This window comes from Ptychodera flava, chromosome 1 (assembly GCF_041260155.1).
Source record: "Ptychodera flava strain L36383 chromosome 1, AS_Pfla_20210202, whole genome shotgun sequence".
NCBI classification, from domain to species: domain Eukaryota; kingdom Metazoa; phylum Hemichordata; class Enteropneusta; family Ptychoderidae; genus Ptychodera; species Ptychodera flava.
The window spans coordinates 12088855-12340920 of record NC_091928.1 but is presented as its reverse complement, the minus strand read 5'-3'; the positions used below and the strand labels follow the sequence as shown (position 1 = coordinate 12340920).

At 37.5% G+C, this 252066-nt stretch overlaps 6 protein-coding genes across 15 annotated transcripts in view; 4 read left to right on the top strand and 2 right to left on the bottom strand.

Moving 5' to 3' along the window:
• Positions 1–62023: 62023 nt before the first annotated feature.
• Positions 62024–76164, bottom strand: LOC139130302 (RING finger protein 141-like). 2 transcript variants are annotated; one of them, XM_070696061.1, is made up of 8 exons: positions 76047–76164; positions 71049–71182; positions 69999–70107; positions 68479–68651; positions 67659–67769; positions 64663–65807; positions 63356–64022; positions 62024–63265 (listed from the first exon to the last, which is right to left on the bottom strand). In XM_070696061.1, the coding sequence occupies exons 1-6, from the start codon at positions 76065–76067 to the stop codon at positions 65645–65647; spliced, it is 711 nt and encodes a 236-aa protein (XP_070552162.1). In that variant the 5' UTR covers positions 76068–76164; the 3' UTR covers positions 62024–63265; positions 63356–64022; positions 64663–65644. The 2 variants fall into 2 exon arrangements, with proteins under 2 accessions (XP_070552162.1, XP_070552159.1); XM_070696058.1 differs by having other exon boundaries at positions 62024–64022.
• Positions 76165–76328: 164 nt separating this feature from the next.
• Positions 76329–103301, top strand: LOC139130287 (uncharacterized). 2 transcript variants are annotated; one of them, XM_070696043.1, is made up of 8 exons: positions 76329–76464; positions 78150–78558; positions 82750–84538; positions 91654–91977; positions 95157–95294; positions 97945–98016; positions 100012–100230; positions 101044–103301. In XM_070696043.1, exons 2-8 carry the CDS (start codon positions 78185–78187, stop codon positions 101086–101088), a joined length of 2961 nt encoding a protein of 986 aa, XP_070552144.1. In that variant the 5' UTR covers positions 76329–76464; positions 78150–78184; the 3' UTR covers positions 101089–103301. The 2 variants fall into 2 exon arrangements, with proteins under 2 accessions (XP_070552144.1, XP_070552151.1); XM_070696050.1 differs by having other exon boundaries at positions 76356–76464; positions 78183–78558.
• Positions 103302–104249: 948 nt separating this feature from the next.
• Positions 104250–123858, top strand: LOC139130277 (leucine-rich repeat-containing protein 56-like). Its single transcript, XM_070696032.1, has 14 exons — positions 104250–104624; positions 107092–107201; positions 108350–108500; positions 109346–109433; positions 109791–109948; positions 110692–110774; positions 111595–111712; positions 112701–112887; positions 116472–116633; positions 117385–117500; positions 118051–118193; positions 118878–119122; positions 119495–119768; positions 120189–123858. Exons 2-14 carry the CDS (start codon positions 107182–107184, stop codon positions 120364–120366), a joined length of 1923 nt encoding a protein of 640 aa, XP_070552133.1. The 5' UTR covers positions 104250–104624; positions 107092–107181; the 3' UTR covers positions 120367–123858.
• Positions 123859–125680: 1822 nt separating this feature from the next.
• Positions 125681–167223, bottom strand: LOC139130235 (ras association domain-containing protein 8-like). 6 transcript variants are annotated; one of them, XM_070695994.1, is made up of 5 exons: positions 166663–167223; positions 155353–155455; positions 147778–147825; positions 129215–130970; positions 125681–128041 (listed from the first exon to the last, which is right to left on the bottom strand). In XM_070695994.1, the coding sequence occupies exons 4-5, from the start codon at positions 130320–130322 to the stop codon at positions 127920–127922; spliced, it is 1230 nt and encodes a 409-aa protein (XP_070552095.1). In that variant the 5' UTR covers positions 130323–130970; positions 147778–147825; positions 155353–155455; positions 166663–167223; the 3' UTR covers positions 125681–127919. The 6 variants fall into 6 exon arrangements, with proteins under 6 accessions (XP_070552095.1, XP_070552089.1, XP_070552103.1 ...); XM_070695988.1 differs by lacking the exon at positions 155353–155455; XM_070696002.1 differs by lacking the exons at positions 155353–155455; positions 166663–167223 and adding an exon at positions 155119–155243.
• Positions 167224–167514: 291 nt separating this feature from the next.
• Positions 167515–208625, top strand: LOC139130218 (lamin-B2-like). 2 transcript variants are annotated; one of them, XM_070695970.1, is made up of 16 exons: positions 167528–167650; positions 167968–168154; positions 185570–185707; positions 185977–186161; positions 186966–187248; positions 187810–187995; positions 188172–188297; positions 188705–188919; positions 190337–190530; positions 191104–191284; positions 198177–198363; positions 198834–198953; positions 199583–199734; positions 203235–203419; positions 204222–204301; positions 207721–208625. In XM_070695970.1, exons 3-16 carry the CDS (start codon positions 185579–185581, stop codon positions 207871–207873), a joined length of 2376 nt encoding a protein of 791 aa, XP_070552071.1. In that variant the 5' UTR covers positions 167528–167650; positions 167968–168154; positions 185570–185578; the 3' UTR covers positions 207874–208625. The 2 variants fall into 2 exon arrangements, with proteins under 2 accessions (XP_070552078.1, XP_070552071.1); XM_070695977.1 differs by lacking the exon at positions 167968–168154 and having other exon boundaries at positions 167515–167650; positions 207721–208032.
• A 14886-nt stretch (positions 208626–223511) lies between these two features.
• LOC139130202 (uncharacterized) overlaps positions 223512–252066 on the top strand; it is a 37084-nt gene continuing 8529 nt past the window's right edge. The window contains exons 1-12 of one of the 2 annotated variants that reach the window (XM_070695952.1): positions 223512–223709; positions 223863–223884; positions 233892–233963; positions 237266–237396; positions 238337–238439; positions 239320–239435; positions 239829–239907; positions 240439–240600; positions 243692–243874; positions 245865–245996; positions 247940–248015; positions 249405–249700. In XM_070695952.1, the coding sequence (XP_070552053.1) occupies positions 223657–223709; positions 223863–223884; positions 233892–233963; positions 237266–237396; positions 238337–238439; positions 239320–239435; positions 239829–239907; positions 240439–240600; positions 243692–243874; positions 245865–245996; positions 247940–248015; positions 249405–249700 (1425 nt within the window). In that variant the 5' untranslated portion in view covers positions 223512–223656. The remainder of the gene's footprint in view (positions 223710–223862; positions 223885–233891; positions 233964–237265; positions 237397–238336; positions 238440–239319; positions 239436–239828; positions 239908–240438; positions 240601–243691; positions 243875–245864; positions 245997–247939; positions 248016–249404; positions 249701–252066) is intronic. The other variant, XM_070695959.1, reaches the window with a different exon arrangement.

The window sequence follows — 252066 nt, the reverse complement described above, 5'->3', positions numbered from 1 at the left end:
ATACCTTTTGAAAGAAACTCTCGTGCATATATGTCGTGAACTGGTCAAAATCTCGTAGTATAACTGTCGCTGTGCTTGATTTATTGCGTAATTGTACGAATATGCCTTATTTGAATCCTAACATCTGATTGGCTAAAACCAGGCTTTATATTCTCAACTGCAAGACCCGGTTCCCTGATGACATTTAACAAACAAAACACGCTTGTGATTGGCCGTTGCATTATGAAATATGACTGCATTGCATTATTGTGTAAACCCTCCTTTGTTTTGACATTTTAAGCGTTGTACACACGCACCTATGATCAATTTTGATAATTTTCTCTGCATGAAAAGCTTGCTGAACCTTGTAATGAAGAGTTCATTCAATCAATGATATGAAAATAGAAATAAATTTCTGGCATCGACTTCTATAAGAGGTAAATGGACATCAAGTACAAACACAACAGATACCGACAAAAACATTTCTGTAGAACACAAATACAAATGTGTACGTCTAAAAAGATTTTAATGAAATTTTCAATGATCTTACTCTTTTTATGAGGTTTAGGGCCTACATAAAATAAATTCTTCTGTTCGTATTCAACATATATTTTTCTCGTTCGAATTCACAATTCGTGCTTTGTAGACAGCAAAAGTTGCTGTCATTATGATTCCTGTAGTTCACTTTGCTCTAATAAATATCCATATATGAGCGTCCAAAGTACTTTTGTATGTACACTCTGTTATGATCACCTCAACTGTTTTCCTTAACGTAGTGCTTACAGTTTTCAACCCAACTACGCATTTGACACAACAAAATAAGTGAAAGCCCCACTAGCTTTATCTTTTGGGATAATGGGATCTTTATATTGTTCAAATTCCTCAAAGATTGTTAGGTGCCCTATAGCTGAATGTTGCAATATTACAAATTACTCATAAAAACAAGTGTGTAACGTAAAAGGAAAAAAAAAGATGAGATTACAGTTGCTGAGTAAACAGACATTACTGCACCATTAAATTATCCCAAATTAGTTCCAATCGTGTTTATCTAGCTAATATAAGTTTGTGAGAATGTTCTACTTTAGATGTACGTATAAACTTATTATTGACTACCGAATGGGACTGTATACAAAATTTTGAACAAGACAAAGATTACACTGAGATTAAATGTTCGTCCAAACATTAAATCGCGGCCCCATGTTGAAAAGCAAAAACCGTGGATATTGTGCAGATAAACGGCACAGAGTAGTCCAATGTAATGCTTAGGGGAGAATGTTTTCAACTGTGACATTGTATGTTCTGTTTCCTTTGTAATATTACCAATGAAAATTGCGGGGAAATCAAAATGTCCATTAAAATTTGAATTTAATCGTCAAATGCTTCACAGAGTAATGGTTTCCTAATGCAGTAAAGAGAAAACCAGGAGAGAATAGGAAGAAATTTTGAGGTCAACAAATTTCAAGAGTTACAGCTAGTTGGGCTTTAAACTCAGTCTGGGAGATTGGTTTTACATCATATATTTTACTTTCACTGTATATATCAATCTCCAATTACCAGCCGTCCCATATCCTCTTTTCCATAATGTTAGACCGTAAGATTTTCCCTTTAACTTATCTACTATGCTCGAATAAATATCTTTACAAGGAAAAATGTAAACATCTGTATATTTACCATGATAATTCTGTTTCTTAACTGGTCTCATATTTCGACTTACATATGCATTTCTCTTGACCAACATCAAACATTTTCCCCGTGAGTACGTTTTTTAATACTTAATACGGTACAATCCATCTGTTATTAAACTGTAGTTTCTCAAATAAATAATTCTGTTGTGTAAACTTCCCATTTTTTGATTAAGTCTGCAAAATATTCGATGCTCGCTCCAACCAATTCTCAAGTTGAAAAAATAGCACTTCATTATTAATTGTTAGATATCAATTTCAACACATGATTGCTCTCCTATCACATTCGGTTTTACTTGGATTTCTCAATTGTAGCAACTCAACTTCTGCTAAAATTTCTGCCATAATAGAAAAAAATTATGCCATGAATAGACAAATTATACCTCAATTGTTAATTATCGCACTGTTACAATTGTAGCAAACACTATATAATGTTTCACCGTGTCAAACGATTTGCAAAGTCCAAAAACAGAATTGCCTCTCCTGTTTTTTTCTTTTGTCTGCGAAATCCTTAACATCTTTAAGCAAATAAACATTTTGTCCACTAAATCAACCTTTTAAGTAGCCTATACGTGGTCTGTATTAATACGTTTTTGCAGGATTGTCTTCAGTCATTTGGCTTACACAAACGATAATTCTATAACCATGATATCGTATTGTTATTGGTCTTCATTTTATTTAAATTTAGTCTCGGTCTTTTCTCGTGAATTAATGTTATTAGCCCGTTACGTTGTTAGTTTGCTAATTTTTCTTTGATCACAATACCCTCGTTAAAAGCGTCAACGACTATATTTTTCATAATGTCCCTAAATGTTCAGTACAATTTAATTGAAGTGCCATCAAATCCTACTGTTTTATTGTTTTTCAGTTTCCATACCGCGTTGGTGCACTCAGCCTCGCTAAGTAGTCCTTCACATCATTAGTTTAAGGTAGAACGCACCTCGGGGACAGACATTCGGACTCTCAAACTTTTACAATTCTCTTCTGATATACCACATGTGGGGGTTCATTTTAAAGCTCTTGGTGAAAGAAAACTTTTCACCGGCTTAGTTTTTCGAAATTCGAAAATTGTTATTTTTCTCCATAGAGCTAACACAGGGATGGCGGCCATTTTGAATTTCTAATATCGGTAAATCTTGGGTAATTTGTTTCTCTAGTACCAAAATTTGCACGGTGGCCCCCTATTTTTATTCTTGATTCGGAAAGAGAATGATTGAAAGATTCCATAAGGAAAGTTAAAGCAAAAGTTTAAGTCTTTCACTTTCGAGGTGCATACTACCTTAAGGTAGAACGCGACTCGGGGACAGCTATTCGAACTTTCAAACTTTTACAATTCTTTTATGATATGCCACTTGTTGGGGTTCATTTTCAAGCTCTTGGTGTATGAAAACTTTTCATCGGCTTAGTTTTTCGAAATTCGAAATTTTTGTCGAAATTGGAAAATTTTATTCTTCTCCATTGAGTTAACACACGATGGCGGCCATTTTTAAATTTGGGTTATTTGTTTCTCTAGCACCAAAATTTGCACGGTGACGCCTGACTATTATTCTTGAGTTTGAAAGAGAATGGTTGAAAGATTCTTTAAGGAAATTTTGAGCAAAAGTTTAAGTCTTTCACTTCTGAGGTGCATACTACCTTAAATTTGTATTTGGACGTTATCAAAGCAATTTATTATTCCTTCAATATTAGCTCCATTCGATTGATAAAGATCTCTATAGCAATCAGTCTCTGCATTCAATATTTCCCTAATATTAGAACATTTGGCAGGAATGACCAATGTTTACACCCCGATGTCTACAATCCACTAACAAGTATGCCCTTGATTGCCTCTTAAAACCTTTAAATATATAGTTTGAATTGAATCTCCGTCATCGTCTTAAAGCAATATTTGCCGCTATCAAATAGTTTTAAAGTTTTGCTAAAGCTTCCAATGAGGAATCTTTAAAGCATCCTTTCAAAGAATCTAGAATAAAAATCAGAGATAACCATCATGAATGATCTTGGATTACAGAGAAACATGCCCCGTAAAGTTTAAGGGTATTTGAAACCGAAAATGGCCGATATGACCTCTTTGAATCTGTAGGGAAACATTAAAAATTCAAATTTTACAGAACAAGACTGGAATCCTCTTTTACTCAACGTACTTTAAAGTCAGTTCACAAAGGCGGCGGATCAGAAAAAAATGAAAAACCTTCTTCGTGGCGCAGTATGCCACGCGAAGGTCGTGGGAGCTCATTCCTGATAGGTGATGATAAATCGTGACTAATGGTAATTTACTTCAAAATCCCTGCGACGTTTGACCATCAGCTCTTCGTACTAGTTGTTACGTACTTCCCATACCTGTCTTTGCAAACAACTGATATATTGGCCGAGAAGACCGCTTTTTCACACTGACGTCTTACAATTAACACCTGTTTATTTGTGTTGATGTATAATTTGTAATGTGGAAGTCCATGGGGAATTTCCACCACCAAGGTCTCGGCGTGAATATTGTTATCTATAATGAATACATTTCAATTATAATTATCTGTGTTATTAGACACATGAAAGGATTCAGCCTTTATCGCAAAATGTCTATTTTCCCCTCAAAATGGGAACTGAGGGAGGGGGTAAATTTAATTTGTTGCAATGTTTCCGCTGGAACAATCTGATTCAAATCAGCTGTAGAGATGGCGAAGTGTCCACATTTGCTTGGTCTTGACGTCCTCGTTAGCTGCAAGTCGCTTCACCGACATCTGACCAACTGCCTTAGAAGATCGCCTTCAATGTGAGCTCGCGCAAGGGCCAGGGAGAAGAGTCGACCAATCGGGAAGAGGTTTGCAGCCGCCGCTTCTTATGGATTCAAATATTGAATTTAAAAGACGCGACCTGGTTGGCTCCTGCATGCAAAGCATGTGACTTGAACGCTTTTGCTGTAGAACAAGTAAAGGTTGATTTTAGGCAGACTGCCGCTTCCTCAGCAACTGACAACACCTTGTATACATAATGTGTAAGAACTGAGAATGAACCATAATCTATAAATTTAAAATTGACTTTTTATCACCAATTTATCATCAAAGGTACGTACGAGTACCATAATGATTCTTACTTCAGCAAAATCGTCGAAAATCCAAAACGAGATCCGGAACTTGAGAAATGTAAATCATACATGGTACTGTATTGTGTTTTTTATATCATGTGTGTGGTCTTAGATACTGTAATTCCACGGTGACAATTTGACTTTCGGGGTAGATCTGGTCGCGTTGATGGTAGTGGGCCCCCGGAAATTATCCATACATACCGACATCTCTTCAACCCGCTCAAATATACGTACTTAACAACTCAAAAACACAGCAGAAGTTTATTGACATTCAAGAATATTGCATGGTTCAAATTAAAATTAAATTCTCACATCAACATTTTTATCTGAGTGATTGGCTATTATTTCGTTTGAATTAATAGCGCCGGCGGGACTTTCATGTAGACAGTTATTGAAATATGCCACAATGCCGTTTAATTGCTACCAAACTGTTTAATTTTCCCTCCATATAACATAAAGGTTTGCCGGTAATTGTAATAATAACCCAGCAGCCTTGCACAGTAACATCTTAACGTTTCCGTCGACACTGCCCGATGCATTAAACTACAAAACATTGCGCAACGTTTTGAAGTTGCCCGTACGAAGGGAAATATATAATGAATTGTTCAATATATGTCGGCTTCGAAACCGACGTAGACCCACAGGGGCTAATGAATTGTCAATTAAAAGATAACAAAGAAAACTGCTATTAAACCTAGTTTGGTGTACGATCCTTTTTCCCTTGTTCTCTTCTCTCGCCCTATGATTCCTCGCTCTGTGAGCCATGCCATGACGGTTCAGTGTTGATTATGTATGCTGTATGCAGTGCGCCCTCCCTTGGTGAACGTTTGGCATGCTATGCAAACGCCTTATAAGTTTACTGTGGCAACAGTATTATATGGAGGTCACCACAGAAATGCTATTCCAGAAGTTCACCAAGGGAGGCGCACTGCATACTCCATACAAGGACAGTCATGACTCACAGTGCCAGGAATCATGATATGGCGATAGTCTGGGTGACCCAGACTCTCTGCAGAGAGTCTGAGTCACCGAGAATAATGAGGCGAGAGAAGAGAACAAGGAAAAAAGGGTCGTGCACAAAAGTAAATTAATAGCATTATTCTTCATTATCTTCTAATTGGCCATTCACGGCCCCTGTGAATGACCCTGACATTTGAGCATTGTGAAATGTTGTGGTGAGCAGTGACACGGAGATCTTGTCCTGACTTGTTATCGCTAGACTGTTGGAAGCGTGTGTATATGAATGGGTGGACGGGGGCGTTGTGGGATGGATCGATGGAGGGATGGGTGGAAGTAAATGATTATGAATCCATGCACGCTCGCTTGTTACGGTATCTCTTAAATCATCAGATTTTAGTATTGATGGCTGGCTAGCTGGCTGGCTGAATAGATAGGAAGTGGACGTTCAGCCTTAGATCGACGGTATGAGAAGCAAAAAATTGTCTGTATTATTGTCTGGATAGTGCTACAGTCGAAAAGAACTAAACATCAGACCTCCATTTCATTATATTCACTTTTCTTTGGTCATAGTTCATCTTACCTTTATGGCACCCGTTGACGTCATATATATATATATATATATATATATATATATATATATATATATATATATATATATATATATATATATATATATATATATAATATAACACACACAGACACACAAACACACACACACACAATTCCAACGTAAACGATATCACATGATTGGGGAGGGGAGAGCTGAAGTACATACCGCTGGGTGGGGTATATCGATATGGAGATTTAGTCTTATGGGTCAAACTGACACATTGTAATCAATTTTATGATCTATATCTAGTTGGGAAATCTTATCTAAACTTTTGCAATGATTGATCCACAAAGGTTAGTCCGAAAGAGAGCTCTCAGGGTATGTATTAAATTTAAATTCTTTCGCCATTGACACACACATCATATTGTCACGCGTTACAGGCAGATGACTTTATATAAAGACGAACGAAAATGTGCTGTTCCGATAACCCGGCCTACCCTATTTTTTATCTGCCGACCCTCAGCATTTTAGAGCTAAGTAAACACGAAAGTAAAAAAAGAAAGAAAAAAGCCGTAAAATCACGCGTTCGTTACTTGGCATTTTAGTTTTGCTTGAACGAGGATGTCTTTTATGTTTTTTTTTCCTTTCATATATATGATACATTTTCTGGAAATGTTGTGTCCAGTGTTTGATCACACTGAATCCCTGAAAAAATGCATACTTAAAAATAAAAATATTTGGAAAAATATATTCCTGCCGACTTACCTACCCTATTTTTGAAAACCATGTCATCAGAACACCACAATTTTTTTTTTTTTTTTTTTTTTTGCCTGAGGACGGTTATTCCCTGACATGACCGTCTGAACATATCCCACAACACCAACCTGGGTTATAGGGATAGGGATAAGCAAGACTAAATGTCCGGCTGTAAAATGTGCATCGGGTGCATTGTGCCACCATCCCTCTGTGATTGTGCCGTTTACCTCTTTGCGCAATGTGTGAAACCATCGTATGCTGTCATGTCTCTGATCAGTAAACGATGACGTCATTGCGCGACGTCATATCTTTGAGTGACACCGCGGGAAGTTGGCACTGTCTCGTTTGTTTCGGTTTCGAAGCAGACTGTTTTCGCGGGAAACAATGGTTTTGAGCGGAGACTGTTTCTCCTATCAGGGAAGGAAAAGGAACAGCGCGGCGGGAGAGGGGCTTTTTGTTATAAGCGGCCGGGAAAATTTAATTGAACTCCTGTAACTTAGCAAACCCATGCAGGAAGAGAGGGGCTACATTTAGATTAGTTTGTTTCCCGATTTAAAGGGAAAATATATGGATGAGAGAGGATAACTCCTAGTACATAAAGGCACGGGCAACAGGGAAGTTCCAACTCTCCCGAGGGGTAGAGGTCTTACCGTTACTTTTACGGTAAGTGTCCCTGCAATTGAGCGGGGAGGGGGTAATACTAGTTGGCGGCTGGCAATTTTTTTCAAATTGAAGCGGGGAGGTCGGCCTGTTTCACTTTCACTTTTTCATCTACATTTCGACACTGACTTCTGGGAAAAGTATGTATAACTGGATCGCTCCGGAATAATTAGTTCCAGAGAAATAATTTCCATCTGTGACCAAGCGTCATCGCTCAGACACGTGCATATATTAATTTCGATTTCATAAGCGAAGTCCCAAGGGAAGGTATGGATGTCCGTCTTCTGATCTCTGTTTTTCTCGCTGTCTGTCAGTTTTTCTCGGTGCATGGAGCTTGTAGGGAAGTGGCAAATGTCACCTGTCCCGAGACCTTTTGCTCTTGCAGAGTTTGCCCCAAGCTCGGTTTGTGGGTGACTTGTAGAAGTTACCGCCGCATCCCTCTGGACATACCATCCGAGACAGTGGGCTTGCATCTCGAGTATAACCAGATCTCCAAATCGGAGGGGGCGCTTCTTTCGAGACTGAAGAAATTACGGCTGTTGAATCTGAGCCACAACAAGTTAGACTCGACATGGATGCACGCTCTCGATGGGTTGAGCGTTCTCGAACACCTCTACCTGGACCACAACGAACGCTTCACCAAAATAACATCCGAAATGCTAAGTCCACTGGTAGGACTAACAAGGCTAAGTATCTCTTACAGCAACTTGAGAGAAATTTCAAGGGATGCTTTTCTCCGAAACCGAAATTTAAGGCGCGTGATATTGAAAGACAATTTACTGCAACTCATACCAGAGACGTTGTTTCATGACCTCCCTAACCTTTTCTTCGTGGATGTCAGCCACAATTCACTGGTAACACTACCTTCTGGCATGTTCAATGGTTCTCCTAATGTAAGCATCGTGGATATCGCAAGTAACCAACTGCTGACCATCTCGTCCGATATAGGATTTCAATACCTGCGCCATCTACGGCAGCTGTCTGTGAACGACAACCAATTTAACTGTGGCTGTGATTTGGTTTGGTTTCGAACTTGGGTCGAGTCAACGAGTGTCTTCGTCTTCACAAGAAACCTTACCTGCTCATCTGGGATAGAATTCCTCGATTTCCGACCAGACGACGTGCAATGTGGGTTCCCTGTCGCCCAGACAGTTGCCATATCTGCCGCCTGTTTGACAATTCTCTCGCATGCGCACTGGCTGTGTCTCAACGATGGCGAATAAGGTAATTATAATCATACAATCGTGAATTGCTGGGTTTCTTTTAGGTAACTATGCTATCCGAAGAGAAACCAGGTTGTGCGCTGCCATTTTAAAAGAACTGCATGAAGATCAGACCTATTATTTCAATTGCATGAGCGCTTTCGGTTTTCAATATCAGGTGGAGTTATGTGCTACTTCCGGTCACTTCTCAATGACTACAAATCACGTGTAGGCCTACAAGGAAGTTGTCTAGACAAGTTCCTGTTTATTTTCATTATCGGTTATGTAACATAGGTAAGCTCGGTTGAGGTCAAATTTGAGGTCAAATGGTTTGCGTTCTAACGGGATGTCACCAAGAATCACTGCATCCGACATAAACTTGGAACTGGCAGTGAAATAGAAACATCGATAGCGACACTTTTGTGGAATATAAGGGAGCCGCCATTATTTACGGCCCGGGGGTCAGAGGAATCTAAGGGGGGGGTCACTGAAACAATTGAAAGCTACAAGAGGGTGCTCAAAAATGTGGAGAAAAAGAAGTGGTTACTAAATGTTTGGTGCAAAATAAATTGAAACACCTCTCAGACTGCACCATTGCACACATCAATTTCTCAAAATTTGAGATGCGAAGGGGGAAACCCCCTCTCGTGCTCTCCCCCCCTTTGGTGTTCTAACAGTTTTACTTCTAAAAAAAAATTGGAAACACCTCTCAGATTGCACCAGACTGCACCATTGCTCACATCAATTTCACAAAATTTTAACAGGATCTAGGACTAAACCGAACCGTTGTGAATTCATCCTTTTTAATCAGACTGTAGAGTAACCTCCATAAGTTTCACGCCTAGCAGTATCTTTGCCATGCGGAAACGCTTTTAGCTCACTACATGAGCATTAAGTGCTACGATCCTTTATGAAAATCTGCATTTTAACATTGTTTCAAACAATACCCCAGCCGTGTTTCATTGCAATTGAGGAGAGTATTAATGTTAGATCAACGTATATGTTAAGGTTACTTAGATAACAAAAGAGTTATGAAGTGATCGCTGTCCAATTCCAAAATCGGATTGTTTTCACAATTGCCGGATATGGAAAAAGAAAACGAAAACATAAGGTAATGTGTCACACACTACAAGTAATGCACCGACTACCACGTGGATCAGACAGGGCAAAACATAGACTGGTGGTGCTGACAGTCCCTGTGTGTCTTCGCTGTGCTATGCGCTCGCTCTACATGTTGCGCTTTTGCAAAGCGAAATAAAGGCAAAATCTGCATGCTGATTTGCTGACGATATAGTATAGGTAAAATAGTGCATAACAGGGAACCGCTGGTGTAATAATAAATGTCAAACACATTTTGTGCAGCGAAATGACAAAGACGGTGAAGTGAGTACGGATTTGTGATTGAAAGCAAACGAACGCAATATTGTTAGCGATTTTATCCCGTTCTGAAGGTTAAATTCGAACGTTCCTACATTTGTTACATTAATGACGTAATTTATCTTCATGTAACGACCTTGTCTCGCTTCAGCTCGAAAAGGCGACAGCTCCACCGAAACTCCTTGTTGTAAACATAGCTCGTCGGCCGGGGGGGGGGGGGTCATCGTAATTTTGGAATCCGCGAAGGGGGGGGGGGTCATCGCTTTTTCACTGGTAGGAAAGGGGGGGTCACCACATTTTCAAAAACATAATACCTACAATAAAGTTCACTTTATGCCATGGCCATGATCGACCCTCTTTACCGGCGGGCCGCCTTCGGCGGCCCACTACAATAAATTGACTTTATGTATTACCCATGACCCTCTTAATGGGCAGACGCCTTTGGCGGCCCACTCCAATTAGGTTTACTTCGTGCAACAGCCATGATCGACCCTCTTTACCGGTGGGCCACCTTCGGCGGCCCACTACAATAAATTGACTTTATGTAATAGCCCATGACCATCTTAACGGCCGGACGCCTTCAGCGGCCCTGTCCAGTAAAGTTTACTTTATGCAATGGCCATGATCGACCCTCTTTACCGGCGGGCCACCTTTCGTGGCCCACTAGAATAAAGTTGACTTTACGTAATGGCCCATGAGGCATGACCCTCTTAACCGGAGGGCTGCCTTTGGCGAACCAATCCAATAAAGTTTTCTTTATACAATGTCCATGGACATAAGTTGTCTATGGAAATGAAGTTAAAAATTGCCTTACAGTCGTCCTAATTAACAGACGTTTGCATGGATGTGGCTGAGAAGTTTGTGCACTGGCATCTCTGCTACACGAATAAAGTGCGCCGCGTACCGGAGTTCAAATCCAAACCCTGCGGGTAAATTTGACATTTGGTTATTTTTCAGCAGGGGAGAGGGGTGTCATCACATTTTTTCGTCTGACAAAGAGAGGGTCATTTTTTTTCACGAAAAATGCAGGGAGTCTATATTTTTTGAACACCGGCGACAAGATTTTGCCGCCCCCCCCCCCCCAGGCCGTAAAAACTGAACGGTCCCTTAAGGAGTACAACGCCCTCAATTATCATAACGCCGTTTTATGGTTTTTTCAGATATGCACTGTTCAAGGTCAAAGCAAGAATACGTGGTCACGAAGAAATCCATGGGGATTTCGATTTGCTGTACAAATACGACGTCTTCATATCTCACTCAAGAAAAGACGAAGATTGGGTCAATCACACCTTGAGACGAACTTTGGAAAACCCGCCCTATAATTACCGACTATGCCTTGACTTCCGCGATTTCGCCATCGGCGACACCATAGTCGAAAACATCATCAGGAGCATCGAAAACAGCCACAAGACGTTGTTCGTTTTGAGCAAGGACTTCATCGAGAGCGAGTGGTGCTACTTCGAGCTTGAGATGGTCCGTCAGAAGATGTTCGACCAGCACAGGGATCTCGCCGTCATTCTCCTCAAAGAGAACGTGCCAGCCGACGATATGCCGGGACTCCTGCACTACCTGATGAGACGCGGTGACCATATCGAATGGAGTGACAACGTGCATGCGCAAAAACTACAGTGGGCACGGCTAGACGCCGCTTTAAAGAAGTTAAGAACGAATATGGTATAGTATGTATATATATATATATATATATATATATATATATATATATATATATATATATATATATATATATATATATATATATATATATATATATATATATATATATATATATATATATATATATATATATGTACTCTCTGTGCCCAAGTTCAGAGGTTGCCATAAAGCCATTATGGTGATAACCGGGAGGGCACATTGTATACATTTTATATATATATATATATATATATATATATATATATATATATATATATATAATATATATATATTATATATATATATATATATATATATAAGGCAATGTTTAAACACATGATGTTTCGCTTTTTACGTATCTGCAATGTAATTTCTGCATCATGTGGAAGTACTAATTAGTAACCAATTGTTTAAACTTCCATATAAAGTTCATAATGAACACATAGTTATCTACTGAAGATCTATTCAATGAATGAATGAATGAATGAATGGATGGTTTATTATTAATGGTCTGATTGATTTGATAAACCTTTGATCGTGATTCAGATAAATTGTAAGACTGAAACACAGAAGCTGTTTTAAAACGTACACACACACTCTCTCTCCCTCTCTCATTATAAATACTTGCTACATTTGCGCATGTCTAACGACGTGCGCAAAGGCTGAAAGGTTCGCACAACTCGTCATACCTACTTCTGAGAGACTGTACGAAGGGCCTTGCCGATACAGAGTCAGCATCAAGCATCGCCGACGAAACAGCCAAAAATGAAATTTGCTGTAGCAGTGTTTATTTTGGCAATAACCATCATCGTGCACAACCCAAGCTATGCAGGACCAGTCTATCGTGAGGTTGAAAGACCAAATCTGGACCACCAGAAGACAATGTTAGAGGGCGTCAACAACGAGCATGAGATTGGAAATGTTGTATTTTATTGCCCTCCCTTTTGCTAGGGAGGGTAATCGATCGCCATATGATTGCAGTAACCTGTAGCACTGTCATGTGATGTATTGCTTGGAGTTCTTAACGGCCATCGACACGGCTAGATGTATTCTCAACATATCTAATACTGTTCGGTGATTGAATCACTCCTTTTAAGGATCGGGAGTTGCTGGCCCAGCGGTTTTGACTGTCATGTCTTCGACAGGTGGTTTCGTGCCTTCGGAAATCTCCTGAATTCTCACCTGTTAACAAACGATGACATTGCTGACACTACCGTGTCTGGCTTTCTCGTGGCTAATTTATTCAAACGCTGTTTGAAACGTTTGCAAACGACAATACCACAAACTCTTCTGTGCTGCATCTTTTAGTTTCTGTGCTTTCCGTCACGGTGATCCACTTACAAATCTCTTTAATTTTCAATTATTCTCAGTATGCCATTCTTAGTACCTCGGATATATAATCGTGATAAATATTATTTACTCACTGTACATCGTTAACTTTCAAGTCCAATTTTTAAATTTTGGTGAAAAGTTTTAATTTCTTTCTCTCACAATTATGATTGATAGAGGATTTCGGAGCCAACCCATTAAAGTAGAACGCGCCTCGGGGACAGATATTCGGACTCTCGGATTTCTACAATTATTGTCCGATCTACCACATGTGGGGACTCATTTTAAAGCTCTTCGAGAGAGAAAAACTTTTACTTTCTTTGTTTTTTCGAAAATTCGAAATTTATTTTTCCCCATATAGTTAACACAGTGACGGCGGCCATTTTGAACTTCAAATATCGCAAAATGTCCAATGGTAAATTTGGTTCGCTACTTCCAAACTTTGCACGGTCACCCCCGATTTTCATTTGGTAAGAGAATGGTTGAAAATTCCATTTAGTAAAGTTTGAGCAAAACTTTAAGGCTTTCGCTTTCGAAGCATTTGCTACCTTTTATGTATATTGATGAATTATTGTGCATTTGTATGAAATTTATGATTGCATTCACATTGTTCTTTGTTTTACATTTTCCAATTAACTCTATCTTCGATCTACAATTACATTTGATTAAAACCGCAAGTATTTAAACCACTTGATAATAATTGGAACTTTAATGGTTTAGATAGTTCCCTTTGCCCGTAGACAATAGAAGGGAGAAAACTAACTATTGTTTGCCACATTCGATGCTAATTGTCCCCAGTAATTGATAAGCATGATTTCGGCACAGGGACACGAGAATTGCCAATTGAAATATGAGAAAGAACAAATAATACTGCTATTAAACCTTGTTTTGTGTACGAGCCTTTTAATCCTTGTTCTCTCCTTCTCACCCTATGTTTCCTCGCTTTGTGCATTCAGGAGGCTGACGGTTCTGTGTTAGCATATAACGGTATGCAGTACATAGTGCGCTCTCTCTTGGTGATCTTGTATGGTCACGGATGATACGATATTACAGATCAACACATGCAAAGCATTTCCTTATGAAAAGGCAAAAGGTAACTTTTCATTGAAATATTAAATTCACTCATCTGGCAAAGATAGGGGATTTTGTTTTCACTACCCTTTGAAAAACATTATTTTTGATGACTGATAGATTCTATTGATTGTGGCGTCGTATGTGCGTAACAGAGAAGAGACTGTTGATAACACATTTCGACAGGCACACACGATTTGCTGTACTATCTGTATAAAAGCCAACACTTTTAACACGATGGATAGCACCTTTACAAAGTATCTTTATATACATTTTGTTACGTAGCTGAAACAATATATATAAGCAAATTCCAGAAAAGTTGGACATTTGAGTAAAACACCATATTTGCAACCAAAAGACAGGTAAAAATAAAGTAAGTGGCAAATGCAAATGTAAGTGACCAAGTTGTTGTTGACTGAATTCCTCTGTAACCTGTCAACATATTTCAGATAAATTCCTGTCATGTCCCTGGGCGAAAATCAAAACTCTTTTGTCAAGTGAAGCAGATGTGAATAGTTGATCTACTTTTTCTGTGAACTATTCAATATTGCTGGCTGTACATTCATTGAAAATATTGCAGAATTCCCATCTCTTCTCTCAAGAGAGTACGATTTGAAAAGGAATACAGAATGAGGGAAGTGAGGGGGACCACTCGATTTGAAGGGCTAGTGGTTGTATCTTTTGACGATCTTTCACTATTTAAGTTTTAATGTCAACCCCAGTTCCTTGCCAACTAATTCTGTTGGCGTGTAGACTGCAGTCAGAGAGGTCACTTAATGAGGCTTTGATTTCTCCACACATTGGGGATTTACTGAACTTCATTTTGGAATATCTGATGATTTTGGTACCAATCAGAGTGCATTGTGAGATATCACACATACCGTGTAATGCTGATGAACTATGTCAACGTGCTTTGCAAGTGGGCTCATCACATTTTCAGTGAGCGTCAATGCTGTTCATCAATTATGAAAATCTGCTATTTCCGTCAAGTTAAGGTTGAGACAGGTGAGGGAAGGGCCTTGTCATATTTCTATAATTTTCTCATTTGCTACAATTTTACCTTCTTAAAAATCGCACGGGCGTGAGATTATGCTAGCGTTTTGTATGCAACGATATATTGTTCTGTTTTCGTTTCAATTACGAAGTTTGTCTTTACTTTTCACTGACTATTTTTACGATAGTTAGAAGCTATACCTGCTATTTTTCTTGTGTATTTTGATATTTGCCATATTTCTATAATTTCTCTGTTACCGAAAATTCAATTTCTAGAAAGTCGCTTAAGGAATATTTGAGACACTTTTTAAGGCTTGAGGGCAAACCTTTGTGGAAGAATGAACGATGTCATATTTCTATAATTTTCTCATTTGCTGTAATTTTACCTTCTTAAAAATCGCACGGGCGTGAGATTATGTCCCACATATCTCTCAAAATTGGCGCGAAGATGCATTTTCACAATTCTTTGTTCTAATTAAATGGTGGCGCCATTCAGGAACCCGTATAGTATGAATTCTTATGATTATTCATAGATGCCCTTGTGTACAAAGTTGGACAATAGAAAGACGCTGGTAGGGTGCTTTTCATGCTTTCACGGCTTGGATCTTAAACTATATTGTTATGTGGACAAACTGATAACTTGTACATTGTTTCTTTTCAAAAGTCGGTAGAACTCAAAGTTATATTTATTGTACTTTCTAAGACGATTGAGCCGACAAAGAACTGTAAATGTATAAATTGAGGTTGCTTTCGTGATTAAGGGGTATTCACTGGAGATTCTGTTTTACACATAGCCCCTTCTCTCACGGAGGCCTAGGGTCGGCCGAGATAGGCCGTTCCCGCAGGGCACCACAGTCAATAAACCTGGTCAAGTTCCACACCGTACACCTGTTGTCGCCGTATTACTACGTAGCTGCACCCTTGCCCTTATTTTGATATTATGACAGCCTCATGCAAACCGGGCAGTTACACCAAACTCATTTGATAATTAGAGAGATTAAGAATTATTCACAAAAACTGTAGAATTATAGCACAACTCTTGTTTGTTTCCATGCTAGCAAAGAGGGTTAATTTGACATAGTTTTTGACTACGACATAGATGTAACCATTGCACTGTCCCGTTTTTCGGCCAAATTTTACAAGTGGTGTAGCCAAAATGTGATGATGTCGTTAGGAATTTTGGGCTAGCTTACCACATTTGTCGGCCAATCGCACACAAAAACCAAGCAAAATGAAGACCAACACACATTTAAGATTTAAGATAAGTTAGTTAGTGTCACCTGGCTGACAGTTTATATGTCATATTTGTTGTAATGGATTCATGACCCAAAAGAAATGGCCATATTCACTACTTTTCAATACTGCAGTTGCCGAAGACGACACTCTATATAACATTTACGTACAAGAGGTCAGTGTACATGCAAACAACAATGGGTGAATCGATATGACGGCCGCGTATAAAACTTTGTATGCTTTTGTTTACATCACGCTTTGTACAAACCAAAAATCACACCCGCACTCTTTGTGCAGACACTATAAAAAATCAGCATATCTGTGCTTTCCCTTTCCTACTACTTTTGTCTTGCGGTCATAAGCTTCACTATGAAACGAAAATTATCATCACTGTCGTCATTGTGCCATTTTGTCAACACTTTCAATATGTAAGTTGCACACTTCATACTTAGACTTAACATCAATGCTTAACAATAAACTATCTTCAATAATTGCCTGCAAAGATTCACCATTGGTCTTGTCCGTCAGCTCTTGCTGCGCCAATATTTCAGTCCCGCACCGACAGTTGCTTTCATTTATCTCAATTACCTTTTGTCAGCACATCATTTATTTTGGTTTTTGTTGACCAGCGTGATTCTACCATTCCGATTTACATGTTCAGGTAATTTTGGTGCCGGGTTTTGGTGTCGTACGTTTTCAGTAGTTGACCCCATTTCTTTTCAGTTGTCTATTCAAAATCTGTTGTTGATTGGTTGAATTTTTTCGACAGATTTGTTTCCTCTATCTTTGCGATCATGCTTCCGAACAGATTGGGGGCTTCGGCTGTATTGTGGAAAACGATCCAATTTTTGAAAGTCCACATACATCCGGGGTAGACACCGTAACGGACATCGGTTTTTTGGAGGTACGGACCGCAATTCTTCCATTTGCTTTTTTGATACTGTTAAGCGGCTTGAGGCAAATACTTTAATTTCTTTTAAGTCTGCCCTTGTATTAATATTACTTCTGATGAATGGAGTGTATATTCTACGTTGTGCACGTCTCCTCCGTTCTTTCATTTGACTGTTAATCATTCTCTTCATTTTTGTGCATCCTCAAACCTTCTCCCACACCAACACCGTGGAAGGCATGTGAATGCACGCTAAGCGAAAAATGGGGTCTACATCTGCGTAACTGTGCAAATATAGCAAATAATATGAAAGCATATCAACGCATTCATAAACCTACACACCAAGCACCACGATGAAAAACAATTAAGGAAAATAAAATTGAAAATTAAATGCGAGGCCATAAATTGAAAAAATGCATGAATCAATTTAGGCTTACCCATTACAGGTGAATAGTACACGTATAAACCAATCATTCCCTATGTAGCATTATCATCTTGACCTTCATACGAAACATTGAAACCTGTTCTAGCAACTTTTTCTCGTTGAGTACATTTCATAGGCAGTGCTTCACATGTTAAAAGTACTTGGGTCAAGTCTCAGCAGGGCTAAAAAATAATTCCTCTGATCTCTCCTTGTATTACCAACTCTTCCTTTAACACAGGCATAAGAATGGTAAAGAGGACGTGGATAGAGTCAGGATGAGACAATACGAAGGAATAAGGTAAAAATTGGAACCCATCTTTTCAAGCATTTCCCTCAAGCCCAAATGCCTAATCCATACCCCTAAAATAATTTATCGTACGTTCCAGAACGTAGTAGGCACACACCTTTGACATCATCACTTAGTGGCTATACCAAATGTAAAATTTTACCCGTTTTTCAATATTGAATTCTTTTCCTTTCTCAAATTAAAAAAAGAGTATGGGAAATCCATACATATATATTTCTGATGATTCTGACCTTAAATAATTTCAAAACACTAGTTGCATTTCATACATCTTCTAGCCTTATTAAATTGCGATATGTCGCGAAGTGTGCTTTACTACACATTGTCGTCACTATCTCAGCAAACGCTTTGCCTTAGGTAGATATTGATCTCTCGATCATCAAATTTGTAAACGCAATGCAAATGTTTAATCAGCATACTTCTATACACGGAGAAAATGTCAGGTAGTCAGCCATTATCAACAAATCGGTTATATTCATTACACATAACAAGAAGACTGGCGGTGTGCTTTTCCAAGGTAAGAAGTAAGAAACACATACACGCAAGGTAATGTAATATTCTTACACAGTAACTGACACAAAACACAACTGAAAATAAGTGAGTTATTATTAAAAAGCAAAAAAAAGACAACATATAATAGTTTTTCTCAGATTAGTTTGTAAAACAGCTTGCATAAATAGGTCTTGCTGAATATTTTGGGCAATGGGTCCTTGTCTTTTAAGAAGCGTGCATACGTTTAGCTGACCTATGAGTATGACTGTCAACTGCTGAATCAGTAGCCGCTCGTTGCAACCGAGTATAAGTGATGGTTCAGGCGTAGTCCATAGACTTGGAACAATAAGTGATAATGCTAGCCGGTGCCATGTTGTGCGGATCAGAGTTACAGTCGAAAATACATTTGATTGGTAAGCTCCAAAAATCCTGTATCAATCATAAAGAGAAAGAAAAAGAAAACCTTTTAACTAATACGACTTGAAAGTTAACTATGTACAAAGTGAGTAAATATTTATCACAATTCTATATCCAAGGTGCTAAGAATAACACACTGAGAATAACCGAAAATTCAAAAGATTTGTTAGTGGATCACCGTGTCAGGAAGCACAGAAACTAAAAGATGCAGCACAGAAGAGTTTGTTGTGTTGTCGTTTGCAAACGTTTCAAACAATTCATGGTGGTGTATTTTGATCGAGTTAGCCATTAGAAAGCCAAACATAGTAATGTCATCTATTTTGTAAGCAGGTGAAGTCAATAGATTTTCGATCGGATTCGGACTCACAACGTATGACACCCAATCACCTGACGAAGACATCACAGTCAAACCGGCTCGGCCAAATTACCACCCTTAGAAAAGAATGGTTCAATGACAGAACAGTATTAGATTTGTTGAGAATAGATATATAACCTTGCTGATAACCGTGAAGAACTCCAAGAAAAATACATCGATACAGCACTGCAGGTTATTGCAATCGTATGGCGATCGATTACCCTCCCTAGCAATAAGGAGGGCAAGAAAATACAACATTTCCAATCTCATGCTCGTTTTTGACGCCCTCGAACATCGCCTTCTGGTGGTCCAGATTTGGTCTTTCAACCTCACGATAGACTGGCACTGCATAGCTTGTGTCGTGCACGATGATGGTTATTGCCAAAATAAACACTGCTACAGCGAATTTCATTTTCGGCTGTTTCGCCGGCGATGCTTGATACTGAATCTGTATCGGCAAGACGTTTCCTACAGTCTATCAGGAGTTGGTATGACGAGGATTTGTGCCTGAGTCTGAAATACAACTTCCAACCCTCAGCCTTTGCGCACGTCGTTAGACATGCGCAAATGTAGCAAGTTTTTTTATGAAAGGGGGAGCACATGGATATTTCTATCTCAATTGGCATGCTGGATTACTTTTTGAGTATCGTCCAATGGAGATGACCTGGAATGACACAAAGGCTAGCGATGACACTATGATAGTTCACCGTCCCAGTTCAGACTTCTGGATCTGCCATAGAATGGCTGTAAACGAACTCACAATGTAATGCCAATCCAAACGGCCCAACATTTGTAACAGTTTCAAACACAATTTAAGTACCGAGTGGACGAATGTTGGCCAGACGAATTAAATTTTCAGTTTCACCCGCCACTCAAGCTTTTGAAAAGTTTAAGAGCGTACACAGGTTTGAAAGAAACGGAGCTTGAAAACCATACAGAAATACAGAAAATGTTGTGAAACAAGTATTTCTTGTTTAAAATCAAGTGACTGCCTTTCTTTATAGATAGGCTTCTTCTCCACAACTTCATGTCATAATAATGGCATGGATATTTACAAAGACTTATTGAATAGCACAATGACAAATTTGAAAATGAATATTCTCGATGTCATAATGTATATAAAACACGATGAAAGTGTTCTCATACGAACGAAAGAATATCCCTTTGGTTGAAAGAACAACTAACTCTAGCAATGTTTTAAAAATGTGTGGTTTTTCGTTTAGTGTACATCTTTTATTCTGTAGTTTCACTGAGGCTATACTGGCCTAATGGTGCCTAATGACGCAAATAACGTTACAGCTTTGAGTCACAACAAAATCAGCGAGCTTTGCCATCCGATATACCTGGTTAGCATGCTTCCGGAAAGATCGTTTCGGGTCACCTGATGAGGTGATAACAAACTTAAGACAAATGTGCGTTCCGCCAAATCTGCCCAGACGCTTAACTTTAAAATTACAAGGCAAAATACCATTTTCCTTTCCATTGTGAAATGCCATTCATGTGTTGATGTGAAATATCATAATTCTGTCGGGTGACTTCACAAGAAAGATAGTCGAGACATAAAACACGGTGACTAGGAAAACATGCACTCTTACTGAATCAATGTAACTTTGAAATGGTAGCATGTTAGTACAACCTATATGCAATACGATGCGTTCTACAACGCTCGGCAAGTGCATCGTACTATACACAGTTACAACGCCTGTCTCCTTGGCCATTGAGATGTAGTAATCATAAAAACCTCTTGTCATTAAATAGTAAAGTGTTAGGTTGTTGCCAGTATAAGCCATATGGACATTAACCCCGTCCCCCAATCTAATCAAAGGACATTGTTTAATAACATTGAAGGCAATGCCTAGCTCGACTTTACTTTTCCCTCCCTGTCACTGGCTTCCTTATTCACATTTCTGGTATGACACTTTGCCTACGATTACTCAGTGATTCACTTTCAGCGTCAATTCAACTGATGTCTACTTGAAGGGAGAAAATAGATACCCCTGTGTGTTCTTAAAATCACCGAAAAGGAACAGTTCTGTTTATTGCCACTGTCCATGCAAAAATAGGGCACTGTTTGCGACACCTGGCGTCATCGGATACTCCATTAGTAGATTGTGTCTCCTATATTCAGAGCTGCTTCAAGCCGAGCTTGTTAAATGAAGACCAGTGTTTCATCCTAGGATGTAATCCCTCAAAAGTCTTTAGTACTCGACAAAGCTAAACGTATCAGAAATGACTAATATATAAATGTTCAAATTTAAGACCTCTTTGTGAAATCTATTACATAATATTCCGAAATAAACAGATAATATGTTAATGCTAAATCGAGAAATGAGATTGTCTTAAATTTAAAAGTCATCGTGTACACTTTATTCCAACAAGTTATCGATTTGATTCATACTATTGTGGAGATAAAGCTCGTAAACACGACAAAAACAGACTTCATGAAGTCAATCTCAGTGCACCTTTACAACATAGACATGGCTGTATCTATATTTCATTCTGTCTTCCCCTTTGTTTGACTCGAAAGTGAAAAGGTAGTTTTTGGTCAAGTTTCCTCAAAAAGGTTCTTCTTACATGGCCAATTACGGGGAATCTCAAAACTTGCAGAACGAGCCAGCCATTCTAGAACAGGCAACACCAAGAGTCGACCGCATCTTTCAGACATATTGGTAAGCTGTTAAGAAATGAATGTGAAGCCATATTTGTCTTTTAACTTTAAGGTCGTTCGCGCCTCGAAAATAAAAAAAACGACAACGTTTTGCTCAATCTTTGCTAACAATCTTTCTTTTAAATAACCAATAAAAATCTAGGTTCACCATATAACTGTTGGTACACAAGGAAAAATTACGCAATATTTGCCGATGTTTGAAATTCAAAATTGCGGCCATCCCTGTGTTATTTTCGCGCATCAAAATAATATTCCTATTTTTACAAACTTAATGAATGCATGAGCTTTAGAATAAGCCCCACAGTGGTAGATCAGAAAAGGATGGTAATAGTTTTAGAGTACCAATTTCTGTCCCGAGGCACATTCTACTTAAAGGGACACGTACAAATTCCTTTACTTTTGTTGTACAGGGTCTCTATTGTAGAGATCACATTTTAGAAGATAAAATTATGAGAGGGATCAACTTCTTGCCTTTCATTCGCAGCTTAAATTCCACAACCCACACTAACCCACCTCATCCCTCTCAAAAGAGTCAAGGTTCTTCAAACACAAAAACGTATAAGCGGAAGGTATTGCTAACTTTGGAAAATGCTTTATTAGGATAATGCTGTTTGTTTGAAATATCTACCGGTACACAACTCTCTACGACTCTGGTCGAGATGAGGTCCACCGAAGTCCATTAAGAAAGTGTTTCTAAACAAAGTTTTTGGTGTACTAGGACACCAATACAATGCTCGATACTAGTAGAACTGATTAAATTTTCGTCCATACGATGAGTTACAACTTGGTTAAATGTCCCCACAGCAATTAAGAATGCTGTGTCAGTGCCAATATTTCTAGAGTCGAAAGTGAAAGAGAAAGAACCCCGAAAGTTGACGTCATCATTCTTGAAGAGAATAATAGGTCATTGAAAATATTCTCATAGGTGAGCGATATATCGCTACATCTATAATGTTTGTGATGGATAAGAAAAGGTTCAGTTAAAGCTTGCAAACACTGTTTCTATGTAAGCGGTCAGAAACAGTGACTGTTTTTCACAAATTAGGCATACTGATTACGGTTAAAATGTCACAAAACGTCGACGGTAATCATACGTGTTTGGCAGTAGTCTACAATGTAAGAGAAAATATGACTCCAGCGTGAAGCTACTTCAATAACTATGTGTAGCGAAAAGAAGAGTTCACTTAGGGGTAGTGGTGTCTGAAAAGTTCCCGGGAAGTGTTCATCCTTAGTTATGAGGAACCCCGATCAAACAGTGGAGTAATGTAAGTGCTATCACGCTTTCTTCAATGTTGGCAAGGGAACATTATTAGGCGTCTGTCTCTATTGCGATTGCGATGAACTTCCACGAAGAACTTATCAGCAGTAAATACTTTAGGTCGTTACCAGCCTGAGTCACATGGAGATCGATTGTCTTCTCTAGCAAACGGGAGGACATCTTTTTAACCGATTCCACAAGGCATTTCCAATCTCTGCCTCGTTGTTCGCCCCTTCTATTAGTACTTTCTGGCGTACTTGACGTTGGTCTTCAACTTGCTGAAGGTATTGAGGCCGAGCATTGACAGCGTCTTGCATCACAACTATCAGCACTAAACAGCCCATCAGGATCAACAACTTCATATTTAGCCTTTGTGTCTGCTTCGACGACGCTCCGTACCAAGTGTTGTTCAAGCCACGGTCCGTGTTCAGGCCTTGGTTCTTGTGACCTGTATTCAATAGGTTTGAGACTTTGAGAATTGACAACATATATATGTTCGACCCTGACACAGTTTTTTAGTTTAACTCATTATTATATCGTAATTAGCGCTGACCAACGCATGCGCAAAATTAGGCATATTAAGATGTAAGAGAAAGAGAGACAGAGAAAGAGAGAAACACAGACAGAGACAGAAATATTATCAATTCTTTGAAATTAAATGTGTGGAATACTTTATCTGATCAATATCAACTCTCTTTGCCGTACGTTGGAATGCACAGTTTCTAGTTGCCACTCAGTCCCATTGTAGTGTCAATTTATATGGTCAAAAAAAAATTGTTTCATCGCTCCCCTGTGTCTTAATAATTACTGTGTAGGCAACAACACAATGACCGTTTGCTAATTGGGCCAAACTTATTGAATTCTCCGTTTCGCCGCCACTCAAACTCGAAAAGATTTAAGCGCACAGGTAGTTGAAGATCACATACTGAAATTTTACACACGGACGTTTTAATTTTAACAGACTGTTTCAATGAAGTCTTTGCGCCCATTCAAATATGAATGCAGGAACTTCAGTTTGCGTTTCTTAATACTGCACATTTTTCACCCTGGGGCCATCACTCAATTTGATGACTTCTCTTTTTTCTCCTTTCAAAAAAAAAATTCAGTTCCACAATGGCTGAGTAACATTTTGTGAAATTTTCACATTATTTTCTTGAAATATTGTTTATTCTTATTAGACTGATAGAAGAGATGAGAAGTTTGCAATATTTCCTACTATTGTATAATTAGAAATGAATGATATATCTAGGTCAGCTTGTGATACACTGATAACTTTACCTTGACAAGTGTACAATTTCTAGCACCTTCAAACATCGAATTCTCATTCAATTTGCTCTTGAACTTTGAACGTAATCAATAATTTTGGAGCATATTTTAACCAATAATATTGAAATTAAAGTCTAAACACCTGACATCACTTCTTGGTCTTTTGGCCAGAGGTCCATATATCTTTCTTTCATGAATTTGACTTTGTTTGTACCGTCTATTTACTGTCTGTTCTGTGCTGTTTTGTGTCTATGTTTACAACTATTGTCTTACAAATTTTGACCTAGTGTTATTGGATTATGGATTGGTATGATTGCGATTAATGTCTAAGTTTCATTTTGTTCGGAAATTAAAAAATAAAAAATTGAATAAGCTTTTAGCAAACAATATCGGAGTGCACAAATCAAGGAGAATTGTTGGTAGCCTCACTCACTGTGTGATATGAGGTTCAGTTTACGAAAAAGTATTGATTGTTGCCAACTTACTGAATAGAAATTTACATTTGTCGATGATTCAACTGAGGATGACCACCACAACTTGGCCTCAGACCTGGAGCTGCAATCTTGTTATTGGAATTAGGAAATTTGACTTTTTGAAAAATTCATGTTTTTCAGGAAAGGTAGTATGGGGAAAGTGGGGCAAGTGGGCCGTCGGGGCAAGTGGGCCATTTCTATTTTACGACAAATTGTGGTTAAAAGCGATCTCCCCCTTTACGGCAAGTTTACGTTCCAGTATACCAGACATCAGACGCATCCAGCCGATGGTGGCAACTGTCAGCAGACGCGCCGATTTCAGGTAAAAATACGTATTTTCTTCTTAGGGTTGCGTGTTTTGCTACTGGTCACGTGTCCACTAGTATGTGTAAAAGTGGCGATAACATGGATTTCGACCGTATTGTATTGATATGATTATTTCGATAAAAAATAATAATGTAAACATGACAGAGACGACGGTGCCTTTGTTTATGGCGCCAAATAATCACGATCGATAACAGTTGTTGAATTATTACACGATTTTTGATAGAATTCGTATTTGCTTTTTCCAATATGGCCGCCAAATTCAAATATAACGACATAAAATGAAAACATCTTGTATTTTTCTAAGATTTTAGTATTCACATTTATCATTGTATTTTGCATGTATAAATAACTCCTCCTTGTTAACAGTACAAGTTTTGCTGCATGTTTTACATTGTATGCGATAACAAGAGTCGATTATTTCCTCTCTTGATTTCCTTCGGCGGCCATTTTTAAATACTTCTCGTGGGAAATACTGGTAAAATTTGAAAAGTTTATTTATAAACTGAATATTCTCGATTACAATTTAATTCATCTATCAAAACATATATGTTATTGAATAAATATTCCATGGCAGCCCATTGCATCAGTACTGCAAGTTATATTTTACTAATATGGTGACATGTTTTGTGACTGGCCCACTTACCCCAAGTACTCTGGGCAAGTGGGCCACCACATATAGTGAATTCGAAGCTGTGTACTGCCTGAAAAATTAATGTCTACTAGCGGCCTATAAACACACAGACACATTCACATAGGACATAAATAGATAAATGAAAATTAATTAATAAATAAATGAATAAATGAATTTATAAGTATACAATTATAATATCGTTTATAATAATATAGATAATATATTTATTTGCATAAAAGTAATTGAATAAATTAATTATATATATATATTGATGGATAAATTGATGATGTAATGAATTAATTATTCAATCAATTAAAATTATATATTTATTGATTTATAATCAGTTAATACATAAATTTATTAGCTTATTAATAAATAATATGTAGGTTTTTATTTTTTGTATGCATAGCATATATTTAATATTATGTGTAATATATGTGCGTGCGTATGTGGATAACTAAATATGTCTGACTAAGAATGTGTATTTATATTGTGAGGGTAATACCGTCAATTATATGTTATATAACTATGATTTTTTATATATTTGCTCTACAACAGGACATGGTAAGAAGAAAAGACTTGCCCAAGAAGCAGGGCCTCTGGGCCCTATCTGCCATGCAAAATACAGTCAGAGCAGTTCGCTACGACTGGTGGAAGTAACGAAAATGTACAAAATGACACCATGGATCATGCACTGGTGTATTTGGTTCATCTAAATTGGAACAATTCTGCTGTTAGGACCACAGCAGCGGTGACAATGATTAAAGGGACAAAGTCACTCATTTTGACATTATTCCAGTTATTTAAGTTTCTTGTGAAATATTATTGTCTTGCTCTGCTTTTTGAAATAGGCTTAATTACCCAGTTGTCTCAGCTCAACTCACACCCTGTACATGGACATAAGGCATGATTACTTCCATCGTTTAATTTTTGGTAAGTATCAAAAATTGCTTTGTGGAAGAATTCATGCATTATAACCAGGCATATGGTGGGAGTTGAACTGTAACAACTGATAATTTAGCATATTTCAGGGACCAAAGCAATACACTAATATTTCAAGTGAAACGAAAATACCAGAAATAATGTCAAAATGAGTGACTTTGTCCCTTTAAGGTGGTTGGAAAGGCTATTTTGGACCAAAACTTTATTCAGAGTAAAAGAATCAAAGCAGAAACTTCAGTTAGCGTTGCACATGATACTGCCCTTTCTCTCAAAATCATTGTCACAGAGATTCATTCAATTTTCATTGGTTCGTTAACCAAAGATAAAACCATTGGTCGGGTTCACCTTTCACCATCACAAGCTGTTGTCAGTTGGGTGAGCGAAGTGTAAATGTATTTACATTTATGCAAATCACTCGATTTCCTGACTTCTCTTTTTCTCCTTTCACAAATATTCTACTCCACACTGGTTGATTAACATTTTGGTAAATTTTCACAGTAGTTTTCTTTAAATACTGTATATCTTTACTTGGTTTAGAAAGGATATGACAAGTTTCCAATACTTTCAACTATATAAGTGTATAATCAGCAGTGAAGAATAGTTCAGGGTAAAACTAGGTCAGCTTGTGATATGAGGTTCATTTTACGAACGAGTAATGATTTAGCGATTTTTTTATCTTGTTAGCAGGGTCTTTAAATTACAGTTGCTAATCTCGTGTCGGCATAGATCTTTTTTTTCTATTATCAACGTCACCGAGACAATGGATGTTTTTCTTCTAGCATTCCGTCCTCTGACCCAAAGAGAGACATATATTTACAATCTTAAACTGAGATTACGATGAGATTCGATTATCAGTTATGGCTAGTCGACAGGAAGGTCATCTCGGATCATCTGCTCACGGCAATACTCAAAGGAAAATTTATACTCCGGCTCAACACGACTTGTCGCAAATTCAGACAGAAGTACGGTCAACAGACTGAACTTTTCATTGTATAAACCAGAAAGCTAAAACTTTCTCAGGTCGTCTTCAGTAGAGAGAAAAAAGGGAACAATGGCTGATATGTTTCGCTTATTCGACAAGAACAGCTACGAAATTGAAACAAATGCTTTTTTACTTGAACACAAAGTGTAACATCACCAAGCGTCGGGTACACACAAGCTGTCGGAGTTGTCGGTAATTCCTACCTTTATCTCGAGTATTGAACCAGTCTTTTTGACAGCGAGCATTTGTCCGAGTGGTTCCCTTTGTTGCTTCTCCGCAAGGTGACTTGACACCGTAGGTTGTAAGTTCAAACCCCGTTTGAAAACACCGTATTTACTACAGTTGATTGAATTGTCCCGAGGCTGTCTTTCGCCTAGTTTAAGCGAGGTATATTCATTGCTTCGATAAAGTTTGTCTGCGATGTGTGAGCGTACGAGAGTGAGTGCTTCTGAACTCTTCAACGTGTGGAGGGGTCAGAGCCAGAAAAATGTAACAACTTAACTCGGTTATTGAACCATTCTTTTTGAGAGTGGGGATTTAGCCGAGTGGTTCTGTCTGTTAAGAAACTGCTAAGTGACTAGATATGGTAGATTGCGAGTTCGAACCCGATTAAAACACCGTATTTTTACTAGGTGGCTATAGTGTGGGAACATTCACTTTTGCGGGTAGGGTGAATGAGAGGAAATCGCGAGGTTGACTTTTCAAAAAGGTCGAAAAATCGGTCTTTGAGGGGGTTTTCTTTTAGAACATTCAGTTTGAGGGGAGCCGTATTATATTTTAAGAAAGATTGTGTGGTTCAATGGCAATAACAACAGATTGAACAGAACATGTACAAAATCAGGCAAAATGGGACACTTTTGTGAAACCTGGTCTGTGGCTAAATCAGAATACTTATCGGTTACCCCACAAGTAGGTGATAAATCTCATATTTTCAGAGCTGCTTCAAGCAGAGCATGTAAAGATGAGATCAATATTAATGTCTTTTCTTTGATTTACAGAATCACCATAAACGCCTATAAGTACTCTAAAAACCTAATCGTATCAGAAATAAAAAAATTTACGACTGTTAAAGCATGAACTTTAAAATGACCCCCCATAAGTTGAAATTTAGGGTTCAAATATCTGTCCCCGGGGCGCATTCTACCTAAACAGACACATGAAATTACAAATTCTTTTAAGTTTGTTGTACAATGTCTCTATGTTAGGAGATCACATTTTAATGTTTCAGACGTGATATTTTAGAAATTAAAATTATAAGAGGGATCAAATTTTGCCGTTCAATTGCAGCTTTAATTCCATCACCCGCCCTACTCAACCTCCTTCCGCCGTAAAAGAATTAGGGCTTGTAAACACAAAAGGCGTATAGGTGGATGGTACTGCTATAGTTGAAAATGTTTTATTAGCATACTTCTGCTTGTTTGAAATGTCTAGCGGAACACAGCTCTCTATAACTCTATTCAAGATGAGGTCCACCGAAGTCCATAAGACAGTGTTTCTTACCAAAGTTGGTGGTATACTAGGAAACCAATAGTATGTTCGATACTAGAAGGACTGATTAAATCCTTGTCCTTAAATTAGTTACAACTTGATTAGATTACTCCACCAAAATTAAGATTACAGTAACTGTGTCCCCGGAAATATTTCTAGAGTCGCCGAAAGTGAAAGAGATATCGAATGTTGATGTCACCATTCTTTAAAGATGCCTCGACGATACTCAACACCAATGAGTTGTTCTTCCGATGCCTTGGTTCTGGCGACCTGTCTTCAGTTGGTTTGAGACTTTGTGAATTGACAACATATATATGTTCGACATTTACAGTCTGACTCATTACCCAACCGCATTAAGCGCCCTTTGACGCATGCGTAAAATTAACGATGTTAAGATTTTAAGACGAGACAGACAGACAGTCAAACAGACAGACAAACAGACAGACAGACTATAAACTCTTTAAAATTGAATGTTTGATATAGTTTATCCGATCGCCAATGCCAACCTCTTCTTTATTTTTGAGGCACAATGATTTTAGATGCCAAAATCCATTCCTGTAAACTGACTACCTGACATTGTAATGTCAATCTATAAACAAAATCTCTCCCCTGTATCATTAAGCATCCAAGTATACACCTACACAATGACTGTTTGCCAATAAGGCTAGACTTAATTGAATTGTCTCTGTTGCCTTCTCACAAAGTTTTGAAAGATTTGAGCGGAGATGGCGTTGAAAATCCCGGACATAAATTTTACAAAGGCACTTTTTATATTTATCAGGTTCTTTCCATATTGTGTTAGTCCCTTTTCAAGAATCAAAGCAGAAACGTCAGTTCGAGTCAAACATGATATCATTTTCACACATTTTCATAAAATTTCTATCAATTTGTGAATCCAACATTAAACTATTGATTTGGTTCACCTTTCACCATCATACGCTGTTGTCAGTTGGGCAAGAAAAATATAAAGTTATGCACATTTACCGAAATTACTCGATTTTCTGACTTCGCTTTTTCTCTTTACAAAACAATTCAACTCCACACTGGCTGAGTAACATTTTTTGACATTTTTACATTATTATCTTGAAATACTATATATGTCCTTACTTGATTGAGAGAGGAGATGACAAGATAACAATATTTTCAACTATTGCATTATCAGCAATGAGGAATAGTTCACGAGAAAACTAGATCAGCTTGTGATATGAAGTTCACTTAACAATTGATTTTACGATTGACTTTACAACTATTGATTGTTGTGAAATTATATGACAAGAAAATAACATTTGATGACGATTCAAAAGATTATGACCACCACAACTTGGCGTCAGCCCTGCAGCTGCAATCTTGTTATTGGAATACGGAAATGTGACTTCTTTGAAACATCCAAGTCTTAAAGGAAAGGTAATACTATTTATTTTGAAATGAAGCATGGCCGACCATCTATCATATGAGCCTCACTTAACGAACGACTATTGATTTTGTCAAAGTGCATGACAAGACATTTACATTTCTTGGTTGTTTTACAGAGGTAGACCGCCATATATTGACCTCAGCCCTGTAGCTGCCATTTTGTTATTGGAATTAGGAAATTTCACTTTTGGAAAAATTCCTGTCTTGTAGGAGAGGTAAGGCCATTTATTTTGAAAATGTATCATGTCTGATCTATTTAAAAAATAATTACTGTCGCCCATCTAGCTAATATCTCTTTATACTGTTAGCAGGGTCTATAAATTACAGTTAATCGTCTGGCGTCCGCATTGGTCTTTTTTCTGTTAGCAAGGTCATCGAGATGATGGTGTTTTTCCTTCTGGAACCCCGTGACCTAAAAACTGACAGATCTTTACAGGCATAACAAATTTGATGAGATTAGGTCATCAGCCATGGCTAACGTTCAAAAAGGCCATCTCGGGTCATCTGCTCTAGACAAACTCAAAGGAATAATTTGCCTCCAATTCAACAAATTCAGAAAGCAGTACTGACAACAGGCTGAACTTCTCGTTTTCTTAAACAAAAACCTAAAACTTTCTCCGGTCACCATCCATGTAAAGAGAGGAAACGATTGATTGCTGTATGAGGGGCCCGTTCCCATGTCATTTTGAATAAAGTTTGTCTAGGACATTGGTAATAACAACAAAACTGAACAGCACGTTAACAAAATCATACACCATAACAATACCAACAGGATACCACAAACAACTCCAGAGGCGGCAATGGTAAATACGATAAATTCCAGCTTTTAGCAAAATCGATGGGATAAATATTGGTTAATGATTTCACACTGATGCTTCTGACCTAAATCATGATGAATATGAAAGTATGCACTCTTCTTGGAAAGCATACACTCTTCCTTCTTTTCACATCTGTTTTAAGCGGAACGTCTAAAGTCGAGATAAGTGTGTGACCCTTGGATGTAATCTCCCGGAAAACCTTTGAGTAGTCAACTTATCAAAACGTATCAGAATGAAATAATTTATGACTGTTTCACGAAAGACGTCTTTGTAAAACCTGGTAGAAATTATTCTGAATAATATACAGACATGCGAGTGCTAAATTGGAAAGTGAGAATATTTTCAATTAATGTCATCGTGTACTTTTTATTCCATTTAGTTATCGATTTGATTCAGTATTTGTAATAATTCACCCTATTTGAACCCAAGCAATGAGGAATTTTTCAAAGAAAAAGTAGGTCTGCTTGTGAGGTAAGATACGCATCACAAACAAGTATTGACTTTTGCTCAGGACGGTTCAACAGAGGATGACCATCACAAATTGACCTCAGTCCTTTCAGTGTGGCTATTTAGTTCGAAACGTATTATGGTTGACCTACATTAACCTTTTTTCTATGAGCAAGGTCTCCGAGATAAATGAGGGCGATTTTTCTTCTGGAACTTCGTTACCTAAGGAGTGACAGATCTTTACAGTCTTACACAGAGAGATGGGATAATGCCATCAGCTATAGCTAGTTTACGAAAAGGTCATCTTGAAGTACAGACGACAGACTGGGCTTCTCTTTTCATAAAACAAAAAACTTAAATCTTTCTCCGGTCGCCATCCGTGTACTGAGAACAAATGTTTAAAAAGTTTTAATTTATTATATTGATTTGACAAGAAACACTTAGAAATTAAAACAAACCCTGACCAAGCAGTGTAACATCACTGATGTCAATGTGAGACGAGAAAATTGGTATCCCTACGTGTTCCTCAAACCACCGAAAAGGAACAATTTTGTTTTTTGTCACTGTCCATGCCAAAATAGGGCACTGTATGCAAAACCTGGCATAATAATGAATCCGAATACTCATCGGATACTCCCTTAGTAGATTATTAGTCTCCTCTTTTCAGAGCTGCTTCAAGTCTCTACTTTAAACGTCCCCATTGTACAATTACAGACGTCATATTTTTGAAAATGAAATAATAGGAGGGGTCAATTTTTGCTTTTCATTCGCAGCTTAAATTCCACCACCCCCCATCCCCCCCCCCAGCCCCCCCCCCTCTCATCACCCTAAAGCAATTAAGGCCTGGAAATACAAAAGCGTACAGGCGGAAGGTACTGCTACATGTACCTTTGGAAAATGTTTTAATAGCATATTTCTGGTTGTTTGAAATATCTACCAGTCTCAACCACTCTGTTCGAGATGAGGTCCACAGAAGTCCATTAACATAGTAGTATTTCTCACCAAAGTGTGTGGTATACCAGGACACCAATACAATGCTCGGTACTAGGAACTGGTTAAATCCTTGTCCATGAAATAGGTTACAATTTGGTTAAATATCCCCAAAGCAATTAAGAATACTGAGTCGGCGGTAATATTTCTAGATTCAAAGGTGAAAGAGACAGAACCATCGAATTTTTATGTCATCATTATTAAACAGAATAAGAGGTCGTGGAAAATATTACAATTCGTGAGCAATACATCACTACATCTAATGTCGCCTCACTTTCTTTACGGTTGACAACTTGAGTCAGGGAATTTACTCGAGAAGAGGTAGTAAAAGGATGTTACTATGCAGAGACGTCGTAAGATTGCAGTGGATGAAGTTCATTGATAGGCCGTCAAGTGGGACCAACGAAAAGTCTGCTCTTACACATCAAAACTTCCCATTGAATAGACAAATTTTCATGGCGTACATGAACATCTAAATTACTTAACAGGAAGTTATCGTACATTGGCTAAAAAGTATGAAAATTACTTGATTGGATAAGAAATGAAATTTCAAATACTTGATTTGGAGAAAGTTTAAAGATATTCATAATTATTCTGCTGCCTCGGCACACCAAACGACGCTTTTTAGTGTTTATGATATTCTGGTGATAAAATGCGGACTCCTAAGAATAGTAGTCACTAAAGTTACATGGTCAAGATTTGTGGAGCCAGAATTTGATTCTATAGGTATAAGCTATTGGTTCATCGAGAAGTTAATCATGTGTTGACTAAATCGACGTAGCCATATAGTTGTCACAACTTATCGTTTTAGCTTTCATGTCCATTCGAGTACCGGTATCATGGTCAATGTCAGTAAACATCTTTTGTCCGTACTTAATGAACACTAAAGTTGTTGGTTGTTTTCCAGATTCTTTAAATTGGCCGACCGGTAGTTGCATTGTATGTTAATTAACACATAGGCCATAATACTTTAGTTAATAAAAGAAACACCGGTAATGATACTTGAGTTAATCAAAGAAAGACCCACTACAATTGTTTGTATTCCCACCCATCAAGTAGAATGTTAGTCATGGAATTAACAGAATTATACATATACCGTGTAAGACTTTTTTTGTAAAAGCTTGCAAACACTATTTTGAAGCAATGTCAGAGACAGTAACTATTTTTCACAAATTAGGCATACTGATCAAGGCTATAGTGTCATGAAAATTCGACGCAAATCACAAGCTCATAGCAGTCCTCTGTGAAGTAGACGTAAATGTGACTCCTGCGTAAAGCTACATCAATAACACTGTGTCGTGAAAAGAAGTGTTTTGTTAGCGGTATAGCGGTGTCTGAAAAGTCCAAAAGTGTTCATCCTTCGTACTGAGGAACCCGATCATACAATGGAGTAATGTTAGCGTCATCGTGCTTTCTTCAATGTTGGCAAAGGAGCAGTATTAGATGCCTGTCTCTATTGGGATGGCGATGAACTTCGACGAAAAACTTATCAGCAGTAAGTACTTTGGGTCGTTGCCAGTCCGAGTCTCGTGGCGATCGATTATCTTCCCTAGCAGTCTGGAGGACACAACTTTAACCGATTCAAAAAGGCATTTCCAATCTCTGCCTTCTTGTTTGCTCCTTCTAACAGAGCTTTCTGGCTTTGTTGATGTTGGTCTACAACCTGCTGAAAGTATTGAGGCCGAGCATGGACAGCGTCTTGCAGGACAACAGTCAGCACTAAACAGCACATAAGGATCAACAACTTCATATTTAGCCTTTGTGTCTGCCTCAACGATGGTCGATGCAAGTGTTGTTCTTCCGATGTCTTTGTTCTTGCAACCTGTCTTCAATAGGTTCGAGACTTTGTGAACTATATATGTTCAACCCCGACAGTGTTTGTTCTGAGTTATTACCCAATCGCAGTAAGCCCCGACTAACGCAAGCGCAAATTTGCAACATTAGCCATATTAAGGACGTCAGAGAGAGAGAGAGAGAGAGAGAGAGAGAGAGAGAGAGAGAGCTTATCAATTCTTTAAAATTAAATGAGTGATACACTTTATCTGATTATTAAAATCAACCTTTAAACTTTTCCGTAAGTTGGAAGACGCAATTTTTAGGTGTCAGCTCCATTGCTGTAAACCGACTAACTGACATTGTGAAGTCAATTCGTATGGTCCATTATTTGTTTCAAACACAATCCCCACTTCTGTGTTTAAAAAAATGAGAAGGCAATCACAAAACGACTGTTCACTAATTAGGCCAGACTAATTAAATTCCCTGTTTTGCCTCCACTCAAGGTTTTGTAAGATTTAAGCGCATAATTGCTTGAAAGTCACAAACAGAAGTTTTACACAGTCGCGTTTTATATTCACCAGATTGTTTCCATGTAGTCTTAGTTTCTATCCAAGTATCACAGCAGGAACTCCAGATGGCGTTGCACATAATACTGCGATTTTTCTAAAAATCATTTTCACACATACTCATACAATTTTCATGAATTTGTCAACCCAAGATTAGGTCGGGTTCACCTTTCAGCATCACACGCAGTCGTAACTTGGGTGAGAGAAATGTAAATTTATGCAAATCACTCGATTTCCTGACTTCGCTTATTCTCCTTTCAAAACACATAGCACCACTCTGGATGAGTAAAATTTTGTGAAATTTTCACATTCCGTTCTTCAAATACTACATCACAAAACAATCATTTTCCCAATAAAGTCCTTGTATTTGAGTCGTTTCAATGCTGTTTAGTATGATTTTTATCACTTTTTTAAATGTCAGCCTTTCAACCCCAGCCAATTATGAATGAGAATCGATAATGCGAAACCATTATCCGCTAGATAATAAATTTCATGAAGTAGTGTCAGGTTTGAGACTTATGCTAATTTTTACTATTAATATCAAAATCGAGATTTCCTACCCTAAATATGTACCCCATTCCTCCTTCGAGAAAACAATTGCTAACATTAAAACTTTAGATTCTTTGCTTTTTGAAAATACTTCTCATTGGTCAACTAATCTTTCATTGGATGAATCATAACGTGTAACATTATTTACTACAGCCTGAGGTTCAATTTAAAGACATATTAGCAACACTAAGACGACCTCTGACAGACAACATTATAACGTGTCTTCTAACAAACATACTGGCGACACAGTAAGGATATCTTCTAACAAACATATTGGCGACACATCAAGGATGTCTTCTAACAAACATACTGGCAACACAGCAAGGTGTCTTCTAACAAACATACTGGCGACACAGTAAGGATATCTTCTAACAAACATATTGGCGACACATCAAGGTATCGTCTGTCAGACATACTGCGCGGACAAACAAAGGAAGTAACACAAACGACTTGCTAGGTAAGAGAATAAAAGGAAATGTATAGGACTCATTTGAAGGGCTAGAAACTCTAACTTTTGATAATGTTTCCCACAATTTTTGTTTTAAATGACAACCGTGATTTCTTGTTGTACTAGCCAAATTGTGTTGAGATACACACTAATTGAGCAAACTGGCAAACTCTTTCATTAGATATACAGACAACATTGTCTTTATTAATTGTTAAAGGGTGAATTCCGGTCTTGACTAAAACTCAAATGTAATATTGAGTGCATTTTACACGTGTAGATGCTACGTGTATGTTGACAAGTTAAATGGTGGTTGTTTCAACATGCTTTTGTGAATAGAACAAGAACTAACAATTAACATATAAATAATGATAACGAGAAAATCCTCCACAGTTTGAGTTACTGGCACTTTATAGTTGACTGTAACATTTACACGAGTTTTTTTATCTTTATTGTAGTTTCTGCCTTTCATTGGCAAATTTAGTTCATATGTTGATTTGAAATATGATATATCACAATACTGTCAGGTGACTTCAGAGGAAAAATAGCCAAGAAGTTTAATGTCAGTGAGTTGTGCAACAGTGTAACCTTTGAACCACAATCAAAGGAAAGTGATCCCACATCACTGTCACTCGTACTGTGTTAAATGCATGGAATTAAAGTATCTTTCACATTCATGTGTTAATGTGCTGACATGTGACAAAATCCATTTCAAATTTCCACTGCCCAGAAAACAGAGTTTAATTTTCCATTTTTATAATATCTTCAGTAATAAATTGGTTAAACACATTTATGCATTAATCAGTCTCACATGTATAAAAGAATCGCAAGATTTCAAAGCCGATACAGTGATCGAAATAATCGGTGGCAATGGTGGCATTTGCCACCAAAAACTGTAAATCTGCCACCAAAATTTTTTTTTGGTGGTATTTTTCTGCCACTAAATTTTGGGTCATCATGTCATTGATCCTACGGCTTGAATGAAGGAACACTAGTCTGAAGGAACACGCGTTGTCTGACGGCGGAAAAACTTATTAGCCAAAAAAAACCCCAAACTAATTGCGACATTTTAGCATGAATGAAAACACAGCGTGAATCCAACTTGTGATTGGCGAATCTCCATATCGATGACAGCAGAATTTGTACACTGGACATGTTGTTGCCCTCTGTGATAGCCGCATATCAAAAGCGCATGCAGTCACACGGCACAAGATAAAAGCATGTTGTGACATTTTGAAAACAAAGCCAAACTGCAGCCTGCATGAATTAAATAACAATAAATACTTGCAATTCATTAGCCAGTACAGGGCTCAAAAATTCCTATCGCCCGACGCCCGTGGCAAGTGAATTTTGCGTTCGGGCAAGTAAAATCAATATGCTTCCCGTCCGACGGGCAAGTGCACCAGCGGTTGAATTAACTAAGCTCTGGACAATTCAAGCTTGAAAACGTATTTCATTAGGTCTGTACACGCCTACAATCATTGTAAGTCCTTCAACTCTCAAAAGTTTTTTCTGAAAACCCTTGAAAATCCGCCCAACGTCGCAAAATAATCGTTCTTGCTGTTGTAAAACACAAAAAGTCGTAAAAATAGTTTTGCGACATGTTCTCTCCGACGACACGGAGTGAACTCACTGTTTTGTATGTGTGCCGTAAAGTGGTATGCTCTTGACAGTGGTTGCCATTCTCTTTGTGCAAGTGCAGCATGAGTATGACAGTCGATCGGCTTCACGCGATAGTGTAATTGCACCCTGTGCTTGGTAAATGGATGTAAACTTATTCGAAGCCATGGATCTCGGCAATGCTTACTGTTCAACGTAAATCAACACCCAGATGAAAAAGTACAAGTTTACATCGTAGTCAAAACGGGCTCAGTCGATCAAGGAGGCCACATCGGGGGCCACATATTGCAGCTACGTAGTGCGTGAGATGCAGACAGTTTCAAATTACGTGACCTTGGTTGTATAGGGATCGGCTCTCACTTACAGAAAACAAATCTGCACTGAAGAGTAACGAAAACGAAACTTGAATCTGCTCTCTTGACGAATACATTTATCAAAATAAAACTTTGAAAGACGGCTGTGCTCAGTGAGTAAACATGTAAACAGGTAAAAGGGTTGCAGATGTACATGTGCGTATGCATTGGCAGATAAACACTAGCAGAGCAGTTGTTTGTGATCTCAGCTTGATAATAAAGAGCAGCAGCCAGCTATGCACATTGTAAATCACACAATCTTATTACTCTTATGCAAAGATTTTAATTTGGATTAGGTTGTGGAAAAATTCCAAATTAAAGATGTTTTCTAGATGGCCAAATCTACAGAAAAAAACTAAAGTATTCTCACATTTTTTCTGCGACATTTCAGATTTGGTAATAGTCCTTCATTTTAACAAGAATGTAGTTCATGTTTTAATCTGTTTTTGGCCTCTTTGAATTCATTTCATATGGCCAAACTCTTGCTTTCTGTTACAAATTACTGGTACAGTTATTAGAAATATAGGGCAAGTATTTTTCCTGTCGGGCAAGTAAAAATGAAATTCACGTGTCCCACGGTTGGTGAGCTTGAAAATTTTTTTTCGAGGCCTGCAGTATGGGTTGATTTTTTGTGACGTGTACTCACCATATTTTCAAGAATTTATAAATTAGAGTGAGTATGTGGCAATGACAAAATGTTGTATTATACCGATCACAAACTGCCACCAGATTTTCATACAGTGTAATTGCCACCTGATTTTATATCCGGTGGCAAACTTTTGCCACAAGAAATAAAAAAGTATTTCTATCCCTGCGATGAAAAGCCTTGCCCGAAACACCTCTGAAAGAGTTTTGCTCTGTACAGTAGTAATTATCTCACAAATGAAATGGGACGCGTCTCTCGTGTGTAGAGAAACTACTTGACTCGCTAGATTATTTCCAAGGTGTACTTTCAAGCACGAGTTTCTAACTCTCACGTGTTTAATTCGGATAGTAGATGGCTATTTTACGAAATTTTTAACGATTAAAGAGTTAACGATGCCGAATAGTTGGGGGCAGTAGAATAACTAGTTACATTCAGGTCACTCTACAGAAAGAGTATTGAACTTTGTCAAAGGACATGACGAGTGCTTTACATGGCCATTCCATTGTCGACATTTCAACGCACTTTGACAAATTACAAGGTCACAGCTTTCCTTTCTATAAAGTATGGCATTTGTTTCAGCTACTCTGTTTTGTTTTCTCGTCCACCGTGTGCCAAACGTAACCATCTACTCCTGTATTGTTAAACGTAATTTTATTGGATATTATGAATTATATTATATCATGCTACCATGCGCCATTCTGATTGGACGAGAGCTCATTCCACCGATGCTAAAATACTGTTTTAGCACTGAACCAGCATTTTCGAAAACTGCCCGGTCGGTGCATCTATCCTATCTAAACCATAGACCCTCGAGAAAGACCGAAACAGTCCACTTTGTTTCAAAGGCCGAATACCGAATTTTGATACACAGATAAAGTGTGGGTCTGTAACTCACCTCCTGGTGTAAATAAGTTGGGATCGATGATGAAAGACATCTCTGAAGCAGCACGTTTGGGGTATGATGCACACAAATATTAGGGCGACAGCGCACCGTGCACTTTGCTTGATATTGATGGAGTCGAGACGCGATATATCCCGGTACCGCTCTTTAAAATGAAGATAGTATTGGTTCATACACAAATAAATTGACACTTCCTCACAGTAACGGTACGTCAGATATTATTTACCAAAGTTTGGGCTATATCAGATCGGGATGTCCTAACGATGTAGACCAAGAAGTTCAAAATAACAATGGGATGACTCCTGGCAACTGCGACGATATTTGACATCAAATGCAACGAGCAGCGTCCAGCTCTCCCTGCATCGGGCAACACACTCAGAATCTGCACAACTGTTCATAACAGTTGCAGTCATCGCAAGTCTGGATTAATTTCAAACTGCTTGTTTTCTGGTACAATTAACGTCCAAATTATCCATCAAAAATAGATCCTGTAACTTCACTGTGTCATCACTGAATGTCGCGACGGAATGCGGTACAGAATAAGACAAATCTATTTTTAGTATGCCAAAAAAGCCAGGACTATTGTTCTTATGTAAATTTACGAAAAAAATTGTTACTTTTTTCTTTTGATTTGAAATCTTCAATCATTTTCTGTGTGAGTGCAGCAGGTATTTTGACAAGTACAGTGTTCGTGTTGTATGCGATGTCGATATGGACGTAATGCGTATTTATCGTAGGATACTGTGTGCCTGCATGTAATCCCAACTTATAAAAATGCTCGGTCTCGGGCGCCGAATTTCCGACGTTCGATCTCTCAGACGTCCGTTTTCTGCATTTGGCGCTTAGAGTGATGAAAATACACAAGTAAGGGATGGACCATTAGACCTTGGGAGGGGGGGTGGTCACAATGCCATTGTGAAATTTTTTTTTACTATTGTAAATTTCTGAATTTTTTTTTTCCAATTGAGATTAGCTGTGCAAATTTTTTTTTCAGAGTAAATTTTCAGATTTATAATTTATTTTAATTCGTCGCTGTCTGAAGGTAAAGAGCGCAAAGATGTGGTGCCAAGCACCACAAGCGGCCACGCAAGTGGTCACAGGAGGGGGGGGGAGGTCAGGAGAGGGGTGTCCCCCTGCTGCTGTTGGAGCTTTTGAAAAATAGAGATAAAAATGGTGTTATTTGGTGGCACTTTGGGAGCATTTTTTTCGGATTACACATCTTCCTCTGAAACATGGTCTTCTTGCTCCTCAGTAGCTTCCTATAGTTTTGAAAATTGACTATTTTGGTTTCCTGGCTTCCCTTTCTACTACGTGGTGAAATGCCTACATTCACCCCACCAAACATCATGCATATCTCATGATTTACAATTGATTTTGACAAGCTGAGAAGCTAAAATAAGCTAAATAATATAGTTAAATTTGCATATTTGTGTTTTTAGAGCAATTGTTGCCCTTTTTTGATCAAAACATCTATTTCTCTGTAGCAGCATGTCCAAATTGATTGGATGTGTATAGATGTGTTGAAATTTCAATATTTGTCTTTTTAGGGCAATTTATGTCATTCATGGTCAAAAAATCTGTATTCTCTGAAAGGGCTTGTCCAATTTCTTTGAAATTTGCTACACAAAAACGATTATTCATGCAGATTTATTCAGTATTTGCTATCGAGAAACTTTCAAAGTTCAACCCTTTTGTGTATTTTTGTGTTGGGATTTGTTGGATAGATGGCATTCTACGTAGTGTATTGTTGAATGTTAAAACATGTGTTGCTGTTATTTTTTGAGGCTGTTTTTTGAGAAAAAAGAATCTCAAGTAAGTTAATGCATGGATGTTTGTACCCATCAAGCCCAAAAGCAAGAAAATGGTCAATTATCTTTAAAAACCACCAGATTTGATTGATATTTGGCCTAATTATTGGAATTATTAAATTCTTTAAAAAATGTCTGCCTAAATCTTGACGAGTTGAGTCACGTGACCAAATCTGATATTTTCCCGCCAAATTTACGTCTTTATTAATTTTAATATTCCAACCGTAAACCGTTAAATTTTCTTGATTTTCTTTGCACTTTTGGAAACAAAATCTATCATATTCTTTCAAAAATACATGGCACTCATGAAACTCTATCTATACTTCTTTCTGATATTCAAAGTATTCATGTAAACGTCAAAAATATTGTATTTGTTGTTTTTTGTGAAGAAATAATATTCAAAATTCAATAATTTTGCATCTGCCACTAGTTCTAACACAAGTTCCCATCCCATTTTACATTAATTGGTCATAATATTTTAAATATTTTGATGTTTAGCGGTTGGAATATTCAGTTATTTGCAATATACAATTTTGGCGGGAAAATAACAGATTATGGTCACGTGACCTGACTTAGGTAATATATTATGATAAATTTCAACTTAATCAAATGCGAAACATATTTGTGGCAATTTTCACAATTTTCTGACCAGGGCTGATTAAAAAGTATGTTCAAACTGATTTTACATGTATGTAAGCCTATGCCCATGCATTAACATACCTGAGATTGAAAATGCCTTTTTAAAAGCAAAATAATACATAATGACTTGATATGTTGTTTATCATTATTGACGTGTTTCTACTTGTTCACCCATTCTTGCATTCATCATTGCAATAAAATGCTGTGAAAAAAATGAAACTGATGTGGCCTGCATCTGTTTACCTTGATCTTAAAAGGCAAATACAACTTGCTGTCTGACATCCATACCATACTTTCAATGTTTTACCGAGTGTACCTGCTTGGTTTGTACGCAGGAAACAAGTAGAAAACAGGCTCTATAATTTTATAATTTTCAAGTGATCAGAATATAAAAGTCCTGAAAAGATAAGATAATCACAACTTCCAGTATAAGGGATACAGTCACTCTAAATGTATAAATTAAAATTAAAAATGTGCCTGGAGGATGTACTAAAAAATACAGAAAGTTGCTTTCTGTCGGTAAAATCTAAAATAAAATCAAAATTTTAAAGACTTTTGCAGATTTTTTTACGCCTTTGTCTTCTTATTTATTCATTTTTTTATTTTGCAAATTAGTTTGAAGGTTTTTTTTCCTAACTTTCTGCTCTGAAATTTTTTTTTTTTCTGTTTTTGACCACCCCCTCCCAAGATCTAATGGCCCATGGTCCGTCCCTAAGACAACAAATGCACGCAAGTTGATATAATATAACAACAATAACCCCCTTCGCAGTCGGGTATACACTCGATTTTGGTACAATTCGCTCCGTATAGCACTCGCCTATCGGCTCGTGCTATATGTCGCGCATTGTACCAAAATCTCGTGTATACCCTCCTGCGGCGGGGGTTATTGCTTAAATATACTGTACCAACTACGGCAACTACGGAATAGTTCGACAAGAAGTCGTGAATTGACAAATTTATATGCTTTACATCATTCCTGTTTGTCAATATCAAGTTGCAATTTGCGACAATCAGCGTCTCGGAGACAGGCAGAGAGGACACGGAGAGAAATTTTGGGTTTAACTGCAATGTGTTTTAGTATATCTTATTATCACACTCGGTGTCTGACATAAAGCGTTTGCCATCAGTGACTAGGCATAAACACAGATATGCTCTATTGGTCGGTACTATTGACTTACTTTAGAATTGTCCAACAATTCTTTCTAGGCCTGTTTTTCAAAAAAGCTGGTTAGCGGTTACACAACGACCATATTTTCAGTGTTAGTGGCTGTCTAATTAGTATATGAAAATATTGCCCACATTTAAGATTTTTAAACACGGTTCATGGCATTTCTAAATGAAATGCTCATGTTGATGTAGTTGTTTTTCCCATCCATTCGCTTTATTCTTTTTTCTTCACTTAAAGTTCCATAAGCTGTATCTTCTGGCGATTTTTCCGTTAGTTTTGATTGAAATGATCACTGGCTAATGTTGAATAGCCTGTCAAATAACAGAGAATCGCATATTATTCGGAAACATTACGTGCCCTACAACTAAATAACATGTGATTTTACAACGAAAATTTCAATTTTTGTCCGGACAGAAATACAAACTGTTGACACGCGGATTGCAACGTAGGCATTCTTCTGCACCTGTGCGAGCCATTTACAGCAATTTCAAAATAAATATTCATTACTTATGCCCGGTATTTACGTCGTAGTCCATTGTCCGAGCACGTTGCGTAGCCAGATGTCTGGCAATCAACGACGCAATGTTGTTTTGATCCCGCAAAAAACGTGAACTTGTGCAACGCGTGATCTGCGTTCTCCCCAGCACGCTGAGCATGCCAGACGTCAACAAACGAGCTCGGAAGGGCAACACGTTTGAACAAAAATTAGCAGTTTTATGTGGCTATAACATCGCTAATCATGTTTGATTCTTCGTAAAACAACATTTTGCAACAAATATGAGCCCCAACATGGAATTTTCCGAGGTAAAAAATGGTCAAAAGTTACAAATAATGGCCCTTTAAAGAGGCACTCCCACTTGGTAACATTTTTAAAACACATTTTTTAATGCCAACGGTCGATATTTGACGTGACGACTGCGCGCGGATCACGAGTTATCGATAAAAACATGTCCTCAAAAAAGTAAAAGTTTGAATTCCGGTGGCCCACCTAAATTCAGCTTCCGAACATCGAACGTTCGGCACTGGGGCCATTGTCAACTAAGCTATGGAGTACGAGTCTACGCTTACGCTGCTGTATGCCACAGTACCACTCGCGTCTGTGATCGGTCATGCCCCCTGGGGGAAAGCCTAGTCTTACTGACTCTGAGAAAAAACGGAAAACAAAGTTTGATTCCACCAGAATAGGACTGTTCACAGTTTACGTCACTGTTCTCTCATTAATATGCAAAAATAAATATTTGTCCGCATTTTTAAATTACGCTTTTGAAAATTACGCATACAAGAACGACGAAAATACATCTCAGTGGGCGACTGCTAGTGTAACAATGAATACTAAAAAACATATTCACGACTCAGAGTACAAGCTGCAAAAACAGCCACGCATGCAACATTGATAAAATTTGTCCGCATTTCAAGCTGCGTGTCCGATGTCGCGCGCGTACAGCTATATTTAGTAACAAACCTGTAACCGTGAACAGCGCTATTCGCATAGGTGACTAGCACAGTTACGTGCGGTTGATACATAGCGGCCGCCGAGTGGTATGCATTAGACGCATACCACGCGCGCTGCGTACTGTGTGGCAGACTACAAAATGAAGTCATCGGAGGCGGCTAATATTTGACTCGTAAATGATGTTTATGTGGTATTGGTTAAAAATATTGCAACTGATTTAGAATAATTAAAACGACAAAAACTAAGGAGAAGTTTTACAAAACTTACCTGAGGTAATGGCATAATGCTGTATATAAAGTCTTTGCAGTGGGAAGTAAATTAATTGCGTCGTTCAAACTTATTGTAGACTCCCTACAATATCGTCAATCAGCACAACAACAAACCTTCGGGGATTTCGGGTCAAAATCAGAAACGATCGTAAAACTTCGGGATGTGAAAAATACGCTCGGGAAATGACATGTTTTTATCGATATCTCGCGATCCGCGCGCAGTGCAGTCGCCGCGTCAAATATCGACCGTTGGCATTAATAAAATGTGTTTTAAAAATGTTACCAAGTGGGAGTGCCACTTTAATATGTATTTAAGTAAATACTTTAAAGTGTTTTCATACAAACGAAAGAATTTACCTCTGGCTAAAAAATTAATTAAGCCATGCAATACTTTGAAACTTAGGAACGTGTTCATTCGTCCAGTGTACATCTTTTTTATTCTGTTTTTTTTTCGCTCAGGTCATGCTGACCTTGTACTGACCCTCTAATGGTATGTAGTCATGCAAATAGCGACAGATCCTGGAGTCTCAACAAAAGCAGGGAGTCTTGCTATCCAATAAACTTGGATAGTTTGCTTCGCAAAGATCGTTTCGGGTCAACTGGTAAGTAGAATGACAAAAACGAACTCTGCATCGCTAAATCTACCTTGATCGTTGAACTCCAAATAACAGTGCAAAGCACAATTTGCCTTTTCATTTTGAAGTCCTATTCATATGTTGATTTGAAATATCACATCACTGTCGATGACCTCAAAATAAAGATAGTCGACAAGTTTGAGTCTCAGTAACTCCTTTTACAAGAGTGTAACCTTTGAACCACAAGCAAATGAAAATGGATCCCTGTTTATGAAATTGAACAATCTTTTGATGGTCACCATCAACAGTCACTGCCTTGGAAAGAAAGTTTCCAAATCTGTATGATAAAAACTGTGTTCATATATTGCTTACATTTTGATATTGCTTTACAACATATCGATGGGCGCCTACTGGTCTTACGTTTAGGGGGATTAATATGATTTGACACATGGATTTCACTGATTTAAAAGTCTTGTGTTTCTTTTTCTTTATTTATAGTATTTTTATAGTAGTCTTTGAACGTCAATAGACAAAACGTCATATTTGACTGGCTTTCAATATTTAGACACTGGTGAGTTTAGTACGCCATACATAAGTTTACCTACAATGTCTCAAGGTGAATGCGTCATTGAAATTTGGAATAGTGACTGTGAGTATCGACATAAATTAAGAGAAGGAGCCATTGTTTCTTGCAAACCAACATTCGCTCTGCAAGTATTACATCGTTGAGATAATATGGAATTATTTATGGAAACACGGCTGCAATAAATTCTGGTCGTACCTGTGATTCTCTTCCACAGTGGTCTTCCACAGCTCTGTCATTGTTGATGTATTAAAGCTGTAACTGTTGTCTGTGTTATAGCATCGTCATCAGAGGGCAAAGCTAAAAACTTCGGACTTAGTAGTTTATCTTAACTGCTTTGACTCCGCATTCGGTCTAGTACGGCTAAATTATTACAGTGGCTGCTGCTGGATTCCAACTGTTTCTCAGTCAACAGTCGACAGCAGTTCGTTCGCTTAACGTGTACAGCGAAAAAACTAGGGCACTGTTTGCGATACCTGGTCTGTGAATGAATCAGAATACTCATCCGTTACTCCCTAAATAGATTATAAGTACCCTATTTTCACAGATGCTTCATGTCAAGCGTTTAAAGTGGAGATTAGTGTATCATCCTTGGATGTAATCCCTCAAAAGCCTTTCAGTACTCGACAAATCTAAACGTGTCCGAAATGAATTCAAACACAAGACCTCTATGTAGTTCATAATATTCCAAAATATACAAACATGCTAGTGCTAAATCGGGAAATAAGATTGTCTTTAATTTAAACGTCACCCCGCACATTTTATTCCAACAAGTTATCGACTTGATTCAGATTATAAAGCTCGTAAACACGATAAAAAGCAGACTTCACTCAGATGTTAATATTGAAGTCAATCTCAATGCACTCTTCAGCATTGACATGGCTGTATCTATATTTAATACTATTTTTCCCTCTGATTTGCAAATAAGAAGTTCTTTTGGTCAAGATTCCTCCAAAAGGTGTTCTTTCTAAATGCCGCGATACAGGGTATCTTAAAACTAGGAGAACGAGTCATCCATTCTCGCAACACCCAGAGTCGACTGCATCTTTAAGACATATTGGTAGGCTATTAAGAAATAAATGCGAAGCCACATTGGCCTTTTTCTCTAAGATAAAAAAGACAAAAGTTTACGAAAGCTTTCCGGAAACAAACTTCCTCTTTTAAAATAAATAATGAAAATAAGGGGTAAATCAGAAACAAATTAGCAAATATTTACGATACTTGAAATTCAAAATTGCAGCCATCCCTGTGTTATCTTTACACATCGAAATATTTTCCCAATTTTCACAAACTAGCGCGGCGAAAACCTATTGACTGCATGAGTTTTAGAATGAGCCCCTCATGTGGTAGATCAGAAAAGAATTGTAAAAGTTTGAGAGTCCAAATATATGTCCCGAGGCGCATTCTAACTAAATGGACACAAAAAGTCTTTTAATTTTATTGAGTAGGGTCTGTATGTAAGGAGATCACATTTTACAATTACGGACGTCATATTTTAGAAAATAAAATCATAGGAGGGGTCAATTTAGCTTTTCATTCGCAGCTTAAATTCCACCATCCATCCCAGCCCACCTCATCCCCTAAAAAGAATTAAGGCTATAAAACACAAGGAAGGTTATGCTAAATGTACCTTTGGAAAATGTTTTAACAGCATATTTCTGGTAGAAATATCTACCAGTCTCAACGACTCTGTTCGAGATGAGGTCCACAGAAGTCCATTAACACAGCAGTGTTTCTCACCAAAGTGTGTGGTATAATAGGACACCAATACAATGCTGGATACTAGGAACTGATTAAATCCTTGTCCATACAATGAGTTTCACAATTTGGTTAAATGTCCCCACAACAATTAAGAAAACTGAGTCGGCGGTAGTATTCCTAGAGTAAATGGTGAAAGAGACAGAACCATCGAATGTTGATGTCATCATTATTAAACAGAATAACAGGTCGTGGAAAATATTATAATCGGTGATTAATATATCACTACATATATTGTTGCAAAACTTTCTTTACGATTGGCAACTTGAGTCATGGAATTAGCTCGAGAAGAGGTAATTATAGGATGTTACTACACGGAGACGTCGTAAGGTTGAAGTGGATGAAGTTTATTAATACGCAATCAGATGACAATTACTACATTGGATGAGAAATGAAATTCCAAATACTTGATTGGGAGAAAGTTTAAAGATATACATAATTATTCTGCTCAGTGACTCGGCATACCAACTGACGCTTTAGTATTTATGATATTCTTGTGATAAAATGCCGAGTTCTGAGAATAGTATTAAAAATTACAATCGTAACACTATAATACTTGTGATAGATAAGAAACAGTTCTGTAAAAGCTTGCAAACACTGTTTTGAAGCAATGTCAGAGAGAGTAATCATTTTTGACAAATTAGGCATACTTATTATGTTATATTGTTATATTTATTTATTAAAGTGTCATGTGTGGTCTTAAACAGCTTGGTTGCCACACCCAGCCCCAAGGGCTTACAAGACACTAAAACAGTAAATAAAGTACATAGATATGAATAGCTCGAAATGTAATTTAAGTATAAGAAGCTTCTTGTCTCATTGAAAATGCATGATAGACATAGGATGCCAATTGGGATGGCATGTCGCTCATTAGAAATTTGAGTTTCTGATGTACATCAAATGAATCAAATACAGAGCACAAGTTTCTGGCTTTAGAGAACAATTGTTTCCTAATAACATTGTAAAGTGTGCAATCAAAAATAAAATGGAGCTCATCTTCTACTACATTTGGACAAAAATCACATAGTCTTTCCTCTTTAGGCACATTCGTGTAACGCCCAGTTTCAATTTTCAGAGGTAAGATACCAACTCTCAATTGTGCTAAAAGTGATCTTTTTGATCTAGAAATGGGAAATTGTAAATATTTCTCCATTCCATATTCCGTCTTAAACATCAAATATGTACGCAATTTGGGCTTTTCACTCAGTTGGGATGTCCAGTTACTAATATACAACGTTTTTAATGCATCTTTCATGACAGGAATACTACAAACCTCTAAATTACCAAATTTCTCCTGCAAACCAATTTCTGAAAATAAATCAAACATATCTTTAGCCCAGTTTTTATATTTTAAACTGATATCCCAAGTAAAAACTTGCTTAATCATTCTGTTATTAGGCATAACTACTAATCTATTCCAGAGTCTTACCATGTTCAATTTATTCCTCAATAGACAAGGGTCCCAACCCATATCTCCATTTATACCAAGTATAGGGGCAAATTTGTGGACACCAAGAAAATATCTAATCGCTCTGTTTTGAATTGACTCACATTTTGAAGAGAAACGGTAGCCCCAAATTGCAGAACAGTAGTCTAAAATTGGAGTAATACAAGAATGAAATAGAGTTGTAAAAGTGTTATATCTAAAATCCTTAAACATGTGTATCTTAGAAATAACTGATCCCAAAGCTCTACCTGCAGCACTTGCTAGGGTTTCAGCAGTCACTTCAAAATTTAAGAACTGATCCAAAACTAAACCCAAATATTTATACTGAGAAACTACGTCAAGATTTGTACCACCAAATTGAAAAATAAAGTCTGTTTTCATTTGTCCCATATTTCGAAAATGAACAATTTGTGTTTTGGACTTGTTCATCATCATACGCCACCTTTTGCACCAATCTTGTAGATGGTCAATCATCTTTTGTAAATTTGTCTCATTTTCAGCAAGCAAAACAATATCATCGGCATACAACATAATATAATTAATGAGTTACCAACTGGGATACCTAAAGCTAAATCATTAATCTCAATTGCTAAATCATTGATAAAAATAGAAAAAAGTGTTGGGAAAGTACATCACCTTGTCTGACTCCATAAGTTGTTGCAAACCAAGACGTAAGGTTTCCGTTTACATTAATACATGATAAAGAGTTACAATACATACTTTTAATAGACTCATAGAACCTCCCATTAATATTATTTTGCAACAATTTGTAGAACAGTAAGTCCCTGTCAACCCAATCGAAAGCCTTTTTCATGTCAACAAAAACAGAAAAAGTTGGTAGATTTTGAGCTTTTCTATTTCGTATAATAGATGTAAGTACATAAATATGGTCAAGACAAGTTCTTGTTTTTCTGAAACCATTCTGTTCGTCAACTATTATTTTTTCTAAATCAAGGTATTTCGTTAATCTATTATTTAAAATACCAGAGTAAAGCTTACTAATATTAGACAATAAACTAATCCCCCTGTAATTTAACGGGACACGTGGGTCAGACAGAGATCTTTTTGTGATGGGTTTGATTACTGCCTTTCCCCACTGTGAGGGCACTCTACCAGAAGTAAAACAAAGTTGGAAAAGGTTATGAAGAATCTTAATCGCATGATCATTCTTTAAGATCTCGTATGGGATTTTATCTGGACCAACTGCCTTGTTGCATTTAGAGCGATTAACAACATAGACAACTTCTTGTAAAGAAATATCACTATTCAGATACACATTAAGACTTGCATTATTTGCTAGATACATTTGTTCACACTGAGTTTTAGCACCGATGATTTTTGTATAAAAAGAATCATCGAAAGTCGATTCATTCTCGATATCAGATAAATTATACAATCCCTCAAATCACTTTCCATTTATGTAAAACAAAATTAATATCATTAATTATCATACCATTGTCACCATAAACTTCAGAAGGAATGTCCTTCTTACACCTAGGTCCTAACTTATTAATTTGGTTCCAAAATTCTGTTGGATTTGACGCATTTAAATATTCTATATTAGACATCAACTTACGATGATATTCTCTCTTGGCAGTTCGAAAAGTTTTATCGAACTTTCTTCGTGCTGTCAAAAACTCGTGTTTCAAAACTATACCAACTCTTTTAGAACAATGACTATTCAGAAATTTACGTTCTTTTTCCCTTAAATCTTTCCAAAGACTGGAAAGTTCACTCGACCAGAATGGTTTAGACGTTTTACGTTTTCTAGAACAAGTAGGAAAATCTCGGTAATCAAGTCTCGAGTCCATTTCATGAAAAATACACTGACAGAGAGAATCATACAAATTATCAATGATATATTGATTTTGTTGCCTAGCTTGTATAGTATCTACGATTTGAATTATGGCATGCCTACACATATCAGAATCAAGGAAATTAGGTGGGATACTTGAAATATTGTACTTTCTTTGTGTTGCTTCACTAGTGGAACCAGACATATTTGAAGACGCTTTATACATGCAATCCTCGCATGTTGAAAACACAATAGAAAGAATAGAATGATCTGGAGCAGCACGATCACTTAAAAGTCCATGCAAATTAAAACAATCAATCAACTGAGATACTGGTAACACTTTGAATTCCTTACAATACTCAATATTGTTGTGCGGTAGAATAAAATAGTCAACTACCGCTTTACCTCTATGAGAAATTGAAGTAAAATTATCATTGGCAGGAGTAATCCTACCATTCACAATACACATTTTGATGTCTTTCAAAAACTCAATAAGGCTTTCTCCATGTTTGTTGATAGTATGGTCTATACAATATCTTTCACCTATATTATCAATATCTGGTACATAATCTAGCAATGAACCAACTCTGCCATTTAGATCACCACAAATAATAACATTATCAACATCGGAATTTATATAGAGCTGACAAATTAAATGACTAAAAAAAGAAGTTGAATCTCTACCCCAAGTAGAATTCTCGGGTGACAAATAACAAGTAAACACCAAAAAACTATAATCTGTAAACTTGTTGACAAATTTGAGACCGAGTATACCATCACGACCTTTGTCAATGATGGACACAGAAAATGAATTGAACAACGAGTTCTTTACAAGTACACCGACACCACCAGATGCGCGAATGGCATTCTTATGCACAGCTGGTCTATTGAAACCAAACCAGGTGTGCCCATCAGTCCAACAGTCCAACCGTTAATGTTCCATTGAGAAATTGAAATCAGTGACCCCGGGGGCTGGTTCACTCCTCATCCGTCTTGGTCGCCGTTGGTTTCGCGTTCGCGTCGTTGTTCGGGTTCTTCTTTTTTAAGTAAACGCCCACTGCCGGTAAATCTATACTGATCACCTCCTGGAATATCTTTTAGTATAGCTTTAAAGTTTAACTCGATTAAACGTTCAGCGTGAGATTTCAAAGAGCGAATGTACACTCGAGAGTAAGGACTCTTAGATCTTAAAGCAGTTTTAGCTCGCAATACCTTGACTTTTGAGTCCACGCTATCAAGCTGTACTTTGATAAGACCGGGGCGGTCATCTCGACTCTTCATCCGGCAGGACTTGGTTACCTGAACATCTTGTACCTCTAGACCGCTGCTAATCAGCTCAGACACTTTCACCGATAAAGCATGGTCGTCTGCTGGAAAATTACTGACGATTATAGACCGGTCACAATCAAATACTGACATGTCATCAGAAACACCAGACAGTCGACGTTCCACATGATCAATTCGAGCACGGAGACCGGCAATTTCCAACATTAATTCTTCCCGAATTTCTTTACTGGAGTGTTTTATCTCTGCCAACAATTTTTCTTGGGTACTATCAATGCGGTCAAGCCTGCCATTGAGTCTGACAATGGCAGCCATGATATCAAGGTTGTCGGCCTCGTCAACATTTGGGTTACTCACTGAACCTTTTCCTGACCGAGTTGAGACACCAGCTTCACCAGACTTATTAGATTGGGTTTTACCTCCAGGCATATATCTTCACTGCAAAGATACTCTTCCATATAAACGGAAAATATCAAAAAATCGACTCAGCAGCCCGCAGCACATGCAGACACTTGCTATTCATATGGTAATCTTAAGGCTGTAGTGTCACGAAACTTCGGCAATAATCATAAGCTTACAGGAGACCTCTATGAAGTAAGGAAAAATACGACTCCTGCATAAAGTTATATCAATAACAGTATGTGGTGAAAAGAAGTGTTCTGTTAGCGGTATAGTGGTGTCTGAAAAAGTTCCAAAATATTCATTCTTCGTACTGAGGAACCTGATCATACAATGGAGTAATGTTAGCGTCATCGTGCTTTCTTCAATGTTGGCAAAGGAGCAATATTTGATGCCTGTCTCTATTTGGATGGCGATGAACTTCGACGAAAAACTTATCAGCAGTAAGCACTTTGGGTCGTAGCCAGTCCGAGTCTCGTGGAAATCGATTATCTTCCCTAACATAAGGGTGGACACCGTTTTAACCGATTCAAAAAGGCATTTCCAATCTCTGCCTCCTTGCTTGCCCCTTCTAACAGCGCTTTCTGGCGTTCTTGACCTTGATCTTCTACCTGCTGAAGGTATTGAGCATGAACAGCGTCTTGCAGGACAACAGTCAGCACTAAACAGCACATCAGGATCAACAACTTCATATTTAGCCTTTGTGTCTGCCTCGACGATGCTCCGTACCAAGTGTTGTTCTTCCGATGCCTTGATCTTCAATAGGTTTGAGACTGTGTGAACCATACATGTTCAAAGCCGACAGTGTTTTGCGTTGGTCATTATCTAATCGCAGTAAGTCCCGACAGACGCATGCGCAAACTTGCAACATTAACCATATTAAGATTTTAGCACCATTCTGGCTGAGTAATTTCTTTTTGCAATTTTCACATTCTGTTCTTTAAATACTAATATTTACAAATTATTCATTTTCCTAATGAAGTCCTTATATTTACTGAGGGTCGTTTCAATGCTGCTTAGTATGATTTTTATCACTTTTTTGAAAGTCAGCCTTTCAACCCAAGCCAATTATGAATGAGAATCGATAATGCGAAACAGTTTTCCTCTACATATACTCTAGTTTCCAATAAGATATAAAATTTCATGAAAGTAGTATCAGATTTGAGACTTATACTAATTTTTACTATAAATATCAAAATCGAGATTTCCTACCATAATATGTACACTATTTCTCCTTCAACAAAACAATTGCTAACATACTAAACTTTAGATTCTCTGCTTTTTGAAAATACTTAGTATGAGGTGGTTACATGTCATCAACTTTAAATATTGCTTTAAACTTTTTTTGGCTGAGATCAAACCTGCACAGATAGGGTAGAAGAAAACCTAAAAAGCCTACGAGAACTAATAATGCTAAACAGAGAATTTCATTACTCCCGCCTTAGTGCTTGCACATGGAATTGACTTTAAGAAAATATTTTCGTATTGTTAAGATGTACGACTACGTTTAATGACATCTTTAAATGTAACGTTTATGTTTATTTATCCTGTCCTGACACTGTAATACAGAATGAGTTGTGCTAGCTTTTTACTCAAGGTTTCCAAGTTTTGACTGTTTCCATACAATATTATTTGCGTGTGTTCGCATTTAATTGTTCTTCTTTTAGTATTTGGAAATATAACGACTGTTTGTGTTTTGCAGTTTGTACCTGTATTTAAAGGTGCCAGAAAATTAATTTAGCCTTGACCCCTTGGTCTACCTGAATGCCATCGTAAAATAACTATTAAATAAATAAATAAATAGGTAGATGTATAAATATCACAGAATATTGTACACAATTTTTACCGAGAGGAAAATGAAAATTTATTTTAATGAGAGATATGGACTGAAAACGCTCACGTGTTTCATATTATATATTGCATTTTTCTTTTACCACATGTTTGCAACTTATGATAAACATTATGAACAATATTCACCACAAATTAATTCCAAAGGTCATAAGTATATAAATATGTAATTAGTTGAAATAAAAGTACTATATAATGTCTATGACTACTGTCATTTAATTACCACTTTATATAGCAAATATAATTACCTTTGGTCAAGTTCTTCAAGCTATGAATATCAAACTGAAAGCTCACTAGATATCCAAATTATAAGGAAGCTGACATAAAAATGCAAAATATCTCTTACTTATACAACATTATTGTCTCGTCAATATACATATCAAGTTTCATATACTTTTTGAGTTTTTCTGATTGGGAAAGTTAACGTTAGTTAATTATGCAAATTAATAACTTGCTGATTTAAAATTACTATGGCCAATCCAATAACTTTGGTGGGAAGCCAAGGCGCTTTTACTGTGATCGGCCTATTCATCGTCTATCAGTGACAAGTTCTACATAACTGTAACCTTGTAAAAGGATGCTGATCAAACATGCCCCGCATTTTAAAGTCTTCTGTGAGTGTGATTCATATTTGCCAATGCCAACGGGTTAGCTGAGTGGCGACGACCAGCAACTACGCTAGACTACGTCATAATTTTACAAAGCAATGTGTAAGTTAGAACTGTGACAACTAGTGTTTTGAGGAAAGAACAAAGAAACATCTAACAAGTAGCATTATTAGCAATTATAATATATGTGTGCCACATTAACGAGGACCGGCACACCCCTAATTCCCCCGGCCTAACCTCTACGTTTTTAATTAATACAGACACCCTTACGACATTTTCCATATCTGTATCAATTTTTCTCACATGATGGAAAGCATATAGATAGGAACTTGAATGATCCAGTCAAATGTACCATGTCCTTCAACGATTAAAATAAATTAAGAGTTTGCACAAATTACAGTTTGCACGAATGCTTGGTCTGCGTCTACTTCTTCCCTCAGTAACTTGTCTCAAACTTTTTGTAAATCGCAGTTTAAGAGTTGATGAAGATCATTGGCATTTATATACCAATTGACTTGTTCAGTATTGCACAATACTTGTTATGCATTCTCATTGGTGTTCCATTTACCAGGATGATGTACGGTAACTTTAGTGAAACTTCAACTTCAACAGGTTGTTCCCCGTTTCTCCCATTTTAATTGTTTGGAAATTCCCGCCCAATTGAGAGAGGAGCTGGCAATTTGCAATATTTTCAAAGATCACAGAACCCCAGCAATGAAAAACAGGGTCAGCTTGTGAGGTAAGGTGTGCATTACAAACAAGTATTGACTCTTGCCCCAGATGGTTCAACAGAGGATGACTACCACAAGTTGACCTGAGTCTCTTCAGTGTGGCTATTCAGTTCGAAACGTATTATGGTTGACCTACATTAATCTTTTTTTCATGAGCAAGGTCGCCGAGATACTGGTGATTTTTCTTCTGGAACTCCGTGACCTAAGGAGTGACAGATCTTTACAGTCTTACACAGAGAGACTGGATAATGCCATCAGCTATGGCTGTTTAAGAAAAGGTCATCTCGAAGTACAGACAACAGACTGACCTTCTCTTTTAGTAAAACAAAACCTACAACTTTCTCCAGTCGCCATCCCTGTACTCAGAACAAATCATTGATGGGTTTTGATTTATTATGTTTATTTGACCGGAAATACGTAGAAATTAAAACAAACCTTGATCACAAAGTGTAACATCAGTGATGTCAACGTGAGGGGAGGAAATTGTAATGCAAATTGTAATATCTAACGGTACACAGCTCATTACGACTCTCTACGAAATGAGGTCCACAGAAGTCCATTAACACAGCAGTGTTTTTCACTTAAGTTTGTGGTATACTAGGACGCAAATACAATGCTCGATACAGGAACTGGTCCATAAAATTGGTTTTAATTTGGTTAAATGTCCCCACAGCAATTAAGAATACTGAGTCGGTCGTAGTATGTCCAGAGTCAAAGGGGAAAGAGACAACCATCGAATGTTGGTGTCATCATTACTAACAGAGCAACTGGTCGTGGAAAATATTATAATAAGTGAGCAATACATCATTACATATATTGTTGCAACACTTTCTTTACGGTTGACAACTTGAGTCATGGAATTAGCTCGAGAAGAGGTATTAACAGGATGCTACTACGCAAAGACGTCGTAAGGTTGAAGTGGATGAAGTTTATTGATACGCCGTCAGTTGGGACCAAAGAAAAATCTGCTCTTATTCATCAAAACTTCCCATTAAATAGACAAATTTTCAGGGCGTAACTGAACATGTAAAATACTGAACAGGAAGTAACCGTACATTGGCTAAAAATATGAAAATTACTTAATTGGATAAGAAATGAAAATTCAAATACTTGATTGGGAGAAAGGTTAACGCGTACATTGGCTAAAAAGTATGAAAATTACTTGATTGGATAAGAAATGAAATTCAAAATACTTGATTGGGAGAAAGGTTAAATATATACATAATTATTCTACTGACTGGGCATACCAAACGACGCTATTTAGTATTTATGATATTCTTGTGATAAAATGTCGACTTCTAAGAATAGTAGTCACTAAAGTTACATGGTCTAGAATTGTGGAGCCAAAATCTGATTATATAGGTTTAAGCAATTGGTTGACGTAACCATATCGTTGTCCCAACTTATTGTTTTAGCGCTAGTGTCCAGTCGAGTACAAGTATCAAGGTCAATGTTAGTAAACATCTTTTGTCACGAAACTTCGGCGATAATCATAAGCTTGTAGCTGCAGTCCTCTATAAAGTACGCAAAAATATGACTCCAGCGTGAAGCTACAGCAATAACAATGTGTAGTGAAAGGAAGTATTGCGATAGTGAGGCTTTAAAAAGTTCCAATGTGTTCATGCTTGGTAATGAGGAACCTCGATTATAAAATGGAGTAATGTTAGCGCCATCTTGTTTTCTTCAATGTTGGCAAGGGAACATGGCTGTCTCTATTGTGATTGCGATGAACTTCGACGAAAAACTTATCAGCAGTAAGTACTTTAGGTCGTTGCCAGTCCGAGTCTTGTGTAGATCGATCATCTGCTCTAGCAGTCTGGAGAACGACATTGTTTTAACCGATTCCACAAGTCAGGTCCAATTTCTGCCTCCTTGTTTGCTCCTTCTAACAGTATATCCTGGCGTTGTTGATGTTGGTTTTCAACCTGTTGAAGGTATTGAGGCCGAGCCTCGACAGCGTCTTGCATGACAACAGTCAGCACTAAACAGCACATCAGGATCAACAACTTCATATTTAAGCTTAGCCTTTGTGTCTGCCTCGACGATGCGTGATACCAAGTGTTGTTCTTCCAGTGCCTTGGTTCTTGTGACCTGTTTTCAATACGTTTGAGACTTTGTGAACTATATATGTTCGACGCCGACAGTGTTTTTCCTGAATCATTATCCAATCGCAATAAGCCCCGACTGACGCATGCGCAAATTGGCAATATTTAACATATTAAGATTTTTGGCCGTCTTACTGAGAGAGAGAGAGAGTGAGAGAGAGAGAGATTATAAATTTATTAAAATCAAATGAGTGTTACACTTTATCCGGTTATTATTATCACCTTTTCTGAAGTTGGGAGACGCAAATTTTGTGCCAGCGCTATTGCTGTAAACTGAGTAACTGACATTGTAAAGTCAATCCATATGATCCAAAATTTGTTTAAACACTATCCCAACTTCTGTATTTTAAAGTAACGACTGTTCGTTAATTAGGCCAGACTAATTAAAATCTCCGTTTCGCCTCTACTCAAGGTTTTGTAAGATTTAAGCGCATAATTGGTTTACGTTTGGGCAAACATTTATTATTTATCTTGCTCAAAACTGCACATACAGTCCCAGTGGACAGTCTATCATAATTGTATAAACACCCCTCAATGAGTACATTCCCACGAACTTGTCTTAGTTTGGAAGTAAAATCATAAAAAATAATGCTAAAAGATGCAGCTATTGGGCCTTAAATTGATGCCATCGCTTGGACTAGCTGAGCCTAATTCTGCAATTCACTACAATGTGCCTATGGAGGCATCCGGTTTTGGCCGTTTTATCAGTGGCTGTGATAAGACAATACTATTGAGCACTGTGATTGGTCAGTCTGGTTATTACGAAGCAAATACATAAAGTAAGCAAGGATGTGAACATGACCATGAGAACACTATAAATATTGTATTCCATCCAAATTTTCCACAGAAACGTATTATATATTATTGCCTCAATACATGGGTTTATGTGCCCGAGAACAAGTGACAATTTGCCCGACACCAGGAGGTCAAAAATGGTCTCCTGCTGCAAGAGCTATTTAACGCTGTATGACATTTAGTTACATGCAGCGCATTCTCTAAAAACTTTACCATTACCGACCAGTATCAAACAGATTTTAACGAAATTCAAAATAGCAGTGCGCACATGGATATTTTACATCTAGGGTTAAGCGTCTACTTAGACGTTGAAAACGTAGAATAGCTTCACAGGACCAGGTAATTATGGAAACCGGTCGACATCGGTTGCGCGCCTGCTAACTCCCCGAATGTTCTTATTCAAATCAATGCACTGATTTTCACTCACATTGAGGTATGTAATAAAGTGTACACATAAAGCTGTTTTCTGCCTTTACTAGGACAGACATGTTGATTAGAGTTGCTATCATGTGGAATGACTTGGCCAAGACAAACGACCGGAAAGTGTTGTAAAAAGTTGCTGATACCATTGAGGCAAGCATTACTAGCTGCTCACTCTGTAGGCAGAGGTGACATTAAAGGATATGGGCGAACTAGCATATCAAAATTGTACAAATTGCAGAACTGAACTCAGCAGGCTAAGGTAAGGTCATGTCAGGCCAGATAAGATCAGGTTGGGTGATTGCACCTGAATGACAACGATATTAAATAAATCGCAATTTTTGTAAAAAAGACGTGCTACCATCTCAATTACTTGCTGCATATGACACAGCATAAATTGATATCAATTTTCTTCAGCAGAGTTTGGTCAAAAGGTTTTTGCTGAAACATGTTATGTATCCTACAGAAATACATATTTTTTCTGAATTTTTCTTACTTCGACTAAAAGCTCAATTCGCTTTCCTATTAAACCTTATACCTTGTCAGTTTTGGCAAAATTTGGCAACTCACTACATTTTGGCAACTTGCGGTGGTGATGTATTTTTTTTATAAGAGCGTAACTACTGCTTTGAATGTCGACTGATGGAAGAATGTCGCTGGAAACAGGACACACCCATCCTACCCCACCCCACCCTTTACAGCACAGCTTGAACTGGGCTTGCTTGTATGCCTATGAGGGCGCTATACTCATGCATTATACACTTGGAGCAAGACACAATGATTACAAAAAATACAGTCAAGGAAAGTGTGCTCACATTCGGTTTGAATTGGTCCATTCAAGAAATATTTAAACCAGAAAAACAAGAATGACAAAAGCAAATAAGGTCTGCAACTTAGGTACTGGAGGTCATCTTTAGGAACATGCATATCAACTTCTATAGCAATGGGACAAGCAGATCTCACATACATAAGCAAATGTCAACACAAAAATTAGCCAGAGAAGGCTTGACAAAAAGAAAAGGTTGGAAGAGTGGGAAAAAAATGTACAAGGGATCTGGTAAAAAGTAATGCTACCTCACCAATCTTTTAGACCCTACCCCCTCCTGAATATTAAATGTTTCACCCCTTGGTTGTCCATGTTTACTTAAAGGCCAGATGGCAGGAAATGTATTTACAACCTTAGGGATTTTTTAGTTAATGCTATGAGTGCTATTATTCGAATGTAACCAGCACTTAAATTAGTTACAGATATTGAAATGCCTTCCAATGTGGGGGGGGGGGGGGGGGGTGATCACGACATCTGGAATTATCCTGGATCCAAATTTCTCATCAGTTCTTGTGTGTTTTACATGGAAAATTTGCAAAAATTGATCCGCAATGAACAAATTTACTTCAGCTTTGTTTTCTGGATCAAATTTTACTACAAATTGTTACCAAATATTACAAAATTATGTTCACAGCCTTCGAAACTGTCTCACAACATATCCTGGGTTGGCGTAGGTCATTTAAGATCACAAACTGAGAAAATTACCTAAAATATAAAAGTTTGGGGGTTTCCCAACACTTTGAGCAGAAAATTTATCTAATAACATCCCTCAGGACTTTTGTACCAAATTACAAAGCTATCAGACAAGTAATTTTGAGAACAAGTTTTCTTTACCAAAACTGACAAATTTGTATATTTCAGGAAAACTTCCACATATCTAACTATTGTCATCCCTGGACATCTGTACACCAAATATAAAAGCTGTCTGTCATGGGGCTTTAAAAAGAAAATATTTTTTAAGATTTTTTGACCAAAAATGACAAAAATTGCCCCAAAACAGTAGTTTTTCCAATTTTGTCGTAATGTCAACAAATCAGAAGGGTAACACCCTTGCAAACATCCACCCTAAATTTGAGAGAAACTGGGCCGGCGGTTTCAGAGAAAAATAATTTTTACTTAAAATGGGAAAAATAACCAGGAAATTCAGAAAAATACAAAATTAAAGATATCTTAAAACTGTATAAGGTTCACCTGAGGTACTTGCATACAAATTTTCAAAGGAATCAAGACAATGGTTCTTGAGTTATTAATTATTGACCATTTTCACATTTTTAAAGCTCATTTGCATAATTTTGGCAATGGAAATTTCATTTGAACAAAATCCCATCTATAGCCCAGGATGCATCAACACACCAAATACCAAGCTGAAAAGTGCAGCGGTTCGCGAGTTTTTGATGTCGACGGACATACTATACATACACACATAAATACATACATACACATACATACATACATACATACATACAGACGCCACAAACTTCAGCTTATACGATAGCCTCACATTGGTATACCAAATGTGAGCTAAAAAAACACTCAGTACAACATAAGTTTTGCATCTTAACTTTGTTATTTTTGTGACTAGGAATAAGATTTCCCTGACAAAAATCATTTGAATTATGACCTGAAAACATGGCACAATGTGACCTTGGGATTACTCTTGAAATTTACAGCCTTAAAATTACAATGTGAAGAAACAGAAACTTGCTACCCTAACAACACAACAAAAGTATTATTACGAAGGTCTAACCGATCATCTTGGATGATATGATTAAAAGTTACACAGCAAGTTTTGTTATCATATATTCAAAGTTAACAGATATTGCACAGATATCATTTACACTCCAGATACACATAATGTAAATTTCCCTCAATACCATTGCTAAGTATACTATCTTGGACTGACTTTATCAGACTGAGATGAAGACACCTTATTACAAGTGGTTAAAGCAGGACACAACAACAAGTCATTAGATATGTATGGGAGAGCTTCTCACCTACGGGAAAAAAGCTAGGAGTACCTTCCAAAGTGCAGTTATCACACGGATGGAATTCTATTCGATATCGGACAAATTGCATGACAGTGACAGATCAACTCTTCGGCCTGGATAACAGACACTTTGTAACATCAAAGTATAAGTTCAGCTTAATCAGCACAAGTATGCCTTTGAACTTCTAGAGATTTCAGAACTCATGGAATCAACTGAAATTTCGCTGAGTCAGCCCTACATCCCTACATGCACTGTGGAATATTCTCTTGAATAAAAGTAAACTTTGTTGTCTGTGGTAAATCATATTGGCATTGAAAACACACTGATTGGTCTATTTGCAACATTTATATACAGCTGGTGCAACAAACACATATAACCCTGACTAAACATCAAAAGCCTAGAGTAAGACTAATGGCAGCATAGTTTATAGAAAATTTTACCTAATTAAGGTCGTATGCACGTCAAAAGTGAACTATTTAAACTTTTGTCAAAACTTTACATGATGAAACTTGTAAACCATTCAATAACCAAATTCAGAATAAAAATTTTAGGTCACTATGCAACATTGCTACTGGAGAATTAAATTACCTAACATTTACCAATATTTCAAATGGCTGCCATCCCTGCGTTGAATCTATGGAGTAAAATAAAATTTTCGATTTTCGAAAAAAAACTGAGACAGTGCAAATTTTTCTCATTCCAAGAGCATTAAAATGAGCCCTCACCAGCGGTAGACCAGAAAGGTATTGAGAAAGTTTTTGAGTCCAAATATGTGTCCCTCGAGGAGCATTCTACCTTAACCCTTTCACCCCCAGTTCCCTGTATACAGGTCCAACTTTACCATAGAAAACAATGGATTTGGGACAAACCATGGTGGTGAAAGGGTTAAAGCATACTTCCAACAAATGAATGTAGTCTGTCATGAGTACAGATAGTAACATGTACCTTGAAATCTAACCAATGATTGACATACATGTATTCGGTGGTATGAAATGAACATGGACATAACCACCATGCATGAGGAACTCATTTCATTTCAGTTGAAATGTGCATTGGACCGAGAAGGATGAACTTGAATGCATGGCTCTATTCTCTCAGACATTTTGCATATCGTGAATGAATTCTACTTCTTCAAATAGTGGTGCAGGTGCACCAGATATTTTCTTAATATCAGGCAATGGGCTATACTGATTGGCAGATAAATTTGTGAGTGCATATTTGATTGGATAATGATCTGGATAATTGCATTTTATCTTGCTAATGTCTAAAATACATATATGTACATATGCATGAGCGGAACTTAATGAAATGTAAATATGAGTGATTGTATTTCATTGGGATTGGTAGAGTACATCATGTTTACCGTATGTACTTGTTCCATGTACACATATACAATCAAAATCTTTCAAGTGGCAAAACATAATTGGCCAAGGCGTTGTTTTAATCGATGTGTATCTGCGATTTTACAGTGTTAACACAGCAGGGCTGGATGTAGTCCACACACATCAGACAGAGAAACATAAACAAGTGAGCGTGACAGTTCATTACTGGGGTTCATACTACGGTGCATTTCACATAAGTATCGCAAGACAGCGTATGAGACGGACACATTTCACGTACAACACAAACGATTAGCTTGGGTATCACGACACATTTGAAAGTCACCGACTCATTAATTAATTACAGCAAAACAGCAGTGTGTAGCCGCTCTGTCTGGACTGAGAGATACACTTGATCTACAATGTAACTGTTTTTACAGTTTCAGCTTCAAGCTAAAATGAGTTGAAATGCCACATATTTTGCAACTGAATGTAGCCCGGTGACTTATGGTCACTTTAGAAATGTTCTGAAAATATATGTTTTGAAGTATGTTATGGTGTGCGTATGTGTGTGTGTGTTTTTTGTGTAATTTTCTTTAATTTTGAGGTGCATTACAGCAAAATGTGTGGCTTTTTATTTAGTTTCTGTTGAGAAAACCTTCAGCTCTTCAACTCTCAGCTAAAATTGTAAAAACAGTTACATCGTAGATCAAGTGTATCTCTCAGTCCAGACAGAGCAGCTACCCCATGCTGGTTTACTGTAATTAATCAATGAGTCAGTGACTTCCAAATGTGTTGTGATAACCAACATAATCGTTTGTGTTGTAGGTGAAATGTGTCTGTCTCATACGCTGAGTTGCAGTACTTATATCAAAGGCACTGTAGTTCATTGTTAGGGCTGTGTTCCATTATAACGATGTGACTGTAAGGAAATCATCTACTGAGTAATTGCCAACACTTAATAAATGACGTTTTATGAATAGTCAACCAAGTGTACTATGTATTCAAACACCAGCTACATTGTAATTCATCAGGAATAAAGAAGAAACACATGGCATTGACATTGTAAAGTGTGGCGATTTGTTTTTGTTTCACTCTCTGACGTGTGTGGAGTGGTCGTGGTATGCTGTGTAACTGAAAGCATGTAGCTGATTAAACGTAAACAAGACTACATACAGCCCTCCTGTGTTAATGCTGTATAAATCGCCGATACATATGGATTAAAACAACGCCTTGGCCAATTGAGTTTTGCAGCTTGAAAGATTTTGATTGTATTTTAAAAACACAACATGGCTATGAGTGGATAATCCAATTGGCCAACCATGTATAGAGAATTTAAATATTCCAGTATTGTGTGCTTCTGATTTTGCATAATTTATAATGTGTGACATTAACCCTTTGAGTGCTGTAATTTTTCCCACCAAAATTTAGTGCAACATTTTACCAATTTTTATGAATTTTTCAGTAATTGTTTTGATAATTTTGGAGCAAATGGACATCACATTTAATTAACTACAGTTTTTTTTCAAAATTTTGGAAAAAATCTGAAAAAAATTTGACTGTGGTATATTTTGTAAAGGTGACAAAAATTGACTTTGGCGCTCAAAGGGTTAATAAATGATCAAATCGCCTATGTTGTGATCATCATGGAATCAATTGTTTTTGTTTCAGCCTGAGATCGAATGCAAAGACGAATTAGCAACGGTGAGAAGACATCTGACAGACAATGGAGTAAGGATGTCTTCTGACAAACATACTGACAACACAGTAAGGATGTAGTCTGATTAAACGAACAAAACAAAAAACCAAATAACGCTGGAGTAAATGTTGAACTTGAAAGTCACAACATCGAAGGAGTGCTGTTACAGTGGTCTAAAATCTGGTTCCCTTCTTCCGGTTTTGCCCGCCACCCCCATCAGATAGTCGGCAACCTCCTCTTCATCAGGCTTTTCTGGTAATACCCATGATTCCTTCTGGTTCTTGATTTCTTGTCGGCAGACAGGACAAAAATGATGGCTCACATCCCTGAGAAGAAATGTAAAAATCAAACGCTCACAAACATCTTCATTGAGATGGTGCTACTACGGAATAAAAAGGATGATTGGGTCCTACAGACTCAGTACACCCAAGAGATCACATGATGATGGTACAAACAAACCCACCTGTACAAACTGCGTTTGTGCAGGTGGTGTTATTTGTACCGTGGTCCCTTTGACTTCCAGGTTCTACCTGTCCTTGTTATGGGAACTTCTGATCACCTTGAACTTTGTTGAAAACCTCATTTTGACACTGACAACTAGACTTGGTTCAAGTCTTTGATTTGTGAATGTTTGAGTGGGGTGAAAGTGATGATTTGTGTTCTGTTTTCATGTGAAACGCGTGAGTAGGGTGAACGCGATGAGTGGGGTGAACGCTTTACAGGGGAATTTCACCCAATCTGGCAGACAGTAACTCACTACTGCACAGACTCAAAGCTAACGCGTATGATTGCTAGGAAAGTCTGACCTGGGCTGCCAAATTTCATTTACTGATTGAGGTTAGTATGAAATAGAAGGGACCAGTGTTCCCGCTAAGGCTTATTTGCGCGCTAATTGCGCAGTGTCTCCGACTGCTCTCGCAGTGAAATTTCATGTTTTGCGCAACTTTAGTCTCAGTCATTTCATTCGGTAGTTTTGGAAACGATAACTCAGGGCGAAATGTGCGATCTCAGCGTAGATTTTACTTCCGCGTTTCGAGTTTAGCGCCCGTTGGTGGCGCAGTTGCCACCAACGTTCATTGTACGTTGTGACGTACCTCAATAAATTAGCATATACATGAACGGACCCAGCTGTGAGGCAATCAGGCGTATCTCAAGTTGCGCACCCTCTCGAAACCTTAGAGGGAACACTGGAAGGGACACAAAAGAAACTCTTGAAAGTTATTTTACTTTTTACATTTTTTTTTAAATTCACCGACATGAACTAAGTCTAACTGACACCCAGAATACCGGTACCTCACAAATTAAACTTGAAAAGTCATTGCATCGTGATGAACTTCGATTTAGAAATTCCAAAACTGACCGATGGTATTCAAACTAGTCAAACACACTAGATTGACTACATATCCGGATATATGCAACTTGCAAATGAATAGTTTGGGTTGAAAGTACAGGGGTAGCTGAGTGGAATATCATGGAAGGCGATGCACACTTAGTCGTGTTTATTGATGCTTCCTACTTGCGATAAAATCTTTCACTCACTTCACTGACAAGATTTCTGACAAGTTTTGCTTTTACCCAACATGAATTGGAAATAATATTCCCATTTACAAAAATCATTGACAGGAACTTATGAAGACAGTGTTGTGGAAATATACTGCTGGGTCAATCAAACATCTCACAATTACCAACAGTTTGGTTTTCTAGTTCACGTAAAACTCCAATTTTTCAACTGCAACTCAACAATCATCAAACGTTTGGCATTTGTACAATTTTCTTGAATTAAAAGAGGGCACAAGTAACACTTTGTAGTGTTCATTGAGTCCATGACCTCTGCAAACGATGGAATGTGTCATTATTTTATTTGACTTCTGCAAACACTTTAGCTTTTCACCCTTTTCAGTCCATTTCCTTCCATAGGAGCAGTGTTTTTGCTATTAAAGGTTGGGCAACATTGGTAAAATCATTTAATATTTCTGGTGTCCTTTATCTAATTGCATTGATATACCAAGGCGAACCCTAGTTAAATGACTGGAAAACCCCAGTGATATTTACATGTACTTGCTTTCCACAAAAACACCATAGAGGGCTACCTTCATGGTGCACCATAGGGTTGCACCTAACGTGTGGGAGTAATGAGATTAAAATGCAAGGTTTGCAAATACAGAAGATGCACTTACCATGTATCTATACATTTTTCACAGTACATGTGATTACAGGGTAATATTACATCTGTTTTGGCATCCATGCAAATACAACAGTCCATGGAATCATCTTCATAGCCACCAATCCTGTCAGAAAATACAAATGTGATACTTTTTAAAGCTCATCTAAAATTTTCACTGTCCCTCCCTCAATTTCACATATTGCCCTCTGAATTATTTAGAATCAGGCAAGACTAAGGATAAGTGGACAGAAAGAAATTTTGTTAGAGTTGTTAGTAACCCAGGGGGTCTACTCATACCTCGCTTTAATTTTCAGCCCCCTAAGAAAGTCCCTTTTAGTTCACCACCAAAGGTATGTCCAATAAATTTAGTCGTCCTAGAGATTAACTGCCTACACACAGTGATGTGTAGCAACTGGTGATGAAGTTGGTCAAGTTTTCTATGGTTTGCATGCTTTTTGAATAATAATGACGCAGCAGGAAAATGCCTGAATGTGAGGGCGCTTTTCCTATTGAAAACATAACAATGAGGCTAACTGAAATGTGTGATTTTGCTTTGCGTAAAGTTTGGTGATGTCACTGCACATGCGGGCTTCAGGTAAAATAATTGACAGCAGCAACACCTTCTCTAGCGTTCACAAGTAAGTTTGAACTGAAAAATTGTTCTCATGGCATGAAACTTCAGAAATACAGGCAGACTGGCAATTGTGATTCAACTTCTCCAGAAGAGAGCAAATCACACATCTAGTAAACGAATAAGTTAAAGATAAGTGGCAATGGTAAGGTTAAGCTACTTAGTAGAACCAAACTTCACAGAAAAAGACAGTGTTACTAACTTTTGAAGAATTGTAGAAGCTTGAAGAGGTGTGGACTCCGCCTGTGAGGAGTTTCCATTGCTGTCATCAGCTGATTCCTGAGAGGACACACAACTGGTCATAGTGTTGTACAGCTGTACAAACTGATGTAAATTCATGACTCGCGACTGTTCCATTTGGTTTTCTCTGTCAAGCTACGGGGAAGTGTAGAAATTATATAAATATAGTTTTTGTCTCAATACCCTTGGCATTGAGTGCGAAGGTGAGCTCTACGGGCTTTATTGACAATTATAATATAGCTTTGTCAATTTTGTGAATTTTGTATACCATTCCCCAGATTATTACTGATAATGTATCTGATTATCCAACATTGTGCCCCAAGATGTTTTCTACATCTACAAATTCACTGGCATTGCCAAAACTATGAAACAATAGCAATATTGTATCTTCTCCTGGCCAATAATAGACTCAGGCAAAGTTTGCTCTCCATAATGTACTCGGCTTTGCTTTGTACATTATGTTGTGCAAAGTTTCCTTTCATCCACTGTGGTCCAGGAGGGGGTAATTTATTAGGTAAATTCAAGTAAAACCAAAAGATAGGAAAAAAGGTTATAGGTAATTGGTAAACGACATGAATGTATTGCACACTGAATTATTTTTTACAGCTGACATCTGCATATTTTTCAGCGATATAATCTGCTGGAGGTGAGTGTACATGACTTTGGGATAAAATGGTGGATATTTAGCATGAGCCAATGGCGAGTATACTACCGGTATTATATCAAAGTCGAGTATGTACTTGCCTGTGAAAGTGGTTATTTCTACAATGGTATGTCAACATATGCGCAGCTGGCAAATTCATGGTTTTCTTTGCAGTTTGATCATCCAAAAAATTGACTGTGGATGTATATTGAAATGAAATTGGGAACTGTGGACTCAACATTGTAAATAGTGGGTAATACACAGTATGTTGCATGAAAACCTGTCCTTGGCCATGACAGTGGAAGTCAAACAACAAAAGTACCAAACTCTGGTATAGCAAATGTTTCAGTAGAGTAGTTCTTATAACAAAATTCCCAAAAAGTTCACAGTACTTTTCAAAAGTTGTCAATGTACTGCATTTATCATATCACACTGAACGCCAAAGTCAATTTTTGTCATCTTAATATTCCCTACTCAAAATTTTTTCACATTTTTGACAAAAAGTTAATGAAAAACTAACCACTCAAATGTGATGGCCATTTGGTCAAAAATTAGGCCCAAAATTTCAGAAAAATACGTAAAAATTGGTAAAATGTTGCACTAAAATTTTGGTGGAAAAAATTACAGCACTCAAAGTGGTAATACGTTCTGGTGCACTGTTTTCCCTGCCAACTACACACTCTTTGGTTTGGACTATTTTATGCTAATTAAGGGACTTGTTTTAGCATCAGCTTGGTATATATTACTATTGTACATTGGTAGCATGAGATTGAGTTCATGTCCAAACAATGACACACTGGCACAATTGCCATGGTAACATGATATCTTTAACATTTCACCTTTTTACATCTTATTCTCACAGTACTCTTCCACAGGACAGAGGTATCTGTACCGAACTTGACCTCAAACTGCAGTTTCTTACCACCCGGGTCAGGCAGTGAACTTGCTCTACAAGACAAAACAGAAATGATTTCATGATGTAAAAATCATGCAGCAGCCCCTGCCATTCGATTAACCTTTCAACCCCTGTCTATACCCAAGAACGATCTGTGTCTTGATGGAAATGGGCTATGAACAGAACCCTGTGCATGGGGGATAAAACCATTGGATAGGGGCACCATGATGGTGGCTGTAAAACTTTGCAATCTATGTGAAACTTGTCAGAAAAGTATTATTGACCATTCATTTTACTCAAAACTTAACTGGGAACACTTGAGGGATATACCACATTTCAAAATTTTTTCACCATTTCACGCATAAGGGAATAAAAATATGAGGATCAGAAAATCAAATTTTGTGAGGTGCATTGGACTTTGATTGCCGATGAAATTTCGCAAGTCTCTGTAGTGTTCCATTCACTCATTGTTTTTACAGCAGTCTTTCTATTCTACTATTGTACTCAATACAATAGCTTGGATTATTCAGTAGTGAATGAGTTCCATACTGGTTTTGCTTCCGTTTTTCTGTGCAAATGGTTTGACCCTTGCACAAAGAGTGTTAAGATCATACCAAAGCTTGCTTTGTTCAAGGGGATGAACCTTAAGTTAAGGTGAGCTGTGCCTCAAAATTTAAAACTTAAAAATCTTACTCACACTTTTCGTAATTTTTGAAGTCATTTTTCATAAAAATCAGGGATCACCATGCAAAGTTGCATACAAGAGAGACAAATTACCCAATATTTACTAACTTTGAAGTTTAATATTGCTGCCATCTCTGTTAACTCTATGGGGAAATATTAAATTTCCGATTGCAACAAAAAATCTAGTGAAAAATTAAGATGCTCTGTGAGCTTTAAGATGAGCCCTCACACAGGTGGTAGACCAAAGAATTATTGTAAAACTGTCAGAGTCTGAATTTCTGTCCCCGAGACGCATTCTACCTTGACTTACATTTCGTTGAGTTCTGAAACAAGTGCTAAGAAGTCATCGTACTTGAGGACAGTCAGTTGTCCAAGGATACCTCCGTGTTTGTGTATTTTTTCAATTGCTGCTGCCTGGGTCTGCCCCATGATTTGAGTCACTTTCTGGTGGACAAACAGAGAAAGTAACAAATGACTTGCTTGGTATGAGAATAAAGGGACATGTACAGGAATCATTCAATGGGCTTGTAACTCTAACTTTTGATGAATTTTTTCACTATTTTTGTTTTTAATGTCAACCGTTATTCTTGTTCTACTACCCAAAGCATGTTGAGATACACAGTAATTCAGCTTGCAGGCTCTGCCTGTAGATATACAGACTGCATTGTTAATTATTGATGAGCAAATTCTGGTCCCGACTAAAACTCAAATGGAAACAATAGCAGCGCATTTTACACATATAGACGCTATGTGGACAAGCTAAATGGTGGATGTTTCAACATGTTTCTTGAAGTAGAACAAGAACTTGCAATTGACAAAAAAATAAAAATAACGAAAAAAAAATTATGCAAAGTTTGAGTTGCTGGCACTTTACAGTTGACTCTTACATTTATTAAAAACTATCTACTGTTGATTGACCAATCAGAGTGCTCAATTCAGGGTGTTTTATTTACTCATAAAGCCTTGGTCATCAAATTCCAGAAACGAATGACAGCGCCGTAGTAAAGTACTGTCCAATCAAAAGTGAACATGTCATATTCTGTAGACATCTGGTACGTTTTAGTATTCAAATTTGGTAACACAGCGGAAACCAGCTGCAACACAAAATCTGCTGTGCCCTAGGGCATTTATATAATGTGGCCTAGGGCATTTATAGGATGTTCCATTACATTGGAAGGCTATTTCACAAATAAAAGTTTTAATTCATATCCTAAACATGTTACATTGACAAAGGGGACGGTTGACGTAAACACATTGAAAACGAAAATATATCAGTTAGGGAGATAGTTTTTTTAAGTCGGATAAAACCTTGTACTCGGCTCTTTCTGGTATATAAAGTCCAACCCTACGATAAAATGTCTCGGCCTGCGGCCTCGACATTTATCGTTGGGTTGGACTTTATATACCAGAAGAGCCCTCGTACTCGGGCTTTATCCTATACTATGTGAATCTACAAGTAGTGTTATACTTTACAGTTGTCCTGTGGTCATACCAATGAAGTTGTTTTGGAATGAGTTGGGTTTTTAATAAAATGTCTGGACTCTGCTGAAACAAAAACATTGTACATGATATAATGTCCATACAAGTCATTTTGTTCTTTGATAAAGGGGGTCTGCACAGACACTTTAATTAAGGGTGATCGATCCACATGATACACCATCTGAAGAAAAAAATCACCATTTCATGGCAATCAATTGAGATTGCCAACCCTTTCACCACCATGGTTTTGCCCGAATCCATTGTTATCAATGATGATTGTGGACCTGTTTACAGGGAGTTGGGGGTGAACAGGTTAAAAGTACACATGATCTATCGGTATTGGTAGACATCTAGTGAAAAGCATCCATCATCTTTCTTTGGCCGTAAAACTACAAACTTTCACACTCGTAAGCAGCATTTCTCAATTTGCATGCTACAATGCATCATGGGTAATTTATCTGCATGTGATAGAAAACTGTTTTCGGTAATATCACAGAAGGGCTTGGCCCATAAGCCTGCACAGCTATGTAATTTCAATATAGTGACAGTTCAATGTTCATAGTAGATTGGTTTTGGATAAAGATACTTTTAAGATACTCCTCTTTGTCACAAGTGTTGATAGTGTTGTAGCAATGCTGGCTACCTGTGCAGCAGTTGCTGAGAGACTGACTACTCAATGCTCTGCAACATACTTTGTGCCTCCACGGTGACCCTCGACACAAGAGGGCTGCCAGCTTGCAGCACGCATGGCTGATGCTATCATTATCAAACAGTGTGATATGTTTTCTCCAAAAAGAAAATATATCAGTGCTATTCATTTTCATCTTTTTAGTTAACTTAGTAGCTTTACAACTTTACTTCCTGCAAATCTTGCTTTAAGTAAAAAATATTGAAGCTTGGCCGTGATGTATGATGATGCAATCACACAAATCATAGGATTGCAATGGTGGTGACTATTCAGTCAAAAATTTCATTCTTATCTTACTGCAGTGACGCATGTGTATTAGTGGGCCACTTGCATGAGCTTTTAGTATTCAGACACAGCTAGATGAAAAATTTATGCAAAGATATTGGTTTAGGGTTGGGTTAGGTTTAAAAGCGGCCACAGATTCGGTCACATCCTGACGCATGTAATAATAACATTAGATTTGCTGCTATACTGGCAGAGCCACTCTCCAAGCACCATGGTACTGGCTAGATCTCATTCAGAATACCTCCAAACTTTGCTAGCCAAGGGTAGTTGTTTGAGCTGGTTTAGCTATTTCGCTAACCTAACCAAGCTGTGCAGACTACATGATGGTATCTCCATGCTCTGAGTAACATTTACTAGTCACAGTCCCACCTTGTTGGAGTTCTGTAGCCCACAAACCCCCACCCAATCCCCCTGTCCACTCAAAAAATTGTTAATGACACCCCTTAGAAGATAATGTACCTAAGGTACAGGGTAAGCTATGTTCTGTTCTGTTCTGTCATACTGTAGATCCCTGTGTTGACTTGTCGCAGCACCGTCTATGACATAAAAGGAAAAAGACATGTGAACAACTGGTTCAAAGTTCACGTTGGTTTTTCCAACTCATCCCCTATTATCTTCAGTAGAATAGATCATCGGTATCTAGGAGGTACCACAAGAGTACCTCCATGGTCTCATAGGTAAACACTTCCAAAATTTGTATTACTTAGACAAAATATCGAGCAATAAATGTTTCACCCTAACAAGATCTTTCTTTAACTACAGATCCATCATGAAGTAAAAATAGTTTGTGCCAAGTATAGCATATTTTCTACTATACATGTATGGCCCCGTATCTCATTGGTAAAAGCTGTTGTAAGGCAAGTCCGTATAAACTTGCCGAGACACCTTTATCCCAGTGGATTCCCTGAAATGTTTTTGTATATTGAAACAAGGCTTTTGACAGGGCGGATAATTGTGAAAACGAACTGACCCCAATCACCTCTGTACATGTACCTATCCCCTAGCAGTTTTCCAATTACAGATGACACCCACCGGTTCCCAGACACTTCACACCAAAAACAATGCACATACCATCTCGTCCCATACCATTTCGCACCAAAACCACTTCGCACCAAAACAACCTCGTACCAAAACCTCTTCGCCCCCAAAGTCACATCGCCCCGAACCATTTCGCCCCTAAAAACAACACTAATTCGCCCCAAACCTATCGCCAACTGGTAAAGTTATACCCGACCACTGCCCTCCAAGTTTTCATCACTTTCTATCATCCCAGGTCTGAAATCTTGCAAGTGTACACATTGCGAGAAAATGACATCGTGCAATACCGCGCACGGCACCTGAGTTGTAGCGTGTAGTAGTTTTCGTTTTTTCTTTTTTCTAATATACCGTTTATCGGTCCTACTAATTACTGCCCGTAACTGCCCGTAGCTGCCCGAGGACTGCCCGAGAACTGCCCGAGGACTGCCCGAGGAGCAAGTAGGCCAAATTTCGCCAATTTTAACACTAAGCCAATAGCTTGAACTTATATTATGCCTGGCTAACCAAAAATATCATTGATTTAGTGTTTTCTTTAGCGGCTTTAGAACCCGAAAGACGCCGGGCTTTCGACGAGAAAGACGTCATCTTGATTGTGAGATCATACCATTCAGTGCAAGGGGTGGTAGGCTATCAAGCTGTACGCACTCGGCGAGGTTATTGTACCACCTCTCGGACTAAATGGTATGATCTCACTATCAAGCTGGCGGATGTCCTTCGAGCCGGGCCGGCCCCGCCGGCCGTCTTCAGAGTTCCAAAACCGCCGGAGAAAACATCAGGTTAACGCCAAATCAATGATATTTTTGGTTGGCTGGGCATGATATAAACTGAACCTATTGGCCTAGTGTTAAAATTGGCGAAATTTGGCTCACCTTTTCCTCGGGCAGTGCTCGGGCAGTTCTCGGGCAGTCCTCGGGCAGCTACGGGCAGTCACGGGCAGTAATTAGTAGGACCCCCGTTTATGGTTTCATGGAAGAATAAATGGTTCGTGGCAGACAAAATGTCCTGACACATTAGTGCTTCCAAGTTGCAGGTAAAAACAACGTTATGTCAGCATACATCGTGGTATCGTTGTTTTCGGACGAGTTGGCACTATTATGGAGGTAGCAGAGATATGGTAGTATAATTTATTATGACGGTATTATACTGGGGCGAAGTGGTTTTAGTACGAGGTGGCGTTGGACGAAGTAGTACTTGGGACGAGGTGGTTTTGGTACGAAATGGTTTTGGGGCGAAGTTGTGTTGGGCGAACTGGTTTTGGTGCAAAGTGTCTGGACCCCCACCCGCCCCACTTTAGCCGGCCCACCGCCGGCCATAACTGAACGCTCACTTTATACATGTAGTATATCACAGCAACATTTGGAAACAGGACTACCTTCCGAAAAAAAAGGACTACCTTCCTAAACAAGGTAAAACATTATGGGCAAGCTGAACAAACAGAAACCATCCCGCCATCACACCACAGTACAGAGTACTTGAAGAACAACGCCCTGGCACATGATAGTGAGTGTTCACATACACGAGTGACAGGTGCGAAACGGGAGAGCCACAGGCGTGCTGTTTTCTGGGTAGTTTTTATAAGTGTAGTTCTACGTTTCGACGTTCTCTTCCGTAGCCTAATCACCAGAGAACGTCGAAACGTAGAACTACACTTATAAAAACTACCCAGAAAACAGCACGCCTGTGGGGAGAGCCCCCACGTTTTCAACATTTTATATGCTATCGGTCGCCGCCAGCCGCAACGACGACACTCCTCTAGGCTCCATTTACGACGTGATTCGATGAAATGTCAGCAAAACCTCATATCACCTATTATCTCACCTCAACGACTTTCCGAAACATCCCAGATCAATGACATTCTGCTAATGTAAAGCGCGAAGATTCAGAGTATTTTTGTTTTGGTTTTCCTCCACAGCTGCCATATTTACTGATGCATCATGGGGAGGAACTTTGACCTCTATCAAATTTCATTTCATAAAGCTTAAACAGTTGTTTGTAATTTTATGAATAATATCAACATTTTGAAAAAAGAGCAGCTTTAATAGATGACAGAATGATCTGATAGAATAAAGATGAGTTGTCAAAATTTCGAACACGTTACCTGCGTGTGACGTTTTTGTACTCAAGAACTGATGACGTCTCGTACATCGTGCAATGGCGGCAAAGTGAAAATTATTTCGTACAGTTGCTGCCATTGCCAAGAAAATTATATATTGCGAAGTTCTGCAGGGATAACGAGGTACGTAAAAACCAAGGGAAATTATAAGGTTTGGGTATTGATTTATGAAACAGTTAGATGGTGTTTGAATGATAAGTTGGGAGAGGTTCTCTCGAAGTAAAAAATTGCTGGCGATCAGAACTCTACTCGGCCCGTGTGACACACAGCAGCTAAACAAATCGTAGACCCTAAAAAAGATTTTGATCCGTCGCGAAATTGAAGACCGTGCCCGCAACAGTTGCTGCAATCATTGTAAGTACAGAGTATCTCCACCGTTTGACAACTCACCGAAGTGTAAGAACGCCCAGCTCTAACAATGCGTGCAATTGAAAATATTTGAAATCACATTTTGAAACAAATATTATAATCTATGTTTCAAGACACTGCGAACTGGTAGTCTCGGTTAAAGGCCTACCGTCTGTGGTGCGACCCACATTTGCTCGGTATGAATCTGTGTCAAGTCAGGGGCTACAGTGGATCGGCGTCATGACCGTCAGAAGGCCTGTTTTTGTGTTAAACTGTTTGATCTCATCGTTTTCTGTTGAACTTGAATATAGAACACTGTTGTTAATTAACTAGTACAATGGCTTCCCACTGAATCCCAGGTTCTTGCTGTGCATTTTACCCTAACTATAATGACTACCTAGTTGCGTTCCAAATGTTGGCTATATCCACTTGACTCTTGCCATAATTTTCTTTTTCCAAAAAGTGTTTACTCATTCCAAATCTCTGAATTCTGCTGCTAAAACGGAATCATGCTCCTGAGGAATAGAACAATGTGATTCCATGATTCCCTAAATGTCGATGTGTATCACATCTGATCATATACACAGTAGAGGGGCCTTCCAAATGTTTATGGTAAACTAGGATATGATGTCTTGGGTGTGTGAAAGATAAACAGCAGTCCTTCACACCGACAACACCAGTGCACTGTGTGCAACACTAACAATGACCTAATCTTTCAGAGTTTCTCCAGTTAACACTACATCATATACTGTATGCACATCATGTACAATAGGCTGGTCGGGTTCTTTGGTTTTACAGAGCAAAGAATGAATGTTTTAGAACTATGCAGAAACTGTTATGATTTATAAGGTGCTCAACTACCACCATTTTCCATTCAAAGGAGAAATAATAGGCTGTAGAGTTGTGTTCGTCATAAAGTGCTTTATTACATGCCTCCTTTATCGTCACGCGCTCCATAGGATTCAATGGTAACTCGTCGATAACGTCGCAGGTGGCATAGTCATCGCTTGACAAAGTGAACCGGAACTATTTGCAGCTTAACAATTTTTGGATGGAAAAATGTTGAAATTTCATCTTTTGCATTGGAAATCCCTTTTTTGGAAAATTTTTCATAAAAAGATTGATAAACCGTATAACAGTGGTTTAAATATATTAATGTGCTGTTCGATGATGAAAATTGTTCCATTTTTAACGGATTTTCGTCTAAGATTGATGAAGCATTTCATTCACATTTATTTACCAATAAACCTAAATATTTTGAGAGAAAAATGTGTGTAAGAAAGGCATGTAATAAAAACAATATAGCCCAAATATGGGACTATGTGCCCTCAGGGCAGAAGACCATTTGCCCTCCTCATGTCGGGCAAATGGTCACCTACCCTCAAGCACATAGTCCCATGTATGGGCTATAATATATGGGTGTACCGATATATTTCTCCAATTTTTTTTTTCAATTTCAGCGTGTACATAAATAACCTATTATTCCTGGGTAGATATGGCATCTGTCGAAAAGCGACCTCTCAAGTGGGAGCTGAGATCAAGAGTAACAAAACCACGCCACCTTCTGTCAAATGACTGCAATAGCTGTGCATCTGCAACACAAACACGATCCAATGAATTGCCATCTTTGCCCAAAAAGAAAAAAGTGAAAAGAAAAGCGAACAGATTCCACCGAGAGGACGAGGGTGATGACGTTGAAAATGAAGATGGCGAAATGTACCCCGCCGGGGCCTTCTGCTATTTGGGAAAGCAAATGGCGCAGGCTAGTACAAGGGAGGATAGCAACAGCAGTTGTGAAATTGGAAATCATGGTCACCCAGCATCAGGAGACACTTTTGATGACTGCTTTGTAGTTCCAGAAACACCAAGGTAGAGTTACTTTTGATTTTGAGTATCAAAACAAAGAGATGTCACAAATCAAAGTGGCATGGTTGTTTTGTGACATGGTTGCAAATTTTTTTTTTAAATACTTGCAAACTGAGTTTGGGTGGTCAGACATGTTTGAAAACAAGCGAGTATATGACATGTTTTCCTTAGCCTTGCTTTTTGTCAGCTCTTCAGTCCCTAGTTTGGTATCAATATGATGCATGACAAACTTTGGAGTATGGCCACTTTGGTGTGACATAGCTCTCAGTCATATTCCAGGTGCTCTTGCTCAGAAGCCATGGTTTGAACTTGCGGCTGTGATCTGCAACTGCTTTTCAGAAAGATTGTTGAACCTATTTTCAAATTTCCCAGTTTACACTCGGACAAAGTCCTAATTATGATCACTGTTCTGTAATCGCAGAGTGGTTCACATAGCAAAAGTCCTCAATGTCTGATGAGTGTAATCCTGCGACACAAATTAATTCAAGGGCTGTAAACCGAACACAGCTATTTCTGTGTACTTCAGAAACATTGAAATTTGCACATTATCAATCTAAATGGTGTATATACTATGCAATGTCACTAATCTTGGGCAGATTATTATTCACAATATACATGTATCAATTGATCCCATGTACATTGTATTTGTATCGACAGAACAGAGCAAGTGTAGCATGTGCCAGCTGTCAGTCTGGTATTTGACTAATCAACCAAGGGGCCGTCGACAATAAAAGCTGACGCATAAGAAACGTAATTCCTTCGTTTTACTTGAAACCCCCTCCCTTCCCCCTCAAAACGAAAGGTCTTATGTGAAATCAATTTGGTATTATGATGCCGTTTCTGACAAACCCACACGTACCTCTTCGATCGGCACGCCCATGAAAAAATACTGGACGTGTACATTAATTAATAAACCTCCACTTTACGCGTTTCACTTTTTAAGACACACAACATTTTAATGGATTTCGCACTTATGAAAATGTTTCACGTATATGTTTCACGTTGAAAAAGCATACAATTTTTCATTTCACATTTAATGTCTTTTGGTTATCTTTTTTGTCTCCCTATTTTGTGGGCATTCTGTTATTGATGAACGCGAAGGTAGTATCGCAATCAAAATGTCAAAATGTTAAAAATGTCAGTTGAATGCACCGCGTACCGCACATGTCACTGCACTGCACAGCTCTATACAGAAAAGTGTATCAATTTCAATTCAAACATAAAATTGCATCAGTGTTTCTTTTGTAATTAGTTCCAGAGACCAGCTCTGGAACTGTTAGTTTTTGCTCACTTTCCTTCTTTCTTTCTTTCTTTCTTTCTTTCTTTCTTTCTTTCTTTCTTTCTCTCTTTCCGGTATTACTACCATAGAAGATGCTATACACAAATTTTACCTTAATTATCCAGAATGCATTGCGACACGCTTATGATGTCATCGCTCGGCTCGGACGGGTTTTACGGGCATTTCTTGTTGGTTTATTTATTAATTTTTTATTTTGCATTGCTCAACTATCATATTGCGTTCAGCTATTAATAATTCTAGCTTTCTTTCGCTTTGTTTTTTGTTGCTTTTTGATTTTATTTTTCTCTAAATACTCGCCGTATGTGGCGCTATACTGTTTCGCCCGAATGCTCAATTAACAATGGCAGCGGATACGATCGCTTCGCTCGCATAGAGAGAGAAAAGTAGGTTTTCCGTAAGTTTACAAGCGCGGCTGGGCACATCGTGTACCTAGGCGAGGTGGGTGTGCTCGAAAGCCAAGATCAATGCAAAATTTGGATTCAAAATTGGCTGTTTTGGCGGAGAAACTGCCAGCAGTATTTCTGAGGAGCCACCTGCGGTTTTTCCTATATCAGTCTGCGGGGCTGTGGTGGGAGGCCGTTTAACGCCGGTAACACACAGCCGTGCCATGCAGAGCTAGGCATTCATAGTGAACCAGTGTTCTCCCCAGGCCATTTTAGCGTAGCGGTCCGCTACGCTTTCGCCTCTCCCCGCTACGCTTTGATTCTCCCCGCTACGCTTTAAAATATTCCCGCCATCCTTTAGTTCACACGCTAGCGCTCTGCGTAGCTACCAGCTGTTGCATGCATTGTCTACACATTAGCGCTCACTGCAACTTCAACTTGGTGAAAGAGTGGAAGGTGTGAAGTATGGTATGCGTCCGATAACTTGTCCGTAAGTGTTGAGAGGAACGTTAAGACAATAGAAGAATCGGCTGGGTTGTTCACAAGTTTTCATTCTACAACGACTATTACGACCAACAAAGACCTTTAGTCGGTATACATCGAGGACAAGTATTCACAGAGTTAGGCGGTGTAGCACTAGCGGGGCCTGTAATCACATTCCCATGCTTTGATCAACGAAATGGACCGCAAAAGAAACAAAAGAAGCAGTTGACTAGTGAGGTTGATTATGATTTTACAACGATAATCTTTTTTTTGTCCGAGTACGATCACGATCGCGATCGAGTTCACATTGCATAAATTCCAATATGGCGGCGGCCATGTTGGCCGACGTGTTTATAACGTGTTGACATTGATCCTGGCGTCGCGTGTGGTTCCACTCCGACACGTTCTCTGACAGATTTTACACCTGATTTTCGAGTGATTTTGTCGTACTTAGTTCATGTCTTGTGATCATCTTGGTGGTATTTTTAAAATCAAGAATCGAACGACGATGTTCAGTGGCACTGGTAGTTACGCGGGGGGGGGGGGGGGGGGGGGGGGGGCTGGTTGAAATTGATCCCGCGAGATGAAACATTATTCGCGGTGTTTGTCGTTCAAAAATGATATAAAACTCAATTACATTTCTTGTGTAAAGCTTAAACTTATGAATTTTCCTCTTTGTTGGCATTTTGACAATTTTATTAGCAGTATATGTATTAATGAAACTCCAATCAGAGTCTGACGAACCATTTCTTGCTTTCAATCTGAACTTGCTGTTACTGTTTGAATCTTCGATTTATTTGCAATTGTACTATACTGTGATGATTGATTTAAGTGTAATAAAGAGTTTCCATGATGTTCAAATTGCATACTTGTATGTTACCATTACATTTTCTTGTGAGTTGTACATGAATCCCGGGACATGAATGCGTGGGTGCATGTGCAAGCTTACATCCATATGCAAATATAAATTAATGATATGCAAATGATTATGCAAATTAGCCGCTACGCTTTTGCTTGATCCTGGGGAGAAACACTGGTGAACTGTCTGTCACCGCACCGGCATGCGTTGGCTGCACGTAAAAGCAACTCAACTTTCCAAGATCAAACGGTCAGTATCTTGTGAAAACAGCGACATAGCAATGAAAATTGTTTAGTCTGTGCTTAAAATCAAATGAAAATGCATGTGGCCTCGGTTTTCAATTTCAACGGCCAAGGTCCGATGTTTCCTCTCGTCTGATCATCGTCGTAAACCTCGCGCCTCTTTACGGCAACAACTCAGCGCTACCCGTCAAGCGATTGATTTTTGCGTAGGTCAGCGGAGCTCTGGCTCGCGAGAATGTCGTCTGATATACATTTCCGTGCGTTGTCGCCCCCGTATGTATCTGTTGCGTTTTACATGTAGGCATTTGTAATCTGTGTACTATAATTCCCCGGACTGCCTTGCTTTTAGTTGTATTATGGTATTTACTGCTATCAGCCCTAACTATAGGTACGTGCTTGAAAATCCAAAGCACTCTTTCATTCTGCACCTTTGTCACACATTTTCTTGTTTCTTCCGCTGCTCTGGTCTCTGGAACTTCGCTTTTGCAAAAATGCTTAATGCGATTTTATCGCACACAAAATGAAATTAGCTTTTACCCCTCCCCCCTAAAAGAAAGGATTACATTTGTTGTGTGTCAGCTTTGATTATCGATGGCTCCTATCAGTACACAGCAATCACTTTTAAAAGACGAAAAGGTTGGTGCTTGTACAATGATGGAACTCCATTGATATTTACTCTCTGGTACACTGTGCAGGCACCTGTATACCATTGTTTTAACAACAACCTACATGAACCTATAATAACCCTTTCACCCCATTTCCCAGTCTAAAGGTCCAACTTTATCATAGAAAATAATGGGATTGGTTCAAACCTCTGTGATAAAAGGGTTGATTTATACACACGATAAACCCTACTTTCCAATCGCCTCAAATGTCTTTGAACTTCCATATGATGTGCATTTTTCTTTTTTGTTGAATTTCATGCAGCCCCAGGAGAAGACCAAAAGGACTGAAAAGACGAAAACTACGAAATCATATTCAGTTTACTCCTGACTCAAGTGACCTTTCTGATCATGACGTTCATGGCAATGAATTTGCTTTACCTCTGAAAGTTAATGGTGCAAGTTCGTTGTGTCATCCTTGCATGGTAAATGGGTCGACGTCGGAGGATACATGTAAATGTATTGGGGATGCTATTGATAGAACTTACGGCACTGCAGGACAGTCAGTGTTCTCAGGGAGTACATCTTCAGGTTTGTCACAGTCCCTGGACAATCCAAATGAAGCATTGCCATCCGATGATCAGCTGGCTACCATGGTAAGTGGTACACATAGAATGCCATGGGCAGGTCAAAGGTCACACGCAACGCATTCTGGCGTGATCTCCATGAATGGGATATCAACGGCCAGTAAGCCATCAACATCACGAACCACCTTGTCTGTTGATTGGTCATCATTGTATCCCATGGATAGTGACTCAGAGAATGAAATTGACCCGTCGGATCAGTCGACCAGTCCAGTCTTTGGCCATATTGGCGCAGTGAACTGCCAAAAACAACAGACGACCACCAGCAAGTCAGCTTGCCAAGCTCAGGAACAGAGATCCAACATGGGGACAACTACACCAAGTGATGCACAGGAGACCAGACCGTCACGTAGAAAGAGCAAGAAGAGACTTGGATATGTGGTCTCAGGGAGTAAGTTTGGCCCACCTCCAAGGGGTCCTTTAAGAGATATCGTAAAACTGCAAACACAGACTGACAGTATTCCCTCGCCAGGTGCTAGTCCACCTCTTATTTGCATAGAGGCTGAAATTGTACCAGATGAGCTAACTTTTCAAACGCCTGATGTTCAAATAGATTCAGAGGATGGGGGATTAGGCCGTGATGAGATGAACAGGGGATCAGGCTTTAACGAGTCGGATGAGGGATCAGGCTTTGACGAGATGGACAGGGGATCAGGCTTTGACGAGTTGGACGGGCCAGGAGAACCCAACATAGGCACTAGCAGTAGGGCTTCGAATCGAAGGAGGCAGATTTCCCAACAGGACAATTCAGGCTCCAGCAGGGTGGAGGGGGACTTTCTCCCAGCATCTGTGCTGATTGATCCTCCACAGATAATCCCCAGTCCATCAAGTGGTCAGTTTTCAGAACCCCCCAGAGGCTCAGAGCAAATCGGATATCGCGGTAGGCTTCGCCGAAACAGACAAGTCACATCCACGCCGGTGATTGCCACAAGTTCAGCTGGTGTTTCCATTCTTACCTCTCCCCTTGCTGTTGATGTAACTGCAACACAAGTGGATAGAACAGCATCTGCCAGCAGAGGGGGTGATGATAGTGGCTCTGACTCCACTTTCTACACGCCTCCTACAATAGACTTGCTCACTCCAGCTCACACAGGTGATTTCCAACGCCTACCTTCAACAAGCAGGGATTCTGCTTCACTGATTTCCACTTCCGGTGACGAGGAGGACACTCCCTTTAGATTGGAACATGAGTCGCTGTCCCCACTGGAAGAGATGTCCCCCCCTACCGTTGAGATAAGTGGGATGTCCCCTCCTGTCATTGAGCTAAGTGGGTCGAGTCCAAGCTTTATAACCGTACCGACGCCGCCGCGTCAGAACCGCAGCCGCTACAGCAGAAGTCCGTTCGTCTCAGCCACACCAGGCGCCGCAGCACCTGCTGCGGATTCCTCCACGGTGTCTCCGGGCACCATGGCGAGCATCGCAAGACTGGAACAGATAGAAGCCGACGAAGCCTTCGCCTGGCAGCTACAGGTTAGTGTACATCAATGGCGTGGTCTCTTCCTTTGTGGGAATTTGACCAATTTATTGAAATTTTTATCAAATTTCAAAAGTGCTGCTAAAATGTCCAATAAGTGTTTAGATTTTAGCTGTAGAACCCATTGGGAAAATTATGTAAATGTTTTCTTTTAGTTCAATTCAATCAGTGTATTATACTGTGTGTGTCCACGTATAGGACCTAGCGTCAGCAACATGAAATGGGTGTAATTTGGGGGTGTCTTATACATGTAATCAAGTAACCTTATGTTTTCCACCAGCACTTCTAATTTATGCTAATTAATTTATGTCCATTTTGTGAATAACTCTGGACTTCCAAACATTTTTTTGCAAGAATGTGCAAAAACTTACATAGGCAAGATACATGTATAATTAACTATTCTTGCTAACCCTCAAAAGTCCAACGTAATTGATTTAATACAAATGTGTGTACATTGACAGGCATCAGTGCCTACAAAGATGAAAATGTGATGACTCCCACACAACTTTACCATTAGAAGGTTACAGAAACGAAAGTGCAAGGGGAAATTTAGCTTTTCCTACGGTCACATTATTAACCCTTTTCCTGCCGAGCGCCCTTGTCCGTTATCTGCCAAGTCAGTAGAAACACCGCCCACAATATGTGCCTGCAAAAGATTGGCTCTCCTGCACGTTATCCTGCCAGGCATTTTGGCAGAAATCGCCCATTTTCAGGGTAGTTTTAGCCGTACTTATACGTGTTAGACTTCGATAATTTCTACATGCCTGTAGACAGGGGAAGGAGCTCAAGGGTTACTGCAGAAAAAATTGAGGTCACCGGCTTTGTTGCCCTGGGGTGCGTCATTTTATTGCCGTTTCATGTTATTAGTCCCCACGGACACCATCCGGGGGGACTTATAGGTTTGGTCATGTCCGTGCGTGCGTGCGTCTGTCCGTCCGTTCACGCAGATATCTCAGAGATGCCTGGAGCGATTTCATTCAAACTTGGTACAAGGATAGTACCCTACCTCATACAGATGCAAGTCGATTTGTTTCACAATGCGATCAAATTTGGCCGTGTTAGAGGACTTTTTAGTTTTCACCTCCATAGACTCCCATGTATAAGGCAGTCCATAGACTCCCATGTATAAGGCAGTCCATAGACTCCCATGTATAAGGCAGTCCATAGACTCCCATGTATAAGGAAGTCCATAGACTCCCATGTATAAGGCAGTCCATAGACTCCCATGTATAAGGCAGTCCATAGACTCCCATGTATAAGGCCAAGAAAAATAAAAATTTAGTTTCTCATCGTATTCATATTGCAAAAAGGATGCAGTGACACAGTTTTTAGTCCCCACAGATAAAGTCCAGGGGGCTCATAGATTGGTTCATGTCAGTCCGTGAGTCCATCCATGTGAGTCCATCCGTTCACGCAGATATCTCAGACACTTTGACAAAATGTCACGTGACCTTGGTGACCTTTGACCTCAAATATACATATTTGTCCATAACTCAGTAACCACAAGTGCTAAACCTTTCATATATGGTATGATGGGACACCCTATGACGCCACATATTGTACCTCATTAATTATGTGCATATCTAATTTGAGCGACCCAATAGAGCTAGAGGTCTGATTTTGGTATATATGGATAACTTAGCAATACAATTTTTTGACAAAATGTCACGTGACCTTGGTGACCTTTCACCTCAAATATACATATTTGTCTATAACTCAGTAATCACTAATGCTACACCCTTCATATTGGTATGATTGGACACCTTATGACGCCACATATTGTTCTTTATTAATTATGTGCATATCTAATTTTGAGCGAGCCAATAGAGCCAGAGGTCTGATTTTTGGTATGTAGGGATAACTTAGCAATACAACTTTTTTGACAAAATGTCACGTGACCTTGTTGACCTTTGACCTCAAATATACATATTTGTCCATAACTCAGTAACCACAAGTGCTACACCCTTCATATTTGGTATGATGGGACACCTTATGATGCCACATATTGTACCTCATTAATTATGCACATATCTAATTTTGAGCGAGCCAATAGAGCTAGAGGTCTGATTTTTGGTATATAGGGATAACATAGCAAAACAATTTTTTGACAAAATGTCACGTGACCTCGGTGACCTTTGACCTCAAATATACATATTTGTCCAAAACTCAGTAACCACAAGTGCTACACCCTTCATATTTGGTATGATGGGACACCTTATGACGCCACATATCAGGGCTGTCAATGTTTTTCAGAATAGAAGGGTACAAGTGAAAGAACAGGAGGGTACAGCCTTGTGCGGAGCGAAGTAGAGCAAGGCGTGCGCGCAAGCGCACGCGGGGGGAGGCCAGGAGGGGGTGTCCCCCCTCCTGAAGCTGAAGCTTTTCTAATTATTCATCTTCAATTGGTGGCCTGTGGTGGCACTTTTGAGGGCAATTTACTGTCAAGTTTATTATAACTGAAGTATCAAAAGTAACATGAAATTGAATCTTGTGAAATAAATTATGAAAGACAAACAGAAGTATTTCAGAGTTTATATGTTTATTGATACACCAGGTTATTATTATTTGCATACAAATTCTGTTGAATTACAACCTACTTAATAAAGATCATAATCTGAACCATAATCAGAATCACTGAAGTACTCATCCAAGCCCAAGGCTTGTATGGCAGTACCAGCTGACAATACCTCAATATCTCAGGCTGATGAAACAGTAGCTTCAGAAACTACATCTGCAAAAACTATTTCTTCAGATGTAGCTTTAGAAACAACACCTGCAGAAACTATTTCTTAAGAAACAACATCTGCAGAAAGTAATTCAATAATTGTAATACGTTCCCATTCAAAAACAGCTAATCGTATTAGAATTAAAAAAAATCTTGTCCCCACTGCAAAACTGATGTCATAACGTCACGACAAAAAATTCCGATTTACAGCTGGTTGATACTGCTGTAATTTTATTTGTCTGTTTCAAGACCTCTCCTCAGAGTTACCGGCTATGAATTTCCAGTGTGAAAATTTACAAATGTAATTGGGTAAATACGAGACCATTACCAGAGACAATTGAGTAGACGCTACGTCATGCAAACAATTACATACTCAAGTTTACCACGCTAATGAAATTGCGTGGCTTCGTTGTCCGTCGGCCTCTCAATCGACAAGATTGAGAATATGCTGATTTGTTTACGTAGTAAATCCTTGCGCGTGAAAGTATACAATCAAATCTTTTCTCCTGATGACTATCTATTCTGATATCCTTCACAGTAGTCCGAGTTTTGTCGAAACCACGCTGGCCAAGGGGGTAGGCTCACTTCGCTTCATGCATGATATATCCATATTCAGAACATGGTTTACCGCCGTACGTGCAAGATACCGCGAAAGTATATAGTCAAACCTAGCCAAAGTTTGTGATTGCCCTAAACATTAAAAAATGTTGGTCTTGGTAAATGATTTTGAAGGATCGGAATACCGATATTTGCTTTTGAGGAAAGATTTCGGATGTCTGAAAATATTTATCGAACTTCAATACTCGAGCCTTCGAAACAACCACAGTACACAGCATGTACTACCGTAAGAATACATTTCATAGAACGGCGGCTTGGTGCAAACAAATTCAGTGGTAGTCAAAACTCACTAAAAATTATGTCAATCCCCACAAAGTTTTTTTTGGGCCGAGTAAACGATTCTTACTCATTGTAAAGAGTGTTCACGATCTGCAAACGGGAAAACAAATCAAAAATTCCAGTCGCTAAATACACGTAATGCTATGGCACTTTGCTCAGACGCGGCGTGAAATCTACATTGTATGCTATACCATTGATGGATTGAACCCCCGATCACTGAAATTCTTCAGGAAAATAAAATGATTTACAAATATGAACATTACTTTTATATCCAGAGCTAGTGTAAGCCTCTCGGGGTCTTTTTTGGACCCATAAATCCAACGTGGCTGTCGTTCTTTTCGTAGCCATATCGATCGTGTACTCCGAAAACGTCAGAACACGCAAAGCTTTTTGACAGTACGATTGAAAGCAATCAGAAATCGGCTACCAACGAGCCTTAGGGGCTGCGCCTCTGTAGCACAGCGTGGCCAACGGTAGAATTGGGAAAGCATGACGTATGTAAAGATTATTGCAGGCCTTGAATAGGGAAAACAGGCGGCGGCAAGACCTGTGTCAGACGGCGATTTGCCGCCGGTGACACGGCTATAATTGACAGCCCTGACATATTGTACCTCATAATTATGTGCATATCTAATTTTGAGCAAGCCAATAGAGGTAAATGTTTGATTTTTGGTATATAGGGATAGACTATAGGATAGAAATTTTTTGACAAAATGTCATGTGACCTCGATAACCTTTTACCTAAAATACACGATTATGTCAATAAATAAGTAACCACAAGTGCTATGTCCTTTATATTTAGTAGGATGGGAGACCTTATGACAACACATGCTTTACCTCGTTAATTATGCCCATATATAATTGTGGGCAAGCCAATAGAGCTAGATGTCTGAATATATGGATTAATTAGCAATACAATTTTTTTTTCAAAATGTCACGTGACCGTGATGACCTTTGACCTTGAATATGCATATATATGCATAACTCAGTAACCACAAGTTCTTTACGCTTCAATTTTGATAGGATAATAGACCTTAAGATGTCACATCTTGTACCTCATTTATTATGCACATATGTATTTCTTGGCTGGCCAATACAGCTAGAGGTCTGATCTTTTTTCCCGATTTAGAACCATAACTTAGACATGCCTCTTGTTTCAAATTGGGAACAATGACATAGACCTATGTGCCCATAGATATGAACATATACACTCCAGTGATACTTCTTAATGACCACATTTCCCTGCCCCATCAAGACTAATACTCCCATTACAAGTGGGGACTATGTCATTGTCAATGACTTGTTTTTTCTGAAATAAACTCCTTCAGTATTGCGCACGTCCGCTAGGCACAAACATCACCTCACTAGTCTGTTAGTCAGAGGCCCTGGGGGTCATGCTAGGGGTGCGGTAGCACCGGCAAACCTGTCCTGTTTCCCCAGGGTAGGGTTAATTGAATACGTACCTTCAACGACTTGGCAGTATAGCACAAAAACTACGTTTTTGCCGTTGTATTAACGACATGGCTGAGCCATTGAAGCACAGCTCCACGTAGTTTAGCCAGCTCATTTGGGAGTTGGCTTACGAGTGTTACCGTTCATTACCGACTTAATCAAGTGGTCCTCAGTCAGGTACGGGTTTGTACTGTCATGGCTTGGGCTGCAGCTAACCAGTGATAACCAGTCACTACACCCAAGTCATCAGTCTCACTTTTGCGATGCACGGGTACAACGCAATATGCTTCCATTGTTCTAGCCATCGACGTGTCCACATGCCTGGCAGCCATTGTACTACTAGCTGGTTTGCATAACAAAAGCAGTCCCTGCTAAATGCAGGCGGTATCCCCGTAGCATTGCAATGACCTCATGTCACCTTTTGAATTCTCCGTACGCAAACAGCGTACGTAGTTACCAATGCGTCGGCAAGAGGATACGTTTGCCTGCAAACCAGAGCCAATACTTTGGACGATGAAAAATAAAAAATCCAAAGCCACGTCCATTGAATGGCACGGCCAAGGCGGTGAAGGACGTTGCCTGGCTTGAACTTGCAGAGCTGAAGCCCAGCTTAGTACGTCAGACACCATTGTAATGGTATTTCCGAGTCGTTCATATCCGTTCCATCGGAGGAACAAGTCGAGCCGTCCCGTCAAAAATACGTTCTCATTTTCAGTCACGCACAACTGAATAAGTGACTTTCGTCTCGCACCATCGGCACCATCTGCCAAGTCGTTTGCAAGAGGTAGCCTTCTAGATTAGCATTGCCGAGTTGGTCAAGTTCGGCAGCAATCTCTATAGTGCCAAGCAGCCAAGTACGTCCAACTCCGCCAGAAAACGTCACCATGCTATCCTGCCAAGTCCGCTAAAAAGCGGTAAAAAAACCCAGCCCCCCTCGGGTATGGGGGACTGGCGGACAGGTTTCTGCACCTTTCCCTGTCTATCGACTCCCTGCGAACCCATTTCGAGGGAAAAAGGCGTTCCTTGTCAGAAAACCTCTCCTCGGATGACCCCTAAATGCACAGGGGATAGCAAAACGTAGTGCCGTCGACTTGGCAGGAAAGGGGGTACCCAAAAAGGGCCCGATTTCCACCGGTTGGTAGAATAACGATCACCAGTGCTTAGATTCTGGCTACACCGAATTTCAAGCGGATTTTCACCGACTTGGCAGGAAAAGGGTTTAAAATGTCAATGTCACATTATTTTACATCTTTCATGATTTTTCTAGGTGTAAAAGGAAATTTTAACCACTAAATAATTGACAACACTGTGCTGATGCTTACACACCCTTCACAATGTACAGTACCTTTACAGCTCTTCATAGGTGCAAACTCAGACCACACAACCTTGAAGTTGAACAGTTGAAAGTGTCAATGGGCAGTCCAGTATAACTACCCTCGTTCGAATAATGTGCAAGCAAAAGGCTCCTGTCTTAAGTTGGTCAGTCAGCAACAACTTCCCATATGGGATTGTTGAAGTCACACTAATTCTTGAGTCGTGAATTATTGGCTCTTTGAACTTAACTTCATGTAGGGAAGGGGGTCTTACACACAGATGTATGGCATTTTTGATAATCCTCTTAAAGTAGGGGGAGGGTCTAATACTCGAGCAGGGTTTCATGAGTCAGATGAATATGGTATACTCCACTTCCACCACCCAAAATATTTACAAAGTTAGCTGACAATCATGAGATCTATGTGAAAAGCCCAAACTTCTGTAGGCAAGATTGAAGCAGCTAATTAAGGTCACACGTATAAAAAGGGCTGTAAATGTGCAAATCTGGGATGGTCTACATAATTTTTCTCAGGACCAAAAATTATTAGCAATTAATCATTTAAGAACTTTCTTTTCAGTTTTAAAATTATCGCAACGCTTCAGTATTTACCCAATAAAGTATTCAAATTAGTTTATAGCCATGCCTCATCGTAGTAGGAGTACAATGACATTTTGGGTGTCTACCGACGAAAAAACCTACAAGTCATGGTCTTTCATTTGTAGGAGCAACTCAACCGACAGTCTCCAGCCTCGGGTGTTGGTGCGTCAGCAGCTCCCACGACGGATGATTCTGTGCCATTCAGCCTCCCTGTTGAGACGGACGAAGACCATCGACGAAACCTCCCTGTTGAGACGGACGAAGATGACCGACCTTCAGGTGCATCGCCCGTGCGCAACCCGCGAATCGGTGACATCTTCCAGAGAACTGAGGAGCGGCGGACACGACTGATGACCCTGATCAACCAATCAGAGCAGCTTCTCAATCGGATGAATGAAAGACTGGGATCGTTGCAGCACACTATGCTGGCAGCCCAACCACTACAAAGGGTGAGTATCTATCGTTACTTGTCGGTGTACCACCGCCTGTGAAAACCAACCAGACCACTAGTAAATGTATGCACAAAATATTTATACTTTCTGAAACCACCAGTTTTGTTTCTTTTCATCATCAAAATAGTTCACCAACTTAGTTGTGTTTGTATAGACAAAGCTGTATTACCAGTGTTTCCCCTGGGTTCCAAAATCTTGAAGCAAATTTGGCTAGAAGCCCTAAAAATTATTCGCCAAACGAGATTTCAATTAGCCAAGCCGATACCACTGATCACAAATGACGTCATTTCTTTCTCATTAATATGCAAAAATAAATATTTGTCTGCATTTTCCGTAAGAATGACGGAAATAAACCCTGTTAGTGCTACTATGGATACTAAAAGTAACACCAATTTATGGTTCAGATTACAAGGTGCCAACATCATCCACGTATACAACATAAAATTTGTCCGAATTTCAAGCGACACCACGCGAGCGACACTTGTCCAAAGTTAGGCGTATGCAACTATATTCAGTAACAAACCTGAAATCGCTATCGTGCGATACTGTACATATCGCTACAGACAACGGCACGAAACCTGGTTCAGCATACTAGTTTTTTCAAACGAATCAGATATCATTCTCGTAGCAGTTCGAAAGAAAATACTCTCAGACTGAGAAATATGTGCATTTTTTTAGACTTCCAATACATTTGCTTTACGCTTGAAGTTTAGCAAGCGAAGCTCGGCGCTCGGACAGCGCACACCGTATCAATGGCGCTCGGGTCAGGGGTCATCATCAAACACGTCAGTGTTTATTCTCAGCAAGCTTGCCATGGATCGCGGAAATCACGGATCATAAATCCAAATGTTCACGTCTCTATTATGTAAACAGAACCGTAAAATATCAAATATATACCATTTTGATATGGAGAAACATCTTTTTGTTTCACTGACGATCAAGTTAAAAGCTCAAATATCGCGACAAGACTTACTAGTAGCGCATTTGCACGATGTGAATGCGGAACTAGGCGACTCAGCGGACGAGCGAGCGCCTTCTCTGAAAGTCCGATGTCACGTCACAATACACCACGGTCCGTGATACACTGAAAATTGTCGCGAATTTATATTTAAGGAAGCCAATTCACACAAGTTTCTAACGCCAGTAAAGGTATTTTCTTGTTGGCAGCAATACACCACGTGCCTTACTCGCTCTACGTTCTAAAAAATGCCATGTGTATGCATGCCGCTACCTTCCTTTCCAAATTCACGGTCGACTTTCGTACATTGATCATAATCTTTCTTTCCATTTCATAGCTTTACTTGCGTGTAGAATGTGTGTTGTAGGGGTGGTCCCCCATATTGGTGGAGCAGCCAAAGTCAAAAAGGAAAGTTTGCCGTTTTTGCTTAGTTTCACAGTCACTACGATCCTTCAGTGTTGACGATGACATGGCTGTCACTGCACGGAGTTATCACACATTGCGCGTAGTCAAACCCAAAACTTCGCAACATTTTAGTCAACTAGTCATGATATACATGCGGTACTATTAATTTGTGAGTTATTTCGTTACAATTTATTCATACTGTATGTGTTACAAATAGGATCTCCTGACGCATAAGGTCGGGGATGTAGAGAGATAAAGCATGACGTCTCAAGTTGAATGCAGGACATCGATGTGCCCGCGGACAGACAAAGTGATGACGTCATAGTGCAATTTTCGATTCGCAAGTTTGGCTAACTTTTGCCAAAATCTTCTCGCCAAACGCTACTTTTTTCTCGCATTTGCGATTTGGCGAGCAGGCAGCGGAAACACTGATTACCAATGGTGAAACTTCTCCATGTACTGGTAACCATGCTTATTTTCAGCTGACTTGGCTAAGTCAGTACTTACTACAAGTCATGTTTACTACATGTATGTCTACAGTATGTTGTCAAGAGTCTTTGTCGAAATGAAACATCTGGAGCATGTTTTACCTCACTGGTTCTAACCAAGTGAACTTGATGGTGACGTATGAACCTTGCAGGAAAAGGGTTAAAGGGCCATTTAACATTTTTGTGTATTTCATAAAGATAATATTGCTGTATTGGATATGCCAAGCGAACATACCCTCTGACAGACAGACAGACATAACCCACTTGTTTTATACCGTGGGCTTGATGAATAGACAGGGAGATGTTAAAGAGGCAAGTTATTTGACCACATTGATATAATTTCAATGGAAAACAAAGGACTAACACCATGTAAATACCCAATGTCATGTTCTAGTACGAGAACGAGGGATTGAAGACAGCCCCTTTAACCATTAATATTATACAAGAGTCTTGATAAGTCACATGCATGTCTGATCTTAAAACAAATACTACCAGTACTTGTGTTTTCCTCGCGTTTTGTAGTGATCGAAAGTAATCAGCAGGTACAAGTATTGGTTACATATTCCCCTCAGTTTAAAATATAGAGGGAGTTATTTCATTCTGATAACGAGAGACCATGATAAATTATTCAGATATACCGGTATACCAGTGATATGCAAATTTAAGTTTTTCAAGATACCGGTGCTTGTGAATTAATTGTGTGGATCAAATATCAAATAATAGACAGCCTACACCTTCGTGCTTTTTGCTATCTAGCTAATGTTTATTATGTTTCAAGCCTACACAAATCATTCACACTTCATACATAAGATACAACTTTGTAGTGCAGAGGCAAAGTCTAGGTAAGTTATTAAGTTGGTTGATGTAAGGTCACAGGCCGCAAGCATTGTTTGGATTTCCACTGTCAATACTCTGTGTACATGTATATCAATGTGACAAGACATCATTGTAGAAGGGTATGTGTGCGTTTCTGGGGTTTTTTTTGAATGGGGCGTTTGCCAAAATGGGGTGTTGCACAATATCTGTGTTCTGGAGAAAAAAAATGATTAAACTTACACAAGACTACATTTTTACAACAGAGGAATATGAAAATTATACATTGTCATGTAAATTGGTCATTCTTCTGTATCTCCAGGCAGAGGAGAACATAAAGCAAGTGTGAAGGTTGAAGGGCAGACTTTTGCATGGTACTTTAACTTACACTTGCAAATTTTTATAAGGAAAGATATAAGATGCTAAAAAAACTGATAAAATTGAAATTTGGAAAACAATTGCAGTAGAGAAAGCTACCTAATTCTGAAGCCTTTTTCTGTTTGTGATTTCAGCGAAGGAGAGGTGGAATTGTGTCATCACAGTCTCCTCGCAGGAGAACCCGCACCCATAATAGAGATCAGTTCAGGGAGCAACTAGAGAACCTGGACAGACAGCTAATGAGGCTTATTCAAGCCAGAGAACGTAGACAGGTAACTATCGTCACCAGGATTCGTGTCTTCTGTGTCATGTTTGCAGCGCATCCGTATTTACCGTATGCAGTACTGTAGTTTGAAAGGAGGCACTTTTATTTTTCTTTTTTTTTTAAACCTAAAAGCTCCCCTTTGATGTGTTTTCCATTATTTCTGTTTATATTGTCAAATAATATTTCATATTCTATCATCAAAGTAACCCTAATTCTTTGAGTGCCAAAGTCAGTATCTGTTCCCTTTACAAAATATACCCCAGCCAAATTTTTTCAGATTTTTGCCAAAGTTCTGATTAAAAACTGTAACCCAGTGTTCATTCTAGGGTGTAAAAACGAAGCCACTGTGGGCCCCTACTCCCGTCCCAAAATCAGGGGCCATCGTTAACACACATGTGAAACCCTTGAATTTTCTGCGAAAATACCTATAGTCTATAAAGTGAAGAAAAGGAGAATACACAAGATCTCAATCATCAAGATGGCATTCATGAATGTAATGTCCAATTACAATTGAATTTTAGTCTGGATTTGAACTCATCTTGCAACAATGAGATTTCATATCACATACATAGACCCAGTTATCCCTATAGTATGACGTCACACTATAGGTATATGACTACGATGAATCCATATTCCACATGTGGTGGATATGGGACCCGGACTACTTTTAAAACGTAAACAAAAAATCAGCTGTTCAGAACTTATTTTCCAAACCCTGAAATGCAAAAGTGGGAGGGTAATGAAACATAAAGAAATATGGGGTATTAAAATACATGTGTAGAATACAAAATACCGTCGATACAAGAATTTTTATGAATTTGTGTTTCCTCGTCGTTGATTTCGATTGAAACGTTTGATTTGTACACCGCTGACATTTTAATACGGTATGCTATCGGCATTTTTTGTTGTCTACCTCGTCAAAAATTGCCCTTCTCAATGTCCATCAAACAACATAATAAGCATAGCCGATAACCCAAGACACGTACCAATAATCCCTACAGCAGTAAGAATGTTTTCTGAAGCAACATTGACGGGTTTCAAGTTCAACATAACCATCAATGCTGCCGCGGCAGTCAACCAGTCGAGCCCCCGGGGCGAGCCGATGAAGCGAAGAGCGTACATCATTTCTGACACCAATGACGATACTCCGGACTTGAGACTCATCAGAAGAAAAGCTATTTTATTTTTCAAGAGCGACGAGTTCACAATGTTATCAGTGCATTTAAAGGTGTAAGCTATTGTTTTGTCCATGCATATTGTGCATCACGTTTCCTGTATTGTACCTTGCAAGCTTGTTGTTGAACTTCCGTCGTCTCGCGTCAGAGCTAAGAAAGACTCGTTGCTTGTATGTAGTCTTACCGATTGAGTCTGATACTGTTCTTCATTATATTTAAACAAGCTCATTTTATTCCTAAAATATTAAACATACAATTGACAATTTCGTAAAACATAATAATTGTTAATTTTGAAAATTTCATACAAACTTTACAAAGTAGAATTCTTTGAATGATATTTGAATATTGACAAAAATAACCCGTTCTCGCCAGCCGCGGCTGAGTGTCGCGACGTCCCTCTTGTCATCCAATAATTTTATGAATGAATTTTCACTAAAATTGATGTTATAGTAAGTACCAAATAAATACCTTGCATTAAAAATCCATAGTCTTTCCTATTTCCGCTTGATTCGCACAGAAAAAGCCCTACGAGAGACGCTAATTATCCATAGGAGCAGCTTCAGCGTGCTCGAAGTTAACCTCGACGTGTACAGCTGAGCGCAGTTAAGTCAGCTGTGACCCAGCGATGACCGCATAACACAAGCGTACGAATTCTTGTAAAATACTCCCTCTCCTTATTTCCCACTAATTATCATTCCTGAAAGGTTTATTCACGGAAAACTGGGTCTATGCATGTGATAAATATATAATCCCCCCGTATTCCTCACTCGTGTGTCTGCGTCGCGGACTCGTGATTCCCCGTGTAGCGGCCGTATCCCCCTCGCCTACGGCTCGGAGGGATACGGCCGCTACACGGGGAATCACTCGTCCGCGACGCAGCCACACTCGTTCGGAATACGGGGGGATTATATATAAATATTGTTCATAATTCATTGTGCTTGCTGGGCAAATAGTTCTGTATGAGCAGTTTTCCACCTTGAAATTTGCATAACAATGAAACGATTGGTATGTTAATGATATTTTAATGAATTTCTGGATTCATTAATGAACAATTGAATGGCTATGCAGAGAACAATGATCAACATACATCTGAGAGCAGTATAGAAAAATGTTCTGGTTTCTCAAAAAGAATCATGAAAAATATCAAATTATGGCAATTCTTCCATTAACATTTCTTCATCACAGGGTATGTCATAAGAGTGCCAAAGATTATATAAACAGGTCCCATGTGATTTTCGCATGTCAGTAGTTTTGATAACAACTCTTACTACCAGTGTGGAACCAGGACATTTTGATTTCAACTCCCTAAGCAAACTAAGTGTAAAGCAAACCCAAAGATTCCAGAAAGTAAGACATGAATGGGTTAATCACAAGCAACGTCTTAATGGTATACGGAGGGCCTCCAACACAAAGTGTTGTTGAGAAATCATAAAGAATGTAAAAGCTCTCAATATAGTGTTGTGAATTTTGATTTTTCTACAGGGTACACAGAGAGGAAGACAGCCGCGAAGAGTTCCACTGCTTGATCGTTCCCTTTCTGGAGCTACCTATGAGGTGATAGCGCTTTTCTGACATAGCATTTAACCCTTTCACCACCATGGTTTAGCCCAAATCCATTGTTAGCAGTGGTGATTGTGGACCTGTTTACAGGGAATTGGGGGTGAACAGGTTAAAAGTAATTTTTTCATCAGTGCTTGAAGTGTATACCATCATAGTATTCATCCATGCCAAGTGTATTATTGAGGGCAAGACTGAAGATTAGTGGACACAAAGAAGTTTTGTTTGAATTGTTAGTAACCTAGGGAGTCCACTCATACCATCACTTATTATTTAGAGCCCTCTAAGAAAATCCACTTTAGTTCACAACCAAAGGTGTACCCACTAATCTTCAGTCGTCCCTTTGTGAGTATTGTTTGTGCGTGCAAATATGATGATGAATGGCCAAATTTTGAGTGCCAAAGTCTATTTAAGCCACCTTCATAAAATATACATTTTTATTCAGATTTTGCCAAAATTTTGATAAAAAACTTCAGCCAATGAAATGCGATGTCCATTTGGTCCAAAATTATCGAGAAAGCACAGAAAAATTGATAAAATTAGTAAAATGTTGCACTAAAATTTTGGTAGGAAAAATTACAGCATTCAAACGATTAAGTGGCCGTTATGTTCCTGGAATGGTACACTACATCAGAATTTTGTACTGATCACATAGACTTATTTCACCCATCCTTGCGTTCAGTCAAAGGCTATCATGTCCCTGTGCTTGTTTCCAGGACATGTGAAAATTGTTGTCCACTTTATACTGTGATATATTTTAGAAATGCAGTGTCTTAGATTTGTTTTGCATAGCATGTACTCTATGGCACACAAATGATGAGTTTCTCTGAGAATGATTTTAGAGCATGTTTACGTCACATGATATATGTCAGGACTAACAATAGTGCCTGTTTTGTATGAAAGTGAAGCATGGTATTACAAGAGATGAAGTTACTCACGAGAAATGTGTGCTTTCAGTTCCCATAATTCTAATACTACCGTATATGGTGAACAATGTTCAAGTGATATCAGTCTTGTTAACGTGTCTGAAAATGTCATGTGAATATCAATGGTCAGTGTTTGACCTTGTGTTTACGCATTGATTGCACAAACTCCAGAGAAAAGGAAAATATATTACAAGTGATCAGATGTTCATCACAAGAAGTCTGAGTTGGAAATTCTGAAGTGTGGTCAGCGTTTGAATACTCATCATCATACGGCAGTGTACAATGCAACAAGTGAAAATGCCCAGCTTTTCTTATGGACAACCCAGAATAGTGCCCACTAGTGCTCTAGCAAACCAATGGCTTAGCTCAACATCAAAAACTTGCAAGATATTTGGTTTTAAGAATTGCTGTTAGCGTTTTTTTTCTCTTTTTCCTCTTTCCGTACGCGATTGCAAAGTCCAATTTTGTCTTCTGATCAGAAATAGTATAATGAGAAAAGTATTACAAACAATATGACTGTATTTTAACCCTTTGAGTGCTGTATAATAATCTTTCCCACCAAAATTTTACTGCCACATTTTACCAATCTCTTATGAATTTTTCTGAAATTTTTTGATAATTTTAGACCAAATGGACACCATATTTTATGGGCTGCAGTCTTTTATCAAAATTTTGGCAAAAATCTGAGAAAGATTGACTGGTATATTTTATAAAGGTGAGAAAATTTGACGTTGGCGCTCAAAGGGTTTTAAAACCTTTCTGTCCACAACACCAAGACATGTGAACGTACCTTCGGCTGTCAGGCACAATCTTTAGTATGCAGATTTTTCCACAAGAGGTTTCTGTGCCACCCCTTGGGTTTTTCAAACCATCTATTTACATGTTAAAAACCATACAAGAGGATACATTTTCACGGCACAAGAATATGCAAATGACATATTGTCATGCAAATTTGTCACCCTTTCTTTCCCAAGGTGTGGAGAGCACTGAGTGTTTATACCGCATTGACTCAATCCCGCCGTTTGTTCTCACTTAAACAATTCTGAATGTACCTATCTGTGCACAGGAACTGTTGGAACTGCATGACCAGCTGGGACCGTCAGTGAACCACGGGCTGACCAAATCGCAGCTGGACCAACTGCCACTCTTTGACTACCTGCCAGAAAATGACCGAGAAGACAACACTTGCAATATCTGTTTTGTGGACTACGAGAGGAACGAGGCACTGCGACGACTGCCTTGCTTTCATAGGTATCATGCTGAGTGCATAGATCCCTGGCTAAAGGTGAGCTGAGGACACATTCCACTTCTCTTCACTATGGCATGTCCCATAACACATAGCTTCTGAACTGTATTTCTCAATCTTTTTGTATCGTGTGAAATTTTTATATAAAAATCGTAATTGAGCCTGTGGAATCTCAGAAAACATGATTAATTATAGTATTTTAGTTTTCAATCCATCATACAAGGGGCAAACGCCAGATTACAGGATAAGGTTCCCATAACCCACTAACTGATGAAGCAATGAGAAGTAAAGTGCCGTGCTCAAGGGCACAACACTTTCTTTGGCAATAATTGACCGTACAGAAAGATAATGGTCAAATGCCTAATTTGCATTTCCTTTCAAACTTACGGTAGTGTGTGCCTCATAAGTTAGACTTAAACCTTGGCTCAAACTTTCGTTGATGAAACTTTGAAGCAATCCTCACCATATCATGAATAAAAATCTGGGTTCACCCTGCAGTATGGTACTAGCAAATCAAATTATCTAGTATTTCCTGATATTTGAAATTCAAAATGGTCGCCGTCCGCTATGAGTTAACTCCTTAGGGAAAAATGAAATTTTTGATTTTTGAAAAACTATTAGATGGTGAAAATTTTTCTTTCTCCAAGAACTTTAAAATAAACCCTCACAAGTGGTAGATCAGAAAAGAATTGTGAAAATTTGAGAGTCCAAATATCTGTCTCTGAGGCGCATTCTACCTCCAATCTACACATCACCAGTACAAATATCATGATTCATTATGATACGGTGAATCCTGCTGACTTGTAAGTTGTAACAACATTTGTTTTTTTCTTTTTCTTTGTACAAATTCAGCAAAATCCAACCTGTCCAGTGTGCAGAGTCAGAGTCACAACTTGAGAAATTGAAGACGTCTTGAGATGAAGAATGTGGTGCTAAGAGAAAAACCAAAGACAAACAAAAAGGAACCTTGAGACACGGTCGCTAAAGTGTGCTACTTTCACCATATTCTAATGGACATTTGGCAGCACATCAAACATATTTAGACGTTTACACCACAAACAAGTCAAAACACAGATATTGACACTAAACAGTCTAAGTCGCGCATGTGTAGCGGACACACACATTCACACAAACGAAATCTCATGGATTCATATTATGTACCTAGACGGACCAAGACAACAATTTAGAAGTTCTTTTATACAAAAGTAAAACAAGACACTGGCAAGGATTTTCGTTTTTTCCTAAGACTAAGAAAAATTCTTATATTTTTTGTATCACTCTCAACAAAAAATATGATATATTTGCTAAATTATAATAAATTATAACTTTTGTTTGCTTAGAATGAAAAAAAATCATGTCATTTGGAATTTTGTGAAATTTATTCAGTTTTTGTAATTCCATGGTTAATTTTGTAACAAACATGTAATTTTGCTTAATTTGTTTGATTTTTTCAGTAACTTTGAGATACGGGGAAAGTTTAATTCTTCAGAAGTGGTTTTGTATTAAAATCCAAAGAATTAGAAAACACAATTTTATGTTATAACTAGTAATAGAATTTTGCAAAGAGGTATAGTCAAAACTCTTACTATGTTGGTTAATAGTCATCTAAAAAAGGATCGTTAATTCTGTAATGATTGTATGTATAGTGCTAGAGCAACTCATTGCAATACAGAATTCTTTATATTGTTCATTATCATACATTACAGGGTAATCAAAGTTCAACAGTGTGTTTCTTTGTTTGGCTATGTTATCATTAGCACAGCGGAAAACCAAGGGTGGTTTCATGTACTTTGAACAGCTCCCTCTAGAGGCATGCTAACCGCATTCACGTTTGTTCTGAATGCTGTGTTCAGCCAATGTGTATTAGGAATATTTATTGTTTGATACTGAAATTTTGTAAAGGTCATGGCCACTAAGATAAAAAGCTTACCAAAGCTTATAAAATGGTAGGAATGTAAAGTTCGATACAGCGTTTCTCCTTGTAGTATTTTTTGGAAACTGAGGACAGACTATGCAATAAAGACTGGTTAGTTATTTTCACATTCCTTACCTATTTAAAGAGAAAATTCAGGTGAAAATCTTCGAAAACTGATTTGCTCGATCTTTCTTGTGATACTCAGTGTTTTTGGGTGATAAATAATGTTTGAGTTTAGTAGATGGAGAGAAAAACTAAAAAGTTCTGCCGTTGTTGGCAAATATTCACTCATTTGGTCTCTTCCATGGTGAAAATCTTTTTTCTGTTTGCCAAGAAATACTCACCATTCTGTTCATAAAAATCTATTTTCTTTCTCAAAAATACATAAATTATGGTTACTATGGAGATTATTACATAACTTGACAAGTTGTATTACTTGCATGTACTGTTCGTCTTCATCAGTTTGCAGTAATTTTGTTTCTTGATTGAAACATTTATCGCAGCCAGTTTTGCTTATTATATTGTTCATGTTTCTCATCAGCATCTGTAGACACCCAGGAGAAACTAGTGTCACCATCTATTTACCCGGTCATTGTTTGAGTGTTTTCAGAATTTCAATTTCAGCCTCACCATATACTATTATTATACAGAGTTGTGTCACTGTCAACTTTTCAAATAAACATTCACAGACTCTAATTCTGTTTCTTATTTACACTTTCACATTTTTTTGTGACATTTTTCCTGTTTCCTTTCCCAGTTAAAGGGCCATCACCTGTAACTTTTGATTATTTTGTCACTGTATTTTTGTTTTTTTATGTCAAATGCAAGCTCTTGTTCTACGGTTCTTGTGAAAGTGTGTTGAAACACCCACTATTTAGCTTGTCAACACAGCCTGTATACGTGTGAAATGTACTGTTATATGTTTACATTTGAATTCTAGTCAGGATCAGAATTCACTTTCCAACAATACACCATGCAGTTTACACATGCACAGGCTGAGTTTAGTAGCTCAACTCTCTATATTAAAACATGCTTTTGGCAGTAGAGCAGGAAACTGTAGTCGACATTAAAAACAAAATGGTGAAAAAATCAAAATGATACAGCTACTCCACCCTTTAAGTAAACAAACGTTCATTCATTTCATTGCCATGTATCAAGTTTAGTTCAACATTGTCATTGATAATAAATAGTTAAACACAAAGTCACAGTCTGCTGATGTCATTCTTAAAGTTATACCACCCTCCACAATGCCGCCTCTTTCTCTTCCATGCAAGTATAGGCCATACTTTATCTTGTCTTGGTACAGCCACTGTAGCCGTAAAATTCTTATCACCTTTCATTTTGTATCTTCCCTTATACCCTTTCACAGCCAGAATTTCTTTTGTCTTACCAATGCAAACCTCTTCTCCCCTACAAAGTGTGGTTTCACCCACTACTCCAAGTTTATGACACTGCTTCGACCATCACATTAGACATTGTAACATGTGACCGGGTTCAGTAATCCAGAAAACATAAAGAATGGCCATGCACAGAGTCTAAATCTGAATATGTGTGCAGCCCTGGTTATCTTGTTAGTGCTTCAGTGTTAGTGCTTCGGTTGATTGCAATGTGCACTTAACATTGCCATTTCATTTTTAACTATGGACACCCGAGGCTATTAACATCAAAAGTGTAAAAATGGCTTGTGCTACAAACAACAATCAGAAACAGGAAACCTTATTGAGTTCTTATGCTGTAACTTTTTTATGTATATTCCAGTGTTTTGTTCTGTCTCATCTTACCGCACTCTCAAACTCATGACAGAATGCCAGCTTGTAAGTGTTCAATTTACCAACACTGCATGGATGTGTGTATGACCAATGCCATCTTTAGCAACTGAGCTTTAATCCAGACTAGAATGTGTTTGTCGTCAATCATGTGACATATTGTGCAGATTTTCTGTAGGAAAGGGTGATCCTTTGTATTTCAACATACTTTGGGGAATTCTAAAATGAATATGGAGCGAAAATATCGAACACAACAACCCAGCCGATCATGTGCGCCTAAAAACAAAGGCCGATTTATGGTTTATTTTAGGGTTCCCGAGGGCGCTCGCTAGCTCGCGCAGCAATTTGTGCAGAAAAGAAAAAACGAACAATCACGCATACCAGTGGGGAAACCAAAATGGCGTCGTGGAGTTGTTGATCGTTGCCAATGAGAAGTTTTGCTCAAAAACACGGACATTTCTGAACACCCACTATATACATCATACAAACTTGCATCAAACGAAACCATCGCTGAGAATTTCAGCTAAGTCTTGGGGAATGACATTCTTTGTCGCTTGAAGAGGCTTCCAGAAACGTCATGTAATCGTGAAAAACGCTTCACTGAGCTCCGAGCAGTGTGTACCGTGCTGAACTGTGTTGACCGTTGTTGCCACACTTTACGGACTTCAAGATCTACCAAGATATACATACAGAAGATAGACAGCTTGCCGACGACTCATCGAGTTGTAAATTTGTCTACTTCTGTGTGTGGCGTACGTATAAAATCATATTTCTTCGTCCCATTGACATAAGCTGCTAAACTATACCTTGTCACCCCATGGCATTGATTCGTGTGATTGATGTCTTATTTTATTTTACTGAAGTTACAACGCAAGGCCATGGACATTAGACTAGCACTTTGCATTGTCAAAACACACACGTTAAGATTTCTAAATTCCTTCGGATTCAATAACCAACCTCAAAAAGACAAAGGTGAAAGCGAATGTAGAACGATTAACTGTAAATGAGTGGTGTCCAATTTTTAACTTGCAGAGGGACTCTTGAATTAAAATCCATGTCTCTTCATATAGGACGGAGGTTAGGTTCGTTACTCAGCTGTTATCAGGGTCATTCATAACACAATTTCAAACAATGTAGAAACCCTGTGGATTGCAGTGTAACTTCATTTATATGATGTTGGCATAGAAACAAAATGTTACCTGATTTGTTCTTTACACTAGGTTTTGTTCATCACACAGTGTGGGGTCTTTTATACTATAAAGGACCTGTAAATGTATTGTTTACAATTTCACTCGATGTCAATGTCCTTGCTACTTTCTATCCTCAATGTGACCTTACATATTGTGTGAATGACAGTACAATACTTCTACTATGGGGAAGTATTTACAATAGCAGACGTCATAGAAAGCTGTTCCTGAAATTCCAAACGCCAGTGAACACCGCAATGGTCCAAAAGTATGAGTAAGCTAGAGTTGAAGACAGTTTAAGTGAAGGTTTTAAAACTTCCAAAAAGTTAACGACAGAGTTCTAGTCACTGTATGCAGTGTCTCAACTGCGGTGGTACAACACAGCTACAGTTATAAAAAAGAATGCACACTATGCCTTAGGATCTTTTGGGGGAAAATATGAAAATTACCATATCTAAATCTGTTGAAACAATGTACTTTCTGTTTGATCTCATCAGAGTAGACTTTACTTAATCTATTTCCCCACACATTGTGAAAAGCCTACCATTGCTTTTACGCCTAGAAGTCAACAAGCCTAGATTTAAAAATTTGTGGCCACCCTCACACCCTTAAATTTGATTTTCCATCAGGGAAAGTAAAATACAAAGACCATCCATCAGGAATTACCAGACCTATGAATTTGTAGAGAAATGTAACTAGATTGAAAAGGGAAAATAAGTTAAATTCTGACTGTATTACCGGTAGCACAGGTGTCATACCAGTACGGCAAATGGACACCTACATGTAGGTGTCAAGCCATATAGTTGTTCTTCACTATAGTGTGTCAGGCTACCTACTTGCCCATTGACACCCTCTCCCTTCACTTTACTTTGATTACCAATATACAGTGTATGTGCTGCACTGCAGTATAACCTTAACTTTTGTTGAGATATTTTCTATGATACACATACCTGAGAAAGCGAAATATTCTTCAAAATTGGCGTGACATTAGTGATAATGCAGCCTTACCAATAGCAGCATTATACATGTGGATTTAATGTTAATCATTGGCCTTATCATGAAACACTGTTTAGTATATAGATATCTTTAAGGTAATGTGCGCCTGGAAGCCGAAGTACTTGAAGTATCGCTCAAACTTTTCTTAAAGAAACTTTCAAACGTTCTCATTTCAAATATGGAGAAAAAGGTCAAGTGTCACCATGCAAATTTTGCTATTATGGAAAACAAATTGAAATTACTAACATCCAACATTTTTCAATGGAATTCAAAATGGCTGCTATCCCAGAGTCAGTTTCACTCTACATTTTAGAACATGTCATTTACTCCAAGAGATTCAAAATGAGCCCAAAAGGCACCAGATAAGAAATGTTTTGGAAAAATTTGAGAGTTTGAATATCTGTCCCGAGGGAGCATTCTTCCCAATGGCGGCCACATCATAGAGAAATTGATAACTTTTTCAGATTGATGACATCAAACTCAACCTTGATATTGTGAAATTAGGTTTTGAGAAGTCAATTTAATATACAGCCGTTCCAATGTGTAAACTCTTCTGTACTTAGGGGAACTGCATCAAAACCCTTTAATTATAAAGCAGTATAATGTATGTAATACCCTCAATGGAAATACTGCATTAGAATTAGACATAACACATGATTTGTGTACATACATAATCTCAGACTGTCCTTATTACAGTAAAGTTTAGAGTTTTATTTCAAGAGGCCTTGCATTGATCAGTAGATATGTATGATTTGAAATAACTCGACCGTAGCTTCGGTTTGATAATACTTACATTTCCATGCATTTCTCTGTTTTTCGACCAGATGATGCAAGCTTTGTTATGTATGCAGTGTTTGGGCCAGCTAGAGTGCCATGTATGCAATGTAGTTATAGAAGGGGCTGTTTGGTGACGGTTAAATAGTCATGTCTTTTCCAAAAAAGATTATGAAAAATGACAAAATTGACAATATACCATGCAATGTAATTCTCATTTTCATCCACTGATAGAAATTCTTGCATGTCTTGATTTTCACAGGATGTTGTTGCTTGCCTAGTGTCTGCGCAGGACACAGATTAATTCCTTCTCAGTGTTGTAATATCTGCTACAACAGAATACAGAGCAACAATGGATGGTGAAGTGGATGAGTAAGTATTGAGTGCTTTCTTCAACAATTTTATTACTTCTTCAGTTTTACATGTAATACCCTCAGACTTTAAATACATACATGTAGGCAAAAATAGTTGGGTATGTTATTTACAGCTGTTTGGGTTGAACCATTGGCAATATGAAAACTAGACATACTGTCTATATTTAGGAGTTACCAACACTGTGTAACTAATGTCTGGCTGTAATATCAGTCAATAACAAAGAATCAACTCTTGTGAAATTTGAAACATTTTCTGAAAGGAGGTCACGGGTAGTCAAAACAACACCACACATCCACACACATCCTGCCAACTGTCCAGAATGCATCTATTGCAAAGGTTGTTTGTTTGTGTCAATCCGATGGTGGTGTTTTGACAATGCCTGACCTCCTTCAAGACTGTGTTTCAACTGTCACAGAGTTGATTTCTTTGTGATCGACTGATATTACCGTTAGCCTACACTTCCACCTGACAGTGTTATCAACTACCCAGTTTATACAGTATCTTTAGTTCCCATATTGCTAACAGTTCAACATAAACCACTGTAAAGGAAGGTGTGTTGACCATACGATCCTTAATCCATGGACAGTACCGAATCATGTATTGACAGTGTGCAATTCCAAAGATGCTATGTGTACCACAGGAATTGAGGTCAATAGGTCAATCCACTTTGCAGTGTATTGTTACATTTATTGAACTTTGACCAGGGCATGTCACTTATTTCTCATGTTGTGGCCAACCTGGAAATATTATGAATTTTTTCTGTAATAATATGCCATCCTCTTTCAAAGATAAGTGAATTTTATCAATTTTTGTCAAAGTACACATTTTTGATGTGTTTTGTCGATTTCAATCTTTAATCTGATGGAAAATGTACATCTGATAATGAACACCCTGGACTTATGATGAGATGGCAATCAGTTCCTGTTTCAAGTGTAAGGAGGAAATAAATTAATGGAGGAGAAATTGGATGCACTTTCCGTGGTGAGTTTGAGGAGTTGGATAAAAATAAAATAACTAATTTTATGTGATATTTGATTTACATGTACTTGTATTGTCAGCTGCATTTATAAAAATTACAGAATATGCTATCCACAGTTTTGATTGAGCTGAGAATCATTGCTCACGGTCAGTTGTTTTTATTACAGAATTATTGACCTCTCATCGAGGCCAACCACGTCGTATCAACGGAAATCAGTCCACATAACCGAGTTCCGCGACTACAGAGTCAACCCAGAACCCATCGTCGTTGAAGAAACAGAACTCCTTCTTGAAGAGTACTTGTCTCCGACAAAACTGGTGAGTTGATCTTGTGTGTCTTGAAGACGTATTTTGAGTGAAGAAAATGTGTACGGGAAGTTATGATGGAAAAAAAATTGCATCATTGGTGGATCTCTATTGTGATAGGAGTATCATTCCTTTCATCTCAAAAATATTTATTTGTGTGCAGTAGTTTTATATTACAAGTTTGTAAAAGTGTTCTTTGTGATTGGGTAATGGTCTTTAGCAGATGTTATTACACTATTTTGATACAGAAATTTTGAAGATTTTTTCATGTCTTAATATTTTGAAACATAAAGATGTTGCTGTTCTCTTCATTTATCAGCATATCTCAATGAAATACAATCAGTGAATTTTGTAGGTTACCGCAGTTTCAATCATTCTCTCTCATTCCTTCTTGGATGTGTCTTCAGTGCACAAGATTTCCTATAAGAAATGCTGTGAATGAACTTGGGAATTCTTCAAATATCCATGTCTGTTCATGTTTTATCAAATGTTTTTTGAGCAACATCATAAAAACACCTTTGCCAATTTTCTGTTTTTATTACCCTGAGGGCGCTCTAGTATGTGCCTCTGAAGATGCAGCCATAGTGACACAGAAAGCATTCAATTTCAAATATGGTTAATGGTTTGTTTATCTAGTAGGACACAATGCAGATTCACAACAGTTAAATTTTACATCATCAGCCATACCAGTACATCATGATCTGGAAAATTGTCTTTATAAATGTTTATAATTCAGTTCTGTTCAAATCTTCTTTTGAATGTCTACTGTTAAGTTTTGAGCTGAATCTAGGATTGCATTTCTTCAGAGGAGACAAACAATTAAAAATCATTTGATTTCCGTTTTTGTCTTGCTTCAGAGAACACTGACTGGGGTGGAAGATTTAGAAGACGTCTCGTTTCTTGAAATGAGAGTAGACACGACCGAAACAAGTTTAGGAAATTTTGGTAAGTCATGACTTGGCGAATCTTCACAAAACACTGAATTTTCAACCTAAAAGAGTCAAAGTAATGAAAATTGTATGACATTAACATGTTCTGGCCGGTCTAATGTTTCCTTCACAGAATATTGAATGAAGTTTACCATCCATGAATGTCCCGTATGACAGCAACCATTGCAGTATGAATTTTATGTAACTATAGACAAATTTCAAAAGTAGTTCATCTGTTCAGTAGACTTGCTTTACAACCCCGACCCCTGACCCCTTAAGTAACCCATGACATCATGTGGAGGTCAAAGTTCAGTAATGGGTGATTGACATACATGTACCTCGGCATCACATACTTTGTGTTTGTGTCTTACAGGTACGATGTTACCGCGGCTGAAACACTTGAAACTTAATAACAGTATCATAGCATCAGTACGTGATTTAGGAACCTCACTGCGCAATTTGAAAGTTCTATGGATGGCCAGGTGTGGGCTGACTGACCTTGATGGCATCAGCTCAATGTCAAGTTTACAGGTATTAAATATCTTGATTTCACAGACATCAGTGTATTGTAACATCTTCTCATTGTCAGTCAAGCTGTTACTAAATCATGTAGTCACTTTTTATCAGTTTTTCCCGATCCACGCATAATTTCAAACTCAAACACCAATCACTTGAAATGGCATGTTTGATTAAGGTAGTAAAATTTCCTCAAGGAATCTTTTAACCATTCTCTCTTAAAATCAAAAATAAAAATCAGGGGTCACTGCGCAAATTTTGGTACTAGAGAAACAAATTAGCCAAGATTTACCGATACTTGGAATTCAAAATGGCTGCCATCCCTGTGTTAACTCTACAGAGAACAGTAAATTTTTAAATTTTCAAAAAACTAAAGAGTGAAAATTTTTCTTACATCAAGAGCTTTAAATTAGCCCCCACAAGTGGTATATCAGAGAAGAATTGTAAAACTTCTCAGAGTCTGAATACCTGTCCCTAAGGCACATTTGACCTTGATGTTAAAAAGACAATGCTTCTGTAATGTATCTGATGAGTTCCATCTCTCAACTTTCCTTATCTCGATATCAGTTCTTTGTAGTACTTTTAGGTTTTTCTCTTCTTCAGTCTCTGTATCATTTTCAGTGTCTCCATTTATCATCTCTAGATTGAAATAAAACTCTACTGTTGTACATTGTATTGTGATAGAACTATTATTACTTCAGCAGTTAACTGTGTCATCAGTCAGATTTTCATCATCTTCCAATCTCTGCTCATTTCAGGAACTTTATCTTGCCTATAATGAACTAAGCGATGTCAGCCCATGCAGTATGTTAGATAATTTACAACTTCTTGACCTTGAAGGGTAAGTTTCCAAACTCCTTTAGGGCTGTCCCTTGCAATTCACCATGACCCCAGTCATGTACACTGTAACAGCCATCCCTCCAGCCATGAACTTCAAATTTCCACCTAGTTTCAAATGGAGAAACATGGAAATAATTAGTCTTAGAATGCAAAAATATCACACAGGAACTATGGGTTCACAATGCTAAGTTTTGGTGATTTTTTTCACTAGTCTTGTTCTAAATGTCAACCATAATTTCTTGTTCTACTCCGTAAAGCTTGTTTAGATACACAGTACTCAGCTTGTCAGCTCAGCCTGTACATACCTGTATGTAGACAACATTGCTATTGTTGACAATTGAATTCTGGTCTGGAATTCAAATGTAAACAATAACAGTGCATTTTACACATAGAGACGCAGTGTTATCAAGGTAAATTTTGGGTGTTTCAAAATCCTTCTGGGAGAAGAATAAGAAGTTGCAATTGATATACAAAGTAAAAATAATGAAAAAATCATCAAAAGTTAGCATTACTGGCCCTTAAAAGGGACTAACCATTCCAGAAATCCAATAGGGCTCCTACAAGACATTCTCAAGATTTCTGCTCCATAGCAGCATAGTATCCTTTTATCTTATAAAAATCCCATAGCAATGGTAAAGTTTGCTTCAGTTCCAAGGTAATTCCATATGATTCTTGTAGGATATTTTTTGGAAAGTATTCTATCATGCTTTTTGCATGTCTTCACACAAGGTGACTGTTTTGAGAATAAGAAGTGAGTGTATCTCTCGACCAAACTCATAGACATGAAACTCGATTAAAAATTTACTTGTTTTCTGTTACAGCAATAATATAGATGATATATCCCACGTGGAGTTCTTAGCTTTATGTTCCAATTTAAACACATTGACACTGGAAGGCAATCCAGTATGTATAACACCACAGCCTGGCTATGATCCAAAGGTACGTCCACATCAGCGACATTGAATCTGAAATTTACAATTCACTCACAAAAAGTCATAACATTCATCTCTGTAGATTAAAGTCTTTGTTGGGTTTTTAATACAACCGTCTTCACTTTACAGCCAGAAATGAAAATTTACTGCACACAAACAAATATGTGTTTAGCGTTATCATTTATGTACTGCCCATATTTCAATGCAGTGTGAGACATTCAGAATCAAAAAGTGTAAATTATAAAGTGAAATTTGCACAATATAACAAAATAATTACATATAGGGAATACGACCACCGTAATGCTAGTCCAGCTGTAGTATTTACTTGGTTGTTCTGTCTCCGTGAAAGTCATTCCATACAAAGTCTTCTATGAGTGATGCACTACAGACTGGTCTACTGGACATGAATTGAATATTCATAAAATGTAATTGATATTCATAAAATACAATGAATATTCATAAAATGCAATGAATATTCATAAAATGCAATGATGTTGGTACCTTGCCGTGAAAAAACCCCATCATGACAGTGTTTTATCTGTTATTTACCACTATGGATGAATCAGTTCACCTTTGCATGTTTCTTATCATGCGTATTTTACTTAATTTATTCAATGTTGGTCACAGAGGCTACACCAGTGATGCCAGTAGATGCCGTTTGATACCTCAGCCATACCGTCTGTGTATTCCTATCACTTGTATAAATGAAAAATCGGGGACATTTGCACAGATTACGCTGGTCTTGGGTTTTGAATTCATGTCTATAGAATATGACTAACACTCCATATTGCATGTCTGAAAACCACAGTATGGAGCCAGGTCAGGTTGTTGCAAGCGCAACTGCTCTTGTGTTGTTCACAATGAAACCATCTCTCTTTTTTCATCATGAAAGATTCTGAAAATGGCTGGAGAACTTTATAACATTCCCAATATTTTCATTTAAACAGCAGATTAACTTATTCCCATACAATGTACCCTTTTGTACGTGTTTACAGGTTAGTGGACAGTATGATTATAGGTTGTCTGTAAAGAAAGCGATACCAAACTTGGTCATTTTGGATGAGGAGGCTCTGGAAGTTGTCTTCAGCAGTCTGGGATCAAAAAACGTCAACACCAGCACTGACTGGCTGATTGTCAACCATGCTATCAAAGAGGGATCGGAAGAGAGCCTTGAAGCCACGGGTGAGTTACGGAACAAGTGTTGCTGATAGTCGCATCGTTGTTGTCCTCTGTAAATAGTTGTAAATAGGCTGACAGTACAGAGAATACAACATCACATATATTGGTGAATACATCGACAAAATTGTGACTGATATTGTGCAACAGAAAGTAGAGCGACACTACTGTGTAATGAAGTCATTGATAGTTTTTCAATGGAGATTATAACATATTACTTACTTTGATCATCAACCGTTTCTCTGGGGTCTGTGGTTTTTTAGCTCATATTTGGTTTATATATAAATACCAAAAAGAGCTTATATGATGAGTCTGAGTGGCATCTGTATGTCTGTATATTTGTGGGTATGTGCGGATGTATGTCCGTCACACACAAAGGCTCCCATACCGCCAAAGCTACCGTCTCAGTATTTGGTGTACAGGTAGATGTAGGGGTTGAGATGTGAATTTGTTCAAATGAACACATCAGTGTCAAAAATGTGCAAATGAGGTAAGAAAAAGTGAAATCCCGCAAATGTAGGAGTGGTGACATGCCAGCATGCTACTCCACTGAGCTTGAGTCATTTCCTGTCATTGTTTATGAACTGTTACATATTAACAGACCTACTCAAACTAAGGGACGGACCATTAGATCTTGGGAGGGGGTGGTCACAATGAAATTGTGAACATTGTTTTACAATTGTAAATTTCTAAATAATTTTTTTTCCAAATGAGAAAAGCTGTGCTAATTTTTTTTTCTGAGTAAATTTTCAGATTTATAATTTATTTTAGTTTGATGCTGTCTGAGGATACAATGTACGTCCATATCACTAGCGCAAATAAGATTGCGTGCTGTAACTACAACACACATATGGCCCGGTGATTTATATTGCCAATAGATTTCGCGAAATGTTGCAGATCATCTTTTGACAAGCTGAGAAGCTGTTTGCAAATGTGGTGAAATTTCAATATTATTTGTGTTTTTAGGACAATTTTTGCCCTTTTTTGATCAAAACATCTATTTCTCTGTAGCAGCGTGTCCAACTTTTGTCAACTTGTTTTTCTGGTTTAAATATTTCTTGTTGTTTTTCTGGTTGTACTGTGCAGAAATCATTGTCATAACATTGAACGTAGAATTTTCCTGCACTGAACAGATAGAAACAACATTTATTGTTGATCTTTGGTACCCATACTGGTATGTACCAATTCTGATCAAATGTGAGCGACACCGTATAATTGCGGTATTTTTTGTGTATTACTATATTTCATATTACACATGAACAGATCAATAGTTTGTCTCATTTTGCTGTTGATATGTATTTTTGACTTGCTACCCTTTGGTCAAAACAGCAACTAAGCATGTACCAGTCAAGGCACTCCATCCCATTCCTATTCTCTGCCTCTTCAACGAATTATGCTCACTCATTTCATGCATCAATCCATCCATTAAAAAAATAATGTATCCATATCTATACCCACGTATGGATCCATCCATTCTGTCTAATCTGGTCGTCCATCAAGCCATCCATCCAACGGCCATCCAGCCATTCTTCAATACTGTGTTCATCTATCCCGCCATCTATCCATCCATCCATCCATTTTGCACCACTCATTCCATCAATCTATCCAGCAATCTATCCATGGACTTATGATTTGTCTATCTGACCAATGGCAGGGCATAAGATTTAAAAATGCTGGTGAGCTGAAAATCACTCTCCTAAAATTATCTGCGGGAGTGTTACGAGAGTGATAAAACTACTCCCCTGAAATGCATAGGGAGAGTGAGGCAAATCAAATGAATTATGAAATCGTTAATTGTGTCTTGTGCGTTCTACTTGAAAATATCTATTTTTAGTTTTTTTTTCTGATTTTTTGTTTTTTGTTATATTTGTTTGTTATAGGAACTTAAAGTAAGTTTTATTATTCAACCAGTATCGGCAATACAGTCCTGATCACTGGACAAGTCACAACATACAGACAACTTACTGTGCTCTGGTATAACACCATCGATGTAGCACTCTGTAATTAACATTACCTAACCACCTCTTAGCTATTTATAATCTACGATGATCATTTTCTGTTGACAAAATAATTTTTTTCTTTTTTTCTCTTCAGAAGTTTTACATACTTCACAATTTTCTCTTGTTGCACTCCTCTCAGAACGTCTACTTTTGAAGTTCGATATCGCGATGCTCTTTTGTTTGCAAGGCTGGTTTTCGCCCGAGTGCTCATGGGTTGAATGATATTAACAATGGCGGCGGATACGAACGCTTCCCTCGCACACAGAGAGAAAAGTAGGCTTTGCGTAAGTTTACAAGCGCGGCTGAGCACATCGTGTACCTAGGCGAGGTGGTTGTGCTCGAAAACGAAGATCAATGCAAGTTTTGGATTCAAAATCGGCTGTTTTCGGCGGAGAAACTGCGCGCCATATTTCCGAGGAGATTTTCATAGTACGCATTTTTTATGAGCGCGGCGATCGTGCTGTCAACGTCGTCAAATATTTCTCCAAACTGTATATTCACTTCTTGTCGAAATCTCTGTGCTCTTAATTCATCAAGAATACGGTTCTTTCTAATTATGCAGTCAGCCAAACACTTTTCAAGAAAATGAGTACAAACAAATGAGGGACGATCGCAAAATATTGATAATTCGTGTTGAATGAATTGCGTGTACAGTGTATGATCGATGGGAGCGCCCGCTCCGGACAGATGCCATGCTTTAATGTTCCGCTTCGTTCTTGTCCAGATCTGCAGATAGGCAAAATGATTAAAATATGAAAAGATTTGAACAAATTAGAAGATTTTTTGTGTCAAAATGAGTGATTTTTTTCCATATAAGGATGACCTGATGCAATAAATTTGCATAACCCGATTCAAATGTCATCGTGACACTGTACAAGAGAGGTTAGCGAGAGGGTTAGCGATGTCAAGAAGAAATAATTTACCAAGACAAGAGCATGACTACAAAAGTTTCAATAGTTTATTTGGCAAATAAAAGGGAAAAAATTGCGTACACTGTACAGACATCGCATATAAAGCAACACAATTTGATGAGTTTACTAGCCACGGCCAGGGCTGATCCCTCGTACAGGGACTGTCTGTTTTCGGAACGCATGTGTGATATACATGTATAGCAAAGCTTAGAAATAGAAGACACGGTACGGGCACACGTACGCATGGCCTTTGTTTCTCTTGTTCATATATTCGCTACAATTTAATTAATTTTTACAAAAAAAGAAGCTGAAGGCTGGAGTCTGTCATTCGGATGATGAACACGTGCTCAGACGCCAGTTTTTGCAGTTTTTTTGCTGTGCATTCATCCTGTGAACATGTCGCTGTCCCTATCCAAGTTGCCATGCGAGTGGAAAATCGTTCGCGTGGATTTTGATTTGCGCGAGCGCTAGGCGAGCGGAGCGATCGCTTGCCTCAAATCTCATGCCCTGCAATGGCATGTTTTTCTCCAGTAACCCATCCTTGTCTGTGTAATGATCAGTATCCTTACCAATAACATTACGCAAACACTTTGAACTAAATAGCCAATCATTTGTTGTAACTGTGTAACCCTTGCTTTGATTTCATCTAACTTTCCTCTCATTCCATTGTTGAATTCAGAAAATGGAAGGCCCGGAAGCTCCAAAGGAAGGCCATCATCACAATCTGGAAGGAGACCCTGGACATCAGCCAGCAGACCTGGAACTAATGCCGGAAACAGACCGGGAACATCAGCCAACAGGAGGCTGGGAACAGCAACCACCGACCGACCTGACTCCAGTGGTATGTTTTTTTTTGTAATGTTTAACCCTTTGACCCTCATGGTTTGGCCCAAATCAATTGTTATCAATGGTAATTGTGGACCTCTTTACAAGGAATCGGGGTGAACAGGTTAAAGCACTGAGGGGTTTATTCAGAATGTCTTCATTACTTGCAATACTGTCACTTTGAAAAATCATCTCAGATATGCCATGGACAAGATTTGCCGACAACGTGACAGAAGCAGATTCTAAATGTTTTGTCAAATTTTTCATGCTGGTGTACAAAGAAACGAAGTGCATAACCAAAATTACTACTGGCATATGAAAGACAGAATTTGTATCGGGATAGTAGCGTAATGAAAGCATTGTAAGCTGTAACTTTCTTGTTCTTCCTCCCATACTGCTATACAAAGTGTTAGTCTCGGAAACACATATTGAACAAGTAGACGAAATATGCTATGTAATTATTGACAAAGACTGGCTAGTATTAAGCTCTGAGCAATAACATCAGGCATTACGTTCATTCAGATTATTTTAACAAGTTGAACACTAGGTATTTTGACAAGGTTTTGGTAGTAAAACAAGAAAGTTACAGATCTCATACTAGAAAATACATCCATAGTTGCTGTTTCTCACACACTGTACCCAGAGAGGATAACACATTCAGAAAAATAATGGTAGACTCTTAGAATTGATACCAATGCTGCTGATAATGAGAATTTTTTTAAGATTCATATTCATGTTCGAATACTTCATTTTCAATCCATTTTCAGGTTCAGACATCCAAGTACTACAAGATGATTCCAGTGACCTGACACACGGCAGTAGCATTCCACTCTGTGGCAACCCTGTCAGAGCTCTCAGAAACAGAAAGAAAACTTCAAATACAGTAAGATTTCTTCGTTTGTATAAACCTTATTTAGCTGCACAGACGCATTTTGCCCAGATGGTCCGTCGCATAAAGCCAACACAGTGAGGAGGTCCAAAATTCTCTTTCGCATTTTACTAAGAGTATTGGAAGCCTATGCCGCATCTGCATTATCAGTGGACTAAAATTATTTTAATCCATACACCAGCAAGCATTGATATGAAATCAACCATGATTTTCAATAATGTTGTTGGATCTCAGCACAAAGAGAATTGAGGTTTGGGGTAACTTGTAAGGTAGAATGCACCTTGGGGACAATTTTTCAGACACTCAAATGTTTACAATACTTTCTTGCTCTGCTGCTTGTGATGTTGTGTTGGGTCAGTTTGAAGCCTGTTGAATAAAATTTTCCACAGCCTTGCTTCCATTGAAATGGAAAATTAAATTTATTCATAGAGTTGACGCAGGTTATATCAGCCATTTTGAATTTGGAATATCAGGGGCAGAGTCTGCATCATTGTCACTTAAATTCTCTGAAATACTGTATAAGTTTGTATGCATTGTCTTTCAGGAGATTCCATACACAACATTACCAAGTTTTTTCGCACAGTATCACCACACACCAGAACACACCTATGATGAGGAAGAAGACACAAATGAATCCAAAGAAGATGTCTACGCTGAACTTAGAGAATGGAAAAAGGATTATGAAAAGTATGTGATGTACTTTGGTGTTGTGGAGAGAGACAGAGACAGAGACAGAGACAGACAGACAGACAGACAGACATGGAGAGATAGAGATAGACACACACACACACATACAAAAACATAAAGAGAAAGGGGTTGGGCAGAGATAGACAGTTGCTGCATACATTGCAAGGCAGACACAAGAGGTAGAGACGCTGACAGTGTACATTAACTGACAGACATGTAAACACAGGAAGGCACATACTGGTATAGTAAAGACATAGAGACATATGCAGTGATTAACATAGTGGTACACAGACGTGAACATTCACTGACAAACACATACGGACAAATAGATAGTGAGGCAGACATTGACAGATTTTTCAACTAGACACATATACCATATGTAAAGGAGAGGTGTACACAGAGACAGACAGATACTAAAATATTGATGTGCCCAGTGTAAGTCAATATGACATTCCAGTCACTGATGTGTTTTCTACTTATTACATAATGTATATTGTCTATGGTTGACTCAATGAAATTCAAGTAATAGGATGCCTATAGGAAATTTCAAGAACCTCCAAAATTGACTCAGAGCTCAGAAATCTGGCAACTCAGAGGGCGCACTGCAACATATTGTCTTGAAAGAAACAAAGATGTGTTGATAATTGATGAGAGAAATTGACATAATACATATTTGTTTCCCAGACTTATGGCAGAGCGAAGGAAAGCAGCACAACCCCAGGTGTTGAAGATTTCCCACAGTGATGACAGTCACAGCGACACTGACGATGACGATGACGATGGCAATGACACAGGCATTGAGGTATCACCACCAGACTCTGTGTCACCAGACTCGGCCGAGAGGGTGCATTCGCCACCGACAACGCTGACACCACGTCAGCCGGGGCCCAGTTCCTCACCAAGGCTGCCATCCAGACCAAAGACTGCAGGTGAGTTTTTTCGATGTCTGTGGTCTGTTCTTTGTAAGCATGACAGTGTTTGTGTGTCTGTCTGTCTGTCTGTCTGTCTGTCTGTCATGAACTTGCTGGTTGACTTGAAATACCAGTAGATATCATTTTCCTTCTGATATTCAGCATTTCACAGTGTAATAGTTCAGTTTAGGTCACCCCTTGTCAATGACAGAATCAAATAATTTGAGTGTAAAAAATGCTAGTAACAAGTACCATTGCTTTGTCTTTGTGTGTGTTTTGTGGAAGAGGAAATTAAATACTGCTTGCTTGACTGCTGCGGTGCTTTTGATTTCTGACTTTCAAGTGCAAATCCACATTTTTAATAAGGGACGCACATTTTCCCAAATTCAGGAGACTTCCGCATAAGGCGTTACAAGCCCATCCAGCCCATCGACCAGGGTAATGATGCCAGGGTCCGGAACGTGCGAATGACGTCCGATGAAGAGGTCTTGGTCACGGACAGGGAAGAGGTCCACAGTCCCGGAACCCCACCCGGATTAATATACGGTGCAATCGACGAAAGGCCACATCCGGGCCCCATCATGGCAATTCCCTCCGCAGTTGTCCTCGGTCCAATCGAGGAACGGCCTTACTCAGGGCCTGTCATAGGAAACAGAAAATTTCAGTGAGTAACGTTGGTTTATTGTATTTGTGGTGTTTTGCTTGAAACTTGAATGACTTTTTCTGTTTTCAGTCTACAAAGTTAGTATGCCTATGGACCATGGAGAGTGACTCACAGTTAATATTTTAAAATTAAACGTTATAAGACGTGTGTATGATATTGTATATAAATCTATTACAGAAATTTTCAAATTCAAAAAAGAAATTTTCAGTGTGTGGTTAGAGTTTTTCTTATTGTTCGATGCTTTCTTCTTCAATAATTAGTTCCCAGTCGCTATATATGTGTGTGCACAATAGCACGAGAAGCTGTCGAGATCAGTTGGCATCTGTCGTCAGTATGTATGTGTAATAATCGCTATCATTATGAAATTCAGCACATATGCTTTCTTGCCTGACTCTGACAATTTGCTCTCTCACTTGACAGATCTGTGAGACCAATCGACAAGACCCAGCCTAAGATTATAGACCGCAACCAGCCCATCGTGCGGTCATCGACGCGAACTCCGCCCAGCTTGGCCCAGAGATTTGCCGGCCTCTCCCGTCCCTCCACAGCCAAGGCAGCCATGCAGCGGCTTCCGAACAAACCCATGAAACCAGTCTAGCACTCAAGACAGACAGACCATATCTGAGTTCGAAGGATTCTTACCTTTTGAAACTGTCATGGCTTACTTTTGTGTCTCACTGTTTGATGTTTTTGTCTTAGTGAGTTGTCAAGATCGCACAGTGTTTTTTCTCTTCAGACTCAACATTGTACCCTTGCTTGTGGAATGTTACCGCGAAATATTTTCAGGCTTACAGGGCGAACTGATAATGTGTTTCTGTACAGTAGCTAAGTTGATCTTGATTTTTTCATCACATCTCTACCGGCAGTCTGTATGGAGATGGAAGAAAATTGAGCAGCCAAATATTCAATATTCAGAAAATCTGAAAACTTGACCGATATTCCTCGCTCCAGTAAGCGATTAAAAAAATTCCAACATTTCAAGCTCCTTGTCTGCCTTCTGCATTCACGGTGACCATAAAAGCTAAAAGTAATTTTTTCAAACAACTTCTGTCAATGAAAAAATGTCAAGCTGACTACTGTTGTTACCATGGAAACATGTTGCTAAGCTTACGTGAATTCTTCTGTTGGTCCAGGTTGTCATAATGCAGAGTGTTATTCAGAAGTTGTATTTTAACTACAGCAGTAATCCGTCCAAATATCTCAACCAATCAGTGCATCGACTCAGTCAATGAGCTTTGCATGTTGTGATGGCAACACCAACTTGTAAATTTCTTCTGTAAATACGTATTTTGACAATTTAATATTATTTGTAATTTTAGAGTGAAAAAAATGAAAATTAATTGCTGCCTTATGAAGGATGCTGCAGAATTGAACGGTAAACTTTGCAAGAGTGAAAAAAAGGCCAGTAGTTTCACATGAGAAAAAAACATGTTTTACAAGATTCAACATGTGAATGCAAATTTTGTCACATGTGTTGTTCGGCCATTTACTTAACAGAAACAATGTGACATCAACAGTCTGGTCATCATTACATTGCACAAAACAACTGAGCTTTATTTCTCATCTTTGATGAAAAAATTCTCGGTTTAATATCGATAGTCCAAGTGAATGCAAATAAACAAAAAGTTAAAGGCATAATATTTTTTCTAATGTGTCTTGTACGCTTAATCAAAATCCGAGTTACATGAAAAGTTAGCTATTGAACTTTTTGAAGTATTGAGAAAACAAGCTGAATTATGAGATGTAAGGGATAATTAAAGCCAAATGACCTTCAATTTTGTAGTTTCTGTAACATTACGTGATTCTACGTAGATCATTCAATTATAAACTTTCAAGAACATGGTCTGTAGTATTCTACACAACTATTACTAAACTGCAATTCAAAGTGACTCTAAACTTCAGTTCCATCAGCAAGCCACTGAAACCCTTATTCCCAGCCATCCAGAATATTGGTATTCTTCACTTTTGTCCAGAACCTATGGCTGCAGTCAAGAGATAGAGAAGAGCGCCCTCACTCGGTACATTTTGATCTATCACTCTCTACTTTCAAAGCATCACAAAGTAAATTATCACGAAAGCACTGATATGTTTAATGAAGTGAAGGCCATGGAGAAAATAACATCAGCTTCGTAGGTTTAGCAATCACATAATTTTTCAAAAATTTCAACTCACTGAATGAGAGAAGTAAATTTCCAATGGTTCATGCTAACCTTGACATCACAGATGAACAATATTCTTCCCTGATTGTCATTTTGTGTGGTTTATCATGATGAAGTGTTTAGAAAATACTGTGTTCTATAACAAAATGATGGATGTATTTCCAGTGTGACAAGTTGCCTTTCAATGGTGCCTTTTTTTTTACAAATTGCGGTACTTGTGGACAGTTTTGTAATATTTACTGCCTGTGAGTTGTCATATTTTTTGTATCATTTCCGTTTTCGCTAACATATTTGAAAAGATCCTAGTGGACATATCCAATGTCGGAGAAGAATATACAGATGTATATGTTCCCTGTGCAAAGCTCTTGTAGCTTTAACTGTAGCTGTATTTTCAGGTATTTTTGTTCAGTTCGTGAAATATAGTTGTGTAACCTACTGCCCAACTCATGTTGAAATACCTGATATTTCAACATGTCAACACAGCCTGTATGTGTGTGATCTCATATGTTATTTTGGACAACCAAATTATAATCCATACCAAAATTCATTTGTCAACAATAACACTACGGATATGCAATCGACATTGGCAAGACCAGTACATGGTGTTTTGACCTAAGACTGGCCAAGAAGAAGAAGAGCGTGTACTTGTTCAACAGAAGATTAATTGATGATGAAAATATCACCAAATATCCACGTATACCTATTGTCAAAAATGTGCGACATATTATGGATCGAATGTATGCAGTGAAAGGCATCCAGTGTCTTGCTTGTCATCACATTTTATCACGTTTGTTTTGATTGAAAAGTCTACCTTATATTGAGGCAAAATTTGGCTGAAGGCACACATGTACAAGACATGTAACATTGAAACTAGGCTGCACTCAGAATGGAAGGGAATTTCAAAATTGATCTATCATTATAATCTTAAGATCTCTCACTAGGAGTGTTGTCTTCCAGCCTCAAATCTTGTGTCTCTTGAAATATATACAGACAATAGATGTTGTTGGCCTGTATGCATTAGTACAATGTGTCAATGCTATCAAGAAAATTGTCTAGTGAATGAAAACATCCTTCACTAACAAATCAAATTTATCTTTCCGTATCTTGATATTGTCAGTGAAGAAACCTTGTGTCTGAAAATGTTGAAAGTTTTTTCAATTCTCAATATTCATGAAATTTGTTTTGAAAGGCAATGGGCGTAAACAGTTTGTCATTAAGGAAAAATATTACATAGGAAAAAATATCAAATTTATTGTGTTGGCTGCGGAAAATTCTAAATGGTCTTTATTTCCATGAAATCTTCAAAGGAAACCCCAAAAGTGATCACCTACAAGACTTATATTTCTTTGGTGTGTTGTCCATAAGGAAATAATATTTATTTGATAACATAAGCAAGCTACAATATGCAAATCATTCTTTTTCCAATTTCATTCGAGCAAATTTATTGTGATTATACCTTTTTGAAAATTGACAAGAGAGAGACTGTTTATGGATATGACCATGTTCTCTGTCACCAAATATTGATGTAAATATTGTCCTTCCTGACAATTTACTTCTGCTTCTCATGAAAAGTTCAGGCAACAGAAAGATTGATGTTGTTTAAAATTACGACAGAATTGTTGCTCACATGTGTGCTGTGTTTGTAGTGATAGTTGACGTCCGAATTTTGAGCTAATTTATGTTTCATCATGTTTGACTATCCATCCACCCCCTGCATTGTCTGTAGTTGAGTCTGCTTCTGTGGTTTGTGTTGTGTCAACAAACTTTGGGGACGTTTTCTCCCCAGCTGCTGTACAACCAATGATGTACGCTTTTAACATCTGATTTTTGTGTTTTTGTACATTGAGCCATTACATTTTCTTTTTGTCCATAGGCATTTGCAGATTAGATTGTACAAATTTTGTACAAAATAAAGTCTTTTAAGTTATGAAGTCCTCCTGCGTATGGGTGTCGCTGTTATTAAATCCAGTGGATAGCAGAGATGTGTGCCCACTTTTCAAATGATGATGTATGGAATACATGTATGCGTTTATCCGGTTTAATTAACCCTTTCACCACCATGGTTTTGCCTGAATCCATTGTTATCAATGGTGATTGTGGACCAGTTTACTTGAAATTGGGGGTGAACAGGTTAAGGTCTGCAGATCACACCATGTACTTCATGCATGTCCGACAAAATTACACACACTTACAAGCACAACATTGCAACTTTTTGCACGCGATTTCACACAGAATATAGACTACACTTGTATATAACTTCATGGACGGTGTTTTCAGCTTGCCTATGTTACACAACATTTCATCAAAAGATGTTTATTACGGTAGAATTCTACTCCGACACTCAAATTTGTGCAATACCATGTGGGCCTCATTTTGGAGTAAATAAAGTATCTTGTTTATTTTAGTGTGAAAAATTTTCCCAATAAATATTACTCCAGGTATAGTGGATTTCAAATACAGTGTATTGGTAAATTATGGGTAATTTATTACTCTAATCGCAGTGGCCCATGATTACTATTCTTGGTCACCCAGGTCTATGAGAGAATTGTACAATACATATGTGAGCAAAATATGGACAAAATTTGGTAACTGTTAGGTTTGAGATTAAACTGATGAGGTTAGTTTACAAGTACTGGGTCCAATATGCATTGGTATCACAGAACACACACATAGTACAATAAATTACCCACAATTCTCTTTAATTTGTATCCTTGAAGGTTACTAGTCTTATAACTTTTTCAGTTCTGTATGCAAGCAATAATGTGCAGCATCGGAATAATTGATAATAATATTCAGTAAAAGTACGTTTAGAAATTTCAGTGAAAGTTTACATATAACCATTGAACAACCATGGAAGTCAAATTCTGTAGGTACTACAAATGCCATACTTGTTAGACAGCAAGTTATGACGAACTGAAGGGGTCATTCTCTGAGAAAACTTAGAATGCAAATTTTTTTTGTCATTTCCATTGGAAAAAATCAATATCCTTTTGCAGGTGCAACTAGTCTCCCTACTTTCCATCACATTATTCTGTATGGCTGAAGACACAATCAGTGGAAAATTTTAGAAAATGCTATCTCCTCTCTCAATCATGCATAATTATTCAAATCATTTAAAATGAGAATTGAGAAGGATTGCGTCATTAAAAGTGCATTTTCAGAATTTTTACAACTAGTCTATGAATTTGTCTGCACATAGGAGACCTGGTAGACCTCTGGGGAATCTCTGAGGATACAAATCATAATGAATTATGGGAAATCTACAGAGCTGTGACACACGCTTTCATGATTCTGCAGATCTCCCATACTGTACATCTCTATCCTTCACCTGCCATCATACACAAAAGTTACCCAGGGTCTCACACAATACACAACACTCATCATCTATAAGAATGTTTGCAGGGCACACTACGAGTTATGCTGTACTTTTCTAAATGTCTGCCATGATCATTGGAACACAGTAGTAGAATGGAGAGGGTAAACTGAATGAACCAAGTATGAGGATTCACAGTATCTTCTCACACAAATTATTTGACTGCATAATTATCACTTTTGCATTACAGCAACAATACCAGATGACAAAATTCTCCAACAACTTGAACAAAACACTGTCTCTATCTGCACATTTTTCTTCAATAATCATTTTCAATAAATGACAAACCATGAAAAGACGCATGTCTGCAGCCATTCATCCAATTGCAACAAACAAACATACAAGCAAACACATCTATCCAATAAGGTAACTACCCCAGCTTTCTTATAATGTCGTAAAGTTTATTGTAAAATATTGTCTTGTTTTTCTGACACTGTCTTACAAAGTGCTGTGGTTGACAGGCGTGAATACAGGGATGACACGAAGCAGAGGTCTTCAGGCTCATTTCAGATTTGCCATTACAGTGAAATCTGTCAAAATTGAAGCATGTTTTTACACTGGAAATCCCTCTGTGACTTATTGCTGTTGTTTTCATTGATTTCAAACACTGTCAGCTAGTGCTATGCAATAGATGCACATGTATGGGATTGGGAAAAAACAGTGCAGCTGGTGGCAGAACCGAGGCAAATGCGGCTTTCTGAGCATGCCCAGTCTGCCTGTTCACAAATTTCTGCAATGCTGTTTACTTCCCTGTCTATATATATTAAATGACTTGATTCTACCACTGCTGTGATATACAAGTATTTTCCTAATGCCCACACGTTCACATTGTACACATTCTACCAGATGACAGTGGATTCTCTGTACTACAAACTACAGACCCTGACCACCCCTCCTGCATCAAGATAGAAGAGTCCCCCATTTAAAGGATTGTACCAATCTGTGACGGGCAGGGGGACAATGAAATGTATAACCTGAAATGAAATGGCCATGCCAAAATATATTTCAAAGTTAATAATATTATCAATCTAATTGTCATTTTAGATTCTGTCACACTAAAGCAATTTAAAAGAAAAAGTACAGTGTTTTCTTCAATATATAAAATTTGTAATATAATGCGAATTATCATGCTATTGTCTCTCACTAGCTAACCCTCAGACACGGAACAGTCTTGAAAATTGAACATGTTCAAAGACAAGGTAAGATTCTGGTGAAGAGCACGGACATTGAAAATCCAACATCATGAATGAAAATGTCAAACCTAAATTTTAAAGTTGCACTTTGACTGGACATATTTTCATCTTTTCTTGCATAGGTGTTCACCTTGGTGAAATCATTTATAAAAGTATATGAGATGAGAACTGCTGTGATAAAATTCTAGCCAATATTATTAAAGTGCCTGAATAAATAGAAGGCATTTGTTATTAACAATAAAAATATTCTTCTTGGTAACTTGATAAAGCAATAAATAGAGGGGACTAGCGCCCCCAATCAACTTCAGTAAAATATCTTTTGTTTTCATGCAAGGTTACATGTACATAAGGTATGGCAGGCAGTGTATAGTAAGATATAATTTACACATTTTAAAAGAAGTAGATAAGCCATGGCAGTGGAAAATAGCACATACATAGACAAGCATAACGTCTGATTTTAAAGATTGAAAAATCATCTGATGTCAAAATTTGCTTGGCATTGAAAAGGATATACTAATACTCATGTGTAATTTGTATGAACTTTCTGTTCAGAAACACCTGTAAATTCCCCCATGGAGCTCTCTGTCCATGGTGTTCAAGGCACATAGCTCTTCACACCTGTTTTTTTCCTCCAGTCACTCAATGGTTTGATCCGTCTAACCCTACAAAGCATTACAGATACAGTAAGTTCATGTCTTTAAAGATGACTTCGTTGTAGCTAATAGGAAAGAGCATGACTAAGATTGTCATTTTTTAGCAGGCTACTTTTAAACACTTGTGAACTAAGTTGACTTGTTCTGGCCACATAGGTACAAAGTATGTTTTAAATTCTGAGTAAGTAATCTGCATATACATGTAAATCCCTAAATGCATTTTTGTGACCTTTCTCTGTCAATCTAGATATCACCTCTTTGCTGAGAAGCGATTATACAGGTCAGTAGACTGACAGATCTGTCACACAATGGCGCCCTCTATGCCGCAGCGCCCTTGAGCAATGGATCTTTCAGTCTACAGCTCATTGAAGTAAAAGCTAAAATGTATGTAAAATTGTTTCCATGCTCTTTGAAAATCAACTTATGTTTGGTAGGTTCAAAGGCTTGTTATCAAATGTAAAATATTGCAACAGGCGTTTTTTCCCAACAGTGTAACATCAACACGTGGTGCAAGGACATTGCTGAAGGTATGGGTAAATATACAAATTATCCTAGAAATGCATGCTGTGCGAAAATTAATTCTTTCTTTGTATATCAGTAATCTTTCTATTATCCATTCAACATAAGATTGTTTGGCCTGCAGAAATGAATTAAGTGTTCGCTGTCTCTTATATTCTGAATGGCGAGAGAATCTGAGCAGTTGGATTGTGCGCCCTCTGTAGTTTCAATCAAATCTTCTGTTGTTTTCATGCACATCAATCATCAGCGATTGGTTACACCCAAATTCCTTCTGGATTCTCTGAGCTGGGCTCTGCGGTCTCAAGTATTCTGGGGTTGCCTTGGAAACATCTTCCACTTCCGTGCCTTGGTAATGTAAATGCTCCACTAAGTAAATCTGAAATTAATTAACGAGACGCACATGTAAGAGGACCGCTTGTTTTCCAATGTGGCAGAAAGATGGGCCAACAGAATTTATCTCTAAGAGACACACACACATTCGATGTTAGTTTTAAATAAAGATGAAACTTCCGGGACACAAAAACAATAAATATACAACCGTGCTATTAAAATCGTGATATATCCGGCAATGTTGTTAAAATGTGATCCGTCAGTAACAAAGCTACTATGAGTATAATGTATGGGTACTAGATGACTTTGTTGTAGCTATAATGAACAAACCAGCTGTGACCTTTTCTAAAATTTATTTCTGATCCCATAATTGTTGAGCTGATATACAATATCTTCTTGTTCTATTATGCCATAACTTAATACCGGTACTTGTCTCATGACTTGTGTAATTGGTAATATATGAGTTCTGCCAGTTATTGAATGAGATCATGGCTGGACTCCTCAATTGAATATATTTACATCTGTCAATGAAGTCTGAACTTTGTGAGTTTGACAGCATGGATAAAGGAGCAAAGGATCCAATAAAACACATAAATACTTGAAACACGTCCTGTCAGTAATCCTGGTAGCCACTAATCTTTCATTCCATCATGAACACTTTTCACAGAGAAAATTGAATTGAAGGGATGACATCTGTAACTTTTGATAACATTTTCATTATTCTGTTCTCAGTAAATTTCTCCTTCTTCCCCACAAAGTGTTAAGTTGGCAACTATCAGCCTTGTAATCACACTGCATTGAGTTCAATGTGTAATGTTATTGTCGACAAATGAATTCCAGTCTGAACTAAGATTCAGACGTCAACTATCTCACTGCACATATACCCATATTGGCTGAGTGGGAAAATTAGACACTTACCGATTCAAAATTATTTTTGAGAGTATCAACAGCAAAAGAAACAGAATTTGCAAAGTGAACAAAAATTAATGCCTCACAAAAGTTACAGCTGATGGTTCTTTTAAAAAGGAGCATTAACAAATTACGATTATTTTTGTCAGTACACAAATGATAAATGATGTGCTAATAGGAAAAAACACATGTGCAGTCATGCTCACTTTTTGATGAACCATTCAATCAGACAGGAAAATATACAGATGGATAGTGGGAGGGTGGAAAATTCAGTTTCAAAGTGTACAATAAGTAAGCATATTCAACTCACCCTGTATAGGAGTGCTACATCGTCCATGTTTTACGACTAATGATTGTGATATACTGGGTACATCTTCAAAGTCTTGTAAGTTGACCTCTTTTAACTCTGTATCTAGTGTCTCAAACTTCTCTGTCTTGGCTTTCATCATCTCTTCCAGCTTGCTTATCTTCTCCTCCAGTTCCTCAATACATTTATTATTGAGTTCATCGATGTTGTTCTGTAGTTCAAGCTCTTTCCTAAGCTGCGCCAGTTCATCTTGTGATTTCTTCTCCTTCTCTTCCATTTCACTGTCGGCTTTTTCCTTCGCCTCTTTCTGCTCTTTCTCTGCAGCTAATACATCCTCAGCAAGTTCTTTGATTTGGTTTTCATATTGCACAAGCTTGCTTTCCGTTTCTTTCACTTTGTTCTCAGCCAACTCAAGTTCCTTTTTCAGTTTTTCCTCGTTTCCTTTCTCCACGTTGAGTTCGTCTTCCCAGAACTCCATCTCCGAGAGTTCACTTTCGTTTGTCCGGAACTTCTTTTCCAGGGTTTCCTCCTCTTCCTCGATCTCTTCCAAAGTTGTGTCGAGGTTCGCAAAGTTTTCCAAGGATTTGAGTTCCAAATCCAACTGTTCCATATCATTATCTTGTAACTTTAGTTTGTCCCTCTGTAGGGATGTCAATTTCACCAAGTCCTCGTAGGTAGTTTCCGGATTTTTTATGACTTTTTCCTGGAATTCCTGGCCTTTGAACACAAGGCTGTTGACCCCACCACTGAAGGTCATGGATTTCTTCACCGGAAAGTTCTTCCGGCTGGACTCCAATGAAAAATCCGGACTCTGTTTCTCCTGAGTTTTCCGCTTTCCTGAAGAAGGCCGGCTGGTCGCAGGCGAGTCCCCCGACCTCCTGAGAATGAATTGTACGTCGCTTGCATAGTGTCCCCACTTGGACAGCACCCGCAGGGGATTCTCCGATGGGGGCAGTGGACGTTCTGTGTTGCGGCACTTCTCTACGAGCGAGAAGCGACCGGTTTTGCCCGTGGCGTGGGCCAGAGCAATGACAATGTCTTGGCATGTTGTCTTGTCGTTGACACCGCAGACAATCCGCTGGATGCCCTCAACCCAGACTTTGAGTTCCATTATGAGAGCTGCGTGCGTATTCTCATTTACTCTCTCATGTACACAAATAAAATAGAACGCAATGTCTCGACAACTGCATCCGAATTTACATAATCACACACGTCTGTCGGCAGGCCTGACCACTGGAATTCAAACGACACTGCTTCCCTCTGTAAAATGGCTACAGTGTCAAACTCCAACTCTATCAAAGTAAATCTGCAACTGTAGATACACGTACAATCAATTACACAGACATAAATGTGTTCACTCTCACTGAAGGATTGTCAGCGCAAGGAATTTAAACTGTCAGACATCAGAAGATAAAGTTACATTTTTTCGCTGACGCCTATCTCCAAGAAAGAAAGATGTAAAATCTTGAACTAGGCAATTCATCCAAGACTTTCATCCAAGACTTTTTCCTTTTGGTATATCCTCCGGAGGCAGCAACTGCACTTCTTGCGGGCGGTGTATGTCAACGCTCACTCCCAAGGTCACAGGTTCTCCTTAACTTCCCTTAGGATGCAGCGGTTAATCTTCCTGGTGCTCCAGATTTTTTTTTCTTTCTTTCTGGGGTGTATTCTGTTACATTTTGAGGAATTCCTGCAATGCCGAGGGATTATCTCATTGTAACCTGGTTGAAGAGGCCCTCACATTCCAGAATGTCAAGAACTGCGAATGAGAAAGAAAAAGATAGGATATCATTGCAATGTTTGACATGTAATAGTGATGAAAAAAGTATTTTGTTGAAGAAGTTAAAATTTGTTGCTTTTCAAAATAGAAATTGTCATATGTTTTTACTAAAAAGATCCTTCACCCAACAGCTTGATATTCTACAAAGACTAGTACTGAACTTCTGGCTATCCTGAGAAATTGGGTGATGTGGGGACAGTTTGATATCAAGATAGACAATTGTACCACACCAGTATGTCCACTGGCACTGTATACGGTACACCATCTTACCAATAGTATACCGGTAGATTAGTCTCGTACAGGGATGTTAGTCCTACCAAACAACACAGTACCAGGGACCTGAACAACAGTATCGGTACATAAGGACCATGGTTTCTATAATGTTATTGTAACATGGATTGTAGCAATTAAATTGTAAAATATTGTGAAAATAATTCTGTTTATTTCAGAACCCAACTGGATTTTTTTCTGCCTCTGCTCGCTTTGGGATTCCTCACAAGCCAGAAAATGAACATGCTGCTGGATTCTAGGTTTTGACATTCATTGACATTCATTGACATTATATAATTACCTGAAAAAAACGAGGTTGGTTATTCCTGACCCACTCACTTCTGCCTTACAGGTCTACTTTTTAAATAAATTACTTGAAAAAAAGCAGAAAGGATTTCACTGATGAAGTCTTCCACTGAAGTGTTGTATGATCAACTGACTACCGGTAGGCTGCTACTAAACCAAAGGGCTTGATCAATGAGTGATGTCAGAGTTTTAATGTAAGTTAACATAAACAGTGGAATTGACTTTAATAAACACAGCAGTGAATCAGTTAGCCAGTGAGTGGTGATCGATAGTGATGACATGAAAAATCTGTGTCAGGTACAAGCAATTCCATTGCCTTGAGGGTTGTCTGAGTTACTGACGTATACAGTACACTTAAAGCTTACGTATTAGATGTCAATTTGTGTAGAATTAATATTAACTGAGATACTGACTTCAACATTTGTTCTATGTTTACTAAATGGTGGACTGGACTCTGTTTTGTCTGTTTAATGTACTACAGGAATGCGACAGAAGATATTTTGCAGTCCTACCTCAATATGTTCCTGAAGTACCGATAACTTCAAGATGTGTTAAATCATAAACATTCTTTCCTCTGATCACTGAATTAATGAATATTCATTGTTCTCACTTTTCAATGTATATATCCTCCCCAGTCCCTCCCACAGCATTAAGTCCCCTCAAAACCAAATTCCACCCAAAATCAAAGTCCCATCACAGACTCAACTCCCTCCATGCTGAAGTCCCCCCACCAACAACTGGTGCAGCCAACGGAGCTATTCATCGAAAAAGCTATTCCAGGAGCAATTTTTGAGGGCAGGGGGAATTTTAATTTTGCTAGGGCAGGGGACATGTTTTTAGGTGGTAGGGGAGCAAATTTTAGGGTTTTTTTGTAGGGCAGGGCGGATATCGGTTGATTTTCCTGGGGATGGGGCTTGGCGAAAAACTTTTTGAGGGGAATTGTTTCCAGAGCAGGGAAATTGGCAATTTTTTTTCGCCACAGGGCGAGGGAGCTTCAAAATTCACAGTGGGGAGGGAAACAGGCAAAATAAGTGGGGAGTGGGTAAAAATGAGGTTTGAGTGTGGGAGGGTAAGTCGAAAAATTTTCTGTGGGAGGGCAAATTATGAACAGCTAATTCATTACCCTCTTGACTTAAAATTAGTCAGTTCACATTATTTGTCATGCACAATATATCTTATCATAGTAAGAACCTTTTTAAAAGTGCATTGTTCGCTGGCTGCACCTGAAACAACTGTGAGCCCCTTGAAATTATAAAAAGTTTCACATCTACAGCAGTCTGGCTATTGGTACAATGTGAATAGTTTAGCTAAAATCATGCCCATTGCAACCTTTACAGGTATTCCACACACTGTACACACAGAAGAGATGTGATGGGTAGCTTCAATCTGTGCTCCTGCGACTATAACACTAGAATTACAGACTTTTCACCTTTCCACACAAAACAGCTGATTTCATCTCAAAACCTTGTGATCAAAATTGTTATAATATGATCCGCAGCTGCCTGTGATGTCATAAAAACACATCATCTATACAGCTAATGTGAATTGCAATATTCAGTAATGTTTTACAATATTTTAATACCTAAATGGCTTGTGAAGGTAAATTATGAAATACTTATCTTGAAGCCTCTTGTTGCAACTATTTTGCTGAATTTTCATTCAGACAAATAACAAGACTTGCGATGCCTACAAGACTTTAATGTAGTTACCAGTGAATGCCCCGGATATCAAAGCTTCTGTGATTGCTTACAATGTCAACAATCATCAGTTTTAATTTTAAGCAAACAAATTTGTAAGTTGTGTAATGGGTCATCTAATTAGTTTTCAGACGAGAAGCCAAACACTTAATTGGATGTGACACAGCCTAATTGGATCTCACTGATTTTGTTTGAAAGGGGTGGTTTAGTCAAATAAATCAGATTTCTTGATTGCTTGACTGTTTATGAACTTGGCATATTATCAAATAGACACATACTGGGAATAAATATTTAGCTTGGTACATCCGCAAAACCTATCACAGTCTTTTTACAATGTTTAGGGTTCTCACTTTTTTCACAAACATTTTGACATATTTGACATTTTTGGGTGGTAAATTTTCCTTGACCGCGTCCATGATATATACTGTGTGACCGCGAAATTAAATGAGAAAAACAGTAACTCGACTTGCTCTGTATTATTGAGAAATTTGTGTTGAAATGTCTTTTAAGGCACTGACTCCCCATGGTATGATTATAGCACTGGGTCTTTAGTTTTGATGACCATGTAAAGGATATACCGTATGCACAGATAGCTGAGATGATCATGTTGTGCTTCTACCTCAAACTCAAAGACAACGCCAATTCTAGACCGGGATTGTTTAGATTCATGTAAATTGCAAGGCTAGCCTTTGTATACATGTACATATTGTCTGTGAATGTGATGGTGATAAACCATTCACCACCAAACTTTGGTATGGATGTCTTGCATTTTCCATGGAAAAGATGGGACCTGCTGTAGTCTGTACACCAGTGACCTGAAATTGAACGTCATCAGTGGTACAAGTACGGCATGGTATTTGCTGAAAGCCAACTCCAGGCGAATTTGCTGAAGACAATCTTATCTTATCTCGCAAATATGGTTCTATTCTCTCTTCTCTGGTATTTACATGAGACTGGCCAAGACATTAACATCCATGCCCTATATGTTCTTATCTAGGACAACCCACAGGCATGGGGTCAGCAGATAGTATCGTTGAACAACATCAAATCTGTCTGTGTAGAGTTTTGCTTTTTATCAGTGTTATCTCAGGACCAATGATTTGACTGGGCGAAATTTTCAAAGGAAAACAAGGGACTGACATTATACTCTGGTAGATACATGTAGTTCATACCATAGTCTTTGCTGACAGGATGTGCACCAACCAGGGACCAAGGACAGAACCTTTAAGGTTAAAGTTAGTATGCCCCTCGAAAGTGAAAGACTTCCTCAAGTTCCTCAATGAAACTTTCAACCATTATCTCTCACCAAATCAATTATAACAATCTGGGGTTACCGGTACTGTGCAAAGTTTAATACTAGAGAGACAAATTACCGAAGAGTTACCATATTTGAAATTCAAAATGGCTGCCATCTCTGTGTTAACTCTATGAGGAAAAGTAAAATTTTCAATTTCTGAAAAACAGAGACTTTGAAATTTTTACTTACTTCATGAGCTTTGAAATAAACCCCAACAAGCAGTAGATCAAAGAAGACTTGTACAAAAATTGGGAATCAAAGTATCTGTCCCCCAGCCCAGGCACATTCTACTGTGCTTTCATGGTTTCATATAATATATAATCCTAGATGGGATTATTGATCTGAGATTTAGATTTAGATTACAGGATTATACATTTACTGAACACTAAAAACATGAATGGTATAATGCAATTATACAGCAATGTGAAAATGCACCAACCATCATGCTAGCTGTTTTGTTTCCAAAGACAGTACATGTATACACTTAAGAGACTTGTACTTGCACTGCGGGGAGCCATACACTTTAACACTTTCCATAAAACAAGTTCAACTCCAGGGCTGTACCAAACTTATAACAAGTATAAGGTTTTTATTTGAGGGAACGAAATACAACAGGTTTCATCATTGAAAATTTGCATAGTTGAGAATCTGATCGATTGTTCTTCTTTTCTGGTGCAAAAAGTTACAAAATTGAAAAATATCATTTTTACGTATTACATAGTTTGGTTAAGAATTCAAAATCCTACAATTGGGATTCAACGTATTACTTTCAATGATTAATGCTGAATCCACCCACAGTTAAAAGTTTTAGTCCCTTATACTAACACTGTTAACCATGTCACATACCTTAGTAACCACAACGGTCATAATTTAGCAACAGAGTCTACAAAACACCACTAAATTTTCAATAAAATATTTCACTATCCGTAATTGCCAATTACTCACTGACAATGTAGCATGACATTGCATTCATCATGAATAATTTTGATCTAAAATCGGCGCTGGCTACTTCAGTATACTATATTTGCACTAATTCACCTCACTACCAGTACATTAAAGCCCCATTAGCAGTATCTTTTTGCATTTTGCTTTCCAAAAAATATCCTCGAATCTTTAGGCAGATGTTTTGAATTCTCGTTATTAAACCATATTCAATGAAAACATCACAATTTTAATCCTTAGTGAAGGCTTTGGTTTTTTAAGTTAAGATGCTTAACATGTGTATAAATTAAAGTCACCACCATATTGGGTTGCCACTTCAAAATTTTAATTATTTAGTCGTTAAAAATTTAAGTCATCCATTTATAATCAATGTTTGGAAAACGTTCTGTAGGTACACTTCAGTAAACCCTTTTAAATAAGCTGTATTTAATTTCAAACCATCTTATTGAAAAAAATGCAAAAAGATGCAGCTAGTGGGCCTTTAATACACCAAATTCTGTATTCTCAGATTTGGCAGTGACATTGCCTGTATCAAGAATCATCACTCAGATTTGGCAGTGACATTGCCTGTATCAAGAATCATCAAAGTTGAAGAATCTACCAGTATGTAACTTCAAGAACACTGATCTTCAAAACATAAAGGGGGAATCTGTGACAAAACATATGCAAACAATAATTTTTTACAGTATGGCTCTAATGTTAAAATATTTAAAAGATTCTAAAAAACTAGAGGCATGCTTTGGAAGTACATTTACTGTCACTGTTTACGGGACAAGACTGAATTCTTCACCAGAAGGAACTCATCACCTCTAACCCTGACACCTAAACTATCATAAATTTCTCACAATCTTGCCTTCAAAACAGACTGATTTCAACCGCTGGTCATTCCACGTCTACAGCTACAGATTCCTTTGCCCCCAAAGATAAATTGTATCAAGTATTTGGTCGTCACTATTAGAGGCCAGAAAAAGGTTTGGCAACTGACTCTGGTCGGATGTACCCTAAAATAACTCCAAAAGTACAAGAAGACCGAGTTAATAAATTTGACATAAGAGTCAGGTATCCTGTTAGTTCTATAGGGATATATTTCTTTTGCAAATATCTGGCTGTAGTGTGTCTAGTATTACGCCACAGTTGTAACTTTCAGCTGAGTATTAAAGTATGGTGTATAACCAGAACAGCACGTACACAGAACATACTATGTACATGTGTATGGAGTATGTTGAAGTTAGAAGAACGCTGTTTCCTTCAATGATAATAAACATTTCTACCCAACATTGAATACTTGCCAGAAATTCTCTACTGATAAATTCTTGAATGCAAAAGAAGAGAGAAAATGGAAAATAACAGAAATACACGTATTAAACGGAGATACAGATATTAAACAAACCCTGTTCCTTATTCTACCGGTATACACCTCTTAAACACGTGTAAGTTTTCCAAAAACAAAACTAAGAGAAACTGAATTTCTTAGATTTCATTGCAATATCATTTTTGATCTATAATTCCCCAGAACTTTATAAGTTTATGTCAACAGCGGCATTTGGTCGTCTTAAGCATCAAATCCCTACAAAAATATTTGTGCTTGCAATATTTGTTTTATTGAATACTTGTAAGGCTTGGTATGATCCCCTGGCAGTTATTTTATTCCTGTGAACAAGAAATATTTAATAAACAAAGCCAGATCACAAAGATAAATATTGTCTCAAGTTGTATTGGAACATTTCAGGTATGCAAGTAAAGCAGCAATATTATGAAGAAAATGTGAAGATAAAACAACATCACACTTTTCTTGTATCCACACTATTTCTAAATGTTTAATATTTTGAATTATTTGTTAGTCAACAGATGTTGCAATGACATTTCATATTCAAGAGTTTAATTAGGTTACCGAGGTGGGTAACAGTAATATTCTGATCAAAGCAAGAATCGTCCAGATGCACAGGGCTTCATCAGATGTGGCCGCGTTGATGTTTGAATATGAAAATACAAATACTGGCATGAAAATTATTTGTTTAAGAAAAGCGATGAGTCAGCGATTTTTGAACTTTAGTAATTATTGCATTTTCCACATAAACATTGTGATTTCTTTTGTATTCAAGTTATTTTTTTTGTTTTTTTTATAAGAAAACAACTCCATGTTGTGTGTGCAGATCTGGCACTCCTCAATAACTTGCTTTTCAAATAGACAATGTCAGGTTTGATAGGCAAGTCTTTGTATATGCAATGTCATCATCCATATTAAACTTAGAAAAACCCCGAAAGTATTTTTTTTTGGTTATTATGCCATATGATTACAGTTTTGCAGAAAATTTACAGACAATATTTGGCAATTTTCTGGCACCAAATCATAACATCCATAAAATGTGTGCAAAACAACACTATTAAAGAAGAAATCAAATGACGCAATCACCACAGGGAACCATTAATACCTGAAGGTTTGACAAAACCTCAGTCCTGAACAAAACACTGCAAAGAATTGGTCACACAGTACGCAGAAACGGCCTTGAAAACTGTGTGCCAACCAAGCATGAAGACAACCAATGATACGGTTTGAGGGAACACAGGGTTCCATAGTGCACAACCACAAACAAGCATTTCACAATCAAGGATCACCACACACGGGTTCATGGGTCATTCACCACTTGGGGAAAGGGCTTGAAGATAATTACTTCACAGCAACACTACAAATTACGTATCGCCAAATGTGTTCCATTATCTGGAGAAAGTACATGAGTAAACACTGTCAACAACAATATGATGGTGATGTTTTCATAGCAGAAAAGAATTTTTTCAATCATTTCTAGTGAAGAAATTCTTTTGGGGTTCTTGAAGGGCACAATGAAACTTTTTGAAGCCCTTCAATTTCAGATGTTGGCATATCTGAACAGCATTGGGTGACAGAGTTCACGAAAACTGTGTTAATATTTGCAGCAAAATGATGGAGCAAAAACACTCTGACAGTGGATCATCAAGCTAGACATTCAGTTGTTTTCAACCACCTCCACTTCAAAATGTACAGGTTCAACAATACCTGGAGAAATCCATAAGTAAAGGATTTTTCAACGGGTAATAATTTACTCCCGATAAATTTCAGGTCATTCATAAGAGCGCCCATTGTTTTTCAACTTAGCCTGGTGATCATGAACTTCAGAACAAAGTGGCTTTTTAACATTTGAGTGAATTTTTAAGTAGACGGACAATGACTGGCAGGTGGTCCAAAGCACTCTCTGATGAGAAAACTACCATTAAATACAACAATTAAATGCCAAAAAAATATTTCAGGGCAATCATTGCAGCTCCATAGCTAAAGTCAGCCAATCGGTCAAACAATCCAGGAACAGTACACCGGTAGAGCTAAAGTTACAATATTGCTTGATGGATTTTCCTGCACTGAGCTCTTCTATTGATATTCTATGGTATTTCCTGTGTTATGCCAATGTTAAAGAGGCCTACCTGAGACCAAAGATTATGGAAAACCATTTTTGTGAACTCATAAAAAAAATTCAGATTGCTTTTGCTGTGAAATGCAAGCCAAACAGAGAAACAGAATATCTCACCTCCATGGCTTTTGGCGGGTTATCTGCTCGACACGTTTGTAATAGCTTGCATGATCACGATTCACAACTCGACAGGAAATAATTGCCACTGAAGCACTATATAGGCATCTACAGACTTCAGTCACTGCCAAGCGGAAATTGTAGTGAATGTAAACGTCTGCAATGACGGGATATTAAGTCCAAATTTGCTTCAGGCGAAAACATCCTGTCTGTCTAACCACTCAGGATTACTGTACCGGTATACTGTTAAATGGTTTATGGACCATCACAGGGCATGCGTGCAGTTTACAGGTGTTATATTCTGAAAGCCCTGGGGACTTACAATTTGTTCTGCTTTTTATAGCCATTTCAAATGTATCACATTTTGAAGGGTAGAGTGGATGCAAGAGTTACCAGAATTAAATGGCGCGAGAGAGAAAAAAGTTGATATAACTGTCAATTTCAAACTACCGGTATCAGTTCTCAACACACTGCCAGGGCTGTCAAATCGTAACTGTGGAGCATGTTATATTTTCATTGTTGCCTCCTCATGGCATAATTACACAAATTTATACGCCTTGTATTATATTCTCGTTCAAAAGACTGACTCTTTGAGCTGACAGGAATTCAGGCAGCTGTGTCATTGTACGTTCCACACTGACGGAACAAACACTGTCTTTATGGCTTGTGTTGTACAAATTCTACCTTGCTTTATACCAGGTGTGGGGACATCCTCGTAAAATGAGTTTTATGAACCAATAACTTTCAGTCTCCACATCTGAAAATTACCATGTCAAACTGCATTGTTGAGTATTAATCTCAGAGGAGATATTTTGTCAGCCAGAGGCAACTTCTAAATCAGTCACTGTTCTAAATTTATGGGGACACTTAACAGCTGTCTGACCTGTACTTTTTGTTTTGTTTGGGATGCAACTGTCCCTGAGATAGGTTGGTGATAGGTTGGTGATGGGATATTGTGATTAACTACTTAGCTGTAGACCCTGTCACCACAATGGTTTGGTCTGATCTAATCGTTTACAGCGGTTTGCATGGACCTGTTGACACTGAAATGGGGAGAAAGGGTACACATGCAGTTTAACACACCAAGGATAATCAGCAGGCATATGGCACAACTTGGCAACCAGCTCAAAGCATACAGGTACAACTGAAAATTAAGGCACAGATTTTGTAAACTCAGAACAAACCACATTCTGAGTTTTGGAATAACATTTTGTATACCATTCAATTTACTATATAACTGTGCACATCTTCAGCTTGACATGTTGTACTGGGTACTGCAGTCACAACTATACAAGAAACGCTTCACAAAGATTTTTACCCAGCAGTACTGTCCATCCATCAATCCACAGTTAACAATTACTGTTGCAAAGTGCTTCACCAACGATATACACTATAATATCCACTTCACAATGAAAGATGTTTACATCTGACATAAATACAATATCCCTTTTTAAACAAGATTAATAGGATTGCCAAACAACCGTATATTCATGACCACTTGGTCATATTATACTCGGTTCATTGCATAATCTTATCGCTGAAGGAATGTTAAAGTTTACATTTGCGTTTCAACAAATTCCAGAAATGTGATCACACTGTACTTAAGATTCTGTGATATTTTTGATAGAGATATAGGCTATTTTTAAAAAGGAAATTATTTATTTAAAGTGTTTAACAAATGACCAAAGCTGCTATCCCGCATAATGTACATTTTTAAGGCAGGTATGTGTATAGTTATAGAAACACTTTTTAAAAAAGCATTTGACAACAGTATTTTTTAGATTGTAATAGAGCTAAGGACAGATCTCAAGTTACATTCAGTGAGCAGATAAACTTTAAATTCTAGTCTTTACTGTATATAAGGCCAATCACAAAATAATTTTGCCATACCTGAAGAATACTGGACCACAGTCTCTTTAAATCAGCTAGTGCTTGTCTAAGGGTTCCTAAGTGGAGAATAAATAAATCATACGGTACTCCCTAAGACAGCGTTGAATTGTACCAAGCTAAGAATGGACCCAGTATTACTTCAGCCTTGTTAAAATTTTTGAACAACCTTGTAGTTTTCTTTTGATTAAAGTTGGGCCCGAATACAACAGTACTATGGTCTAGTCCAGTATCTAGCCCTTGTGTCAAACTCACTATACCACTGAGTTTGTAAGGCTAGATATTAAACTGATAAATGGGCACACAGTCCATGTAGCCGACAATGAGATGCAAATGATATGCGGTAAAGGTCTCCTCAACTAACTTTCAGCTGGTTGCTCACTTTCTACTATTTTTATAGTATTTTATACAAAGGCACAGACTTATTCTACCTTCAACTTAAAACTGATAGTGATTTTGTAGCTCATTCTTTACTGTTTTTCATAGTTTTTGGTAGCCGGTAACAGACACTTCGTGTTCGTGTCGGCTACATGGACGATCTGCCGATAAATGAGAATGAAGGAGTGAGTTGTCTTATATGCTAAGATTTCAGTGCAATCTGCCAAACTTTATGCAATTCAGTGAGCCAAGAAAGTTGATTCAACTATGCATGTGAAAAAACTCTCCTTCCTGGAAATGAGTTTTTTGCTCCCTTTCCCTACAGGAAAAGACAGGATGAAACAGGAAGATGTGGGGTAAATGGCATGGAAAGCATTTGGAAATATCAAGTGGGTGATTCAGGAAGTATTAAATAGCCAAATGGCCAGAACAGTGTAGTCGTTGTGAACTGAAGGGGTCACCATCTTGCACTGTTTCTAGTCTACCAATTTACAGGTCTTTGGGTCTGGAACCTAAATCACTCTGACACCGCTAGAAGGCTATAACCTTGTCATTTGGCCATTATTTCCCTCCTAACTGCTAAACAACAAAATTCCTCACATATTTTTGAGAAATTTCAATCCAATCTAGGTTGCCAAAGTTAGGAAAAACGCAATCAAGAATGGAACCACTCTCATCAAACATTTCATGTCGTTTTGAGGCAGCACGTTATGGTTTGGTCATCATGTCAATCTAAGTGTACTGTAATCTGTAACGTTGCTGAGTACAAAGTTTCCACTCAAATTTTGAGTCCGTTTTTCTTAAAAGACCTGAAAAATTTGTTGATGAACACATCCCTGAACAACCATGCATCCACCAGTGTTATGAAACACACCCATCACCACCAGTGTTACTACCGATATATATGACACACCCCAGTACACTGAAGTTTATCAGTTCAGAATGGCTGACTTCATTATTCTCTCTAAATGTGGGTCGTCTTGCAAGTTTTGAATTCAGTCATTAATTCATTGGTCCATTAATGACTCTTGTTCTTTCACAATTCTAAACCAAAACACAGGGTAAAGAAATGAGACTAGAACTTCATGAAAGTATTTTTGTAGAATTTCAACTGATCTACGGTAAGTGAGGACATATCGGGCTACAAAACACTGGCCACAGAGTCAAACTAACCGTACAAAACATGCAGATATATTTCAAACCATACCAACTGATATCCTTATGAAGTAACTTCATGAGCGCCACTTTGCAACACGATCCCTCCGGTGGCCACAACGTTACAGCTCAAGATTTTGCAACAAAAAATTAGCAGTCCCTACATCTGAGACAGACAGACAAACATACAGACATCTCATTTTTCAACGATGCACGACAAAACTGAAAACTTACCAGGAGGAATTAATTCAGGCACGTCTTCCAACCCTTAAGACAATGACGACATGAATCGAGAGCACGGACGTCACAGCAGTGACGTCTCTGAACACGAGATGGCACTTAAAACAAGCTCCGTTTACTGGGAGCGTATCAATCGTAACCAGATACACTACCACCTACAGAGGGCATCAGTGACTAACAACCACTGCTCCATCCTGTAAACACGTAACATACTGTTTGTTTCATCCCGCATAAAACATGTCACGCAACGGATCTCAGAGGCAGAATATTTTTTCATCAAAAAGCAACATGTTGGCATGCCAGCACATCAACACATTATCCATACATGCAGTATTTCCTTTGGTTTTGAGGTCACAATGATACACACCAGGGAGTCAGGGTTAAAAAGGTCAATGACTGACAAAAGTTACCGAAAACTCAATTTACAGGACACTACCCTACCCGGTATATAATTTCACTTTCTAACAAAACAACACCCATAAAAATTCAAACTACAATTTAAAAATTTTCTTCAGTTTGCTGTCTGTCAGTTTTGCATGCATCGATCTGGACTGTAAAAAATTTGCAAATCTTTTCATTCGTAAAACACAAAAATTCCTTTGATTAAAATTTGATTATATAGGCACAACAGATGTTTATTTTTCCAGGGGCCATGATGTTTACAAGTTCAGCACTTACTGGTTTCCTGTTCAAAACAATGCAAGAAATGTATATTAGACTTCCATCTGTACTTCAAATACTACTTTTATTTTTGGAAACAAAATGGCACAAAGAATGTGGGTCAGTGACTGCAGTCAGCGGAATACAAGTATGAAGTGAAACATACCGGTATGAAAGCAAAGTCTATATGACACAAAGCTCCACTAGCTGTACAATGCATGCACATATCATTTTCAACGTTCCGTGTTGCACCTTGGCGATTGATATTCGGTCTCTAAAATTTTCATAATTACTATCTGATTTACCACTTGTGGCAGCTCATTTTAAAGCTCTCGGAGTAAGAGAAAATTTCATTTTTAGTTGCCCAACAATCAAAAATTTTATTTTTTCCCATGGAGTTAACACGGGGATGGCGGCCATGTTGAATGTCAAATATCGGTAAATGTCAGTAAAAGTTTTTGTTTCCCTGATAGCAGACTTTGCACATCAGCGACTTCTGTTTTTCATTCTTGCTTTGGTAAGACTTAGGTTCAAAGTTTCATTGCGGAAATTTTGAGCAAAAATTTCAGTTATCCAATTTCTAGGCGCATATTTCCTTAAAACACCGGTCCCTTTCCTTGTTCTATCCTCAAATCTTGAAATGCCTGGTGTTCATCCTATCAACACGGCATATCCATGTGTAATAATATACAATGTTTTGTTGGTACTGATAAAAATTCATTTGTCAGCAACAACAATGCATATTGTTTGCAATGTTTTGAGTTTGTAAAGCTAAAACTTTGTAAATATTAACATACCTTCAGGAGAAAAAGAATTAAGACAGAGATAAAGAAATAGAAAATATACTTGCTTTCTGGAACAAAATAGATGAAAAAATTATCAAAAGTTAAAGTTACTGTTAAATGATGCTTACTTGTTGCATACCGGTAGTTTATAGGCATAAAAATATTACTTTTTTCCTTAAAATCCACCATGAATTCAAACGCTACACGACATTGGGAATTATACCGTATAACATATCACTGTCACAAAACTGAGTTCACTGATTCTCAGGACACACTTTTTGAAATTATTTCTGGTAGATTAGCTGTAATGAATAATTGATTTAGATATAATATCTATATCATCTGCAAGTGGGATTGAAAGTGTGCATGTTTTGTTGAACCGTTCTTTCAGAGTGTGTTTCAATACGCTGATCACGATAATTGACTTCTCAAAATGACGCAAAATTTGTTAAATACCATACCAAAAGAGAACGACAACAAGACACCAGTGAACAGCAGTGCCATGGTGATATTGAGTATACTCTAGGACCTACTACATGTATCAATATCTGTTTCAGACACTAAAATATTAAATGTCAAATGTCGACACAGACAGATTAATATCGCATTATTTTCCATTGTTATTATTAGCCACATGTCTGCATCTAATCTTTGAAACACACAATATCAAATGTGCTGGTATTGTGTTTTGTGACGGACTGGTGTATCAGTGTTCAAATCTATTATAATTGAACACAAGATGACCAACCGCTTGTTAATATTTCTTTCTTACATTTCAGTTGGGTGCCTATTATGTTTCCAATTCATTCTCCAGATGATGGGTATACGTATTTCAATACAATTGCATTGTCTCTCAGTGCCACTCAGTGTGGCGACTTTTCTGTCTATCTGTCTCTGCTGGTATGTGTTATTTTTGGATCTCAGTAGGGAAAAGACATTGGTGTCAGTGAAAGCAAGCAAACAGTCTAGTTATTTTGAATTTAAAGTGGACTTGCCCCAAGTCTTTGGGTAGATAGAGTAAACTGAAGCAACATACTCTCAGACTGGCATACCGGTACTAGTCGCATAGATCTTGAGGTGAAAGCGATGGCCAGCCAGTAAACTGCTATGTTCGCCCGAGTAAAGTAAAGTGACTGGGGCCAATCTAGGTTTAAAGCAACGCTGGGTACTAGATGAGCATGCAAATATTGGTACAGTACTACGCTGTACGTCCCTTATGGACACGTTAATGTCCATGTTAATTACTCAGCGTTACGAACGAAACTAAACAGACTTTAAACAGACTAAATATAGATCATACAGATGAAGTTCCGAAATATGATATACTTACAAAATCATCATTGCGATACCAGAGCTATTCTCTCTGATGTTCCACTTGAAGGATTGAACACAAAGCCCTCCCCGCTGTTACCATGGCAACAATACGTTACATCACTACGTGAATTTAATATAAATAATTCATGTTTACACCCCTGATTACCCTGGGAAGTAATATGCAGTACGCGATTACATGGTAATTTTACTCATGAATACACCCTATACACATAGCAGAGGCAGTGGTATATAAGTATTGCATCACAAAATTTACTGACATCATCCAAATATCTACGTTGTTTGCAGTCTCCCAATTAAATCTCATTAAATATTGTTCCGTTTGCAAAGACAGTGTAATTTGAAACATGTTCAATATTACCATGGTACCGCTGCCATGGATTGTGTTCGTAATTAAATTGCCATTAAATATCAACATTTGTTTCTTCACTTACGCAATTTCTGCATTCCTTCAGCGACATTAATGGCAAAGCGTATGTGCAATGTGTAGTGAAAGACTCAATATTCTTTGTCAGCTTCCTTGGATTTTTTCATGAAATCAGCTCATTTATCATTTATTTTGATTTCTTGATTTGTATTCATATAAGATACACTCCCCTCAACCCCTCCCCATGTCTGTCTGTATACTTGAGAGTATGTATACCAGGACTAGATGTTGAACGTAAACATTTCATCCTTTCAGATTGGACTTTCTGCTAACTTACCTGTGCCGGAAGGAATAATATTTGAGGCACAGTGGAACAGTCAGCCATTTTTAATATTCATTAATTTCAGGCCTGCTACATTTTTTTCCATAATATACTATAATATATCATGTTTTTGGTATTGACACTCAAAGGTAACACCTTAACACATGGATAATTCTGATACCAGAGTAATTTATTAATTAATTAAAAGCTTAAATTACAACCCTTTTGTTACCATGGTCCAGCCCAACCACATTATTTTGTGTTTGAGTTACACCTTCCAGTACTTATATCTGTATACCGCACATTGAGATTAATAGTTTTGTTGCCCAGTTTCTACACAACCATGTGATTTCAATGCAAACTTGAACTCGTGGAAATTATCTAGTGGGGAAGGGACATGTAAAAAGACCTTGGATTGTTTAAGGATTGCTTGCCAACTTGTACAGGGATTACCGGTACATTCAGATTAATTTCAAATTAATGATATACAACCTTGAATGCAACAATTTGCTGGCTCTTGATTTCCAAGATATTCACCCCTACTGCCATGATCTAAGTGCTTTGTAAATATTTGATATGGCAGATGGTAGCCCTGAAGATGGAGGGTAAAATGTAAATTGCCTCCCAGATACATGCATCCCCATGCCAGTTTTACAGACTGCAGACCTGAAAGCAGCACTTACGATATGTTGGAAGATAGCGGATTTGATGATCCTATGTTATCAGTCCAGCTACATGTAATATGTTTGAAGCGGCATGCAATGGTGTTCATATTTATGTACCATACAAGGCATTTATTTTGAGAAATACCCCGGTATACAGTAAAGCTGACATTTATGACTGAAAAATAATGTACCTTGGATCAAGGCACTGCAGTATACCGTATAATCCAGGCACAGGTTATGAGTTTACAGCTCCAGAGCTGGTAAACTAATTCACTTTAATGCATATTTTTTTGACAACTGCTTGTGTGACTATAACATGAATTCAATTATCCATAATGACAATACCACTGTACATCTACCAGGCTGTGTTGACGAGCCAAATACTGGGTATTTTAATTACCAAGTACCGGTATACTAGAAATTATCTTGATTCAAAAGTAAAAAGTTGTGAACAGTCCCAGTACGGTATAAATTCAGCTATATTAAACTTTGAATATCAAAACAAAAACCTGAAAACTGAGACTTTGTTTCTGACTCCGTTTGAAATGCACATGTGAAAGGCAGGTCAACCAAAACAATAATGACTAATATTTATAAACTGTACATTAGAACTGACTGTGCTTTTATCTCATAAATATCCATTTTCAATTTTATTTTTGCATGAAATATGCACATCTAGCACCTCTTTTTTCTCTGAAGTAATGATGGCACATCATTTCAACGATACAGTTAAGTCATTTCAACTGGGTGTGAATTCATTTGAAGTTGCCAGATCTATTTCCAGTAAGATATATTTAGAAGCATATATGTCACTTTGCCTATGCGACATTTGACCTGCTATTTGTTTTGTTGAATATCAGCTACCAAATGCTTAACACTGAATACATGTATTAATGCTGGAGACACAAATCGTGTTCACTTACCAAATTGTTGCTGTGTTGAAATGAAACCAGTGAATTTTTCAAAATGTCCTGTGAAAACAAAAGTAAATTTTAGTCCAGCATCACCGATGTTTCAATTCCGATGCCAAAATTAGGGAGTAAAAGCACTGAGGCAAACAAAATTGTGAACAATGACACAAATATTTTCTACTGGAGTCTACTGACGTTATTTATGTGAATTAAACAAATATTGTTGTTCATATATCCATAGAGGCCAACATATTTGACTTTCCATTATCATCATACGACTTTTTTATTTTCCCCTGGCACAGGTCTTGACAAAAGCTCTCTCTATTCACACACTACCCTAGGGTACAGTTTTACCTCAGGGGGACGGTAACAGGCCATGAGAAGCAAAAGCATGCCTTGGTTGGGAATTTTTAAAAGCAAACTTGTTAGGACTTGACAAAATAAACACTTAATTGCCAATTTCTTCACAAATTTACAACAACAGTGAAAAATGTTAATTTGATTAAACTGCAGCTTCTGACTAAACCAAGCAGCTACAACCTTTAAAATTATTTCCTTTTAATCCCATCTCACACATCTGGCCATGAGATTTAAACTGGTGGTGATTATAACTGAACCAACCACTATTCATCACAAACAGTGCAAGTTTATCCTAATTCCTCGCAAGTACACACATGAAGCTGTACAGATACTCTCAGTAAAACACTGACCGGTTTGTACATGTAGGGTGTCATTGAAATGATTTCTATAATGGTCAATGCCAATTCAATATAGTACATTGTAGAATATGTTCCCCCCTGGAAGATATTCTGACTCTCAAACTTTCACAGTAAATTTTTGCTCAACCACTTGTGGAAGCTCATTTTGAAATTCAGAGTAAATAAAATTTTCAATAGCTAATTCATGGAAAAGCAGAAATTTTATTTTTCCTCATAGAGTTAACAGAGGGATGGTGGCCATTTGTCGGTATACCGTATATCTGCTGATTTGTCAAGTGCCAAATTTAGCATGGTGACACCTTATTTTATTCTTAATTTCCAAAAGAAATTGTTTAAAGTTCAAGCTCCTTCAGGAAAATTTGAACAAAAGTTCAAGCTCCTTCAGGAAAATTTGAACAAAAGTTGAAATCTTCCAATTTTGAGGCAAGAAATACCTTGGTATGCTGAGTATCATCATGTAAAAGTACAATTCATTGACAAAAACATCAAAACATGCCGTCACATGATTCTTTTTTATCTTTATCTTTTTCCCTGATCCCATGCCCACAGAATCTTCCACCATATTGATGTAGAGTGATCTGTAGCAGATGACTAGAGTAAACAAAAATTAGATCCATGCATCCTTCTTTCCTGTTCTTTAGAAAAGCTGGCAGCCACTGTGAATAGGATTACAGAGTATTACACTACCTGTATCAGTGGAATTATGATAGACAATGGAACAACATCTCTCATATCTTTTTTATTAGCCACAACTGATCTGTCTGGGAAAGGATTACGGGATTTCGGATCTACTCTCAATTAACCTCAATTGAGTATTAACTTGTTTTCCATGTGGGGATATGCATACCGGGTATATCAGTACTGATATGAGTGCCTGGATCTCAAATACCGGACTCTTTCACTTCCGCTTCTCTCAACAGAGAGTAAACTTTCACGGTATGATAAAAATATCTCAAATGTACGTGCATATTGCATTCGGTGGTCATAAATGAAAAGGGGCTACAGGCATATATATGCTTTCAATCTTAAAGCTCTTCATAGCTAATGCACTGTGCCATACCAGTATGTACCTAGCACACCATCAGTAAAATCCCACAATAATCAGATCAAATGCAGAACATTATATCCATGCTAATTCTGAGCAATGTGTATTGAAGGTGAAAATTGCAAGGACAACAGATACCATACATGCATCCATTCATAGACCTATTCTGTACATACAGTGAGAAATATATGTCGTAAAAGTTTACATACCGGTATACGGTTAATAAACATATTAGTTTATTACGGTACATGCAAATATAATTAAGATACCAAAATAAATGTTGTAGTAGCATATATATAGCACTGTCATTGTCATGTATTAATACCGTAGATGCAAGCATATGGTATAGAGCATATTTGCTATTAATATTTTCCCCCAACATGACCTGAAATATAGAATACTAAGGTCTAGAATGCCAAGGATAGATTTACATATGACAAACATCCAGCATATGTCACTGAAAGTTAAAATGAGGTCATCATATCTATTTTTACTGATTAAAGTGTTTGCCGCAGCCTGTTGCCAGAATGGTCCCAAAGTAGACATCACATCACAAGTGTCTGTAATTACAATCCAATGGATCTCAACAACCCGATACTGTAGTTCCGAATTCAAGCCAGCACGCCCAGTCCGCGCTTTACCACTGGCATCGCAATACTTCTGGGTTGTTCAAATCCACCTCTCTAGCATAAAGTACATAGTAAATATATTGGTGCTTTTTTTTCTAAACTGATTCCATTCTCCTCCCAAGAAAATGTGAAACAAAATTGTCTTTGGAGTGCAATCAGCTTTGGTGTATAGGTATGATCCTGGGCGAGCATAGGCGGTGAAAAAATGGATTCAAAATTTGATTTGTCATGTAAAACACCACTGGGAAAGACATTTGCAGTCAATGACAAATAAGTCCAGCTGTACGGTATGTAGCAGTCCACTTGACATGAAACATCCAAGTAACTGTCAATTACCGGTATACAAGTATTGAATTTTATCCCCTCAGGAAATCCATCATCATGACATCATTGGTAAAATGGTAAAAGGTGGCTCATTATTGTTCCCTGGTGATCAAGCCATCTGTAAAATTACTATGTCAAGTATTTCAAAGATGGAATGGAACATCCGCTATAGCGTATATTGCAGATGAAAATTTTCCATATCACGTTTCAGTTTGCTTGTTATCTACCTCTTATTTCAGTCCATTTCACCATAATTGCCAGCGACAGATTTGACGCCCGACTGATCTGCAGCATATACGCACACCTCACTTTCAACATTCCCTGATCACCGATACTCCATTTCCGACCAATTACATGGTTGATTCATCCATGAATCAGTGCTAAATTACTGTCTTATTGCAATTGTTCTGTAAAAATCACCCAATTATTTATCAAGTAAGCCATTGATCCACTAATGAACCACTTCCCCTGTGTACGGGTCATCACCTGTAAATCACTATTATCAAGATTGTCATCAGTGCTTCAATTCATTTTATCAACCCTCCACTCTGAATGTATAAAATCTCTGCTCACATCCTTGCTTACCAATTTCAACTTCCAACATCCATCAATTTCTTCTTTTTTCAACCTTTATCAATCTGATACACAATCTAATCTGGCTCCGTCTCTAGTAAACTGTCTTATCTATACCTTCAATTACCAGATGTCATCCTATCAGTATCAATTTGTTTTGCGATCCAGCCTGGCTGCATCCATCAATTGGTGCACAGATCTGCCATCCATCCATCCATCCATCCATCTAGCCATCCCTCCTTTCATCCATCCCTCCTTCCATCAAACCATCCACTAAATCATCCGCCAATAGACTCCCCAATCTGTCACACCACCCATTGATCCATCTATCTTTAATCTACAGTACCTATCATACCATCCACCCATCAATCATGCAACCCACGAATAAAATCATCAATCATCTACCCACCTACCAATCCATCTATAATTGTCACAGTTACATACCCTTCCAACCTATGGTATAGCTCAAATACCATCAATAAAACTTCATGTGCTATGTAGTAAAGAGCCAGTAATGCTAATTTTTGATGATTTTTCACTATTTTTGTTTTTAATGACAACCATAATTTCTTGTTCTACTCCCCAAAGCATGTTGATATAGTACACAGTATTCAGCTCGTCAACTCAGGCTGTACTTGTGTAAACTGCACTATTATCGTTGACAACGTGAATTCTGGTCCGGACTAGAATTCAAATGTAAATAATAACTATGTTTCATACATATAAATGCTATATTAACAAGCTTAATGGTGGGTGTTTCAACATTCTTTGAGAGTAAAATAAAAACTTTGCAATTTACATACAAAATAAATATAAAAAAATCATCAAAAGTTAGCATGACTGACCCTTTAAAATCTACTGATAATTTTACTCACTGATATTCACACAAATCGATCTTTCAATGGGTCCTGAAAATTCATACTGGCAATAAAATGCATTGCACACCCACAATCAATCATGTACATAATATATATAGACGTTCTGGTGATCATATTGCCAACACACCACTGTGAAAAATGAAATATAAGAACTACTTTATATATTTTTTCTCCATAACTCGACATTCAAACAGTGAGACCTTATTTACAGCTTATAAAATTGTCCCCTTTTAATATTCCCAAGCCTCGACTCCCAGCAATTGCGAGTTAAAACCAAGGATTAAACAAGGCTTCCCCTGTTGAAAACATCCTAGCACACAAAAAAGCTATTTACAGCAAGCACTCGGACCGAATCAATCGCCACATTCCGCTGCTAACAATCACAGTAAATATGTCAGGTCAGAAGTTATGGAACACAATCACGTTGAATCTAAAAGCTTCCAGCCTACTGATTCAATATATAAGACACCGAAGGAATTTCAGCAATTTTCTACAATCACTCGGCTGGCAGGTGCAGCCTAGCCTACTAATACTGGTATAATAGCCCTCTCAACTGTATTGACATCAGAGGGGGGTCCCATATCGATGACCCGATCCCCTAGTTGCCATGGTAACAGCTGTTCCGTTGACAAAGCTACTTCAATGGTTAAAATCTTTGTGTTTAAAATGAGTCACTGACCAGAACTATAAATGGAGCATTTTGTATTTTTCCTTGCTGACATCAGTTTTAAGAAAGAAGTCATAATAGCCTCCTAACGGAATGCGTCTGGCTCAACAGAAATCAAATGAATTTCTGATATTCCATGCACCATAAAGCAAAGTCCTACAAAGTGTTATTTATATTTTTTCACACAATAAAATCAATTATTAAAACTTGTGTTTCTTACACAAAGTTTTCCAGAATCCAGAATTGTCCCTAACTTTAAGTCTGAAATAATTCATTTGAGAGGTATGATAATGATGATTTACCATGTGTGAGATTCTTGGGAATTTAAAAGTTTTTGTCATCACTTGCAAGTTACTAAGGCTTCGTATTCTTTTTTTGCAACATGATGGACTATACTGGTATACACAGGTATATGTATTTTCATACATATATACTTGAAAGTTACTAATGACAGCAGCAGGTGGCCATGCAAACTTCACAGATCAAATTCATTGTACAATAAAAGTCTGAATGAGCGATGTCCTGACATTGTCTCCGCATAGTTGGAACTCGGATTGGTGTCTGCGGGATAGAAATATGCATAGGTATAAGCCCATGGAGGGGATGCCGTGGCTATGAATGTGCAATCACGGTTGATACCTGACACTTTAAAAATCCACAGATGTTCCTTTTGACACTAACGGTCTGGCTTTTCCCCTCATTAAAGCATAAATTCATTCCTCGGAAAACCAGCTATTCAGCAGAATCGGCAAGAACACTTGCAAAACATGGTGGGACGTCCATCGTAAAAACGTGCGGCTTTTGTAGTCATAATAAATGCCTGCATGGTGTTCCCTAGGGTGAAACAAATTATGGCCAGCGTGCTCACAATCTCTCTCGGTGGGCACTCCTATGGCGAGACCATTTACAGGGATGACTGATGCAGACAAGCTTGACTTCAATGATGAGCCAAGGACGAGTCCTGTTCAGAGCTCTGTAGGAAAGTGAACACTCTGTGTGGGCTACTTTTTCCCTGATGACAGCCTTTGTACCGGTACTCTTTTGAAAACTACAAACACTGAAAATCTTCAATTTAATTCCCTTGATATTTGCGGCTCAAATTCGATAAAAGACGGGATTTTCCATACAGTTAGAATTTCTATAGTATAACCCACATCTTTATACACATACAAAGATTAAGAAATGCAAAAAGATGGGTCTACAGGACTTCCATCAGGGAATGTAAATTTATGTATGTTTTTGATGAACATGCATAAAGGCTGTCAGACTAAGATAATACAGTCTGACTTGCAAATCGTCTTTGTCTCATCATGGACGACACTACATCAAAAACTACCATTTATATCTTTTTCAAGAGCTGCAGTACTCCCTTGTGAGTTTTTAGTCACTGACTTCATGGCCAAACCTACCGGTATGGATAATAGGTCTGGAAAGTGACTAAAGTACAAAAGACAAGTGCTGTAAGTGGGTTAATCCAGCAGTACCCTATGAGCTGGATATTTTCCCACAATTGGGAGACCCCTTTCAGGCAAACACTCACGTAGAATTTTCCTTCCTTCCAAAGTTTTCCACCACAGCAATGAGCACCAAAGTGCCTATTGACAGTTTACACTGATGATGGTTAAAAACACTGAGTGACATCTGTGATATGGTGGCAACAGAGAAGAGATCTGAATTTGGTTGGATGAAAGCAATCTTTCACATACACTAAATCGATGGAGTTACCAATAGAATGGATGGGACCGTCATAAATTCATCAAAGTTTTAGAGGATTATCACAGTTGTATTCTAATTGTAAACAAAAAGTGTACAAGAAGGAATTGGTTAAACAGAATTCCAACAAAGAAGTGTATATTCACTACAATGCTGGTACACATGCTACCGAAACTGGTACAATGTAACTCAAATTAAAGCCCTACACAACAGCTATACATTATACTCCGTCACTGTTCACAGAAAAATTATCATATATGCCCCAAGCATTTCTGTATAAGTTAATAGCTAGCTGAACATAATTTGGAACAAAAACACTTCTATATCATACATGTACATGCATCAAGATATTTGGAATGATGCTCTCAAAAACCTGATTCTCATCATGTCTTAAGGATACCTTTCAACTAGGTAAATTACCGTATAATGCTGTATATCAGAAGATTGCACATTGGTCTGAATATCTCTCAAAAATTGTGTACTGACCAATGCCATCACAGTTTGGGACTCCAACAGCTATCGCTAAGAAATATAACAATCATGACAATAGCCAATACTGAGGAGTTGCAGGCCTATGAATAAACACTCCTTAATTAATGAGCAAATGATCAGTAGCTGTGAAAGTATACACTGTCAATGAAATTCTAAAGACAAGATATAGCACATGGTTTTTGGTGTTTTTTCACACCTAGAAATTCTACCATGCGTCAGATTTCAAGTCAAAAACTGGATGGCGCTGAGTGCTCACAAAATTACGATCACGCACTGCCATAAATATTAAAACACAACTGCCATGACAACTTACCAACAGACTGAAAGGTAAACATTCCCCACCACCAGCAGCATACAGACTATATGTGTGAGCCGCTATTTTGAACCAGTCAAACGAAAATCCACCCAAAACACTGCAAAAAGCTACCAGCGGGAGCTCTTCTGTGAGACACAAAGGCGGGTTTAAAACTGAGAAGATAAACTGTGCCACAAAGACTATTATTGATTTCCACATAAATTTTTGTCTCTACCCGGCTGATTACATTACCTTGGGTTGTGTTCCTTGTTCACCGGATATTGATTTCTGGATCTACAATACAGCTTTGCCCAGCCTCCGTACCGTCCCAACTCCGGCTAAACACTGGTTAATTCTGTTCGGGGCACAATTAAGTGTACGGTATTAAAATGTATGAGGATTTAAGCTGACTCATGCATATAGCAGGTATACGTAGGCATGCGGAGCTTTCAGCTTTCTCGGCACTGGCTTTGATGAACCAGCTTGTTTGGCTTTGACAGTAATATGCAAGGAACTGCCGAGCACAATGGATAAAAGACTTGGCGAAGCCCTATTAAGTCTACTCACGCAAGTGTGAAAAACCACAATGATATGGAAAGTAGGCAAAGCCACAAAGGGATCGTTCTTGAGACCCGAGAATAGAAACAATTGCGTCTGTTGCTTCTGACGCACCTGTCTTAGAGGATTAACGGTCGGCCAGGGATAAAAATAAAAGTGGTAATGGGGGTCTCTACGGGAGGGTGCCAGTGATTTCAGTTGCAGGTGGGAATCGCAAAACAAAACAGATGTAAAATAATTTAACGGGTGTCACTGGTTTGATTAATTGGCCCTTGTTTGGCAAGGTTGAGAGGCTATCTATTTACTCATCAAGCCTTCATTCCCCAGCCTGCACTGTAAACAGTTATGACAGTTATAGTCTGCAGTCTTACTTATACAGTCTTATGTGAAATCTGATTACATTACTCTAGGCTGTTTCAAATCTGATTAAGGTGTTTTCAACTCGGAGGTATTTCTCCTTGTAGGGACCACGAAAACAAACACAAGATTTTATTCAAATGTGTGGAAGGTACGACACATCACCCCTCCACTGGGTTATCATATCCAATTCTTCAAGATGCCGGTTCCCCTGCTGCCCCCATCCACAGATCTCAGCTGAGTTCACGCTGATCGATGAGCTCTCCATTATCTCGGCCACCCCATCAAATCATGACTTCTAATGGCCAGGTACAATACACTGACCCAATCAGGGAAAAACAATGGCCATTGTCTTTTTTTCTTGGTCCCATTGTCCTGCTCTTGTTTTTGCAATATTAGCATTAGCAGTGTTGTGTTCCACCGATCAATAACAATTACAGCTTCCCCCTGGAAGAGCCTGACTGCTAATTACTTTAAACAGACATACGGTACACCAACCATGCTTGATTCTGACCGTCACTCATATGTCCACATTTTTTCTATGCTGAACAGAATACATACATCACTCTTCTCCTGTTCCAACACTGGCATACCTTTTTTGCATACCTACCCTAAAGCGGCTAATTTACCTGTTGCATATCATTATATACTCTGCAATTATTACACGGCTAATTACGTCTCCAGCATGTCTCCAAATTTCACTGTTGCATAACAAATGTGGCGACTATACCTCCATTTTCAGGTTTGTCTTTTGTTGTGGTTGTCTTTTTTTTATCCCCCTTCATTAACCTGGAGCTTGCATTGTGTTTAATTTCTTTGCATACAGGACAGTTAATTACAAAACAGCTAATTACATAGTTTAACCCTCCTGAAGGAATTAATAGTGATCAACTCCAGTGAAATGCAAACTGAGCAATTTGGCAAGATTCTTCTGACCGCAGATGAGATCATGATATCATATCAAAAGCTTCCGACCCATCAAAATGCTAGGTTTTAAAGTTTGACAGAAAAACAAAATCTTGAAAGTTTATTTATTTATAAAGCAATAACACAAATCCTTCATAACCAGCCAATGTCTATATATAACACCTGTATTCTGATAGCTTGGACTTTGAGGCCCAGCTCAATTGTGTATAATTTTGTTTGGCTTTAGTAAACATCACAAAGTCAGATGGAATCTTCAACAATTAGGATTTCTATTGAATACAAATTCTTTTCTTGTTTATCTTATCATGTTTTTCTTATATCTGAATTGTTCATTGTCACTGTTGAAGGAGAGTGTCCGGTCAATATGATATTTCTCGGATTTCACCAATTGTTACATATAACTGTATGGGCTACAGAGGTTCTATGCAATCAAACAAATTGCAATCAAGACATCAATATCCCTATTGTCGGTATTTTTCTTTTATACACAATTCTTTACCACAGTATTGGAGTTGGCAGTGGCTCTGTACAGTAAAGAAATCCTGGATCCCAGATGAAATGGATAGAGATGTGCATTCAGTGTAAAACTATCAAAACATGTGCCTTACATTCCATAAATATATACTGAATTTCTTGAAATCAAAACTGCAACCACTTTCATATTACTTTGCATATATATACATACATATATATAATATCTATCTATCTATCTATCTATCTATCTATCTATCTATCTATCTATCTATCTATATATATATATATATATATATATATATATATATATATATATATATATATATATATATATATATATATATATATATATATACCGGTTTAAAAGCTTGACAAAATTTACTACAGCTGTAGCACATTTTGGAATACACTCAAATCAACACTGCCCCCCCCACCCCACCCCTATGAAAAATGCTGACCCTATGTGCTGCATTTGACAAGTTCCACGTCACTGCCTGCTTTCTGAAATACAGCACTTTGACTTCTGCATTTTGATAATAAAATTTACATAACACTAACTAGGGAGAATTTATAGATCCATCAAATGAAACGACTGCACTCAAAATTTCAACTGAGCTAATTTTAAATTGCTTCTAATCAGTATAGAAATACTGGTATAAGACTTCCATAAATTTGTTAGTAATATCTGAAGTAAGGCATGACATGCTGGGTTTTAAAGTTCCCTTTTCCCCAAAGAGTAAATGTTTGTCTTGACAAACAATGTGCAAAACAAAGTGAAGATTAATATGCTCATTGAAATTTTCACTATAATTGTCATGACTCTATTCTGTTATTCATTTATTTTTTGTTGTAATCTCAAGGAAGACTGCGATAATATTCTGTGAGGGTACACGTGAAAGCCATAAAATAACAAGAAGGTTCTTAAAGCAATAACACCCCGCCCCTTCGACCCGACCAGAGCATATACCAGTACATACATGAGCCATTGCATTCTATTAATAATTCTCAATATTGGCATCGATAACCTCCACCTGTTGCAGTCTATCACTTACATAACCAAGCATTAACAGATATAATTTTCAGAAGGGTATCCCATTCATTAGCACCACTGTGACTGACATGTGGCTCTCTTAATTAATTTTAACACTGTTTAATAAAATGCACCTGCACGAGAAAATTGTTGAATCCTCAGTGAATGTTGCAAAATTTTGTTACTAAATTTTTTACGATGATTTTGGGTAAGCCATAATATGAGGTTGATTAAAGTACATTGTACATCATGGAAAATTTGATGCGGCAATTAAAATAAATTTGGAAAAAACAAAAAGCGATTTCCATTGCATAAATGACTGCCCAAGTTGAAATTAACTGTGTAACTCTATTGTAATAAAGGCAGGTATGAGGGATTAACATAACAAAAATTCTTTGACAGTTTGCACAGTTTTTGGCGATGGATGAACCATTCCATCAGGAAACTTGGAGTACTGCCAAAATATATGAAGAATTGCAGCAAGAATACTGATAAGCAGTTAAATCATAAGAATGCAGAACATGATAAGAAATATTGATTAAACTCTTATCTGGGCCAATGGTTTTTCCTCACCTATTTCCACCGATGTCTCCAAGAGCATTTGCTGGGTTTTTGTTTGTAGAAATAGGTATTCAATTTCTAAGCACAGTACTTGCAATATTGATTATTTGATGTAATTGCTGCACTACATAATCAAATATTGTTTTAACACATGATTACATCATCAGCTCTCCTGACATTGCTAATTGTGTTAATCGCTGTCAGTAATTAAATTCTTTTGTTGTACTGTGTGTACAATGCACAATAACCCTGTTTGAAGCTTGACCATGTAAAATATTACTTGCAGCCTACAAAAGTGATAATTGATGAAAAGATATATCAAAAAATAAGTGATAGGGTGTAAAGACTATAAATATATAATGACATCGAAAAATTATTGATAACAGCCACAAGGTTTTGATGCTTAAACTAATCTAGTTGTGTCATTGTTTTCCATTGAAAGCTTGTACATCTGCATTTAGCATTATCAGGTAACAGCTGACAACATGTACCATATTATTATTAACACAATGATTATACAATTCAAAGTTTAGAAAATTCTCAGTGACTTTTGCAAGTGGAAGAAAGTGTTTTGTTACAGTATGTTTTTTTTCTGCTTGACGAGTGAGAATAAGAACTATTTTTTTTCCACTTCTGATAGTAGCAGTACCCTTGAACCACATTAGTGAAAAATATTACCAAAGATATCTATCAGTATATCTCTTGGTATGCTAGTATCTGATCTCAGAAAATTCCTCTACCTACAAACAACCGATCCCATAAGTTCCACCGTCTGAATAATGTCATACCAATATGTCTGACAACAAATAAAATACTGCAATTAATGTTTTATTCATCGCATATGAGCAAGCCATGTGAGTGTTTCCGAGTCACATATACCACTCTAGGCAATTACAACATCCCAAACATACTGACCGTATAATTGCATTCTACATTGGATATTCCATACCATACCGTATGTCATATCATGATGGTGACTGTAATAGAAATGCAATACTCCTAATTTTTACAAGCAATTATATTTCATGAGTAATTCTTTGGCGTGTATAATCGAACTAACAAAGTCAAATAGATTACCACATCTTCCCAGCTAACACTGCACTTTTTGCCTTTCACCAATATACGGTACAGTATGGAAATTATGAATTTCTGTTTGGAAATGAGTCTTAAAATAAAGAAAAACTTACACTAGCTTGTCAGATGAAACTAATAGATTTTTACCTAAAACTTTCATTTCTATATTTTCTATTCTTAATAAAAGATTTTGACTTTTCATAGTTGACTGGATCAGTGTATCATAACAAAGTATCATGATTGGATATATGATATCAGGGTTCTCAACTCTTTTTCCAGAAATCTATTCATATGTGAATAACTATATAAAAGAATACATTTTCACAACAACATAATATGCAAATTATCTATTGTTGTGTAAATTGGTTGTCCCTCTGTATTTCCAAGCCATCGAAAACACCGGATTTAAATTTTCATCAGTGAATAAATACAAAAATAAACACGGTCAGCAGACTTCTGATAAAAACGCTACAACATCATTAATTTCTGGAATAGTTTTCAAAAATATACTCACAGTCCAATGCTTATCATTTAACTGAAGTATTTACAATCCTTTAACAATGATTTTACTTACACTTTACAAGAATAATTATATTTGTTCACATAGGATTGGATGGATTCAGGACTATACATTCCTCTGATATTGATCGACACACCAGAAAGCTATCATGATACAATTATCATGTGAGTTGATTTCTTTTGGGTTTTTTCTTTTTTTTTTTTCTTTTTTTTTTTTATTTAAATGGTAGAAAATGCATGGTTTATTGCCGGTAGATATACCAGTACTTTTAAACATTTCCCTTTTTTTATAATCTCTCCAGCCATCTGTTACCTCAATTGGAACATGAAAAACCATATAGTTGTGCTAATAATTCGGATTAGCTTTGATACAAATGTTGACATGATCAAATAGATTTGATAATAAAAGAAAATACAATGTATCAAATTCACAGTGGGGTAATGACCATGGGTTCAGGTTGCCATACTGCAAGATAATACCAGCATGACTCATTTGCATAAAAAATTTAAATTTTGATTGGTTCAACAAGCAAATGTAACCTCACATCTCAAATTGAACTATCAAAAACTCAATCAGCTGCTCTCATTACTTGCCTATTGTTCAGTAATGGGAGGGCTGGGTCATTAATTTTTAAGAGGTAAATTGTTCGTTTTCCTTCATTCAATTCGGGTCAAATTGAACAAAACTGCACTGGCACTGAGTTCATAATCATTATAGCAGGTGAAATCGCCATTAAACAACATCTGGGAATTCTATCATAATTCCCTTAATTAAGAGGACTAAAATTGCTTTCTCTGGCCTTATTTTTGTGAATTTCGAGTGAATCTTGAAGATCGGTAAAATTGATAAGCATCCATGCTGAAATTGGTCAATAAGATATACCAGAATCTAACCCTGCATTGCAGCTTACATATAACAGGATCTGTAGCGCTACACGACAGCTTACAGACAGAAATATGTTGGGAAATTTGAACTAAAAGCTGCTCTGATATGCTGCAAAGTGCATTTACCTTTGTATACTGCAAGATTGACGTAAGTTCGATAACATTATAATTATATATCAAACACAAGCAGATACTATGTGTTAACAATTAGTTTTGAAAAGGTATAAATTTCATTTCTTCTTGACATAAAATCATACAGAGGTCACATTAGTCTCTTTCATTCAGGGCCTACAACAATACCAGTGATAAAATACACTTTGCTGATCAAAGGATGTGTACTAAGTGACTATACAACATTGACAAAATAGCAATTTACCCTGACCATGACAGGCTATGTCAAGTGCTGGTACATTAGCTTTTAAACCGACTTGAAAGACGTACAACACTCTACAACAAACTAAACTGGAAAAAAGAAAATTCAACATCAAATCCTTGCCCTTATCACAGCAAAGCTATTACAGAGAGGTCTTAGACTCAATATTGGTCAAGGCGCATACTAATGTAGCAGGAGTTTCCCAGTACTGGGTATAGCTATATAACAGCCTGACAAAATTATCTATAGCACATGTCAAGTGGAGCAAACACTGTGTGATACAGTAATGAATTCCAAAATTCCAGAAAAATTGTAAGAGGATTCAATCCAGGGCAGGGTGTGGCAGATGCATGTGGCTTATTTGATAAACATTGTCCATTAGATGGTTGCAATGGTCAACTTGAACAATCCAGATATTATCATAATCCTACAAGCAAAACATATGCAACAGATATAGGTCTCATAAAAAACATGTTCAGTGCTTCAAAGGCTGGTATATTAGCACGGATGGAATTCTAGGCAATCTTCATATGTATGTAGACAAACTTATCAGAAGATAGGTAGGACACATAATATTCCTTTCAGACTAGGACGGATTGAAAATATTTCAACAACTCACGAGACCTATCAGTGTGGAATGAACTAAAAATGGGGGTTAAACATTTTTACCAGTGTGATGTCTTGAAAGTAATATACGCAAACTGTGCCAGATGGAAAGAAAATCAAGCTGATACTAGAAAACAAGCTGAAACCCTTCACCCCTATTTTCCTGAACATAGTTTCACCCGTCCTAATGGAAACGATGGGGTTGTAACACAGTGCAGCAGTGAAAGGGTTACAAATACTGACCTTCGCTTACATGTACCATACAGATTCATAGTTGAAACACTTGTTTTCTAGCTATGAATACACACAAGAAGGCCAGAGGAAATTCATTTCCCATGTGATTGGGTGGAGCAAAGAGTGAAAACCGAGCCTGGCCTGTACATTAGATTTGACAACTCAATACAAAACTACCCAAGGGTGAAGGCTACGGCTGATGCTTGCAACAGTAGCACCGTCTCAGGTTTTGTCTGCCGAGATAAATTACCCTTGCTGTTGAACTAGCCTCCACTCAAAAAGTGGCAAGGACAAAACAGGCAATGATCTTGAACAGGTTGTTCACACTTGACTTCAAGTAAGGAGTGGAGTGGCAGGACCCTGGTGATGTGGGAATGTCGGTGTTTCTGCAGAAACACTGAATTGTCATAGCCACACTGGAGGAGCTGCTCATAATAAATGTTGTATTTCAAACAGACTGTGGGACAATTTCTATTTTCTCTGTCATAAATACATGAGATGGTGTATATTTTCTCACCACTTTTTAAGTCTTCTTAGCTGTAATTTTTGATGTATCAACTATGTTTACTCTGTCTGTAAAATACAGTTTCACAGTTTCACTCCCAAAATAAACGCACAACCTGTATGCATTCATATTATAATGTCCAATGTTGTTATTTAGATTTCTTGATTTCAGTATGGACAATTATTCACTTAGGGATGGACCATTAGACCTTGGGAGAGGGGGTGGTCACAATGAAATTGTGAAAAGTTTTTTTTTACTATTGTAAATTTCTGAATTTTTTTTTTTTCCAATTGAGATTAGCTGTGCAAATTTTTTTTTTCAGAGTAAATTTTCAGATTTATAATTTTTTTTAGTTCGTCGCTGTCTGAAGATAAAGAGGGCAAAGATGTGGTGCCAAGCACCACAAGCGGCCACGCAAGCGGTCACGGGGGGGGGGGGGAGGTCAGGAGAGGGGTGTCCCCCTGCTGCTGTTGGAGCTTTTGAAAAATAGAGATTAAAATGGTGTTATCTGGTGGCACTTGGGGAGTATTTTTGCGGGGGGAGGTCAGGAGAGGGGTGTCCCCCTGCTGCTGTTGGAGCTTTTGAAAAATAGAGATATAAATGGTGTTATTTGGTGGCACTTTGGGAGCATTTTTTTTGGATTACACATCTTCCTCTGAAACATGGTCTTCTTGCTCCTCAGTAGCTTCCTATAGTTTTGAAAATTGACTATTTTGGTTTCCTGGCTTCCCTTTCTACTTACTGCGTGGTGAAATGCCTACATTCACCCCACCAAACATCATGCATATCTCATGATTTACAATTGATTTTGACAAGCTGAGAAGCTAAAATAAGCTAAATAATATAGTTAAATTTGCATATTTGTGTTTTTAGAGCAATTGTTGCCCTTTTTTGATCAAAACATCTATTTCTCTGTAGCAGCATGCCCAAATTGATTGGATGTGTATAGATGTGTTGAAATTTCAATATTTGTCTTTTTAGGGCAATTTATGCCATTCATGGTCAAAAAATTTGTATTCTCTGAAAGGGGTTGTCCAATTCCTTGAAATTTGCTACACAAAAACGATTATTCATGCAGATTTATTCAGTATTTGCTATCGAGAAACTTTCAAAGTTCAACCCTTTTGTGTGTTTTTGTGTTGGGATTTGTTGGATAGATGGCATTCTACGTAGTGTATTGTTGAATGTTAAAACATGTGTTGCTGTTGTTTTTTGAGGCTGTTTTTTGAGAAAAAAAATTGAAAATGCCTTTTTAAAAGCAAAATAATACATAATGACTTGATATGTTGTTTTATCATTGTTGACGTGTTTCTACTTGTTCACCCATTCTTGCATTCATCATTGCAATAAAATGCTGTGAAAAAAATGAAACTGATGTGGCCTGCATCTGTTTACCTTGATCTTAAAAGGCAAATACAACTTTCTATCTTGACAACCATACCATAGTTTCAATGTTTTACCTAGTGTACCTGCTTGGTTTGTATGCAGGAACAAGTAGAAAACAGGCTCTATAATTTCATAATTTTCAAGTGATCAGAATACAAAAGTCCTGAAAAGATAAGATAATCACAACTTCCAGTATAAGGGATACAGTCACTCTAAATGTATAAATTAAAATTAAAAATGTGCCAGAAGGATGTACTAAAAATACAGAAAGTTGCTTTCTGTCGGTAAAATCTAAAAAAAATTCAAAATTTTAAAGACTTTTGCAGATTTTTTTTTTACGCCTTTGTCTTCTTATTTATTTTTTTTTTTATTTTGCAAACTAGTTTGAAAATTTTTTTTTTTCCTAACTTTCTGCTCTGAAATTTTTTTTTTTTCTGTTTTTGACCACCCCCCCTCCCAAGATCTAATGGTCCATCCCTTATCAAAAGTACCATTCACTGTACACTGTGTGTTGTATACTGTATGCAAAACCAAAACTTTATCTTTTAATGAACCTTGGAGATAAGATTAAGAAAAATGCACTTGTTTATAAGTTAACAGAAATAACAAAGAATGAATTAATCTATAGGAATCTACTATCAACAGTTACACTGCTATAGTGCCTCACAAAATATTCTTGCGTCAGTGAACAATCCATTGATTGAAAAATTTTAAGAAGTATACAAGATTATGAAAGGGACGGCAACTAGTAGATATTATTAGCAAGATAAATTACATGTATACTCTTACACCATATCAAAAGTAAACATCCCATTTCCAAATCCCACACATTAATGTGTATAAGACAATCTGGACAGAACAATCTACATAAAAGAATAGCTAGTAATACCTGATCATGAGCCCAATAACTGCATGAATTTTGTTTGTCTCTGAAATGATAAAATGTACTTTGATTGTTAAATTAAATGACGAAATTTCATCAAGCTTTCCTTTCACTTCATTGTTGTCTTCGTTCAAATTGCTAATTACTTGTTCTTGAAATTGCCAACCAATTGAGAATTTACAACCCTATTGTCTGTGCTATAAAATCAATCCATTCATCTGGAGTGTCCCTTAGAGTGGTGCAACTTCAAGCAAGAGGTTTGTAGAACAGGTCTATCCAGTAATCCTGTAACTTAAACTACTATTTTTTCTTTTAGTATTGAAATATTTCACCAAGATTTTTTGTACAGACATTCACTTATAGTCTTGTGCTTCATTAGTGATTTCATTTCAAACACAACACAATACATCCGCAAAAGATAACTTCAGCATTATGTCTTTTCCCCAAACAAGGGTCATGGCCATATTTCATGAATTCTAGTAAATAAGTAAAGCCATTCTTGAATCAACGCCTTGAGCAGCACAAAGATGTCACTGGCAAATATAAATCTCTCCTACATTTATTTTGATTTGCTCAATGCTCAATCATACCATCATAAATTGTCTGGAACATCTGTTCTGAAGATAGAGGGTCTCCTCTCTCTCTCTCTCTCTCTCTCTCTCTCTCTCTCTCTCTCTCTCTCTCTCTCTCTCTCTCTCTTTAACATTTTCGGATATACTTTAATTAAAGGACGACCACCGATACAATGAATTAGCAGCAATGGTATACTCATTGATGTACAAAAATAGATACATCCATGGTATACTGTAGTCGACCTTACAGCATTGAATCGTGTTCGAATGTTGCGTCAATGTGGGAGAGTATGCTATGACTGTACACGGAAAACATTTGAAGTAGATTTTACGCCAGAGAATTTGCGTGGTCGTTTGATGAAACTGTGACAAGTACAATACAGACATCCTATTTTCGCTTTGTACAGTGACAAAAGGCTTCATGCAATGTTTTGACGTGTTATTTGAATCCAAATGACTCAAAGTGGAGGCATTTGTGGCAGCGTATAGAAATTTCAAGTTGTGTTTGTAGTGGGAGGACACACGCATGAATAAACGGTGCGCTTAGCTTCAACATCCTGGAAAAATGCAAAATTATCACAAATGGGAGAAATCCCAGTAGATTGATACGTAACTCACCTTGGCCTATGGAAAGACTGGTTTACAAGAGGAAATGTTGTTGCTCACGGGTTTGAGGAATAAACGAGCGCGCACGGCAGCTGCAACTACAACTGTCAGCAGACGATACGATAACAAATACCCGCATATCGTCTGTCGTCGACGTCGTTTCTCAGTTTCACTTCCCGTTCCACGTGGTTACTTATGTACAAAACGGTGTTACGTCAAATAACGCTACCTCTTGAAGCCGTAGTCCTCTTCCGCTCTGATTTTTTACGGTCTTTCTGTCAAATGTGATCCAACAAACGATCGTTCACGCGATTCAAAATAAACAAAAATTTTGAACTGAATTGAACTACACGTACACGTATCTCCCGCGATGACGTATATATCGTTACAACTACGATGTGCTGGTGTGGAATTGATGTGATTCTCCTCTACTTTTTGTGAACAAGATTACAGTTTTACCAAGTCCTTCGATGGTTCGCCCACACCCAGCGTTATGGTAGACGAATGCAGGAAATGAGTTTGGGAAAGCCCTTCCCACATTGTGTCAGACGGTGGACCTTGCTCGTGGAGAGAACTGTGACTAACTGATGACGAAACCAATTGTATTGCAGGGTTAAAAGCTATCCTTCGCGAGGGACAATTTTCATATTATTCGGTTTAAGATGCCAAAGAAGACATAAAAGAACTTCATTTATTGGGTTTTTTTATTTTCTCTCGAAAATTCACTAAAGTGAACACATGCTTGGAATTTGACTTTTGAATGACACGAATTCCAATTATCACGATACCATAAACTTTTCCACTGCGTTTTCATTCGGTAGTTTCGACCAAAAGAATCCCTTTACTTTCTGCTTGGTGGCGTACTGCTAAATTTCGTGAGGGATGGCATGGCTGCTGAGGGATGACGCCAACCTCTGCTCGGGCACAATGCCTTTTCTCCTGTATTTCTCCAGAATATTGTGACATGATTGACCAAAAGCTACACAGCTAAACAGACGCAGTGAGTATTATCAGCATAGTGTTTATATAATATAAAAAATTACGATTTTTATATGGTGTTTGGTGGCCCACTACGTAACTTGTAAATATTTTCGCACTTACATTTGAGATATTCTTCATCCGATCACATCGTATAAATTATCATCGAGAAATTTACAGGTATATGACAGCTGATCCATATATTGATTAAGTTTGACAAAGACAGCGCTCACATTTCGCGCGGCTTTTTGTCTTCCGGGTTTAAATGATCCAACTTCCAATACACTTCCGGGTCATGTCAGTTAACGCTGGCGCTCCGCCCCTTGTTGGTTTCCGCAGTCCCTGCTTAGTAACACTAAACAACAGAGACGCGCCGGCCTGGGACACCGACTTTACGGGCATCGACGGCAGATTACCTCGCTCCATAGTTGCCAGAGAGCCGCTAGAAGGTTTCCAGCCCCGTTGGGAGAGGAGATTTGTGTCGGAGAAACAGGATTAAAGTTGTTCGTGCTAATCGCGCGTACAGGTATGTCTTCGGTTTTGATGCTAATTGGGTGATATTAAAAACGCGGCGACCGGACACTAACAGCGTGCGTATCGTCAAGACGGCCGTCAAAAAAGTTATGCGAAAGTAGCAGAAAATGCCAAACTCGTCAAGGTAACACCTATGACAAAATGATCACGCAATACCAAGAATCTGTGCTATGTACGTCAACTTTTTATATAGTTCTTAATTCGCTGCTGTCGCAGCACTTTAATCAAAAATGGTTTTACACAAGCGTGCAGAATATAATTTATCTCACCACCGTGGACTTTGAGTTGTCCCTCTTGTCACTCTAGGCATTTAGGTCTCTAACTAAACCCTGCTTCGTGATTAGTAAAATTTGCAAAAAAAAACCACAAAAAACCTGAGATGTTGTTTTCTCTGTTACTTTGCCAGAAATTAAAAAGTCAAGTACAAAGCTCAATTAGTGCACCCACTAATCAGCTTTGTGGGTATTGTTGTTGTCAACAACTGTTGTCCTGTTTCCCCCATTGTTAGTTCCTACTTCGCCACACAATGAGATGACCATTAAAACCTGGGGAAGGCATGGTGATGGCGACAGACAGCTTAAACAGCGAGGGGATGGCAATTTAGCTGAGCCTGGCGTCAATGAATTCTGTCGGGTTTTGCTAAAACAAGGCGGGAGAAGTGCTCCTACATTTGTATCCACCTTCTGTGCCAGACAAAAGGGGTTAACAGTTATCTTGCAGATTACCATAGATTTGGGATTCAATCAACCTTGTGGCTTTTTTCAACTGACTGTCTTCAAGCAAGGTAGTGATTCTCCATACATGTGAATCTGCCTGTAGCTCTCTGAGATGTGTAAGACCCCTGGTAAACATGACCCCTTCCAGAATGAAAGAGTCCGCTTACAGTGTTGAGAATTTGTACTTCAATTAGCCTTTGTACTCCAGCCTTGAGAGAAGTTTGATGAGTTTTGCCTTGTTTTTTTGTTGTTTCATTTGTCCATGACGTGATTATTAGCTTTGGCAAGTCTAGTGTCCTCAGTTTTATTACCCGTCCACTATCCCCAAAGGACAATAAAACATGTCTCTATAATGCCTACAACAGGACACACATTTCTAAGGTAGTTGCTAAATTTTCAAACACATGTGCAGGTGTACATAACTTTTCTTCACTTCATTGTACACGTCATGGACCGAAGTCTTTCATGAAATTTTCATTACCGTAACTTATGCCTAAGTTACACTTGGTGCTCCACGCTCTCACTTGTCCACCGGTGATACTGTCAGTTGTAGCACACTTCCATTCTGCTGTCTGTGAGCTTGAGCTGGCTTGCTCTCTCTCTCTCTCTCTCTCTCTCTCTCTCTCTCTCTCTCTCTCTCTCTTTACACACACACCACAGATGCTCACATATGCAAAATATTTTCAGCAGGTTCTGAAACCAAACACACTGCATAAACATTGCGGACAAAATGTAAACACAAGGTGATTATCACAAGAGAAGGAAAACCATTGACAAGAGCCAAGAAGTCCAGGCATCTTAAGTCCCAAAGAACACAACAACTTAAAAGCAAACAAGAAAAATTCACTGGTGAACCTCGTTCAAACAAAAATATTTACTTCTTTCTTTGGTCACCTTCACTTGGTATTCTACAGAAAATGAAAAGAGGAAAAAAGGCATGCTTTGTTCTGGGTGGGTGTCCAGCCCCAGTCTTGCCTCCTTGTGTTTTGAAACAGTATAGTGCATCAAAGAAAGTTGTACATTGGAATTGGGATTTCAGCCTGGCTAACCTGGTCACACGTTAGGCAAGTGTAAACATGGGGGGGAAATTGCATTCAAGATATGTACACTATGGTTGACTGTTAAATTAAAGGAGAGTGAATTGAAGTGTGACGAGAACTGTGTTTTGAAGTGCCTGTCTGTGTTTTTGAAAGGACAGTGATGCCAAAATTATTCTGCTGGACAGGGGGTACAAATTTCATGTCATGCTTTTGTGTTTTTGTGGAGGTCAATGGTTACTGCAGCTATAGGTAAAATACACTTGCAATCTTTTACAATAATTTCTTTCCTACCACTGGTCAGGATTTTGAAGCTCATGAAGAAAATAAGATTTTCACCTGCTTTTTTTATGGAAATCAAAAATTTGATTTTTCCCAAAAGAGTACACACAGAGTTATTGGTTATTTTTAATTTCAAATATTGGCAAATTTTTGGTAATTTGTTTCTCTGGAACCAGAATCTGCACGGTGATCCCCGATTTTTGGAATGCTCTAAAATTTCCTTTCAAGAGGAAAGCTTGAGCAAAAGTGTAATTCTTTCAATTTCAAAGAACATATTATCTCGAATGGAAGATTGCTACAGTCTAGGGTTTTTAATGAATTTTTCGGTAACAGCGTTTATCATCTGTGAGCAGCAAAACAGTCAGAGAAGGAAATTTTGCAGCTATAATTGTAATTTGTTTAACATTGCGGAAACCTAAAATCTGTATTCCTGAAAAAATATATGGATAAAAAATTATACCAAAGTTAAATAAAAATGATTTTATTCTAAATCATTTCAGAGTATCAATCACTGCAAAGTAAGCTGCTGAGCCTGAGTGAGCTTTGAAAGCCATGTGAAATTTTACCTCTGTTCAATAAGTTGTCATATCCACTTATTTATGTCCACTGTCGTTGTGTAAATGTCACAGTGACTAACACCTTTCAAAATATGAAAATCTCTGATATTTGTATTCCATATGTCATTTCATTTCCATATTTCAACCCGTTGGTAGAATATATACATACATTGAAAATTTTAATTTCTCTTTGTAATTGTCTCCATTATATTGGTTTGAGCAGCTGCACTCCAACTGTCCATCGAAGTGATGATGAGCTGTTATATGCTACAACTTCATATACACTTGTTAACCATTTGAGTGCTGTGATTTTTTGCCACCAAAATTTCAGTGCAACATTTTACCAATTTTTAGATTTTTTCTGTAGTTTTTGGATAATTTTGGAGCGAATGGGCATAACTTGTCATTGACTACAGTTTCTGATCAAAATTTGGGGAAAAATCTGAAAAAAAATTGACTGCATTGGGGTTTATTTTATAAAGACGACAATAATTTGCATTGGCACTTAGGTTTGAAACAGACATCCCCACCAGATTTTTTTACTGATATCATAATTAATCAACAAGTATTCTATTTGAGAGAAAAGCATAACTGCTTCCAAAAACCAGTTTTTAGTATTATGTTTAAACTGTGTACTTTCAACCATACATTCTATGCCCTGTACTGATGCATATAAACTGTGTGGGGTCAGTTTATCTAACAATATTAATGTTTTTGTTGTGTGATAACAGTAGTGCCTGGTGTTTATTGACATGCCACATTGAAGTAGCTGTGTTTAATATATCTGCCTATCAACCATTCACATTATAGAGGATCAGCGTTGTGTAGCTACACCCCAAATTAGAAACTCTTTTGGTAAATTTATGCTCTGTCAGAAAAATCTAAGAAAATTGTTTGAGTGAAAAAGCAGTAAATGGATACAGTGGAAACACTACATAAGGTATTGATTGAATAAAAATAAAATAAATAGATACATGATATACCTATTGAATAAATACAAGATTTTGGCCCAAACTTAAACAGATACTGGTATACGCCAAAACTAGGTAAATTTGGGGCTGCCATCTTGGTCACATGAATAAAATATAAAAATGAATAAATATGCAACATACTGCATTACTTTTCTGTAAGGTCGAAATGTTTAAAATAATTGTATGCAAAACTTAATTAACAGTTGAAACTATCGAAGGCTTTCTGACACGTACAAAAAAAAAAATGACCTACAATGCAGTAAATGTTTTGTTCTACCTTGACTTGAATTCAGCCCCTTTTGGTAAACATTTGGTTTTACTGTGAAATTGACATCAGGACGTAACTGGGTCATATGGAGATATACATATTTGTCAGGTAGCAGATATTTAGAATTGTACACCTGAGCTTAATGAATCTATTCTATAATGTGTGTTTCCTGACCTGGGTGAGTTTGACAACAGTGTTTTCCACAATGATCCAATAAATCTTCAAAATTCATGGATGTACAGTAAAGTAATGTCAGAAGGTTACACCTGAGTGCATGGATGAAAAGGATCACAGGTAATTCATTTCAGTGTGAACAAAGCGATGGGATGTGTCTCACACGGTCTCCAAGCTGTAATTGTGTTTTCACCACTGATAGATGTGCAAAGCTGTATCTTTCATGTCAGTTTCACTTGCTTCTTGTATTATTCATATGTGATTGTACTGTGGAGAAAGAATGCATAAATTTCATGCTTTTTGTGTTTCAGTATTTTGATACAAATTTTCCGCGACAAAGCATGATTTGTCAGTAAAACTAAAAGTCCGATAGGATGTATGTGTGTTTCAGTAGGCTCATACAAGCAGTTGCCATGACAACATAATAAACCACACTTATAAAAGATATGACTTTCATCTTATCGTTTCTGTCACACAAGTACATTTAAAATATCCGAAGCCATGTTTTTGTGTCCGTGTCGTACATAGCATCAATTTATGCGTTGATTAATTAGCATTGGCTCATTAGTATTCTCTTGAATGGTTCTGGCTAAATTTAATAATGGACTGCGTACATGTAGGCGTTAATTCTGTCATAATATCGGTGAAGACTCGCCTGTTTTCTTTGGGACTGCAATACTACATGTACCCCAACCCCAATCTGGTCCTCCAATTTCACATAGCACAGTCATTTACAAACCTGAAGTCATTGAACAGATCGCAGAATAAGACATCATGGTACACCTTGAGAATGTTCCTGAGGCTTGCATTTATTAGTCGAGTAACAATTTCATATTGCACTGAAGAGAAGAATATATAATTGTAAATATGTCAGCAGAATTCAGATCCCAGCATAACTGACAGGTCCAATGTTATCAATACCAGCCACAAGACAATTTTTTCTTCATAGGATAGTTTTTAATCACTTGATTTGTGATAATGATGATCTTAATGATTACGATAATGTATCTGAATATGAAATTCATTTTTGAAATATTTGGTGTGACTAATTAATAATCAGTGGCACCAAATATGGCACAATAAAGACAAGACTGATGATAGGGTAATAAGTCGTGATAAATTTAATGTAAATATCCAAAAAGAAGAAAATATGATGCAGACCCCAGACAGCTAGGTAATTCAAGTGACAAAGCTTGTTTTCATTGATCACACACTCATCAAACGGTTGTTGCTGTTTACACAGGGATTACCAGTGTACACAGTCAAACCAGGATGAGTGTTTATCCGGTTTCACGAAATACACATTTGTTTACAATGAGTCTCTCCAAGTGCTCTGTGAGCAAACAGTGATGGCTGCATCGGCACTATTGGGGGTTGTCGGCCAAGTCAAAGTCCAAAAGCATTGCTGATAAATGTAAATCCCGGAGATGTTTCCGATAGTGAGAATGGTAATGTAGATATATCGTGGAATGTCAGGGTAATTAAAATGCACAAGTCATGCAATTCTTCTCTGGCAACCAGTTGATATTGTTGTTGGCATGGTAACTGGATACAGTGTACAAATAAGAGGCTGGTTTTGCTTGAGTCAAAGGCATGCTAACTCTCTAAGCTGTCTATATGTTATTTGAGATCTGTCTGAATTCTCTGTTGCCATGGTAACAGTGCATGATGCAATTGAGCTCAAATCTCACACATTTATATGATCTTTTACACTCTCTTGGTTTTAAAACTGTCTTTAGCAAATATGGCTGTGTAATAAAAGTATATGTTTGAATCGGTTCAAAGGTTTCCAAATTGGTTACTGTAAAAACAGTAATTATTTACTAGGATTTTAATTGTGCTATTTTTGCTGAAACATAAAATTCACCAAATGAAAAGTCCCGGTGAAAATGTTAAGAACGTATTGTTTTATTGGCAAAACTGTGAGTTACAATCCTAGCTGACAATGTCTCAAACATTATAGTGAAATAAAATCTCTGTGAAAACTGATCGGTTACTTTACAGTGGTTTTACGACTTATCCGGACACCAAACTTGCTAATTACCCAGCAACTTGGCTGATGATATTGAGACTTTGATCAGTAATTACCGAAGCACTTTGGTAATTCACCTCAAACTTGATACTTGATCTGGCTGCAATAACTCCATGGGTGGCAAAGTGTAGACACAGTGCATCTGTGTGCACAGTGCATACAGTGATAGCATAAACCAATTTGAGACATGAGTTTGCACTCAAAGTATGCAACAGTGTACCGATACAAAAAATTGCTGAACAAAGTGATGAAAATGGCACAGGACAAATACAACTTGCATTACAGTAAACCTGCCCACTGCACCAAAAAGATTTCTGTAACTTCAATGGACATCATGCCTGATTGAACAGTCCTACTTAAATACTTTTTCCGCTCAATTCGTGCTGATTTAGGCACAATTATTGAACACCACTCAAACTTTCAATCTCTTTCCTAAATCGACTTACACCCGAAGAAATTGTAAAGGAAGCTAGAATACAGAAAAGATTTTCAATCTCTCTATCTTCATGAACTGGCATTCCTCGATCACATTTATGCTGATAGACAACCATTGCCAAAAGGCAGCAAAACTCAGCAACGATTCCGAGCTAAACTGACACAGTATTTCATACCCCTGCATCAAATGTAATTGAAAACACAATCCCATCAGTGACATTTGGTAAAATTTTCACATGAATCATATCTTGAAATAAAAAAGGTGAAACAAAGACGTCTTGTACTTTGCCGATCAACAGCACAGTGTGAACTGTGAAGTGGCATCTACATTGCCTGCACGTAAAAGCAACTCAGTGTTCTCAGTATCAAATGGTTTGCATCTTATGAAAACAACAACTGCCAGTGAAAGCTGTAATATTCACCGGTAAAAACTCTTCACAGATGAAAGAATAATTGCTTCAAATGAATGAAACTGCAGGTTTTAGAGGAGGAAAACCAATGGCGGATGCGTGGAGTGGGAATATTCTATTTGGGTGACAGAGACGGAGGGTCATAGGATTAAATAAACTGGATAATGTAGGATTTTCCTCACAATACTGTAACATGAATTCCAATGTCAGCTTGTTTTAACGTTAGTAATAGTTAAGTATGAATGAAAAGTAATTTAACAAACTCTAACGACCCATTGTACTCTCCTATTAAACCTCTCCGTGTAGTTACCGTGTAGTAACACGGATGAACAGCACACATGTACATATGTTAGTTTTACTGAGGAATGCTGTTCAGTGGAATGCCAACCCCTGGTCACAAATTAGTTTATGGCACTAGTATGATACTTATCGGTGACTTTGTATACACATTGTGTACCCCATGGAGCACTCATGCAGCCAGATCAAGTATCAAGCTTGAGGTGAATTACCGAAGTGCTTTGGTAATTACTGATCAAAGTCTCAATATCGTCAGCGAAGTTGCTGGGTAATTAGCAAGTTTGGTGTCCGGATAAGTCGTAAAACCACAGTAATGATTTTACTGTATATTGATTGTTGATACCAGGATAGGTGAAACATGAAGGAAAAATGAAGCAGATGAGAAAGTTAATTACAATGAGCAAGTAACCACTTTACTCCAGTACTAGCTTGTTAAGGTTAGGTTTCTGCAAATCTCCAAATACTTGGGATTTAGCGGAGTTCTAAGTTAACCAGCGTTGCAGCTAGATTCTGAACCACTTGTATCTTTAAGATCTCATTAAAGAAAATGGCATTAGAAAAGCATCGAAACACAATGCCAAATCATCAAAATGCAGACTGAAATAAGAAAATTTAATTAAATCCCTTTTGTTCAATAATCACTGATAGTAGCGATACGTAATATAAAAGTAACATATTGGCATTGTAAAGTCTATTTGATATCATGGCTGCTGAACAGAGCACTTTTAATAGCATTATTGATTGTGACATAAGGTGCATTGAATCGGCAGTTGAATCCAGACACGACATTTCAAATTGAATTTCCTGTGACCGAATGGAATGCAAGCAAAAGCTCTTTTCTGAATCAAGGGAAACTCATTTTGGTTCGTTTTACGCAGCGTTGCATTGCTTTTCATGGAGAAAAAAGCCTTTTAGATGTAATTGCACTTAAAAGAAGTTGACTCTTAGTAGGGCAGTCTGACAACAGCCTAGACATAAATGTGCATGTGTAACTTGTTATTTTCTGCTTCCAAATCAAATTACTCCGGCTGTGTCGGGCAAGGCATCATTGTAATCCCTGTTATGTTGATCCGTTAGCTTAGAGACTTTACCCTATACAATTTTTTTGCAAAAAACGATGTCACTCGGTATAGTCTTAAAAATTTATGATCTTCTCGGTGGATATGCTGTGCCTTCCCCCTATAATTTAACCCTTTGAGTGCCAAGGTCAATTTTTGTTGCCATTTATAAAATGTATTCTAGTCAATTTTTTTTTCAGATTTTTAGGAAAATTTTGATAAAAAGTTGTAGCCAATGCAATTTTATGTCCATTTGGTCCAAAATTATCAAAAAATTAACAGAAAATTCATAAAAATTGGTAAAATGTTGCACTCAAATTTTGGTGGGAAAAAATATGGCACTCAAAGGGTTAAGAGATCAAAAATGAAAAACGCTTAACTTGTCTATATGTTAGTTACAATACACAGATAAAAAATGAAATGTAGGTTTATGATGATAAAGATATTTGCATTTGAAAAGATTAGAGACTCCTACAACAATTTATTGTTCAAATTTGTGATAATGAGAATATGTAGTTTACTGTCTCCATTGCATAAAACTGTTCGTCACAGCGTGTTAGCTATTCCTAAAGTGTTTACAGGAAACAAACATCAGTGCAATGTGTCAGTGTAGAATTTCAGTAAATCATGTTTCTGTCAAGCGATGAAATTTCAAACGTTCAGTCATCTTACCATTTTATCAAGAACTAAGTAGATCATGATTCCAGCAGAGACACAAAGGGTGAAACCATGAATATTGAATGATAAAGTGATATGAATGGTGAAAATATTGTATTGTTGAAGTCAAACACTCAAAAGTACAAATGCTGTTTCAATGTGATTATAGTGGATAGATGAACATATATATATATATATATATATAATATATATATATATATATATATATATATATATATATATATATATATATATATATATATATATATATATATGATTCCAAAATACATAATAGCATTCCAAGTTTGGTGTATGCCATGTGTAACTGACAAACATTTTAATTTCAGATAGCATTGTCAATTGTCAGTAACGATATGTACATTTTTACAGGATGTTGACAAATTTCAGTTTTTACTTATACATAGGGTCAAAAGTTCAAAGTTTGGAGTCTTAATTTGTCCATTTTTATCCAACTTATTGAAAATATTACATCTAGTTTTCTTTAGTACTGTTTAGGGATCAGTCATTTTCATCTTGCTGGTTGGCCCACACACAATCTTCAAAAAGATCAATGTCTAACAAATACATGTGTAAATATATATGTAAATGACTCAATAGACAAAGTCTGAAATTAATCTCAGAAGAAAACTCTAAAATTGTGTTTATTGTATTGAGAACTGAAAAAAACATGACCTTTTCAAACTTTTTACTGATTGGAGACGACCTCTCATGTAGGTCACATCTCATGTTAAAATTAAGTGTGTAGATCTTAAGTGGCAGAGAAACCTGATCCATTGTTGTGTTAGTTTTCAGGTGTGCTGAAGGCACTTTCCTCCATTGTAAGATTTTAACAAGGCAGAAATAGACACTATAGCCAACCACCTGTTGATTTTATCCAATGCTCGTTAATTTCACCATAATTTTGCCATATACACACAGTCAGTCAAAAACCAAAATCTTCATGGATTCATTTTCAAGCCAGGAATTGTTAAATTATTAATTAAAGGACACATTACACAGTTGATTTTAAGGTAGCATACGCCTCGGGGACAGATATTCAGACTCAAACTTTTACAATTCTCTTCTGATCTACCACTTGTGGGGGTTCATTTTAAAGCTCTTGGTATATTAATGGTTTTTAATTTTTCGAAACTCAAACATTTCATATTTTTCTCATTAGAGTTAACACAGGGATGCAGCCATTTTGAATTTCAAATATCAATAAGGTTGAACAGTTTCATTTAAAAGTTTGAGCAATTTGAGTCTTTCACTTTTGTGGCGCATATTACCTTAAAACTGATTTCCATGTGTAATTCAAATTCTGAAATATGCACACATATCCTTCATGTACCGATACTCACAACAGTCTCAAGCCTTTGATATCACATAGCAACGACCAAGCACTGACCTTTTCAAGTCAGCCAGACATAACCTTTTCACTGTGTCCACTTGAAAATTTCTTGACTCTTTCTCAATTTATATCACACCAGGCAGGGTGCCAAGCTAATCTATATCATGACAGTCTTGCTACATTTTGATTCCTCAATTTGCCACACCCAAAACATTACCAGTGTATGGAAGACATGCTGATTGCCAGTTGTGGTCTAAATTGTGACTTCTGTCTTGAAGAAAGGTGGCATTGTGTTGAACTATTTCATGTCTTTTTCAAATTTGCTCAGATTGGACACAGTCAATGCAGTCATAAAAGTTGTATAGTTCACAATAAAACATATTTAAAATCATGTTAATTATGCATTTCATCCTAAAACTGTATTTGTCTCAGACATATGCAATTTGTTCAGTTCAGCATCTTCCGCGAGACAATATTTTTCAAGAAGAACAGTAACACATGCCCAACAGAATTCACTGTTACCAGATAAGAATAAAAAAAGATTTTAATACGGAGCATTGAATATATTTCTTTCACCAAGCCTTCTTCAAGTATCATCATAAAATTTTAATCAATTTCTAATTTTGTGGTACGTATTTGAAACTTTGTGTGACTGATGTTGTGGGACAAAGAATGCCTTCTGGAATAGACTTTTTTGCCCCTTTATTCACAAACTGTATGTGTAAAGCATGCGGTAGATTTTTTCAGATATATATATATACACACACACACATATATATATATATATATATATATATATATATATATATATATATATATATATATATATATATATATATATATATATATATATATATATATATATATATATGAAATAATTCTTAGGGACAGTTTAGAACCATAGATGAATAATGATTTATCATTCACTGTAACAAAATAGGGTATATTTGCATTATTGTCATAACTAAATCATTTTCAAAATGCGCAGATCAAATTTAACAATTTTTTTTGCTGAGATACACTAAAGACAAAGCTGGCAAGTTGATCCTGTACATAGACATCTCTCCCGAGTTTTTAATTAAATCAATAATTCATTTTCATTGACTTAAAAGCCTCTTCAAGTCATCCACTTGTTTCAAAGTACGTTGTTTATGTCATTGTGGTTGCCAGGGTGATGACCCCAAGCTGACATCTTGTACGGGGGTCATCTGTGGTCACATGAATAGAGCAGACAATTGCTGGTTGTTTGCTGTGCCTTGTATTGAGATATTTCAGTGGCTTGTCAATCATATCGGATCATCTGACAGTATATCGTGACCGCAAAAGTACATGTGGCCAATAGAAGAGTCCTGCAAAGATAGAGAATACTTCAGTTTGACCCTTTTGAGTGCTGTAATTTTTCCCACCAAAATTTCAGTGTAACATTTTACTAATTTTTCTGAATTTTTCTGCAATTTTTTGTTACTTTTGGACCAAATAGGCATAACTTTTCATTGGCTACAGTTTTTGACCAAAATTTTGGGAAAAATCCAAAAAAATTATTTATTTATTTCTGAAAAACAGTGTTGGTGTTATAGTGTAATATTGCCACTCAAAGGGTTTTTTTTTTGTTTTTTTTGTAATATTGCCACTCAAAGGGTTAATCATATTTAAGTGGCTATGTAGAAATAGTCAAGAGATCAGTGAATTAACCATGCCATCACTGTACCACAATGGCTTTGCCTGTGTTAACTGAGACACGGCCTAGTTCCCCCCCCCCCATTATTTACTCAGGCAGTGTATGACGTCAACTTTGTTCCTGTTTTCATAACTGATCAATTTCCTCACCAGGATATCACAGACAGAATAAAACCGTTAAAAAAAATTACCAGGATGTAAAACTGTATTATCCAATATTAGTATCATTTGAATCAAGAAAGGAAAATTGTTTATTGAAAATACAGTTCATACTACGCACACAGTGTTATTAAATTTACACATTGAATACTTATAGCATATTTATTGAAGTCCTGTCGATCATGCTTTAGTTACATTATCATATTCAATAATACATATTTATTCAGTATAATTCATTCAATATAATTGCTGTATCATTACATCATACAAATTGAATCCATGTTTCAATTACGTTGATAGTAATCATTATCGTTGTTACCCAGAGCAACGGTGAGGTCTTTGATAACATTTTTTCCATTGACTGAGAAATAGACTCTAGGGTTAGAAAATGTAATTTCAAGCATTTATTGAAAGATTATATCAATTTGATTTCACTCGTATTATAAACATGATAAATGGTGACTGCATAATGCATTGAATGTCTTTCACTATATTCATAATATTTCCGGCACAAATGTTCTCAATTAGGTTGGCGGTTCACTGTGAGATAAATGTTCGTGATTACAAATGTGTGGTACAAGCAAATGCAGTTTTGATGATGAAAATCCTACTTTTCCGCTACATTTTAGTTTCCATGGCATTCAGAACAAGGCGATTACATCACCTGGTGACAGGAAATAATTGTGATTCCAGTCGCCATGGCCACAAGGGGCGGCCTTCACAACAATTGATTTTCATATTTCAATAATTATTGGATATGAAGTCAAATTAAAACATTGCCACAAGGCTGTACAGTACACTGTCATGGCAACACATAAAAAGTGTCAATCAGCACTTTTTTACCAATATTTTGTAAATTTTATTTGATGTTTACATTTTGAACAATTTCACCAAAGATAAACCAAGAGACTGACTTACAAACGCTGACAAATATAAAAGTCAGAGTCGACAGACAGGCAGACAGACAGACAGACAGACAGACACATTCAGATGCATGCAGACAATACTGACATCATTTACAGTGAATGACATCATCAGTTTCTATTGATGTGGACATGTCAGAGCCATGAGAGATATAATTAAAATATCTTACCTGTAGATACCTGGTACACAAAAATACAAAAGAATTCATGTTGACAACATTATTAAGGTAGTTTGTGCCTCGAAATTGAAAGACCTCAACTTTTACCCAGATTTTCCTTGCAGAAATTTTAATCTGTTCCCTTTCAAAATAAAGTCATGGTAGCAATGTTATCGTTACTTTTATGGATGCTTCTAAAGCTTTCGATCGTGTGAATCACTGGTCATTATTCAAGAAGCTGATCAACCGTAATGTTCCTATTTGCTATGTGAGATACCTTTTAACCTGGTACAGAACGCAGGAAATCTCTGTTCGATGGGGCTCCTGTATTTCAACACATTTTACTGTTAAAAACGGTGTGAAGCAAGGTGGTGTATTGTCCCCAAAATTTTTCAATGTGTATATGGATCATCTTAGCCATAGATTGATTAATTCTAAGGTTGGTTGCAACATCGGTGGTATTTTTGTTAACCATCTGATGTATGCAGATGATATATGTCTGATAAGCCCGTCAGTGAAAGGAACTCAGATACTTTTAAATATATGTAGCAATTATGGCAATATTCATGATATTGTTTTCAATACAGAGAAAACTGTATGTATGTGTATAATTCTCAAGCGATGTATGATGGAACATATTCCGGCTGTTTATCTCAATGGAGTTAAACTGCGATTTGTTGAAAAGAAAAGCACCTCGGCTATATGTTGGCAAATACCTTCAGTGACAATTCTGATATCGAGCGTCAGAGGAGATCTTTTTATATCTCTGCTAACATGCTTTTGAGAAAATTTTCTATGTGTTCTCAGAGTGTTAAATGTAAACTCTTTAAAGCATATTGCTATCAATTGTATGGTGGTAACTTATGGGTCAGCTATAATAAAAGCGCCCTGAAACAATTGAAAGTTGCTTACAATAATGCTGTCGCATACTTCTACGATATGACAGACGCAGCAGTGCTAGTACTATGTTTGTATATAATAGGATTGACACTTTTGATGCTTTGCTTAGAAAGCAAATCAATAGTTTGATGAAAAGGGTTTCTATGAGTGAGAACCTAATTATACGTAAGGTGTATGATGTTGTGTACTTCACTTCTGACTTGAGGAAAAGATGGATAAATTCAGTCTTCTAATCTGTGTTCAGAAATATGTCTTTATGGTCTAACCCATAAATGAATATTTCTTGATGTAACCTTTTTTGTATCATTCTTTTTGCCAATCCTGTAACCATTTATATATATGGACATGCTCATTGTCCGAAATAAAGAATTAATAATAAAAAAAAAAAAAAAAAATCAGGTGTTATGCAAAGTGTGGTACTGAGAACAACAAATACACCAATATTTGTAAACACTTAAATTCAAATGGCCGCCTACCCTGTGTTTATAATAATGCTAAGGGGAAAAACGAGATTTTTGATTTTCACTAAAATAAGTCAGTGAAAACACTATTTACTTGAACCCCATCAGTGGTAGACAAAGTATTATAAAAAAATTTGTGAGTCTGAATATCTGTCCCCAAGGCACGTTCTACCTGCATGCATGCTAAAATCTTTGAAAATTCCTAGGCAATTTTTTATACCATTTTGTCTCGATCCTGATACAAAACAATTCTGAAAACAGTCATTTAAATTGACAAATAAATGTTACTGTTGACATGGAGCATATTGCTTAAACATCTTGTTTCACTGAATGCAGGACATTCTTGTGAAAGAAGAGTTGAAATGGTGTCAAAATCCCAGTCTCTAACAAACACACAACAGTTATTGTTCAGCCCTGGGTGTGGCAGTCCTCAAGATGTCTTGTTCAGTCACATACGCAAGGCAATACTTCTTAACAGGGATGTGTGCGAAAAGGTACCTGTGTAATCTTTCCGCAGTGCCAAGCCGTGGTTGTCAGGGGGTGTGGTCATATGACAGGTACTCCACAAAAGAACAGACAGTTAAATGCTGTTTATGAAGTGCCCTCTATTGTCCACTCTTGTTTTTGAGGGATGATGTTTGAAAGGGTAAGGGTGAAAGGTTAGAAAGCACTGCACAGTTACCAATGCTTTGTTGTATTTCTAATTCTTACACTCACAATTTTGTTTGGAGATTTCAATTTATGATGACCTTTTCCACCTCATCTGCGTTTTGAATTAAAACTTTGATGTAAAGTTGTATTTTGCCAACAGCCATGAGTCAGTGGGTGAACATGTTAAGTGTACAAGGTCTTTATGTTGCATGCTATTGTAGTTAAGCGTGTTGAACATCAACGGATTAGGGAAAAACAAAAGTTTTCATTGTTCTAGGGAAAAACAAAAGGTTTCTTTGTTCTTTTCTGTGAGGGCACTGTTTCCAAGATTGATCGTACACAAGTCGAAATCCATTGCTTCAGAATTTTTAAACTGCATTATTTGAAAAGTTGTACTGTTAACAAAGATTAGGGAACGTATCCCATTACAAAATCTGCAGCAAAACAAGGAAAATATGGGGAGCAACATTTTTGTTTGTGTGTGGAGGGGGGGGGGATATTTTAAGCCCAGCAACTTTATGGTAGTACTTAATACAGGTTGTAAAGGAACAGTAGATGAGATTAAAGGATCTTATTACTCTTTTATTACAATAATAAAAAGTTCTTTCAGACTGACAATACTACACTGTGCACATCAGACAGACAGCATTTCCGTTGGTTGTGCCAATTCCAGACTGAGATGTGAGTACCGGTACATGCGTATTGTACATTCACAATATCAAGTTCAGAATTTATGCTGTGACTACAACAGTTTCACCATTTGTAGAATGCTGAGGTTACTAGTATTTTATGTACTACATTCATAAATTTGCTGCAACTAAACCACAGTTACCTTTTTCTGTTATCGCCTTTTTCATGGCTAAACTTGACAGTGGCAACAATATACCAAAGATGGAAAGGTTTTTACTTCAGGAAAGTTCTGAAAAAGTCTCCCCTGCCCCAAACCAGACTGCCCTATGTTTGACATTCTACACGTTGCAGTGGGTTAATCTTGTCACCATGGCAACAAGGTGTCATGGCTGAATGGCCACATCATTTCAATTTTATGTTTAGGTTCTCTTTAATGTGCAAAATAGGATCCACCAGTTTCCATTCAACTCTGTTGCATGTAAAGCAAGTACCTTCGCTTACAATCGTCAGGAGCGTGTAAAAAGTGTATGATTGCTTGTCAAGACTCAGTTTTACGAGACGTTGCTTTACAAAGATTCAAAAGCCACTTCTTTGGTGCAGTACAGTCAAATTGTAAACAGTAAATCCCCAGTGGCCCAGCTATTGTAAAAGCCATTCACTCTTGTCGACTTTGAAGTCAAAAGGCATGAGAAACAAAGAGTTTACTGTGCATGGCCCCATTCAGGTACATGTTGTCACCATGGTGACGGCATGTAAACAGTATGATCATACTAAGAGTTGTATTCTAATCCGATTATTGAATCGGTAATCAACTGTGCCCCATTTGTTGATTTCAATTGAAACAAAATCAATCTCATGAATAATTATGAGAAGACTAAGACTCCAAGATTTCCTCAAGTTTGAAAACAATGTATGTGTTTATTAAAATGTGTGTCACCAGATTACAACACTCAAAAGTATGCCTTTATTGATATATTTCCTTATTCTTTTTAGCCAGATTATCGAGAATACAACCCAAACTACAGATTTCCAAATGAAATCCACCAAACTTTTGGATGTCTGTTGAAATAACACTCCAATATTTCCTCACAGTGTCTGGCATTGTAAGGTGTGCCTGTAATATCTACAGCAGGTCCTTCAATACGCCAATCAACACCACACAGACATGAACCCTTCCATCCCCATCTCTAAGTGTAGTAGCCCAACTTTGCAATGGAAAACAATAGAGACGTATCAAAATTTATTGGCGAAAAGGTTAAAATTTGTGTCACTCTCTAACTTAACTCTTTGACCGGAACTTTCGATCGCATCTGAGGAATAAAGAAAATTAAAATACTGTATTTTACATGGACATGCTACGGCTAGTGAATTCCATAGGTTTTGAGTCATTGGAATGTTAAACAACACACTTCTGCTAATTGTTTAGTGGTTATTACACTGGTATGTATCCAGGCACGGTCCATCTCACCTCATTAAACAATCTGAATTATTTATCGATTTTGAAAGAACAGAAACAAGAATTCTCCATTTTCAGAATTCAGAGCTGTTCAAGCAGAAATAATCATATTTCCTTTTCTTTTCTTTTTTTTTGTTCTCAACGCAGTGACTCAAGATGAGCAGTTTTGTGTATCCGCCTGCTCCGCTAACACGGCAACAGGAGAAGGCCGAACTCCAGCACCTGAATGATAGATTCACGGAATACGTCAACAAAGTACGCAAAGCCAGGGAAGAGGCCAATCAGGTATGCAACGCCATTACATTCTCAAGAAAAATCTCTAGAAATACAACGTCTCAACCGACTGATGAACTTTCAGATTCTTGGGGTAACGTTTATCGTAAATTGTAGAAACAAATCAAATCTTAATTGGTAGGTCAGAATTCTCCACCATGGAAAGAGACTTTGCAACACCTACTGTACATCAAATGCAAAGATAATACAAGCACACTTCAGTAGATTCTTAAGGTAGAATATTGTCATGTAACTCCCGTTGGCGTTGTTCACCTCGACAGATCGACTCAACGTCACTTCTGAACGCCATCAAAAATCTTGAAGAAGAAGTTAACGTCATCAAAGGTCTCTATGAAAGGGAGTTGGAAAAACTCAGAAGAGAGCTCGAAGCTCTCGGACCAGAGAAGCAGAAATTTGAAGTTTTAGCCCAAAAAAATGGTGCCCTTGCGACAGAACTACAAGATAGGTAAGGCGGTTACATCGGTTTTATTGTTAAACTTTTCAATTTTTTTAATGCACTTATTTAGTTCACTTGATTTTTGTGCTTTCACAAATGTTACTATTTTTGGATAGGTTAAGTGGCTCTTCACCCCTAGGTTGTTGCTTACTTTTTACGTTTTTAAAGGGCTCATTAAATGGTCATACACACAAATGTTAGAATTGCTCCTGGTAGCCCATGGGCGTTTTATATGTTCATTTATGCGGCCATTGATGGCAAGCTTTTGCTTGATAATAGAGATATAGAAGTGTAAAGTTGGCTCTTCCAAAAAAGTGACCAGTCGACTTTTTTCACTAATCCAAAAGATTGCCCAATGTTTAAGTATATTCTCTTTATAAATAGAGTATGTCACACTTGCCCCGATAGTGACAATGACAAGGCCTCCGTTTGTATAACATCTGAAGAACATTTGACCTAATCTTCCTTTCAGAAACAAGAACTTAGGGGTCCTTTCCTCAGTGAATTATAATGGGACCCCCTAGGATTATGTTCATTTGTAAAGTTGTTCAGCATCCTTCGGGTGTGCCAATACATCTTTTGCCTTATAGGCCAAAGATGTTGTCTTCACATCTGAGAAACCCTCAAACCAATCTTCCATTCAGTAACTAGAACTTAGGGGGTCCTTTACTCTGTGAATTATAATGGGAACCCTAGGTTTATGTTCTTTTGTAAAATTGTTCAGTTTGGACCCCGTATTGTACAGTCTTCCCAATGTAATTAACTGAGCTAACAAAAAAAAATGCATCTTATATATTTTATATGTATTTTTAGATACGTGGTTGAACAACAACGAAGTCGCGGACTTCAAGATGAACTTGGCAACCTCCAAAATATCGTGGCCAAAAAGGACCTCGAGAATAACAGGCTGCGAATGGAGGGTGAAGACTTTGCCAACAAATTAATCAATTTACAAAAAGAGTACGACGGCCTCTTGAAAGACTACGAGGACATCAGCCGCCGTCTTGAGAAGGAACAGTTAGCTAGGGGTGAAGCTCAGGATGCTTATGCAAATCTACAAAAGAAATTAGATTTCCAGAACCAAGTCCATGCTGAGGTAAGGTTACAACAATCATGGTGATTAAATTTCATTGCAAAATGCATCTTCAGTATTTAACCTTTGACATCAAGTCTCTGAATTTTCTCCGGCGAAAATTGCAGTGTGAAATATATTCCTTGTAAACAATTCTACTTCAGTCTTCTGATGCAGAAGAACAAGAACAAGAACATTCAGAAATTTAGAGCTAGTTGTTACAGAATAATTATTAGAATTAAACATCAGTTTGGGAAATGCAACATGTCATAATCATACTCAAACCATTATGTACTTCTAGCTCAATTCTAGTTCGTTTTTTTTCAGTACAAGACCTCAGCCCATCGTACTATTCAGTTAAATGTACATACAAAGGAAGATGGTCTGACAAACTGATTACTGAACAAATTTAACAAAAGTGCATATTTTTGACCAAAAGACATAAATACAATACAATAATGAAATATGTATGCTTCTCTACATAATGTGCTTCAAACCTAACGTACACATCATGTTCAAAGACAGTAACTGTACATTATCAATGTCCATCACATTGACCGTGCCCTTGACATTCTCCATCACCAGGAACTCGGGGAGATGAAGAGTCGTCTTGACGACAAAGCCCAACAGATCTTACAACTTGAAGCACGGGTACGTGAGCTGGCGCAGACTGACAACACACTACACGAGCTGCTGGCCAGGGTGCGTGACGCAGCAGCTGCTGAACTGCAAAAGTATAAAGATGAATCAGAGGCACAATATTCGAAGAATGTAAGTCTGCCCTCTATTGTTCTCAAATATTAATCTTTTGTTTTTATTTTCGTATTTCTTATTCATCATAGCACATAGTGTAAGCATTACTAGTTGACAGCTAAAATGAACAATATTAACATTGATTACGATTCCTATCTCTTTTTTTCTTACTTTCGTCTGGTCTTTCTTTTCAGTTACATGAGCTGCGTGTCCAAATGGATCAAGACGCAGCCAATATTGCCAGACTAGCTGATGAAAACAAGAGACTCTGCGGAGAAGCCGAAGACTACAACAGAGAAATCAATTCTCTGCAGAACAAGGTGTGCATGCATAATTAATGATCTCAGCCTCATTCTGATGTGTAAACCTGAAAATTGCGTTATTGCATTATGGGAAAGAATTTGCAATCATTTACCCGACCATGGAAAAGGTTGAGCCCGAAATTCGAATGGACCATGGCACAAATAAAATCACATCAACAAGTGTGCACAGAAATACGTGTATTTCCATACACGTTTGTACATGGGAGTTGATTGTATGACCATCATTTGATCTCTTAGGTGCACTGAGTCTGTAGAACACAGCGTATCATTTTTAATCCAGAGCAGAACAATTCACTGGTACCTTCTGTTTATTTAAAAATAATTTTAAATTATCATTTTCAGAAGGAGAGGGGATTGAAAGTATTTTGAAAAAGTGTTTAAAACAATTTTTGTTTCATATTCAGAACCGAACCCTGGATCAGAACAACGCGGACCTGATGGAGAACTTAGAACAGGAGCGTCAGAAATCGTCGGTGCATATACGAGCACTTGAAGACAAACTTAAGGAAGTACAAGACACCTTGATTTACAAACTCCAGGAGCTGGGCAGTGGGAAAGAACCACCTATCCGAGCTGAAATAGAGTCTTTGAAAGTACTTGTGGAAGATGAGGAGAATAAGTAGGTCTTGTTTCTTGTCCCTGGTTTATTATTATTATTATTATTATTACACTTTATTTACAGAGGGTAGTCTGAGTTACAAAGTAAATATTGTAATTTACATCAGAGCCCTCAAAGTACAGGGAAAAGGAATAAATACAAAAAATAGCAAGTTTTTACGCAGTAGAATACATGACAAGTCTCAAAACGCTGAATAATACGGAACTCTAGTCCAGTGAGGAGCCTTCGTTAGTAAATTTAGTGTGTAGAAAGTTACGTAAATGAACTTTGAACTGTGCAAGACTTTCCGTATTTCTTATGGAAGAGGAATATTATTCCAAAGGCTCGCTGCACGATACGCAAACGATCTTTGTCCAGCTGCTGTTTTGAAAGAAGGAACATACAAATTAGCATTGCTAGCACATCGAGTGTTAAAATGATACATCTCAGATACGTAAGAAAACACATTTAAATAATCGGGCGCAAGACCATGTAGTATTCTAAAGGTTTGGACTGCAATAAAATAGTCAATTCTGAAGTCTATAGGCAGCCAGTGGAGAGTTGTCAGAAGAGAACGTGAAGAAAATGTTACATCAACTCCTAAGATCACTCTACAGCTCTTTTCTGAAGTTATAAATTCGTTTCATTTTATTTGTTTAGCCCTCAAGTATATAATTATTATTATAATTACATTTTAATTATAATTGTAATAATGTAATCCTTTATTGAAATCTCACCCAATATGGGATCTGATTTAAAGGGAGGGGGATGTCCTATCTGTGGCTACCGGGTATATGAGACCCTTATAATAGATAGGTTGTTTTGCACAACATATCCCAACATCCATTGTGCATATCCAAAATTTCAAAATGGCGGCTGTACCAAAATTGCTGACCGCGGCCGAAGCAGCTTCATATAAAGAAAGGGACGCAACCAAAGTTTATTTGGCAAAGTCTTGCATTGATTTGAAAGCTACAAAACTGATGAACTATGAACATGCATCAAATGCTGAATTTGTTCCAAAATTGCCCAACATTCATCGCCAATCTCTGGGAAGAGAGGACGTTTATCAATAAAAAAGTCACGCAGCCACAGATCGGACAACCCCTCCCTTTAAATTACAATTAATAAAGGTCTCATAAAAATAAAGTAACAGTCTAGACAAATACTTCAAAAGAGAATATATATAAACAGAAACAGAACAGTGTACATAAATATGCAAATAATAGATTTACATATATAAATAGGTATGAGCTACAAATGTAAACTTGATTTAGAGACCAACGTGAGGAAATGCATATCATCGAAATGGAGATTAACACTATTGAAATTCAATCTAACAAAACATAATTTGCTCTCTCAATGAAAAAAAATCACATGATACTACTGTAATGTCCACTCTCATAACTGACAATATTGAATGGTTTTCACACTGTAGGCTCCGTAACATGATGCGCGGTGGTGCGACCAACGTCTCCGTCCCACCTATCAACACCACTGGTATGTCAACGTCACTGACAGCCCAGCTGAGACCACCGATGGCATACAGCAGTGTTGCCAGATCTACCGGAAGTCTACCGCTGGGGAAATACGCCAACACCACCGGATTCTCCACCAGTATAACATCCAGAGGTAATAATGGTTGTAAAACAAAAAATCGTTGCCCTAACAATTCCACAAAAAAGACGAATTTTTAGCCCTTTCATAGCAAAAATTTAGAATAACCCACATTGTTTTTGATAGGGGAGGTGGCCCCAATATATGAAGGTATGGATGGAAAGGGATGAAGTTAGTACCAGCATCTCTAACTTGTGAATGAACACTAAGCCACTCATTTCTGCTCCTCGGGAACACTGTACCTCACACAATTTGGTTTGACCCCATCTTTGTTCAGTATTTTGTTGAGTCTACACACCAGATCAAAGGCATGCATAAAAAGTCCACATAGTAATAATAATATTTTATTCCTTGCTTGTAAATATAGGATTTACGTCACATTTGTGGCATTAAAAGTGTGATACACAAAATGATCTTTCAGTTGGTAGTAGGATGATGTAAGTGGGATGATGTAAGTACTCAACGTCAACAACAACTAATGCAACCTAACCAGGGATTGAGAACTGTCCCGTTAAAGTCAAATTATATTGTTTGTCAGTTCCTAGCCTTTTAAGTATATAAAGTTGATTTCAATATTTCTTTCCACAGCGCCACCAAGACCGGCATCAGTTCCGGCACCGACATCAAGCATGGGTCAGGGCAAGGATTACTTTGATTCCATGTTTGGTGATCTGAAGAAGGAAACCCTGTTCTATCCCAAGCTGCATCCCAAATCCAGCCCCCCTAAGTTCACGGCCACAACCCATGATTACACTACAGCTACGGCAAGGTAAGGCAAGATACATGTCAATCATTGTAGTGGCCACCAAGTCTGCTAATTTTGTTCATTTTGTTGGTTTCCAAGCAGGGTTTTGTTGCTGTATATCAAAATGGAAAGTTTAAGCAAAGGGTACAATATCAAAGACAAATTGCTAAAAAGTCAGCAACTTAAGGTGGCTTTTTTCATCATCATTGTCACCATGAAAGGCAGGGACCATATTTATTGTAATTAAATGAAATAACCACAAGTGATTATTTCGTTTGACCTCATAACAGGCCAAGTACAAAACATAAATGTCTGTAACAGTTGTGATGTGTTGCAAAGATTTCTGTGTTATCATTCCTTAGCCCTTGCTCCCTAGCAATTTAATTGACATGAATGAAAGAATTGATAATTGATAGATCTACACCTGTACTTCACCTGTTTTTCTGCTTTTCCATGTATGTCTCTGTTTTCCTCGTCTTTGAAAATTGCCTTTCATCCTGCAAAGATAAAAATTAGGCACTCAACTCTGTGACCCATTCCTTTGATCCCTGGAAAACGTCCTTTAAAACGCCCTTTCCGACAAGAAAACCACAAATGTAATTGTCCATCTAGATATCCTGTATTTTATCCTGTTAATTTGATCAGCATAAAATATTGTCTTAAATCGCAGTTACTATCTACATTTCAATATTTTAAGCTTGAGCTGTTGAATATCAACACAGCTTGCCTCTGACGTGTCTACATGCTGCACATAGGCAAATTACTATCACATCACATCCCATGTTTGTGTCTGTGTGTGTGTGTGCGTGTCTGTGTCTGTGTCTCTGTGTGTTTGTATCTGTGCAACATATAAGGTAACCTATGGGTATATATCCATGCTTGCAAATGTCTCAGTTTAGCTGTATCCTTGCATTTCCTGCGGCTAAAAGAAATCGATCCCCTCTGCTTTGCACCTCCAATATGTAATTTGTGATGATAAATCTTCATCATTGTTTGGTGGTGATATGTGCGTCTTCATTTCCCAACAGAATTTTATCCATGACCGTTCAATGATGACCTCTAAAAAGTAATGTGCAATCTATGTGATTGTGAGACCCACACAATTCTTAATTGTCATACGTGTTCAACACTCCCAACAACCAACACTATCCTTTTCTGTACAGTGGAGATATCCAATCAAATCTCTCTATGTATAGTCACATGATCAAAGTTACTACCTACACACATTTTCATATCTTTAGAGCAATTAAGTTTACAGTTTACAAGTCATTTCACAATAAAAAGTGAGAGAGGGGATGGGGATGGGGGGATTACATACCGGTAATGTCACATTGTCATTATCACATTATGTCACATTGTCATTATCACAGTCCCTCCATGGAGGACTGTGTCATTGTACAGTTTATATGTTTTTCCCCAATCTGTGCATTGAACTATGATATGTATGACTAAGAGATCTTAGACTCTTTGTTAACTGTTGACACCAAAGGACTCTGTACCATCCCAAAAGTTTGAAATACACCATAGAGTGTGGTTTTATAAAGAATCAATCAGTATCAAATATACTCACCACACACAAAACTTCTCTTTCACTGAAGATGACATACACCATTGCAGCCTGTATTCGCACCCACACGGGTCATATATCCTTTCAAATCAACACAATTTATCTCAAGACACAGACGTGCATCTTCCAAGACATTCTTTCTGTTGGTTGATTTTTTATACACACACATGCACATGCATTGTCTCAGTTTATTTATTTATACCGGTTCTAACTTGAATATTTTCTGTGTCAATACAATGTCTCACTGTTGTCACGTGTCCACTGTGGATTGCAGGGGAAGGGTTAGATGTTATTTTTCAGTGGTTCATAAACTTTCAAAATTTTTGCCAAGAAAACTTCCGCATTTCCCAGTTCTTGCCCAAGTAACCAAATTAAAATATCTTAAATTTCCTGCTTTTTTTCATAAGCACTCCTCCACAGTAATTTCAAGCAACTTGTACTAATTTGCAACATTTTTAACATTTTATAGAGCTCTGCATTTTTGAAACTAATTTCTATTACTTTTTTTCTGATCTGGTCTTTAATATTGCTTGAATATGATCAAAAGCAGTAAACAAAATCTCTCTATTCCATCATTTTGCTTGCTTGAGAGTTCAGCTTTTGACCTTTAACCTCTGACCCTGATCCGTACTTCCCCCTCACCCTTTTTATAGAAACTGGACTATTCCACTCTGAACCACTGATTAATAATGTCCATCCTTTTCCTCCTCTCCACTCTAGGTCCTCCCTTGTTTCCAAGTGGTCTCACCCACCACGAAGTGGACGTCTGCGTATTCTGCCCGTGAAAAAGTTGGCCGTCTAAACTAGCAGCATGGTATCGTCTGGGCCCATGTTGAACTTTTTTGTACAATTTAAAAGCTTCATTAATCATAACCTTTGATGCATTCTCCGATATTTTTGTTCTGTTTTTGTCCTTCTTACTAAATCATGTCAAAATGCAAATTGTTCCAATTGTCAACACAGCTTTTATATTTCTCATTTTCTCTAATATCAAATGCTACTGATGGAGCATTGAATTTTAGTGCAGTGTAGAATGCCTTTGTCGACAACAAATTTGCATATTTTAGCCAAGAAATAGCATTTTTCAAAGAAAACTCTTTGTATTGCAAGATAGTGTATTGAGAAGAATCAGCTTTTGCCAGAACAAACACTTTGAAAATTATCCAAGTTTACACTGGTCCCTTTACATTGCTACTGTAACTTGAGACTGAGGTGAATATGTGTGTAAGAAGGGGACAAGAAACATAATTTGGCTTTTTGCCTGGAGGTTATTTCTAACATTCCACCCATTAACTGCATATTTTTCAACCATTTGTGGTTCATCAGTTTTCTACGATTCTGTCATACACTCTATACGTCCAGTTCAACTGTGGACGCCTAGCATTTGTTTTTTTTCAATCACACATCAAATTTTTCAGCTTTTATACACATCACAGTCTGTACTGTCAAGAACATCAAATTTTGTAGATTATCATGTCGTTATTTCAGCTTGACAAGACAAAACGTTTTTGCTGTTTATCTCTTCAAATATCCCAAAAACCACAATGTAACTTCCAAGAAACAGTTTTTGCTACCATTTCCTACAGAAAGTCATACTGTAACGTAATATTCCCAAATGTTTGAAAGTTATCAAATCATTGTAAAATAATGAAATCTCAAGCGAGACCTTGCAGATGAAAAGAAAGCTGTGTTTCCCGACGGTCTCCTCAAGATGGCAGCAAAGAGTTTTTCAACTTTTTGACAATCACAGCGTGTAATCACAGATTTCACATCTTATTTTTTTTTGTACACTTTGCTGCTCGTGAAAAAAAGTTTTCTTGTGTTTAAAAATTCTGTGTTTTAATTGACAGACTTACAGCACATATTGCTCTGTGCAAAATTTTAGCAAAACCTTAAAAACTTCACCATTTTTCTGACTCTCAAATTGGATAATTTCATCACTTTAGGGGGCATTGCTTCTACAAGGAGGATAGAAGTTGCCATGATTGTAATACAGAATTTATAAATTTCACTCCTAAATAACAAATTGTCATGTAAATGACCAGACTGGGAGAATTTTAGCTTTGTAACTTATCTCATTCACCATGGATATCAATCAGATCTCCAAGTAAGCTTTGAAAGCCACCATAAAATATTCAGGAAAATGTATTTCGTAGCTGAACGTTTCAAAACACCCAGTCTAATAGTCTAGAGTGAATAATAAATTGTGCCCTATCTCCCATTAGGTCCATAATACTCAAGCTAGAAATCACTGAAATGAAAAAAAAAGGTTACAAATTGCAACTGTTGTCCTTTTCTGATGATCATTTTTTGTCACTGACAACAGAAAGTCAAAAATGTCTGATCTTGCGGTTGTTTTAATGTTGTTGAAGTTGTGTTGAAATTCACTCTGGAGATCACTTATGAATGTTTCACGCAAATGTAAAACCAACAATAATTGGTCGGTAATTCTCCATGTGATACCCACTAGCCAATCAAAATCGCCATGACAAAATCAACAATACTTTATCCAATCATGAGCAGGGAGGGGTGTAAATGCGATTATATAAGGACGGATTGAAAATGTGATTTAAACTTTTAATCTACGACATATCATATTATTCAATTACTCTGTGTCTTGTGTAATGTAAATATAGTTTTATGTGTGAATAATGTATATAAGTTGCACTTTTTTGTATATTTTTTTTAAATATAAAATAGTCGTTCCACGATAGCAAACTTTCAGCACTATACACTACCAAGTACTTCATTGAATCAGTCGGTTTTTTTACGTCGGCACATATTATAGACACTTAGCGTGGTGCTGTTTTCTACCGTGTTTTTCATAACTGCACAGTACTACTGACTACATCACGGCTAAAAATTTGAACTGATGTAAATTTTGACATGTTCACTGGTTAGTGACCAAAATTCTGCAAAATTTCTGACATTTTTTGCCGAAATATGAGAAAATATTTGACCTTGGATTTTTCTGTTCGAACATTTACAAAATCTGACCCTTGCTTGAGGCATGTTTTGTCTGACATCGGACGGAATTTTAACCAATTAGTAGTCAGCGATATGATACGACCAATTTAAATCAATTTTAATGCAAATTAAATTAAATTTAAACGGAATTAAAGTATTAATGGCCAAAAAGACATCCATTTGGTTGAATAAGCAGAGTGGTTGTAGAAACAAGTATTAAAACCAAAAATGTGAAAATTATTTTTATTATCGTCTGTGTCAAATATTTCATGTTGAAAATCCACAGTACTTCTGAGCTAGTTGTTTCACATTCATCCGTAACAGTATCTATGTTGAAAATTGAGTTTTATAAACTTCATATGTACATGCAGGCTGCTCCATATTATAGTTTGTTATTGTCATTGTTACTTTACTTCACACAGTACTTTTGAAAAGTTCAATTTTATCATGCACATCCAATAATGACACAAAAAATGAAACCTTTACTAGGTAGAGACACTTGAGTTATAGGACATAGTTTCCCGTAAATTGATACCATACGCAACATTTTCTACACTACTTTGGCATGTGAGAATATAGCTATCCCCAATGAATGAATAGCAGTAATGATTTTTTTACCCTTTGAGCGCCATACTTCATTTTTGTCCCCTATATAAAATACACCCCTGTCAATTTTTTTCAGATTTTTTCCAACATTTGGTAAAAATCTGTAGCAAATGAAATGTGATGTCCATTTGGGCCAAAATTATCAAAAAATTTACAGGAAATTCATAAAAACTGGTAAAATATATCAGTAAAATTTTTGTTGGAAAAATTGCAGCACCCAAAGCGTTAACACAACACCTTACGTAGTAAATTTGCAGACCAAGGCATTATTAATAAGTACTGTTTCATTGCATTGTAGTTTTCTCATGTTTGAAAAGCTTTACCCACCAAGCTGATCCTGCATCCCCTGTCAGGAAATCCATATTTCAATGTTCCTATGTTATCAATATATATGTAGGGATATTCCACTTACAGTGTAGGGGTGTTGGACCCATGCATAAAAAAAAAAGGGCATATTGCTGAGAGCTACGCAATAATGCGTGCTGCCTGTACTACGCGTATCAGTAAATTCATATACTAACCTATTTAACATCAGATGTGCCCAGTCAAAAGACAAGTATTGTACTACTTTTGCACATATAGTGTGGGGGTTTTTTTTGCCTTATAGAAATACAACTGTCGTTAATAGTCGCTCAAATTTTTTCAAGGCGTTAAGACGTGATAGGCTGATACTAAAAGTGCAAATAGTTTCCAAAACACAGCATACCGGTAGCAACGAAGTGTGACATTTTGTAAATAAGTGTTGGATCATGATGAGTGTTTATAGTTTATTTTGTAAATATTATTAGATATCATTGTTACAGTTTTTAATGGATATTTCACATTTGTAATAAAGCACATAGTCTATGCACAGTGAAATACTGTTGTACTGTTTTCTTCATTTTTTTACTTCATTTTTCGAAGTAACCCCTTCTGTTTTTGTGACGATTGTGACATCAAAACTTCCATAAAATCTAAAGAAATTTCCTAAAATTCCAATCATATGGCTTTGCAAATAGTTCTGCAAAGATGAAAAGTGTTCAATTTTATGTTCCAAGATGAATGTTTTGCAGGAAATTTTTATATCACTCACTTAAAAATCTGACGAAAATTCCTAGACTTTTAATCAATCATACATGTTTCCAAAACAGTTTAACTCGGCGATATCTGTTTAAATTTATGTTTCAAAATATATCATTTTGCTTGATGCTGTCACAGGAGGTCAGCAGTTGTTCACAAATACACCTTATGAAAAGTATGGTATATAATCAGCATATCAACAGTCACTACTACACACAAAGAACATTAAGATAATGCTGTCAAGCACATTGCATGTAGATCTATTTCGTATTGTGGGAAGTTAATGAGACTCGACTAAGCACGAAACATGTTTTAATGTCAATGAAAAATTTATCAAAATTTGTTATCTTCTGGCCTTCAGTAAAATTCGTGTTGCTCATTACCCTAGTTCACATGTAAAAAATATCTTATAGTTTCCCATCATATTATAGTGGTAATACAGTATTTTTGTACACATTTTTCCTACATGCTCATGAAAACATCTATTCCAATTCAAGTTATTTTCAACAGCTTCCTGTTTTCCACATTTTTGTCATCACACATCTGTGATTTCATGCAGAATCTGTTTAAATTGACAACTGGTCAAAATCTCACGATATACTGTCACTGGAAGTAACTTCATTGCTTAAATATTTGACCCTTTAAGTTTACTCATCACGTTTTATCCACACTTTACCATCCTACTAAATAATCGTAACTTTTTTTGTTTACCCACAGCTCAACTGGACCCATCAAGATTCTGGAGGTCAACGGAGATGGCAGGTTTGTTCGCTTGTTTAACTCCTCGGCCAACCATGACGAGGAATTCGGAGGGTACATGATTCAGCAGAACGTCGGAGGGCATCCTGTGGCGGTTTATAGATTCCCTCCCAGAACGCGATTCAGGGCTGGATCCACTGTGACGGTATGTGTTCAAGAGAGAACTTTTGTTCTAGCAGACGGGAGTGATACTGCAATTTCAATAACACTTTATACTTCAAGGGACATGTAGGAAAAAAGTGTTCAATGTAAAATTGAAATACTGGCCCAATAATGTTACTTATGCAAATATCATCATCATTTGAACAAATCTGAAAGTTGCCATTCCTTCAAGCTGCAAACCAAATTTGAAAGTCAACTCTGACTTTATGATAAAGACATATCATTCTATGAAAGAAATGTTCAAGTATTGATTAAGAAATCTTTCAATAATGCTAATCATACTTAAAGTTTTAAAAAAAGATTACATGAAAATCCTTTCAAAACATTTTCAATGAACCATGTATAGTATCAGATTTGTATCTGCTACAAATTTTTGTTCTTTACAGAAGTTGAAATGTAAATTTGATGTTGTACTGGTATATAGCATTCACACTTTCCATATCATTGTCACAGGTATGGGCAGCGTCTGGAATGGGACAGCACAACCCACCCACTGATTTCCTGTGGAAAGAACAGCACAAGTGGGGCACTGGGCCAGAATGTACCACAATCCTTTGTAAACCAACTGGCCAGGTATGTTTTGACGTTGCATCGATAGAAGTTGGAAAAAAAATTCCAATCTTAGGACTATAGTATAACTTCTGACATTCTGATTCAGTATTTCAAATGTTAGAAGTAAATTTGTCCTGTTTTTAAAAATATAGTTTCTTACTCTACTGCAAGACTCATGTCCAAATGTGCTGTGTTGAACTTAATTGTCACATGCAGGCTGCATGTATGTAATATCTGTTATTGTTCATTATTACTGACAAAGCTGAATTCTAATCCCAGTCGGAATTCATTTTCCAATTATAACTGTACACAATTTGTTTGTATCAGCTCAGGCAATACTTTGTCTTTTGATCAATTGAGAGGATTGAGAAAATGTATCTGTATAATACATGGCAAAGAAATAGTGAAAACATTACCGTTAAAGTTGCATCAATCGTCCTTCTGATGTATGAGTGAGCAATATATCAAGTCATCAACATTTTTCAGTTGGGACTTTCAGTAATCTCTTTTTGAACAATAGTTTATCATGCAAGTATTAATTGTTTATTCATAACAAACAAATTCAAAGACCAAATCATTTTCATATCAGAGCCGTAATTTATTCACACTATCAGAAACAATTTACAGCTGACACTTTTTTATCTCTGCAGGCGATAGCGTGGACCACTGCAGCACATCGGTTTACCAAAAACGCCATTTCGTTCGACGCCCGTAGCGAGGACAGCAGCGATAACGGAGAGAGCAACCCCAACCCTGAAGTCACCGTGGAAGTCGATGGAAAGCCAACGACAGCTCTGAAAGTGTGAGTCTAAGGATTTGAGACAATTCCTGTCATGAAATTGAATCATTATTTCACACGTGTGTTCTATATACTGCGTGTTCTGTACTCAGGGTATGTTCTGTATAGTGCAGTTTTCTGGACACAGTGTGTTCAATAAACAGTGTGCTATAAAGGTCATTCTATTCACAGGGTATGCTCTATACACAGTATGTTCTATACACAGTGTGGTTTGTACACAGGGTTGTTCCAGATCTAGGCATGTTTTACTCAAGGGCAAGCTGGAGTATGGTCTAACTTTCCGAGCACAGTATGGCATTCTGAATTTGTCAAGTTGTTTGTGTGTTTGTCCACTTTATGTTTGTTAGTCGTTTGTTCCATATCACAAGGACTTATTTCACATCTCTGGTGCTTAGTTTCAGCAATGTTCTGTCTTGTTGTTATATATTTGCCTGTTTGTCAATGTTTGTTTGTGCATTGGCTCTCTGCTGTCAGTCTGCAGAAGTGTTATGTAGAGGGCGCTCTAACTGTGAACACCGATGTTTGCCAATCACTTTTCCCTGCACAAACAAACTATCAAAAGAGGGATGAAACCAAATGTTTCCCTGTAACTACTCTCTGTTACAGCCACAATAAAGTCAAGCTGCAGACAAAATGCCCAAGAAGAAGAAGAAATTACGTCATGTTCTGTCTTCCAACGATCACAGTTACTGACGAACATTAAAACCAAAACATGCTTTTTGAACTATTCTTTGCAATATTTACTTTCAAAACAGAAGCGAAACTTTCAATTAGACAAAATAATATGAAATTACAAGTCTTTTCTGTGTTTTTCCTGATAAATATCTGTACTCTGTGTAAGGTACACACAAACACCCAGTCACTCAAATGGACAATGATACAATTAAAATTTCCTTATACATCAGGGTTTACAGTTTCTACCGTAATTTTGACAACTGCCAATTTCAAAACTTTTTAAAAAATCGACCATGAAACTTGAAAGAATAAGTTTACTATTTTCTGTTCAATTAATTTACCAGGATGGTAATGCACTAATCTTTCCACTATCAAAATATTTAATTACCGGTAATTTTAATTAGCAATCTGTACACTTTCCAATGGATTGAAAATTCCAGACAGCAGATTTCAGCTAAAATTTCTAAATTCTTTCTGAAACACAAGTTAGTATTTAAGAACATTATAAAAAAGGGTATGAAATTCATCATAACTTTTTCAAATCTGATGACAAGATGTCTGTACAAATTGTACAAAAAGTGCCATAATTTTAGTTACATTGTAGGAATAAAAAAATAATATACAGCTCAAATGTTTATGATGTCACAGTTTTGTGAAAGTATTCAATGACATTGAATTACCCTTTCTGGAATAGCCTATACACCCCTATGATATTGCCGAAAATGAACTCACCCATCATGGATAACCAATAAGTATGGGTGATACCATTATTCAAGAGGGTGGACACCTTGCAATGTAGCAGCTGACTGGTGGACTGTCTGCTCTGTCTGTGGTGTCTACAGTACATACATGTGTTTGTCTTGTAACTGAAGAAGATTTGTTTGCGGAGACGTCGATAATATGTAAAGTCTGTATAAACCAATGTGTCCGTTGAGGTTGTTGTGTTGATATGTGCTGTTAATGTCACTTTTGGCTAAATTACACTCAAAAACTAACCAGCAAGCGACAAACAGTATTTGTCTTGCATCTGAAAGACAAAAACATTTGCTCAAACTTTCCTAAAGGAAACTTTCAACCATACTCTTTCAAAACCAAGAATAAAACTTGGGGTCACAAGGCAAATTTTAACACGAGAGAAACAAATTTTATAACATTTACATGTACCAACATTTGAAATGGCCACTATCCCTGTCGTACATCTCTATGGTGGAAAAATTGCATTTCCAGTTTTCACAATTATAAGCCTATGAAAACTTATTTTCTCCCGTAGTTACAAATTGAGTCTGTACAAGTGGTAGATCAGTAAAGTATTGTAAAAATTTGATTGGGAGTCCCCCCCCCCCCCCCCCCCCAAGTCACTTGCTACCTTTATGCTAGTAGAGTACGTCTCTTTTAAACTAGAACATTACATCTACCCATGAAAAATGAAACTGCTGGCGTTCAACTTTGAAAGTTTCAAGGAAGCCAAGAAAATCAAAATTTTGACCATTTGCCCTTTTTCATTGAGAATTTTTGGAATGCAAGTATACCGTATAATCTGTTGCTCTAAAAACTTGTTGGTTAGTTGTGTGACAAGTTTACCATTCACCTTTGCTTTGACATGTTTCAAGTACACTGTCAATGACATTTTGTTGATCAGAGTTCAAATCATTCAATCAATCTAATTGCACTGGTTTTGTTTGCAAATTTTTGCAAAACTTTTGTTATGTATGGTTAATTTCATATCTTTCTCACGTTCAGAAGCATAATTCATTTTCTGTTTTGCCAGTGTCAGTGATTAAATTATCACTCACAATCTGCCATATCTACACTTGCAACAACACATCAAGTTTCAAAATACATTTTCACTGACACAATCTGATTAAATTTAGATGTAGAGTACAGCAACGTCAATACTTACCTGGTATTCTGTGGCTGTCACTTCTCAGTGAGAGGTGACAGCAAGAGAATACAGCGTAAGCATAGACGTTGCTGCACTCTACATCTGATTTTAATCAGATTGTTCACTGACAGTAACTCTCACAAAGTAAGAATACCTTTATTAATAATGGGTGATGTGTGTCTTGTGTGTTCGCCTTCTTTTCACAGGAATTGGTTACTGGGTCCATACACTTCTGGAAATAATCCTTCAAAATCCTTGAATTTTAAAACCTCTTGGAAAGTCATGGAAAAGTCCTTGGAAATGAAATTAAGCCCCTGAAAATCCTGGACAATTGATAAAGCATGCCCTCAATTTTCAAAAAATGACAGGATGATCGGTAGTGATATTATAAAAATGATATGTAAAATGATGTATAAAAACGATATATTGCAAAATGAGATCTGGAAAATGGTATTTTGGATCAGAAATTCTTGAAAATTGCTGAAAAAGTCATTGAAAGTCCCAGAATTTTCAGAGACTTTGAGTGTATAGACCCTGCGCTTTATACGGTAAAATTGTTTAATTTGAAATATCACCTTCTGATAGAAATACTTTCAGGTTTATCGTATTCTTAGATACAGTGTTCTGAAAGACTATGAAAAGTGGGTATTCAGAAAAATATGACATTTAGTTTCCTCGGAACTTAATATTAGAATATTCAAACAGCAATTGTTGTTTTTAAATATTCTATCAAGGTTTGGGTGATACAAAGTATTTCAAAAATAACTTTGCGAACAACAAACAGGCCGTGAAAAGCACGGAAAATGTCATTTTGTAGGTGTAGAACTCTTAATCAGTTGTTGTTGCTCACTGATAAAAAGACACCAGAACAATTCTGCATATTATTATCGGATGAGTTAATCACAGCAGATTGTTAAACTATCTTTTTTTTCATCCAAATTTACAGAGAGAGGGAAGAGCAACCTCTATTGGTGGCAGCCAAGCATCCCCATGGACTGTACACGGGAGACAACCCACATCCGTCCATCGGTGCCCCACGGGTAAAAAGCGGCGGGAATGACAACAGCAGTTACTCCAGGCAGGCCAGGAGCCAAAATTCTAAACCAGTACCGGACAAGATACCCCATCCTGGTAAGTAGTCATAGCAACAGGTAGGGCAGGAGAAGTTCAGTTGTTTATTTCAATATCATTGCCATTGTGCTGGCAATAATGAGCTCAAGTGGAGGTATTAACCCTTTCACCACCTTGGTTTAGCCCAAACCCATCGTTATCAATTGTGAGTATGGACCTGTTTACTGGGAATTGGGGGTGAACAGGTTCAAGTCCAAAACAAAACCTGTGAAGTCAGACAACATTTCTACAGATGTCATATCTTCATGCATATGTACAGCTTCCTAAAATATGAACACTGTATTTCTTGTGTATGCTGTTGAAGTGAATCAAAACAGTAGCTACAAAATGTAACAGAGAAGTACATATGACAAGACAAGGAAAACTTTTTCTTACGTCTTTCAGTCCCTTCTTATGCAAGAGTGAAGCACTTTTCTTGATCACAGAAGCCACATAGACTTTGAGCAATTAGTGTCATGACAGTACCAGCCTTTCAACCCGTTCTCCAGCAGACGGTTGTAAATCCCCATTGTTTTCAGTGGAATGGATGGAACTATGTACTTGAAAGTGGGGGTGAAAGGTGTAAAATAATTGTAATTCATCTGCAATTCAATATGTCATCTTTTTGTTTCATTGATAAAATACAACCTATATGCTAAATGTATATATATATAATGGTTTAAAACAGCTGTTCGAACAGAGAAGTGTGAGTGAAAGTGTGAACATCACCATTTGATTTTAAAGTCATTATGTAGAGTTAAAATTTCTTAGATTCTACCGGAAAGGTTTTCAACTGAAGGTTTTGTCTCCAATCTCTCTGTAGGTGATCTGTACGCTGGATCTGGGGCCGGGGGCACAAGGCTAGGTTCAGCACCACTCAGGAAATCATCAGCTAGGATGATGGTTAGTATTTCTGTTTGATAATCAATGGAATAATTTTAATCATTCATATATTTTATTTTATTATTCATTTTGACTCCATTGCCCTGTTGACTCTCAAGGCGTGTGTCATTTCACTGACAGGACTATATTCTGAATGCAGAATAGTTTTCTTACTTCGTGAACACATCTCTCAGACAGCAGGGCACTGTTGATTTTGATGAGAACTGTACAATAATGTTATAGGCAGATACCATCCATTCCAATATCACAATACTAAACACGATGTAATTCAGGGTTTATTGATGTACGAGGGTGTACGTGCCAAAAACAAGATCATTTATTTCTTATGTGAGAATTCGTTACAGAAACAAAAGGTATTGTTTTGTTTGTATTCTGTATTACAATCATTATAATTATTGTTTTTAACTTGAACCATTGAACATGATCATTCTCCTCTAGTTCAAAGTTTGAAAAAAATATAATCTAAGTAAAATACAGAAGCATGCCAGATTGCACAAAATTTCTCCCTTATTTGACTGTCTCTTCTCAGCTGGGGGGCTTCCTGCAGCTGTCTCACAAGCTAGTCTGTGATTGGTCCATTTCTGCACTGTTTCATGGTTTGACCACTCTACGACTTTGTTACAAATTGGTCTATTCCTGTATTGTTTCATTGTTTGACCAATGTGTGACTTTGTTACATAAATCATGTGGTATGTGATACCGCTGTGATTGGTCCATTTCCTGATGTATTTTATGTTTATCTGTAAATTTGTGTAAGACAGGTGCATGTAAATCTCTCAGTATTACATCTTTTGAAGAGCTGCAGGACAGCCAACAGTTGTCACAGTGTAGTTTCCCTTACCTTTGTGTGTTTTGTTCCTTTGTCTAACCCATACATGTATATTTCTCTTTTATTCCTGCACTCTTCCCTTGGTTTTGAACCCTACACAGTGAGGTATGTTTAGTGTTCAGTGTGCTGACATACCCATCCTACTCACCCCCATTCTCCCTGTGGTATTGTCCAACTCACAAAGGAACCATAAAGGTGCCTGGGAATCTCCCAGGGAGCATAGGGGAGGTAGGGGGTGTAAATGATGGGTTGAACTGCAAAGGTGTATTATAACAGATACGTTTAAACAACATTTTGATAATGCGTTTTATAAATGGTAAAAACATTGTAACAGAGGCAATGCATGAGAAATGTAAAATAATGAGTAATCTAACGGTGACTGGGATTTTCAACAACGCTTTCAAATTATCCATTTTGTGCAAGTTCCTTTAATACGAAACTCCTTGACCTCTATTTGCAAAAAAAACCCAGACAGGTCAAGTTTAGTGAACTAGTCCTATAAGTTCAGAGGTCATTGGGTCAAAGGGTTACCATTCTGTTTTTATGTAAATCCTGTGTTTGTTACAATTGTGCATGGTGGGTCTTCATCTTCCAATGCTCCATTTAATTTTTATATAATAATTAACCTTGGTCATCATCATCATTAGCAGCTAACGTAACTCAATACATAGATATGATCTTACTATAGATTACTGTTTGTGATCATGAGTGTTATAGCCCTGAAGAACTGCTGCAAAGTCTCTTCAGTTCCGGGAACAGATCACCAATCTACTCATCAATCAATTTTTGTTTCTTTTCCTTTTCCTAGCGTGGACAGAAGTCTTAACATCATGCGCATCTAACCATTGCATATCAGTTGAACATTTGAGATCAGGAATTCTGTGAATGGCAAACAAACCCCTTGTTTGAAAAAAGGGTCCACTTGTTTTTACTTTCAATGTAAATTGTCAAGATAAAAAGTGAAGAAAAGTATATAAATTGTCCTCCCGCATCAGCCACAGCTTATACTCATTTTGACTATATTCAGAGAAGACACATATATGAAACAGTATTCAAGGAATTGTCTGAAGTTTCAGAGATCTGAAATATTTTAAATTCTGCCAACAAAATGATCCTTTATTTCCAAATGGTTATCTCTACATTTTGATAAAAATTGAAATTACTTGACATGAGGTGGTTCTTTTTGTCATTCACAGGATCATTGTCGTGATTGTGTGTCTTTGATGTTGCATTATCAAGCCTTTGAGTGCCAAAGTCGCCTTCATAGAACATAATCCTCACAAATATTTTCAGATGTAAGCCATTTTTTTCCAGATTTTTCCCAAAAATTTGATCAAAAACTGTAGGCAATGAAAAGTGATGTCCATTTGGTCCAAAATTATCAAAAAATTACAGAAAAGTTCATAAAAATTGGTAAAATTTTGCACCAAAATTTTGGTGGGAAAAATTGCAGCACTCAAAGGGCCAATGCTTCCATTTCAGCTATTCTGTGCTTACACATGCAGATAATCATAGCTAACTAACAAAATCATCATATTCCACAATGCTGCTCAAGTAATTGCCCTTGTTTTATGGCCGAGGGTGGTTTTTGATGTATTGGGTAATTTCTTTAAGGAGGATGGTCAGCTTGGCACATTAAGGTTCATGACGAAACTTGAGTGTGAATGAAGCTATTATAATGATGTGCCTGGTCCTGTACGTTGCTCATAATTGCATGTTGACATACAACGTCAGAATAAAAGCAATTCTTGTTTCATGCTAAAAGACTATACCAGCGTGTCAGTGCAAAAATTGCAAGACTCTGTACCTGACAGAAGTTAGGTTGTCTACAACTTCTCTGTAGTTTCGGTTCCCCAAAAGCATGTTGTTCTGTGAATTTTAAAGTCATAAAACATAAACTCCTCATTTGATTGTTGAAGGACTCCAGCATAGAAAAGAAGCATTACTTGCACCCCTATGTGACGTATTCAGGCTATAAGCTACAGTGTACATATGATCAGTATCCAAGAGACTGGGCTGTGTACTATAATTGGACATATAGTATTAAGAACGAAGTAACGGTATTCATAGTCAATTACCACAGGGACAATAGTAAGTAAGTTCAAGGGGATGCAAGCGACATGAATGTAGTTGCCTGGAGTGCTTTCACAGTCAAACGGGCAATTTTATTATTACAAGGAAAATTCGAGAGCATGGCAGAAGACATGCTGTAAGTTTTGGGGTACATAAACTACAGAGAGGATCTAGACTAGAGCCCTGTGTCCAAACCACTTGATTGGTGCATGGGCACATATCAAGTTAAAGGTGGTTTAATAGCTATCTCATCATTCAAATTTTTCAACAAGCTAATTAGTTTTTTCATTTCTAATGGGAAATGCAAGAATATGCAAACAATCTGAATTGTCTTCAAGTGTAATATTCCCAATTGCATATACATGACTTGTAACTTTGGTATTCTCATGTGAATTGTATTCTCATGTGAATTGAATTTATCATGTAACGGGGAAACAGTTTAAAATTTTGTAATAAAGGAAATTTAGGTAATGAAATATTTTAACCAGTATGTTGATTATGTTTTGTCTTTTTTCAGTTGGATAACACCAGAATCAACATTAGCGCCCAGCCAAGTCCCTTCATGTCTCCTCACCAGCAGAAGTACGCCACCGTCAACAAAATCAGCGCCCAACACCATGTGAAATTCCAGCCCCCGATGCCCCGTCCACCAGTCATATCATCATGGTGAAATGTGCTAAAGCTAATCTTGCTGGTGGCTGTTGCCATGGAAACCATAACCAAGCTGCGATGCAATCATCCACCGTGTGTTACATGTAGATATTTTTGACCAATTATAATTTACGAATTTTGTACAGTACAAGCATTGTTTATGATTGTAAATTTTTATTTGTTTTGTAAAAAAAAAAGAAATGAGTGATGTTAGACAAAGGTAAAATAATCGCCTTTTTTATGATATATTTAGTTTTGTGCAATGGTTGGTTTTTCCTGCACTAGAAATTGTATATTTTGTTTCTGTTTATTGATTTAGGCATTTTATTTTTTGTTTTGAAAAATTTACGATAATTTTGATGAAACGAAGTTTCCCAAGTGTTTCATCTCCATCCCGTCCACATAGTTTAAACGGAATAAACCCATTGTTTTCGGGAAACATTCATGGTCAAACATTCATGGTCAAACATGGTCAAATATTCATGGTCAAACATGGTCAAAATTCTAGCAGTGGATTGGGCAACATTTTTTATGTTTAAACAGTGTAACGTTCAATACTTCTTTAATTCCGTCCATACTGTAGCTTAATCTATGAGAAGTCACAACGTTGGTTGGCCTCAAGTTATATTTACAATAAAAGAGCAAATTCTTAATGAATATTGGAATACTTTATTCCAAATTTAGTGTTTGCAGCACCAAACTTGGTTTGACCCCTATTGTTTTTAATGGTGTGGCAGATTCTACTTACAGGGAAAGAGGGTGGAAGGCTTGAAAACAAAGAAAGTAGACATTTAATCTCCTGAAAAGTACTATTTTACACACAAAATGCAAAATTCATTTGAATTATAATTTTTTTTTAATTGTGTATATTAGCTCATTTTGATAGTTGTTATACAATCATTTCAAATTTTCCAAGGCAAGGAAGGGAGAATGTATGAGTTATATAGCAGCCTATAATGGCACGTTTTTTTGATGGAAGGCAAATGACAAATCAGTGGGAAAATGTGTCTAGGGATGGTCAATAAAACAATCAGTGTCTGCAAGCTTTTCAAAACGTAAAAAAGGGCTTATTTGAACTATTCATCAGAAGTGTGTTCACTTATCTCTGTTAAAGAATATGGAAAACAGTGTTGCCAGATAAGGAAAACTTTCATTTTCATCGATACTACTAGACGCCAATTTCACTAATTCTCAGAGAAGAACAACAACGGTGATCATTTTAGAAATCTCAAAATTATTTGTCAATCAGGATTAACTAAGTACGTGATAAATTTCCTTTGAACTTTGTATCAACTTGCTGTCAAATATCGGAATCTCAAACCATTTAGTACAGTTACCAAGTTCAAATTTTGGCATTTTTTAGTTCTTTTTTTTTTATTTCAAATACAAAACTGGTTACTATTTAATACACTTGTTTATTGCGGAATCACATGTAAAGTAGTTTCATCATGGTAAATTTGAAACTCTTAGTTCCTTCATCAGAAACACAGAATTTTTCGTAAAATTTTATGAAAGGAAGTACGCCAAACCGAATTTTCTGAAAATTGATATTTTCATTTCAATAAGATGTCAAATTTTTTTTATTCTGTCATTTTTTAAAAGTGTATGCTGATAAATGGTATGACATCCACAAGTGTAAATATAGGGATAAATCTTAATGTTTGTGGCTGAAATTTCCAAGTGGTTTTGCTGCTTCAATTTCATTTTTTTGGTTTGGGTATTTTTTTCTTATCAAGTGGTTGTGGACAATGTACAATCAACATTACGTGATGAAAAGTTTGTAATCTCCTGCAAGCAGTGTTCAAATCAAGTTACATGTACAATCCACACTCCATTATCCAACTCCAAGTCACTCATATTTCATGGCACCGACAAAAAAGTGAAAAAAAAATCCGTGAGAAGCAGACGCTAGAGGAGACACTGTTCAAAGAAAATTTCAGTAAAAGATTTGAACGTTATGTTTCTTATGTCGTGCAGTTCAACTGAAGTTTTTACGTAAAAGGACAGGGGGTTGTCCTGTCTATGGCTGCGCATATGGGACCCATATGACGTGCCTGTTGCTATGCACAATGTATCCTAACATCCGTTGTGCATATCAAAAATTTCAAAATGGTGGCTGTACCGAAACTGGTGACCGCGACTGAAGCATGTAAGCAAAGGGACACAACCAAAGTTTATTTGGCAAAGTCTTGCAGTGATTGGAAAGCTACAAAACTGGTGAACTATGAACATGCATCAAATACTGTGCAGCCGCAGACAGGACAATTATAACCCCTCCCTTTGACTGCTACAAGTTTTTGATATATACGCTATAATACTGTTGTAAATCATTTTCACTAGTGCGCGTACATTGACTTCGATGACACTCACCATTTACCATCTTCATGTACACTCAGTTTTGGGCTATTTGTCTGTAACCCTGCTTTTATCATTGTTTATCCAACACAGTACTTGAAGTTTGGCAAAAAGGTATGAGGTACTCTGCCTTGCTCAGTTTTGACAAAGTATCTTACACCAGGTATTGTACATACACTGCAATATGAAAGTGTTCATATTTCAAATACATTTCATTTGATGGACATTTAAAACACCATCATCACAGAATAGTAGATTTATCTCATCACAACCTCACTTTTGATCTCAAGACACTATAGTTTTTGTCACCGCAATTTTCTGGTGCAACGAAACACATCAGTAACAAAAACTAGTGTGTTGAGATGGTAAGTCAAGTTTTGACAAATTATCAGTTCCCAACACAGATGACTTTCCATACAGGTAGCAAATTTATCGCTCTAGGTGTTCAATATACTATCAGAAGCCTGTTACAAACGCAGGGCTTAATATAGACTGGAAGGTCCGTCGCACGAGGGCGCTTCTACAATAGGTTCCTCGAGGACAGTGTGGGAGTGTCCTCACGCGACGAACCCCCAGTCTTGGCTTACTCTTACAGAGTGCCAAACGAGGACAGATCACTGTTTTTTATCATAGACAATGTGTTTTCACACAACATGGTATACTTGTTCAACGCATTCATTTTTCGTTTAAAAAATTAACATCCTGCCAACAAGTAGAATCAGCATAGCAAGACAATCAGATATGACCTCACTGGCCAATCACAGTCAGTTAATAGGCCCTGGAATGTGAATCACAAATCATGATTACCCAACCCTGGTCACGGATCCAACATAGCTTAATTTACACATGTTCCAGGGTTGAAAAAAGCTTTTTCAATCAGTGCATTCGACAGATTTTCGTAAATGCCACATGTCGATAGCAAGAAAATCAGCTAGGAATGACAACCTATTTCACTCAACTTGCACAGTGTAGACAATCGAATGGTAATCACATACTACTAAATTGAAAGCGTATGAACAAAGAAAGTCCCATGTAAAATCAGGATAACTTTATGTGATGCTTGCTCTGAGTTGCAAGAGTTCTGAAATAATATTTGTGTTTTCCTGAATCTGAATCCATCTCTGATCCAAGAACATTGTGCCAGTCCGTTGGTCCAATTTTGCTGTTGATTGAAAGTATAAGAAACATGCACTTATCACACTGTCAAATAATTTGTTAGCGACATCTGTCAGACTTTGTGTGATACTTTTTTCAGATACAAGAATTTTGTATCCTATAATATGATATCACTTAGAAGTTTGCAATATTGCAAAATTACATTCGTTGTTTTATCTAGTGCCTACAGTATCTCTGACAATCTCACCTGTACATATAGTTGTCAAGCTTTTGCTAATCATGTTCATTATTTTCTGATTAAGCAGTGTGTAGTTACTCCCATTTCCAGAATTTTCCAGTTGTCTGCTCTGTAAATATGTTTTTTTTGATAGAAAATAAAGAGATTTTACCCACTCAATATATTTACATAGGGTTCTTTCTCAATAGTTTTCATTCAAATTTCTCGACCAGCACTCTTATGGTGACTAGAATGGTTGTGTCAGAATGTTTGTATCTGATCTTGACTATGTTAGTAATTGGGGAGTATGAAAGTGTCATTGTTGAGATATCATATGATGAGGACAGCTTGCTTTTAGGTTGTTTCACATGTAGTTCAAGAATTTACACAGGTTTTATAACAGTGTGTTTTGTAAGGAAGGCTACAAAATGATAACATTGGTACAAAGAAATAATTGTGAAGCATATTTATACAGTTATAACCCCTGCGTAACAGAACCTAGAAAAGCACCCTAACATTTGCACATGTAATGTGCTAAAACATTCCCTATAACTCTTTCCAAATATACCTATGCATAAATCTCATTCTAGTCTCAATGCATGTTGGCTGCTATTTGTACACTTTCAGCTTGTAAACAAACAAATTTTAGATCCATTCTGAGACACCAAGGCTTAAATGGGCAGTCTTCAATCCCTGGTTCTCGCATTAGTGGTCGTTGACATTATGTGGTTATAGTCCTTTGTTCCCCTTTGAAAGTTGTGCACAGTTACTAAATTTTCTCAGAGATAAAAGCTGATACAAATCTGTCCCTTTAAGATTATATATTGACTTGTGATTGCAAAAACAGTACCGGCAAAATTGTATCTACATCCTCTATGGTTTTGAATCAATTCTCCTGAAAGAAGGACAACTTTTTGGCTTGGGAGTGTCAGTCTCATGCAACAGACAGTCAAGTTAACCATTTTCTCTATGTTCTAGCCAGTCATTGATTTACACGTGATGACACCAGACATGCAGGCGTTCATTGTCTTTTTTGTAATAAAAGAACCGAGCTGAGGCAGTATTCTTTCCTCCTATGTTTTTTTTCCGTCCACAACAACTCTCCAAATATCTAAGGGAAGTGGTTTCCCACAATGGCACAAAACAAGTTTTTTTAGAGAATTTTCTTGTATTGGCCACTATGGTATGAAACACCAACAAGCCACACGAGGAGGGTGTATGGAATCTTGAAGGCATTTGCTCACAAACATCCGACACCATTGGCATTAATTTGGGATAATTGGATTTTCATATTTTTGCAAATTTCTCAAAACTGTTAGGTGCCATCGAGCTGAATGTTGCAATATTGCAAATTACCCATAAAAACAAGTGTGTATTATGAAAAGAAAAGCAAATGAGATAACATTTGTTGATTAAATCGACATTACTTCACCATCCAATTATCCAAAATTAGTTCCAATCGTGTCATCCAGACTCATTTGTAGCCTCCATGATGGCATTACTTTGAAATCATTCTCTTCACAAATCGCCCGGGTCTCAATCCATCATAAATTTACGTAGTCTGGGATTATCTCAGTCAGTATCCTTATCTTATCTATAGAATCATTTTCCTGGCATTGATAGTCATGAGAAAAGTCTATTGTCTACGGTACTGTACTACAGGCTCTTGTTTGTCTATCACTTTGATAAAAATTTACGGCTCTCGTAAAACTTAGGTTAAAACACGATTGGAACTAATTTGGGATGATTGGATGGTGAAGTAATGTCGATTTAATCTACAAATGTTACCTCATCTGCCTTTCTTTTTATAATACACACTTGTTTTTATGAGTAATTTGCGATATTGCAACATTCAGCTATATGGCACCTAACACTTTTGAGAAATTTGCAAAATATGAAAATCCAATTATCTCAAATTAGTTCCAATCGTGTCGGTATTACTATAATAGCTTTTAGTGCATTTCTTTCATTTAAGTGGGAAACTTCAAAAATGTGAGATAGCTGTTCCAATTATTCCAATATTTGATTTAAGATTGGAGACAACTTGAATTTTTCGGCAAATTTAACAAACTTAAGAGAAAAGGTTTTTTGCTGAAAAAAAGATAGTTCAAGGTTCATTAAAGATTGTATGATGAGTATCATTTTAGTTCAATTGCATTAAAGTGTGACTACAACACCTAGAGGAGGAACTTAATTTATATTTCAGTCTGTGAATGTCATATATGCCATGGAATACATGTAAATTTTATACCACATTATGGTGTTGTATTACATAGCCTATTGCTGCATGCTATACCATTGCTGACGAGTCGCTTCCTAATAACGTAAGCTTAATATATATATTTTCCACATTTTGTCACATTTTGTGCACACTCGAATATCGAAAGTAAATTTGTCTTTATACTTTTTGAACATTAAAGTTATTCCACCATTAATAAAGCAATAATGTACCCCCTCCCGGCCAATACTGGCCGAAAGCAAACTTTGCACGACTTAACAATGGAGTGAAAAGTTTCCTTGCGTCCATAATTGGGGGGGGGGGGGTTACATTATATCTATTAATTTATAGTTTTGGCAATGCTAGGGAATTGTAGAAGTAGAAAACATCTTTGGCCACAATGTCGGACAATCAGATACATTATCAGTAATAATCAGGAGCAGGATGGCTGCCAATATCCACTGGTATTGTCAAAGCTATATATAATCACGAATAAAGTCAAGTCTACAGTTTTGAAGATCAGAAACTCAGTCATTCTGGATGGAATTAATGTTACCCTGCAATCATATGTTATGCAATTCAAATACTATCTATCTTCATGGATGAATGTATTTTATTTAAAAGAGAGTGGACAATTAAAGGTATACTGTCAGCTGTTCCAATTTTACCACAGTTACCATGGAAAGAGAAAATCTCACCAATCACAGATTTTAAGCGGGTGGCCGCTTTTCAAAAACAGCGCCCTCACATGGGCATTTCGAATACCAAGGAACGCCCCTTTGACCATATATGGGCATATTTAGATTACAGGTGACTGTATACGATTGTATGACCAAGATTTCACGCCTTTGTTAGACTTGAAGGTATGCGTCTCTTGAACGTATTCCCATAATGATATTATTCAATTCATATTTCCCTCTCACTTCTTTCACTCTCAGAGGCTACTTTTTAGCCCAATACCTTGCACTTTAATCGTTTACTGAACATATTCTCAGGTATGTCTATACACTATGTTTGTTCTACCTTTCTAGATAGCGCGCCCTCCCGCAACACTTTCGTGTCATATTTCATACAGTCAATACCTGTTCAACAGTAAGTAGAATTACCGGTAAGTTCTCTTGCAGAACTTTCGTCTTGAAACCGTATGAACTCGAAGCCAGCTCTTTTCATGCTTAAATAATCCAACATTAAACGCTAGAATAGTAAAAAAAACCCAGTAAATCCGAACCATAATGGTCTGTTAAAAAATTGAACACTGTGAAAGCGAAAATTGATTCTTCTGTCATACAGCACTCAAAAAAGTCGGAACCTGGAAACATGTTACAACATGACCTGGTTGTCAAAAAATGTGTACGAGTCAAGCTTACAGAAAGAACGGATAAATAATCAGATGACATAGTAATTCTGCAAACATATGCTCCTAGTTTTGTTTTGTTTTTTGTTTTTTTGGTTTTTTTTTTTTTGGGGGGGGGTGCTGCTTGCTTGTTGCCTTTTTACTTATGTTTGTACATGATCAACATTATTACGGTAAAGTTGATTTTCGATCATAACATGCATACACATGTGTGAAGACGGTGACCCTGTCCCTGTAGAACGCAAACAATATCAGAGCTCAGTAAGTTGCTCGGTATTCTACGACATTATTAGTCCAAAAGCATATGCAAACTATAAGCTTATGTATTGCGGATGAACATAGATCTAGCCTACAACAGGTAAGAAGAAAAATCACAAATGTTGGTCTATGGACTTTCTGGTTTTGGTTCTTACAAAACATGGTGACGTTTCCACCTCTGCTTGTTCTGTGTTCTCGTTGGCTGATTGTCGCTTCATTAAGGATCGACTAACGAGAAAGCAAAGTACAAGCAAACGTGGAAATTAGCGTCGCCGCATCTTTATTATTAATCAGATTGGGGTATTCAGTAAAGTGTACTTGTCCGACCGCATGGTTCGAGTCTACGGGTTTTATCACAGTGGGCATTTTGAACTTGACCTCCTACCTGGTCAATTAAGAGTATCTGTTCCTATGCTCTACTATATATGTTCTACCGTATGCAATGCAATGCACCGACATTTGTCTGAAAACACGTACAGACCATACTGCCATGAGGACACGGTCGGTCAGACATCTGTTCCTTCCTTCCATACATACATACATACATACATACATACATACATACATACATACATACATACATACATACATACATACATACATACATACATACATACACACACACACACACACATACATACACACACACACACACACACACACACACATACATACATACATACATACATACATACATACATACATACATACATACATCAGTTTAACATTTAATGTTTTCACATGCATGTTTTGTACGTAAACATGTTGTCTTTTCAAATCAACTCTGACCTGAGTCTACGTCTCTGTCTTCACTTTTTCAATGATTTCAATTTTTAACAGGATCCCTATAAAAACGGGGCTATTAACCTCATTGTTTGGCGTTTGGCTCCCCGTTCAGTAATAACTTTAACGAGACTAGAACGAAAAATAAAAAGGGTCTGAAAGTCTGACTGTAAACTAAAGGCAGAACCTCTGATTTAATTACGTTTTCTGGGCCGCTTAGGTCAAACCCGCACCCGTACTGAAAATTTTCCATTGCCTATAGCTAAGTAGAGCACGCCCGGACCCTGTCCCACTTCCTTGGTGACATGGTACCTAATGTCCTTTTTACGATGAACCTGCACCATTCTGGCACGTTCCTTCACCAAGTATGGTCAAAAGTGCACATTTAACGGTACATGTGGGTAAACTCATGACCGTAAGTAACACTCACATCTTGCATATAATGGCGGGGTACACGTCTTGCAACGGAACGGGGCAGGCTGACTTCTGGCATGATAATACGCTCAAACAGCCTTGCCCTTGCGTGACCTTATGGCTCTGCAGAAAGCGGGCCAATCACATCGAAGCTGTATAACGGCGTTGTTGTTGTTAGTGCGTCACTGAACCATGCTATTATGCATGTGTTCGCGAACGATCGCCCAGCGCGATCTCGTATTTTCGCTAAGGGAACGGTCATTCTGTTTTTTCGGGGGGTGGGGAAACAGGTACAGAAGTAGACAAAGCTACTGTCAACTAAAATAATTCATCCTGTTCTATGAAATAATTTTACTGAGCAGGAGTCAGACTCCGCTGAAAGGAGTCAAATTGAATGACGACGTCACAAAATGGTGCTGTAACGTATAAAGGTTGTTTTTGTGTAAATCGCTGTGTAAATCTTGTTTATATGGCCTCAGTGTCTTTGAAGATTTTCAGAACATTTCTACGTACACGTAATATTTTGAAGTACATTTCAATTGTGCATTGAAAAAGTGAATAATTATTGTGGTTTACCTATAGATACAGCTCATGAAAATGAAAATTGTTGTGACATTTTGTCTATTTTAAAGTTTAAAGATACAAGGGTTAAATTATTTATATAGTCGAACACCAATAAATTGCAGCATACATCCACATGTGAAGGCGTTACGTAATTGTTATTTTTAATATCGGAGAGAAATGTCATTTAAAATATAATCTAAGATCCAAAGCATAAAATCAGTAAATAATACTATTACACCTCACGTATTATCCAGTTACTGTGATTGGCTGAGCCTCACTCACGTGATATAGAAGAAAAAGTGATAGAACATGACTTAGGTGATATAACCCTGTCGCGTGCACTGATATGGCCCTGTCTTGTGAACTGATATAGCCCGCTACCACATAGGCGTTCTGGAATACAGCGCGTCGTTTCTGTGCGTACCACATCATCTTGAACATTCGCTTGGTATTTTCTGTAGAGCAGTGTCTTTTGAAAAGGTGACGTACAAAAAATTAGCTGGACTGGAATTAGGCGACATTTAGTACATTATACGAGAAAAGCTTTAACAACACTGTCTTCGTTTTAGACCTTCAACTTCATGAAGTATTGCGATCGAGCCGCCGCATCAAATGGAACGTTTCGCTGTGGCGAGTCTCGATCGACACTCGACTGCATTCTGAGCAAAGTTTCGAAAACAAAAGTGTCTGTTCGGTGTAATAAAGTTGATAACACATGCAAGCACGGGTAAGTCACGATTTGTTGCCTGCCCTCGGGCTGGTGCCCATGCGGGCAACAAATAGTGATCTTTCTCTGCTGGCGTGTGTTATTACTGTTATATCATGCATTGTTCAAAAGATTAATAGATGGCTGCATCGCTTGTCGTCTTATTATCCTGCTACATGTTGATGGTGTTCTCAACATAGGCCGACATGCGACGAGTCGACAACTTGTAACCAAAGGTGTTTTCAGTGTTTTCAGTGTAAATATAGCATTTAAAAGAATTTTGGGCAAAAAAAAATTTCGGCGGGAAAGCTTTTTGCATCTACCTTCCTATTATGAGTTGAAAAACTTCCCCTCACCCTCACAATTTTCCCTCTTTCTATCTCCCCTCCCCACTACCAAAGCTCCCCAGTGCCAGGGTCCGAGCTCTTTCTGCCTCCCTCTTATCATTCACATGGTTTTGTCTTCCCATAAAAGTGTGCTACCCGTCAGGTTCGCGAGCACTTTTTTCCCTGACCGAAAAATATCGTTCATAATAAATTTTACTCTCAACATAGTTTTATGAGATCGGTTTTTTGTTACCGTCAAGGAGTTGATATTATGACGACGTGTTGTTTATCTTAGATGAACCCGCATCGTATAGCAGACGTGCCCCCATCGGATTACGTCACGGTTTTCCCGTCGTTCGTTTTTCAAGTTGCTGGCCGTGAAAATTTAACATACAATTTTCCCGCCTACTGACATGAAGGATGTGTCCTCTTTCCCTCCAACCGACAGAATAAAACTGAATAAGTGCCATAACCACTTATGAACACCTTTCCACACAGCTTCATTGGCTGCCCCCGGAGTGGCTGGAGACCCTTCGATACGTATCGAATTAACACGGTTGCTTGCAGCCCTACGATACGAGTATGGTGAGAATGTCCGGCTTTGGCTATGCCGCCTCCCAACTCCGCGACGTAGCCAAAGCCGGACACTCTCACCATACTCGTAGAGCTAGATTGCTTGTATCGAATTATTTCTAGGTGTATGTGTAGCCGACAATTCTTGTAATCGCATTTCAATCTAAGTTCAGAATGTATGACTTTATTCATGTGTACCAAGTGTGTCTAAGAATTTCCAGGCGGTAAAATTTCATTTATAGAACTGCACAAAGAGGAGTGACTACACTTGCCATAAGTTTTTTTTTTTTGACTTTATGAAAATCTGTGGCGTTTAATCTTTCAGCTAATTGTGAAAATATTATCTCTCTTTTCTATATTACTGCGTTATATGATACATCTGGTGCTGTGCAACGCCCTCAATATTTCTAAGCCCTCCCCTGTACGATGTAGTGACGCTCCCTTGCAAATCACGCGCGGGACATTGACGTAAGCAAGTGCTTGCACGTCAAATCCCAGTGACGGGTTCGGTGTCACTGACTTGCGTGGAAAACATGTACAACAATGTCATGGACGGGTAGTAGATCGGTGTATGATGCATAGGGACCGGGACAAAAGCGACATTGAACTGAGCTGTCGTCATGCGACGGTACAATGTCAATTGAGTTCAGGTATGACGTCAGCACAGTCACATGATTTACCCGTGGACTGAAACGAGGACAACATGTCTGCACTGTTTACACTTGTTCTTTCTTTATAAATTATGATATGAATTTGTCCGAAGACAAATTTGTGGAGTGGAAGAGAGATGCCGTTTGTGAGAAGGAAAGATGGTGTTTCTAGAGATATTTTAGCTGGCTGAAGCTTAAGGTGTTACTTTTATTTTCGTTTCATTTGGAAATTAAGCAATGCAAATTTGAATATTGCCCATTTAATCGGTCTCTGCGTTGAATACCGAAAATCTGGCCTGTCATGTTTTATAGTAATTTGTGGTTGGTAAATACTGTAAGGACTTTTATATAAACTTTATTACAACGATAATCGTTCTTGTTGTTTCTCTATTTGGTAGTGTAGGTTTTACGTTGCCGAACATAATCTGGAATTTGTATTTTGCAGAAGGACGGAAGTCGCTGTCGCACGCACAACAATTCTCGACTGCACTGCTGTGCAATGTGGCAGCGGCTTCCTTCCTGTTCTGTAAACTGTGCTCGCATAAAATCGAGCTCTCTATGGCGGCTCGGAAAACCTACAGTACTACCAAAATATAGAAACTGCCGTACGCGCCCAATTGTACTGGGAGCGCTCCTTCAGGGGCGGTAGTTCCACAGACTGACGTATTGAAATACCGACAATCAGGCCGGGTCTGTTAAAAGTTGTTCGGTACGAAAAGTCCGGTACGGTTAAGGCTATGTGAACTGGTAGTTTTCCGTTGTCCATATATATAAACATATCCAAGAAGTGTACGATGCCGGTATAACAATCGGGAATCGGTTATAGGATAGCATGGGTTGTACAGTTTCTCTAGCCCGTAAGCTATGGCGAAACAAGCATGCGGCGTTTACAATATCATCCGTAGCTCGTTATCTCCAACAGCGAGCGAGAGAATATATTCCGAACGCTGGGAAATTTACGATAAATCACCGGCCCGTCTCCTGTCTTCCCTCGGTCCGACTTCAAGGTTTCCCTTTTCTTCGCTTTTTCTTCTTTTCCGTCTTCTGTCTTCCCATTCCCACGACTTTATGAATGAAGCACTGTCGCTGCCTTATATATATAGGCTCTGTTGATTTGCATACACGACAATCCAGTCACTGCTTCTAACCGGTTTACGCGCTCAGTAAAGTTGCACGTATTTCACGTAGCAAGTCGTCCAGAGGTCAGGAAACCCCCTGTTTACCATATATGGAATAATGATGCCCGTATAAGGTCGTTTTCCATTGGTTCTAGACGTTTCTCGACTGGCAGGCTATAAGCATGTTAATGTTTTGACGTTGATGCAAATTTTTCTCGTACGTCATAGGGATAGTCCTGACGACATAGTAGTTGAACCAATCAAAAGCTTTGATAGGAAGAGACAACAACTATTAGTAACGCAGTGTTTGGTTGAGCCTATGTACTCTGAACGCTGGATTTACTGCGCCCGAGATATTTATTTTTCGTGTAAGTTGTGCCTAAAAGCTTCCTTAAACACAATAGACTGCTTATAATCTTACCATTTTAGTTGAAACCTTGCCGATAGAAAAGTTACACCCGTTGTTGCACTTGCAAATGAACGATCAATACTTGTGTGAAGAGGGGGAGTAGGCCATTTCAATAGAATCGCCATAACCACTGAGTTTCAGGGAGCTGCACAACTACCGGGGAGGGCGCTAATAACTGCATCAACTGTGATCTATCCAGCTCAATACACTTTCTTATAGACACTTGTTTATTTGCCATACTGTTTCTTATCTATTTATACTTACACTGCTGATCTGGCCGGGCAAGCCCAAAAGCCACGCTAAGCTCAAAACAGGAAGCGGGGGGGGGGGGAGTTGCATAGTGCGCAGTCAATGGGGACTTTGAGCTGTTCAAGCATTGACACATAAACTCACCTTTCAGTGTTTGATAGAAATTGGTTAAAATAAAATGCCCCATGATCATCAGGCAAACGACCTTCAAACAGAATTATTTAAACTGTATCTGATGCTCTGCACTATACTGAAACTTGTCTTACATTTTCAGGAAATTTCATAGGGTACGAATTTTAATAAAAATAAAACTCATTTATCTTGTGATTTGGTTTAATATGTTTCTCCCGTTAACCCTTCATACTAATTACTCGGTCATGTCGACATGGGTTACAATGCTTGTGCGATGCTGCCGACCTCTTTTCAATTCAAAGGTGCGCGTGGGATGGTCGGTAGACCCAAGAATAGTCTGCGGCACAAATTAAGAAAAATGAATAGTGTGTTTGTATTACTTCTGTGTTGGTACCACGACGATATTTGTTCTGTATTTATTTATTTATTTATTTATTTATTTATTTATTTATTTATTTATGTGATACTTGCGTCGCCGTTTGGATACCATCAATTATATGAATGAATGCATTGAAAAATCCCTCAAATTGAGGGGTTTTATCCCTGAAATGGATGCATACACACATACTCACACAAATGCATATATATATATACATATCCTATAAATGTCGGAAATCTTCAAGGTGTAAAACAGGTAGTGCTCAATACCTGTATGGCAGAGCGATTTACGGTAAAAATTGATAACAAGTAGAAAACAGGACTGAGACGTTACTCAGTTTCACGCTACATGTGTTCTCGTCCAGAGAAAATTTTATCAAATCAATATTCATGTAATTATTACACATTAAAAGGATCTTGTTGAACCTGTTTTCTGCAACACAATGATCAAAGCATCGATGATTTAATATGGATATTTTAGTAGAACATGATTTGAACTAATTTAGGAGAATTTGATCTTTATATTGTTAAAATTTCTCAAAAGTGTTAGATGCTCTAGATCTATCTAAAGTTGCAATATTACAAATTACTCGTAGAAAGTGTTTTGCGAGAAAAGAAAAGCATACGAGCTTTCATTTGTAGATTAAACTTACTTCAATATCCAATTATATCCCAAATAAGTTCCAATCGTGTCGTAGTTTGCCGAAGACCTGTTACCTTCAATAGTACGACCTTGCGTCTCACAGCCATAGCCATATATATACTTTTCATTTTAATGTGTCACGTGCCTGATTTCAAAGTTTTCGATGCTTTGACGTCACGGTCTTCATTGACAGGTCATTCTTTCCTTCTTCAAGCCCCTAAAGAAACATGCACTTTTTGCATCTATAAGCATAGACTATAGCACAGATCGCAAATGACGTCATGTTTTTCTCTCATTAATATGCATAAATAAATATTCGTCCGCATTTCCCGCATAAACGACGACAATAAAACTAGCTAGTGTTACAGTAGCAACTTGAAGTTACACTTGATGGCTCAGACTACAAGATGCAACAACAGCCGCGCATGCAACGACAAAATTTGTCCGAATTTCAGGCATATACAGTCGCGTGCGTGCCGCTATATTTAGTAACAAACCTGAAATCGCGATCAACACTAGCTATTGAGCTACTGTCTATGATATATAAGAAGCGGACTTTAGGCCGAACGCTATGTACACAGGAATTTTGCGCCTCGGGGGCAGAATTGAACTCTCAAACTTTTACCATTCTTTTCTGGTATACCACTTGTGGGGGTTCATTTTAAAGCTCTTGGTAAAAGAACGCTTTTCACCAGCTTAGTTTTTCCAAATTCGAAAATTTTATTTTTGTCCATGGAGTTAACATGGGGATGGTGGCCATTTTGAAATTCAAATATCGGTAAATCTTGAGTTATTTGTGTCTTTTGTACCAAAATTTGCACTGCGACCCCCCGATTTTTATTCTTTACTTTGAAAAAGAGTGGTTGAAAGATCATTGAGGAAAGTTTGAGCAAAAGTTTAAAGTACTTCACTTTCCAGGCGCATAGGCCTAGGCCTACTACCTTAAAAGAGTTTGAGCGTACGCTTTGTAACGCATAGGGAGAAAACTTCAATAGCCAATGTTTCTTAACTTAGTCGTTATTATAAGTTTATTTGAATCAATATCATAAACGATAATGGCTCGGGCGTGGAAGTCTGTTAAATTTTACCGAGGACGTGCGAATCTCTTTCAGCTCTAGCCATTTTCCGATGGCTTTTGTTAGGCTATTTTTAGACCCCCTAGTATTGATTTATGCCACTATCCTAGTTGGCGCTGATTGGCGGTATGGCAACTTCCGTGTAATTTCACGAGAGCGCTGACGGTGGCGGTCGGGACCATGGAGCCCACCTCAAGTATTAATTGGCCAAACATGACCGTTAAATGGATAACTGTGTATTAATTCACACATGACAACTAATAATGCATCTTAAATTTCCTAAAGATCGTCGCGTTTACACGTGGGAAGAGCTGAGGTGAGTATGATTTCGGAGGGTGTATCTGTGTACACGCTCGAGTGATTTTTTGCTCACGCTCGCAGTGAAACCAAAACATTGTGAATTTGTTTAGGGATTTTGTATCGTTTATCTGGTATTCTGTAACCAGGCTTTCCTTCTCATTCATTTCAGCTGTCTGTCGAGGGCGATCGGGGTAAGTACACGGCCAATTTCATTGGTAATCCCGCGGTAAACACTTGAGTGTCCGAAAAATTCTCGCCCAAATGTTCCGTTGCTATACATGGAATGAACCAGTCGACCGTCGACTAGCGACTTGCTGTAGCGCTGTTTTGGAGTAAACAGTACAGGATTTAATGCCAGCCCTGTAAACAAAGACGCGACTGCAGTCATAGTTTTCTGCATTTTGGCAATTATAGGCCTTGATGAAAGCAGTTTAGGTTTAGGGCGAATCCCTCAGATCGTGTCAGTAACTACATGCATGCCAACGTTGCTTTGCCGTTTCTGTAAACATTTGCTTCCAGCTTTCAACGCAGAGCATGCAGCGTGACTAGAATAACTTCGCGATAATAACAATCTCTTTGCTTTTGATACTATACCTATCTCCTCAACAGTAACGTTCCTGGAGTACATTTATTATTATTAAATAAACAAGAACTTGGCATTCAGAGCACTATACTGTCCCGTTGAATTGTAAATAATAGACACACCAGCGGCGGAGGCTAGAGGAAAACCAAAATACAAGCGTTGATAGGCTATTAATCGTGGGTGACAACTTTGCCTGTGAGAAAAAATGCCATGTACACCACGGCCTGTATAAAATGTTGCTGTCGGAAAATTACGATGGATGTAGAACATTGAACAAGCGATGCATTTAAAAATATGATTGTCAATCAAGCTCCTGGAAAACAGACAATGGTAAAAACGGTTAGATCAAGATTTAATGTAGAATTTGAATATGAGATGTGTTATGATACTTTAACTTGGATATTTTAAAGCAGAATTAGTGTTACAAACACAGGGTTGATCCAAGATGGTTTAGCACGTTATGAGAATCTATTAAATTTTATTTCTTTGTAAATGTCATATGAATTGAAACTGACTTTTACCGGTATGTCACAGTTGCTGTGAAATTCCGTTTTTGGTCAATATTTTTACAACTTGAACTTCGGCTTTGGAAATGGTGGACATTGAGAAATTGAGTTCAGTCTCAAAAATATGTTTGCTGAACTTTCCCGGTGGAATTTTTTGTTAATTAAGTCTTTTCATTGTTTGTCCTAAAAATGAAGGCAAGTTCATTCTCAAAAACTAGCAAGCTGAACTTCCGCTCTGGGATATGTACAGTATTAGGGAAGAAATAATATCTACAATCGGTAAAATCAGTAAACATGATTGTGTAATTGTTCAAACACATCCATGGTGAATGGTTTCCTACAAGGACATTGCTACAGTACTTCACTGTCTGGTGTTGGATTTTGCAGTGTTTAGTTGTGTACACGGTGTAATTCATGTGTACTCGTTAAAGTAAACCCCATGAACTTGGCTTAGTGAGTCACAGGTCTGCCATGTGTCTCAGTGTTTAATACCTGCCAGTTTTACGACTGCAACGCTAGCATAGTATTTTTTATGTACTTGCATAAAAACTTGTGAAATTCCTTTCATTCATAGTGCTATGACTTCTATCACCTCCCGTAAAATTAAAAAAAAATTGTTCATGCCCTTTTATGGCATCTTACTACATGGCTCAGCCATACTAATATGAAAGAGAGTTGTGTTTGAATTAGAAATATGTATTTACCTAGTGTCAAAGGAGAGAATTTTTAATTGTCTTATTGTTATCATTTTCATGATCATTATACATGAGTGATTGTAGATAGGGTTGTGGTCAGGATAGGGCGTAGCCCATTCCATCATTTGTAGACAGTTTGCTGGTTGTCATAACAACCAATGCACCAGAAATTTTGACCATGATATCACCTTCAGAGCGCAGGGGTATGGATTGTCAAATAGAAAGTGTACCACGTACATACATCAGATTATCAGCACTTCTTGTTGTAATTACTTTTCAATTAATTAATATTTGTTAAAGAAATGTTTACAAAACAGATACCCATTTGGCACTCAACAGCACTGGCAGTATTGTTGGCCACGTTGCAGACGTTGAGAAGATGACTGAATTTAAAGAATTCTGAAATAGTTTCTACCGTCCGTTTTACCGTCAGTTCCTTTGGTGAGAATTCTGGTGAAATATCTTAGAATACAGTGGTGCATCTATTTTGTTAGTGTCTCTTCTTGATAAATGCCGGTCAGTCCATCGAGTATTCCCGCTCATTCAACATAATGGAAAGCAATTAACTGTGCCACCTAATTTGCAATCTCTATCGTAATTACATTTGAATTGAATTGATAGACAAAAGCTCTCTTAAAAAGACCATTACTACCACTCAGCAAAAGGAAAATAACTGGTTCAATGTCATGTCCATTGAGATCTGAATTGTCTTTGCTTCGATGTAATTGCCTTCATTTTAGGAGTTTTAGGATTCCTAGATTCGGCTTCTACGGCCATGAATACTGGCATGACTCGCCATAACTTACATCATATCAGTATATTGATGGGGAAAATACACTGATCTGATTGGTCGAGATATGAAAATATCCATGCTATATTCACAATATAGAAAGGTTAGAATGCACATTGAGTTCTGATAGAGAAAACTGTTCTTTATTGACATTATACCACCATAGACCACCATAGCACAGGGCATACAACCTGGGTTTGACCAGTTCATTCCATGTTGTTTGCACTCTGTACTCGGCACTGTCACTCATGCATATATGTCGTGAACTTGTCAAAATCTTGATATATACACCATTGCTTGGTGTGGTTTATTGCTTGTTATATCATACCAGTATATTGATGGTGCAAAGATAGTGATCTGATTGGTTGAGACGCGAAAAGAACCTTGGTATATTGGCGATATACCACGGCTGGCATACGCGTGAGCTCTCAGCTTGAGCAAAAATCTGTTTTTGACATTCCACGCCAGAATTTCAATATACTGTTATGATATAATACTAAGCAATAAATCACACCCAGCGATGGTATACCACTCAATTTTGACCAGTTCACTTCATATGCACTCGCTATCGCTCGTGCATATATGTCGTGAACTGGTCAAAATCTTGTGGTATCATCGCTGGGTGTGATTTATTGCTTAAACAAAACAATAATTACTAAAATTTTGCCATACAGACCAAATATCTGTCAATACTGAATGTAAGAAATATGTTAAAATTATGGTTCAGAGAGGATAAGATTGACCGTAAGGAGTTTGTTTTACTGTGCAAACTGACAAAAGAACATGCTTCATCAAATACATTTTAAAATTTAAAAGTTTAGATTACAAATTCTTATCTGAAGGAAACAGGGGAGGTGGTAAATTGTGACTCAAAACTTTTTACAGAAATGTTTTTTTTATTTTATTTTTATGACACAATATCAATAATCTAGTGCATCACAGATTAACCGTATCCAGATTTCAGAATTTTGGTACGTCACTTTCGGTGACGGAAAAACTGCCCAGGTTTATTGTTAGCAACAGGCTTGTGACTCACGCGGTCACAGAAAGTGGCATGACAGATTGAAGTGGGAGTGACTCTGATTAATGGACTAAATATCGGCAGTCAATGCCATGTGCGTGTAATGACACATTCAAACGACCCTCTTATGACCTGCCACGGCACTCGTGCATGATGAATGAACACACAGACGCGATGGCGTAGAGCCAACTTTGTCTCATTAATTACGCCATGAAATTCCCTCCGCAGTCACAAACACCAGTTGAGTTCTTTACTGTCATCGTAAAATGTCAAGTTCTTCATGAATGAGAAAGTCCATCTCTGATTTTATCGCTTGCTCAACAGGCAATATCACTTTACGAGCCATGTTGACCACAATATTGTTGTCAAGATTCCCAGACTTACTCATCGCTTTCTTCAATGAAATTACACATGGTGCAGTGAAAAAGATATTTGGCTATTTCTAAATCTTGACATCGCAATATTTCTGCCAATTAAAGTTCTTGTGTCTTTCAGAGTGAGAGATATTTACATAATGCCTTGACAGGCAACATTTTATGGTAATTTTCCTGCATATGTAACAAAAAATTCAAAAATTTATCAAAGCCAAATGGCAATATGAATCTCTTTATTTAATGTGATATCACGTAACAAACTGACTTACTGAAAAAAAATTATTTTAGGTTTGTTCAAGCTTGCTCTATTGAACACATTACTTGTGCTAACACGGTTTCTGTTTTTGCTCAACAAGATGGACAAACACAGTGAGGTGTGGAATGTTTAGCATGGCAAAATCTTTTCAGTTTGGGCGCTTTATTTTCTTCTGTTTCCTTATTTATTGACTGAAAGTACAATACATTATCCGCTCCTCGGAGCAAATCAATAGATCGGTCTCTATTGTCAGCATTCTCTCAGTAATCAACTTGAAGGTATTTTCTTACAAATATGCAAGACGACAATACCCATCTTTGACACTAAAGCATGTAAACAAGGTTTTTCTGAGGCACTGGCAATTTTTCTGGTATATTGGTGAACTGGAAAAGTGACAAATACGACACTTTGTGGTGAACCTGGTTTGATGTGGGGTTTGTCATTATTCACAATTTCAGTGTCATTAAACTTATCAAAAGCAATGTAGACACCAATACACCAGTCTGTCTATGAAATTGAAGATGCCATCTTGGTTTCCGTGCTAACCAAGCACAGTGGTGGTTGTTATATCGGCAGTGTGCCTTAACTAAGATCAATAATTGTGGTACAGTACTTGGCACTGTAAAATTTAATGGCCTGTAGTCTAGCTTAACAGTAAAACCCACCATTTTTATGAATGAATGTAATTGACATCACTGCTGGTAATATAGTGTGAGTATGTGTATAGACTTCTTTGTTCAAGGTGTGTGAATATGCAGTGTATGATAATGACTTCTTATCGTGAAATTTGAATATTTTTCAAGCACTGTTTGTCAGTGCATTTTGCGTCGAGAAAATGGTTTATATGCAGGGCTTCAATAATGAGATGTTTTTGCAACTTGCAAGGCAACTACCCACAGTACCAATCATGTCTGAATTTAGTTTTAACCATGAACTAGGAGTCAATGTTCATAAGTACTGGGTACCTGTATAGTACCAATGTGTCTAATTTTATCTGCAACATGGAATTTCTAGTAATGGCAATGGCCGTACTTGTGTATAAAAGTACTGGATTTTTAAAAATTTGAATCACAGGAATGCTTTTGTGGCTGTACCAGTACACTAATACAAGATATCGTTATGCAGTCATGTCTTGGACCTGTCACATATGGCCTGGGAAAATTACAGCCCTATTCTTCGTAAATGAGATCTTTGCTTTCGTGGAATTATTATTTTTGAAAATGCCGGAAAACTCTCACTAAGTTTGTTTGGTTCTGGTTGTTTTATCTCGATCAAGCTGGTATTCCATAGTACATGAATTTGACACAAAATTGATTATTAGTAAATTGTCTATCGGTTGATGTTAAGAATCAGATGTACTGTATGCAGTTTGTGTGCAGTTTTTATTTGATGAAAGTTATCAGAACTATATAGTGGTTTGTTTGCTGCTTCTTTTACTTCGCATACTGTAGAAAATCAGGAAACAGTATTTATTGTCCTGGCATACTTGGGAACAAGCACAAAATGTCGCTTTAAAATTTTGGAGGGAAAAATTATGGCACTCAAAAGGGTTTTAACAGTCACGGTGGATATGTGTCTAGTCTGTTTACTAATTCAGTGCAAAATTTACAGTGTCGATAAATGACGTCAGACATCTGTACGAGTTATCCCCCGTGAGCGCATTTTGTTTAGTGTATGCGTCACCTCGTAACTATGGACACTAAATGTTCAGTGATTTTAGTGGAGTGACTGAAACCTATATTTTCTGTATCCATGCAAAAGTACGTTACCCCACACTAGATTTTCTGCCTACGTATTCACTGCAGTGATGTCATTCATAGTCAGGTGCGTCATTGCCATGATTGTGCACAATATAATCTGTTCACGCCATGTTTGGACAAGAAACGAAAAGAAACGGTTTTGTTTGTAATCTTCATTCACCTTGATCTAAGTCTTGCCGAGTAAGCCTCTTTCTTCCATGCTCATTTGAAAATAATTAAATGTAGGAAAAAACTGCACAACACACGACACAAAATGTAACAGGCAATACATGTATCTAGAGGATCACATTGTATGCACTATATTCTGAACAGCCAAGTTTTTGCAGATTGCTGTATGTCAGAATTACTGTTTTGAGTAAAGTGATGTTGGTGTAGTTAAGTTTTTCTGATATCAAGTAAAAAACACTAATTAACAGTGTGTCGCTGCATCATCGTTGTGAAAAGCGTAGGATAAGAAACAAACATATTTGGGGGTTTTTTTTGGCCTTAATAGGCCATACTGCTTCACTTTGATGATTTTCAAGGCTCAAATCCTTCTCTGAGTCTGTAATAAATGTACATAAGTTGGACCATGAATGACCTAGTTCCACACACATAGGTACAGTACACAGTGACTCTTGTCCAAACCTGTCTTGGCAGAAGCTGAAGTACTCCCAGGAGATACAATACAGCCACTGTTTTGCATTGTCAGACAGGCCATTCCATTGTCAGCAAGGGGTGGTCACTGATAAATGTCCAGATCCTTCAAAACGTTTTTTGATAAGTACATATCATCAATACATTGAGAGGGGAGGGAATTCTTTAGTTTATACAATTTTCATGGAAAAATGTTAGTCCAAACTAGAACTGATATAAATTATCTGGTTTGTTGTAGCTGAACATTATAAATGACCTGTACGCTGAAATGCATTAATTTATATATTGAGTAGTACCTGATAGGTTTTATAGTGTTTCATTTGTATTGGCAACTAAACACCCTGCTAGGTTCCCAGTCTCAGCTTATTCCTGGATACAAGCATAGAGTTGTTGCCAACAAGTTTTAAAAAAATTAAAATTTGCATAAATTGTTGTGCGTGGTTTAATACAAGCATGGTTGGCCGTTGAAGTTTTATTGAAATCTTTTGTCATAGATACCTTTAGTCTACTGTGATTTAGAAAGGAAAGACTCCTCAAGACAAATATTGATTGTGATATAGTTGAATTCTACATGTAAATTCGTAGTAGTGAGAATGTTGTCGTAAATGTCAATACAAAGTGTCAAGAGTATGAATAAATATTTGGTACATGCTTGTTACCAAAATCACTGGTATGAAATTTCTAAATTTATTGAAAGTTGGTTCTAATATTGCTTGCCTGCAATGCATTCTAACAGACACCATTTGAAAAAATACAGCGTTTGTTAATCTGTCTATGAAAGTATTCAACAAGCAGTAGAAAGCAATTATTTGAAAGAACGAAAATACAAAACCTAAAGCAGCAGTTATGTAAGATTTTTTAAACAATACCAATACCTTCAACTTCAGTTTTAATTAGTGCAAACGATCATATACTATAGTGTACTACAGCAGGTTTCCTAGATAAGATGCGTAGGTTGAACTATTTTTACATGGAAAGCATTGTAAACCGTTGTGTGAAGTTAAGGTTCTCTTGACTGAAAATCTTTCAGCAAAACACTGCCTAGGAATACCGTATTGTCGTTGGTAGGCAGATTTGCATTGTAAATCGGATTTCAAGGGCCAGGCTGAATTGCCAGGGCAGTATAAACGCTGTGCAACACAATTGCAAATAATCGGCATGTTCAGTCGTGTGGAAACATTGAACCATAGCCTGTGAATTGAACCTGATGAAGTCATGGTGTACATTCCCCAATGTGGCTATTGTACTTTAACACTGTCATCTGACAAAGAATTCATTAGTCTGAGTTCATGCAGCCCCATACCCTGTGAAGACCACTTTATTGTTTACATACACCATGGCAACATGGCTGCCATTGCTCATTTGTTTGAGTTTCCATGGCAACAGTGGCCTGGTTTCATCGGTGACCCGACTGACCTCCTGCAGATTAACGACAGAAGAAGACTAAAAAGGGGAGATATTTATTTCAGCTGTTACAGATTTCAATCCTGGTACAGCAGCTCTTATAGTTAAATTCAGTATTTAATTCTGTATAATGCAGACAAACAGTGTCTATTGACAACTGAGTTACCGGGAAAGCTTGGAAGATAGTTATTGAGTGCTTGAAGTTCATGTTACAATTGATTGTCAAGTTCAATGTGTATATGTTTTTGCAAACACAAGCACCTTGCAACCAGGATACCATGGCATGCATGAATGTCATATTATCTAAGACCAAAGTTTTACTATCCAAAAGTCAATTTATTCAGATCTCCTGACTGTTTTCATTGCTTTATAGTTCAGTTGTTATCCAAACAACAATAATTTAGATTTCATCTCATATTTATAAAAATCATATGTGCCTCGAAAGTTAAAGACTTAAACTTTTGTTCAAACTTTCCTTAATGATACTTTCAACCATTTTCTTACCAAATCAAGAATGAAAATCAGGGTTACTGTGCAAAGTTTTATACTAGAGATATAAATTACCTGACATATACCGATATTTTAAATTCAAAATGGCCGCCATTCCAGTATTGACTCTATGCGAAAAAATAAAATTTTGGATTCTTTTGAAAAAAGGCTGAAAATTTTTCTCACCCAGAGAGCTTGAAAATAGCCCCCACTAGTGGTAGATCAGAAAAAAATTGTAAAAAATTGAGAGTCTGAGTAATTGTCCCCGAGGCGCATTCTACATTACTATACCGTGCTGTTGTCATATTGATAGTACTTAATCAATTAAATAAGATTACCGGTAATTAATTGCTACCCAGAATGATGTCATCACTAATTATTAAACTCAGATCTGGTTCATGAATGTCGTCTTCACTATAATTGTAGTTCATTTAAATTTGCCAAAAATCATCTAGGGCGAATTTTACGCAGACTTTGTAGTAGTACAGTACCGTGTACTCCCAACTGCATTCAGTTGTGAAATGGACTGCGAAATACACCATGGTTTTTCTGAATCAGCTATGAGCACAAATAATATTGATTTATTTAACATGTGCAGTCAACCAGAACAACATCTCTGTACTGTACACTGTAAATTAGATCTGCAGTTTGTAAAGAAGTTACTGTTCATAGGCAAGTATTTCAGGCAGTCATCCCTATCGGGCAAAATATAGTTTTTGTTTTTCGAAAATCCAAGACAGTGAAAAATTTTCTTACTCCAAGAGTTTTAAAATGAGTCCCAACAAATGGTAAATCAGAAAAGAATTGTACAAATTGAATAGTCCGAATATCTGTCCCTGAGGCGCATTCTACCTTAAAAGGATATCAGCTTCTGTGCAGCCTATATCAGTCTCGCAGATTGTTAAAATGAAATTCCAATGGATCCATAATGAATTACTTGAAATTACCACAGAATGATGGCAGCGACTTTGTAAACCATTTTCAAAAAAGGATTGAAATTCTTGTGTCTCCAGCAGACATGGAATGATTTTGGACTGCAAATACTGTGAAAAAACCATACATGTACACCAAGATAAATTTTTTTTCTGTTATTATTTCAAAATAGACAGTACAGAATGCTAGTGATTAATTTTTTGTCTGTGGTAATTTTTCCCAAAGATTAATAACAGTGGCATGTTACCGAGATGAGGTTGTATAAAATAATTTAATTAAAAAGTCAACAGTTTTTAGAAAAGCAGTCGGTTGAAACAAGCCAGTACCGGTAGTTTTAAATTTTCCAGTGTATGCCGTTATCAGAGACTACAAAAAAATCTTTAAATATAGACGAGATCATGACATGCCTATATTTACATGTAAGCATGAATCCTTATTGTTTGTCTTTCCTATGATGTGTAGTCCATACGCCGTCAGGTTGCGATCGTTCAATTCTATCTGAGTGTATTAACCCTGCTGAACACCTGGCTAGTACCGGTATGTCACCATATACACCAACCATTCTCTTGATATGTTATATCATGAATACTCTACCTCGTGGTTATATGTTCATGGTTGTGTATTAGTGAAAAATAGTCTGAAATTGATATTTTAAAAAAACTGTGAGTATGAACAAGGAGTCATAAAAATCCATGTATGCATGCTGTACAGCATATAATAATGTTTGTTTGTTTGTTTGTTTCTATTTCAGTTTCAGAGTGATACGTTGAAAAAATGTCTTCCAGACGAAATCACACTGACAGAGCCAGTCGTCAGTGTCAGGGTAAGTGATGTAAAATTGTACTGTGATATGTCACCGTAATTTCTCATTTGTGTAGTACTGGTATATTCACAGGGGGACAAGGCGTTGTTAGTCATAGCAAGAGTGTAAAAAAATTAATGAATACTGTTGGTAAAAATTTAATATTTCTATCATTTTTGTATATTTACAAAAGTGACGCTCTGCACTAAGTCGATAGGTCATGCATCCAACTGACCTGGTTTTATTCAAGTGTAGTTGGGTACTTCTGTAGGTATGCAATAATGATAAAAATATTACATTTTTATCAACAGTATTTGTAATCATAAATTTATGAATTTTTTTTTATCTCTCACCATGACTTGTAACGCCTTGTCCCCCTGTGGTATTTTTACAAAAGTTCAGTGATTGTCTAACAAAACTCTAGTAATAGTATGTCTGTCAACAATAGTGTTCTGAAGCCGACCAACAATTGTGGATGGTTTATGTTGTTGTACTAAAAACTACTAGTTTGGCTTTCTTTGAAGCAGGTAGGTAATGATGTTAAACACAAATAAAATCAATCACTTTTTTAGGTTTTTTGTAAGATGTTTGAAAATTTTTCCCTAGAAAAATTTGTGGGTTTTTTTCAGAAAAAGTGACAGAACTTTCGATTTTGTACTGTTGATTGGTCCACATGTAGGAATTTCATCTTAGAGTTTAAATTCATCACTGTGTGCTATTTGGACAGTGGGTCTGAGCCACAAGGTAAATGACGTAAAGGGCTGGCTGCGGTCTGGGCAGTAAAATCTCTGATGGACACAACCTTTGAATTGGAATGTACAGTCGACTAGTCATAAAATTAACTGATCCTTTCCGTGACTGAAGTTGTGTTTTTCCCTGTGGTCAAATCTTCACCAATGGGCCTGCTTTGCTTGATGTTAAACAAATATTCATTAGCTTCTGCATTTTCAATTGTCAAAAAAATTACACTTTCAAATGTTCTGCTTTCCCACCAAACGTCTTGAATGGTACTTCCAACCCATAAAATCCTAAAAGTGAATGATTGGTAGGCAATGCAGTATCCATTTGCAATGTGAAAAACATGATTCGAGACCTGAACAAGTCGAAACAGCACCCTCGAGTCAGAATCAAAATTTGCACAAGAATGGCAGATTTTGAATCCTTGCCATGCATACAAACACACTGCTGCAAGGATTGATCCAAATCTAAGTCTGAAATCACATCAAAGTCACTAATGACATTAATGACATTAATATTTTGTCTCCTAAAAATCAATCAGTGGCTTTAACTGTTGACAACCTTCAATAATTAATATAATATTATTATTCTCCCCAGTGTATATTAAAATATATTCAAAGTTTTCCAGACAGCAGCATTGTGTAAAAATATGCAGTGGTATTGTCAACAAAAGAATTCTAGTTCAAAGTTAGATTAAGTTATCAACAATAACATTGTGACATTGCACACACAGAGGCTGTATTAATCACTTGAACACAAGGCATTTTGATGTGATTTTGGCAGTAGAACAAGAAACTGAATTTCTCCTACAGAACAAATACATTCGGAAAATGCTCTTCAAATATTCAGCTAATTGACAGAGCTTTAGTGTTTGGCTCAGCCATAGTGTTTGCAAAAGCCCAAATTAATTACAATACTTAGGTGATTTTAGACTGGATTTTGCATGTACAACCATTCAGTGGGAAACAACAGAACTCAAACTTAATAGTTGCCTGCAGCAGGTAAAATGTGAAATCCAACCACTGAAAAGTGTCTGTAATTGACCTGTTTATTAGGCAAGGGAGGCAATTTCAAGCAGTACAAATGTCATGACAACCAGTCTACCAAACCCATTAGACTTTACTGGTAAACAGCAGTGAATATTATAGATAGAATCAAGACCAACTACGATGGCTCCTAATGTTATCGACAGATACAGCGTAAACCATACATTTTTCTCTCAAAAACCCCAAAACATGCTTTTGGCAAAACACGCTTGTCCATTTTGCATCAACGCCAGATGGGCCACTAATCAAAGGAGTAAAGTTGTAACTCCGAACACAAATAATAAAAATGGCAGTGGCAATGGTCTTGTGTAAATAGAATCAAACAAATACCAGGTGTGTTTTCTGAAATAAATTAGCTACTTCTTTGTTTCAAATTACATTAGCTAAGTGGTCAACAAAGATGAACAATGGCCTTGATTGGCCACTGTTACATCATTTGTATTCACGATTGAACACCTGTAGATACCCGGTACCTTTTAAAAGATGTGCATTGTGAGCTGGCAGGACCCTTGCAACTTTAGGCTCAAGGTTGTTATCAAAGAGATTTCTGAACAAATACTTAACTTTGTAGGTTTTTCACTCAGTGGGAGACATCCTGTACGCCAGTACAAACACTGGAAGTGCACTTCATAAAGATCATTGAGAATTTGCATGTCATGCTTATTTCTCCTCCAAAATCGTCAATCAGTAATTTGAAATCCGCACTTACGTGATACAAATGAAAGTCACAACGCTAAAAAGCTCCATTGTTTTTACTTTTTGATGAGTTTTCAGGTTATGTTGTGTCTTTTAAGGCAGAAAGCGCCTAGGGACATATGACTCTCATATTTCACAATTCTTGTCTAATCTACCACTTGTGGTGGCTTATTTTAAAGCTCTTGGAAAAAGCCAAATTTTTGCTGTATTAGTTTTTCAAAAATCAAAAAATTGTACTTTCACCATAGAATTAACACAAGGATGGTGGCCATTTTGAATTTCAAATATTGGTTAATGTTGGGTACCAAAATCTGCAGCGTGACCCCAGATTTTTATTCTTGGTTTGATGAGAGAATGGTTGAAAGATTCATAGAGGAAATTTTGAGCAAATGTTTAGGTGCTCATTTTCAAGATGCGTACCACTTAACCCTTTCACCCCCAGTTCCCTGTGTACAGGTCCAACTTTACCATAGAAAACAATGGATTTGGGACAAACCATGGTGGTGAAAGGGTTAAGTGCAGTTTTTCTGTTCTCGCCCCAAGATTATGTTCATGTAATTCTCATGTCATGAAAATAGAAACAGGATCCACCGTTATATATTCACAAGACACCAATACTTCCGTAAATGGATACGTTTTACGTCAGATACACTAAAATTCCCATATCCTGTTTGATTAGGTGGCAATATGAATGTATTGATATGTTTTTTATCCTATTGGTTTCAACAAAAACAAACAACATCATTTTTACATTACTGCTGTTAATGAATCTTCAAATCATTTTATACCTGTTCTTGCATTCACTATCAAAATGATGATATCAATTCTCCCATTCATACACAGGATCTTTTCAGACTGATGGACAGGAAGTATTTCAACGAAGCTCTAGACCGGACATTCAACATGCACACTGCCGACTACAATATCAACGTCTTAAAGAAATCACTCAAGTTACTAGAGCACAGATTCCTCAGGTACCATGATGGACTTTATTCACCGGATCGCATCAAGTTTCTCTGATGGTTTTGTAACTTTTCTGAAAAAAAAAAAATGTATCTTTTTGGCTGTTCATTTAGTCAAATTTAGATTTTAAATTTTGTAGCAACATCCCAATAGTCATTTTGGTTGGGATACTTCAAATAGTGCTGGGAGAAAAGAGAAGGATATCCAGGGTTTTTAAATCAGAAGTTCGCTCAGCATTTGAAGTGCGCCCTCAATGTCAACTTTTGACGTTGGGGGCGCCATACACAGCGTCATTTCACAACAATAATTTCTTTACAATGAAGCAAAGTACGATTTGAATGTTTGCCAAGAACAGTAATTACATATTAATCAAATGACTATTGCACCATATATAGCAACGCTGATCACAATGAGTAATCATGTTTTTAGTCAACAGAGTGAAATAAATCAAATTTCATATCTTGACGTAAAATTATGTCTATAGATGGCATTACTGTTCAGTCAATTTGTCAAATGTGGCAAGAAGTCCAAGAAAATTACTGATGATATGCGGATGAATTATTGCTTTAAGGTGGAATGTGTCGGGGACAGATATAATTCAACTCTCATATTTTCACAATTCTTTTCTTATCTACCACTTGTGTGGACTCATATGGAGTGAGAAAATTATGCACAAATTTTATTTTGCAAAAATCAAAATTTTATTTTCCCCGCAGAGTTAACACAGGGATGGTGGCCACTTAGAATTTCAAATATATTTGTAAATGTCAGGTAATTTGTTTCTCTAGTATTAACTATTGCAAGATGACCCCTTACCTTGATCGGAGAATGGTTGAAAGTTTCATTGAGGGAAATTTGAGGAAAAGTTTAAATCTTTCACTTTCAAGGTGCGTAATGATGCATTCGCATAACGATAACAATCATGTTTCATCGCCTTGTTCTTCCTGACAGCTTTACAGAGCTGAATGATGTACGGATTGCGTATCAGGCGTATGAAGCTGGAGACATGAAGGGGATGATAATAGACAAACACACACTGCTTAGAACTCTCAAGGTAACAGATTATGCTTGATATTTTGATCTAAAACAACACTGTAGTGGAAAGATATGATACTGGCAGTGTGCAGCATCTCGGAAAGTTATATCTGATTAGTGGATTGCCATTATTTACAGCAACCTAGGGAGTCTGAAACTAGGGCTATTGAGTCGCTGATTTGCAGTTTGGAAGTGATTCAATATAAACATGAGTTTCCCCTAAACAGTTGGCTGAAAGCTTTTAAGATGCTGCACATCAACCCAAATGATACCATCCTTACCAGATAGTTAAGTAGTGCTCAACATGTACCAGTTTGTAAGATAAACTTTCAGTTAAACCTGAAATTGTCCTATCACAGTCACTAACCCATCCAAACCACCCGAACATATACCCACCCATATCAACGCTTCATCTATTCATCCACCCTCCCACAGACAAATACTCTCACACACCCATTCACCCTCCGACTGGTAATTAGTAAATTATTAACATAACTTTTGAAATTGTATTGACTTTCCTCAGATGTAAAATCAAGCCAGGCTCTTGTTGATACTGTATAGTGCAAAATACATTTCTCAGAAATCTTCATGTACTCAACAAGTGCATTTTATTGAAATTTTTTGGAGGTAAATATCCTTAATAATAATCTACAAAAACGAGGTCTGCTAATAGCGGCTGTACAGACACCCTGCTGAAAACAAGATCAAGGAAATTGATATTTAGTAACATTGACAATACAGGTACTAGTCCACTGATGTCTATTTGAACACACAGTAACTGCACTGCAGCCCCAACTTATATCAAGTTTTGTACTTTTTTACCAGTCTGTGTTCATGTGTACCATATGTGCTGAGAAATATAACTTGTGTCAACACACTCTTCTGTTTTCATCATACAGCTGTGTGGTCGAGTTGTTGCTCCGATGAAATTGATGCATCGTGTCAAACACATGAAAGATCACTTCGATGAATGTGGAAGGATTCAGTTGTATGAGTTCATGGACCTCTTGGTACTGTGAGTATCTGTATTGGGAATAAGTATGAAAAAAACAAAAGATTTATAGTAGTATGTATTGAGGGCGCTGTGTCGTTTACATCGAAGCTGTAATATATTTACAGTATGTCAAACAATATCGTATGAACCATGGTTACTCTGAGAGGAGGGGGGGGGGGGGGTTAGAGTAACCTTGTATGAACAGAGTACATCAAGTCCTGCTAAGTCCATTAAAATACACCAGATTATAGATGGATAGTTCATTTTGTCAAACCAATGGCAACACAGAATAAATTAATTTACTCAAAGCAATGGGTAAAGTTTTCTGTAGGCAGTGACAATGGCATTTGGTCATTTGCAATTTTCATTGCCTGACATTTTATTTAAACACTGTTTTTTGCCTCTCCAACAAAGATGTGACCTTGCCGAAGACATCACTGTTGAAGAAACCAGAGAAGGTGCCATTGATAAAAATTGGAGACATTTGTTCAAGGTTGGTAAATTTCACAAGGATAGTAGTTATTTCAAGTGTTTATATGTGAGATGTGACAAAATTGTCTGTGTGTGTTTTCAGGGGTCTAGGTTGATCATATGAAAATTGTCAAAATAAATTATATTGTCGTCAGAATTTTAACTTTGGTTTCACTTTATGTAACCAATAGTAAGTTACATGCATGTTTAAATGGCAATCTTTGCATTGTACATATGTCACATTGCCCTGTTGCTACCAAGAGGCTACTCTAGTTCTTAAAGAAACGGATAATGGGCAAATCATGGAGAGACTGCTGTTAATGTGCTGCATATTCTTTGGTGAATTTTCTGAGCTCTGGGACATCAAAGTTTAACTTGATTATTGTTCTTATCAACTTGAATTCCACACCTCTAGGAGCAGCTTTCACCACAACGCATTCTTACTTTCAGTTTTAGTGAACTTTACCTGGTAGTAGCAGACATCAAAATATTTTTGTATCAAAGTATTTTTCAAATGATTCCTTTTCCAAAATCTCACTTTTCCATTTTACAGATGGATGACTTTGACCCGCTGTTTGTGACCGGTGAAGAGAAGGTACAAGAACGTCTGGATCAGGTGTTTATGGACACTGAGCTGAATTATGGAGATTACAGACTTGGAGATCGGAAAATTCCCAAAGAACACAGTGTTAACAGGGAAGCCATTAAAGAACAGGTGAGTTTGTGTACTTTTGCGCCTCTCTCTTGTTTTGTCTCTGAGTATCTCACAGTGTATGTACCCTGTATATATCCTTGCATGGTAAATTGTGTGTGTCAATGGTATTTTTGTCATTGCATCTACCACTGACAGATGCTGGATTACTGTGTCCTGAAAAACACACTTGTCTTTATCGTTGCTAGCAAATGCTGTGTATGCCAATTTGTGTGGGTGTTTGTACCACTACTATGTATGTATGTATGTGTGTGTGTCTGTGTGTGTGCATGTGTGTCTGTCTATCTGTCTATCTGTGTATATGAATGTATGTTTGTGTGTGTATGTACATTGTATGTTTGTACGTATGTGTGTATATACCGCTATGTATGTACGTATGTATGTATATATGTATGTATGTGGCCACATAGTCCGTACATACGTGCGTATGAATGTATGTTTGGATGGACGTATGGATGGACATGCAGATGTATGGCTGGCTCTTTTTGTACATTGTACAATTATATGTATAAATGCATGTTTGTAATATATTTAATATGCATATATCATACCTTATATGTATGTATGTACCAGTATGTATGTGTGTATGTATATATGTTTGTGTATATGTATGTATGTATGTATGTATGTATGTATGTATGTATGTATTTACGGTATGCATGTATGTATGTATGTGTGTGTTTGTTGTGAGCTTGTTGGTGTAACTGCTCAAACGTGTGCGCAGAACATTTGCTTTGTCAAAGATCAGACTATGTGTACTGTACAGTAGGTAAGTCACAAAACTGAACAAATATTTGTCTTGTTGCGTTAAATAAACTGGAATCTTTCACAGTAGTCAGTGATATAAAGTGCTACATTGTTACAGACAGTCAATTAGCAAGTTTTGCTCCGTCTGTTTTCTTTTTACCTGTGTACACATTCAGATCCAACCATTTAATGTAAATGACGGTGTACCACATTAGTGCTTCTTTCACACCCATACTTTGTAATGGCAACTGAGCCATGGCCAGTCGTATCACACAAAAAGCTCCTTGTTAGACTTTGTTATATTTGCAACATACTACGGTTGCCAGTGTCAGCAATTTACTGTTTGTTTGACGATGTTTGACCAAGGCGATAAATAGCCAGCCTCAAGGTCCGATGTAGATCCCGAGTTTATTTGGCTGGCTTCTGGCACGGATCAGGGAGAAAGCCGTGAGTTTTATCGGAGCATTTTGTGCGTTGGGTTTGTCATTGTTGTGCAGGATTGCTAGTAAGAACATTTCTCTGATGCCATATTGTGTGCAGATGTTGGAAAGGTATTTCATTCGCAATCATTTCTATTCTATGCATTGCTTTCCTTTGTATGCCTTTTTTTAAATGTTGGGATGGTAAAATATAGCACAGCTTGAAAAAAGAGGAGAAAATGCATTTGTCTGTAGACCTTCAATATGTTTTTGAACATTTTTGCAAAAGTAAGTTTCTGAAAAACTTTGACAATCTAAGATTGAACGTCAAGTTGTCAAATTAATTGTAAAGAATGTTGATTGACTATTTTTGATTGCACAGCTTTTCTTCTCATATTTTAGCACAAAATTATTTTGTTTTAGTCATGTGAGTTATTTCAGAATGTATTTCTCTGCCCATGTAGGATATATATTGGTACGGAAACTGTACACGGGAAAAATGCAGTTCTTAAAGACAAGCACTAAACTAATTCACAGTGCTAGGCCAAGTTCAGAATCATACATACTTGTCTTGAATTTTTAGAACTATTTTCAACTTGTTTCTCCAAGTTTAATTTATCATTACAGATACATAAAACTTTTATTGTCACTTTCAATTTTAAACAAGAAGTGAAAAAATGACCGAAAAAAGCAGAAATCTAGATATTTTTAGGTCACTCTTGTTTGTCGGATAGAAGATAAGTTGTTAAGCATGTCAACAATGGTATGTTATGGCAACTCTTGAGTTCATGACATTGGAAAAATCAATGCTTTATTCAAGGTCAAAGCTAGCCTGAACAGACAACCTGTCCAATTTTTCTGTCGTGACCTGCAGGGTTCAAGACCAAATGACAGACTCTCATAACAAAAGTGATCAAGTGAAGCGTATTAGTTTCACTTGAGCTCATCTATTTTTTCAGCTCTTCTAAATGAGACAGCTTTCATTGAAAGCCACAGTAACCACATTTACATCTGTCCTCTATGTCAAAGTGATGCTCTATTTTACCCAGAGAGTGCTTTTTGACTCTAGTTAATCTTGTGTGTTCTTTGTACTTGAGTTCAGCGTAGGCAAAGCAGTTTCTAGAAAGTGCTAAAGTGACTCATAGAAATGTTGGAAGTCAGAGAATACGCTTTTAGTGTGAAAAATTGTTTATGTTCAAGCATAGACTTTAAAAACGTGTGTTTCAAGGGAGCAACTTTTATCTTTTGATAATGTTGCTAGCGTTCGGTTTAGTATGTGTGACCCATAGTCATTGAAATCTTCTGTTAAGGTAGTATGCGCCTCGCAAGTGAAAGACTTATAGGCTTTTGCTCAAACTTTCCTTAAGGAATCTTTCAACCATTTTCTTTCAAAATCAAAAATAAAAATCAGGGGTCACCGTGCAAATTTTGGTACTAGAGAGGCAAATAACCCAAGATTTACCCATATTTAATATTCAAAATGGCGGCCATCCCTGTGTTAAATGTAGGGGAAAAAAAAAAATTTTTGGAATTTCGAAAAACTAAGCCAGTGAAAAGTTTTCTTACACTACGAGCATTAAAATGAACCCCCAATAGTGGTATATCAGAGAAGAATTGTAACAGTTTGAAAGTCCAAATATCTGCCCCGAGGCGCATTTTACCTTAATACACTTTTTCAGCCCTTTAGCCCTTTCACCATGTACATTTGGTTCTAATGGTATCGATGTGACAGAGTTGGACCTCTAGACTATGGAAAAAGGGGTGGAAGGGTTAATCAGGGAAATATATATAAGTTGCCCTTCATATCACCAAATATTACGGTAGTTGCTGGTTTGATCTCATCATGAATCAGTCAGTCCGAAGTATGCATTTCCGTCTTTTTCAAAAAACTGCTGTAAATTTCTGAATTCTATTGCAAATTTCCACAGGTACGGTTTCACAGTCAGAGGTACAAACAGCTGCAGGGATTCATTGACGATTCTTCCAGGCAGGTGAAGAAGTCCAAGGCGGGTACGCGACGCTCGCGACCGACCTCGGCACCAGCTTTCGAAAGACTACGCACATCACTATTTACATCCAACCTCAGGCAGAGACCAAACACCGTTGACCAGGTATGATTTGGAAATATGAATATTTGAGATTGTAATCTGCGCGGCAGACTTAATGCTGTGTTTTGGTGTTTCAATGTAAAACGTGTGCGCACAATCTTATCGGAAAAGTTTGCAATAGCATATAAGGTTCTAAGGTTGATGATTGTGTTTTTTGCAGTTTGATATTAAACACTAACGAACTTCCTAGCTTTGGAACAAAACTGCCAAGAAAAATGAATATTCCCATTGAACTATATAAATATTTTTTTGGAGATACAGTATTTTATAGACATAGAAGTGGATGTAAGGGAGAATGCCAACACTAGTATGTCAGTTCCGTCCAGTATTTCAAACAAAGCTACCTTAATGTTCACATGTTGTGTCCCTTTTTGAATAATTCTTTTGAATTTAGTAGTTCTACTCCCTATTATTTTGTCTCCTTTCTTTTTTCAAATGAAAATGATCCTCTGCTATATTGTGCAGCATTTCTTTTCACATCATTGGTGTGAAGCAGGCACATTTTGAGCGGTTTTCTAAAAAAAAATAAGACACATAAAATGATAATAGGTTCCAAATAGGATTTTTCTGAATTTAAGTATTTGTTTTCTCCAGCTTTCAAAAACAAATACGTTCTCTTCTCTGTGGAGTTTTTTCTTCATCCGATCAACCACTTGTTGTAGGTGGATCTAGTATCAAACTGCAATTGTTTTGAAATGCAGTATATCATCAGCAGTGTTGTTTATATGTTTATATGTAGATTGTTTTTTCCTTTCAGTATTTTTGTGTAGAAAATAGCTTTGCAATATTGGAACAGATATGATTGACAGTGTTTGCAAGTACAGCTGTATGTATATCTTTTTAGGGGTATACATTTAATTCTTCATGTTTGTTTTAAATATTGGCCCTTCGTGTGTGTGTCTCCGGCGATGTGTTTTCACCGTATTGTGTTTTGACAAATGTATGCGTACAACTGTGGATATGAGAGCCTGTAGTATCTTTGTTTAATACATTTTGTGAGTGATGGCACAAGGTATCGATAATCAAGTTCTTGCACGGGGCTTGAAACTGTACCGCAACAATGATTGTGCACCAGTGTCATCAAATTGGAGACTTTTGTCTTCGTAACGATTAAATCTAGATGCGTTGTGTGTGTACAGGTATATCGTCCATAAATCTGATCAATGATTCTTGCATCTGTTAAAAGAACAGCGAAGGAAATTGTGGATTTATATGGTCTTTTCTATTAAAGCTCTGATCACCAAATATCTTAATTAGATGCCTGAAATTAAATACACTGTGGCTCAAACCTTGGTTGGACAGCTAATGTTTTAACTGTACATAAAAATATAAAGCCAATAGAATATAATTTAGGCAACACTCAAAATCAACTCCAGCATAATGAAGTGGATTTGTACAGAAAGCCACGTTCAAGTGTTAAGAAATCACCGCTTTGATGACAGAAATATTTTGTTTTTATGGCAACTGTGTCACATCACAGTTTTTTGTGTAGATAGAAAGTCCTTGTACAGAGTTAAGTTAGAGTAAGTTAGAGGTTTTTTGTTTGTGAAATTATGCAATGAAGTTTTGAAATATTCAAATCCTATCTCTTTCTAAGTCGGTCACAAGGAAGCCAAGTGTCGATGCCTCTCTCAAAATATGGTAACACTTGTTAAGCATTTTGATACAGAGTTTTTCAATTGCAAAATATTTCTGATCATGAAGATCTCTACGCTAGCGTAGAAATTTATTTGCGTTGATCTTGAGCAGGAAATCAAATAACATACGACACTGAGGTGGAAAAAAGTGACAGCAAAGATCACGAAGATTGGGTTTGTGCTACGTACTTGTTATCAAGTTTGATATTTGAGCAAATAAATCACCGCAAGTTTTTATGTGTTTGTTTGTATCAGCCCTCTGCACAGATACTGGCTATGTTACCGCACCCTGTGATGTACCGGTACAGTGTGTGTATGTATGTATGTTTGTTTGTTGTTCATTTCTTCCAATGTAGATACAGTACCGACCAGACAGCTACAAGTCCAAGGAGTCGCCGCAAACAGAGAAGAAACCCCGTCCATCCTCCGCACCCATCCACGTCACAGTCTCTGCTGAAACTACTCAAACACACACCTCTGATTCAGAGGTTTGTCTCGTAAAATCTTTGTTCGCCTGTCTCCTTCTGTATGTTTATTGCACACACAATGTACATGTAGTTACGTGTGTTTATCACACATTGTGAATGTCTGTGGTAAAACATCATTTACATAACATTTTACATACATGCATGAGTGGCTCAAATACGTTACAATTGGGCTTGGTGCTTTCCATATTTTCTCCTTTCAGGAGTCACTGTGTAGTATTAGTCTTTGGTTTTTAAGGTAGTATGCACCTCCAAAGTGAAAGACTTAAACTTTTGCTCAAGCTTTCCCCAAGGAATCTTTCAACCATTCTCTTTCTAAATCAAGAATAAAATTCAAGGGTCACTGTATAAAATTTCGTACAATAGAAACAAAATTACTCAAGATTTACTGAAATTTGAAATTCGAAATGGCCGCCATGCCTGTGTTAACTCTATGGTGAAAAATGAAATTTTTGAATTTCGAAAAACTAAGCCAATGAAAAGTTTTCTTACACTCAGAGCTTTAAAATGAGACCCCACAAGTGGTATATCAGAAAAGAATTGTAAAAGTTTGAGAGTCCGAATATCTGTCCTCGAGGTGCAATATTCTACCTTAAACGCCCGAGTAGCCGTCCCTTTTGATATGTTTTCCAGTATATTTGTTCTGTGTATAAAATGAGTTTTCTCTTCACGCTCTCAAAAATATCAAAAATTCTCAGTGTACAGCTCATCAACCTATCAACACTCCCTATGTATGTGTGTGACGTCCAATGTTATTCGATAACAGCTGAATTTTAGTTGAGAAATCATTCCTCAATAATAACAGTACATGTTTTACAAATGCATTTTCAACATAGTTTAGGGGCTTGAGTGAGGAAAATTTGTGTGTTTTACAGAACAAAAGAATGGAAATATCATCAAAAGATACACGTACTGAACATGTAAACGGCTTCCATTGGCATGTGTAAATTATGTTTGTGCCATTTTAATGAGTAGTGTCTTTAATAGAAGCAGGTTTCATACTGTAGTCAGTGTTCAGCAATATAGTCACAATGCAATAATGTATTCATGGTCCATAGCTGTGACATTCGCCAATGACATCATAAAAGAGTAGATTGCAAATATATCATAAACAAATAGATTGCAACTATATCATTAATGAATTTATTTCAATTGTATCATAAATGGATACATCGCAATTATATAATAAATAGATAGATTGCACCATCATGGGCTTCAGATTGGCCACCGTAGCGTACCATAAATCTGCAAATGCATGTTAAAAACATTCAGAAATTCCATTCTCCAACAGACACAGACTTATAAACATACCAGCATCAGTAGACATCGATGTTAACTCAAACCAGCGCCTCGCCACTGCTCTCACGCAACCATGCGCAGCGCTGTAAAAACAAAGTAAACTATGCATGACATGTAGAGGGCTAGATATGAACCCTACATACTCTATGCTCTGTCAGAAGACAGCATTCCTGGAAGTAGAAAATCTCTCTCTTCAAATAAACTGTCAACTCAATATGTTTTCAATACTTAACATGGGTAAACCACCTTGTCGTAATTGGCTATCATCTTAGTCGGGTTCTGATGGTGGAGGTTTTCGTAAGCATATGTAAGAATTCAGTAACACAAAGCTACATTCACTGACTATCTGTGTCCATTTGCTGAAACATAGTAGTCTGTGACAGAGATTTGAGAGTTTCTCACAGTTTTGATTGACAGAAGTCAAAATCTGCAGCGCCTTCTATTCAGAATTTTGTCGTATCATACGCAAATGGGATACAGTTAATAGAAGTGGATGCAGCAAGCTTAAAATATTGTTTTCAACAACACAACAGAAACCAAATTTTTTCTATAAATTTTAACATGCATTTTCAAAATGATTTTTAATATGCTCCCTCTGTATTTGCAATATTTTTGCATTTTAAATCATTTTTTCCATATTTGGTCAGAGTGATGGTTTTCCAATGGACAGTGAAGAGAAGTTGAAGAGATTGTTAAATTACACCAAGAATAAAGGCAGACATGGTAAGTGCAGTGTCTGTACAATTCTTGAAAGTTCTTGAAAGTCCTTGAATTTTAAAGCCTCTTTGAAAATCCCGGAAAAGTCCTTGAAAATGAAATTAAGTCCGGAAAGTTCTTGACAATTGATAATCCACAAATGGCATTTATTGTTTAAAAAATGGCAAGATGATATGTCGTGAAGTAATAAAAATGAGATGTAAAATGGTTTCTAAATGATATATTGTAAAAATTGTATCTAGAAAATGGTGTTTTAGGCCTTAGAACATCCTTGAAAATTGCTAAAAAGTCTTGAAAGTTCTGGAATGTTTTGATATCTTTGTGATCAAAAGTTAACGATTGTGGGCCCTGTAAGTGTTTCTTTTCTTCCAATCTGAATATTCCAACCCTTTCTCATATTTTTTTCATCAAGTTGCATGGTTATAGCTAGAGTGTTTGTCAACAGTATACTGGGCATAAAAACTTTTAATCGTGTAGTCGTGTATTGTTTGTATAGACTTGTCTTGCAAACCATTCCAAAGTGGAAAAGAAATAAGAAGATTTATCATTTTGTGTATCAGAAAACAAACAAGTTGACTGACGTAGAGTTATCAGAAATTTGGGAATAATTTATTTCCAATGTCTTGGGGAAAAAATCTCAAATTTGGAAGTGCCATGTAAATTGTAAATCAGGTACAAGATTTGTTACGCGAGTCAATCTCAACCTGACCCCCCCGTATCCTAATCAAGGTAGCATGTGCCTCAAAACTGAAAGACTTAACTAATTTTAGCGCTGGAGATACAAATTATCCATACTGCCATTTGAAATTCAAAATTCCCAGAAATAAAATTATGTAAACTTTTGTTGATTGTTTGAGCTTCAAAATGGGACTTCAAAAGTGGTAGGCTAGAAAAGTGTCATACAGAATTGGATCCCCAGAATATGTCTCTGAGGCGTATGTTACCGTACACAGGAAATCCTTAATCCAAGGGATTGAACGCATCAATAAACTGACTTGGTTACCAACATCCAATAAAAAGAGGTCAGATTAACATCGGGGTGCATTTTAATTGACACAGCTGGGTGTCGTCAACTTTTTTAAGCCACCCATAGTCCCCATAAACTGTACACTATCCGATTCTTACTCAGGAAGGCATGTAATCTTCCCCAATTTGTTTTGAGAAAAAACATGATTAATGAGTTCTGATTTTCATGGCAGTATTTAAGCTGACTGTGTTTGCATATGTTTGTCGTAAAACTAAAAAAAACTCCCTAAGTTTCAAAGGTGATTCACATATGAACTGATCAATCTCAACTTCATTCACAGCGTGATGGCTGACACCATACTTTTCCCCATACACCAGTATTGTTCATGTCCACAACCCTGTTTCTTATCTCATCCCTACTTCTTCCAGGAATTCAATCAGCTCCATCCAGTTTATATGTTGAAGCCAGTGAGCCTCCCATCGCCGTCCGCATCATGTCACCCAATTCCAAGTTCTTCCGGCCTTTCCCTCCCAGCATGCAGTTTGGCACCCTGCCTTTCCGACCGCAGTCGTCGCGCAGCGAGGCAGAGTCGCAACAGTCGCTGCGTCCGTGGATGAAATCTGTTCCGTACCAGAGACCGTCTACACCGGCATGCATCACAGACACTGACATGATTGGAAGACAAAATTTGATTGACAGCTTACAGTATGAAATCGAAACACTGGTAAGAAATGATTAATTTGTCCTTTCTTATCCCTCAATATTTAAATCTTTAGTCTCTTTGCTGTCATCCCATCTGCCCCAGCTCTTGAAGTTCTACTGATCAAGTTTAACCTGTTCACCCCCACTTCCGTGTAAACAGGTCCACATTCACCATTGATAACAATGGGTTTGGGCCAAACCATGGTGACGAAAGGGTTAAAATAAAAAGTTGTTGCAGGAAAGGTTGAAAATGACTGATGACTCAGAGAAGTGAAATCCAAGTTGTGATTTACATGCACTGCTGTTATTTGCAGTGTGTTCAATTTGTAAGATATTTCTTTGGGCATAAAGCTGTGTGGATTATCAATCTCCACACAAAGCACCAGTAACAGGGATGTAGAAAATTGTTGTTACAGGTGACAAAAATAAAAGTACAGGTAGTTACAAGTAGTGTATGTGCGCATAAATTTTGTGTGAAATATCCTGATTTTTGACTAAAACCAAACTTTCACAGCTAGCAAATGTTAGCGTACAACTGGTTTGTTTTTTGCTGGCTGCTGTCTATTTTCTTCATCCCTGTACAGTAGGTACGAAGTCAACTACATAGAGGTTGCTTTGATATAGGTCAGAGAGTTGGGCTGACAAAATCTCAGCAGTTTTCAGAGAATTACAGCAAAATTTTTTCAAGTTGGAATGGCATTGAGGAAAAGACAGACCACACAGTTTGTTTTCTAACTTTAAAAGAATGGTGATCGTGTTAAAATAGCGGGTCCTCTGGGCGCTTACTTACGCAATGTCAGGTCTTACAATGTTTCTAATATGGGAAGTACGGTATCTTTTTATATCCAAATACAATGGAAGTAAAACCAGCTCACAATGATTTTCAAGGCAATATCTCACTTTAAATATTGATCACAGACCCTAATGATGCATAGTTCTTCCATTTAGCTGAATTAATTATTCATGATGGGTTCATTGTGTCAAGGGAGGGTGGAGGTCATTGACAGGTCGTAAATGGATTCCTGGTTGCCGTCTAATTAACCTTCACTGTGTTCCTATTCAGTCCAATTCACTTCACTGCACAGTTATTATTTATAGCCAAACAGGTGTACAATTCTCAGAGCCTCGCGGCGTCCCTCTTTTTAGATAGAGCTAGTTTTGGCGCATCGACGTTGCCACATTTCATGCGTGCTAGTCTGTTGTGTTGGTAGCTACTGCAAGTCTCCCAGACTGTTCAGTGCGACAAGATGTAAGTTTGTGTTTATCTTTCTTCACAAACCATTTCTCTTTATGTCGGGGAAAAAACTTTTAGTCATCTCAAACTTTCTCTGTGTTGAAGTTCCAGTGTTGTAAAAATGATAGTTTCATCACAAGGTACTGGAAGCGCGTACAGCAGATGTAGTATGTTAATATGTTTTCAGAATGGACTAACTCCCATTCCAAAGACCAGCAAAAAGCTATCAATTACCTCTGATATCCATCTCTGCCAGACAAAACAATTCTACAAAAATTTTGCAAATATGTATAATGTTAGAGTATGATGTTGTGTGAATGTATTGTTTCAGCGTTGCCCTCTGGCCGTTCGTACTGGCTTGAAACCTTTCAGAGACCCATCTTAAGGTCACAAGTAACTTTATACCGTATGATCTGTAAACTCAAGTATCAGTGTGTTTTCAGCGCAGAGAATAACTTCAAGATTTTTGTGCCGGGGATAATCCTTTTTAAGATTTTCATCACAGTGCCACTCCAAGTTATTTGTACTTCGGTGCAAACTCCTCCCTGACTGTCACTTGAAACGATGCAGTGCACACTGCACCCAGTGAGGAGAATGACATTTAACATTTTGAAGTGAAGTGGTGCGTGAAGTTGTGTCGTGTTACCATAGAAACTGTCAACGTGAGGTTGATTTTCAGCAGCAGAACTAAGCCATAAAGGGCAAATGTATGTAGTTGTTTGCCCAGCTCCTCTGCAATCGGTAGCTAAATGTAAAACAGAAATTTGAGAGAAATTTTGCGCTTTAATAGACATCGGGCAAACTCAGAGATATTTTCACAAGAGACCAAATGTAAAGTTCAGTGAGATTCTTATGAAGTTACCTCAACTGTGTTAATTACTGAGGAATTAGTTACTTTGAGTATCTGCATTCTTGTAAAAAATCTTCCCTCCTTTCTGATTAATTTCTGCAAAGAGAAATGATATTAAAGGGAAGACACATGAAATCTGGTGAATACTGAATTTGTTCAGTGCATTGCACCAACAAGAAATGTCTGATATTGTAAGCATCGTTGAATTTTGAAGTTTGATTTTATGTAATGGGTCACAGCAGCTGAGGTAGGGAATATAGTCAACTCACCTTCTACCATCGCATTGCCTCTTCCAAAATATCGT

Coding starts and splice junctions, on each gene's coding strand:
- LOC139130302 (XM_070696058.1), bottom strand. CDS start 76,067: ATGTTTCGGAAAGTCGTTGAG. Junction 68,652..69,998: donor TGAGAATAAGATGTAAAAAG/GTGAAATGTTAA, acceptor ACTTCCCCGTAG/CTTGACAGAGAAAACCAAAT. Junction 67,770..68,478: donor GCTTCTACAATTCTTCAAAA/GTTAGTAACACT, acceptor ATTTTCTGACAG/GATTGGTGGCTATGAAGATG.
- LOC139130287 (XM_070696043.1), top strand. CDS start 78,185: ATGGCATCTGTCGAAAAGCGACCTCTCAAGTGGGAGCTGAGATCAAGA. Junction 95,295..97,944: donor AAGCCAGAGAACGTAGACAG/GTAACTATCGTC, acceptor ATTTTTCTACAG/GGTACACAGAGAGGAAGACA. Junction 100,231..101,043: donor GCATAGATCCCTGGCTAAAG/GTGAGCTGAGGA, acceptor GTACAAATTCAG/CAAAATCCAACCTGTCCAGT.
- LOC139130277 (XM_070696032.1), top strand. CDS start 107,182: ATGGATGGTGAAGTGGATGA. Junction 108,501..109,345: donor ACTTGTCTCCGACAAAACTG/GTGAGTTGATCT, acceptor GTCTTGCTTCAG/AGAACACTGACTGGGGTGGA. Junction 110,775..111,594: donor CAACTTCTTGACCTTGAAGG/GTAAGTTTCCAA, acceptor TTTCTGTTACAG/CAATAATATAGATGATATAT.
- LOC139130235 (XM_070695994.1), bottom strand. CDS start 130,322: ATGGAACTCAAAGTCTGGGTTGAGGGCATCCAGCGGATTGTCTGCGGT. Junction 128,042..129,214: donor ATGTAGCACTCCTATACAGG/GTGAGTTGAATA, acceptor AATTAATTTCAG/ATTTACTTAGTGGAGCATTT.
- LOC139130218 (XM_070695970.1), top strand. CDS start 185,579: ATGAGCAGTTTTGTGTATCCGCCTGCTCCGCTAACACGGCAACAGGAG. Junction 185,708..185,976: donor CCAGGGAAGAGGCCAATCAG/GTATGCAACGCC, acceptor TCACCTCGACAG/ATCGACTCAACGTCACTTCT. Junction 188,298..188,704: donor TCAATTCTCTGCAGAACAAG/GTGTGCATGCAT, acceptor TTTCATATTCAG/AACCGAACCCTGGATCAGAA.